The sequence below is a fragment of the Neolamprologus multifasciatus genome, chromosome 16 (genome assembly GCF_963576455.1).
Source record: "Neolamprologus multifasciatus chromosome 16, fNeoMul1.2, whole genome shotgun sequence".
NCBI lineage: Eukaryota > Metazoa > Chordata > Actinopteri > Cichliformes > Cichlidae > Neolamprologus > Neolamprologus multifasciatus.
The window spans coordinates 17,399,574-17,686,758 of NC_140454.1; the positions used below are offsets into that span (position 1 = coordinate 17,399,574).

General features: G+C 39.3%; 19 protein-coding genes across 41 annotated transcripts in view; 6 read left to right on the plus strand and 13 right to left on the minus strand.

The window, feature by feature from the left end:
- The window catches only part of glra2 (glycine receptor, alpha 2), a 14,140-nt gene extending 8,899 nt beyond the window's left edge, over window positions 1–5,241 (minus strand). Inside the window, exons 1-3 of one of the 5 annotated variants that reach the window (XM_085136630.1) lie at window positions 3,649–5,241; window positions 2,903–3,024; window positions 799–866 (exon numbers count right to left, since the gene is read on the minus strand). In XM_085136630.1, the coding sequence (XP_084992756.1) occupies window positions 799–866; window positions 2,903–3,024; window positions 3,649–3,734 (276 nt within the window). In that variant the 5' untranslated portion in view covers window positions 3,735–5,241. Of the gene's footprint in view, window positions 1–655; window positions 724–798; window positions 2,879–2,902; window positions 3,025–3,648 lie in introns of those variants that run through there. The other 4 variants (XM_085136629.1, XM_085136632.1, XM_085136633.1 and 1 more) reach the window with 4 other exon arrangements.
- A 15,065-nt stretch (window positions 5,242–20,306) lies between these two features.
- Window positions 20,307–49,659, plus strand: gpm6bb (glycoprotein M6Bb). 2 transcript variants are annotated; one of them, XM_085136635.1, is made up of 7 exons: window positions 20,307–20,461; window positions 43,144–43,330; window positions 44,037–44,193; window positions 44,290–44,458; window positions 45,068–45,141; window positions 45,257–45,322; window positions 47,576–49,659. In XM_085136635.1, exons 1-7 carry the CDS (start codon window positions 20,458–20,460, stop codon window positions 47,723–47,725), a joined length of 807 nt encoding a protein of 268 aa, XP_084992761.1. In that variant the 5' UTR covers window positions 20,307–20,457; the 3' UTR covers window positions 47,726–49,659. The 2 variants fall into 2 exon arrangements, with proteins under 2 accessions (XP_084992761.1, XP_084992762.1); XM_085136636.1 differs by lacking the exon at window positions 47,576–49,659 and adding an exon at window positions 45,736–47,437.
- On the minus strand, window positions 39,254–59,229 carry ofd1 (OFD1 centriole and centriolar satellite protein). The gene is given in 25 exon segments (XM_085136604.1): window positions 39,254–49,884; window positions 50,140–50,210; window positions 50,305–50,472; window positions 50,594–50,748; window positions 50,941–51,060; window positions 51,782–51,873; window positions 51,974–52,130; window positions 52,325–53,035; window positions 53,433–53,544; window positions 53,686–53,816; window positions 54,535–54,622; window positions 54,624–54,725; window positions 54,897–54,988; window positions 55,073–55,146; window positions 55,568–55,687; window positions 55,790–55,896; window positions 56,278–56,451; window positions 56,551–56,687; window positions 56,780–56,884; window positions 56,973–57,000; window positions 57,098–57,166; window positions 57,253–57,456; window positions 58,427–58,542; window positions 58,704–58,777; window positions 59,090–59,229. Coding segments are annotated over 25 exon segments (3,279 nt in total). The 5' UTR covers window positions 59,116–59,229; the 3' UTR covers window positions 39,254–49,838.
- A 14-nt stretch (window positions 59,230–59,243) lies between these two features.
- On the plus strand, window positions 59,244–64,347 carry trappc2 (trafficking protein particle complex subunit 2). The gene is made up of 4 exons (XM_085136638.1): window positions 59,244–59,361; window positions 59,653–59,795; window positions 60,300–60,387; window positions 60,485–64,347. Exons 1-4 carry the CDS (start codon window positions 59,269–59,271, stop codon window positions 60,581–60,583), a joined length of 423 nt encoding a protein of 140 aa, XP_084992764.1. The 5' UTR covers window positions 59,244–59,268; the 3' UTR covers window positions 60,584–64,347.
- On the minus strand, window positions 61,177–62,505 carry rab9a (RAB9A, member RAS oncogene family). Its single transcript, XM_085136637.1, has one exon. The coding sequence runs from the start codon at window positions 62,503–62,505 to the stop codon at window positions 61,897–61,899; it is 609 nt and encodes a 202-aa protein (XP_084992763.1). The 3' UTR covers window positions 61,177–61,896.
- Window positions 64,348–64,431: 84 nt separating the features above from the next.
- On the minus strand, window positions 64,432–73,462 carry egfl6 (EGF-like-domain, multiple 6). 4 transcript variants are annotated; one of them, XM_085136623.1, is made up of 14 exons: window positions 73,290–73,460; window positions 73,007–73,184; window positions 71,530–71,636; window positions 71,093–71,185; window positions 70,827–70,946; window positions 70,604–70,723; window positions 68,389–68,523; window positions 68,185–68,307; window positions 67,668–67,730; window positions 66,943–67,191; window positions 65,523–65,597; window positions 65,171–65,266; window positions 64,814–65,076; window positions 64,432–64,624 (listed from the first exon to the last, which is right to left on the minus strand). In XM_085136623.1, exons 2-14 carry the CDS (start codon window positions 73,078–73,080, stop codon window positions 64,523–64,525), a joined length of 1,620 nt encoding a protein of 539 aa, XP_084992749.1. In that variant the 5' UTR covers window positions 73,081–73,184; window positions 73,290–73,460; the 3' UTR covers window positions 64,432–64,522. The 4 variants fall into 4 exon arrangements, with proteins under 4 accessions (XP_084992749.1, XP_084992748.1, XP_084992750.1 ...); XM_085136622.1 differs by having other exon boundaries at window positions 73,007–73,460; XM_085136624.1 differs by lacking the exon at window positions 67,668–67,730 and having other exon boundaries at window positions 73,007–73,461.
- An 11,441-nt stretch (window positions 73,463–84,903) lies between these two features.
- On the minus strand, window positions 84,904–86,016 carry tmsb4x (thymosin beta 4 X-linked). Of its 4 annotated transcripts, none has more exons than XM_085136640.1 (3): window positions 85,906–86,016; window positions 85,364–85,477; window positions 84,904–85,275 (listed from the first exon to the last, which is right to left on the minus strand). In XM_085136640.1, exons 2-3 carry the CDS (start codon window positions 85,461–85,463, stop codon window positions 85,244–85,246), a joined length of 132 nt encoding a protein of 43 aa, XP_084992766.1. In that variant the 5' UTR covers window positions 85,464–85,477; window positions 85,906–86,016; the 3' UTR covers window positions 84,904–85,243. The 4 variants fall into 4 exon arrangements, with proteins under 4 accessions (XP_084992766.1, XP_084992767.1, XP_084992769.1 ...); XM_085136641.1 differs by having other exon boundaries at window positions 85,902–86,001; XM_085136643.1 differs by having other exon boundaries at window positions 85,921–85,979.
- Window positions 86,017–86,152: 136 nt separating this feature from the next.
- On the minus strand, window positions 86,153–91,319 carry LOC146500612 (toll-like receptor 8). Its single transcript, XM_085136606.1, has 2 exons — window positions 91,229–91,319; window positions 86,153–89,892 (listed from the first exon to the last, which is right to left on the minus strand). The coding sequence occupies exons 1-2, from the start codon at window positions 91,229–91,231 to the stop codon at window positions 86,788–86,790; spliced, it is 3,108 nt and encodes a 1,035-aa protein (XP_084992732.1). The 5' UTR covers window positions 91,232–91,319; the 3' UTR covers window positions 86,153–86,787.
- A 1,062-nt stretch (window positions 91,320–92,381) lies between these two features.
- LOC146500613 (toll-like receptor 8) lies at window positions 92,382–97,085 on the minus strand. Its single transcript, XM_085136608.1, has 2 exons — window positions 96,130–97,085; window positions 92,382–95,482 (listed from the first exon to the last, which is right to left on the minus strand). Exon 2 carries the CDS (start codon window positions 94,224–94,226, stop codon window positions 92,382–92,384), a length of 1,845 nt encoding a protein of 614 aa, XP_084992734.1. The 5' UTR covers window positions 94,227–95,482; window positions 96,130–97,085.
- A 93-nt stretch (window positions 97,086–97,178) lies between these two features.
- On the minus strand, window positions 97,179–102,428 carry LOC146500614 (toll-like receptor 8). The gene is made up of 2 exons (XM_085136607.1): window positions 102,316–102,428; window positions 97,179–100,477 (listed from the first exon to the last, which is right to left on the minus strand). Exons 1-2 carry the CDS (start codon window positions 102,316–102,318, stop codon window positions 97,370–97,372), a joined length of 3,111 nt encoding a protein of 1,036 aa, XP_084992733.1. The 5' UTR covers window positions 102,319–102,428; the 3' UTR covers window positions 97,179–97,369.
- Window positions 102,429–102,874: 446 nt separating this feature from the next.
- Window positions 102,875–107,651, minus strand: LOC146500615 (toll-like receptor 7). The gene is made up of 2 exons (XM_085136605.1): window positions 106,295–107,651; window positions 102,875–106,023 (listed from the first exon to the last, which is right to left on the minus strand). Exons 1-2 carry the CDS (start codon window positions 106,307–106,309, stop codon window positions 102,877–102,879), a joined length of 3,162 nt encoding a protein of 1,053 aa, XP_084992731.1. The 5' UTR covers window positions 106,310–107,651; the 3' UTR covers window positions 102,875–102,876.
- Window positions 107,652–107,773: 122 nt separating this feature from the next.
- LOC146500616 (FERM and PDZ domain-containing protein 4-like) lies at window positions 107,774–143,202 on the minus strand. Of its 4 annotated transcripts, none has more exons than XM_085136600.1 (17): window positions 143,101–143,202; window positions 125,616–125,732; window positions 121,024–121,184; window positions 120,646–120,748; window positions 119,957–120,002; window positions 118,956–119,060; window positions 117,904–118,011; window positions 117,404–117,535; window positions 116,845–116,964; window positions 116,555–116,691; window positions 116,106–116,232; window positions 115,777–115,866; window positions 115,486–115,668; window positions 115,181–115,313; window positions 114,132–115,094; window positions 111,081–112,286; window positions 107,774–109,546 (listed from the first exon to the last, which is right to left on the minus strand). In XM_085136600.1, the coding sequence occupies exons 1-17, from the start codon at window positions 143,172–143,174 to the stop codon at window positions 108,291–108,293; spliced, it is 5,061 nt and encodes a 1,686-aa protein (XP_084992726.1). In that variant the 5' UTR covers window positions 143,175–143,202; the 3' UTR covers window positions 107,774–108,290. The 4 variants fall into 4 exon arrangements, with proteins under 4 accessions (XP_084992726.1, XP_084992727.1, XP_084992728.1 ...); XM_085136601.1 differs by lacking the exon at window positions 143,101–143,202 and adding an exon at window positions 139,810–140,329; XM_085136602.1 differs by lacking the exon at window positions 143,101–143,202 and adding an exon at window positions 132,699–133,524.
- A 2,899-nt stretch (window positions 143,203–146,101) lies between these two features.
- Window positions 146,102–175,144, plus strand: LOC146500617 (rho GTPase-activating protein 6). Of its 3 annotated transcripts, XM_085136612.1 has the most exons (14): window positions 146,105–146,538; window positions 157,233–157,392; window positions 157,955–158,026; window positions 158,807–159,069; window positions 159,263–159,458; window positions 159,882–159,937; window positions 160,027–160,177; window positions 160,280–160,428; window positions 162,565–162,744; window positions 163,227–163,324; window positions 163,474–163,724; window positions 164,220–164,288; window positions 164,373–164,438; window positions 166,745–175,144. In XM_085136612.1, the coding sequence occupies exons 1-14, from the start codon at window positions 146,392–146,394 to the stop codon at window positions 166,822–166,824; spliced, it is 1,938 nt and encodes a 645-aa protein (XP_084992738.1). In that variant the 5' UTR covers window positions 146,105–146,391; the 3' UTR covers window positions 166,825–175,144. The 3 variants fall into 3 exon arrangements, with proteins under 3 accessions (XP_084992736.1, XP_084992738.1, XP_084992737.1); XM_085136610.1 differs by lacking the exon at window positions 166,745–175,144 and having other exon boundaries at window positions 146,102–146,538; window positions 164,373–166,709; XM_085136611.1 differs by lacking the exons at window positions 146,105–146,538; window positions 166,745–175,144 and adding an exon at window positions 146,545–152,727 and having other exon boundaries at window positions 164,373–166,711.
- A 95-nt stretch (window positions 175,145–175,239) lies between these two features.
- On the plus strand, window positions 175,240–212,335 carry mid1 (midline 1). Of its 7 annotated transcripts, XM_085136614.1 has the most exons (12): window positions 179,103–184,746; window positions 185,188–188,775; window positions 190,346–191,067; window positions 192,272–192,331; window positions 196,506–196,601; window positions 196,976–197,083; window positions 208,878–209,026; window positions 209,123–209,250; window positions 209,873–210,016; window positions 210,565–210,726; window positions 210,816–211,023; window positions 211,313–212,335. In XM_085136614.1, the coding sequence occupies exons 3-12, from the start codon at window positions 190,402–190,404 to the stop codon at window positions 211,659–211,661; spliced, it is 2,070 nt and encodes a 689-aa protein (XP_084992740.1). In that variant the 5' UTR covers window positions 179,103–184,746; window positions 185,188–188,775; window positions 190,346–190,401; the 3' UTR covers window positions 211,662–212,335. The 7 variants fall into 7 exon arrangements, with proteins under 7 accessions (XP_084992744.1, XP_084992743.1, XP_084992740.1 ...); XM_085136618.1 differs by lacking the exons at window positions 179,103–184,746; window positions 185,188–188,775 and adding an exon at window positions 175,240–175,340; XM_085136617.1 differs by lacking the exons at window positions 179,103–184,746; window positions 185,188–188,775 and adding an exon at window positions 178,835–179,086.
- Window positions 204,929–208,096, minus strand: LOC146500619 (paraneoplastic antigen Ma3 homolog). The gene is made up of 3 exons (XM_085136621.1): window positions 207,793–208,096; window positions 207,628–207,708; window positions 204,929–207,136 (listed from the first exon to the last, which is right to left on the minus strand). Exon 3 carries the CDS (start codon window positions 206,609–206,611, stop codon window positions 204,932–204,934), a length of 1,680 nt encoding a protein of 559 aa, XP_084992747.1. The 5' UTR covers window positions 206,612–207,136; window positions 207,628–207,708; window positions 207,793–208,096; the 3' UTR covers window positions 204,929–204,931.
- A 2,538-nt stretch (window positions 212,336–214,873) lies between the features above and the next one.
- cog3 (component of oligomeric golgi complex 3) lies at window positions 214,874–229,614 on the plus strand. Its single transcript, XM_085136620.1, has 23 exons — window positions 214,874–215,088; window positions 215,332–215,478; window positions 215,586–215,647; window positions 217,732–217,897; window positions 218,932–219,006; window positions 219,342–219,434; window positions 220,419–220,544; window positions 220,646–220,726; window positions 220,813–220,856; window positions 220,972–221,098; window positions 221,731–221,822; window positions 222,096–222,235; window positions 223,937–224,097; window positions 225,979–226,087; window positions 226,180–226,298; window positions 226,415–226,504; window positions 227,120–227,240; window positions 227,542–227,630; window positions 227,759–227,893; window positions 228,199–228,274; window positions 228,384–228,511; window positions 228,995–229,093; window positions 229,260–229,614. The coding sequence occupies exons 1-23, from the start codon at window positions 214,921–214,923 to the stop codon at window positions 229,287–229,289; spliced, it is 2,478 nt and encodes an 825-aa protein (XP_084992746.1). The 5' UTR covers window positions 214,874–214,920; the 3' UTR covers window positions 229,290–229,614.
- Window positions 229,615–236,747: 7,133 nt separating this feature from the next.
- LOC146500621 (endothelin receptor type B-like) lies at window positions 236,748–254,456 on the plus strand. The gene is made up of 8 exons (XM_085136644.1): window positions 236,748–249,887; window positions 250,039–250,490; window positions 250,622–250,734; window positions 250,921–251,125; window positions 251,334–251,474; window positions 251,563–251,696; window positions 251,817–251,925; window positions 252,633–254,456. The coding sequence occupies exons 1-8, from the start codon at window positions 249,728–249,730 to the stop codon at window positions 252,798–252,800; spliced, it is 1,482 nt and encodes a 493-aa protein (XP_084992770.1). The 5' UTR covers window positions 236,748–249,727; the 3' UTR covers window positions 252,801–254,456.
- Window positions 254,457–261,788: 7,332 nt separating this feature from the next.
- LOC146500622 (leukocyte cell-derived chemotaxin 1-like) lies at window positions 261,789–267,076 on the minus strand. Its single transcript, XM_085136400.1, has 7 exons — window positions 266,202–267,076; window positions 265,909–266,052; window positions 265,205–265,345; window positions 264,974–265,087; window positions 264,689–264,842; window positions 264,087–264,277; window positions 261,789–263,531 (listed from the first exon to the last, which is right to left on the minus strand). The coding sequence occupies exons 1-7, from the start codon at window positions 266,259–266,261 to the stop codon at window positions 263,304–263,306; spliced, it is 1,032 nt and encodes a 343-aa protein (XP_084992526.1). The 5' UTR covers window positions 266,262–267,076; the 3' UTR covers window positions 261,789–263,303.
- A 437-nt stretch (window positions 267,077–267,513) lies between these two features.
- On the minus strand, window positions 267,514–272,157 carry pcdh8.2 (protocadherin 8, tandem duplication 2). The gene is made up of 3 exons (XM_085136399.1): window positions 269,223–272,157; window positions 268,918–269,116; window positions 267,514–268,624 (listed from the first exon to the last, which is right to left on the minus strand). Exons 1-3 carry the CDS (start codon window positions 271,686–271,688, stop codon window positions 268,311–268,313), a joined length of 2,979 nt encoding a protein of 992 aa, XP_084992525.1. The 5' UTR covers window positions 271,689–272,157; the 3' UTR covers window positions 267,514–268,310.
- Between the last annotated feature and the right edge of the window lie 15,028 nt (window positions 272,158–287,185).

Below are 287,185 nucleotides of genomic sequence, written 5' to 3' on the forward strand. Positions count from 1 at the left end.
TCAGATGCAGAGCCTGAAGAGGAGGCATCTGACAGCGCAGTTAGCAGTAGACTGAGTGTCACAAAGCTCAATGTAATTGATATGTCACGATGATGAGAAGCCCTTATGTTGCTTGACATTTTATCAGCATATTGGCGGTTCCAAATATCTGCATGCCCGTCTTAATACTGTGTAATTCCCTGGCAATCGTACATGTTCCACCTCCTGCGCAAATTACATTTTCCATTTATGATCTAAGTAGTTATTATCACTCATTACAATTTGATCCTGATTAGTTTCAGTGCAACCCTGCAGGTTTTATATTTTTACCCTTCAAGGGCTGGATGCCTTCACACCTCATGCATTGCACATCAGTTTGTTTGAAAGCCCCAGCCCCCCACTGTCAATTATTGGCTCTGCTTAAGTGACTTGTCGGGATTTGTTGTATGAAATAGTAAAACCTCATGGGAGCAGAAACCAATATTTGACTGGATAGCCCGCCAATAAACGTTTTGATGGCAAAGAACTAAATCTTATTTAATGAATAGGAAGACATGGCATGGAAGGATGTTTTAAAAAAGGTCAGCAAGGCTAAGTAAAAACAGGATGATTCAGTCGTATCTCCATAGGAGAGGTCAGGGCTTTAAAACATGTCCAAATACAACGCTCAACTCACCATTGTAGTTTCTGCTATAGAACCAAAGCTGTTGATAAATATGTTGCAGGTAACATTAACTGGTGGACCTGCAGGTTGAGGAATAGATAACATATTGACACATTGTACAGGACAAAAATCAACCAAATACCAGAGGAACTCACCATAGTTGTCTCTGTGACAGAGCCGAAACTGTTGATAAAAATATTGCATGTAACGTTTACAGGGGGACCTGTGAAATGGAATGACAATGACATGACAGGAAAAAGCCTTAAACCATACGTATTATAAAGGATGACTGGGTTTCAGGTGGGGAAGATATTTTGACAGGAAAATGTAAAATATGCATTCACAGAACAAGCGGTGTTTTGAACTTTCGTTTTTGAGGGAGCTTCGGGGCAGGAAAAATCTATTAATTAGTAAAGGCACCACTGTGTCAGCTTAATGTTATAATGATGCAGTGATGTCTTGTAGGGTAATGTAGGCAATCTTTCAAGGTTGTCGTGCTGTAAACACATTTTTCTTGTGTTTACACAACACAAGAGGAGACATGCACATGCAGATAGGAGCATGCACACAAACACAAAAGTACCTTTGGCTGAATAATCAATTAGAAATCCCCACAAAATGTAATGTTAAGTACTCTAGTAACTAAGAGTTGTTTCAGTATAAACAAAATTGCAAAATAACTGGTTTTGGCTTCAGAAATGTGATTATTTTATGTGACGAATTTTGATTTGGATGTTGAAGCTGGGATCATCACTGACATTCCCTTTCTTTTAATTAATTAACTAAACAATTAATTTCTAATAAACTGGGAAAGTCATCTAGAGTATTATTTTTTTTAAGTGAAAACACTCTCTGGTTGCAATTCTACAACAATCTTTTCTTCTTTGTATCAAATCTGAGCAGTTTCTCTCCAACACTGTGAGTAAGAAGTGCCCAGCATGCTTTGATGAATAGTGTCATCTTTTTCTGTATAGAAGAGGCTGAGCTGAAATCTCTTTGCGAGGCTTGGCAGGTTATGTGCCATTTAAAGTCAAAGCAAATCTTTTTTCGCTCCCTCTCTCTTTTTCTCTCTGATAAGTGGAGCTGTAAGCCCTTCCTATTGCCCTTCCCCTGTGTTTTCTTCATCAATATTGCATGGAGCTTGGTATTAATATTTGCCTCAGTTTGTCGTTAGCTTGCTACATTTAACAGTGGAAGCAGAAAAATATGGCAGTACCTGCTGCTGACGACAAAACTCACGCAAAGGAAATCTAGGGCAACCTTCAGAAAATGAGTTCAACACTCTTCAAAGTGTGACTAGCAGGTTCAGAAGCAAAATCATCTATTTACGATGAAGTGAGCTCATGCAAATGTTGGGGGGGGGGGGGGTTCTTGCCAGAAAATGTGTGCGTGTGCATTCAGAACTCTCTCTCTCTCTCTCTCTCTCTCTCTCTCTGTGTGTGTGTGTGTGTGTGTGTGTGTGTGTGTGTGTGTGTGTGTCATCAGAATAAAGAATAACCAGAAACATAAAATCAGGCTTTTTTGTTTCTTTTTGAAGGCTAGAAGTGATGCATCATCCCTCCACAAAAAAAAAAAGAAAAAAAATGCCAGCTGGTATTAAGCAGGCTATCTTCCTCTTATCTTGAGTCCATCTCAGCAATAAACATTTTTTTCCCTTTCCCTCAAATGGGAAGGAAAGATCTGGGCCATGTGTCTCTGAGTCTGATTAGCTCCTGTGCTGTACTGTCTGACTGCTTCAGCTACCCAACAAGTCCCAGTCCACCTGACCCAGCCTGGAGTGGGCCTGAACGCTGCTGGGCTAGCATCTTCTCACTCAGCTCTGTTCCAGTGCTGTGATGCTGTGTCTGTCCTCAGCATCACAGCAGCAACAACAACAGAGGAAGTCAGTAGCCTGCAGCCTTGCCACGGGGGCACCATCCATCATTTGGCCTGTCACGGTGGCATCCTTGTCTACTGCAAGAACCAATTTGTTTCTTTGTGACGGAGATATTTACAAGCATCCGTTTTAAATGGTGTTATCCTGATGGGGATTCTGCTTGACACATTTTCAGGAAATGAAAACATGCAATGTTATAATGAGGAATTAATTTGTGGTTTCATTCAAGCCGGAACAATCACGTTACTGATGACTGAAGTGATTGTGTGTTCTGAGTCATTTTAGTGAATCATATAAGTAAAGATGCCCAACTTGCTGTGTTTCTAGAAATTTGTGGGGCGTGTGGAGATTATGTTAAAACATAAAGATCGTGACAAACAAACCTTTAAAATTCGGTCTTATTCGCGCATCATACCCAGACGTGCGACCCATGAGTGAGTCCAGAAAGTCTGATGGAGACAGGTTGGAGGATGATCTGGAATCGTGCTCCTTGGCGTCCACAACTCTGGAACGCACACATGGTGAGAAAAATCACTAGATCACACAAGTCAGAGCTCAGAATCGGGAGTTAAACCTTATCTTTCCCCTAGCAGCTGCCTCGCAGTGGTGGGCGCAGAGCGAAACCAGAAAAAATGCGTTAATGCGCACAAACGTATCGGATGGGATTTCGACGTCGTGGGCTTCTCCTCTAAGAAATGATTATTCTGTTGATAAAGATTCACGCACAGATACCACACCACGCTGTAGCCATGTTATAACGCAATGTTAAGTTGCCAGCGGGGAAGGGAAAATACCATCACACGCGTAAACGTCTCTGTCACCATTTAACTACAAACCAAATTTCCCAATACGAATATTTTTTGTATTAATAATATTTTAGTTAGCGAATAATCTCGACAAAACAATCGATGATTAAAATCTTAATCAAGAAAGAGTTTTGAAAATAAAAGCACATCATATTCAATTACCAACTTTGTTCAGAAATCTCTTCACTGTCGCTGCTTTCATGTCGTTTCCCTAACTAACACATCGAAAACTTCTAACATCTAAATTTCCAAACTTTACTTGGAAGAGACAAAGTGTTTCACGTATATTGAATCAAATGTGTTTGATAAATAGATTCGCCTACCTGAGGTTGTTTGTCTCCATCAGATATATGAATAAAGCTGCTAAAACCTTAATAAGGGAGCGATTCATTCCTGGTGGTTTCCCCATGTGCTCACTTTTCTATTTCTTCCATATGTTTACATTAGTCAAACACATAATCCAGATAGGGACCCCGCTTTTTTCCGGACTAAGTCGTGGGCGTTTGGGTCTTCTTTTGTCACAGGAATATACAGGAGACATTCCTCAACGCGGTTTCATGAAACTCCCGAAAACAGATTTGTCGAAGCGTAGGTGTGAAGAGACATCAGTCCAGTGGCCAGACGTAGAGAAGGTGAAACTCCAAGACGCATCAGCTGGAAGCTCTGCTTCGGTGGCGCTGGCTGAGATGTAAGAGCGGGCTTTGAGAAGAACAGCCCGTTGGCTTGCGTTGTTACTCATGAAGTGAGATCTTTCTCAGGTGGGGGAACGTCAAGGAATGAGAGAGGAACGCCTTTTTCTCATTTCAGCACTTGGACAGCTCCCGGTTGAGTTACGCGCAAGCGCAAGGCTTAAAAGTGGCGGACGTGAGTTGGTTTTCAATAAGTCAAATAAACGAGGAAGGTAATCACTTGAAAAACACTCAGACATCGTCTCCATTGTCTTTAAATGACGACGCTTTTAAATGATAGCATTTACCTCACGAGATCGGCTTAATGGGGGAACTCTGGGAGCGCGCAGCTGCGCGTAAGAATCAACTGGTTTTAGAACATTTCTTGTGTTTTCTAGAGATGATGCACGGCGTTTAAGCTGAACTGTGGCGTGGGCTTCTAGTTAAATCGACATCTACTTAGGATCTGATTTATTACAAAGCAGATCTATTCTTCAGGGCTGTCATTATCATATTACATATTGTGGGTGTATAACATAAAACTGACTGTGTGACTCTCACTCCGTTCCTGTCTATATATTTGCAGTGTTGTTGTTGGGTTTTTTTTGTTCGCACCCAAATGTGTTTAGAGCAACCTATGTCCTCACAGATATCAAGAGTGTAAACAAAGGAGGACGCACCAGCGAGATGCTGCTGGGAGAGTATTTGGTACCCCGGTTGCCCTGGAAACAGATTTCCAAGGCACATCATTGGAAATGCTGAACGGTTGGCCTCCCAGAGCGAGACCGAAGAGAAGCTGACTGACAAACACAGACGGAGACAGCAGGAAATAAAGGCTACTACAGGGTGGCTGTAGCCTGAGGGTGGAGGAACTGAGGTTTAGAAGGCCGCAACACAGATTTGGGTGATAACTGTTCAATATATATGTATAAGCTGCTGGTGGTGATGCAGAGAGTGGATAGGGACCTGGCAGTTTGAGGATGTGAGTGGGCTGTGAGGCTTTATGGACCACAGGCATGAATGACTCATTCCACATGAACACACAGGCATGTGGTGAGGAGGAAGCAGCTAAACTTAGTGAGAAAAGAAAATATTTCATTCACTTCAAGCCAAGTGCAGGACTCCTGTTGTAGGATTACTGCCAGCACATCACACGCTTATTGCACTTTAGCCCGACACTTGGCTACTAACCAGTTAACAGATCATCTTAGCCCTTCTCAGGTCAACCCGTCACCCCCCTCACCCCACCCCACCGCCAACCCCTTTAATGCTGTCATAAAAGTGTCACTTTGTATCTTATGCTCTGGAAGGCATGGCTTGCCATAGTCTGAAGATTTAACATTGATGTATCAACAGAGGTCTTGCGTATGGCTTGTTCTGAAGTATTATAAATACTGAATGATTGCATGAATTATTGAACAACTGGCACATGTACTGTTTTTCATAAATACTTTCAAGTTAAAAACAAAAACAAAAAAACAAAGTTTGTCTTGTCTTGTGTCAACCATTTATGTGGATAACTTCTCTTGTGAGCATGTCTGGTTCAAGGCAATAACACCTATAAAATTGGGTATTTTCTCTAATGAATACATTTCTCTCTGGTAAGAGCCAAAATCCTCTTTGCACTCATGCCCTTTATTTCCCATCTTTGAGACAGGTGCACTTGGCATGTCTGTGTAATGACACCAAACCAGAGCTTCAATTGGCCATTAGTTTCCATAAGGAAAGATTTCAGCCCAGGTGGGTCACATAATTAAAGGAGAACAAGTCAGATCTGCTTGTCACTGAGGCGAAAGAGTGTGTGTGTGAGACACAGAGAGAGAGAGAGCGATGTGGGCCTCTCTCTGTGAATAAAACAGGACAATCCTTTAGACAAGAAATGCCTGTCGGTCTCATTTATCCAGCAGTTTTCACATAGCTATTAAAATTACAGGCTCAGGACAGGCGCTATTTTAAAGCTTCCCACCCACAACAACAAAGACTGGTTGCTGCTGCCTGTTATTCTTTGGGGAATTAGAGGTTTTACATCATCAGCTTTATTGTGATGTCCATAAGAATTTGCTGCACAATTTATAACTATGAAATTAAACGAAGGGGCTTCAACTTTATAATCTCTCTCCTATAGAATTGCAGCCAAAACTAATGCATTGTTTACATTTATTACTGTCCATACAACTATTTATTTAGGAAGAACAAGTTCTGTGTTGTCTGGGTACGTGGTCATTATTGATCCTCATCAGTAACTGAGGAGTTGTAGACTGACTGGAGAGCTCACCTGGAAACAACAAGCAGACTTTACACCAACCTGATGCTCATGTGCACTGGACTGAAGACAAGTGGGAGCTTCGGAGTATCCATTGCCTCATCGATTCTTTGTATCTTTATCCCACTTAATGACTTTTCTGCTCTATAATTCAACTCATGGAGCTGATCTCGGGGCCTAGCAGGGATACGGAGAGGTAACTTGTGGCTGGAGCTATTTTAGAGAGACAACATGCCGGAGGAAGAATGCAAAGTATTTAATGAGGGGATTCTTGAAGACAAGCAAGGATTTGAGAATTCTCTAGTGCCAAAACACCCAACACAATTATCATAAGCTCTCTCTCACAGCGAAATGAAGTTATTTTGAGGCTCCTACATTCCACACAAGAGAATGATAAAGTCATTTAGATTATACAGTGCAAACAGTTTGTCTGCAACGCGGTCACATGAAACAATGTTTACTCTTCTCTAGGTATTACAGCTATGGATTCATATGAATCACAAGCCAATCAAAAGCCTAAGTTCTCATAAGGATGCACCTCCTTATAGGGTGTGTTATCCCTCAAGCTGAGTGAAGAGAGCAGTGGTGGTCTTCACTAAGACTCATCTGTCAATCACCTTGTTGCTTCATCAGTAGGAGCACACTGACAGCCAGAGAGCCTTTCTCCATCACTGAGCACTGAAGACCCACTGATCCACAGTCTAGACCCCCATCCATCCTCCACAGTCACTCCATGTCTACACATTTAAAGAGATTAAAAGAAACAATAAAATGCCACGTTTCTACAGGATGTACACATCTTATCGAATGCGCTGCTCAGTTTCTTAAGCAATTACTTTTTAAGCAACAGTGAATCCATCGTGTTTTACTTAGATCTACACGTCGGGACATCTCCCCTGAGTTCCAGTTTCTGTGCAGTCACCCGAGCATCAAACATCATGTACACGTACTTTTTTCTTGGCCAATGTCTGCTCCCTGTTGACACAAACTCATAATTTATCTATTTCTGGCTTGTAGGCTTGTCTCGCCGAGAGTTGTCACACTGGTTGTGCTGCTGTCAAAATGATGCAAGAATAAATTGAAGACTGAATGCAATTTCAGTTGCTTAACTGGTTTCAATCAAAATTTCCTTTTCACTGCCTTTAAAAAAGATATTTATGGAGAAAATTGATGAGTGCTCTACTCAGTATTCTCAGTATTCTCTCAGTGGGAAAACTTCTGTGGCAGAGATAGTGTCATTATGACATGTGGCATTTAGTGGTGTGTGTAAAGGTATACAGTTAAAAGCTCACTGGCAGAATACAAGATTTGATGTGCTTGCACAAATATTAAAATGATTAGCATGCAGCCTGTCAAATGGAAGAATGCATTAAAGATGACTTGCTTGTCACATTCAGAATCAATTTGGTTGTATTGGAGTGAGCAGCATACTGTTCCGGAGAGGTTTGTCTATGATGTTTCCTGTGCCAGTCGGGAATTTTAAATTTGAATACTGCTTAATGTTGAAGAAATACAAAGAGGCAAAAGATTGCTGACAGCCCACAGTAACATTGTTTGTCATTATCAAGCATCAGTGTCTTTCTGACTGAACCAGTGTCACGTCTTGTCTCATTCTCATCATGTGCGTCTTGCTGTAAAACTACCAGAAAGGTTTACTCTGTCACAGCTGGGCCACATCTGAATTGACCTTGGAATTTTCTTTCAAAGCGGTCCCCAAATCTGACGACTGCCCAGCATGTCTTTATGCTCGAGTTCACGTCCACACTTTTCCTATATCGGTTGTTTCTTTTTCTTTATTAAGCACTAATATTTTCTATGTTTTTTAGCAGATGCTTTAATGTGATTGGTCACATTATAGCTCACACTTTACTGCTATATTTCAGATAAACACACTAAAGGGAATCAGAGCTTTCTTGGTAGTAATGTTAAAAATGTCCGTTCTAAGGACAATCAATATCCAGGCACAAGTATGACTTTCAAAATGTGGGTTGTATTATACCCCAAAAAGATTAATAATAATATCAACATACATAACCATTAAAATAGTTATTTATTTCTGTACTTATTTAAGAAATAAGCCGGTCAACTAAACAAACCTACTCAAAAATAAGGCTCTCCTAACCAAATATTTTGTATTCTAGTGGAGAAAACATTTCAAAGGCAAAGTGGGGACATATCAAATAAAAACAACAACAGAAACATAATTCTCCCCTATGCTGTTGCAGCAGATGGTTTAGTCCATTTGGGTGACCTCTGTGTTTAAACCAACTCCACCGTAGATTCAGCCTCCTCTTTTACTCAGACCAGGAAGGACTGGAACAAACCGCAAGTAACTCAAGAAAACAGTGGAAAATAAATAATGCAGCTTCTATAAATCAATGACAAAGCCTGCTAACAATCATCAAGGTGGTCCTGACTAATCTAGGGACGGGGTTTGGTTAACAGCCAATTCCTCACACTTTTTATGGAATTTTCCCACATGTTCCAAAACCCGAAAGCTGCTTTAAAATCCATGACAGAACATGCATACTAACAATGTATTCAAACAAACTACGACTGATCTACTTTATAAATGATGTAAAGATGCAGAAGAAACCTTTATGTTGAGTTCATTACATCATCCACATTTTATAGTTTTTTTATTTAATCTCATTTGTTCTTCACTCACCGTCATATCTGGCATATAAAGCATTACACAGCCTATCCTATTACTGTGTTAATAGTAATCTATAAAGAGCATTAAGTCCCACATGAAGCTGTCACTGCAAATGTATTTCTGTTGGTGCTAAATGAAATGATAGGACAGATCTGCTTTATTATTCCAAATTGACCTCATCTATTCTTGATAACATGCTTTGTGAATGCCTTCTAATAAATCACACTCAATAAAAGCTTTATATGGTGCACCTTCTTTTATTTAAAACTGCTCTACAGTTTATAAGTAATTTAAATGCAACATGGTGCAGTGGTTAGCACTGTTGTTTCACAGCAAGAAGAGCCCGGGTTTGAATCCTGGCTGGAGCATTTCTGTGTGGAGTTTGCATGTTTGTCCTGGCGATTGCTCTCTGGATACTCTAACTTCCTCCATCTGTCCAAAGACATGCACGCTAGGTTAACTGGTGATTCTAAATTGGTGGTAGGCATGAACGTAAGCCTCTGCCCGATTACCGCCAGGATACACCACAGGTCCTGAAACGGTTAAGTGGAAGATATTCACTTTGTAATCAAGTCATTATTTAGAAATTATTAAGAGAATGTACATTAAGTGTCACAATCTATGATGTTTATTTCTAATGGAATAAAAGTTTATACTAGTTTAAGTGATGGGCCTGATCTGGAAGTCTTACATAAGCCGGTGAGAGAAGATGCATAATATGGTGTGAAATTTATCAGTGCCATCTTTACCTACACTTTAATTCATTCCCAACCATTAATCACATGTGACACATAACCCCAGAGTTACATTCTTCCAGATTCTGCTCTAAATATCAAATTAAATGTTATCTGTTCTGTTCATGGTTAAAAAAGAATGAAAAGTGAAAATGGATCTTAGCAAGCAGACGTTTGATGGAATCAGAAGAAATATAAAAGGGAACAGACACATTTTAAGAAAAAAAAATGAAATCATAAAGCTTTGCAGAAAGTCAGCTTCTCTCCAGTTTTTCAGGAAAAAGGAAAAAAAATACTTTAAACTTGATGAATGCAAAGTTATTTCCTCTAAACCCATTGCCATGGGAACAGTGCTCCAACTGTCTCTTCTATCTACAACACATGACTATTGTCTTCTTCAAAAGCAATCTTACAGCATTCACAGTGTTTGTGCGTGCATGTGGGGGAAACCGCTACGGTGATGTTTTAGAGAAAATTAGATTCAAACGATATTTACATTGCACTACATTTTGAAAAGGCAAAGCTTGGAAAATTGTAGTCAGGGCAGTCACTGGTGGAGAATAATCATAAGGCTGAAATGAGAGCCACAGCTGCAGAAACCAAAACATAATCTGGCTCACAAAATATCAGGTTTTTGGTAACGTGCCAGAAAAAAAATCCATATTATTATTATTAGAAGAAAGGGAAAATAATGACATTAGTTAGGCTCTGTAATTCCCCTATTTGGACTTCACACTCGGTTTGGACTGCCACAAGGTCAAACTCAATTTCAACTTGTAATTTCTATGTCTAAATTGTACTCATTGGCTGAGATATTTAGCACCTCCACAGAGCTGCCAGTGAGATTTGTGAAGAGGAAAAGGGAGACATAGTGATGAAGAGGAAGAAAGGAAAAATTATATTATTGCATTTTCCCATTTTATCAAATCTTGAAATAATCAGTAGGATTAAAATTGGCAGACGAGACATTTTTGAAATTCAGAACACGATAGAAGAGTATTTTTCCCTGATTGTGTTTAAACACTAAACAATGGCTTACACGTCTACATTTATAATGCCACTACGTCTATGACTGTCATTGTTCATAACATCTTTACACCGCTTTCACTACTCTGGCACCGTTATCACTTTGGAACCATTTTTAGCACACTGTGAGGCAGTAAACACAGTTTCCATGGAAACATCAGTGAGACACACATTGATAAGCGGATTGGAGCAGCTGTATTTCTCTGATGACGAATGAAACCTCAAAAGCTGAGAGGGTTTCAGCTGGCAAACACAATTAAACAGTAGCCCGTATACTGGGGAAGAGGGAACCACATAAGCAGAGGAATCTGTTTGATTTGTCGTTATGAGGAAGATAACAAATTATTCTTATCTGGTTTTGCCAAAAGCACCCTCTGGCTCTGCCTGCCTCGTCTCGCCAAAATCCAGCCAGTGGGTCTGCTTTCTGTCTCGGAGCAAATGTGCAACAATTTCCAATTAGATTTTACTTTACAAATGATATATTGATCTGCTGTAGCTGCACTCATTAAGCTGGGGAGAGACAATGAAGCACAGTTTAATTTGGCATCAGTCAATTGTCTTTACCAGATGGAGGAGAAGACGGAAAGGTCAGGCATGTTTTTAAAATAGTAACCTCCCCAGAAATCACATTATGAATTGTTTTAAGCGAGTACTGAGTACAATGATCGTGCAAATGTTAGCAGGAATAATTTGATTATATTGCCCACTTTGTGGGAGGATGCGCCACAGAATTAAACATACCTGTTGTTTTCTGTCACCCTACAATGTTTGACCTTCACTTTGCAAAATGATAGTTTTCTCTTTATCTTGAAGACATCTTGTGCTGAGTTGATCAGTATTTGATTATTGTTCTTTTTTTTCCCAGGAGAAAACTTTCCAGCCCTTTTTAATAATGTATAAATATATAATGTTAATGAAACAATAAAGAGTATTTTACATTTCAGGAGAAGCTCTATGGAGGATCAAAACTGCCCATCAAAAATAACTAATATCTTGTAGTGAATACATAAATATGCCATTAAAACCTAAAACATTATTCTAAATAACATGTTTAGGCATTTTTGTTATTATCAGACACTTATGACATTGATATTTATGTCTTCATTTGCACATTTATTTATTCATATGTCATTTATTTTATCTGAGTGATTACTTTGTTAACAATCTCTGGACTGGAGGCAGTCAATTTCAATTCATGTTATAAAATTTTAAAAGTTGACCTCATGAGAGCCTCCTCATTTGTATACTAGAATAAAAATCTATGGACATTAAAATAAAATATAAAAATAATTACATTTAATGAAGTGAGTAGGGGTAAAATGTGATAAATAAATAAATACTTTGGGTTATTTGAAAAAAGTAAAATAAACACACAAGGAATTAATGATAGATATTTTTTAAATAATTCTTGCATAAATCGATATAAATATTAAAATAGTGTTTATTAAATTATTTGTTTTACTTGACCAGTACTCTTCTCCATATATTTACTATTGTACACACAGAATATTTTATATGAAGAGCTTACAGTTACATTCTGTGCTATGTCTTCTAAGGTGAGTCTCAGCTGTTAAGAGGACATATGGAGAGAACCTCCTGATAACAGTGCGACTGATGGTGTCATGAGAGCCGCGTTGCCTGAAAGCAGCACATCTTCCCTCTGTGGCTGTTGTCCTAAAAGTGTTGCACAGAAAATACAAGAGCACTGACCCCAAAACATCTTTTTTGTTTTAGTCCTACAAAGCTTGGAGAATGCCACAGCTTCATCAACAGCATGCCGATTAAGGTGTACATGTGTAGAGGTGAGACGAAACAATGACAAACTGTTCTGAATGTTCATCAGTGACATAAAATAAGTTAAAGCACAGATAAAGCATGACACTTTTTTTCTAAAAATTGTCTAAAAAGGTTTGACACATCTTAGAAGTGTACATTTCTCATTCTGTGGCCGTATTGAGTATGGATCAATGTGGGAGAGGCTCAGTGAAGAACTCGTTCCCCGCTGGCAGTCTGATGGGTCTGTTTTCTAATGAAACAGGGCCTCCAGGGAAAGTAATGACACTCTACTGGCCTCTGTCACTGAGCAGAGGCTCGCTATGTTCCCTCTCTAGGGTAGTTATATAATAGTTAATGATTCAGGAGCACAAACAGCCTGAAAAAAGCCCTTTAGGCAGCAAAATAAATGCATGCATTAGGTGTGATAAGTAAGATTAGATAATTTACTCTTTACACTTCCTATAACAAATTACCATATTTAAATCAAAGGAATTTGGGTCAAAATGCTCAAGCATGCCAAAGAGCTACATTCAAAAGCTTCAGCTCCTTACTAATAAGTCAGATATATAATACACACAATGTTCTGTGTTATTGTGTCCATCATATGAAACCTGAAGTTTCCATGGTAAAGATGAGCTGCTGGAAAGAATACAACCCCCCCCCAGAAACACCAACATAAACAACATACTGTGGCAAATTTACAGAGTATGCAAATCAAATTCATGCAAACACTGGCATATTGATATGCTAAGATAAGTATTTTCTAATGTAATAGATTATTGATTGATTTCCCCAACCAAACCAAAGAATAAACGCTGTGGTAACGTCATGGAGACCTTTCAGATGAAAATCAGTTTGGCAAAGAAGTAATCACAGCACTGATGGCTTTTCTGAGAATCGTGTCCCGTTTGTTGAGGTAAATACAAAACCAGAGTGACACATTGCCATTTGAAGGTCACCAAACCTGCAGATGAATAACATATGAGAAAATGTAGACCTATTTATCTCTAATTAGGAGTGGCATTGTGTTTGTTGAATACAGCAGGGTGTTGAGTCTGCAGGGTAATATGAGGCATTATTTTAATATAAATCTCGAAAGATGCTGCAATTGAGTTCTGGCATGATTGCCTTTGGGAACAGCAATAGTTTCAAAGATAACAAATGTTTGTAGAACAAGTGTTGAAGGTTATCTATTCAATATATTGATTTGGTAATGCACTGTATTGTAAGAACACCACGGGCCGTTTATTCGAATGAGGAAGGAGGAAAATTGTATAGAAATAATCTGCAGTGATCATAAAAGATGTAAACGTAATCACAAAAGCAATCAATTATTTAAAAAGAAAGAAGTTGAAACAATTTGGCAGCAGATGGGCTTTGATCAAATGTAGCAGCTGACACTGTTTGAATCATCCAAGTGTGAGAAAAATGATCATATCCAATACCCATTTTTTTCCTTCCTTTATTTATTGATTACATTTTACACATTTGGTTTGCTATATAACTTTCTTTTGAATAGTCTATCACCTGTTATTTCCCTGTGTATTTTTGGGGTATTTTCTTTACATATAAATTAATATTTTACGTAAAACTAAATGCTGTCATTTCACAATCCAGTTTCAGCTTCTTATTCCATGGATTTGTATTATTATTGCTATTATTATTTTTAATCTATTTTGGAAGAGTTCAAGAGCAGAACAGAGATGTGAAGCACGCACTCTTGCCCGCACAAAACTACATGCTTTCATTCCAGACTCAGGAGAGTCAACAGGAGAGCGGCTGCTTGGAGGTGATACAATTCAAGTAGCATAAGGCGCCTGTTATCCAATGAGTTGATAATTTCCCTCAGGTAAACTCGAGCACTCAACTTAATCTGTCAAGTAACATAACAGGAGTCCTCTGGAGAAATTTCACTTTCAATATTTGTGATGGGAAAAAGAAATCTTATTAATGTAATGTGTTAATTGAAAATGCCTCATAAACGAATGATAAATGGCCAGTAGGGCTGTATATGTGTGATTTCTAAAGGCAGCTGTCTGCTTCTATTATACAATTAAACTAACGAGGAACACTGTTGGAGTTAAACACTGAAATTAATGAGGTTTAACTCTTATTAACTCTTATTTGTCTGTGCTTTATTATTTTTTTAATAAGTGACATCTAAAGCCACGTTGTTATCCAGCTAATTTCCTACTTGTCAAGCTGCCTTGACTTCGGTGTATAAAACATGCACTCCAACAACATCAGCTCAGACACTGAGCAATGACACAGTTAAACGGTGAACCAGACTATTTATTTACTTATCCCGGTGGGAAACTGCAGCATAAAATTCACCAGACAGTTTTGATCGTGTAACAGAAATAAAAGCACTTTCCTCTCTGCAGGAAATCAGTGGGACAGCGACAAGCACGCACAGTACCGGGACCCCAAAACTCAAGCTCACTGTGAGAGACTTTCACAGTAAATGAGTCAGCAGACAGGGGACAGATTTGTTGTCAAGTGTGACATTTTTGTAAACAACAGACTTTAATGTGAAACTTAAGAAATCGGATGTCTTCTTTGTGGTTTGTGCCTTTTTTGAAGCAGTTATAATAAATAAATAAAAGGGGCAGCCCATAAACTGCTGAGTTTATACAAGTGAGGATTTTTATCACAACAAGGAGAATGGACATGTCAAGATTTAGGAGAAATTCTACATTATGTTTTGGCTTCTTCTTCTGTACTTTGTGTCTCTGAATCACCATAAAATAACGCACTAGATGGCAGCATTGTATAGACTTGGGTTAAGCTGTCGTCTATGTCGCCATCAGTTCAGCTACCAAGCAATCCAAAGGTTTACCTATACAAATCTTCTTCTTTTTTAAAGAGCTTCAAATAGCATGTGACATGTGGTCTAAAGCTCACAAAAATATGCTGTGATATTGCTCCTGTCCATGGCCATTACTGCCAAGAAAGGATGGGAGCGGTGGAGGAATTCAGCGACAGTTTCCATCAGTATTAAGGTCCTGTTTGCATGTCAGAATCAATAGGTCTCATATTTTATGCTTGTCTGTGCTTCTTACCGGGCATAATTATGCTATCTCTATTTTATATGTGCAGCAATCTTTAAAAAAATAAAAAAAAAAAAAACTTTGAACATCAGAAAATACAGCTGGTAGTTTATTTATGAGGAATGCTGTTGAGCCACAGTGACCCAATTATCTCTGGAGGCAGAGCCACAAGGGTGTGTGTATTGCTTTGGTTTTTCCATTCCCTGAGTTAAAGCTGTCTACTAAATCTAGCCACTCCTCTCACCCTCTAACACCACCACAAATCAGCAAATGCAATACAGTTTGTCCTGCCGGTTTCTTAATTCTCTCCTTCCACACACGGGCTTAGAGCGAAACTAGCCTGGGTTTAACTTCCTGCTTTACTCCCAGCTGTTTTTGTGGCTACCCTCAAGCTTGGGGCCTCGGGAGCGATAAATTACATGAGCTCACTGCTGCTTACATGTTCTTCACTCCCGTCGGCCTGCTGGGGTCGGTCACAGCCATTGTCTATTTTGGCTCATAAGCACTGGTGATGCATTGTGTTTGCAGAGCCTCCTGCAGAGACTGATATGCTTAGAAAACACTCCCAAGACAAGACCTTTATTTTGTTAAACTTGATCAAGATATAATCAGAAAGTGTCTGGTCACGTGGGACTGTGGTTTAAAATAAAAACACTGGATAAAAATCCATCAAACATTCACCCCTTGGGGCACACGTGGGATCACTGTGGGCCCCATTAAAGCTACTTCTAGTTGCCCTCTTATTCTCAAGGGGTCACTACAGCAGGTAGCTTAGCATATTTCATATGGCATATTTTTTATATTGGATGTCCATCTTGAAAAGGATTTGTAACTGCTCCCACAATTGAACTAGGGATGTTTTAGTTGTTAGCCAAACATGTAAACCAATACACCAAGTGAACCCAAATACTGGCATAAAATGTCAGCAACCTCGAGGCGTAGGCTGCCCTACTTGATTTGACGGATTTTTATAACACATACTCTTCCTGACAACCCAAGAGATTTGTGTGTTGAATCAGTTAACCTCTATCACCCTCAAATTTTTGTAAGTATACTAAAACACATAAGTCACGTGTCTCTGTATCATGTTTCCTTGTTTTAAATAATTTGCCAGCAAACATGCCTATGTGAGCCCACAGTAGGTAGGTGTGGCTGAACTGTGGGGCTGTGTGGACAGGAAAAACCCAGGCTCATCACCCATACAAGGCCCACAGAAGTGTTGCCTTTTAGGCCCCTTATATGGCTTTTCTGTGGGCAAGCCTATAATGAAAACACACATGACGACCCAAAAGAGCAAAATTCTTATGGGTCCCACATGGGCTAGCCTACATGAGTACCTCACTGCTCCACCTGTGGGTTAGGGCATGCAGGCCCCACAGTAGTTTTACCCACTGGGACACTTAAAAAGCAAAACAAACAAACCGGATTGTCCCCACTGTGGGCCCGCATGGGCATATTTGCTGGAACCGTGCTTTGTCTCTAAGTGCGCATGCTTCCAACTTCCAAGTGAGATTTAGTTTTATAGGCAAGCTGAATAGATTAGATTCTCTTGAAAGCATTTTGCGAGTAGAGGTAAACAACATTCTTCCTCCGTATTTTCCCTCAGATGGCAATGGAACATTATTTTCCACTGCTTTCCAAATACTAAACCAGATGTTGACTCCACACTAAAACCTCATATGTTGTTCACTACAGTTCCAGGTTAAAGTCTGAGGAACAGCACTAGAGTTTGTGAGTATCTACTTTCTGAAACGAACAGAGCTTTAACATCATTCACACAGCTGGAAGGAGAATCTTTGGATTTCTCACCAGAGTAACAAATCCTTCCGTTTATTCCAAAACATGAACTCCAAGTGCACAGCTACATAGAGTACACAAGAGAGAGACAGTTCAGTCAACATTATCAACAGCTGAAACAGTCTTTATTTTAAGGCTCAAAGACACTTTGTGTCAAGGGCCAAGTCTCCGCTTCAGTCTGTGTCAGCACTGAAAGGACTGTGTATGACACACAGCCACACAGTGCCCAAATTTCAAAGAGTAACTGGACAACAATGCTGTTGGTCTCTGTGTCCAGTTTAGTCTTCAGCATGTGATATGCAAACCCTTCTCTGTCTTTTATACATGAACTGACAGTAAAACATTTAGTGTGTTAAATAGATTATGTCCCACACATGGTTTTTTCAGTACTGACATAAACCAATCCAAATTGGAGTTGATACTTTGCACTTTAATGGTGCAGACATTCAAACAATTTTAAAGTGAACATGCTGTAAAACAGATCCTGTGTAACTTTCAAAATGCTTAAATTTCATCTGCTCGCTGAAGCGTGACTATTCTGGGAAAAGACTCAGGTGTGTCCATATACTGCAGATTAGTCCACAAAACTGCAGCTGGAACAAGTTTTTGTGCACTAATGTTATTGAACCTTTTTTTTTTTTTTTAAAGTGTATGCTGGAATTGAATGTTTAAAGCTTACTCACCAGCTGAATAACTTCAGAAAAGAATTTGGAAAAACTGACGTAATCAATTAAACTGTCTTAAGCAAACATTCATTACCGGACTGTCTTTCTCCACAGAGGGGAAACTTTGTAATCCTTTGAAAATTTGAGCAGGGAGTTTTGCCATTCAAGTAGTGCTATTCAGCACATTAAGGAACGCCTTGCAGACCCAGATTGTTCAACCAAGTCATGTAACTGGCGATCTGATGCCAGCTTCGCTCTCGGAGCACTTTAAACCGCCTCTCATTTTGAGCTCATTCACAGTGTCTGCCATTTTATCTGCGGTTTGTAACCATGGTGGCCGTTGTGTTTGGTACAGCGCTTCAGCAGCTTTTCTTTATTTGCAATTAGACGCTCGAGGATTACCTCAATTTGCCTCTGCTGACTGCTATCAGCCCTGTTTCACTGTGCTTATCCTTAATTAGGAACATAACATAAATTAGAGCAGAGAAAATTGCTTCAAGATTTAAGAAATGTTTGGGTTTTGGGCTGTAGTTCCTTACATTGCCTTGCTGGTTAGAAAAACCTCAGTGTTTTGTCTGTAACATATATCTGAGGTATTATTGTCACACATCCAGGTCATTGGTGCTGAACAGAAAAAACTACTTCATGTCCAAATTACCTTTCAAAGTATTTTCAGAATGTAACTTAAATTAACATGTGCTTAGCCCAAGTTAGTATTCATGAAACAACCCCCTCAGAAATAGGAGATGTTAAACAGCCCAATAAACAGTAAGGGTTTCTGAAGATTACATCATCCACCTACAAAGTCAAATTTCATATGGTGTGTGGATCACTTTGTTAGTGGCATGGCTGTAATGTCAAATAAAAGGGCATTGTGTGTGTGTGCTTTGTTTTTATACAGTCAGCCCTAATAACAGTTGCAGGATTGCTGTCTGCCAGCTGCTGTGCCTGCTGTAACAGCCAGCACAGTGCTGGAAGTTTCCCATGCAGATCACCTATTCACTGACGTGCAGCCCATGTACACACAGATAAACACACAAACACACCACCCATACACACACAAAGTGATCGGGGCACTTTAGTCGTTTATGATGATGCAGATTTATGACAATAAACTCATATCATATCAGCCAAAAATGTTTTGTGTAGAGCTGAAGAACTATTCACCATAAATGTACACGCATAAAGAAAAAGATTTAAAGGTTAGTGGAGCTTTTCAGTAAATGTGCACTTTAGAAAAAGAAAGTGGATGGTGAATTGAATATAAATTATATTAAGTGAGAATAGAAGGATGATATTTTCCTTGTAGATGTGAAGCTGACCAGTTAAATATTTGCCTTTTGGCTACTTTTCTGTTTGCCTTGATGGGAAGATGCCCTGTTTACCATGAAACAAACCATTGAGAATTGCCCACTTGGCCACCAATGAAAAGACTGGATTGGATTAGGGGCTGCTCAGACCTCCTTGGAAACCGGATGCCAGTCTGCTGGAGTGATGGTGATGGTTTTGTTTCTTTTAAAGGCCATGTCTTTTTGAGAGGCCACCGTTTATCTCTATCCACAGAATTGATGTTGAGCCGACCCTGTGTCTTTAAAATCAGAAGTCTCACGCAACTAAGCGTAGTTGCAAAACAAATACAATGTTTAATTCTTCATGCAGGCTTTATATGCATTTGGCCATGGATGAACTAAATTAGGGTGTTTCTTGTCTTTTAGTAGAGGTGTTGGGGTAAGTCGGAAATGCTTTTGTGTCACAGGGCTGGATTGAAAGATGCACAAAACATTCATTTAGAACAATTTGATTTATGTCCGTGAGCTAATCATAATTCTTTTTTTATCTTCTCCCCAAATAAAGATATAAATAACTCCCCATTAGCTTTAAAGAGACCATGGGTTCTCTAAATTTCGTAGGGGTATACTTCAAGAACCTTACAAGGACCCTTGTCTGTAAAGCAAGCGATTAGCCATGTAACAGGGTACGGGAGAGGCAGAAGGTAGTTCAAAAATCACTCCCCTCTAGTGACCTCTGGCCTCTCAGTTTGACTCATCCGTCCTAATAGCTCGTTATTCTGTATTTTGGGGCTCAAGAGTTAATTTTGTGCTTGAGTTTTTAGGTTGTTATCATGATTGAATGATTTATTTCATCAGTTAATCGACAGCGTTCGCGATAACCCATCCACATCCACTATGCGCAATATGGGGCTTCGTGCGCACAAATACGTCAAGATAAAAATGCTCACTAAGAGTAAAGAGCTAACTTTTTTTTAATGCTCTGCACTGAGGAGAGATGAGGGAGGGGGCAGGCTGAGTGAACTCCGTCCTCCCATCAGTAATCCCCTCTGTGGTGACGTAAGCCGGGCTGTCTCCAGAGGGACAGCCTTGAGTTTTGGAGCAGCCAGGCGGTCAGTGTGTGCATCCCAGGACGCAACATCAGTGTAGCTGGGGCTCAACTTTCAGCTGATAGCGAAACTTCAGACAACCAAGGAAAACTTGGAAAAATGGGTAAGTTTTACCAACAGATGTTCCGGTGTCGCGACGGATGTAATGAACGCCTGTTGTTTTTTGTTTTTTTTGTGATGACAGCATAGATCATACTTGGCTCTAACTTTCGAGGTGCACGGATTGTTTAAAAGTACGCATAAGTGAAATTTTACTATTGCTACTAGTGCCACAGAAGGACGTTGTTTACCTGACCCGGTTGCATGAGAATCGGCATTAGAGCAGCCTGCTGAAGCAACTTGTGGAAAGCGATTAGACAGATTAGGACTGTCAGGATTCCTGCAGTCAACTCTGAGCGAATCTGTAGAGGTGTTAAGTCCAGTTCAGTTTGCTGCCTTCACTGTCTCTCTTTTAACTTTTTTAAAAAAGGGCCACAGAGGCTGAACTGTTTGGGAAAACGTTTGATTAAAAGTTTTCACTTGGCCACGCCCTTCATTATCAGTCGTCGATTATCACATTGGTCAGCGGTGATTGATCACGTTGCGCTGATTGAGGTGAAAGGTTGTCATTGTTGTCCCGTCTCCTATCCAAACAGCTCAGCGTGTTTTACTGGCAAAGCTTGATTAAAACGTACTGGAAGCAGCATATTGCATTTGTCAGACGCTCCATGATCGGCTGTTGTGTTGTGCCAGAGCTTGTAATTGCTATCTGAAGGGCTGAGCTGAGACAGTACCAAGTCTTTGCCATCTGTGCTCGCAACCTGGGGGTGCGAGGCTCCAGGGAGGAATGAGGGGCTCATGCCATGGATGTTTAATAACGTTAAAACTGTGATAAATTGGCAACACATCCAAAACAATTAAATGTTAGTTATGAAATATTCTCAGCTTACACTGCGCTGGATATTAAACAGCTAAATAATTGTGGCCATTTTGAGCTGCTGGATTGGGTCTGTGTAACATTTAATACCATGTGTTGTTTGCCACAGTGCAGCTGAGGCCAGGGAAGGACACTGTGTGAGAATGTGTATCAGTGCTCATTAATTCGCTATGAAGCTATCACAGAAGCGCCTTTGTGCTCCTAATTTGGAGCTGCTCCTTTGTGCGACTTCAGTGGCTCTTAATGTAGAGAGAGAAGTTCACTGAATTGCAAGTTGCCTAGCGGATGCCCTGTGAACTAATTCCCCACAGACCCTTATTCAGTGTCTCACAGAGGATATTACTCTGCATGGCAATCAACCTTTATGCATTGTCCACTAGCTAAAGCTCTCATTTTATATTCAAATATGCTCTGTGGCCCTTTCAGAAAATACACGACAGCCTGTTGTGCGCATGAGGAGATTGATTTGGAGACTTGTTAGATGCTGTAAAAAGTCCCCTTTGGTTGAATCAGAGAAGTGCTTTGTGCTCCTCTGCAGTGATTTGCCTTGTTTCGTGTCAAGAAGAATTGCAAACACAAAAAGGATCACCTGTAAAAAGCCCCGAATAGATATCATGAACCGAATGTGTGCAAGACTACGGAGTGTAGCGGTCATAGAGTGGTTGTGTAACTAAATGTCGAATTTGATTTTTATGGTGAACTCCACCTGACATGTTTTTCAGAGAGATCCTCCTCTGTCCTTGCCCCCGAATGATTTTAACAGTGAACTGGGTTGTGTGAAGACTGTGGGAGGATGACCTGGCTTTCCTCCAGCTCTATTCAGAGGAAGACAGGAAGACATTTTCCGCAAATAACTTGTTAAGTTCTTGGTGTTAGTTCTGTGACTATTACCCCAGCGAGCAGTATTTGGCTGCTATTAGCTCCCTTGATAACTAAACAGGAAGAAACTGTAGTGTTGGCTCTGCTGATTTTTTATCATTGAGCCAAACATCTGAAAGAAGAGTGCTGGCATGAAGATGACAGACTTCTATCACACATGTGATGAACACTCACTTGTTTTTAGAAAGAAAAGCATGTCGTGCATAAATGTCCGGTAAACTTTCTTTAATGCAGATTGTAGGCCTTGAGCTATTGTGAACAAGTATGTCAAGCAAAGATTATTTTTATTTTTCATTAAACTTACCGGATTTAAGACATTTTTGGAAAAACATTTTCGCTTTTGCAGTTTATTTGATTAACATAACACAGTGTCTCTTCTTCTTGGAGCCTGATCCTGATAGCAAAAAAAAGAAAGCAACTTTTTTTTTTCTTCTTGTGGAAACTTGTGAAGCTTCTTGTCTCCGTGTCCTGTTTTCACTGTGGAGGCCTTGTGGAAAAGTTCATCAAGGCTGGTCGCTAAACAGATCCAAATGTTACGTCATTGTTATTGAGAAATTCAAGAAAAGAAGAGATAATCATAGCAGACAGTTCTAAATGTGTCTTTAGTTAAATTCTTTGCTGTACTTTCATGGCTCAGTTTGCACTGACTCACATGAACAGTTAACGCTTTCAGGAAGTTTTCAGGCTTAAACAGAATCGATCCTGTGTTTTGATGACCCAAAAACACGGGAGCTGGGTGTGACTTGTGTGTGCTCTGTCTACATCAGACCTAGGATGCTGTTTGGAAAGTTTCTAATTACACATCAGCAGTGTCACACATACTGTCACAAACCCATGTGGTGAACTGTGTGCGCTGTGACCTTGCGTCCGGAGTCTGAGGAGGGGAAAGACCATTAAACTACTAATCCCGTGCCAGCGGAGATATTTTTTTGCACTTTCTGAACCAGAAACTTGTCAACTGATGGTTGAGCAATAATAGAAAGTCAGATTTCTATTTTTTTCCCCTAATTTTAGTTGAGTCACGGTTGTTGTGGTGGTCATACACATCCTTCTGTTCCCAAGATATGCACAGAAAAAAAACAAAAAAACCCAGAGGACTGTGAGAATGAGTCACCGCAAAGATGTTCAAAGAGTGCTGAGAGCAAATTTGAACTTTGCTGTTTTGTGTTTGCTTGTGTAAGCCAAAGCAGTCTGCTGTTAATTCCCATAGATTTTCACTGTCTGAAGTGCGGCTCAGGCTATATAAAGTTTGTTGCTCAAACATTACAACTAATCCCACATTTTATATCACCATCGGAAATTAAATATCCCGTTGTCTTCAGCTTTCAATCTTTAATTACTGTGAATACCCTCCATAATGAGGCAGTTGCTGTCATAGTTACATGATTTCTGGGCTGCTTTCCACTTGGCGATGCATGTGACTGAGCATCTTTGGTAATTGTACAGCGGTTGAGGCCCATGAAGCTCACAAAAGATGGCTTTTTAGTGCAACCAAAACTCCATCTGTTGTCCCCTTTTCCTGGTTTAATTTGTGCCCTCTGATATCTCCAGTTCTTCTCATCTTCAACCCATTTATGTCCCTTTTTAGTTGCTTTTAGTTTGCTTCCTGACAGCCAGGTTAGCCCAAGCACTCATGTTAATTTGTTGCTCTAATAAGTCCTTTGACTACAAAGAGAGCCATTGACTATTGTGACACTAGATGTTAAGAATAGACGTTCATGAGTGGGGATCCTTGTTCAAGCATGTCCCTCGCCACTTTTTACTAAAAGCCTATTCACAGTAAAACAGAAGGGGAAGGCAAGTGTACGTGCGTGTCATTCTGCCATATGCTTAAAAACTCTATGGCATTGAAAATACACTCTATGTGCAGGGGGGGAAACAGCTTTTAAGATATACACAAGCAACAGTGTTGGAAACAAAATATGCCAAGGATACAATCTGGCCTTTATCTTGTCTGCTAGACTTCAGAAAGACACCCATGATTAACAAAGTTAAACTGGAAATGCATTATGCTGGCATTAGTGCATGTATGCAGAGTGTAGAGGAGATATTTGCCAGTGGAGTAGCAATCTGTATCAGTGTTTTGTTCAGAGTCAGATGACTGTTCCAGAAGGCCTTTGGGAGATAATGGCTCGGGGAAAGCAAAGAGACGCTGCAGCTGATGAACATTTACTCATTGATCCAATAGGCATTTGGCCCCAGTGCAGCATTTTCTGCTATCTACAGTAAACCACACCATACTGCTCTAGATGGCCACATTTTCCACAGCACATTAAAAACAAAAACACTCATTGCATGTGGTTTGATACACTTTCTATGTGTCACACGAGCAGGGAATTGAAATAGTCAACAATGCTTTCCCAGAATAATCAATTATCAATGCGAGTTATGGGTAAAAAAGTGAATTGATTGTAATCCAAGTGAGGTGGAATGGTGACATATTACTTTACACAGAATAGTATGACTAAGCCTAGATATCTACGCTAGCTCTGAACGGTGACTAATGAGCTCGGTATTTGGAGCCATAGGTTGATCACTAAAAATACATTTTAGAGCAGGACATGAACTCAAAGGATGAATTCAGTCTGTGCTTTAGAAGCTGTATCAGCAGTTAAATATGGAGATGCCAAACATACAAAACGGAGGGCTCATGCGTGTAAAACACGGCTGTGTCTTGAGTTGTTTTGACGGAGGGCTATTTTTTTGTCTTAACTAATGTTTCAGGCATGAACATTTTCCAAACAGCATGTGAAACCTATACTTCTTGTCTTGTCTCTAAAGTGTGACTTCTCACCCAAACATTACTCGTGGAAATTTGGAACGGCTAGAAGCAGTTTGCTTTCAGGTGCCATAGCTACTTTGAGCACTCCACCTTTGAGAGATGTTGGATTTTTCCAGGCTCACTGAGTCCGTGGTTTAAACAAATTTATCTTGTTTAATAAGATATTTGGACTATGTAGACATGTTTGGTTGATCATAAGTGTCTTAGCCTGCTGTAGCTTTGGAATACTATTTCCATTGCTTGCCTTAGCTTTTCTTTACACCCATTTGTCCAAATCAGTACAATTAACTGAAAGGTGGCAGTGGGGAGCTGAATTTCAGATCTATATCTTGAGTGTATAAAAGATTTGAGTTAGCAAGTGTACCAGTTAAGGACACTTAAGTGCAAGTTCTTTTTCTACGTTCTCTCCAAGGAGCGATCACTATAAAACATGCTTGTAGCCACCCATTAGTTAGTGATTCTGTAATTAAAACCCTCACAGTTGCTGTCTTGGAGCCAGAATTTACCATATTTGAAGGAGTGGGTGACATTATCATTTAGCTAGTGAGCTTGGTTGGTGAGCTGTTTCCATAAACCATATGGGTGCCATGCACACATACCTGATAATTTTAATCCTAAATAACAACTAATAAAATGCTAGAAATTAATTTACGAAAAATTCAAGTTATTGACTGCTTTTAAATGCTATAACTTTGGCCATTTTACCATTTGAAGTCTGCTTTTGTTGACTTTTTGAGCCAGTGTTGTGGTCATTAGAGGAACTGCGTTTGGTTTGATTTTCAACCTACAGAGGTTATCACTTGGGGAAAAGCCAATGTATGGTTTTAGTGCCATTTGCTTGCCTAGATTATGCCAAAACTAGCAAACCAAATTTTGTGGAACTTAGTGAAGAGGTATGACGTGGTTACATTTTTCAGTGTTTTTACTTCTCTTAAACTTGGAAAACAATTGGGAATAGGCTTTTGTGGGAAGAGTTTGATGTGGCCACGGTTTAAATGTAAAACTACTTAGATGAATTGAAAAGAAATAAAAGTGCCTCCAGCTAATTTCACCGTAAGATCATCTGTCAGGAGTGAGAGTTGAATATATTAGTCCGCTTTTCAACTGTGGGAGCCTATAGGGTTGAGCTGTTGGCTGTGTGCCCGCTGAGTGTATTCAACCCTCCACAGATAGGCCTTTGTCCTCAGTGCTTTTACGCAGCTGCTAAACAACCGTAAGACAAAAGCATCTGGGGTACCCCAGCACACCAATGAGAAATGCTCACCATATGAAGAGCCTTGCCAGACAGCCTGGGACCACTGGGATGCAGCCAAGTGCTGCGCTTGGGATGAATTAAGCAGCAATTTAAATAAATACTCATACAATCCTTTATGACTTTTTATTGGCCTTTTAGAATTATGTGTAAAGTCATATTTTATATATTAAGATTTTTCCATCGTGCTGCTTTTGCAGAAGAAAATCTTGTTCGAGCTGATTATCAAAGCTTGTTGCTTTTATGTAAGATGCAGGAGATGCACATGACTCCTCTTTGCTAATGTTGTTTTGATTGGGTGCCACATGTGATAAGAGGAGTCATTCTTTACTGCCAGGAATCATTTTCCTGACCGAGTGAAAGATTTCCAAGTGAGAGTTTGCATTGTCTGCTTATTATCCTCCAGAGAAAGGCATAATAGACGGGAAGAGGCACTTCTGCCAAGCAGATGAAAATCAGCTATGGCTGATCTTTTATGAAGCGACAGCTGCAGGAAACCCAATAGCTCGGGGAGAATGTCGGGGAAGGCTTTTTCTTTTCACACTCAGACTGATTGAGGGTTTGAAAAGATGGATTTCAATTTGACTAAATTACTGAAGTTTAGATTTGACATTAATTTAACTTGAACTACACAACTTGAGTCTTTTACCATGTGCACATTTCATTGTTTTTCAAGAAGCCAGTCGTAGCTTTACTATATGTGGAAAAACAATAGAGAACAGCAGCTTTGGGGTAGAGGAAATCCCAGATGTTTCTGTCTGAAAAACAGCTTGACCTTATAACCACACGCAGACCAGAGGAGAGATCAGTTCGCTGTATGAATATTATAGCTACACCACTGAGAGGTCTCATAAGTCATCTTAGCTTTTGGCCTCTACCGTATGGGAAAACAGTAGTGTAACCATAGAGCAGCAGAAAGTGGAAATAATGTTGGAAAAAAAATCATATTTAATGTACAGAGTAAACTTTAAGCAACTGAACCTATGAGATCTCATGTTTTTATGTGTGAAAAGTGTATGAAATACTTGATGTATGCTTAACGTACCTCATATTTGGAACTAGACCCCCTAGTCACATGGATCACATTTATATGCTTTGCATTTTCATAGCCAATATTTCTGCTTTTATTGGTTTTAATTTGACTTGAATGTGTTCAATAACATGTGAGTAACTCATCTGGTTTCCTGCTGCACTGAGAGCTCTCATATCTCCAAAAACAAGGTGCCAAAAAAGTACAAGCAAAGCACTTTAGACAGTTATTAATCTCTAAAATAATGCAAAGTTATAGAAATGAAAAGCGCAATATGTTTAATGATCGATTACCAAAGCATTATGCATTATTGGTTTGCATAGTGCAAAACATAATCATGGGATAAAACAGTGGGAAATGGTTAGTGCTTACACACAGATAATAAGACAGCGTCACAAATGGTGCTATAGATAATATGCTGAGACGCATTGCAATGTCCAGTTGGATCAACAGGATGTTGCAGGATGCTGGTGGAAAACTGCTTATTAGTGCTTAAAGCAATAAAGTAATGGACTGACCCTTGCTCACAGAGGTCAGCAAGAGTGGAGTGTATACAGTTACTGGAGAGATTAACTTCTCTTCCTTTCCTGTGATACTCTGTACTTACTGCATATTGTTAAGCACTTAGCCCACATAAGGAAGAACACATCTCTGCGGGGCTGGAAGTATCAGATTCAGGTTGCAACCAACTTTCACATCCTTCCAGGATTCAGCCTAGGATGTGGGACTTTGAGACAGTGGAGGAGCCTCATGTAACAATGGTATTAAAGTAGTATGTGTTCTGGCTTCTCCGTTGTCATAGTGCTCACAGTGAATCCTGACATGAAGGGGTCTGAATGAGCTGAAAGAAGAAGGCTCCATCTAATAAGGGTTGGAGGGGGTGAAGCAAGAGAGTTTGAAAAGGCTAAAGTCTTGGGTCAGGGGTTGGAGGTTGGCAGCATGAGGTGGAGGACAATAGGATTGGTGGGAGTGATGCAAAGCAAGAGGTCCCAGCCGCCGGGGGAGACACAGAGGAGGGTAGGAACTGTGCACAGGAGGCAACCCCAGAATTAGCTGGAGAGTCTCGTCTGCTGTCTTCGTGTTTCTTTATGTCTCTATTGTGTCCATGTGTGCGCACTCATGTGCGTGTGTTCATATGCGTATGCTCTATGCAACAAGTAGGAATACGAAAGTCTCCAGCCACAGTGCTATTTGCATCACAGCAGCTGGAGTGTGAGAACATTTGTGTTGTCAGGTCCTCACCAGTTTTAAGAGGGACATATGGACCGTGAAACATCAAAAGGGAAAATCTATTGCTGCTTCTAGACATCCTTACAAGATGGGCTTGATTTTCCTGACAAATATCCTTTGAAGTAATACTCTAAATTTTGTGTGCATCAACATTTTCCATTAATCTCAAAAGATATGCCTTTGTCAGTTTAGTCATGCATCTGATTGTCAATAACTAAAATAACTGTAGCTGCTTGTTCATTTTCAGGAAAAATAATTTCATTTATTTTAATGTAATTCCTATAATTCAGTTATACTACTTGTAATCATATTATATTACATATTACAAATAAAATGATATTTGCCAATGTCTGGCTAATATTTATGTCTTGCATGTTTTGTGTACTGACTAAATGTTCAGAGATGAAACAGGTTTTTTTTTTATAACGGGGATTTCATTATTTCCTGGTACAAAGACACATGCAGGTGACAGCAAATACAAAATAAACAAACAGAAGAAATATCACCAGTATCATCAGTCATCAGCAGAATTGTTCCAGAATTTCATTACCATATTAATTTCCTTATAATTAAACTTAACTGCTGTCTAGTCACTTAAGTAACAAAGAAAGCATCTTAGTAGTTTTTGTTCTAGGCTAAATATAAACATGCTTACAGTGATATTCATTGTATTTAAAGGATTAACACCCCTAAGAGAAGTCCTGCGGGATTTATTTTTAATCTTAGTGCAGTTTAATGGACCTTTCAACTAGCTTGGTTTGATAAGATTAGTAGTATACACCTTTGGAGCCATAACTGCATTTAGTCTATAAGGAGAATCTTAAAGAAGCTGCTGCTCAAGCCTAAGTGATGAGCTCAGTGATTTTGGTTGTGGTTTTCTGCCCTAGCATACTGATATTTTCAGCAAATGGCAGCAAAAGATTGCCTGGAGACTTGATTAGGAGTAGCTAACAACTAAACATGTAGACATTTTTACTTAAGGTTTGGCAGAAATCAAATTAGTTGAACTTCGAATTAGAGCCTGGACAGATTTATTTATTGCTAATCTGTTAATACCGGCATTTAGAGTAGCCAATAAATTTACATTTAAAAAAAAAAAAAAAAAGTAAAGACGGACTGGGAAAAACACCCTTCAACCATGTCATGACAGTTCATGTTGCACAGTTTGTCCACCAGAGAACACTCTTCAACTTCCTTGTTTGCAACACGTTTGGAGCCACAAACACAGACAGCTGATTGGTGGAGGATTGGGCAGAGTGTAAATAAGCAAATAAATAACTACATATCGGTCCATATATTGAAATATCGGATTTTTAAAAATCGCCTAATGCTAATGCTAACATCAATTTATGTCATTGAGATTACATTGAGTTGAATTTAACTATTAAAATGCTTATTTCTTAAATCACAACAACACAACTTGTTTCACCTCCTCCCGAGGAGTCAGGGAATGAGAGGCATGCACTAAACAAAATGTTACTTTAGTGTCAAAGCAAATTGCTTAATGGTGTTGTTATTGTATCATTTGAAAACATGGAAAACCTCAACAGCTTTTTAAAACTTTTTTGTCAGATAAAAATGTTCTGGGGAATTCTTGGTGTTCTCATTAGTCCCTGGAATATCCGTCTAGGAAACTAGATAATGGAGGTCGGAGTGAAGACTGGACATACCTCTTGTTGGTTGACTGGGTTCATAACTTGATTGAGGCAGAACACAAAGATAGCAAAGCCTCTTCCAGATATCATTAAAAGTTTTAGTGCACGCTGAAAGAAGAACAAACAGTAATGCCAGCACATATCGTTAAAATATGATGTGTATATGTTTCTGTATCATTTTCTCATTGGTTTAAGTTTCCTGGCACTGATTTACTGTTTTGACTCAAGACTGAAATTATAAAATTCTTAAGGATTTGATACTTTATGGAAATTGTTGTCTGTGCGGGCAAGCCAAGATAACGGTAGCCAAAGTACTGTACGCTAGAAAGCCTGGATAATACAAAGAATCTGTGTCTTTTACTCTACCTCCAACACTTAGGCCAAAACCACAAAGGCTATGGAGGTGCCAGAGAGTCAGGGTTATGTAGTCACTTTTAGAGGAAAAACATGGCTGCCAGGCTTCTCTGAGTGAGTGCTGCTCCATATCCAGCCCTGACACAATAGTAACACAAACATGCAATTAGAGAAGTGCTGAGTCAAACACCAATGGACATTGTTTGCTTGCAATAAATACAGAGAGAAAAAAATAAATCTGGAATCTGTACGATGGCATTTATACCAAGATATTAAGTATGTCTCTGACAGTGGTATAAATTGAATGGCATGGTTGAGTTTTTGCTACCGTGCTACACAAAATATGAACAGCTGTATTCTTGTGGTAGAATTCCTGCGTGAGGAACAATGCATTGGTCCATGGGATGGTATTTTTGAACCACCAATGAATGCAGGGATTGGTTTTAAGACCTTATTTTTGAGGTTGGGTAATGGTTGGTTACAGAAAGTCTTGTATTCATAAGGTCAACAAATTAAGGCTCAACTTCAACAACATCTGGTAAGAATATCATCTTAAACGCTGTTTAAATGAGATTGCAGAGTATCTTTGTTTTTCAGTCATTGTGTTTAAAGGAACCTTTGGATTGGTGCCATTTCTGACATTTAAAAAACCCCAGGATTTGGATTATTATCAAAGGATTAATTGATACAAAGCCCTAGACACAAGTTGTCTTTGGATCTTACTAATTACTACAGACATTTGGAATGACAGAAAACATCCAAGACCAAGATGTTATTTAAGAATTGCACCATTAAAGAATTCGATACCTTTCAAATTTGAACCTGCTCAAACACTGAATTTATTAGGGGGGAAAATAGATTTTCACTTGTTTAAAAAAGCCAATAGGAAGTAAAACCTCTGTGGTTTCCCTGTTTTGTAGAGAGCATGTCTTTCTATAATGAGTTTTGGTTAAAATTATTTTTTCCACTGAGTTTCCACTGGGTTTTTTTTGTTTTTGTAGTAGTAGTAGTAAAGCAAATCAGAACCTTATATAGATTGAATTGTCTCATTTAATCATAATATGGCAGGAGCAGATGTACTTTTAGATTGAGTTAGGGCCAAAACTTTGGATTTTCAAATAAATCATATGTTTGATTGTTCAGTAAATGTCAGAGAATTTGTATGGCTTTTGTTTCTCTGTAGACTCCCAGAGCAGATGAAATGGTGTCAGTAAACAAATGAATGGATCTGCATAATGGGTTTGCTGTGCCATGCTTCTGTACCAATCAATAACCTGGATTCATGCCATACATAAAGGCGCACATACAAAGCAGATCGAGATACGAAGAGGGACTGCGGTTAAAACTAGGTCACTAATGCCACTAGAAAAGAGAAACTCACTGACTACAACAAATGACCAAAACAAAGTTCACAAGAATATCAAGCTTAAAGATGTTGATTGTTGAAGTTTTTTCCATGAGCACCACAAAATACCAGCTTGCCATTTGATTTTGCTTTTCTTCACCTTTACAACAGATGTTAACCTTCACAGTTAGTTATTTCTGACATAGTTGATGCCACATGCCCATTTGGTTTAAACTGTCTTCCTCTGTTCCCGTGTGGTGAGCCTGCTTTCTCAGGCCTTTGATGGGTGTAAGTAGTGCTTGAGCCTGGGCACAGACCTGGTTCCATGAGAACTCCTTCCATAGTGTGAGCCAAGCAGGGGTGCAGGTCTTCATGGGTGACTGAACACTGGCGAGCATTCAGGATCCGAGTCTCACACCATGAAAGGTTGACCCACAATGAAGCCTCCCACATTTGTATGAGCTTCATCATCATTCAGATTGTGTCCTCAAGTAAGGGTGTGGCGCTGTGTCCACACTGAATCTGAGCTTGCAGCACTCAGGCTTTCACATGATTATTCCCACAGCCTGTTAGTATTTTAGGTAAAGCTGAGTGCAGCCTTTCTTTTGGGCTTTATTCATTTGGTTCAGCTCATATACTGTTCTACTTTGCATGACATTTTTTTTATTTAATTGCTGTAAAAGCACCACCAGTCAACATTCAAAGAATTGACACTATATCGTTTCTGATGATAACTGCAGTATTTAATGTAATACTAATAGTATCTCACTCACTTTGTAATGTCATAATTCCAGTACCGGTATCTGGTGGACAAACTAAATGACCTTATGGCACCTTAACACTGGTCATCGCCCAGATCTCCCAGCTTCTTTAAGGGCATTCAAATGTCTTCTTTGGATGTTAATTGTCATTTATTCTGTTCTCTGTCAACATTCTGAAAATGCTCAGGTACAAGGAGTGCACTGAAAATGAGTGAAAAAAGTGCAGACAATGTCCAAAGAAAAGCCTTCAGAAGGCCTGAAGAACTATGGCTCAAGACCACTTTAAAAATTATGACAAAGTCTGGCTCCTTGGAAGCAAAATGTCCTCAAGACCTTAGCACACCACTGTATTACAGATAGACTCATACCACAGTTGACCGTCTCAGTCTGCTCATTACTGTATACGAGGCAAAGAAACGTCATTAGCCACTTAGGTTGAAATGCAGATTTTGAGTGTTTGACCTGCTCCCTAGGTCTCTTGTGGCTCTTCTTCCTTCACTATGTTGTCTTTCAACTTATCAGCTAAGGAATTACTGTTAGATATCGTGGAGTGAAATGAGACTCGATAGTGAACGCAGCCCACTTTTAACTGAATGAACTGAACTAAATATTCAAAACTGAATGTTCACTACAAGCTACCAGTGCTATAGATTGCCTAAACAGGTAACAATAGCATTGGGGAAATCTTTGTATTTCAAGCCTCTATTTTAACATCTAGGCTCCATTTCGGACTTTGGAGCCACAAGTGACCAAATTTGATAAGTTATCAGCTAAGCTTGGTTAGCGTGCTTCCTTAGATTTCACATGTACTGTCTGTTTTGGTATCCTCCTATTGAAGAGGCCATGTCCCCAATAGTACATAACTTTAAGCCATAATTAAATTTAAATGAGTGAGTACAGTTTTCAAAAAGATGGAATTTAGATATGTTCATTTCTGCTGGAGTTTTTAGCACTTTGCTTCATTTTTTTTTGTCCTGCTTTAGATAAAAAAAAACAAAAAACAAACAAACATTACAAAAGACGTGTAAATACTATTTATACTACTTCTTTTTTTTGCCCGATAGCACTTTTTCATCCAAGTAATGGATGCATTTTTTGTGATAACTATGATCTTTATGCCAAAACAAAAGTTTATTCACAGTGAGAGTTTTTAATGAAAGGCACATGTTTTGGTACTAAAATCGAGAATTTATTAAAATAAGTCCTAAAGCACATTTTGACCTGTTCTGATCACATGTTTTAAATTTCCTCTCACACAAATGATATAAACATGTTGTTGTCCAAACACTCTTAAAGGTTTGCAGGTGGATCACTGGATTGATCTTGACTTTTTAATTTTTTTCTCAGTAACATGAAACATCCAGTGTCGACCATTCCAGTACATTTAGTCCAGCACATAATCAGGCTCACTGGATGCTTTACTTGAGCTCCTGTTATACCTAATGTGAATCACAAGTGTGGAATCCACTGAATCAGCTGTTAACGCACATATGCAGAGATCAAACACTTCAAACATAAGGAACATGTTGGTTCTTCTTGCTTTAATGGGGCTGATGGTAAAAAACGCTTGAAGATTAGTGCAGCATTTGTTGTTGTGGGATCCCTGCTAAGTTCACTTCCCTGACCCCCGAGGCTCCCCTCCCCTGTTGTTCCCCCTCATCTCTGAGGTCTGGTATTCGTGAGAAGACCCCACTCCAACTCTACTCCACCAGCCCCCCCCTTCCTCAGCTGAAAGGCCTTTCTCTCATTAGCATGCCCCTGGGGCTTCTCGGCCTGCTGTTGCCAAACAAACACAGCCAATATCTTCCTCACTGTCTCCTCCTCTGGTCATCTCTCATCATTCATTTTGGCCTGGCCCTGTTATTTTCACGAGTTGTTTCTCATGGTGTCGTCGTCTTGGCTTTAATTTCTCCCTCTTTAAGTTTTTACAGGTCTTTTTTTTCTTTGTGATTTTCTGTTTCTTCAATTTTCACATGCTGTTTCCTCTGTTGTCTCTATCAGCCCAGAGGATGCTTTGCGTCCCCGTGTAGGAAATGTAGACGTGCCTTCCTTTCATGTGTCCTCTTTATGATTTAGAAACCACCAGATGGAGGGAAGAGACCGGTCAGAGGTTGCTAATGTATGCTGCAGGAGCAGAGGGCATATGGTGCAAATCAGAAGATGAAGGGTTTACCCTTGACCACAACACAACCACACAGCATGCACTCTCGCCCTCTCTTGGACTCTGGTCACATGGGAGATTGACAAAGATGACAGTGTGCATATATGCTTTCAGCCTAAGCTATAGTTTTCACCCACAGCTAAAGTAGTGACTTCCACTTTCTTGTTGTCACCAGATAGATTTCCTCCCATTGCTTTTCTTTCTGAGACAGGGATGCCCAGGAGGAGAATTAGGAGTGTGTTCATGGCATGGGCAAAGATTTCTGTGTCATTAGGAGGAAACTTTAATTTAACTGTCGGTTAAGAAACTGTTGATTTATTCAAAGAGAATATATAAAAGTTTTGGTCAAGGAAGGCATGTAGTAAGCTCAAGAAAGTGCTTACCTGACAAGATCTCAAACAAAAGCTGTGATTTACTGTGGAGAGTTGCCTTCACAAGACAGGACACAATTAAACGATGGAACATAGCAGCAAGGCAAGTGAGAGACGGAGATACAGAAGGCAGAGCCATGCAGGAAGGAAAGAGAAGGAGAAACAAGAGTGTCAGGGGGAGAAAGGAAGAGAGAATTTGCTGAAAAAAGAAGAAGAAAAAAACAAACATTTTTGCTGGGTAGAAGAAAAACAACCATGGAAACTCAATCAGACGAAAACCAAGACCAGAGGCAGGACAAAAGAGTTACAAATACAAAGAGCCAGTTCAGTTCTTTTCATTGCTGTGTTTACTGGGGCTTTAACCTTCTCCAGCATGCTTGGTTTCGTTTCAGCTTTTGCTCTTTGGGGGATTTTTAAATTTTAGACCAACATCCATGCTTCACTGTTTTGTTTGAACCAAAGTTTTCAGTTCATTTGCAAAATTGCCTGTGCATGTTGTGTGATCTAATTGGTTTAAATCTGTGGGCTGCTTTCAGCAGACTCCACTCCTGCAGCAGGAGGGACGTTGTGTTGCCGCAGGTCATCATCATGCTAGCGTCACAGGGTGCGTTTGAGTTGTGTTTTCGGGGAGAACTGATGATTAATGAGGCGGATGAGCGGCGAGGACAAAGATAAATGAACCTGACATTAGCAGTGTTACATCAATAGCCTTGAGTAGTTTGTACACTAAAGGGGGAGAGAGAGCGGGTCATTAACTTGCTCATCACCTTCTTGTAGGAATCAACAGGAATCCTTGAATTTTTTGTCACGCTTTGTGAAATAAGACAAGCAATTTAAAAAAAAAAATACAGTCATATGTCTCAGGTTGCTGACAATGTGATGAGGTCAGTAACTTTGCAAGCAGATTCAAATTATCATGTTTTTTTTTTTTTTTTTTTTTGAAACAAGAACTAGCCTTTGCATTTTTTAAAGTATTTTTTGTTGATGCATAGCTTAGCTATTTTAACCCAGTTAAAGAATGAAGAAAAAGAGACTCAAACTGATGACACTACAAATGATATTCTAATAAGATGACAGAGCTTCCCAGAATTCTTTATTTCCCTTATCCCCACATGTACATAAAAAATGATGAGCCTTTACAGTCAGCACTGCCTGTTAGCGTTAATGAACACATCCTATATGTTTGTAAGTCTCCCCTAGCATGTGCAGTCAGGGGAATTGCAATCAGTCTTTAGGTTTCTCTTCTGGGATAAGCACAGTGAGACCACCTCTAACGAATTTCCATGCTCCCTCATCTCTTGAGAATTACCATTATAGCCATTAGAGCAATTTTAACTATCGCTCCACTCAGCAGAGAGTGTGGAAAAATAAGACTCTTTTTCATAAGTGGTGTTTTGGCAGTTTGCCCCAATGGAGCAACAAACAACAATACTTAGCATTAGCTGTAAACAAACACATCTGTTAGCAATGAGCCGAGATTTTTTTTTTCTTTTTTTTAATTGAAACTGGATGGTGTTTTTAATGGAGCTGGAAGCCAGCTTGTTGTTCCGGGAACTGGGAAGAAATTGAGGGTTTGCAAACTGTTCACTATAAATTGTGTGTATCCAAGTATGTTTATATCTGTGTGGGGGTTTTGCTTGTATATCATATGCATACTTTTCTATGTGCATATGATTATGCAGTGCTTGTTTATGCTTGTGCTGTGTTATTCTTTGTTTGGATAGGTGCAACTGTGTTTGTGTCTGGTATGTACCAAATAAAAAGAAAAGTCTTCCAAAACACCGCTCACATGTGGCACACATTTCTCTGTTCAGCTAAAGCAGAAAATAGACATTATTCCACATTTACCAAGCATCCCAGCTAAAGATTTTGATTATGGTTATGTTGGCTTGATGACTGTGGCTGAGGGATCGAGGGTGGCAGTGATGCAGCAAGGTCAGCTGAAGGGGTTAGTGATGACTCAGATCTTAGTGGGCAGTGTGTGGTAACTTCATTGGACAGATAAATCAAGAAATGACTGGTAATGATATTACTCCCTGTATGCCTACTGGTATGTGGTAATTTGATGAAACTAGATTTTGCCCTTTATAATTCCTTAACAAAATTACACCCAAGTTTTCTTTCTCTTCTCATTTATTGTCTTGAGCTACTGCTGGCTATCAAACAAAGGAATGAAATGCTCAAAAAAAGAAGTAAAAAAAACAACCAAGCAAAGAGACAAAATAACAAAACTGACACCTAGTAAATTGTGGTGCTTTTGGACCCCTGGAGGTCTTGGACACAGAAGCAGTTCTACACTTTACTCTCATTAGCCGTATGTCTCTGTCTGTCTTCGCCTCGGTGTGTTATAACTTTAGATTCCAGCTTGCTTTGCAACTCATGTTGGTCTTAATAAGCTATCTCATTCACACGCTGACAATCTGAGATGCTTTTACAAACAGGATCCTCCTGGAGTGTGAAGAGGCTGCTGTGGGCCATTGTGGCTAAGCTGTGTACAGTGCTGGAGGGGCACACAGGATGGAGCTCAGTGGTGAGCTTGTCCTGGGCCTGCAGCCTGTGGGCCGGAAGAGCAAGGCCGTGGTTCAGTGCTATTCTGAATGGCCCCTGAGAGTCCAGTGTGATGGACAGTCTGGGGCTGCACACACTGGCTCTTTGTATCCAGGCTTCTTGGACTCTCGCTTTCTTTTTTCTTTCTTTTCATGTTTTTTTCTGTTTCTCTCACACAATGTCACCCACACAGACACTTTAAAAGAAAAATCACACAAACATCTTTTTCTCCTGTATCCTCGTGATGCAAATGTGTCAAATATAGCTTCTGTTGTAAGGCCAGACTACTACTGCTGTCGCAAAGAGATGGACAATAGAGTGAGAGGAAGTGGTTGGATGCCTAACTAGGAGTATTAGTCAGGGAGTGGGAGCATGTGAAAGTCATCAGAGGAAAAGGGTCCAATGTGATTTTCATTTAAAGTCCTCCACCCAGAGACAGTGGGATCCCTTCATTACAAGCTTGTTGTTTGGAGAGTCACCAGCTTCCTACTGTTATCCCCCGTGGAGGAGGAGGACTTTAGCTAACACAGGGATTTGCAACATCCTGTAACATCCTGTATTCAATGTAATCCCGCACTGTACTCTCAGATAACAATCTATTTTACAATAAGATACACAGATTACAGAACTCTGTAAAGTTTTGTGCGATTCGTTTGTTGGCCTTTGGACTTCTTTCATGGAGTTAGATGCAATGATCCTCTAAACTGTCCAATAACATTAAACAGGAGTTGTTGCTATGAAGAAGTACTACTTCTTGCTCCCAGCCAAGAAATATGCCAGCGTGTAAACCTAACAATAAATCCACAAACTTTTGTTTGTACAGTTGACCAAAACCTCTGAACACCACAACACCGCATCTCCATCATAATCTTGGTTACTAACTAGTGACAGTAAACAAAAGGAAAACAAGTACTTGCTTAACATCTAAAATAGTGAGACTCTTGTTTACTTTGCCCGACTTGTAACATCGACGATGTTACTTCTTGAGAAAGCTTCATAATTGATTTTTCCAGTATCATCGTTTCCTTAGAGATATTTTAGAAATGCTGTTAACATTAACCACCATGAAATGCCTTCTTAATAGATTAAGTGGTTATGTTTCAAAATGCATTTTACTATATATTTAGCATAAATGGCCTTTAAGCAGACTCAGTTTCGAGCCTTTAACCGAGATATATTTTATTTTCCACAGCAGTTCCACATAGTTATCTCAAAATAAAACAATATGAATTCACATTTCCTTAGCACATTTTTTCCCCACGCTGCAGGATGAATTAGGTTTATAATAACAAGTGATTACATAAATCTCCAGTGATGACAAACAGGGATGCTAGCTTGCATGCCATTGGCTTGCATTTTTCAGATAAAAGAAATATCACCAACAATATTTCACCACTAAAACCAGCCTGAACCTTTGACAAAAGGCAGGATAGAGCCATGCTTTCCTGTTGTGCATTTAGAGATGCTCTTTTGCATTATCTTGGTTTTAAGAGTGTTTATTTAAGTTACTATTACCTTATCAGTTCAAAGCAGTCTGACCATTCCCCTCTGACCTCTGACATCAAAAGACACTTTTGCCAAGAGAACTGCTGCTCATGGGATTTTTTCCCCCCCCAAACAATTCTCTGTAAACACTAGAGATGGTTTTGGGAAAACCCAGCAGTTTGGGAAATACTCTGACCAGTCACTAACCCCGTGACATTCAAAGCCATTTAAATCACCTTTTTTCCCCTATTCTGATGCTCAGTTTGAAGTTCCGCAGGTCATCTAGGACTATGGCCACATGGTGCTGCCTTGTGATTGACTGATTAGATGTTTGTGATTAGTGGCCGGTGAGTGTATATACATTATTGAACTGATGCTGTGCTACTGCATCAACAATGCTAACAGGCTGTTATACAGTTTGACCAGGAATGACTACCTCAGGATTCTGTCTAATAAGTAAAGCTTTGACAGAAGCCTTTGTGAATAGAAAAAACAGAGCACTATAACAGTCAGCCAGAACATAATGACAACCTAAGTAGTTTAGCTGTGTAAATACCACCCATGATCCATTGTGTTATTAAATGGTAAATGGCCTGTATTTTTATAGCGCTTTACTAGTCCCTAAGGACCCCAAAGCGCTTTACACATCCAGTCATTCACCCATTCACACACACATTCACAAACTGGTGATGGCAAGTTACATTGTAACCACAGCCACCCTGGGGCGCACTGACAGAGGCGGACACTGGCGCCACCGGGCCCTCTGACCACCACCAGTAGGCAATGGGTGAAGTGTCTTGCCCAAGGACACAACGACCGAGACTGTCCAAGCCGGGGCTCGAAACCGGCAACCTTCCGATTACAAGGCGAACTCCCAACTCTTGAGCCACGATTGCATATTAAGCATAACATAAGTGATAGCTTAGACATATCAACATTGTCAGTTCTGTTGGATAACTGCTTAAGGACAGTGATTAAACAGACTGTATAATGTAGATTTTCTCTCTTTAATTGCACTTAGTTGGATAAGCAGATTCCTGCCATGGCCATGTCAGGTTAATATTAACCTTTTGCATATATTAATTTGACTGCAGATTGCCATGATATGCCAATATGATTTTTTGCATTTTATAATTTCAGACTTCCTTATGTGTTTGGACTTTCTTCTCATTTTCAGATCTAATAAGGCAATTAATAAAACTATTGTACCATGGCATCTGGTATGTTGCCAGATCTTGATCTAATATGGGGAGAAAAAGGTTCACAATATGGTGTTTATTACTACTTTTGTCAATTTGTTTCTAGTATTTAGTTGGTTTTGCACTTGGAAACACCTGCATGCCATAGAACTGTAAACATTACAAAAGAATAGGGTGGTGCATAGTTGTGAATAGAGACTTACGTAGTCTTGATGGGGGCTTGGGAAGTTGATTTTTAGCCAACATTTCCCAGTGTGTCAGAGCTACCTGACAGTACCCTCTCCTTCTTTATTTAAGTAGACTGTATTTACTTTGCAGCTGGGTTCAATATCCTGTCGAGCTTTGTGATCTGACTCCCAGCAACCCACTCTCCCTGCCTGACATTTTCATTACAGAAATGTGGGCTATGGTGGAAGTAGCGACTCTGCTGTGGGGTATGCTCATTGAGTTGTGGTTAACATGCTGCCATGGCAACTCCTATTCATTCACTGTGGGATAGAAATGTTTTTAATCGCCCTGTACTACACAAACAGTCTGACTGCAAAAGTATTGACCTAGCAGCCATATATCTGTAAATTTCTTTTGTCAAGGAAGGCAAAGCACATGGACACAAATCAACTTTCAGTGTCCCAGTAGACATTTGGTCTCTTACCTCAAGAAAAAAATAAAAAGGGAAATGGACTGGTTCCTATATAGCACCTATTTACTCAAGTTGAGCACTCAAAGTGTTTCTTACTTTTCTCTCTGATATTCTCACACATGCCAATGGATGCATCGGGGAAACTCGGGGTTCAGAATCTTGACATATGGACTGGAGAAGCCAGGAATTGCTCCAGTGGCAGACGACCTATTCTGCCACCTCATCTACTGCTGCCCTTCTGTTGTTGGATGTTTACAGTTAACAGATACTCACAGACTGGCATAAATCCCTATTCTAATGAATGCACATATAAGAGCTTTCTTATCGTGTGTAAGTATTAGCTTAAATACGAAAGCCAAACTGGTGAAAACCAGCCCAAAGAACACTTCGCAGAAAAATGTGACAATTGTAATTCTACTGCGGAAATGAGTACGAGTAGACTGTGTTTTTTGGCTGGGGTCACCATGTGCTAAGCTTTAACATCATTCTGGGTGTGAGGTTATAGCTTTATGCTAGCTTGTTTTTTGTAGATCGTTGTAGAGCTGGTGTAGAGCTTGTGTTAGCAGCAGTGGATAGATTTGTCTGCCTGGGCACAATATACATTTTACCATCATGCCATTATCCTGTTCATATCTATCTCCCTATGCAAATACTGAAATCTGATGATTGTAGGGCAAAGGGCATATTTGTCTTTGTTTTTTCCTTCTGATTAGCCAGTATAATTGATGAATTTGATTGAAATGTTAATATTGAAAAAAAAAATAGATCTGCAAACAGTGCTTAAAGAAATCAGGGCAACCATGTACCACAAACAATATGCTGACACTATACCCAGTTTCCCCGAAGCATGTGTTGCATATATTGATACTGATACATTCTAGGCAACATATAGTCTAAGACTGATGTATTTTTTGGAAGTAAATTATCTGCCAGTCCAATACTACTGGTCAACTGATATATTGGTATTATTTAATGGACATTGTTGTGAAGATAATTAATCATCTAAATGTAGACAGTGTTAATACAGTTTATACAGAATTGTTGTTTTGGGGACTTTGTGACGGTGCAGTTTGCTTATTGTTATTAACACTGGACACATAGCAACCTGGACATGTGTCTGTGGTTACCTGACATATAAATCTAAAATTCCTTCTACATCTGGTTTGATGTCCAGAAAAAATTGACTGGTTAGCTGCTAAATATTTTACTGGTTTCATCAGCAAGTCACTAATCTGGTTAGTTGCTGCTGCTTGATGCCGAATGAGTTATTGGTACTGTAAAAACATTCTTTCTAACAGCGTTAAATGTATTAAATAAAGATGGGAAATCAGGCATAGGCCCAGATGTGGGATTCAAAACGTGAACAGACAGTGACCTGGATGTCCTGAGGCTGTACAACATCCTGTCATACGCATGTGGATCTGATTGTAAAAAGGTTGCGGCTTGTTTGCGTTTTTCCACAGACAGTGTGTTGTGATGACTGGGCTCCGTTTCACAAGGCACAAGAGCACATAGGATCAAACAGACTCATCTAGGTCACTTCATTTCCCTCATGTTTAGCTGCCATTGATTTCCTTTAAAGCTTGATACACATGCATCGCCCTGACCTGCTGGATAGCCAACAGTGGCCTGTGAGTGAAGTGATGAATTGTCAACTGAAACGTTACAGCAGTGCAGATTTAAAAAAAAAAAAAAAAAAAAACCCTCAGTGGCACCGAGCAAACTGTTCCTTTTCCTCATGTGCTTTGCATTGCAGTTGTTTTTGAAGGAAGTGCATTAACCACAAGAAAATGTTTTGAAAGTTGTTTTGAACAGATGTGCTGGGACTGCCTGCACATTTCCTTTTGTAGCAATGATGATGAAACATCGTTATTTAGAAAATTTAAATTGTAATTGATTACAAAATGATTGTGGCAGACCAGTAATAAGTTCAGAGTATGTGCTGCCTCTTGGGTAATGTGCCCATGGATGAATGGATGATTAATGTAACGAATCATCTCATAATTAATTTTTCTTTGATTCGTATTCCACAAGTGAAACACGCTCCCTTTCATGGAAGTGGGGTCTGATGCTGATATTAATTCATTTCATTGCCTTTCAAAGTGAAATGATTTGGAATAAAACATGATGCTGAATAACACCCGTTTTTTTTTGTTTGTTTTTTTTTTTTTTGCACAGGTTGCTTTGAGTGCTGCATCAAATGTTTAGGCGGCGTGCCCTATGCATCTCTGGTGGCTACGATCCTCTGCTTCTCTGGTGTCGCCCTATTCTGTGGATGTGGCCATGTGGCCCTCACTGGCACTGTGACCATCCTGGAAAACCACTTCTCCAAGGTCACCAGCGATAATGCCATGCTCACTGACATGTAAGTGGCCTCATACTCTGTGTGCTCTAAATAGCTGCATCAAATGTTTGCCAGAGTCTGACAAATGGATTACTTACTTGGCAGTTAGTCTGATTTTTTTTCTCTTTTAATATTATTTCCCCTTTAATATCAGATGTATTGTACGTCATGCTCACTGGTAAAAGTGTCTCTGCATAAGCATTGCAGTAAACACAAGTCCAAACCATAAGACGGATGGCTCTTTTAATGAGGTTGACTTTATGTAGGCTATTTTTAGATGACGTTGTCTCCCACATTTACCTTATACTTGAGAGCAGTCCTAATATGGACCCTTTTTTACAATGCAGTCCATTAGTCCTGACAATAAAAGACGAATAACATAAAACAGGACTGCACATATGTTTTGTGTTTGGGTGGATTTAGAGTGCACTGTTTAATTTAAGTCGTCCTCAGTCTGTCTCTTGGTAGATGATTTGCAGAGACACGCATCACCTGTTGTCTCCACATTTGGGCTTATTGTCTGTCTACACTGAGAAACTGTCTGTCACAACAACAAAGATGAACCTTCTCTGTATAGAATGCATGCATATGCATTGTATGGAGCTATTTTTTTTTTTTAGCTTTTTTTTCTTTTCTTTTTTTTAAAGGCCGGTTTTGGCCAACGTTTTGAAACTTATCCCAGCTTTACTGGCACAAATAAACTCATATGTAATATTTCCTTTAACAGAATACAGCTGATGCAGTATGTCATCTACGGCATTGCTTCATTTTTCTTCCTCTATGGGATCATTCTGCTTGCTGAGGGTTTCTATACAACTAGCGCAGTCAAGGAACTGCACAGCGAGTTCAAGACCACCATCTGTGGACGATGCATCAGTGGAATGGTATGTAAATACCACCACACTTTTTTCTTTTTTTTTTTTAAATAGAGCACACTTTAAAAAAGGTTTAATGACACTGTGACATTCCTGTGTCTTTAGTTTGTGTTCCTCACATATATCTTGGGTGTGGCATGGCTCGGTGTGTTTGGCTTCTCTGCTGTGCCCGTCTTCCTCTTCTACAACATGTGGTCTACCTGTGCTGCCATGAAGTCTCCAATGGCAAACTTCACAAACATTGATTCCATCTGCGTGGATGCCCGTCAGTATGGTGAGAGAACGGCACCGTTTTTCTTCATTGAGATACACTCAGTGAATAGCTTCCTGTTAGTATACAGACCAATACCGTATTATACACACCACTGTTACTCATTATAGGCAAATCAGGTCTGTGTGGGGCCTCATTATCATTAAAGAGGTCCTAAAAGGTTCATTTATGCAGTTATTTACAAGAAAAAGTTAAGTGGACAGTTCTGATAAAAAAATAAGCCAAATGATACCTTTATTATTTTTGTTTTAGTCTACAAAGTTTAGACTAACTGACAAATAAATGCATAAAATAGTATAGCCTACTCATACATACTCTCAAATAGCACATGATAGCTATATAATTTATATATAGGTTACCCCCAGGGTTATAATACGTTTCCATTATAACGTTAAGTGCACAAGTTGAGCCTAATGACTGCTGTCTTTGCAGTTGTTATGATGGTGAGGAAATCCTCATGTTTAAAGTTGAGCATGTCTCTGAAACACTGAATTGTTATCAGCTTAGTAGTACTGCAGCTCGGTGTTGTGTTTCTTAGGTTTGATCATGATTTGCATGAGACAAGGCTACTATTGGTTGCAGGTGTAAAGGTGCTTTTTAATTTTATGACAGGAATTATCCCGTGGAATGCCACACCAGGCAAGGCCTGTGGATCAACGCTAGGTGATATCTGCAACACCAATGAGGTAAGGCATGCTTGTGCAAACATCACTCATCCCAGAAGTGGCACGCAGACCAGGGTGACATAGGATTTTGTTTATTGAAGACTAAACACTGTTAACGCTGCCTGTCTTTTTTCAGTTCTACCTGTCTTATCACCTGTACATCGTAGCGTGCGCCGGGGCAGGAGCCACTGTCATCGCTCTGGTAAGCTTCCGTTTGGTCTCTCCATCCTCACGTTTTAGTCCATCTTCACATGGTTTGTATTAGCAGGTCATGTGTCCAGTGCTTTTCTTCTCATTCCCATATGGTTAATGTAGCCAAACCAATGATGATAACATAGTCTTTTCCAAAGCTCCAACTTCATTTTGCTGTTTACCCTCAGCTTAGATGGACATGACCCTATTTTGAACAGTTGTTTTTTTGTGCCATGATTAGGATTTTTTTTTAGAAATGACACTTTTAAAAAAAACTGTTAGAATTCTATAAAATTATACTTCATGATCTTTAACATTTTACTGCTGCAAACTTACTGGCCACTTTACTAACTTGTCACAATATTAGTGACGAGGAGGTCACTGGCATGTACTCTTACCACCTTTTCTGTTCTTTTCCACCAGCTGATCTACATGATGGCTACTACTTATAACTTTGCTGTTTTGAAGTTTAAGAGTCGAGAAGACTGCTGCACTAAGTTTTAAACCGTTTTAGGAACACAGTGCACCATTCAAGGCTGTGCTGAGTAGACACCGTTGCCACTGACAACAGTTGAACTAAAAAAACAACAAAATCTGAGAATAGAAAAAAATCAACCTCTCTCCATTAGTAATCACAAGACATGTAAATAGCTGACTGTATACTTCTCTTAGCATTTGGTATCCAGGGATAATGCTCGTCTGAGGACACCTGATGAGAGTTGTCTTCAGAGTGGGATGATGGTGTTTAGTTGACTGGTTTGTTCTGCTTTCCTTTACACTTACTTATTGAAATATGTCACCACCAGAATTTTTTTTTTTAAATAGAAATGTGCACAGCTAGAAATCCACAATAGTGTTATTTATATTTGTAATTTGTGAAGGCGGTTTTGGCCTGCACAAACCACATGAGTAAGTTAGATTAAAAAAAAAAGACAAACACGCAGTATTAAGAATGCAGTTATTCACCTTCCATAAGCTGGCGAGCTTCAACTCCTGAGACACTTGTAAAACAAGTGTGCAGGTTTTGAAAAAGCTGCCATTCTGAGATCTGATAAATACACTAGACTGCACGTGGCTCATATAGACGTACAACACGAAGTTAAGACACGTGGGCATCTGATGACGAATATTGAAGGTGTTCTCAGGCTTAATATTTTCTGATTGCCAGATTAGCATTTTGGTGTGGATGGATTTTAGTACAAACAATCTGTAAAATGAGCTGTGATGGCGGCAAAAGTGCCTTGTCCTTGTATTTCTTTGGTTTATTTGCTTAGCCTTAAAATCTTTCGGAACCAATGTGTGAAACACAGAAAACCTTCAGTATTATTAATTTTTGGGTCATGAGTTAGATTCTAAACTGAACTAAAATGTTTTATTCAATGTGTTATGCTGATGAGTATTACCACAACCAGCTGTGTATTGTAGATTTCAAAGTAACTGCACATATCGAAAGTAGCACAAATAATGGGTTAGGCCAGTACCGTGCATATAGATCTGCATGAGGCCCTATTACTCGGATTAATTCCATGTATTTTATAAAAAGAAAAAAAAGAGAAATGATCCTCTTTTAGAGTACAGTATTTTTTTTCTATGAGAGCTGATCCTGATATTGCCCCAGCTACGAAGTTGGCGTTTTGTTTCATACATTTTCCTTTATTCTTTCTCAAAGTGCCATTAAAGAGCCATTTGTTTTTATCTTAACACTGAGCCTGCATGCTTACAGTTTTCAGATACTTTGATCTGTTTATAGTTACTTATACTCCATATTTCATATATTTAAATTTCTCCTAAGTTTTTCAAAGACTGTAGCTTTTACTTTCTTTATAAAATAAACAATCTTTGTTTACAAAAAGAATCCCCACCTGGTCTATTTATTATATATCCTACAGCTCAGATTTGCAAATTTCAGAATCTTGTGCTTTGCACTAACCTAAGCTTTTACAGCTCTGCTCATTTTGCATGTGCAGCCTCTCGCTATCTTCCTCCACTCATCACCTCATCTTTTAAGTGTCATTTCTGTAGTATTGTGTGTAGCGAGGTAATAACGCCGAGTATTAGTAATGATTGTAACAGCACTGTTACAATACCCGTAACATTTCTTTTTCCACAGTGTCCTTTTTTTTTTTTTTTTTTTAAAAAGCATAACTTTACCTTTGTGTATGTCTGTAATGTCTGTAATGTACGTACTGTAGCTCTGACTCCTGTAGCTTGCTTTGCATCTTTGACATGCTCACCGGCCATCCACCTCACCCTTCTCTTCCAGATCCACTTCCTCATGATTCTCTCAGCAAACTGGGCCTACCTTAAGGATGCCAGTCATATGCATGCCTACCAAGACATCAAAATGAAGGAAGAGCGGGAGCTGCAGGACATCACCTCACGCTCAAAGGAATGCCTCAATTCCTACACATAAGGATATTTCAAGCTTACAATCCACACGCACACATACATAAGCACATATACTTACAATAACAGACACTGTGGCCAACCACTGTGGGCCCTCTGGACCAAGGCGACTCTCAGCTAAAATAACATGCCAACTGACACTGTGCAGTACTAACCAGGCTCCTAACAGACTAATGCATCAGTGTTGCTTTCTGCACTAATTGTTTCACAACTGCTCTGTGAAGTTTCATTCATGCTAATTTTTATTTTTCATTTTCTGTAGGGAAGAGTGATCTGAGTTCTGATGTTCGTGTGTTTGTTGTTTTCTTTGGTTTTTTTGCTGGTGAAGCTTGTGACATTGCACTATTCCTACACAGCACACCAGTGTTTCACAGTCTTGCTCGATCCTTCTTTAGTTTTCAGCTAAGGAAGATGAAACATTTTGGTTTTTGTTCTGTTTTGCAGATGTATTATACAAATGAACGGCCTTACATCCAGTCTGAGTTGTGCGTCACACTATACTGACCTTTTTAGGGAAAGTAAACTATTGCACCAGATTCCTTTATAAAATAGTTGGTAATACATGCACTATAAATCTGTAATCCTTGATGATTATGAATTTACTTGCATTTCCATCTCAGTTGGTGATTGTCTGAATGTTGTTCATTAGTTATAGATTTTTCTTGTACAGCTACATAAGTCATGGCCTACATTACCTCTACCTCAGGTGAGCACTAGAGCTTATGGACAAACAATTCCCCATTGCAAGGTGTAAAAGAAACCAATTCCAGTTGTAAAAAGATGTCTCAAAGACATAGTAGATAGGTTTGTGTAGCTACACATGCACAACAGTTCAACTGATTCACAGTACTATAGACTTTGGATAATGCTACAAGAAAAACTTACTCTGACCTGTATGTATTTATTTAGGCACATAGGAGGAAAAAACAAAAACGTCAGTACTTGCCAATGAAGAGTTGTGATGGCTAATAATATAGCAGTGATTATCTGCAACATGTACAATATGATCAAAAATGACTTGATTTAAAGGAAATCCTATTAATAAGCATAACTATGTCCCATGTGTTTGTTACAATTTGAAAACAGAACTGAAGTTCAGTTAAATTTATTACAAGTCAAAATTTTTCATTTCTTCTTACCTTTTTTCATAATTTTCTATAATTGTATATTAATGTGCAATTTTCACAATGTTAAAATAACAACTTGTAATCTGTATTAGCTGAGTTACAGGGATAATTTGAGCTGTTACTTTGTTGTATAAAGACGACCACTTCTGTGGTGACCTGTGATGTACAGTTATGTATACTGACTTCAGTAGTAGGCAGTGTTTGCCCATTTCCTGTTTTTCTAACAGAATATAAAGCTATGTAGCACATTAGTTATAGATCTTTTTTTAGGTTCTTTTAATCACTTGAGAAGTATACTTTATTGTTTTGTTGCCTGATAGTATGCCTGTATTTTCTATGTATGTCAAGGGCTTCCTCATGATTAACTGATACTTAACTTTCCAACTGTCAAGTAACAATTAGCCACAACAACAGTCCTTTAAACAGTTGTATAAAATTATAAATGGTAAATTCAGCCAAAGTATGAATGCCAGTGTTAAACGGTATCTGTTTGATACAGTGGTACAGACCCTACAGTGCTTTATGTAGGACTGGCAATAGGTGTGCAGTGGTCGAGCGGATAGATGACAGATGTACATGAAGCTAATGTACGTCACATCTTGTCTTTGTATGTTGTGTTTCCTGTTAAATGAACCAAAAAAGTAAATACAAGGCTATCTATCAATCACCAGGAGGACAGTAATCAGTTAAAAGAAAAAACAAACAAATAAACAAAAACCATCCTGTCTGACTGAAAACCCCTTTATGAAACAACTTCACCGGCCTGTTGACTGTTTTTATGAAAATAAATAAAAATGTTTTTTCTTAAAAAAAAGTTCTTCCAATTGTGGTGCTTTTGTTCTTTGCATGATATAATTTATTGGTATACAGATTTAAAAAATGCATTTATTTGAATTTCATACAAAAAAGAAAACATGTAGGACTGATAAGCAAATTCTTGAAATATCTGTTTTTATACACTTCAGATTATGATGCCACAAACTGATGGTCAGCTCACCAAAAATCATCATCTTCATCCTTGTGTGAATATGCTGCAATGCTGAGACAAAATTGAGTTTATTAGTGAAAGCCTCGAGGGACAGGGAAAAAAAAAAAAAAAGTAAAACAGTTTAAAATTAACAACATGAATCCAGAACAACAAAAAAAACCCTCAAGTATAAAGTAGGACCATGATAAACCACAAAAGCAATTAAATGTTATTGAAAGAGGCTTATGTATGTATTAAAGTCCTGCACAGCTTTTGAATTAGAAAGCGGAAATGGTTTGTCTAGCCAAGTCAACGGTTTTAATTTACCTGTCTTCTTTATCCTCAGACAAACTCTTGGCCTCTGGGCTTGCATATTCTGCCTCTTCTCTTCGAGAGCTCTGTAGAAAAAAACAATCCCAAAGAACTCCAGTCTGCATCGAGTCTCCTGTTTAATTTGTACAGAAGCCTCAGACAAACGTGCATGCAACTCACCTGTGCATGTTGCTTCTCTCTTGCTTCCAAGACCATCTTCATGTATTTGTCCAGTGGATTTTCACTTTTAGACTCATATTTCTCTCCACTGATTTCTTCATCTATTCCTTTCTTAACCCCGGTTTCTTCTTCTTCTTTCTGTTTTGGATTTTCCACCTCTTGTAAAAGCTGATTAGAATGGGATGTTATCACATTAAACATTCATTTAAGGTCGCCTTTTATGAGAAGTTTAGATAGTTTAGCTTATAAAGAAGATTTCTGCAGGAAGTGGGTCTGAGATAATCATTACCATCTCTTTCTCTAGTCGCTCAAGTTCTTGCAGTTCTCTCTCTCTGGCTTCTTCTTGCTCCCTTTGTCTTTTTTCTTCTCTTTCTTTCTGCTCTCTTTCCCACCTTTGTTCTTCATCTTCTTTCTTTTCAGATTCACCCAAACTTTGTGGGACTTCTAGAAACGACATGAGTCATCCTTTGTCAATTTGATCCTTTGGGTTTAAAAAGCAGTTTACTGAAAATTGGCGGCAAAATGAGCCAACTGATTTTTACAGTTTGACTTATGATGTACAGTAGAAAAAAGGCTTGTATTGTCATTGGAAGTCAAGCAAGATTATGAATCGTTGATGGGAGAACTAAGACTCACCCGTTTGGCCCTGTGAGTCTATTAGGTCTTTTGGGAGGTCTTGTGGGTGGGGGGCAGCAGGGGCCTCCTCAGAGAGAGGGACAGCAGTGTCCAGGAGAAGCTCTGGAATGTGGCCGGGCTCTGGAGGGAGACATGCACAAAGAGATCTTTTATGCTCCACCATAATGCAACAGGGCCAGAGGACCAGCACAGAATACATAATCAGCGGTCCTTCATCTTCACCATTGTGCAGGGCCACTGAAAGGCCAGTCACACACTCATTAAAAAACAGCCATCCAAAAATTCTAGGCCGCCATACTGGATACATTACACATTTTGTTACATTAGTGATTAAACACTATCAACATATAGTTAATCATTTTCTAGAAATATATTCTAGTGACAGATGGAGCAAACAGAAATTAATCACACAGTACACTTTTCAGCACTCGCATCGTGCACAGCAGTCATGGAATTAAAATAAACAGCACATAAACTATGAGTGTTTATCCTGGGATACAGTGAAGATTTTCCAGTATAAGAGGAGAGCTATACTTCTACAATAGATCCCCAGGGAACTTGTCATCTCCACTGAATGTCTTGTAGCTAGTCAAACAGCATGAAGCACTACAATAAAAGAACTTTATGTTCTAACAGTTTAAAAGTTCCCCTTTGATCACAATTTATGGCCCAGAACCTCTTCCTCAACAGCAATGAAGCAACCAGACTGCTGAAGCTCAAAGTCGGTTGTATGAGTCACGTACACTGCAAACGTTGGCTTCAGAAATACATGACCACATTCTATTTGATTATGCTTTAAACAATAAGGGGAAAATACTAAACAAAGAACAACACTGAGTACCTGATAATCCTCCAGTGAGATCTTCAAGGCTTATCTTCTCAGGCTGTGGGGAAGACTCTGAGCTGGAGAAGACTTGCTGTAGCTTTGGTGGACTGAAGGACACAGTGGCAACATAGGCATTGGTATTAACTGTCTCATCATAAAATGTATGCAAAACACTGCACTGTCCTTGAAAGTGATGCCAGATGGTACCTGGAATGGTCGCGTGCTGTGCTCCTGAGCTGAGGACTGCGAGGTGGACTGAGCTCGGAGGACAAGTCCTCTGAGGTCACCACCTCATTGTGGAGGGCAGGAGAGAGCTGCCTGTCAGACGACAGCTGTGGAAGAAGGACTGCAGACACGACTGGCCCTAACAGCAGGAAGGACTTAATATTAAAAAACACATCTGAGGTAGAAACGTGCTCAGAGACTGATATGTAAAGATCTGGACAGACTGATCTGAATTTTCAAATAATTTCCATAGAAAATATACAGTTTACATGCATGTGTGCAGCATATAAGCACTGAGAACATAAATCATTATTCAGTTTTTTGACATATTACCTTCTGTAAGCTCTCTTTGAAGATTATTCTTGAAGGAAGATTGTGTTGTAGGGGATGGGTGCTTGGATGGAGCCAAGCTTTCATCTGGAGCGTTTCCATTTTTTAGGAACAAAGGCTCGGTCAGTGAATAGAGACTGTGGTCAACAAAACATGTGGCCTGTGGCTGGTTATGATCTTCTGAGAAGGTAACTCTTGATTGTGCAGATGGTAAAGTCTTTCTGGTGCCATTGGAGGGGGATTGGTTAGACTGAGGAGACAGTGGTCTGTGTGAGATCTTTGGTTTGTGGGCTAAGTGACTGTGTGAACGGAGAGGGTCGTGTTTTCTAAGAGGAGAGTCAGGGGAATGAGAAGGATGTGGTTGTAGTGGGGAAAAAGGTCTTGGGGGAAGCATGTGTGAGATGGTGGAGCGCACTGCCCTCTGCTGGTAGTTCCTGTAAGCTTCCTCTAAAGTCTCAGCCTCCCTCTGCAGCTCCTTGATCCGAGTCTTAGCTTCAGCTACCAGCTCCAAATCAGAATCTGGTACATCACTCCAAGGCGATTTGCTTCCTCCCAGATTGCCATCTATTTCACAAACATCATAACCCACCCTGGCCCTCAGCAGAGTTCTGTCCACATAGAGGTCAGGAGGAACCAGCTTGTCAGCGCCGAGCTCTAGCACAGAGCGATCAACAAGAGATGGTTTGGGATTACGCAGCACCTCATTTTCAAGAGCTGCCAGGATTACATGAGTCACACAAAAGGAAGAGAAAGGGGAAAAGCAAACAAGATGAATGTTGAGTACTACTACAGAATACCATCCACCATGAAAAATCAGAGAAAAACCCCCAAAGCTAATTAGAAATAATTACATGGGGCTACACCAAAAATAGGCAGTTAATACTGTAGTGTTGATTTCTTTCTTGCTTTTACTCAGTTTTCTATAAGACTATCAAAAATACAAATAAAAGGATGAATCAATATGTGCAATGTGTAACTGTGTACAGAACTGTATGAGCTAGAAAAGAAAGAAATCCTGCTTATGAAAAGCAAAAATAAAGTCAACTGTACTTAAAGCAAGATCATCTGATGTGACTAGCCACATTAACATGGATGCCACATCAAAGTGTACCTTGATGAGTTTGGTGAAGCTGCATTTTAATGTCCTCAACATGGTTAGCCATCCACTGGGATTTCTCTTTACACTCTATCAGCTGAGCTTTGAACTGGGCACATTGCTCCATCTGCAGAAAAAAATGGACACAAAAGTGAATGACATGTATATTTTTTGATAACCAGAGATTTGAGGGCATACTGCGAACACAAATTCTTCAAGGTGAAGAAAAAAATTGTTTCCCACAGCAAGGAGCTGTGATGTAGCTGACCTCACTCTGGAGCTGTGCCTGCAGCACCTGTTTCTGGTTGTCAAATTCTTCCGCATCCAATCTGCGAGCACTCTGTAGCCTCTGAAGCTCCAACTGCAAGGATAGTTGCTCTTTGGATGGTTTGCCCAAATCTGAGACAGGATATATAAGACTTAAAACATAACATAAAAGTACAGCTAATTTTCCCCAATGCATTTGTCTTCAGTGGGAAAACTGTCGGATGAAAAAGCATCTGGTTTTGTATGGAGCAGTTCTTGACCAGCATGACATTACAGCACATGGGGCCCATTATCATGTCACTGCCTTTTGTTAGCATTGAGGAGAGAGGCCCACTGCTCCTTTGCCCCATCTTTAGACAAGATGAATACTGTAAGCCTCAGAGAGAGGTAAGATTTTCTTTGCCATGGATAAAAGGACCTCTGTCTCTGCTCCCATTCACTCATCCCCCTTTCCTCATTGGCTGTCTGCAAAGCTACAAACAAGACACAGAGGCCCTACTTTGGCAGGCAAGACACATTCAAGAAGACTCAGCTCAGCCAGAGGCAGTGGGATAAGACTACCAAAAATGCTTCACAGTACACTGCACCTTACACAGTTCACAATGAGCCTATACTCAAGCACTCTGAATGCAACACAGGAACTTCAAGAACTTCGCTTATGGCAAAGACTGCAAATATTCAGACTTACCAAAACTAGGATTGCATTTTAGACACAATAAATAGTCCCAGACTATAAGATAATCAGATGTGCATTATTATAAACAGAGTATGCCTGATTGTGTTTTTCATGTTTTTAACTGAATAGGGACACTCTCCTGGTAGACACTCGAGAGCAACCGCCACTCTCTACCTGCATGAAGAAGTCGTTTCTCCTCTTGGGCCTCCTCCAGCTGTTTCTTTAGCAGCTGCAGCTGCCCCTGCAGCTCTGCTTTCTCTTTTGTTAAGCGGGGGGTAGTCACTCATGCTCTCCATTCTTTCCCTTAACAGCTCCTTCTGTTGAGCCAGCAGAGAAATCTGCTGCTGTGCTGTGTCTAACTCGATCTGGAAAAAACAAGTCCGCGAGGGATATTAAAAGCATGGGAACCGAATCGCACTGGATGGCATGCATTTATCACAGAATTAAACTGAATGCTAATATAATTATTTATCATTTTGCCTCACGTCCACTGAAAAGGGTGAAGTTAACAAGGATGGATGGATTTGGGTCTTTACCTGCAGCCGCTTCAGCTCTGAGCACGTTTTACTGTGGTCCTCCAATTTGGCATTAATTGCAGCTGACTCCTTTTGGATACGGACAGTTTCCACTGAAAAATACAAAGATGTGAAAGTAGACAAAGCACAGGCAACAGAAAATTGGTCATAAATCCTGCACTGACTGACATACTTGCCTTTGTTTCTGTTCTCACTTTCTGTGAGCTTTTCTGTTCTCTTGATGTAGTCCTCCTTTAGTTCAAGCTGATACCTGATTTAAAGACATAATGAGACATTTAAAAACAGCACTAAAACAAAAACAGTACAAGACAAAGTGACTTGTTGTTCTTTCTACATTACACAAAGCAAATACTTGACCCAGTGATCAACTAGAGATTTGCAAAAGCAATGTTGTCCTCTGTCAAATACATGGTAAAGTCCTCTTGTGTATGTTACTCTATTAATTGCTGTTATTGCTGATAGCTATATTCTTTTGATAAAAAGAAAATCACTTAAGTTAAATAAAGGTTGGTACATTAATTAACTCAGTGTCATTGGAGATATATTTACTGCTTTATTTAGCAGGAAAATATTTGAAATTCACCAACAGGATTACTGTATTGATTTTTATGTCACAGATAATGATGATAATGTATACTGTATAGTATACACACAGTACTGACAGTAAGTACCTGGAAAGTTCATTCTTCAGCCTCTGGTCATACGTGTCCTCCATGGTTTTCACAGCCAGTTCTCTCCTCCTCAGCAGATCTTCAGCTGTCTTGATCTTCTCCTCATGAATTTGACAAGTCCTATTACCATACAAAGACAACAGCAATAACTATGAACCTGTGACCACAATGTAAGAGTGCAGCATCATTTCACTCAGATAAATAGTCATAAAACATTCTTACTTTTCAAAGGCTTCTCTTCTCATCCTCAGCTCATTTTCTCTGCTACGTAGTGTTTCAATTTCCTTCAGCACTGACTGTCTCTCAATGTATACGTTCTTTTCTTCAATCTATAGAGAAGCGAAGTGGAAATAAGAGAATAAGAGATAATTCGTCTATCTTAAATTTAAGGAGAAATAATTTGAATGTAAACTGTAATGCTCAGAACCACCCACAATCAAATTGCAGTGGGATATAGAAGCCTGATGCCAAATCATACATACAGCTCAGGAAATGAGCAGCAAGGTTTGAGGATTGAGAACAATTTAAAAAGATCAAGTGATAGCCAGTAAAAGAAAGTTAAGAAGGCCAGAATCCTCAAACTGACACCAGAACTTTAAGGTGATATTATTAGTAAAATATTCACCTGGGTGTCAGACCTTTGAAATCTTACAATTACATGTTCAAGGTTTATATGAGAAAAAGAGCACCTCATTGTAGCAGCCATTTACCTCTTGCTGTTTTTGCAACCGATCAATAGCATTTTTCTCTCGCTCCATCAGGGCCTTTGTCTTCATTTCATAAGTCCTCTCCAGCTCCTGCTTCAGCCTTTCAAATTCTTTATGAAATTTGGATTTTTCTTCCATCCTCACCTTGGCGATTTCAACTTCTTTAAAATGTTGTATCTACAAAAGAAGATGAAGAAAAAAAAGACAACATTGAGGCGACCCAACCTGAAGGAAAACTATGTGACCAAATAAACCATGTTTGTTCCGAGTGTGTACCTTTAAGTTCATTTCTGTTTCCATCTGCACTTCAATGTCTTTTCTATACGCAGATAGTTTTGACTGTAATGGAAACACTTTGTCCTCATTGTACCCCAAACCCTCGTATTCCCGATCTATTGTTTTCATCTTCTCTACTGTGAATGGAAAGACAGGGAGAACACATTAAAACTCTTTGTTGGAGGGCATGAATATAAAAGGCCAGTCACCGTCAGACATCAGTTCATACCAAGAGACTCTCCATAACTTGATAAACTTGTCTGAGTGTCGGCATCATGGCACAGGTTCCGAGTATAATGATCTGTTAGCTGTGTTAGAAGGCTGATCAGGAACCCTGGTAAATAAAGACATAATAAATCACTGGAGAGACTGGAACAAAAGCAGTTTTATTAGAAGTAGAAGGAACAGGACACTGTACATACCCCTATCATGGTTTTCTTTATTTGAAAACTGTAAGAAAATAATAATGGCGCTGTTATTAATAATTACACTATGTCTTAATACTTACATCAAAAAGATGTTCTAGGTTCAAAATAATTATAATTACCAATGACTTGTAAAGGTTTGATTCAGGGCTTATTTTAAGAAGCTGAAGAATGTCTTCTTTTGTAAAAACCTGCAAAAGTGGATCAGAGACCAGAGTCCTTCATCTCCATCTTGTTGACACCTCAAGCTACATGTACATAAAAAAGTCATACACACCTTGTCTTTAGATAATCCGCTTTCAGGATAGAACACAGAAAGTGTGTACTCATACCCTGAGTTCTGGAGATGATCTGCCACTATGCTGTTACAGGCTGAAACTAAAATGGGTTCATGTTTCACATGTGCTGCCCTGGGAACTGGTTCTTGGCCTGCCAAAGCTGGGTACTTTAACTCCTGGATGAGCTGATTTCGCAGCTGTGCCTAAATTAGATCCGAGTAGTCAAAGAGAAGGATGAAGACCAAACACTGGACATTTCTACAGTGCTGTGAAAAAGTATTTGGCCCCTTTGATTAACTGTGATTTAACACCTTTTTTTGTAAAGTTGAGTTCAATTTCACTATCCACACCCTGGCTGATTACTGGCAGACCTGTTGAATCAAGTAATCACTCAAACAGAAGCTGTCTCACAAAGTGAAGTAAGCTAAAAGATCCCAAAAAGCAACACATCATGCAACATGCTATCAGTGTGGAAAGAGTTACATCACCACTACTAAAGCCAGTCTCACTATCCAATTGTTAGAGCTATAAAAAGTGGTGACCTTTCTGAAGAATGCCCAGCCTAGTAGAATTACTCTAAAAGCAAAATGACAACTCATTCAAGATGTCACTGAGTTCCAAGGTGAAAACCACTGAGCAAAAGGCTCAGCTCACATTTGCCAAAAAAACATATTGATGATCCTCAAGACTTTTGGAGAAAGCGGAATAATGAGACGAAAGTTTCACTTTTTGGAAGGTTTGAGTCCCATTACATCTGGCTTAAAACTAACACAGCATTTCATAAAAAGAACATCATACCAACAGACATGATGGTGGTAGTGTAATGGTCTATGGTCTAAAAAGTCCCGAAGGAAAATGTCTGGCCATCAGTTTATGCCCTGAAGTTCAAGCACACCTGAGTTATGCAGCAGGACGATGATGAGAAACCTGCCAGGAAGTCCACCTCTGGATGCCTCAAAATAATGCCAGATGAATGTTAAATTCTAATTGCTTCGACATAACCTTAAACAGCCCATAAATGCTTAAAACCCTTTCAATGTGGATGAATTTAACAATTGTGCGAAGAAGAGTGCACTATAAGTCCTCCATGGTGATGTGAAAAAAATCGAGAAAGGTAAATACTTTTTCACAGCAATGTATAATAATAACAGCACCGTTATTAACATTGCTTACCTTGAGTGTATCAAGAACTCCTTTACTTTTAAAGGTCTGATAGAGTCTTTTCCTCAGCTCGTCAGGGGATAACGCATCTTCCTTAGAGGAGGACATAGCTGGGATCTTTGCGAGACCTGACATAAAACAAACAGAAGCAGACTATTGGACGACGAGCGTGAGAATAAAAACCTTCGCTTTCACAAACTTTCCCAAGTATTATTGGCTGTTATCAAAATTGTATTCCTCTATCTTCGCAACATGTGCACCATGTGTATCTTAAGAAGAAAATACTCACCTGCCTGACGACCACAAACCTTCGCGTCTCTTTTCTTGTTCTTGAAACATTTAAATCCACCGTCAACGGAAAAGCTTGGTTTCGTGCATGCGCACAATTATGACGTCACGTCGAAAAACCAAAAACGTATTTATTATAATTTAATTATATGCATTCAGTGTTTCATATAGCATTTCTAAAAGTGCATTAGAAAATAATCATCATTTAAAAGATTTAGTACAAAAAAGTTTCGCTACTTTATTATGTCATCATTTTGCGACTGCTGTTCTTGCGATCCAGGAAACGCAACTAACAGGTAAACAAACGCCGGTTTTATTCCTTTAAAAACAGATATATGACATACCTTTCTATTGTTTTTATTCATATAATGCTTATATTGGTCTTACAATAGGCATGTAGTTTCTTTAAGCATCCGTGGAGCTCCGCGGTTAGTGCTAGCTTGCTATCCAGAGGGTTTACAGTCATTTTAGGTTACGCTGTTACTATTTGCTACTTATAAATTTGCTTATTTCGTTGTGGAGGGATTAATTTCAGATCAGTTTATCTTCGCTAAGAGGAGAAGACGATGTCTGGAAGCTTTTACTTTGTCATGGTTGGTCATCATGACAATCCTGTGTTTGAGATGGAGTTCCTGCCAGCTGGGAAGCCCGAATCAAAGGTAACCTCGCTTAATTTAATCACTCAATTACTGAGCTACAGCGCAGTATTTGTCTCTATTTGTGTATTTGACACACTTACATATTTCAAATAATCAAACAGGTTTCAATGTTAGACAAAGATAATCTGAGTAAATTCAAAATGCAGTTTTAAACGATTAATTTGTTCATTAAAGGAAAAAAAGAAAGTTAATCAAACCCACCTGGCCCTATGTGGAAAAAATAATTGCCCCCCTCTCATTAAATCATGAAACAACTGTTCTTACTTATATTTACTTACATCATACTTACAGGATGATCATCGTCACCTAAACCAGTTCATTGCACATGCAGCCCTGGATTTGGTGGATGAAAATATGTGGCTGTCCAACAATATGTACTTGAAAACTGTGGACAAATTCAACGAGTGGTTTGTTTCTGCATTTGTCACTGCAGGACATATCCTTTTGTTCTGTTTCATGTGATAATTATTTCCTGATGCTGTGTCAGTTGCCCGATGAAAACACATTTTTTCTTTGCTCAGCATTAATTAAGATATTACTGTTTTTAGACTGATAGCAAGCGAGCAAGCAATTTATTTATATAGCACCTTCAGACAACTCCCAGCTGAAAATAAAGGGCTGTACACTTATGAAAGGGGTAAGTTTGTTAAGTAATCTCATTTCAGTAGTGTAGTTTATACACAGTATTTGTAATTGAAATAGCAAGTTGAATAACCAAAATTAAGCACAAGTTTTGAATCTTCTATTAATATACATCTTAAAAAACATGTTAATTCATTTAAATCATTGAGATTTAAAGCTATGATCTAACGTGTAATATAAATATGGAAATCAGGGCCACCAGTGTGATTATTTTGGGACTTAACGAGTTTGTTATCATTGTTTCCGGAGAGATTCAGTGTATGGGCATGTCTTTATTTTCTTTAACTATTTGCAACACATATAAGATTCATCATGCTGCACGACATGCGACTAGAAGATGGAATCAAAAACTTTTTTAACGACGTCTATGATTTATACATCAAGGTAAGTCGTTATCCAGGTCATAAGAGTATCTTAGCATGATATGACATTTGGTATATTTTGCTTTTAGCATTTAATCTTATCATGCTCTGTCTTTCAGTTTGCAATGAATCCATTCTATGAAATCAACGCACCCATCCGCTCAACTGCTTTTGAGAGGAAAGTCCAGTTCCTTGGGAAGAAGCATCTCCTGAGTTAATCACTTCACACAAGAATTTCAATAGTGTCTTTATGTTGTATATAGTTAATACAGTTGTTTCTGTTCTTCTTTAAAATCTTCAATGTATTCAGAACAAAAGTGTATTTGTATAAACAGTGTTTGCTTGTGCGTGTTTGGTTTTTTTTTTTTAATAGAGTGGATGTGGCTGCTTTGTGTGACATTATGGCTTCAAATTTCATGTGCACTGCAAAAATATCCAGAAAGAAAATATCTATAAGTTAGTGTTGCCTTACTGCAGAGCATAGTCAGATACGTTCACAGGAAATATTAAACTGATTTATCAGCTAGATTCCAGTCTACAAAACATGCATAACAGGCAATTTTCAGGGGGTTTATTCATCACTTGGCATGCCAGTAGCACAACTTTGAAAGAAAAAAAATGACACTTAAACATATGGTTCAGTTTTAAATAACTATGGGGAGACTTTCAACTTGAAAATATATTTTAAAAATAAGTGCATTCATTAGCTAAATAATCCCATCAATGAAAAAAATGTCACTACTCCATTATTTATTCTGCTTATAGTTAGATTCATGTTTTTTTTTGAATAATAAAAAGAGCTTACAAAATACAAAAGTTTCCAGAAACATAAATATTCCAAATGCCATGCATGTTAAATCTGTTTTAATATTTCAGGGAATTAATTCATCCCTCATTGCTTTCAACACACAGCCATAATCTATCCACAATGCAGAATGTGCACAAACAAGACCTAAATGTGCATTAATGACAAGCTTCCATTTGTTAGTCATACAAAGAAGTTCCTTAGCTACCTCATAATTTTCAGAAATGTTTATTGGTAGATATATGTTATTTCAATTCTGCAGTTATTTCATTACTATCATGTCACCATTCTGCATTACAATATTAGGGAGTGGAGTGTAGAGACCCAACAGTAATTGCACTCTCCAGGTTGCACATATCTAAACAAATATTAAAAAAAAAAAAAAAATGGAATCATTTAACCTTTTGAAAAATACTCTAATTTATAACTGTAAGTTGTCTTGGGTCAACACAAAATGTTTTTTTTTTTCCCGTAAGCCTGACTTAATGGCCATTGGCAGTGTTGAGTCAAGTGCTTTTAATTGTGTTTGTAATGACACTAGCATTAATTTAGTGTTTTTTCATTGTTTTTCTCCCCCAAACAAATCCAACACTTTGCATTATCAAACCATCAACAGTATAACAGTAGCGTAATTTGTTTAAATAAGATGTTACTACAGAACTGTACACCTACATCCTCATTTAATGGGCCTAATAGTGAATTCATGTTGGTGATAACTCCTGGGTGTTACGAACAGCAAGTGGCAGTGGAGCGAGGCTTTCTGTGAAGCTTGACTGTGTCTGTAGGGATGAGGTGGTCCGTTCTTTCATCCACTGCCAACACTCTACGCACTGCCTCCTCAAAGGCCACTGCTACATTGATGGCATCCTTGGCACTGGTCTCATAATAGGGGTAGTCACCATTCTCCTTGCACCACTGCTGCGCCTCCTCGGTAGACACCTGCCTCTCCGTCACATCCACTTTGTTGCCCAGTACTACGAACGGGAACTTCTCCGGCTCCTTGACATCCGCATAGTAGATGAACTCCTTCTTCCAGTTGCCCAAGTTCAGAAAACTCTGGTTATCATCAACACTGAAGGTAAGCAGGCAGCAATCAGAGCCACGATAGAAAGGAGTCCTCAGGCTTCGGAAGCGCTCCTGGCCAGCTGTGTCCCAGATCTGGAGGGTAACCTGGTGGCCATCTACCTCCAGGTCCTTGTTGAGGAACTCAACCCCGATGGTGTGGAAAAGGTGTGCATCAAACTTGTTGGTCACGTAGCGATTCATGATGGAACTCTTTCCTACACCACCGTCACCGAGCAGAATGACTTTCAACAAGGATGTCTTTGTTGTCATGGCTATTTACTCCCAAATCAACCACTTTTGAAATAGTTTACCTAGTAGAAAGAGTGTGTGATGGATACTGTTAGTATTTGTACACCATTACAAAAAAAAAAGGTTGCAGCAAGAAGAAGTGTGGCATTGAAAATATATTGTTCTCACCCTAGGTTGATTTTGAGCTCATCCACTGGTCCGGATCATGTGCTGTTAAACCCCAGTCCCTGGTCACATGCTCATTTCTTTAATGTTGAAGAGTCAGGCCATTCAGGTAGCGTTCAGCTAGCTGTAATACAGAGATAAGAGCTCAGTTTTTCTGTTGGCCCGGGACAGCAGGTACAATGCAATAACGTATTATCTGCCACCAAACATGCGATAACCTTACATTAAGATGCAAACAAGGTATTAAAGTTTAGCTTGTAGTTACATGGTACACAATACGAAACATATTTTAACGTGCTGTAACATAACAGAGTCACCAAGTTGGTACTACCGGCCAGTTAGCTAGTTAGCTGAGCTGGCTATCGTGAAGAAGGAAAACAAGATAACAGCTGGAGTTAGGTTAATGTAAGGTACCAGATCAGCTAGCCTGGTTTTCATGCAGATAAGAGTGTAAGTCACGTACCTCACAGTTAGATCCAGGGAGCTGTTGAATAAAAATAATAAGCCACCAGATAACTTAAATGATCTTAATACATCTGTTTGGCAGCTCCTTCCCTTGGCGTGTCTGGAGGTAACGTCAGGGCTCTCCGTTTCCTGGTAAACTCTGGCGCTAACGTAGCTAGCTGCTAACAAGCGGGTAACGTCGGGTCATGTGATCTGGTCAGGACGAAACAACCAACGAGCGCCGAGATACGCTCTCAGGCCACCACTACTTATACAACATGTACAGTAATATTTTTTCACAGCGTACACATGACTCCGTTTTAATGTTCAAAATATCACAGACTTTAAAGTCATTCGTGTTTTGCTTTATTTGAGTGAGATTAGTAAGCCGTAACATCACTTTATTTTACCCTAGTTAACCACAACATCTTTGCAGTAGTTAAGCTACACCAACAGAGGGCCACATGTAGCTGTCATCTGTTACCACACAATACTTTTACCCAGTTTGTAGAAACCTGCAGTAGATAATAGGAGTTTGGGGCTCACGTTTTTTTATATTTTACAAGGAAAATGTGCATTTTTTTAAGGACACTGCACCCCCTGCTGGGTTATGCCGGATTTTTGATAATAGTTCTTTGGGAATAACTTTGTTGGTGCTAAAATTATATTGTATACTCGTTAATCGGTGTTAGCGTTGTCAGTTTCATAGATGTAACTAAATATATGGGAGTAGATGATGTGTTTTTGTAACTGATTAAAAATGGTTAGGTACAAGGTCTGGACTAAAAATTTGTTTTAAAAAGTAGCCAAAGTCTGAAGCAAACTGTAAAGAAATTAGTTGCAGCTCAAAACCTTTTGAACATTTGGTACTGTAAAATAATCATCATTATGGAATCTGTACATGGAAAAAAATAAATGATAGGAAGTTAGAAAAAAAAAACATTTAATGTAATAACATGGTATAATAATACAGCAAATCTTACACAATTGTATGCACTGATAGTTTGTTTTTAATTGTTTAAACTAAACAGCCTTCAAAAACGTTGATCAATTAAAATTGCAGATATAATTAACCTAAGAATTCACATTACATATTGTGGACTATTAACTTTTTAACTATTAACTTCAGAAATGCACTGTTGCAAACATAACAATGGTTTAAGCACAATACTGTTGGACCAGACTAACAAAGTTAGCATTTTCACCTTTTCCTGAGATCTGAGTTATCTGTACCATAAAAGATGATTTTGAAAATCACAAAAAAACTATAGCAGGGTGCTTCTATGTAGCAGCTTTGTGATGACATGAATTTCTCTGCACTTAGTTTATGTATTGTTCCCTGTAGACTGTGTGTCTGCACTGAGGGAATAATGGGAAAAAATCCACAAGAAACACACCATAACATGGATAAATGTCAAGGCATATGTTCTTAAAAGACTGGATCCTCTTGACACGTTCCTGATGTCAGCACAACAGTGTCCAGCCCAATCTCACCTCCAAGACCTTTCCCGCGCTGAACTTCAAAGATAACCTGAAACACAAACCGACATACAGTTGTACATTAAGGTTGTTGATCTGAGTAGTAAATTAGTAATGTGATGGCTGCCTTTTCAGAACATCAAAGGAATTTACTTTTTAGGCCAAGATCCCATCATAGCTAGCCACAAATATTGAAGAAGATTTTAAATATAATGTTCTATAATGTGTGTAAATGACTTACAGACTCTGGGGCCTTCTCCTTCCAGGCCACTGTGAGAAACTCAGTCTGCCAGCCCTGCTCTCTGCTCTGACTCTGCTCCCATACTGGGTAAACATTGTTGACCAGCAGTACCCTGAGCGTGCCCACATCAGGGCCAACTACACGGTAGTCAAAGGTAAGGCAGAAGCTGCCATACTGGGACCGGTCACCAAGAAGCAGTTTCAACCTGGCCACATCCTCTTGCTCCCCTACAAGCCCACTCAAAGCCATGTAGTACTCACCACCTGAGAAGGTTTGTAGGTGATGTAAGTTACAGTATCTGAATGCACAAAAATTAATACCTCTCCTTTGAAAAAGTAACATTCATCAGGTCGTTACCATTGTCATGGTATGCTACACTCCAGTCCATGTCATCAGACTTGTCTTGGATCCATTCACACGCCCCTTTGTCAAAGTTGCAATCCATGAAATACTCTAGAAAGTAAATGTTAGGAACACATTTAAATTAGCTGAGTAGCGATTATACAACAATAACACGTCTTAATATATTCTCAGTCATCCAGATAAGGAAATCCCAGAAAATTAATTCTGTTCATCTGGACGACTTTGGTCTTGAGACTAAAGAAGTCACTTGAATTATTGACAAAACCTTTCTCTCAATGAAAATGCAATGTGATGAACAGAATCAACTTTCTGGGAACAATGAAACATGAACACACTTTTTGATTACCTTCTTGAGCTGGCGCTATGTGGATCTCTTTGACTTCTGTGGCTGGTCCGAACACTGACTCAAAGTCCTCTGATACTGTGTTTAGAGATTAAATTAAAAAGAAAAAGTGGAGTGAATTCATCTTAATATACACATTTAAGCTTTCAGCTATTAGGCATGCCTAAGTTAAACTGGTATTCATTGGTTCAAGAGTTTTCTAAATCCTAACTTCATTTAGATTATACCTTTCAACTTTAGCTGATCGCGTGATTTCCTGATGGATTTTGTATTAGACTCGAACTAGACAAAGATAATGAGTGCAAAAACTGACACAAATCTGATACTACTCTTAAAAAATATGCAATGGAATGAACTTAATGCATAAATAATACAGCAAAGAGATTTTTCAAGATGACAGGTAGAAAGGGGTTTTTAACCAACAGGTAAAGACCTGCCCTGCTGTCACTCATACCATAAAATGGAGCTACAACTTTAGCATATATCCCCTCCAAGTAATTTAAAGCTCTAGCAGCAAATCACCCCCATGAAATGCAGCCACAGACAGTCTGATGAGTGACAGCTGGGATTATTGAAGCTGCTCAGTCAGAGTAGGCCTGTTTTAGAGTGTCTAGAGTGCTGATGACAGACCTTCCTACGAGGAGTCAAGTCTGTTTGCACAACAGCTGTTTTGGGGAAAACATAATAAAAGGTTTAGGGGCTTTGTAAATTCCCATCCTGTCTCCCCCTCCACCTGAGGGATGGGGAAGCAGGCCCAGGATGAGTTGTATCCTTGGGCTCTCACATGCCAGCAGACTAACATTCCTCCCTGGAGGTGATGGATGTCTTGGGGCCTGTCTCCTCTTGCTTTCTGAGTTCTTACACAGCCTCTGATCTTTCCATAAAATTCAAGATTATCAGGGAAAGACAACCTCATTCATGGGGTTTTGAAGATTTTAAATGTAAGCTGGTAAGTCTTGACAGTGCTTTTACAGTGCTGGGTTATTATTGGGAATTTACATTCAGTCTGTTGTGACCAATAGTTTAATATAGCAGAGTAAGTAAGAATTCAAAGATTTTGAGAAAAAAAAATTAGGTTGACATTTTATTTTATTTATACCAGTATAATCATCATAGTGCCTTTTATCCTTTATAGATAAGTCAGTGAGACTGGGATAACTCTGGGCTTGAGGTTAACAGCAGATCTGAAGCAACACCCCCTTTTCTTCTTTGGTCAAGGCCTTAATCCAGAGCTGCCCTTTCAGACAGTTATTTCAGCTGAAAATCCATAATTACATTCAGATGTCATGTAAACATGAGAGGACAGTCTCTTTTGAATCACACTGAGTTTGTTTAGTCTGTTTATGGTTACTACTTACTTTGCAGACCACCCAGAATAGTGGAACTCATTTATCATAGCACTGCCAAACAATATGCCCCTTACTGAAAACGTCTCCTCTTGGATTGAGCTGGTTGTCTTCCTCTTCCACCTCTTCCTCTTCTTCCTCAGGAAATCCCTCCTCTTGTGTTCCTTTAGTCGTAGTGCCAACATAGACCGCCCCGTCATAGTCAAAAGGTTGCAGGGGGATGTTGGGAGGTGGCGTTGCGACTGGTTCGAGGATTACATTTTTGATGTCCTCGTCGGTCAGTTTACCTCCCAGAATCCTAGGCTTCGCCTGGGAGTCTGGGATGGCTGCAGGCAGGAAGAGGAATCAGAATAGACATATGGCTCTGCAATCATGACTGACAAACATAGTATTTGACTTCAGATGTCTTTCTCTTTTGTCATGTATTTTGCAGATGCAGTTCTTATTTATTATTTCCCTGCGGTGACTTACCAGGCCATTGATAAAATGCTTTCCACAGGAGCAGAGCTATAACAAATTAACATGCTAAGACAACAGATTCTTCTACTGCATGCAGATAAGACATAAGCGGGCACAGCTTAAATTAGTTTCTTAAATGCTCAAGCAATTTACTGTATAAGGCCATGCTGAGGATTTGAGGTCTCAGACTGCGGGTGCTATGGACATACATTTTCAGCCATGAGCAGGGGAGAGAGGTGGGGGAGGTGCTCTTATATATAGACAAGAGGAAGAGATGAGTGAATGGGTTGCAGGGCAGGGAGTGAATAGCAGAAACAGAGTCTTGGATTCTATACAATCTCACCATTCAGGGAATCATCTGCACTGCCTTTTTCTCCATCCCATGAACTCTGATAAAACGGCTTAACTACAGAAAATAAAGGCATTTTCATTTACGCAGAAAGCCCTGACCTCTTTTTTTGTTATTTGGCTGCATGAGATTTCACCTGTTATTATCTGGGTCTGGTTCAAAGAGTACAGCACTATCTTTATTTCTCCTTTTTCAGTTGGCTGGCTACAATGCAGTGTCATATTTACACAGGTGTGTTTTCAATCTGTGCCTCTCTGGTGTTAACATCTGTGAAGAGGAGGGGAGTCTGAAGGCAGGAAACTAGCCTTGGCAGGACTGCTGTTTGCAGATGTTTAAAGAGTCCAAATGAAATATGTGACTGTAAAACATCTCCTGACCTACCTGACTGATTACCGTCGTCTGTTTTTTAAATCAAGCGTGAATGTCTTAATTTGACAAATCTCAGTAGAAATGAAAGGCTTTGCTAAAATTATTTTATTTGTAATTCTCTGCAGCGAATCTCGGATCTCACCAGAGCATTCAAAGCCATTGCCTCTGAAGCCAGACTTGCACCTGCACCTGTAGGATCCTTGAGTGTTCACACAGACAGCGTGGTGGCTGCACTTGTAGGTGCCGGCTGCACACTCATCAAGGTCTGGAATTGGAAGAAGCCTATTTGTACCTCTAGGACTCGAAGTGAGGAGATGACTCCCCTTAATAATCATGTATACCTTACCTACACAGTCATATTTGCCGTTGACATATTTCAGATCGTAGCCTTCCTGACACTTGCAGTAGTAGCTGCCAAAGGTGTTCACACATTGTCTGTTGTATGGGCAGAGGTTCTTCCCAGTTACACACTCATCAATATCTAAAGGGAAACAAAGCAGGAGAGAAAATAAAGAGCCCATGTTTTTTATAATTATCAAGAGTTCTGTAGTCTTGTGAAAAAACTAAGTACACCCTTACCGATTTCATAAAAATCAAGAGGGTAACTAGCAGCCAAGTGCTGCTAATCAAATGCACTTAATTAATTGTCTATCACTAAATGTGACCACTGATATAAAAGCAGATGGTTTAGCAGTTTGCTGGTCTGGACCATTCAGGTGTGTGTTAACAGAATGCCACTGTTTTCTTAAGAGTGGATGTTCAAGCAAATTTACCCCAAGATCAGATGGTGCAATGGTAGGAGAAACTTCAAAAAACCCAAGAGCTACAGGTCTCACTGAGCATGTTAAATGTTAAAGTTCATAACATTAAAATTAGAAAAAGACTGAATAGATATGGCTTGTTTGGGATGGCTGCCAAGAAAAAAACACCTTCTTTCTAAAAAGAACATGGCAGCACAGTTTAGGTTTAAAACAAACCACAAGACATCTGGAATAATCCTATTTGGACAGCTCAGACAAAAGTGAACATATTTGGTTATAATGCATAGTGCTATTTTTGGTGAAACCAAACCATAGCAAGCTCAAAGACTCCATACCAACTGCTAAGCACAATGGTGGAGGGGTGATGATTTGGGATTTTTTGCAATCATTTGTCCTGGGCAAAAGGCAGTCATTGAGTTGACCATGAACTCCACTGTATACCAAAGTATTATAGAGTCAAAGGTGAGGGCATCTGCCGACAGCTAAAGGTTAGCTGAAACTGGGTCATGCAACGGGACAGTGATCCTTAGCACAGCAGCAAATCTACAACAAAACGGCTGAAACAGATAAGAATCAAGGTGCTGCAATGGCCTATTTAAAGTCAATCTACATGAAATTTTGAGTGATCTTAAGAGATCAGTGCAAAAACAGAAGCAACATTGCAAAGAAGAGTAGCAAATTTCTCTACAATGATGTGAGAGATTGCTAAAATCATACGAAAAAAGCCACTTAATAATGGGGCATACTTAGTTTTTAAAAGACTGCATAGAGTCCTTCAAAAACCTTTTCACATGCAGTCATATCCAGTACCTTCTGGTCAATAACACTTCCTCTTCGCTATTTGCTTTGCCAGGGGTGTGTTACCAGTTATTTCTATAGATTTAGTTACTGTTTTTGGGGCTTTATAATTTTGATAATCATAAATAGGAACTCTCAAAGCCTTGTAGCATTGCTGAATTGTGTTTGATTAGTAGTCTGTGGTGAATAAGCATACAGGATATATGCACAAGAAGGTTTTTATTGTAATAGTAATTAATGTAAAACCTCATTCCCCAAAATTCAGGCGAGTGTGCAAAATTTAACTAAAAGCAAAATGTTTTACATTTGATTTTTTATACCCTATGTTTAATCAAATATAGGGCATAGACGTACAGTCAAAACATTCTGCAAATGATTTGCAATTCTATTCTGCTTTTGCTTACATTTGACAAATGATTGTCTTTTACTGCTATGGCTTAAAATGTTTCTACTTTATTTGTGGTTAGCAACTGAAAATGTGGACCTAAAGCCAGTTGGGGTCTATAAAGTATATGGAATGTCACATTGAATACAATCAGGATAAATGTGTCTCATCAGAATTCATTTTTTGTACAGTACATGTGGTAAAAATAGAATTTGGCTGCTTTTTGGACGAAAAGTATGTTCTTGTTGTAAATCTGTTTCTGAATGTGTTGCATTCTTGGCAGTCGTGAAATTTAATGCTGCTGAACTTGTATATGACCTCCCCTGTGTGATCGTGACAGACTGGTGCAGCCACAGCTCAAGCAGTTTTGTTGGAAGATATATAACTAAAGTGCATTCAGTTGATTTACAAGCAAAACATGCCAAAACCATGTAATATAATCCTCAAACAATGTGTCCAGTATGCAGTTACCTTCAATCTGTGTGACATAGAAAGAGTCTCTGTGTTTCTTATTTTATATAAAGGCTGTTGCTGTTGCCCCATATAACACATTGTTTGCATAAGACTAACTTCTTAAAACATTCATTTTTCTGCACGTATGATCTGTTACTGCTCACCTACACAAGTTCTTCCATCCTGCCCCAGTTGCAGCCCTGCAGATGGGCAGAGGCATTGAATCTCTCCTTGTACTTCCTCACAGCCATACTGACAGTGAGCAAGTGCACAGGTCCTGGAATCTACATGTCCAAACACAAATAACACAAATGATCAGATATGCATCCTGATATGCAGCTGTTCTCTGCATTTCCACTCAGTGTATGTATCCACATTGGGACTCACTGGCACAGGATCCGTCGGCCATTAAGGTGTATCCGTTGAGACAGTAGCATTTGTAACTCCCATAGGTGTTCATGCAGCGATGCTCACATGGACGAGGTTTCAGGCCGCACTCATTCAGGTCTAAGAATAAGAAAGATCTTTACTTTTTGTAAAGCAATCAATCGAGCAGATAAACATTTTCTTTCTGGAAAAGTGAATCCTTCCATAAATTAATCTGTGGACCCGGTTTGCTTTCCAGACATTATTTAATGACCTCAAATACCCACCTTGATTACATGTCTTTCCGGAGTATCCTGGAAAACACTTGCATTTGTTGGGGCCAACGCACTCTCCGTGCTTGCACCCGTGCTCACACTGGGCTGGTAAAACATTTAAGATGAAGAAAATACCACCAGAAATATCAGTGGTGGAAAATGATGGATTGCAGTCAAAACCACAAATTTCTATTATACAGGCAAGGTTTTTACATCTAGAATGTAATTTCCTTCACATTTTGGGGGGTTAGAAAAATATCCTTCATGAAAAGACTAACAATAGTCAGAATACAGTTTTTTGGCAGTAAAACTCGTTCTCTCTAAATTTTTGTTTATTGAGAAAGCTTTTCGTGTTAGTTTAAATGTCTCAGCCTGCTTGCTTTTTAAGTGCCTTAATGATTTTTATCTTACTGATTATAAACTGGCCTTTGAATGCATACTGTTCTTACCCTCACACTGCCCTTTACTGTTTTTCTTCCAGCCATAGCAACACTCCAGTCTCCTACCATAGCGACACACACCTGGTTGGTTTCCAGTAAGGACTTGCCTGTAGTGCCTTTGCAGAGGAAAAAGAGGAGTCAAAGGTAAGATATATATATATATATGTGTATATATATATATATATATATATATATATATATATATATATATATATATATATATATATATATATATATATATATATATATGTATGTATGTATTATTTACAACCCACCCTGGTGAGTGCACACAACAGCCAAAGCAAATTAAGCCTTTAAACAAAATCTCATGTCAGACAGAAAGGAAATAAAATGAAAAATAAAACCCCCACTGATTATAAATTTAGGTTATTATAGAATCATGTTTAATTAGGCCCACACACACTAACTGAGATATCTCAATTGCAGGCATTCTGGCATCCACTTTTAATTATGGTCCAAACAACAAGCAACCTAAATAAAGTGTCTCCTCACAAGGCTTGCTTAGCACTAGAAGCTGGGTTCCCCATGGTGCAACAGCCAGCTGACAGGATGTAGGCTACAGATGGAGAAAAACATACTAATCAGACACTGGCACCCTCACACTATATTTCCTCCTTTTAAAAATCGGCTTTGATCTTTGTCTTGTTTCTGGAGGCTGATGCATATCAACTGGAAGGTTATTTTGACTTGTGGTTAAAGAGTCAGCGGTGCTCTCAAAATAACTTGTGGTACATATAGATTACATTGCATGTGTACATTTTAACTTGTAAATTCGATTAACATTTTTACCATAACTTAGTTGAGCAAGTGATTCCAAAAATAGCACAATCTTGCGTTCAAATCTGACTGCACCTTTCAGCATCGTTAGCTTTGCTTTTAGGCTGACAGCCAAACACTAAAATTCCAGGCAGGACAAGAGGAATCCGTGTCTTTATAGAATTCAACCAGAATAGCCCACAGGAGAAGGTCTCCTAAGAGAGACAGGTGCTCTTCAGTTATTAACAGTTGCTGTGCCATATTTAGAAGTTGCACTCTCTTAGTCTTCTGTTAGCAGGGGCAATGTTGTGTGTACATATTTTCAAAATAACAGTTTCCCCTGTTAAAGGTTTATGCATATTCTACAGTGCAAAATAGAGGGCTTTGTGTTATTCCTTAAGCCCCACTTAAAATAACAGTGTGTGGAGAAACTAATATTCCAGGTGTTAGAGATTCCACCATTTTTAAGAGGAAGCAGGTTGAATTGTATATTATCTGATACTATAATTAACATTGCTGTGTTATTTTTGGTATTCAGCCTTCCTGAAATGTGATTGGAATTCTTTGGTACGTAAACATCTGTCTGACATCATACTTTAACTTATTTTTGAGTCTCGACTTAGCAAAGTTTTCACCTGCTGCAGATTTTTCAGAGTAGAAGCACACCATACAACATCACACGGCCTGTTGCTTGACTTGATTGACTTACCTATAGGCGTCTGTGCTACCAGCAGAGATGTGGAGCAGGAGAAAAAGAGCAGCGACCAAAGTAAGTGGCTGCATGTCTGTCACAGTGAGCAGCCGTAATGCCTTGTTTCCCACGGGGCTGACTTTGGTTGCTCTGCGTTCTGACTATTCCTCCCAGAGGATTACGCTCATTAAATTGCCTAGACAGAAACAAGTCTCAGTTTTTCACAAGACACGCCGGGTTTCATGTATTTCCAGAGCGCAAAGTCAAAATCTCCTCTAGGGAAAAAATATCTCTGTCATACTCTTTTCAATGCTGTTGCTAAACTCTGTGCCCCATGATTTGCTTCTCTTTCTTCTACACTGAAATTCCAGAGGTTGGCTGTCACTGTGAAATGACACTGGACTGAGACGGATGAGGTGGTGACTTTTGGAGGTAGGAGTGGGTTTGTAAGGGGGGTGGGGAAAATGTTAAGGGGTAATCCTTTCTTTACTCAAACCCTGCAGAAACTCAAATAAAAAAAAAAGAAAATCAAATGACCTTTATTTTCCTTTTCCTTGATGAATTTTACGTGCATTAGCTACTTTTTATGATTCTGTTTTATTTAATAATCAGCTGTATCAAATAACTGTCAAACTCAGACATGCACAGGCTTGTCCTTAGCAGCTCTGTACCCTTTGGTGTCTTGCTCTCAGGTAGCACATAAAGCTTTGCTCTCTCACACACGTTTATTTCAAGTTCAGCCATAAAAGTGTTTAATGAGTTTGCACACTCTCAGGGTATGCTCTAACATCTGGTCCTGCCCGTCTGCTTGCTTGGAAATGAAAAGGTCTTGTTCCTTTTGGAGCTTCAGGCTTTAGTTTACATTTGTTGTTGAAATTCATTTGAGGGGGTTTGTTTTTCTTGTAAATCCAAAATCTGCTTTATTTACACTTTAGATTTTTGCTCAGAGTCACATCGGGGAAAGAGGTTTAACATGATTTGAAAATTGCAATGGAAATAGCTTTCAGATGAGAAGGAAGTGTGCAGTTAAATACTGTGGTCGAACAATAGAAGCCTGTGATTATTTTTCCAGACATTTGGTACTCATGTCAGGAGGGAGAAACGTTTCAGCTTGCTAAATAGATGTTATAGCTCGTTTAGCTTGCATAGAGAGAAGGGTAAAATAAATTCAGTCTGGACTCTCCAGTTGTTGCATAGATTTATTATGAAAATAATAAACATTCGTGGTAAGCGTGGCTGTTTAACATAGACATATCTATGTAAACAACAATTCATTACAGAGTAGAGGATACGTAAGATTAACAAGAGGCCAAGTAGCAATGCTGGATAGGAACCAGTACAGTTTTTCATACATATTCTTCATCATTCCTCATCATTTGTCATTCTTCTTCTTCTTTATCAGTCTTCTTCTTTATTGCTGTATAGGAAAAAAAGGCTTGAAATTTGGCACACTGATGGCGTCCCCTGATTGTGATCAATTCCACAAAGTTCAGTCCAAGTATGATGAATAAGCTTGATAGATGATCAGTTACAATCTGTAACTGACTGCTTAGAGTAGAAGACCTGGCGGTTTGCTCCAATGGATACAGTAGTTAATGATTAGACCTTGTCCAATAACACACACACTCTCACACACACTGCCTTTCATTTGTAATGTGAAATGTGACTCTAAATGTGACTCACATGTCAGGCATGTAGGTCATACGTGCTATACAGGACATTAGTGCTATTTCTTTGGTGCTGTTCTGTTGACTCTGTGGTTAATTTGATAAAGCGGGCATTTCCGTGACAACAGCGCCCTCACCTGTCTTGGCAAAAACTCTGAGGTTTAGCCCAAGACACCAAATTAATCTAGTGGAAGTTTAGGGGCGGAAATTTTAAACACTTCTCTGAAAAGCTGGATGTAAATATATTTATCATGAAAAACACAGGAGAGAGAAAAAACAAATAAAAAACAAATAAAACACACCACGCTGCTACATAATAACAGCGCATTTATGCTATTGAAATTATACTAAACTACTATAAGGCCTGCAAACACTGGCTAATTTTTTTTCCTTTTTTAAAAAAATTACAAGTATAGACAATATTATTTATAGGATATAAAATTGAAACCTTTCTTCAGGTAAACAGTTTTTACCAGAAGGTGGAGCCAGTTACTAATATAAAGAAGCAGGAACTGAAAAAATATAGTTCCTATGTCCACTGTTGTAATCAGAAATTTAAAATGCATTATCTGTGTTCCTTTGTTTTTTAACCATTACCTAAAGTCTCTGTTTATATATGATTTGGAATGAAGTAAGATGCATTATACAAAGTTAAGGCAGTTTAAAAAAAGGGACAGTTATCGGTTGATCAGGAGTTTCCTCTTTCCCTCTTACTAATAACAGGACCATCTCTGCAGCATATCATTCATTTGATCATTTCAAACGCATGTGTTAGATCATGCACAGAAAATAAAGACCTGAATTATTTTTACATATTGTCTTTGTTTATGTGTTTGTCTCTTAGTGTTTTAAAAGTGGTTCTGTAATCTTGCTTCATGCAATGCAGAACCTTTTTTCAGCATCGGTGATTTTCAGGAAGTGCACCTCCCCACTTCCTAAAAACCTCTCAGGCCAGCACTCCCCTCTCATTAGAAGTTTTTAGTGCTGTTAGTACAGGGCATAACAAACCCCTGTTTGACCCTCTGCCTGTAAGATACATGCCACTTTTAGAGAAAATCAGCTGCTTCTATGTGGGCACGCACATTTCATCCAGTGAGTCCCTCACTGTGGGCTATGGTGCAATAAGCACGGCCTTTACTATAAAAGGAGAGACAAGGTTGTTGAAGAGTTATTTTGAAAGTGATGTGTGTACACAACCACATCCTGCCTTGAGTGGAAATGCCATGAGCAATGAATGCACTGCAGACAATACTAACTGCTGTAGAAATGGGCCGCTGCCACAGCGCTAATGTAGTCGTTTGAGGTAATACATCTTTGAGCACTGTTGTCCAGATTTGGCCAGAGTCTATATATGAGTCATGTTTAAAAAAGCTTCCTTTTAAAATAGCTTAATTAGCTGCTTACTTTATAGTGTGGTCTCTCTGAAACTCATCAAATCTGATAACTTGTGAAGTTCTGCCACGGTTCAGGAAGGGAACTGTTACTTCCCCCTGCAGTAAACGAAGCGATCTTGAGAAATCATTTTGACAGGCTGTGTAGAGTTCTGATTAGAGAACCTATTATTCGCAGGGCTAGTGTGCTAAATTTGAAAGTTAATACTGAGCTTGTGCATAAAGTATCACCTTGCATGAGTAGAAACCTAATACAACAAATCTAGGAGGTATTGCTGATGGTCACATTCCAACTAGTAGATTAAGAAACTCAAACATTTAGTCAAAGAAACTTCCACCTCTGATATTTTGTTGCTGCAGCTGTAATTTAATGGCACTGTTTGTTTTGTGACCTGACAGAAATATCCTTTTACTTCCAGACAGAAGATCTTAGGTGCAGGTGATCCCCCTAAAATGATGGCTGCATATAGAATAAACAATGAATGATGTTAAGTGAGGTTGAACCCAGTACAACTAGACAGACAGACCCTGGGGAATTCAAGCTGTCTGGGAGACACTTTCACTCATGCACCTCAATTTGATTAGCAGGATGAGGTAAATGCAAGTATTGACCTCAGCTGGACACCTCCTGTTCTCCTTTTAGCGATAATGCAGGAGCAGACGCAGCTGTGCCATGCTCTCAGGCTGGCTCGATGGGTAGCACCAGATGTCTCAAGAGGGTCAGTGTGTGCGACTTACCATAATTTATTAATGGGCTTGCCTGTTCAGAACATTACAGTGGAATAGTAAGTCTGCCACAGTCTTTTGCAGACCTGATGGAGGTGCTTTGCATATTGCCAGACATGTAGGAAATTCCTTTCTCAGTGTTTCTCACTCCTTGGCAGATGCTGACTTCACATACAACATTAGAATGAAAACTGTATGTACCTGTACTGTGCCTGCAGAAGCTGCATTATGTTCTTTTGAGTCGTTCTTCAAAATCTGTGGTTACTTAATGGGGAACTTTCCTCTTGCACTTCCTGCCATGTAACTATATTTTAACACATATCTGTTTTAAACTGCCTTTTCTAACCTTTTAAATGATAATTCGATACTTTAAAATAACTCATGCATTTGCTGTGTTTATTTATTTATTTTTGTGATACCCCTGACAACGGATTTTTCTAAGCAAAAATCCCCAAACATTACTCCATTGACAAAACTAGGTCATACTTGCTATGTTTTCTCTTTGTAATATGAGACATATGGAGTCAAAGGCACATGTTAATATGATAGTTACCTCTTGTCAAGATAATACGGATTTGTACTGTATTCATTTTTTTTGCATTATTCTTTGAAGCTAGTAGGAAGTTAATTTACTGTTAAATCATTTGACCCTAAAGGTCAGAGTTTAAAGTTCTCCTTTATTCCTTTTAACTGTGGAAGTTTGTGCTGGATATAATTACACAACTATGTACCCTAAGAAGACAACAGCCTCACCTTGGTGTAGTGATTATGTAAACTGCATGCCTAACATGATAGGACATGCTGCAGTATCACTTTTACCTCCTGCTATGTCTTTGTACAAAAGCTGTAATGTTCCTGCACTATGGTAGGGCCACTGATAATACCTTAAAAATGGCTGTGCTGTTATTACAGACTTTTGTTGCTATCAGCAAAAGTCTATGAAAATGAAAACAACCAGATTTCATTTCCTGTTTCTGGTTAGAATGAGCTCTAAAGCTGTTGCTGTAGGTATGCAGAAAAGACAGGGATAATAAAAATCCAGTCATGTTTTTTTTTTTTTTTTTTAAGCACACTTATAATTATAGTTTTAGGGGCTTGTACATAATATAATTGTTACGCACATTCATTTGATGCAGACTTCATTCATTCTCCCCCTTTTTTTTTTTAGCCACTTAAGCATTTAAGTGGTAAATGTTTTAATAGTGCTTGATATATGTGCAGAAAGAGGTGAGGCTTGTATGTTACTCTATGTAAATGCAGATTCCTCTGCAGGGGTGCACAGCGTGACGTGGAAACAGCCCACTAGAAACAGAGAAAAAAGGAAGAGAGACATTGTCATAAATAGTAGAGGTCGGAAATTACAGCGCAAAAACTTAAACCCTGCTTTGTCTTGACAGCTTCCTCAGACCCACTTTGAGCTGTACACTCACACACACACACACACACACACACACACACACACACACACACACACACACACACACACACACACACACACACACACACACAAACAAACACCAACCAGAGCTTATCCATATTAATTAAGGGGAGATTAAACTAGACCAAATCTGAATGCCATGGCCTCAGATGCCTTGTTTCTCAACAAGCTGTTATAACTTCTACATAGCTGCGGAATACATTAAACTTCCTGAGAGTTTGTGTGTGTATATGACATGGTCACAAATGTTAAAACAGCTGTAACATGCCTGTATATCGATCCAGGCATTTAGCCACTTTACTGTGCATCAGCTATAGGAACACCATGCACATTCCTCAGAGATGCTGAAGAATGTGCATGGAGTTATCAACTTGACTTCCTGGTATGATCCACTGACCTGGACATAATAGTTTTATGACTGTCTGATATTTGGGGCAGTTTGTGACATGGTAGAGAGTATAAAATAGAAGTGCACACACACATGCGTCTGTCTTAAACCTCGTGTGAACGGAGAACAGAAGTGTTCACAGCCCATGTCGAAGTTGCAAACAAGCACATTTTTAAAAATTATAATACTTTATAGCTACTGACCTGTTTTACAAACAATAATTACAAAGTTCAGCAAAGAGGAATCAGGTCAGTTGAAGCTTATGTTTTATTCCAACACTATATTAATGTATTTATGCTTTAAGCCCATCAGCTCAGTTAACTCAACTGTGGAGTTTTGCTTCTTCAGTTTGGTGCTGCAGCTCTTTAACCACATCCTGTCACACACCTTTGAAACTCAGACAAATTCACAATTGAGCTACTTTAACACGGCTGTAAATTGCCCAACGTGGGATGCGAAGGAGATTTAACAGTTTGGGTTTGGTAAGACGTTTCTGTCTTCGATGGTGATCTTTCTTTGCCACCTAAAGTGCGATTGCTTGGCCAGTATCAAATGTCACCACAGACACAAAATAACAGGTGCCTTGCAGGTTTCCAGAAGCATACTTTGAACCATTTCAGAGAAATGCTAATCTCACCAGTTAAGAAAGCTACAATGTAAGTTACAGACGCTTCATTTACTGTGTAAGATGTAGAAGTTGGTATGTGGAGCTCAGGGGACTTACTCTGCTTTTTTATGTGTTATCAAGTAGCCGGTCCATGAAGGGCCACACATCTGCAGACATCTGGACTACAACTTGTCCAGGAGCTGCTTTTTGTTGTGTTTTTTTGCCCCTTGAACAAAAACACTCACTTCCTCTGCTTACATCCCACTATTGGTGCTGCAAAACTTCTGTCTCCGTCTTTAAAAACATGCAAACTGGTATTCACTCTATACTTAGTCCTCTCACTTCCTGTCTCAGATGTTGCACATGATTTTGTAACGACAAGTTAGCATGATTACAGTTATCATAGTAGCCTAAACCCTCACCTTGTTCATTTATTCTGCTTATGTCACATAGGGCTGGTGGGGCTAAAGTCACAACTGGCACCACAGTGAAATCTTTCTGTTTATAAGCATTTACCACCAGGATAGTGCCACTGAATGCGGGGACATTTGAAGTGCCAGACTCACATCTGGTGAGCTACTATGCACAAGAGGCTGACTCTCCTACAGCTGCAGGGTTGCATGCACATGTCACATTGAATCACTTCTACACTCCCTACATCTCTGCACCAAATCTGTTTGCAGACACCGTTCTGCAAGCTAACATAGTCATTAGTTGGTTAGAGCTGGTTTTATGTTTTCTTTCTGTAGCTCAGCCTAAAACATGTGTATTTATCTTTAAATGTTCTGAAATAACAAATTAGTATATTGTGGTCAGTTTAGTGTTGATGTTTTACATCTGTTTTAGAAGTTACTTATCTACCAGAAGTTACTTTACAGATGTCTATATCAGCAGCATTTAGAATACAGTTGTGGGGAAGAGGGTTGAAACCACTTATACAATTAAATAAAATGTTAAGTGTTTTGAAGGGGTTTTTGTTTGCTTGTTCACCAGTTGGTTTGACAGCTCTTGACCTCAGTACTTTAAAATAGGCTGCTGGATGTATTAACTGCCAGTAGGTTAATTTCAACTTCCTGTTCCTTATTTTGAGCATACATTTCTCATATGATGTCGTTACTTTGTAAACTGTTGGTTGATATCTGTACACAATACTGTTGAACTAGTAGAGAAATGAGTTGAACTCAGGGGTCAGGGGATGGGTAAGGCACTGGGGGTTGGAATAGTGATACTATTGTTAGTTTGTTCTTGTTGATAAAGGAGAAACCTCTAGGTTTTCCTCTGATGATTTTTAATTTTGCTGTGTCATACGATTACTCACTCGTGCTATCAATAAGTGTTCCTTTCCATTCCTCCCACCTGTATATTTTAATTGTTTGTAGAATCTTTAAATATAATGTCAGTTAATATTTTTGTAACATTTGAACTACCTGCACTCAGTTATGGAGTCTGTGTGCTTCACTAATCATGTACATACACTCAAACTAATGATAGAAAGCCTATAAGAAATTGTAAACTATCCCAATACCCTTTTTAACTCTTTGCCATTTTATGTGCTCTATTTCAAAAAGGTTTCAAATAAATGAGTAAAAAGTCTTTCTTTTTCCTGACCTTCCTTTAAAAATCTGCAAGATAGTTTAGCTATTTCCACAACATTGTTAATCAATTACTTTGTTCGATGTGCAGACAGATATCTTCTCTTGATTACAGCTATAGCACAAGACTGCTTCTGTGGGTGTCTTTGTCACGCACAAGAACCATTATTGTGTGTCACTGCCTCGGTCAGCTCACACCCTCAGCTTTTGTGTCTACCTTTCACACAACTGCTTTTTCCCACCACGGGTATAAAATAGAAGACAAAGAAGAATTGTCCCCTCTTTTATGCGTTCTGAATTGACAACACAACGAGGCAGATGACCAAACTCTTTTGTCCCAGTTTCGGCTTTGTATAGTCAATGGTAAAAATGAAATACAAATGTCTTCTGTCGGTTATACTGGTAGATTTTCTGATATTAAATAACAGTATAAGAAAATGAATTAAACAATACAGATACTTTGATGCTATCTGCTGAGTTTGCCAGTATCTGTATTCTGTCAGAAGAGAAAGACATCCATGATAATTCAAAAAAAAAAAAAAAATACTAAGTTGGTGCTACTGTGGGACTATCTAAATTACTTTAAATAATGGCAAACTCATTATATCGTCATAATATCACTTTATGGCTGATTTTTCCAAACCCTTCTTTTTACTTTGTGCCATACTGACAATAATAAACAGTTTTATTGCCTGTAAGCTTGTCTTCCTGACTTCTAATAGGTTTTATCATTATTCCGAAATAAATCATGTTTGTTTCTTCATCTGGTGGAATACAACACAATTATATGTTGACAGCAGTGTACGTAGGTAATGTATTACATAAGAGCGCAACGGTAAACTGTGCTAAACAGTGTTTACACTTTGCTTCATACCTGAAGCCCTAAAAAAAATGCAAGGCTATGTCTTAACATGAAAAACATGCTGTGGCATGTAGACACATTTTTTACATCATCGCCTGAAGGAAGATAGTCGAGCGTTTGCTGTGAACACAACAGAAAATATTTCACTGTGGAGTTGAGTTTGTCTTGTTTTATGTCTGCTGTCCGTAGCAGCTGTTCTCAACAGAGTCGACTCATTATATTCCTAGCTGGGCATTCATCACACCACAATAAAAACCTCCAGGTGTGGTAATTTATTTTCAGTTCTGATAAAAAACAGAAAGGTAAAATAAAGCTTGGGTAGTGTGAAAAACAACACATAGAGCAAAACCATCATACCTGAAATCACAATTACTTGCACTGATCAAGCAATACTATTCAAAAATTAGTTCCTCTTGAGAATTGAATAGATTTAGAGCTTTGAACAACACTGTTTGATCCACAGTGGAAAATCTCATCTGTTGCCATGGAAACATAGAGAAAAGTAGAAGTTCAGTCTTAAACCTGACTGTTTTTTTTGTTTTTTTTTGAGCAGCAGAAACACAGAAACAAGTCTCACCATACAGCTGAAATTCTGTCACTTCCTCCTGCATGTAAAAATAAAACTTATAGGAACAGGCTTGTTTCACTATTTTAGCATTTCCTCTTAAAAAGACAATGGGACCTAGATGATAATTCCCTAAGTGATACAAATAAGGGGTGTTCATTATTTGTGTTGTTTTTGTGCGTTACATTGGTTTTAATATTATATATTCACTGAAAAATATTTTTAAAGTAAAAGCTAAGTGCTTTGCCTAAATTCCAAAAATTAAACCAGTCCACTGTTCAGACAAGTAAAATGATTTCATGGGGTTTGCTTTATTTCCCTTGTGATGTCTCATTGTTTAGTAACTGTCTGAGGTGTGATTATTCCCATGGCATTGCTTCCAGGTTCATCAGCCTATATAGACTTACAAAGGACAGCAACATACACCGTGTCTCTTAAAATGTATCAAAGGAATCATTTGAGACAAATGTGTACATCAGTTACACACAAAAATAAAGTCATTCAACTCTGACTGCACTGATAATGGAATTGGCTGCTTAGTTGTTATACTTTTTTAAATAATCTGACCAGTATAAGCATAAATACAACATATTTGTCTGAAAGTAGACTTCACAGTTCATAATAAAATAGGAAAACAAATCTGATCTTTATAAAACTGATTTTCGTTTACTTTTATGATAGTATTTTTTCTAGCTATATGAGACAAGGGCAAGATGTGCTTATTTTTGTGTGTATTCTGTACAATCCTGCATATCTTTTGTCGAGTTATTCATATCCACTCAGTCCAACAGTAAAATACAGTTGTTGGCACTGTACAATACAGCTACTGGAGCAGGAACAGTGTCAGAGTGGTTTCATCCTCCTAGCACATTATGTACAGTATGCAGCTATAAGCAGTCTCAGGGATATCTGTGTTCTTTGTCAGTTACCCCTGAGTCACAGCCATTTCAGAGGGTGCCCATCACAACAGTGGCAGATGGCAGTTTGGTCTCTTACGCCAAGTTCAACTCAATCAGCCATTTCATGTCACTTGCATTCCTTTTCAAAGACTTTGTCAGGTCTCAACTCGTCAGACACCGTCATGGAAACCAGAACCATAAAGGCAGCATTAGTAAAAATATAGAAAGACTTAGATTTTTATTGCATAAATATGGTGCTTTCGTTATTAAAGGGACACATTTTGTATTTTTCCAACATTCGATCTAGTGCTAAACCCTTACAATTTATCACAATAAAGTACTTTTGTCTGTCTAAGAAAGTTAAAAAAAAACATAAAGCAGTCCAGTGACAGAGTATTGTCTTGTAATCCATAAATTCTATATGGTCTATCTAAAAGTACACACTATTATAGGACACAGAGTTCTTGTCAGACCAGACTGCACATACAGATGGTAGATGGTGAAGAGGGCGGCCTGGTATCACAAATGTCTACATGAGCTCCTTAAAAACAGCAAATGCAAAATAAACTAACATGTCCTGTTCCCTTATTAAAAACAAATGTAGCCTGAATATGGCCTTATGGGAAAGAGGATGAACTTGTGCCAATCTCCCAGCAAAGCCTATTGTTTCAGCACAGCTGTTATGGTCTGTAGACACATTGCATTATGTAACCACTTTCCAAACATAAGAGACAACTGACGTGTGTAAACAGCATAATTAGTTCCTTTTTGTTTTAGTTCAGTTAATTTGGAAAAAAAAAAAAGAAAAAAAAAAAAGGACCTTTACATTTTTTGGAGGTGACAATCTCCAAATATGCCTACCACACCAGTACTGTGGTTTACACATTAAACACCGTCACCAAGATTAAGGCTTCTTGAATATGGTTTCCAGCTAAATGTAGAATTTCTGTTAGATCCTAAAGCTTTCTTTTTCGTGTGGACCTCAAGGCGCAGCAGCTTCATTTCAAACACCCATTTCGCACAGACAGGTATTAAACTTCTCTTGCAAGGTAGCGGTTCCTAACTGGACCAACAAGTTTAGTTTTTAAATCTGCAGGTGTAAATAACTGGACAGTTTCAATTGCATTTCACAAAATAGAGCCACTGCTCTTGTTACAAACTGGCATTTTAAAGGAACTAGTCCATCAGCTAGTGGCTTTGGACATGTTATTGCATACTTTAACACAGGGGCCTAGTGCAGCTGCAAGGTAGAAAACTCAAAAAAGTGAACTATGCAGGACTAGTCTGGAGTACAATTGTGGCAGATAGAGCAGCAATGTTTTGCACAACACCTTTATAGGCCACGAGGTTGAATAATTGGCTGTTGACAAAGGCTTCTGAAAAGTTCTGCATTGTAAAGTTCTGTTTTTTAAGCCCACTGGGATGACACAATTTCTGAGGTGCTTAAAATGCACAAAGTGTTTTTTTTTTTTTTTTTTTTTTTAGACAGAGCCAATATATTTCCAGCCTCTACTGTTGGACCAGAGCTCAAAAGGAACCAGCTGATCAAGCTTTAGTTCCAACTGTTGGTACAGATTCAATTTAGCTAGCAGACAAGCTGAAACGCCTATAGAGAGCTTCCATCCAGTCAAACCTGCTCATGATAAAAGGGCATTCAATGTTAGCTCCCACGGCTGAGCAAAAGTTACGACACCACCATCCCCCACCCCCGAAAAAAACAAAAAAACAACAAAAAAAAAAAACCCAAAACCCACAAACCAAGACATCACATGCACGTGAAATTTACTTTTTTTTTATTGTGCATATTAAACAAATCTTGCGCATTTCAGGTTTTACAACAGCTTGCTTGTGAGCATTACAGGTGACTGGAGTAGGGCTACAAGTTGCCAAGTGCAGATTTGTCAGTCGTTTCCCCCCTGCTCATTGATGCCACACGATGCAAACAGATGACCAGGTCCTAAAGGTGACATAAAGCCACACTGCCATACTGTACAGAGGGTCATCAAGCCAAGTGAATAGTGTGAGTTGTACAGCCATTTCTCAAGTAGGTTATGAAACTTGAAATGCATCTTGATAGAGACAAAGCTTGTCAAATGTACAGCACGTAGGAGGCCTGGTCTTCATGATGACTCTGCCTTCTCCTGTTCGATGACTGCAACAGGAGGTAGAAGGTTAGGGTCTCAGAATTACAGCATAGCAGACACATGCTCTGGATTAAAGTCAGACGGTGTAGTACCTACCTTCTTTGGTTGGCAGTGGGTTTTTCTCTTGAGTCTCGGTCTTCTTCAGCTTGGTCTTGTCAAAGGTTGTAACCTCAGTGACGTCAGGCTTGTCAGACATGTTTGCAGAAAGTTCTAAAACAAAGAGACCCTTCTTATTAGGCTAATCAGCACACCCGAGCATGTGTAGTCAGACAGTTACATTTCAAGGCGTTGAGAATTTGAATACCGCCCCCCCCGACTCAGTCGCTATTAAGCAATCTCGATGCACACAACACTTTCAAGTACGGATGCTGCTACGCCGAATGCACTTCACAATGTACTTTAGTTTTAAACAGGCGTTCTACAAATTCGTGTTTAAAATTTAAAACCCCACAACGCAGTAAAGTTATGCCCATAAATTCCACAGCTTCGGTCATTTACACTTTTACTTTGTTAAACGTCATGATGTAGTCATTGAGCCAAAACACTGAAACCAGAAGAAATAAGTGCACGTCAAGCTAAATTTAAGCGACGGTCAACTTTAAGAAGAAAGAGAAAAAAAAAAAAAGGAACTTACTTACAAGCGCACGACTCACAGAAATCACAGGATGCGGGTCCGGTTGTTGCAGGAGCAGAGTGCTAACGTCAGCCTCAATCACACAATAAATACAATGCCGTATGCAAATGAGCCTCTGACGTCACGTCAAGGCTGCTTCGATACAAAAGATAAAAAAGAAAAAGTGAACATTTTTTAATCTTATATATAGTCTTGAAAACAAACGCTGATATCCCGAAACCATAGCGCAAGTAAAAAAACAAAACAAACAAACACCTCAGAACATTCATTCAAATCGAGTGGCCTTTGGCAACAGCTGTGTGCCATTAGCTTAATTAACGTCGTTTATTGATTTTCTCCGAACTCTACAAAAGGTGTCTGCATCACTGCAGCGCCTCGAGTTGTTTGATCTTGTAAGGAAAATAAATGTAGCTGACAGTTAGTGGAACAATGACTTGAGGGTTTATTTGTAAAACAGCACTTCCATTAAAACTGAATCAGTGGTGACACCGTATGGACAAAGTAGGTACTAACCAAACGTGGTGTAGCAGATTCCCTGGCTTCAAGAATTTGTATTTTTGTTGTTGTTTTTTTCCCCCTAAACAGTAATTACTAAGTCCTAAAATGTCAGTAAAAACCCAAATGAAAGAGTAGGCTGTGCATAAGTTCAACTTGCAACCCATAAAATATTTTTTTTCTTATACAAAAACCAGATGGTAGCCTGCCAAAATTTACATCCACACAATGGAACACATTTTGAAAAAAAGGCTTTATTTGATAATATACAGCACATAACAGTTAAGTTTTGTAGTTTCTTTGTTTATAAGTCTCAGGCAAACGAGAGAAGGTTTAAAAGAACCAAGCAAGCAATGATGCATAAATCAGTAGTTTTAAAACAAGACCTTCTTCACTTGGTGGTGAAGTATTTTGAATAGGTCTTGTTGTACATCACTTGGTTATCTACTCTTATGACACTTTGCAGGTTTTGCCAAAACCAGGGCTCTGCGGCTGCTGTTCGCGGCCACTCTACAACACTGCTCTCGCACAGTCGCTTCCTCAAGCGCAGAAAGTGAGAATGCTGCAGGACAGGCTCCAGCATTAGCAGTACTATCACATCCACATTTTCATCCAGCAGTCTTTGGTGGGCCAGATACATTGCTAGCTTGAAAGCACCGGTCTTAACGTAGCCCTTTGTTAAGACAAAGAGAGTCTTGCGACTGTACTGGATGCTCTGGGTGAGGTTGTCCACCAGTGGGACTCCTGGGGGCCAGTCCCTCTCTTCCAGACACAGTGGATGATACTTGTCTCCCTCTTCCTCCAGTTGCACCCGCAGATTGCTCATAACCCACTCAGAGACCTGTGGGTCTTTTGTGTCATATGTCACAAAGACATCATAAATAGTATCTGGCGAGTTCAAGGATCTGTACCCTTTCAGCTTAGCTTTCATATAGTGTAGGACATAGGAAGCATCCCAGTAAAATAAGTGAGCAACTGTCGAAACAATCATAAAAAGAATAATGATAGAAGTTGTTAGCGTGTAGATCTGGAATGCCTGACTGGGATTTATACACTGATGAATGCTAAACTGTATCAATCCTTGTCCCTTTAAGTTCACTGGTGTGTTACATGTCACCTGAGTGGTCAGTCTTGGGATCTTTACATCACTCTGTTCAATCCACAAAATGAAGTCTAACAAATCACAAGTACACTCGAATGGATTTCCTTGTAGGAACAGAGTCAGATTTGCAGGTCCTGATTTGAAGGTAGTTTCATTGACAATAGTCAATTTGTTGTTACTCAGGCTGAGAGTCATGAGGCTTTTTAGACTCTTTAAAAAACAATTGTCTGCATGGAAAATGTGATTATGACTCAGGTCAAGGAAAGTCAAAGTTTGTGTGATGTTTGAGTTAATAGTTGTTAAAGTAGACAGAGAATTGTAACTTAGGTCCAAAATTTGAAGTTGATGGAAAGGCAGTTTGTCCCAATTAACATCACTGAGTGAGTTATGACTTATGTGCAGTGTGGTGAGGTTATGTGGCAAATATTCATAAACATCATCTGGAATCTTTGCAATGCCATTAAAGGATATATCTAAAATTGTCAAATTAGAGAGATTAGTGAAAAGTTTCTTGTATGAGCCATCCCTGTCTTTCCAAAGTTTCCCTAGATGATTCTGTGCAAATATAAGTTCTGCTAATGATTTGCTATACATTTCTTTTGTTGTCAGTGTGGAAATCTCATTATGACTCATATTAAGGACTCTTAACACAGGTAGATTTTGTGTAAAATTTAAATTAAGCGTTACCCCAAATGCTTCAAAGTAGTGTGAATTGTAACTGAGGTCTAGTACTTGTAATTTCTTTAGTTCTTTGAAGGCGTTGTTATAGGCCAGATCAACCTTATTGAAAGATAAATCCAGATATGTCAGATTAGGCAACATCTTGAACTCTGTGCCATTAAGTGCCTGTGAAAATCCATTTCTGGAGAGGTTAAGACATGAAATATTTCCATAGCCCACAAACTGCTTTGGAGAAATGAAGAACAGATTATTTGAGCTGAGGATGAGCACTCGTCCAGAATTGGCGCATTCTTGCTTTGTATTCCTGTGTAGTACTTCATAAATGGAGTCTTTTGGAGTGAGTTTTATGAATGGTGACATAGAAACTTCTGAATTCTCATTATTTCTGTCTCCTAGAGTTGGTAGACTTTCTACTGTAGTGGGATATAACCTGTTTTCTCCGAGATATATCATTCTTAAGTGGGAAAGCTTGCTGAACACGGTAGGGTCAGAGTGAATAATGAAGTTAGTGCTTAAGTACAAATGAGACAGATTTTTCAGATTGTACAGAGGTGTGAGTGTGTCTGGTCCAATACTTTGGAATACCAAAGCATTCAAATGCAAACTTTTCAGTGAAATGAGCTGTGAAAAGTCTTTTGAAAGTGTTAATTTTTCTGGGTACAATCCGATAGCATAATTGAAAGACAGATCAAGTTTTTCTAGCCTGTGAAGATAACTGAAAGCTTTAACCGATGTATCCTCACCAGTTACAGCTTTTTGTAAAAAGTTAAATTCCAGGAACAATTGTGTAAGATTCGTTAGCGTTTGAAACCAAGAGGGATCAAGGTAATTTAATGAGTTTCCTCCCAGGTTCAGTATCTCCAGCTGTTTCAGTCTTTGAAATGCATCAGGATGTATGTCAATAGAACCGTTACGGCAAGGAATACAAGGGTACGGAGCATTGTGACATCTTGGACAGTTGCCTTGTATATCAAGGAATTTGACATTTTCTAACCCTTGAAAATCATCTTTATATATGTTCTCTATTTTGTTGGCATCCAGACGTAAGATTGTAATTGACTGGGGTAGTCCTTTAGGAACATGGGTTAAGTTGTTATAAGACAAGTCGAGGTATTTCAGTTTTTTCAGTGGTGCAAAAGTGTTTTCGCTGATAACGACAGACTTCCCACAAGGGTTGCGGAAGTAGCAGTTTTTAGATAACAACAGCATTTTCATGTTTTGCAAGCCAATAAAGCTATTGTTCAGTTTATCCATACTAACTTTGTTAATGTTTAGCTCAAGTCTTTCCACACTGTGGGGGAGATTGCATGGAATTTCAGTCAGACAGTTGCCGCTCAGTCGTAGTTGCTTCAGTTTTGTCAGATTTTTGAAAGCATTTTCAGCGATCTTCAGTGCTTGGCATCCATAATCAGTCTTGGTGTTGTTTGCCCAGTTGAGATTCAGATGTGCCAGATTCAGCAGATGAGAAAGTGAATCAGCTTTAATACTCCTAATGACATTTTCTGACAAGTCTAGATCAGTGGCATTAGTAGTTATACCTTTTGGTACTTCCTCTAGATGACGGCCTTTACAGTCAAATTTGACTGTATTTGAAGCATTGTTGGATATGACATCACAAGGAAACTGCCGTGTCATCCAGAAGGGTTTATGTGCAGCCAGCTGGACCTCATCATGGCAACACAGACAGAACAACAGCATCCAGCATTTGGTAATCTGTGAAAAAATGATGAAATCAGTTAACTTAAACAATTTAAAGCTTTTGCTTTTGGTCATATTATTTGGACTGACCCTGAATCAGTTAAGCTACTCCAGGACCCCTCGTGCCATACTAGCGCTTCTCCTTGATTACATTGTTTTCTCTTCCCATTTATTTATAAGCCTTGCATTTCTGCATGCATAAAGTTTGTCTCTACTCTTTCTCAGTATTTTCTCTTGTCCTGTTTGTTGTTTTGTGGCCTCTCCATATTTCTCCCTTCCATTCACACCTCAAGCAGCACAGTAGCAGCAAATGGCTGCTGCTTCTTTAGCCTAGTTTACCCTCCCTCCTTTACCCAGTCCTTGGTCATAGAGTCTTGTCTGCTTGTTTGGGTTCTTGCTCTAATTTTGTTGAGTTCGTGCCTTTCTAAATTACATCAAGGTTCAGACTAATATTTTGATCTGTGAGCCCCAGATAATACACTCACTGCAGCAAAAGATGTTCTTGGCCCAATTAGACTGTAAGTCATGACATCCAAGAACTACAGAGATGTTTTGAGAGAAAACATATTGATAAGATAAAATAAGATGCCTGTTATATTTTATAGTATTTGTTTGAAATAAAATATTAAGCCGACTCGCATTCCACATTCATTATGTGCAATTTATTTTTAATTGTTATTTATTTAACTGTGATAAAAGGCAATTCTTTTTTGGCTCATGATGATTTGGAGATCTGGATGGCCAAAAGAAAACAACAACTCATTTGTTTGAACGCTTACTGTTGGGCAGTTTTAAAACTGTTCAAGTGCAAACAGGTTTAATCACAAAAAATAGGAGTGGAATAAAAGACTTGTGGATATATACTGTAAGTGAATGAGGCCCATTGATGTTACAAAGTAAGCTTGAAGAAAATTGTGTCACTATCGTTTACCAAGTATGGCATCACTTCTACCCAGCAGGTGCCAATAAATTGTAAGTCAAATTGTAGCTGGAAAGACTGTTCCTGTTTTTTGTCGCACTTGGGAAAATATTAAATATCAAAATTACTGAACAGTTTGTGTAATTTTTGACTCATTTTAAATGTACATTTTAATGTAATTGTCCAACAAATACCAAATACAAAAAAAAAAAACAAATACCGAAGGCCATTTCCAAAGTAAATTAAGTCAACTGTACAGGTTTTTAGAATCAAATAAATCTATGAAACATTTTGTCACCAAAATCCTGAAACTAGAAAAATAATCAAAAATAATACAGATAAATGAAATTAAAGCATATAAAGATAATCAGAAATTTAATAAAATGGAAAAATGTAATTAAATATAAAGAACAGAAAAAAAATAAAACTCACCATTTTTTCTCCACTATATTGATCCCTGAATGACAATTTGGAAAATTATGCTAGTGTGCTTCAATTTTTTTTTCAATTGTTAGACTTGAAAGTTTCCTGTCTTTTATTAATGATTTCATTACAAATGACCCTGTTTGTTCCCTTCAAGACAAATAAAAATGAAACACACTGTTAAAACTACATGATAAGCTGTGGGAGGGAAGTAGCCCGTTAATTGAAGAACTGCATCTTTTTCATTTCCCCCCTTCAAAAATGCCAGTTTATTTGTCAGCCAAGATGAACACTGGAATGCCCAGTAAACACAGCAATAGTGCATAGTGCCAGTCAGTTCTTCAGATTATGTGAAGTAATATGGAGTTTAAAAATGACATATTTCTTAGAAATTAATATGACATTAATAGTATATCTCCTCACACACTGATTTATTTCTGAGTGGGACACTGAATTTAGGGCTAATTTGCAAAATGCACTGTATTAAAACTGTGTCACTGGCACCACCTTGCGGACAATCTCAAAAATTTCCAAATGTGAAATAGCAGATGAAAGCATGCAAGTTATATGACACATACTGTGTCGATTTGGATTTTTAATAACGGACTGCAATTTAGGATCTGTCAATTTTGTACTAAATTTCTCTTTTGTGGAACTGTTAAACCTGGTACTGGTGTCCCTCAGCACAGATGTTTTCTAACATAGAAACCAGATACTAGAGTATAAAATCTACATCCGCAAAATGCCACACATTTTATTTTATTTTTTTATTAATGCACTGCAGACAGATTACACAAGATTTATTATGCTTTCTCAGCAAATATAAGAAAATTTGTTTTTTATTGTTTTCTTATTAGATTCAGACAAAGAAGAAATCATTTAAAAGAACCAAATAAGCATTGCTCTAAAGAACTGTGATTTTAAAGCAGGATCATGTTATTGTCTGCAGACTAGAATTACAAATCAGTCCCAGGCAGATAAGTGATGATTAACCCTCTTCACTTGGTGGTGAAGCATTTTGAATAAGTCAATAACTCGACAACTATAAGAAAAGTAGTTCTTAAAAACAGTTCAGTCAAAGAAGACACACTTTAAAAAGACCAAACAAGAAATGATATATAAAAGCACTGGTTATAAAACAAGCTCATGTTATTATCCTTCTTCACTTGGTGGTGAAGTATTTTGAATAGGTCTTGTTGTACATCACTTGATTATCTACTCTTATGACACTTTGCAGGTTTTGCCAAAACCAGGGCTCTGCGGCTGCTGTTCGCGGCCACTCTACAACACTGCTCTCGCACAGTCGCTTCCTCAAGCGCAGAAAGTGAGAATGCTGCAGGACAGGCTCCAGCATTAGCAGTACTATCACATCCACATTTTCATCCAGCAGTCTTTGGTGGGCCAGATACATTGCTAGCTTGAAAGCACCGGTCTTAACGTAGCCCTTTGTTAAGACAAAGAGAGTCTTGCGACTGTACTGGATGCTCTGGGTGAGGTTGTCCACCAGTGGGACTCCTGGGGGCCAGTCCCTCTCTTCCAGACACAGTGGATGATACTTGTCTCCCTCTTCCTCCAGTTGCACCCGAAGATTGCTCATCACCCACTCAGAGACCTGTGGGTCTTTTGTGTCATATGTCACAAAGACATCATAAATAGTATCTGGCGAGTTCAAGGATCTGTACCCTTTCAGCTTAGCTTTCATATAGTGTAGGACATAGGAAGCATCCCAGTAAAATAAGTGAGCAACTGTCGAAACAATCATGAAAAGAATAATGATAGAAGTTGTTAGAGCGTAGATCTGCTTTGCCTGTTCCGCATTTACACACTGATTAATGTTAAAACTTATCAGTATTTTGTTCCTCTGGTTCACTGGTGTGTTACATGTCACCTGAGTGGTCAGTCTTGGGATCTTTACATCACTCTGTTCAATCCACAAAATAAAGTCTATGGAATGACAAGTACACTCAAATGGATTTCCTTGTAGGAACAAAGTCTGAAATTCAGGTCCTGATTTGAAGGTAGTTTCATTGACAATAGTAAGTTTGTTGTTTCTAAGGCTGAGAGTCACGAGGCTTTTCAAACTCTGTAAAAAAACATCGTGCACTTGGGAAATGTGATTATGACTCAGGTCAAGGAAAATCAAAGTTTGTGTGATGTTTGAGTTAATAGTTGTTAAAGTAGACAGACGATTGTTGCTCAGGTCTAAACTCTGCAGTTGATGGAAAGGCAGTTTGTCCCAATTAACATCACTGAGTGAGTTATGACTTATGTGCAGTGTGGTGAGGTTATGTGGCAAATATTCATAAACATCATCTGGAATCTTTGCAATGCCATTAAAGGATATATCTAAAACTGTCAAATTAGAAAGATTAGTGAAAAGTTTCTTGTATGAGCCATCCCTGTCTTTCCAAAGTTTCCCTAAATTATTATGTGCAAACCTTAGATCTGCTAATGATTTGCTATACATTTCTTTTGTTGTCAGTGTGGAAATTTCATTATGACTCAAATTAAGGACTCTTAACACAGGTAGATTTTGTGTAAAATTTAAATTAAGCGTTACCCCAAATGCTTTAAAATAGTGTGGATTGTAACTGAGGTCTAGTACTTGTAATTTCTTTAGTTCTTTGAAGGCGTTGTTATAGGCCAGATCAACCTTATTGAAAGATAAGTCCAGATATGTCAGATTAGGCAACATCTTGAACTCTGTGCCATTAAGTGCTTGTGAAAATCCATTTCCTGAGAGGTTGAGACATGAAATATTTCCATATCCCTCAAATAGCTTTGGAGAAATGAAGAACAGATTATTTGAGCTGAGGATGAGCACTCGTCCAGAGTCAAAGCACTCTTGCTTTATTAGGCTGTGTGATATCTCGTAGCTAAAATCTTTTGGAGGAGTTGTTATGGACGGTGAAATAGAAAGGTCTGAATTCTGGTTGTATCTGTCTGTTAGAGTTGGTGGACTTTCTATTGTTGTGGGATATAACCTGTTTTCTGAGAGATATATCATTTTTACGTGGGAGAAATGGCTGAATAAAGTAGAGTTGCTATAAATAATGAAGTTAGTGCCTAAATTCAAAGCAGATAAATTTTTTAGATTGCGTAGAGGTGTGAGTGTGTCTGGTCCAATTCTCTGGAATACCAAAGCCTCCAAATGCAAAGTTTTCAGTGACCTGAGGTTTGAAAAGTCTTTTGAAAGTGTTAATTTTTCTGGGTACAATCCGAGAGCATAATTGAATGACAGGTCAAGTTTTTCTAGCCTGTGAAGATAACTGAAAGCTTTAACTGGTGTGTCCTTACCAGTTACAGCTTTTTGTAAAAGTTAAATGCCACAAATAATTCTTTAAGATTCTTTAGACTTTGAAACCAAAACGGATCAAGGTAATTTAGTGAGTTTCCTCCCAGGTTCAGTGTCTCAAGCTGTGTCAGTCTTTGAAATGCATCAGGATGTATGTCAATAGAACCGTTAGGGCAAGGAACACAAGGGTACGGAGCATTGTGACATCTTGGACAGTTGCCTTGTATATCCAGGACTTTTAAATTTAGCAACCCCTGGAAATCATCTTTAGATATGTACTCTATTTTGTTGGAATCCATATGTAAAGATGTTAGTGATTGGGGTAGTCCTTTAGGAACGTGTGTTAAGTTGTTGTAAGACAAGTCAAGAACCAGCAGTTTGTCCAGTATTTGAAAGGGTTTTTCCATAATAGCAACAGACTTCCCACAGGGATTCCAGAAGTAGCAGTTTTTAGATACAAACAGGTTTGTTATGTTTTTTAAGCCAATAAAACAATTGTTCAATTTATCCAAACTAATCTTGTTAATGTTTAGGTCAAGTTTTTCCACACTGTGGGGGAGATTGCGTGGAATTTCAGTCAGACAGTTGCCGCTCAGTTCCAGTTGCTTGATTTTTGTGAGATTTTTGAAAGCATTTGCAGAAATGTTCAATTTTCTGCAGCCATAACCGTCCTTGGGCTTGTTTGCAAAGTTGAGATTGAGCCGAGTCAAATTCAGCAGATTAGAAAGTGAATCAGCTTTAATACTCTTAATAAAATTTTCAGATAAGTCTAGATCCGTGGCATTACTGGTTATTCCTTCTGGTACTTTCTCTAGATGACGCCCTTTACAGTCAAATTTGACCTCAGAGGTATTGGTGGATATGACATCACAAGGAAACTGCCGTGTCATCCAGGTGGGTTTACATGCAGCCGGCAGGATCTCATGATGGCAACAGAGACAGAACAACAGCATCCAGCATTTGGTAATCTGTGGAGAATTGATGAAATCCCTTATATGAAATAACCTTATGTTTCTGTTTTTGGTAAAATTATTTGGACTGATCCTTAATCATCACTTAATTAAGCTACTATAGGCTCAGGCCACTGCAGGACCTCCTGTGTTATGCTACCAACTCTCCAACACTCTGTTTTCATTAACATTACCTACTCAGCCATTATAAGGTACTGCCCACACTAGAACAGCACATAGTCATGGAGCAAAACTGGGTGTCTGTTGCCAAGCAATACATTTTTTTCTTTTGTTCAATAGGGTCTTTACATCTTTAGCAAGATGTAAAGACCCTATTGAAAAGTTTGAGCTTACCTTTGAAAATTTACAATAAATATGTGACTTCGTTTTTAAAAATGAAGGAATCTACTGATCGAGTAATCATGATGGAGCATTTTTCTAGACAGTTCTGAGTCACTTTTAATGTACAATTTAATGCAATGGTCTAACACATTTTCAAAAAAGCAAAGCCACTTCCAAAATTGAATTACCCAAACTATCCAGGTTTTTGGAGTCAAGTAAATCTATGAAACACAACAACTAGAAAATAATCAAAGATAAGACAGATCAAATTACGAGTAGTAAAAATCAAAGTTACTAAACAGAGAAAATAAAAAAGAACTTACCATTGTGTTCCTATTGTATTGTTCCCTGAGTGACAATCTGGAAAACCTTTGTCATGCTCCAGTACTTCAAAATCTTTCAGTTATTCGTTGAAAAAAAAAATTAAAAATTAGAGTTTATTTTCTTTAGATTTAGTAAAGTTAAACACTGCTTGTCTTTTAAAGCATGAATTTATAACAATTTAGTCTGTTTGAAGTTTTTGCTCTTTGTCTCTAGACAGTTAAAGAAAACTCTTTAACTGAAGTCAAATAAGGAAGTAAGAAACTGTTAACATGATAGCCTTTGTGAAGGAAGTAGCATGTTGTTATGTCCCCAAGAAGGAAGCTGATGAATTGAAGAACTACATCTGTTTCATTTCCCTCTTTCAAAACATTGTCACAGTTTCATTGCCAGCTGAGCTGTACGTTAAAATCTCCAGTGAGCATACCAATGAGTGCCAGTCAAATCTCTAAAACAGTGTGAATGAAAATGGAATTTAAAATTAACACTGTATTAGTCATTAATATTACATTAATAATCCATCTGCTCACAAACTGATGTATTTTTCAATCGGACAATGACTTTATGGCTAAAATTGCAAACTTCGTGACTGCCAGCACCATTCAGGGATCGTTATGATAGAGTAAATGTCAGCTTGATAAATTACATTTTTTTACATTTGCAATAAATATGCTACTTCATAACTCATTTTCATGTAATGGATTATGAGACTTCCAAAAAAGCAAAGTGTATTAATATTACATTGTTAATATATCTACTGACAAACTGATGTGTTTCTGTGTGGGACATTGACTTTAGGGTTAATTTGCAAGCTGCAACTGCATCACTGCTGCCACCACGTGGATAATTTAATAGCAGGCAAACACAGAACATGCTAGTTCTAACCAGTCATACTGTGTGGATTCTGGGAAACTCTGTGATGGAGTAAAGTTTAGGATGTGTCAATTTTGCTCGAAATTGATCTTTTGTGGAACTGTTGAACCTGGTACTGGTGTCCCTCAGCACAGATCTTTTCTAAGTTTGAAACGAGAGTGTAGACTGTAAAATTGCCTCACATTTTTAAATGGTTTCGTTTATTAATGAACTTCACACACATTACAAAAGATTCATTATGCTGTCTTGGCAACTATAAGGAAACCTGTTATTAAAAACAGTTCAGTCAAAGAAGAAACACTTTAAAACCAAACGAGAAATTATATATAACACACGTGTTTTTAAACAAACTCATGTTATTATCCTTCTTCACTTGGTGGTGAAGTATTTTGAATAGGTCTTGTTGTACATCACTTGATTATCTACTCTTAAGACACTTTGCAGGTTTTGCCAAAACCAGGGCTCTGCGGCTGCTTTTCGCGGCCACTCTACAACACTGCTCTCGCACAGTCGCTTCCTCAAGCGCAGAAAGTGAGAATGCTGCAGGACAGGCTCCAGCATTAGCAGTACTATCACATCCACATTTTCATCCAGCAGTCTTTGGTGGGCCAGATACATTGCTAGCTTGAAAGCACCGGTCTTAACGTAGCCCTTTGTTAAGACAAAGAGAGTCTTGCGACTGTACTGGATGCTCTGGGTGAGGTTGTCCACCAGTGGGACTCCTGGGGGCCAGTCCCTCTCTTCCAGACACAGTGGATGATACTTGTCTCCCTCTTCCTCCAGTTGCAAACGCAGATTGCTCATCACCCACTCAGAGACCTGTGGGTCTTTTGTGTCATATGTCACAAAGACATCATAAATAGTATCTGGCGAGTTCAAGGATCTGTACCCTTTCAGCTTAGCTTTCATATAGTGTAGGACATAGGAAGCATCCCAGTAAAATAAGTGAGCAACTGTTGAAACAATCATGAAAAGAATAATGATAGAAGTTGTTAGAGCGTAGATCTGCTTTGCCTTTTTTGAATTTACACACTGGTTAGTTTCAAAGTTTACCAGTGGTTGGCCCTTTAAGTTCACTGGTGTGTTACAATTCACCTGAGTGGTCAATCTTGGGATCCTTACTTTACTTCCATTTATCCATAAAATGAAGTTTAACAAATCACAAGTACACTCAAATGGATTTTCTTGTAGGAACAGAGTCTGAAATTCAGGTCCTGATTCGAAGGTAGTTTCATTGACAATAGTAAGTTTGTTTTGTCTAAGGCTGAGAGTCTTGAGGCTTTTCAATCTCTTTAAAAAACACTTTTCCACACTGATAATGTGATTATGACTCAAGTCAAGGAAAGTCAGAGTTTGTGTGATGTTTGAGTTAATAGTTGTTAAAGTAGACAGACGATTGTTGCTCAGGTCTAAACTCTGCAGTTGGTGAAAAGGCAGTTTGTCCCAACTAAATTCTCGGAGTGAGTTATGACTTATGTGCAGTGTGGTGAGGTTATGTGGCAAATATTCATAAACATCATCTGGAATCTTTGCGATGTCATTGGAGGATATATCTAAAACTGTCAAATTAGAAAGATTAGTGAAAAGTTTGTTATATGAGCCATCCCTGTCTTTCCAAAGTTTCCCTAAATTATTGTGTGTAAATATAAGTTCTGCTAATGATTTGCTATACATTTCTTTTGTTGTCAGTGTGGAAATCTCGTTATGACTCATATTAAGGACTCTTAACACAGGTAGATTTTGTGTAAAATTTAAATTAAGCGTTACCCCAAATGCTTTAAAATAGTGTGGATTGTAACTGAGGTCTAGTACTTGTAATTTCTTTAGTTCTTTGAAGGCGTTGTTATAGGCCAGATCAACCTTATTGAAGGATAAGTCCAGATATGTCAGATTAGGCAACATCTTGAACTCTGTGCCATTAAGTGCTTGTGAAAATCCATTTCCTGAGAGGTTAAGACATGAAATATTTCCATATCCCTCAAATAGCTTTGGAGAAATGAAGAACAGATTATTTGAGCTGAGGATGAGCACTCGTCCAGAGTCAAAGCACTCTTGCTTTATTAGCCTGTGTGATATCTCGTAGCTAAAATCTTTTGGAGGAGTTGTTATGGACGGTGAAATAGAAAGGTCTGAATTCTGGTTGTATCTGTCTGTTAGAGTTGGTGGACTTTCTATTGTGGTGGGATATAACCTGTTTTCTGAGAGATATATCATTTTTACGTGGGAGAAATGGCTGAATAAAGTAGAGTTACTGTAAATAATGAAATTAGTGCCTAAATTCAAAGCAGATAGATTTTTCAGATTGTACAGAGGTGTGAGTGTGTCTGGTCCAATTCTCTGGAATACCAAAGCCTCCAAATGCAAAGTTTTCAGTGACCTGAGGTTTGAAAAGTTTTGTGAAAGTGTTATTTTTTCTGGGTACAATCCGAGAGCATAATTGAATGACAGGTCAAGTTTTTCTAGCCTGTGAAGATAACTAAATGCCTCAAAAGATGGTTCCTCACCAGTTATAGATTTTAGTAAAAAATTAAATGCCAGATATAATACTTTAAGATTTGTTAGACTTTGAAACCAAGAGGGATCAAGGTAATTTAGTGAGTTTCCTCCCAGGTTCAGTATCTCCAGCTGTCTCTGTCTCAGAAATGCATCAGGATGTAAGGCAATAGAACCGTTAGGGCAAGGAACACAAGGGTACGGAGCATTGTGACATCTTGGACAGTTGCCTTTTATATCAAGGACTTTTAAATTTGGCAACTCTTGGAAATCATCTTTAGATATGTACTCTATTTTGTTGGAATCCAGATCTAAAATTGTAATTGACTGGGGTAGTCCTTTAGGAACGTGTGTTAAGTTGTTGAAAGACAAGTTCAGAGCATTCAGTTTGTCCAGTATTTGAAAGGGTTTTTCCATAATAGCAACAGACTTCCCACAGGGATTCCAGAAGTAGCAGTTTTTAGATAGAAACAGGTTTGTTAATTTTTTTAAACCAATAAAACTGTTGTCATGTAATTTATCCAAGCTAATCTTGTTAATTTCTAGCTCAAGTGTTTCCACACTGTGGGGGAGATTGCGTGGAATTTCAGTTAGACAGTTGCCGCTCAGTTGTAGTTGCTTGATTTTTGTGAGATTTTTGAAAGCCTTTGCAGAAATGTTCAATAGTCTGCATCCATAACCGTCCTTGGATTTGTTTGCCCACTTGAGATTGAGCTGAGTCAGATTTGTCAGTTTAGAAAATGATTCATCTTTAATACTCTTAATAAAATTTTCTGATAAGTCGAGATGTGTGGCATTACTGGTTATCCCTTCTGGTACTTCCTCTAGATGGCGGCCTTTACAGTCAAATTTGACTGTATTTGATGTTTTGTTGGATATGACATCACAAGGGAACTGCCGAGTCATCCAGGTAGGTGTAAATGCAGCTGGCATGATCTCATAATGGTAACACAGATAGAACAACAGCATCCAGCATTTGGTAATCTGTGGAAATATGATGGAATCAGTTGAATGAAAGAACCTTAAGCTTATAAAAGGCCTCTACAAAATGATAACACTTTTTCATGATTATTGTGGTAAAAAAAATAGATATGTATATAAGACAAAGAACACTATTTGTACTATATATACTGTTATATATTATATTACTATAACACTTTTATCATGTCAATTAGAGGTTCACAATGTACAGTGATATTGGTCTGCAGATTAGGTTTGCTTTTAGAATTGCTTTAAAGCTTATATTTTAGATGTGACTAAAAGTCTCAGATTGATAAATTAAAATTTAAAAAATTTGCAATAAATATGTGACTTCATAACTCATTTTCAGGTAATGGATTACGAGACTTCCCAAAAAGCAAAGTGTATTAATATTACATTGTTAATATATCTACTGACAGTTTTTAAAGGTTGACCCGAATTCATTCCCTCATCCCTACCAGCCTCGGACATCTGTGGACCTTCCTGTGATGCAGTGAGCACTTCTCCTCGACTTCACTCTATTCACTCCTTATGTGACATATTAATGGATAAAAATCTATGGAATTTTTTCTGTGCATTACTGGTTTCCAAACTTTTTGTGAAACTTTTTTGTCTACTGACCTAAACTGTATATACCTAAACCGAATAGAGCCCTTATTAATGTTATTACAGTTATTTATTACACCACTGCTTTTCCTGTTTTGACATGTTAAAATATCAGCTAGGGAAAAGACACTGATATTGTAAAGCAATCTTGAAAAAATTGTAAACATGTTCTGTTTGCAGCAGGTGGCAGTAGGTTGGAAGTCTAGTAAGAAAAATACATCTTGTTCTTTCTTATACTTATCAAAACAGCAAGAAGTAAGGGGTATGAAATGTAAAACGATACATGTAAAATGTATCATTATTAGTATGTAATATTACAATAACCAGCCTAGAAAGAATTTTAAAAATAGGAGATACATAAAATCTTTCAGGTTGTTGTTAAGGTACTTTTCATGGGAGCACGTCACATACTTAGAGATAAGTGACATACAGTATCCCATAAATTTTCTAAATGCATTTGTCCCATGTCTTCATTATAGCTGTGTAATTTATTGAATTGAAATACCTAAAAAAAGGGGCATCACTTTAAAATAATGTCACATTATTAAGCATTATTAAGGTATAACTAAGGTTTTACCAAGTGGTTAATTCATCATTTATATAGCATCAGTTCTCCTGTTATGCCATTTATAAATACAGGTATATTATCACTACTTTGATTATGATTACTATTAGCAGCTATGTAGCAATTATAGCTGTACATGATTTCACCATGTCCAACAGAAGAGCAATGATGTATAAATGATGAATTAAGCACTTGCTAATACTTTACTAGCACCGTAATAATGCTTAATAGTGTGACATTATTATAAAGTGCTACTGAAAAGAAAGTCTTGATTGCTAAATGTATCTTTGACAGTTTAAGATAAAATGTGGCTTCATAGCTTGTGTTCTCAAGATCGCCAAGTGCTGATTTCTAAAACAAGTCAAATAAAATGCCGATAATGATGAATATGATAACGATGCCATGATGTTTTTCTACACAACGGCTGGCAAGTTTTATTATACCTTTTAATTGAATATGTCAACACATTTCCAAACAAGCAAAACAGATTTCAAAGCAAAACACACAATAAAATGATCAGTCTGGGTTTTTGGAGTCAGATATATCTATACAAGGTTTTGGCACAAAATCATAAAATGTCAAAATCATCAAAGATAACATCAGAATGCAGAAAATCAGATTATTCTGATAAGTAAGTTAAAAGTAACTATACACACACTCAGTAACTTACCATTGCGCCTGTACTGTATTAATCCCTGAATGAATTCAGATTTTCTCCTCTACCATTTAAAAATAAGTGGTAGTGGTTAAAAGACAAAAAACAAAAAAAAAGAAACAAAAAAACCCCCCAAAAAGTTGCTAAAAATCTATAAGGTGCATGTCTTGTATATCATCAAGTCAAATTAGCCGTTTAAACATCTCTGCATGCTCACATACACCCATCAAAATAAGGAAGGGGACTGTTGTACACAGCAGAATGAGCTGTGGGAGGGAGCAGCGTGTGAATTGAACAAATACATTTGTTTCATTTCCTTCTTTCATGGTATGTTGCATTTCATTGCCAACTGAGTCTGAGAATCCCCCACTGGCATCGCAAAGAGTGCCAATGAATTTCCCAAATAATTTGAATACAGAGTTTAAAATTAGCACATCATTAATTATTAATATTTCATTAATAATAAAACTGCTCACATTACAACAGTTCAGTATTCACATATAATAATTCATATACAGGAGTACATTTAAAGCAATCTAGAGAGAAGAAACTGCATTTTCCAGCATATTGTTCTCTTTACAGTGTCTCTTTGAAGAGATTGTTGTATTGTTTGTGACCTTCGGTTGCTAATACACTCCTCAGGCTGAACCAAAAGTATGGCTGGGCTTGAGGATTTGTTGGCCACTCTAGCACAGACCTCTTATACAGCCTCTTTCGTAATCTCAAGTACTTTGAATTGCAAGGCACTTTCTCTAAGAAAATAAGCACTATAACATCATTTTTTTCCTCCATTAGCCTTTGGTGAGCCATGTAGAATGCCATCTTGAAGTTTCCCCCTTTGATGTATGTTTTGGTGAGAATAAACACAGTCCTCTTGCTCCTGTGGATGCTTTGAGAGAGATTGTCAATCAGGGGGCATCCGGGCATCCAATCCCGGTCCTCAAGACAAAGCGTCAGTCGACGGTCTCCACACTCCTCAAGATGAGCGCACATTTCCTTCGTCACCCACTCTGATACTGCAGGATCCTCCTTATCATAGATCACAAAGGCATCGTAAACAGCGCTCTGGGAATACAGGCGGCGGTAGCCTTTGAGCTTGGCCCTGCAGAAATGGTAGATGTACCAGACATCCCACAGGAAGAGATGGCTGGAGATGGACAGCGTGACCAAGATGAGGACAAGGGAAGTCATTAGGGTGGAGAGGATGATTGACAGGTAGTGGTGCTGGCAGGCCAAAAGGTCCACTGAGATGACTGGACGACCTCTTTGTGCCCCTGGGGCAACGCAGGTAACATCCGTGCCCAATCTAGGTATGGTTACTGTAGTCCTGTTGAGCCATGTGACAAACCAGGTGGCATTGCAAGTGCACAAGAATCTGTTTTTGTGCAGAAGTAACATGTCCATATGATTAAGAACATCATCTGGAAGGCTGGATTTTTCAATGTACTGGATGTGATTAGAACTCAGGTCTAGATATTTCAAGTGGTAGGCACCCTTGAGGAAATCTGGTGTGAGCTTTAGGATTTGGTTTTTGTATAAAATTAGTTTCTCAAGAGATGTGGTGCAGTTTGATAACACATCTGGAACAGTAGTCAAGCTGTTTCCACTGAGATCCAAGACTTGCAATGAGTGTAGAAGTTGCAGTTTCTTCCAGTTAAAGGATTTTAGTTTGTTGTTTTTGATATACAGCTCAGATAGCTTCTCTGGTAGACCACTGAATACGTCCGATGGGATAAAGGGGAGGTTGTTATGGGAGATGTCAAGGACAGTCAGATTAACTAAATTCTTAAAATAGTTGAGATATCTGGTGTTCCCATCTCGCCACAGTACATCTAACCGATTATCTCTGAACTCTAACCTTTCTAGGGATTGACTCTCCAGCTCTGTGTTAGTGGAAGTAGAGATCTTGTTGTGATTCATCAGGAGTACCTTGAGGTTTTTTAAATTCCTAGTGAAATTAAGCATGTGAGTCAGACCTTCTGATTCAAAATAGTGGTTGTTGTTACTTATATCCAAGATGACCAGATTTTTCAGCTCTTGGAATGCGGTAGAGTAGAGCAGGTCCAAACGGTTCCATGAGAAGTCCAGATATTGTAAATTAGCCAGGTAAGTAAATTCAGAACCATTCAGACTTTGACTCATTGCATTTCCAGACAGATTGAGGCATCTTAGTTCTGTAAGGTTTAAAAATCGTGAATGCAGGAAGAATATATTGTTTCTGCTGACGTCCAGGGTTTTGCCAAACTGACTGCATTCTTTTTTGACGAAGGATGTAATAACTCCAAGTTCCTTGTCCTTGTATTTGCAGCTTCGTGCATACTCATCATATCTGAAATAATGAATCTCTCTCACTTCTTTGTTTTGGTACTCAGCAGCGGAAGACATCGGAGACCAGTCCGAGGTTACTCCTCCGGACAAACCAAGTGCATCTCGGCCATCAGAGGGAGATGATATTTTGTTGTCAGACAGGCTGATTATTTTAAAGCTTTTCAATTCCATCAGAATACTAAGCTTTGTCATTTTAATGAAGTTTGTACCCAAATCTACAACCTCCAGGTTCGGTAGAGGTTTTAAATGAGAAATACTCTCTGTAGTTAACTGCTGAAACACAAAACCTTTCATTCTGAAAATCTTGAGAGACTTCAGAGAGGAGAAACTGCAACTCAGTCTCAGTGTTTGAGGGTACTTCTGAAGCTCGTAGTTGAATGAAAGGTCCAGTTCTTCTAGTTTACCCAGGAATTCTGGGAAAACAGTGATTTCTAGCTCCCTTGCTAAAAAGTTTGATGAGAGGTCCAGCACTCTGAGCTCAGTTGTGGTGTCAAACCATTCAAAAGGCACACTTGTAAGGGAGTTGCTATGCAGCCGTAATGTTTTTAGTTTGGTCAGCATTTTAAAAGCTGTCTTGCTGATTTTCAATGGCGCATTATTGGGACATGGGCTACATGGAAAAGGAGCGTTGTAACACCGGGGGCAGTTTCCGCTAATGTCTAGAATCTCAAGGTTAGTTAAATTTTTAAAGTCTTCATCAGTGACTTCTTGAATGTTATTGTTATAGAGATACAGCTCCTTCAGAGTAGTGGGTAGCTGATGTGGAATGAAAGACAAGTTATTTGATTTAAGAGATAGCAATTTTAAATTGTTAAACTGTAAAAATGCATCGTCTTCTATATCATAGGAATCATTGCAGGGGTTACGAAAATAACAGTTTTGACCAAGGTAAAGCACCTCAACATTTCTAAGCTCAGAGAGGTTTGCTTTAGAAAGATAATAAATATGATTCACTTCCAAGCTCAGAAGGATCAGATTTGAAGGCAGGCCTTTAGGTATACTGTAGAGCTGATTGCCATCTAGATACAGCGCTCGCAGATTGCTCAATCTGCTGAAAGTATTTTCCTCAATTGTCACACTCTTCAGGCACATCTTGTCCTTGGGTCCGATTTTGATGGGCACACAGTTGCACCTCATGTCAATCTCAGTCAAGTTCTCCAAACCGTAAAAGGAGGTGGAGTTTAGACTCGGAATATGGTTGATGGTGAGCGTCAAGTTTGTAGTGTCTCTCGGGATTCCATGGGGGATTTTTTTGAGGCTTCTCTCAGTGCAGTCGACCTTCACTTCACTCCCATTGTTAATCTCGTTAACATCACATGGCAGAGTTTTCGGGTAATAGATGCCAGTTGCCAAAATAGGCAGACAAGACCACAGGGTGAGCAGTGCCACACACATCTGCACGGAAACATGAGAAAGGTCTGCTAGTGGAAATCTAATAATACTGTAACAGCACATTATAAATGCAAATCATAACAAGGGATGCTAAAATCAGCAACTTTAGTAAGCATGGCCAGCATATTATACTTTACTTTACTGTACAATTAGGAAATAGCATTCTCTCGCATTTGATTTTCTACTTCTCAACAGTTAACAGCACTTCTAAGCCAAACTACATTTGACAGCTTATGAATTCTGTTACTATAGTATATATAAAAATCATACTCACCAGGTGGAGAAACATTATTTATGTGAGAAAACAAAAAAAAAAAGAGTCCAGCTCTGACTTGTCTTGTCAGGTTCGATGGAGTACTGAAAGAAGTATAACACTGACAAACATTCCTGAGGTGGTTAATGAAAGTAACAGGTGTCTGTGTTAGCCTAGTGTGTGTAGAATTAGCCAGCATCACTTCCTACTTTCTTACAAACCACAAACATCCAAATATTTCATCTTTTACTACATCGTGAAAAGGCTTATTGGTGCATTTATGTTATTATTACTGTAAAGAGGTGCCTTTAATAAGATACAGCAAGTTTAATACTCTGACTCTTGGTGTATGGTAGATTTTCCATGGTATTATAAAACACAGCTGGATGAGTTACAAGTTATTATTCAACTGAAACCAGTGAAAGGAAGAGTTTCATTTCTCATTACGTTTTAGGGGAAAATGAAACCTGTGGTGTGGTTTGGGTTTTACCACTGTACATGGTGGTGAAGTTATTTTAACATCAAGCAGAATATTTTTTTTTGTTATCTGTGACTATATGACTAACATTCAGTCTCACCTGCCCAAATTTAAGATAAATAAAAATGTTCAGTGGTTTTAGGTACAGTTCCTACCGATTTACAGTAGCTAGCCTGTTTAGCTGTCTGTCTTTACAGTGAAATGGTGTGATTTACTACACCTATTCTAGCAATACTGGGAATTCCTGTTGGTCAGCATACCTCTTGTTAAATTTGGGTTTATAGAAAAATGTCTTGAGAACTACAGATGAAGTGCTTTAAACATTTGAAGCAGAGATCAACTTCAATCATTATCTGTATTTTCCTTAAGCACAACTAACATTTTAAAATTTCCATGTATCCTGTGAAATATCTCTCTATATATATATTTCAAATGGTTTGGCGTAAACACTCTGAGCTGGATAAGTGGTTTAGAACATGGTTTGAGCAATGGATGGACAGATGGATTGGTTTAATGTTTTTTCAATTCATTGCTCACTAGGTTGGCAATTTAAGTTCAGATGGTTATTTGCCATAAAACAAGTATAAACATGCATGTCATCCTAAATTGAAGTGATCAGTGAGCATCATCAGGTCAATTTTGACCAGGAGTTCACTATGGTGGCATTTAAGCACCTTTATGCTTATAGCCTCACTGAGCTGTTGTCTTTTTCGTTTGACTCAGATGCATACAATAATGCACAGTGACTACACTCATTCTCAAGCTGTGCAAAAACATTCTTTCCAGCCCTGTACTGTAAGTGAAATAGGCCATCATCATCTTTAATGCAAAAAGCACTTTCACCACTAAAGCTTGAGCGAAAAGTAGAAAAAAATTAATTATTGAACACAGTTTCCAAACTAAATAAAGACGCTTTATTGTATGAAACTTCAGTAACAAACTTTTGTAGCCGAGAGATTGGTAATGACCAAAACTGTGAGTGAGCAGGGTGAAACAGAAACAGACAACAAAACAGTTCATACTTTTTAAAAAGTTTTAATTTCTTTAATGACATTGACAAAAATAACAGGAAAGTACTCAGTGTTTATGTGTAAAGTATTCATTAAATTAAGTGACTCAAGCAAATGAAAATATTGTACGCGTTACTTCAGCTTTATCATCTCTTGTCCTGTGCAGCGATTTGTTTAGAGCTTTATATAGTGTATGCATTTCTTTAGCTGTGTACTTTTTTACAAGTTATAAACACAATACTAATAAGTTTGTGTCAATCTACATGTTAATCTGTCAATAAAACCAATAAATCCTGAAAATAATCCCTATGAAGTAATATTAGATAATATATTTGAGAAGAGAGTCATATGCTTTTTAATATAGGCCTTAATATAATCTATTTAAAACTTTAATTATTCATATAATCATATATTTTCTTTACATAATAAAATACTGTATACACAAGGCAAGTTTTTTAATTTTTTTTTCACAGCAGTTCACATTGGTTGTTAAACCCATGTCTCTTATGTATGGCTTTGAAATCAATAATCAAGACAAAATAACAGTTTTTTTGTTTAGCAGTGTGTTCAGTGAGTGAGTTAGTGTATTTAGAATAGCAGACATGGTGGCAGAATAATGTGACAATGCATTCACACTTTGGTCACCGGGGGAGCCTCCTGAAGCTGCCTCAGCAGCTTTCAGAAGACACACATAGTTCATGACGACCTCATCCACCTTGGCTACCACCTCGCGCCGTTCACTGTCAGTGCTCAGGCCTTCTACTAGTGACATGCAGGCTTGCGTTAGGCAGCACAGAGTGTGGAAGCTATGCGTCAGCGTGAGCAGCAGCTCTTCTGGGCTACTATACTCCATCGCCATCTGACTGCAGGCGCTGCTCAGCACTTTGGCCTGCATGAGAAGCAGCTGGGCGAACGTTTCGATGTCAGCCTCGCTGACCTCAGGCATGGCAATTCTGGAAGGGTGGCCTACACTTGAACGCAACACACCAATCATCTCTAAGGCATCCTTCCGTGCAACCCCGAACCCCGTGTGAAGGCTGTAGGTTTTTCCTTTCATTGAGTTAATGTAAGCAAGCCGATCTTTGAGGCTCATGTTCTTCATATATGAGGCCATTTTGCTCCATTCAGCTTTGTAGTTTCTCAAGATAGTGTTTTCCTTGCCATAGAAAGAAACTGAGCTGTCAAAGTGCAGATCATGTGAGGTTATCTCTCCATCTTCATCACCGGCATGAGTGTTCGACTTTCTCCTGAGGAAGCAGTGACTGAACGGCCCACGGCACTTCCATGCACCTGTATCCAGCCTCGGTGCTGTTTGCTCGGGCATCAACAGAGAGGCTCCTCTTAGCAGCTGTTCACCAGTTGAATTACAGGCAACCGAACCTTGGGACAAGCTTGTGGGTAAGGTTTTGGCAGAAAATGTCATCTGCTCTTTTGGGGGATCTTGAAACTGCAAATTCTGACTATCATTCTTCCCTGTAAGTATGGCTTTGGTCTTTTCAAACAGTACTTCTAAGCTCCTGGAACCTGGCATTAAGGTACTCCAGCTCCTCCTGAGCATCCGAACCCTGCGCAGCTTCCGGAGGCTGCCTGTTGTTGGGTCACATGAAGATCCGCTTGAGGGAAAAGCCAGGGTGTGTGGGTCAGGCTCAGGGCTGGCCTGTGTTAGGCCTTTGGGCTCTGTGCTACTTTGTAATGATGAAGGTGACATGATTGTGATGGTGATACTGGTCTCATTACAGAGAGCTAAAGATGACTCTTTCCCAGCCTTCTTCAGCTGTGTGCAAGCTACACTAGGGGTAGTAGGAAAACAAAGAAAACTGTTAAGCATCTACCTTAACATTAACACAATGTTCTTCAGTCTCACTGTATTATTGGTTCCAGTGATAGAAAAGACATATAGTGCACAATTAAGAAGGAATCTCTTAATCCTGGTGTAACTGATGGAAAATGTTATAGAGACATATTATCAATCTAGTCCATATGAGAATATCATAACAGCTAGTTAGCTTAGCATCGCAAAAGACTTTGGAGACAAGGAAATTGGGTCACCAAGCTCAGTCCAAAGGCAACAAAATGTACTTATGAGCAATCATGAAAAACTTAGCTTACATTAATACTTTGTTTCTTGTTTGATGAAGCTGTACAAAGTGCAGAAAGTCAAGAGGTAACATTTAGGACAATAACTTATAGATGTATTCATACTTTCTCCTTGTCTCCGATCTTTACGGTAAGCTAAGCCAACAAAGCGATGTGAAGCAACAGATATACGAGTAGTATCAGTTGTAATGTTACTGCAAGCGGAAAGCGAATAAGATTAATACCCAATATGTCGAGTGGTTCATTTAAGAAAAAAGTGCAATGTATATTGGCAAGTAATTTCAAACACATAAAAACAACAACGTATTTATCCTTTAACCTCTGCTTGTATGTAGCTATGCTTATTGATCTGATTCTCAAATTTCCTAAATTTTGAGACATCTTTATATTTTGCAGTCCAAAGTACAGGCAAAATAGATTATGTGTGTTGTTCTCATAGCCATAATAAATGTCTAAAAGGAAAATTAAAATCAGCAAGTGCATATAACACCAAGCAGTTCACAGATATCAGTGTTTGTATTAAAAAATACTGTAAAATCTCATATGTATTTCCATGGAAAGCCTTTAAAGGCCTGCGGACTATCCAGTTTAGTTTTTAATAGATCATCCTGACTGATATCTTGGGCTGTTATGGAATATCACAATTACATCAATGTCAGCATGTGTGTTGTCCAGTGGACTGACGTGAATACTGCCGAAAAGATGCCCACAGAAATTTGGTGTCAAGTCACCCAAGTTTGTTCTGACTCCATAATTTCAGCAATGACTGCAGCACATGAAGCAGACTGTCATCACAGTTGAGCGGATATGCAGAGTCAAAGAGTGTCATCACAGTAAAAGGCAAACTATTTTGTCAAATATGTTTGGGGAAAGTTATTAAAAACTTGCAGTGACCCAGAAGTCCTGTATTGTCAGACACTGGTAAGACTGCTTCTTGTTAAATGTATATACTGCAATCTTTTAGTGCTGTGTGTGTTATTCCCTTCTGGTTATACAGATGAGGGGTAGAAAAAGATATCACTGACATAAAAGCAAAATCTATCTATAGGCATCTGCCTTGAAAGTAAGTCAGGCAAAGTTTTGTTTGCTATTTTGGTAATTTGTGTAACCTGAGGATTTCAAACAAATTCTCAACCTTAGATTTGCCTGTTTTGATGAACTGTCTTAAATGTTGATCTTACCAGGTTACAGATTAGAGGTTCACCCTCCTGTTTAAGTTTACCTGTGGTTTCTTTTATCTTGGGCATTCTGTGACTGCTGTCCCGTGTAATTCCAAACCCAGGCTCAGCACTGGTAGCTGCATGGATCTTCCTCAGCAGGGTGGGGTCCATGGGGTGGCTGACCTTCCCTTGCCCGTGGGCCCCATAAGCCTTCTCCTCCGCAGTGACATAACTCGGCCCCTTGAGCGAAGATTCAGACAGCACATGCATATTGTCTGTGGCACAAAGGGGAGAGTCCATAGGGGTGACACAGCTGCTGCTCCCTGTGCTACAGCCTGCATCTATTGAGGAACACTGCGAGCTTTGGAGAGAATGAATGCCTTCACTTTGAATTGATGACATCCGCTTGCTCACGTGGTATTCATATAACCGTGAGACATCTGGCTCCGACTGTGGAAGCTTCGTTTGCTGCTGCTCATTATCCTGTGAAGCAGCGTCGCCCTGTGCAGGGACGGGCCCTTTGGATGGGGAGATGAGATGGGCATTTAACTGTTGGCTTCTTTCATCTAAGTCCTGCTTCTCTCCCTTTGCTGTCAACCTGTCTGCGTGGGAAGCCTGTGAGTCACTCACACATTCTGGAGCAAGATTCTCAGCCATTTTGTTTCCAGGCACTCTCTGCTGCCATTTTTGATGCCTGTCTTTAAAATGAGTTCGCCCCAGATCAAGTTGGTTCATGTAATAGGAATCTCTCACAGTGAAAGCGTTATATTTCCCAACAAGATGAGGGAGCTCCTCCTTCACTGAGTCTTGAGAAGCCGTGTTTGATTTGTCAGAATCGCAGGACTCTCCCTGGATTCTGCTCTCAGTCTCTCTCTGTTTTCCTCTCTGTCTGTTCATTAGGGAGCCAATGTGCATCTTAGTGAAGTATTCACTCACGGATTTTATTTCCATTGTCTCCGGCTCCATCTCGCCGCCATTCGAGTGAAATATCTGTGAGGAGGTGACAGAGGAGGATTTTGCCTCCTCCTCCTGTTGCTCCTGGGGTTTGTACTGCATAGCTCCTGCTCCACCGTCACTGGGCACACTCACCTCTGTCTTTTCCTCACTCATGGCATGGTATCCTTCTGCCATGGCTACATGCATTCTCAGGTGGTTCTCTGAGTGTCTCTGAGCAGTGGCCAGCTCAGAGCTCTCTGTCATCTCGGAGGAGTTGGTCTCATTGCCAGAATCAGAAGAATCCGGACTAAATGCTCTCGATATTTCTACACCTGTGTACAAAAGAAAGACAAAAACCCCGTTAAGAAATTCATTTGAGGCAAATGGAATATATCACAGATTGGCAAGAGAGTAACAAATAATTATACGGATGATAGTGTAAATTACCGTGTAAATGATAGCTAATGTTAACTCAGGAATAACACATTTACTAATAAATATAAATCATTAAACAACAACATTCCACATAAGAGTCTTTAAAATATTCAAGTGTCGGTTATGCATCTAATTAAAAACTAAGTAAGAAAGTAAATTAAAAAATAAATAAATCAATTCAATCAATCACACATCAGTCAATCAATCAATCATTCAAACAATAAAGACATGAGTTAATCCCAAAACAGAACAGGAATTATAAAAATATACACATCTGCATGTATTTTTTTGTCATGTGAAAAATGCTTTTTTAAAATTCTAAAAATATTTTTTTAAAAATGACAAAATTATTGATACCCCTTAAAATTAAAATTGTTGGAATTCTGCAATATATTTATATTGTAAGCATATACTTGAGTTTTCAGAGTTTGATGCTTTATAGCACTTTTGAAAATGGTCAGATGAGACACGAATGACTGTGTCAGTATAGGCAATGACTACCAGACTGTTTCCAAGCAGGTTAATGTCACGCTGGAATTATTATTAATAACTTTAAGATCTATGGGACTGTAGCCAATCACCCTGAACCAGGCAGCAGGTGGAAAACCGACTCAACAGAAGGAGTAGTCTGTATGGTGGGTGAGAAACCACAGAAAACTTAAAATACATACAAGCTGTCTTCCAGGTAAAATGGTATCTGGTCAAATGTAAATGATTTTCTAACTGAAAGTGGGGGATCACGGAAGAATACCCAGGAAAGCCCCATTTCTGAAAGAGAAACTTAAATACATGGAACCTGCTAAAACGCTTCTAAGTGATGCCGAGTCATACTGTTTCCGAGGGGATTTCCTTTAGACAAATGGAAGTAAATTACAGCTTTCACAAAAGAAACGATGAGGCTTTAAAAGAAAAAAAAAAGCACCATCATCATTGTGAGGTATGGGAAAGGGTCCAGTGCAGACATTTGATATGAGGCTGCTTTGTTACATCTAGCATGACAGGTTATGTTGACACAAATTTAAAAAAGCAGATTATTGAGGCTTTTAGGAGCAAAACATTAGCTGTAGCAGTATCAGAGAGCTCTGTCTCAGTCCCAGGTCATGGCTTTTCGAAGGCACAATGGCTCAAAAACATGCATCTAAAAGTAAAACATAAAAGAGAATGAAATATTAGGTTGTTCTAAAGCGGCCTGCTGAGAGTCCTGATGGTAAGCTGATTGAACATCCACAGATAAAATAAACAACTGAAGGAAAGCACCTGTGAAACCTAAGAGAACAGGAACAGAAATTGAAACTAACTGCTGAGAAGTGTTAAGGCTGCAAAAAGTTCCTGCCAAAAAAAGAAACTGCTGACTTAAATATATATATATATATTTGCCAGTCTCGACTGATTAAAAAAAAACGTCTTTACATTTGAGGGTACCAATAATTTTGGTGACGTCTATAGACGGTTATTTAAGATGATCTATTTTCTGTTATTTCTAATAACCAACAAAGCTTTCACGCTGTGTACTGTGCAGTTGTGAAAACAAATGGGTCCACAAAACAGGAATGAATCTCAAACTGACACAATAATGAACACAAATGTCTTTTTTCTTTCTCAAATGAATGAAGAAATACTCACAAATGGAAACATAGAACAAAATGGGCTTTATTGAAAAAAAAAAAGACCAATAAATCAAAACGAATGGCTGGAACATGTGTAATGTTAATGGATGAATGTTACAATAGTATAAGGAGAACCTGTGCTACTCTCTGACTGTGCTGGACTCTGTTCTTCAGATGCAGCAAGGGCTTCGAGTGCCTGTAAGGTGGATACCACTGCATCATCCAGTGGCTTCCCGGGCCCCTCTGCTCCATGGGTGGGTACTGAATCTATGAGGGACACTGGGATATCATTGCAGGCCCCCTGGGCCCTTATCCCAGCCCCCTGCTGCTCCTCCTCATCAGAGCTGTCCCTGAAACCAGGAGGAGGAGCAGCAATGGCCATGTTAAGAGAGTGCAGCAGTACGTCATTGTCCTCCTCGTCATTACCCTCCGGTGGGGGAGGGAGGGAGGTCAAGTCAATGATGTCATCGCTGGACCCTGAGAGCGAGAGCAACGTAGGCTTGTCAATGTCACTCATCACCATGTCTTCCTCACAGCTGATGTCATCCTCGTCCTCTGCGTCATCTGTTGTCTCAGCGTAGCAGATATCATGCAGCAGTGGCTCCTCGATGCATTCAGAAGGACCAAAGATTTTGGTAGAGTACTGATACCCATCCTCTATCATCCTATAGTCATCCTCGAGACGCCTGTACATGGGGCTGTGATTGTCTAAAATCTCTGGGCCTTCATCCATCAGTCTCTGGTAGCCCAGATTTTGGGGGTTTACGCTGTCCAAGGGTGGGTCTCCAAAAATGAAGGACACCTTTGCACTCCTGGAGGAGTCTTGGGGTTTGGGTCTCGGGACATTCATATATGTTTGGGAACATGAGACCCTGCAGCACTCCACTCTCTCTGCATGGTGAATTGAGTGCTGGGGTTGGTGGATCTCAGTTATGTAGACTGGCTGGCCTTCACATCTGCCATGATCGAGGTAATCGCACTCTAGGTCAGAATATTCTTGGCTGCATCTCTGGTTGTTTCTGTCCTCGCCTCCTTTGTGGGGTGTGCTATATGTACACTCAATGGGTTGGTAGTTCTGCTTTACTCTCGTGGCGTGACCTGCAAAGAGGAAGCAAGACTTGATACAAGTCTATATAAAAACACCCAATTCTGATGAGTCATCTTGTGATCAGTTTTAGGCATACTTGTTTCCATGCTGTCAGTGTTTTTGGCCACGTTGAAGATGGAGCGTCGAGAGTCCACCAGTAATCTGTAGTAGCCAGCAGTCAAACAGGCCAGATTCATTGCGTCAACAGACTCCATTAGGAGAGTGATGGGCTGTGAAAGATGCACACAATCAGACAAAGGGAATAAAATAAATGGCACTTGTTGGTGGTAAAATGAGATTATAATGACTGCAGAGCAGGCTTGCTGTTGTTAGGGTTAAAGCAGAAAGTATTTGTGAAACAACATATTGTTCTCCTTTTAAAGAGGCAAAAATTTTGTTAACCTTTACATCCAGAACATGTAGTTCCACTCGAACCCGGTTTTCATCTTCTGTGTACATCTCAATGCGGTTGACATGACTAAAGTCTGCCAAAAGAGCCACCAAGTTGGTTTTGGTGTTAATCACATGACTGATGCCATATTTCGGCCCCACCAGCAAAGTTACTTCTGTGTGCTTCTCGCCTTGCTGTAAAGAGGAAGAAGGAGGCACCGTAACGACCACTGCCGTTATGTAAATTAGCACAATGTGGAACAGGGTGAAACCAGTGAGAGGTGACAAGAACGTTTTACTCACGACTAGTGTTGATTTAAAGACGCGTCCTCCATAAAGCCTCAAATCACTGAGATACTTTAGATAGTGGACCTTTGCTTGCAAAGCAGTTAGCTGAACGGAGTAAAAAATAAATAGTATAAGGCACAAGCAAAAAATGCTTAAATTAGTTAGGTTAAAAAAAAGTGCAACACTGTCTGATCTACACAACAGCCCCAAATGATTTATTTCAAGTATTAATACTCCACTAGGTGGAAGCCAAGAGTCAGATCTGGTACAAGGAAAAGAGGAAGATGAATAGCCATACACTTGCAGAGAATAGACAAAAAGAGGAAAGCAGAAGCACGGTCTACCTTTTTACCAGGCGGCACCAGATTTTGGTTGGTCTTGAGGATGTGAGTGAGAGCTTTTTTGATGTTTTTTTCTTTCATGCTAGACAGCACTGCGGGAGGCAGGAACAGCGCCAGACCCCACTCCTTCCTGCAGATGTGCAAAAACAAAAACGAAAAAAAAGGTCACTCATTCACTACGACAAACAGTCAATTAATCATTCTTTTCCTGTGATTGATTTACCCAGAGGCGGTGCGCGAGTTTATGGATAGGGTGCAGTCAAAATGATCATCTAACCAGAGATGTATCTTTTGATGTTGTAGCAGTGCTTGTGAGGTCATTATATCATTTTATTGTTTGAATGGGCTTAAGTTTAAGTGTGCGTTACAGCTGGTAGAAGCAAAATAGGCTTTCAATTAGATGACATGTAGTTGATTCCAGTGAAGACATATGTAAAACCCAATCTACTTACTCAATATATTTCAGGGACACTTTCTGGGACTGTTTGGTATTGATGGTTAGTATATACATCTGCAGAGCAGCCAGACGGAGAGCCATGTCGTATTTCAGCTCTGACCCAAATCTCTCTAATACCACATCATTACAGCTCTGGAGAAGATAGAAGACACAGTCAAGGAGAGGTTACACTTCAGTCACACTTGTCGTTATGCTTAAACAAGGCCCTAATATTGTCTAAAATAATGTAAATAATGTTTAATTCAATCTAATTATTATGTATTATGTGTATCTCCTGATATTTACCTGAACATATAGGTACTCAAATGCTACTGCATCTCTTCTAAGCAGGTCTACGGGATCCTTTGGGACAAAAGTGATCCGAAAAAAGCACTTCATTTTGTGGGACCCTGGCCTCTGCGTCACCTAGAGGACAAGTCAGAGATAAGGAAGGTCCTATTAGTCATTAAGTGCTTATTGTTGTACTTTCAGATAAGTACACGTGAAAAAATCCATTCCATGCAAAAAATAAAATTAAATAGGGTACTATGTAACATTTACAGTCATTTAATTAATAGTTTAACATTTTTGAAAAAGTTAAGTATGTCTTTGTCAAAGACTTTGGTCAAAAACATTCTTATAGCTATACGTAAAATATTTAAGTGGAGCCAGGAGCTGTTTAGCTTAGCTTAGTTTGGTGTAAAGACTATGAAGTTGACCAAATGAAGACATTTTGTTAAATCAATACAAATATAAGTGTTGCAATTTCTTTTCTAGGATTGTTTTATCATCTTTATTTTTAACTTATAAAAGAGATACACTTTGGACTGTGTACTGACGCTCTGTTTAATGGCACCCGTCTCACCTGAGTTAGCATCTCCTGCTCATGCAGGAGCATGAGTTTGCTGGCAGATCCCTCAGCTCTCTGCTCGAGCATCAGAGAGAAGTGCTCGATGCTCTTAATAGATAGCTTTTCTTGCAGGGTCAAAATGACGTCCTGTCATATAGACAATGTCACGGTTAATACAACAAGCAAACTCTGCAGATGCAGCAGCTTTCCCATGCGCAACTCAGTGTCATAACTATAGATCATTTTCACAGCTTAGCTCATGCAAAAAACATGAGCATTATTGAACAATCAGAATTTTTAACTGAAGTAGAAGAGAAATAATTTGGGGAAAAAGGAAAAAGAGCTAATTAAAATACATTTTCTGCTTGGAATCATACTTTCACTTGAAAGGTTTTGAAGGCTGTGCTGAAGAGAGGATTTTCCACTTTATAATGTACATTCAATATTTAAAATGAACATCACTTAAGGTTACGCAACGGCATTTCATAGTGAAGGGGCGCTGTTCCAGTACCTACCTTAATGGATGTGGTGCTGTCAAATTTAAATGATTTAGTTTGCCCGTTTTCCAGGTACACCTTCAGAACATTTGGCATGAAAAGAAGGGAGTTGTCCTTCACAGTTTCCTGAGGATATAATATAACATACGTGATTAACAGATTTGACTTTTTCTAAGTGAAAGTTAACTAATTTGATAATCCACTGTGGTGCATTAGCTGGGGTTGGGTGGGAAATTTTTAACTGGAAGACACACTGAAGGAAATCAAAGAAAAGATAAAACATTTTGAGAAACATACTTTTACGAGGTGATAAAAAGAGATTCACACCACTGTATAGAATGAATTTACTACCAGGAGACAGTTGACTTGGCTTTATGTAAAGACTAAATGTGGTAAAAGTAAACCTGGCTCTGTGCAAAGCTAACACAGCTTCTTCCACCTACTTCTATAGCTCGCTAATAGCTGTTCGTCTTGCAATAGTACAAAGACTTCAGGAGGTGAATATTTCCCAACAAAGAAATGAAGCGTAACATAACGCTCTTTAAAAAATGTATCAGTTTTACATTGTAGTTTTTGAATATTTAAAGCAAGAAGGAGGTAACTTGTAAGTTGGCGAGATTGTTTTTTAAGGTAGAACTTCTTATTTCCAGCTAAATGTCACTCATAAGCATATGCATGACAGTCACCCTAACACATTTTTGTTTTTTTTATTTCAAAATGGTGTGCCAGCTGTTGTATCAAATATGTTACTAATGATGTTTGTTTACATTTAATTTTCTCTTCTATAACATTTTTAAGCCAACAGAGTTCTTTCATTTAGAGTCAGAATAATACTGACATTTTACTCTGTTGTTTCTTTTTTCTCTATGTCACTTACCCAACAGTGTTTTCCCTTTTTTGTCAATGTTCTGTCTTTCAGTCATAAAGAATTTAATTTTACGGTTTGGGATTTCTAATATCTCAAAAAAAAAAAACCAACCTTCCAGCCTTAAGAATTCAAGTCTGCTTCTGCCATCTTCTATTCAAAGCGCCAATGTGTAACAAATGAATTAGTGTGCAATGTGACTTACGGGGACCTGTCCATTGATGATGACCTCTTCAGCGAATCGGACTTTAACAGGATTAGTCTTTAACTTGGCCTTTTTGGCTGCGCTGATGAATGCCGATTTGGGTGACTTTTAGAGGAAAAGAAGGTGGAAAAACAGGCATTAAAATGTGTATTTTTTTTCCTTCACAAAATTCAAGGGCATGCTTCCTTCTTGAAACATGACACCCTCCTATTACTCTCTCTTTGATGATGCAATTAAGGTGGCACTGTGCAAAGGGATAAGAGAGAGGACACCCTCATGTCATTGAGCCTGCAAAGAAACCCCTGGTAAACAGAAGTAATTACAGACAGGATTATAAGAGCTCGGTCCTCAAAGTATTGTACACTGCTTTTCTGCAGCCGCAATCCTTGCTGTTCCTAAAGGCTTGTCGTGTTCAGGACTGAGCAAAGTGCATAAACAAAATGCATGATGACTGGATGAAATCTGAACGATAATAAACATTACGATTACTGTTTCATTGTATACAGTTTTCTACCACACAAGACATAGCACAGGTCTTGTGTCAAAATACAGTTTATATTTTGATTTTTCCTTTCCCTCGTTGTGAACATGCACTGACGGTTTGGTCTATTTTTGGAGGGAATTCAAGCATAAATCCATTCCCACTGAATTATTATGTGAACTGTAAACAAAGGCTGAATATATGCTCCTGGCACTGTGTGTTCACTGCCATCTGGTGCTCTGTGACTCTAGTAAATGCTTGAGTGGCAGGTTCACGTGAGGTTCACATGAGGATCTAACACTACAACATGAGAAAACTTGGAAAGATTGCAGCAAATCAGACTCCCCGTGAGTTCACTGGGCTCTAACACTTAGCCCAGGCATTACTGATGCAGTGCCAGAACTAACATATGGCATGATTAATGGCTTGTTTGCACAGAGTCAACAAAATAATCACCTCCAAATGCACATATAAGTGGAATGTATCGGATTTTATTCATAAGGAGGACAGGGAAACTTACTGGGTACGGCTGAACAACAGTTAGCAATATGGACTCCTTGCAGCTCCTGCGGGATAAAAGCAACAAAAAAATAATGAAAGGTTAAGTTTCAATAAATGCAGTTTATGAACAACACAGTCAGAAAAGAGCAGAACAAACACAGTTTCAAAGTGGTGCACCTGGCAGTCCTGTCTTGGCACCATTGTGCTGAGCTTTGCTGCAGAGAAGAAGCCTATTCAAGGCCACAGGAGCTATAGAGGAATGGCCACATGGGCACTTTTCCCTGTACTAATGTACTGTTTACAGACTGCAGCACAGGTCACGCAAGGACCAAATGCTCAGTGCCAGCTTCTCAGCTGTGTGAACGAAATTAATCTAATGAGACGCTTGAAGAAACAACAACACCAGCATACAGCTAAATGAAGCAGGTGGCTAGAGTAATGTTATATTGCTTTATCTATCCAGCTATGATATTTGATTTTTGAGCATATCAGAATAAGATAAAGAAATACAGTGATGGTATGCTTAGAGTTCTTTCTTGTTATTTGCAGTTATCAACAGTATTTCCATAGGCAGTAAACTGTTTTATATATTAGAAGCAGAAATTTTAAGTAAAGACATGAACTACAAGATGTCAGTTTGTACAAAAAGTATTAAATCCTTGGATGTTTGGGTGTTTTTATTAAAGTTAATCAAGAGTGCTGTATTACCTGACAAGGTCGATAACCCTCTCTCTGGGTGCTGAACTGACTGCCTCATCATTAATCATGATGATCTCGTCCCCTGGGATCAGTTTGCCTTCTGATGGACCCCCTGCCAAAACACACCATAAAAAGACTTAATGGTCCAAACTTTGCATGGTCCTACCTTTTTTTTTTTTCCTGTTTTGGGCCTCAAAGCTCTAATGAATGCTTTCTCATTGAGGACTGTTCAAATCAATGAATCATCGATGTAAACTACAGTCTCACTGGGTTTTCCTCTTAGCCACATTTTAGGAGGCTTTCATCTCGTGTTGATATAGTAACGGTCATGGATTGAATGAGTCACTGTGTTGTGGTAGAGTCCACTGTGTAGCTGGATTGTGCTACCTGGCGTGACTGAGCGAACCACCACAGGTTTCTCACTGCCTGCTACGAATCCAAAGCCAAGCACTGGGTCTCGCCTCATCTCCACCTTCCGGGGCGCTGGCGGAACAAACTTGTCTCCGTCCAGACGAACTTCCTCCAGGGAGTTGCTCTGGGAGACGTGGCTGTGCGGATAAAAAGGATGTTAACTGTTTTTGTTAGGGCAGGGTGGTTTTGATTGATCCTAAATAACCTTTGCTGGTTATTAGTAATCTTGACAAGATAAGATAAGCCAGTAGATTAATAGCAGCGTCTCTAATTGTTAAATGCTTAATATAACCACTAAAATGAATGTCCTCTGAGAAACAATGACAGCTCTTACAAGAGATAGCTATTGAAAAATTAAAATGGGAGGACAGACATCAACTGCACTGTATACAAAACTGTAATTTTTTCCAAATACCCACAATGTTTAAAAACAAAATGCCACATATTGTTTCAGAATAAGGAACGTGTACAATGCTGCAGAAATAGAGCATGTGGGCGATGCTAATCAGGCTCCAATGTTTGTATTCTCACATTGTAATGCCTCACAAAGAATCTGTATTTCTCACACCGTTGTGTTAAATGTGTTAAATAATAGGCATGTGTTTCCTTGCCAGACTAATAAAGACCCGGGACAGTTATAATATAGAGTGCCATGTCAGTGAATTTTCCTCTAGACATTGCATTTTTTTTCTTACAGCAGTGTTCCGTCCTTTGTGATACAGTCGGACACTATAAATACTGATGCATTTGAAGAACAAAATATTAGGTCTTACACAGAGTCTCATTTTTTGTATGAGTGGGGAGTTACACGTCTGGCAGAATTATGTTGCATTACCTCTCTCGAGCATGAAATACTGTACAGCCAGTACGTTTATTACCTGCAAAGACTCATGCAAATTTAAAGGGTTTAGGCTTAAACATGAATTTATTCTTATGATGTCATGATGTTTAGATCTATACTGTTGTGGATGCACATTGTGAACACGGTTTCTATGGTTTGTGTGGCTGAGAACATTGTTAGGGTTTAGCTAATGGGCCACCATGATTGAGAGTGCTGAGGTGATTAATCTAGCCTGCTTTCATTATTCACAGGGGTTGTTACAGTAAAATATTATATGAAACAGTTTGCTGTAGCTCTGCAGTGCATCCAAAAAAGCTTAATTCAGAATACAGGTAGGCTGTGAACCTGCTCAGCATGAGAAATGGTGTTTGATTAGCTACATAGCTGCAGTACCTTGCCATTTTAGAGCAATAAACTTTTGTTGTAGATGACAGGCGCACAGTAAAACAGTTTCATTTTTAAGATTTACTAATATTGCTACCATTGATAGCTGGCTGTGAATCAAGACTCTAACCTTATTAAACGTTTTGCTTCAGTTACCATGGTAAAATGAATTTTCTCAATCTTCGTAAGAGAATCATCATTATATTAGCTTTTTGAACTCAAAAGATGTGAAAAGCCAGCATGTACGTTTCACATATTCTGTGATCAGATTTTTTTTTTTTTTAACTGTGTTTCTCTGCTCTCCCTGGCTGCAAAAGCAGCAGCGGCAGCAACTCCATATGGTGCCAACAATGTTGGTTAATTAAAGCTGTGGGCAGACAGTGTGTAATTCACAGTTATTCTTGACACATGTACTGTTCACCAGTAAATACTAACAATTACTCTTTCACGGCACAAAGACACAGTGAGATCTGTCAGTTGCATTCCCAATGCAATGAAAAAACAGCAAGAGCAAGTTGCTGGCAAGTTCAAAGATGTTAAATGACTGTCAACTGATATTTTGGAAGCGGAGGATTCAGTTGCTTCTTCCCAGGCTAATTAACATGAGATGTTCCATTAGGGTAAAATTCAGCAGCTGAACGGATAACAAAAGAAAACCAAGATGGCTGTTGTGTTTTTCTTCGTTTGTTTGTTTGTAGTAGTGTAGTTCTAAACTAGAATTGAATTCTTTCGTGTATCTTTACACAACATTTCAGATAGAGAATATTTTTCTACATGAAGTTGTAATTCTAATATAAAAGTCTATAAACTGGTTCTATAAATCATTCTCAATGGCACACTGATTCACGGTTGGTCAAAATGTTTGTATGATTTGTGTTTGTATGCACTATATACTAATTAACACTGACTGTGTTAATATTATGCTGTGACCATTATACATGTATTTGCAATTAGGAGACTATCGTGTTTGTTTAAAAATAATAAAATTACAGCTTCAAGTCTTCCACTGGCAATTAAAAGTTACAAAACCAACCAACATACCGTTGTCCCACATTACACTACAAAATCAACAGACTGAATACCATTTTGCATCTACATTTTAAAAATAATTGATTAAATGACCAAACAAACACAGGGACCTCTTGTGCTGATGGTGTGATACAGTAGTATTGGCAGGCAGAACGACTGTGGGCAGAATGTGCAAAGTCTGATGTAACAAGACTGAAAACTGAAGCTTAGTTAAAAATAATGAGTCCCATTATGTCAACTACTTGTATCGTGGACCTGGACATCTTTTTCTAAAATCTATTTGCTTCTGCACAACCATTCCACGTGTACTTAAAATCATTAAAAGGGCAAAACGTATTTGGTTATTTTATAGCTAATTAGGAAAATGTATCTGTCACATCTACTTCCCTAGATCGGTAGTCTTTTTAAACAGAGATATTAAATTTCTTTGTACAGATTGTTTAATACATTTTATTTCAGTTTGCAAACATATAATCTTAAATTAATATACTACCTCCAGTGTACTCCCACGACTCAGGAGTATAGAATATTCCATAAATTATTAAGTGAAGCATTTAAAAGAAATTCAAATAAGCTTTTTATAAACTGCAGCATTTACAAGACTTACGAATTAACTGTATGCTGGCCTCCTTAGCTTCTTAACCTCGAAATTTCCTCTTAAAGTCATACATTTTGTCCCTGCCTTTAATACCCCAAAGCATTGACTGAAACATTTTGTCTGTCATCATATGACAACTACAGTTATTACATACTGTATCGCAAAAAGGAACATTTAGTTTGAATTTTTGTGTCAGTTTTAACTCAGGAATGACAACCTCAGCAGATTGTGCACAAATCAAAACCATATGGACCTGTGCATTCAGGAAGAATGCTGCCGCCTCCTCTCCATGGCCACCTGCTAAACATGGCTAGAGTCCCATTGTGCGGACAGCCATGCATCCACTGGTCTGTAATCATACCCATTAGCTGCTAGTGTAGCTCTACCGCATAGTGCACAAGCTGCACTGTGAGCTTTACGGAGAAGAAGATAAACAAAAAGCGACAGCAAGAAATGCTGGGCCGATTCTCACTATTGCAGTCTAATTTTGGCCTAAAAGGTCATCAACAAAAATCCCAGTAACACCCTCCCATCTCAGGTTCAGTTACATGAATGAGTTAATGTAACTCATTTAACTCTCCACTTGTGTCAAAACATATCCCTATATTGTTGTAGCTGCTTTAAATGACACGACATTAATAATTGTATGTCAATCTGTTCATATTGTCTGGTAAATGCTTTATTCATGTGCTCATCCCACACAGACTAGACATGTATTCCACTGAGAAATACAACAGTTTAGCATAGGCAGCTAAGAGGCTTGACAAACTAAGATAGCCACTTGATTATTTATGAATCTTCCTTAAATTTAGAAAGGAAAGACTGGAGCCAAAACAGCCTCCACGATCTGCCTCTTGCAGACACACTCTGTATCCTGCACTTTCACTGCTCCTTACTTCTTATATAACTCCTCTGACATCACGCTTCTCATGCTATAACCCGTGTGTGACAAGCGCATACCTCCAATTTATATATTAAATAAACATTTGTTGTTGTTTTTTCCACAACTGGAAGACATATCTGTATTACAAAACCTGCTGTGCTAATAATGTACTCGTTACATTCCATAATATTCAATGAGAAGAATTAAAACTCCTATGAACAAATGAAAGCAGAGAATATTTTTCCAGAAGCGGTTAGTATAGATTAGGTTGTTAAAAGCGTGTCTAATTTGTGTTTTGACGAAATAGTAAAAATCCCGACCAAATCAACATAACAGCAACACTTGTTACACTACTGCACACGCAAACACACAAAGAGCCAGTGAAGAGTTTCTTTTTACCTGTCAGTACAGATTTCCACAAGTGCCAGTTAAGAAGGATCAATTACGCTGATAACACTATAACCCTGCATCCTCTGAGGAATGTGAAGACTCTCAGATCAAAACAAGCCCATGCACAGGTGAATTTCTTCATCATCATCATCAACAACAACAGCAGCATGCACACACTTGCGCTCTCAAAAGCCCTCTTCTGCATTTGGGAGACTGCATGAGGAGTATTGTGGGTGTGTGTGAGAGCGTGAGAGAGAGTGAGAGTAGGCAGGGGCAGAGTGTGCGCAGCAGCGGAGGGAGCAGAAAATCAGTATTCTGAATGCACAGATGGAGACAGTGTGGAGGCAGTGACGTGGCTGGAATAATCACAGGTTGGCAAAGCGTCTGAAACATCTGGAACAGAGCGAGCTCCCCCTCACTTTCTTTAAACATAGGGCACTTACTTGATGTAGCAGTCACGCCCCTCTCTGTTGGTGCCCATGTCCCATCCATTTGGGGGTCCCTGTGAAGCACTCCAGGTCCCTGAAGGGGGCGGCCAGCCTGAGGATTTGGTCCTGTGGCTGCGGAGGCAGAAAGAGGAGTCAAATCAAGCTTAGCTCCACTTTTTGTAATCATTTGTGATTTCATTAAAACCTGTGCAAAAATGGTCAGATCAGCTAGTCTAACGGCAAAGTAACTAAAAAGAGTATTTGCCACAGAGATTTTTGAATCTTAATAGAATAAATAAATTGCACAGATAAAAAGCGATTCAGCCCAAGTGATAAGAGATTGTCCGATTCCTGCGTGATAAACAATGCTCCATAGTCACTGTTCACTGAGTGCATACAAATCAAATTAATTACGTAAGCTCGACACACAAGCGGAGTTGTCATGCCTCACTCTTGTGCTTTGAGAGGCATGAAATTGGTTTTATTTCTAGATGTCAGTACATTCTTTATAAAGAAGCCCAGGGGAATTCTGTCATGAAGTACTTATTTGATTTGCTCAACGCCAAGACAATTTGATAACGTTTATCGGAGAATATAACCAGCCATAACCGCCATCCTCAAAACAGTTCATTTTAGCCTATTATCTGGAAGACAGCAGCAGTCTAAATCTCGGTTTCAGCTGATTTTCTGATTCTTACCAGCAAAACAAAGTTCTGCACAGTTAGAAGTTGGCAGAGTGAAGGTGTTCACGAGAACTATAATTGGTCAAAATGCTTCAATCTGTCTTTTCCTCTGCATCCCATTTCTTTTGTTCCCTCTATCTCTGTCTTTGTGTCTGCACACTGGTGATGGTATGAAAGCAGTGGCAGTAAGTTGTGTCACTTCAAAGGCTTGTCTGCCGTGTAACAGGGCTCTTCACATTCATTATTCAAAGCCCCTCTTTCTTTCCCTCTAAATGTTTCCCCAGTTACTGTACCGATGATAATAAAATGCTTGCGAGGTGTGCTTGTGTCTGTATGAAAGAGTGCGTCCTAGTGGGCGTGTGTGTGTGTGCACATGGCTATTTCATGAGATCTTGATAAAGTATTACCATTTCATCAACACGTGTAAGCTGAAAGAAAGGCCACAAAACACTGCAAAGCTAGTTGGTGCACACAGGTAGTCCACGACAACGTAATGCAATAAAAGCTTGAGCACAGTTCTCAAGTCAGCTATCCTAATAAAAACACACATCTGTGCTGCTGGATGCATTAAGTCATATTTAATTCATTTCAAAAATTGAATTCTGCAGTGAAAATGGTGTTTTTCCTTTGGGTACTGCATTTTACGTCTGCCTGTGAACACTGGAAGCAATGTGATTTACTTTAACAATACAGTGGTGTGTTTTGGCGTTATTAGTGTTTCCATACAGATATGGATTTATTTGACCTACAGTACATTAGCTGGGAACAGGCCTCGATGGTGTATATTTAGAACATTTCCTGCAGCTCATATGATGTGTGTGGACACAACTAGATACTGTCTGACGCTGTTGGAGCCACCTCATTGACGAGTCCTCTTTGTACCCACCATTGTACTAGCAGCCATTTTAACACAGGCATTGTCTAATGTTGAATATTTATACATTTTTCTCAGGAGATGTTCAAAAAATCCAACAAGTGCATAATATTGTAAAATTATGATATTTTTTTCCCAATACTACATCTTCAGCAGTAATCTGCTTGACATTTTTTCCAAAGGTCTACACCACAATAAGTGTATTACTTACAGTTCCAGATGCAGTGCCTTCAAAATATATGACTGAAGTAATGATTTGCGCCAAAAAATCCATTTCCTAACTCTATGCCACAAAGTATCAGCAGCATAGTGATAGATACTGTGATCTTTGATTTCTTTTGTCTGCAGACAGGAGGACCATTATGCCACTACGCCGCAGCGCTCGAGCTAAACAAAGCGTCTGAAAAGGTTCACCCACTGGTGGACAGTGAAACCGATCTTCCTCAGTGAGCATCAATAAATAATGCCTGCACAGTCACATCGGACTAAGTAATCAAGCGCTAAGTAGGCAAGCCATGCTGCACAATTCATGAACAGGTTACCCAAGAGTCAGAGTGAGGACAATTAGAACAAGAATTTGGGAGGCAAAATGTAGGCTTTCTCAGAGCATAAATTACACTAAAACCACAAAATGCACAGAGGCCATTTTTGTATTTTGTGCATGCTTTTGGATTGAGCTCATGTAGCAGCCAAAAACATTTTTTAAAAGAGCGCCAAAGGAACACTTAAAAGGAATGGGGAAATTAGGCTCGCCTCATGAAAAACTTTGTTAACACAGAAAATAACATCAGGGTTTTATATCATAATCTAAACTAGACTGTTCCTCATTTGTGAATTTGTCTTGTTTTCAGAAATTAAGAGAACAGATGTTCCAGTCAGTAGTTGAATTGTTCTGTCCTGGTGATGGCAAAAAAGATCACTTTTCAGTGCCTCATAAAAAAAAGCATGAACAGTGTGACCCATGCTTAATCACAGTAGTTCACTTTTAATTCGTAGAAGCAATCCAGTGTTATATGAATGCTGAAGTCCTATTTATGTAGGGAGTAACTATGCATTATAAACAAGCAACAACTAAGAAGAGCATTCCAACACAGACATTCCAGTTAGTTTAAATAATTTACTTTGACAATCTTGATGAGGGTTGGCTATGTGAAACCACGTTCTGGTGCCACACGTGGGCCATTATGCATACAGAGAAAAAAAGAAAAGTAATTATTCATGAGGTATTTGAGGTATTCAAGATATACGCACACACACACACACACACACACACACACACACACACACACACACACACACACACACACACACACATATATATATAGATATACATATACATGTACATATAGATGTGTTTTTGCTCTCACAAGTCTATTTTGCAACAAAGACGCCTGTTTGGAAGCAGCAGCCAAATTTTACTGATGTTTATGTGCCATTTCCCAGGGGCCCAAACCTATTGCATTTCCTTTTTGTTTCCTACACATTTCCCAGCATGCACCAGGCAAGAGAAAGCGAATATCCCCAGGTTGAGAGAGCCATACTAATTTCCTTTGCATATGCCATCTTGAATAAATCATCACATTGTTCATCCAGTGCAGCCAGATTAGTGTGATAGAGGGATTCTGTCATACAGCATTTACTGTATTAAAAAAGCATTTTTCTCTCAGCACACCGTTCAGCATTTTCTGCCAGATAAAGACTCTTAAAGACACAAGTTTCATATATTCCCACGGTCAAAATGACCTTGCTAGCAGCATTAAAACAATTTTATAGCTATTAAAATTTGACATCGCCTTATTCTAAGGTCAACAGTGGGGTCAATCTAACAATAAGTGGGTCTTTTTGCTCAACTCTACCTGCTTGACAAAAAGGGGAGTGTTACAAATATGATTTGAGGCACACTGTGAAGAGGCACTGATTCTGCTTTCTCAGTGCTCTTGAATTAAACAGACAGTTATGCATAGATAGACCACTAATGTGATTCTGTTTGGATATGAAATCAGTGGAGAGACAGCAGACGAGATGACCATCTCGTGGGAGAGAGCCCAGGGAGTAGAGCAGAGTGGCTCAGACAGAGTGGAACCACTCTGATTAAAGGCCCTATTCCTTTGCTCCTCTTTTAGATACTCCTTCCATCCTGCTGAGGGCACTGCCTCTTGTTTCAGTAAACATCTGCCCTCTGCTCGACTTGCCAAACCACCACCTTGGCTCTAATTCTTTGATCGATACGAGAGCACAAAAGAGCACGGTCCAGCCTGTGATTTATATTGTTTGCTGCTGTATATGCATCAAAATTAAAATGAAGGCTATTGCTATGTAACTACTAATCTTTGAACAAACTGCTCGGTTTTATGTACATAAATGCTTTCTTTGCTGCTCCACATTGCATCTATTTGACGTCAGAGAAGAAATCACTGTTTTTCTACTCTGCAAAAATGACTTTCCCATGACCACATCGCATTAACACAGCCAAAAATCAAACTGCCTGGGTGATTAAAATTTCTTCCCTGTCCCATATAATGCCATTATACAATAATATTGAAATTGTCTGCACAATAACACTCACTCCAGAATAAGAGTGTCTGTTTTCCCCATTACTCTAAATGAATATTGTATTTCTGTGTATGTCTTTGTAAGCACTGATATTGTTGCCATGGGCAACCGCACTATCCTGAGCAGCTCTCTGGTGCCTCTATATAGAAACGTTTTTTGGTTAGTTAATCTCCTCTGGGTGGGTATAAAAAAGCATCTGGGAAACAGCTCACCCACTGTGATCCCCCTGCTTTGTTACAGTGAGTAAAGGAACCTCGATGTCCCGCTGTTTACCTGTTAAATGACAAAACATCATTATCTTACAAAAGAGCTACTATTTGAAAGCTGGATATAGTCTGCAGTAGCACTTAAAATATAGGAAACACAGAGCATATCACTAAATATCATATCAGAATCGTAATGTGCATGATTGCATACACACAATGCGTTTCCCAGCCGAGTAGTAGACCTTACTACATTTGATTGAATTAGTTGAAATAATAAATCCAGTAGTAAAAGATATTCAAAGCTAAACAAAGAAATTTGTGTTTTTTTGCATTTCCCCAAGCCATCCTTTGTGCTACAGCTCTCTATAGAAAACATTAACCAAATATAGTGATGAACTTACCCTGTGGGTGCTGAACTAGACATGAATGCTCCTGCACCTCTTTGTGCTACTCACTGCTTTTACGCTAAAAGCTCTACAGCACGCAACATAATAAATAGTTGCCTAAGACCTCATCCACCAGCCAGCTGGCTACCATTTCTGACCCAGAGTCCTTTCTGAGTCTTCTCTTCCCTGAGAGTTTGTGATTTGAACGCTAAGTATGACAGATCTTTTGGTCTGTGTGTACGCTGATGAACATTTAGGCTAATCAATTTGTGTCCAGACCAGTGATTTCCTGTGGATAAAGTTTGCAGTTTTTATATATATATATATATATATATATATATATATATATATATATTTTTATTTTTTTTTATTTTTTTCGGGGGGGGGGGGGGGGGGGGGGGAACACAGCCAGAAATGATCCAAGTGAGCACCACAAGCATAAAGTCACACAGTCCAAGTACATTAGTACATTAGCTTTAGCTGTTGTTCTGCATTACTTGGTTGCGGGAAAACATGCACATTTAATGAACATAGCCATCATTTATATAAGAGTGACTAAATATAGCTACAACAAGATGCAGTGAACAATATTCTAGATTTTTTTTTTTATTTTATATATGAGCATGCTCAGCAAACTGCTACATATTGCTGTACACCTTTTAGCAACCCTGTTGATTCAGGAAAGCCCTGTCTGCCTATTGCTGCTGCTTATATTTAGAGAAAATCAAAAGGAAGGAAAATAGGAAAATAAGTTCTTAATAGCTAAAGAAAAGCAACAACTTCAAAGAGGACATTATTGCTTTGTATCTTGTTACAAAACTTTAAACAAGTGGAAATGCTAGCTTGATTTTTAAAACAACAGAGAAAGAAGAAAATGAAAGCTATATCATCCCTTTGTTTCTGACAGCAGACACATCTGGGGGTGTTGCAAGGCAGGAGGAAGAGACAATGAGGGGAGCCTTTCTTGCCTTTCTTGTAGCTCTCTGAATAAATACAGTGGGTTTCGCTGTGAAATACAGACTCATGCTGACTTAAATTCCTAATGGTAGATGAGAGGGAGACAAACATCAGCAACAACAAAGGGAGGGGAATGCTTCTGTAGAAGTGGTAACTCATAGTCAGGGTTAGCATTGTGTGGCATTATTAACAGTGACAGGATGCAGTGATGGTGGTGGTCCACTGGGAGCCGCATCATTGCTGCCATGGGGGGATACTAAATAGAAAGCAGTGTTTCCGTACGACGATGGAAAATCACTGCTACCTGTTTGATTTCCAGCTAAAATGTTATGAAAAAGGGCCTCGTATAAACCGAATACTTATGTGCAACGCTAGTATTTTTGATGCATGTCTTTTTCCATAAACAAAGAACTAATGAAAAATTGTCAGTGCAGTTCAGTGATGACTCATAAGTGAAATGATACGCTCCTAATATACATTTCTGTGACACACAGTAGCTCGTTTAATGTATCTTGTTTGTGATCAGCTGTTCTTCTCATCAGTGGTCCGTGGTGCCTCTAATGGAGCCAAATCCCCTAGGAGGATTAATGTCCACTGGGGGAGATCCACTCAATCTAGCAGACCCATGTCCGCGCAAGGTGAGGTGTAAGCCCCGTCGACGAATGAATTCCTCAGGATTTTTAATCTATGCTTTGCATTATCATTGCTTCTAATGACTTCTTCTAAAACAAAACCAATATGAAACTATGGATCTGTCACAAATGAAAATGACCCTCATGAAGGAAGTAAATTTGTAAACCGAAATGTGCTGTCTTTTAATTTTAATTGCAAAGTGTCATGATTTAAACGGCTCTTTAGCAACTATAAATATTCTTCCTGTTCAGGCCATAGGTATTTTGATTTTAAAGATAAAAACCACTCATATGTCATAACTCTAAGCAGATTTAAAACATTTGAGAAAGCTATGATCAGTACCCTAAACTGACTCAAAATGAAAATGACTTAAAACTCTGCTGAGAACTAGCAATCACTGCTATGACTCAATTTCCTGGAATAATCTGAAATTTTGCAACATCCTCTGCTGCTTCTTCTCATGTTCCATAATATCTATGGTTACCTTATATTACATAATACTCGTGCAGTAACCGTGTCTACTGTCTGCAATATTTATGAACTTAGATACATACAGTTTAGACACATGAATCGCATCACCAATTGCATCCACCCCCACTGCCATCTCTCTCACTTGCTCATTCATTTCACATCATACGTGACTGCACAACTTGCTCTCTTGAACAAATCCATAACTCAGCATTTTTAATAACACTTTCAACATGTGATCCGAATCATGCCTTTGAACATACAAAACGCCGGCTGCTACAGAACGAACAGGCAAATCCACAGACTGGCAAATTCATAGCAGCATTCGTTGGACTCACCCTGACAGCTTTGGCATCTTCACAAAGCTGAACACATCCATGTGTGCTGCAGACTGCAGTCAAGGCTACAGATTCACCATCTACTTCACTCCGGCCCCATTATCTCTCACACTCTTTGGCAATAGAGAATAAATAATTTAAGGGGAAAAAGTGGAGCTTCCACAAGTCAGGAGGAGAGATTAGTCCTGTTGTCTGTGCTTCTGCATGGCTGAGTGATTCCCGTGTCCTCGCCTCAGCAACACAAATCCATAGCCCATGGAAAAGGATCTGGCAGCGCAGCTTCCCCTAGTTACATCCTTCAAAGCATGCCTCTGTTAGCTGCGTTAAGCCACCTTCATTTAATTTCCATCGCGCTGGAATGATGTGCAGGAGTCGCACAGTAACAACAGCTTTGGAGAGAGGCAGAGAGAGCCAGAGCGAGGGGCAGAGGGAGGGAGGGACATGGGTGGCGGTGGTTGTGGGTGATGAGAGTGGAAAGAGGAATGTGAGAGGATTTGTGATGTTTGTGTGTGTGCTTAGTAGCAAAGGCACAAGAATTTCTAGTTAAGGATGGATCTGGATTCTAAGAATTGCTCGAAAAACAGTGTGATCAAGCTACATGTGGGTCTTTCCATAAAGCGAGAAAAGGTTGAAAAGAGCAGGAAGGATTAAATAAAAGCTGGCAACGCATCATGTGCACATTATATGCAACAGAGGAGTAGCAAGAGCAGCTGAAGAGTGAGGACCTTATGTGTCCCCTCCCCAGATGAGGTCTCTGCATCACAGCTGCACATTACTGTACAGTGCATTTGTTTTGACCTTTCGAACCAGTTCAGCAGGTAAATGCTCACTCTAATTGATGCAATTCATGTGAGGTCAAACATTTTAACAGTATCGTCCAATTCAAGTAAATAAAGAGTTAATGCACTTATCTTAAAAGAAGAGCATGACTTTAACATGTCACGATAACAGGATCTGTCTTATGTTGTTAGTAATGCCCAGAGTGCCAAAGCAGGAGGCTGTTGGAATTTCAAATGGTTCAGATGTTTAAAAAATGCCTCAATGCCACATATCCATTGTATTCGCAGATCACCACAAGGTCTAGTAACCCAAGGAGGAAGAACTACTCTTCATAAATGAAATACCTCAGATCAAACACCTCTACTGAAAACCACCAAGAGCCAATTAGCTTTCTCTCTGATCCAGGGAGGCCTCACACTTATTCATGCGGATCTGAAAGTTTGGATAAAAGAAAATAGCCGTGGCAGCACAATTTGCTGTTATCGAGATCAGTAAAACATGCATTTTTGATGTTAGACAAGACCAACATCAAATATATTATATAAACACCTGCTGGCATTAAAAAGAATAAAACCTCGACAAAGGTAAATAAACTAAAAACTGCCCAATTCTCAGATTTTCCATTTTAATCACAGTATAGGCAAAACAATCCAAGAGTTAAAAGGAGAGAGTCTTTTATCTAGTTCACTGCTCGGAACATGAACTAGAGAATCGGAGAATAAAAAACAGGTAATAAGAAGGGCAGGTAGCAAAGGATAAATAAATGCATACACAGAATACAAATAGTGTTTGATTCTAGTTGAGAAAATTCATTCAAGCTACAACTTGTGTTTCCACAATCAAGTACCAAGGATCCTATATTAAAATGCCACAACTTATAAGGCTCTTCAGAGTGAGTCAGTGTGCCTTTGCTGAGAGTGATACATAAAATAAAGTATGTTGTCACTTCCACTCAGGGTCAGGCTTAGGCATGTTTGCTGCCGCAGAAAAGATACAACTTAATGGGTAAAAATGGGTGAGCCTCCCGGTGAGTGAGAGTGAGCCCAGGTGAACTGCTGTTGATCTGAATATCTACTTAAGAGTTTGTCATAAACCATCCATCTGAACTCCAACTAAAAGAAAACAAAGAAAAGAAGAATGAAAACCAGAAAAAGTGCTTTGCCTATGATTTTTTGATCTATCTAGCTATCATTTCGAAAATGTTACTGTTACAATCTGATTCTAAACTGTTGGACTGAAGCATCTTGAGCAATCCAAACAACATTTGGCTGATGATACATGTCTGAAAAAATACAGCCAGTCCTTTTTTTTTTTTTTTTTTGGATGAGATGGTAAAGATACACTGAAGAGCAGAACAGAGAGCGTGTCTGACAATTTGCTTCAAATTCAGCTGCAGTGTCTTGTGGCACAAAGATTGAGAGACTCAGCATATTTTAGACAGTTATGTTTGTCCATTTGGGTTTGTGGCCCAGAGGCCAACACGAGTGGCAGAGGATATTAGGGTCAGACAGAAGCGTGATATAAGGCGACTATGGCTGAAGCTTTGACCGATAAAGCCCCGCTGCCCTACTGATCCCTTGCTCTCCCCCTCGCTGAGTCCCTTTTAAAACAGCTGATTTCAGCCTTTCTGGCACACTTGGCCATTTAAAACCTTCACTGCTTTCATTTTATAAGTACTGCCTGTGGACGACTGCCTTAAAAATAATGAAAGTAAAACCACAAAATGTTGCAAATGATTCTAGATAACACAGGATTTCTTTTAAAAAAAACCATTCAGAATACATTTTTTCGGGATACAAGGTAACGCCTGCTGTGACATCATGTTTTCATGTTTTCTCATTTTGTACAGTGCAGTGATGTGACTGTGTAGCCTCCACTACCCTCTGAACTTCGCATTAGTGCCCTCTGGATCACAACATGTGTTTGAGCAACCACTACAGCAAACTGCCCTTAGACAACGCCCTCATCTGCAGAGTTTGGTTTGTTTGTGAGTGTTTGCCTGTGAGCCACCTCAGAACCTCAACTTTCGCAGTCTCTTAGTGCGACACTAATTACGCCTTGGCTGCGGATGATTTATTCAGTGAATTAAACAGCTTTTAGGGGAGAGTTTAAAGATCTGAACGCCTTTTTGCTATGAATATTCAGTGGCGTGACTAATTGGGATAAGAAGTGAAGTGTTACCTGGCTGAGTTGTGCTACGCTTTAAAAAGATTACGGATTTGGTTTGCCAGTTTCACTACACCTGCTGATAAAGTTCAAAGTAATACTTGGAGGCTGTCGCCTATTTTGTGTGGAGTGAATAAAGCTGCATAATGGGGATACTGCCAGTAAGCTCATCACCATAATTATCTGTGTGAGTGGTTAACCTGCAGGTTATTAAAACATGTTTTTGTGGGTCAAGGGTAGGTCATGTTTTGGTGCATCCATTTATTAAGAACCAGGTTAGAAATGTGTGCGGCAGACTTCACTATGGTAAAACAGCTAAAGAAAATCAAGCTTAATTCAACGGTCCCCTTAAACAGTGGCGGTCCTAGCCCGTTTGGCGCCCCGGGCAAACACTCCCTCTGAAAGCAGCGCTTCAGCAGCAAGCAGGCGCACCGAGGGCTCTCGCGCTCACTTTTCGTGTATAGAATTTCGAAAAAACACTGGTGCAAATTATAAGTCTGTATAATAATGTCTGGTGTTTTTGTGTTTGTTGTTTTGTTTTTATTTTGTTTTATTTTGCGAGTTGGTTATTAGACGCTGCTCCAGCCAGCCAGAGAATCCCCCGCCGCCCCGCCCTCTCCTCCCTGTGCCGCAAGCAGCAGGCGCACCTTGCAAACGGAGGGCGCCCTTACTCCCAGCAAATGGGCGATAGAAAACCGATCGGTGCCTATGCCATTCCCAGTATGTGCTGGCTGATGTCGGGGCAGCATGAGTACGAGCATCTTTTTTTTTTTTTGCCGATGTCCGTGATGCCGCCCCCCACCACGATGCCGCCCCGGGCAACCGCCCGTGTCGCCCGTATCTAAAACCGCTACTGCCCTTAAACCAGGGGTGTCAAACTCCAGGCCTCGAGGGCCGGTGTCCTGCAGGTTTTAGATCTGACCCTGGGTCAACACACCTGAATAAAATGATTAGCTCATTACCAGGCCTCTGCAGAACTTCAAGACATGTTGGCTGTATCCCAATTCAGGGTCTGCAGCCTTAAAGTACGCAGCCTCAACGATCCTCAAGGGCTGCGTACTTAAAGACCGCTAAGGCCAGAAGTGCGAGGCTTGTGAAATGGGGCGGTCTAGCCTCCGTTGCGCTGCCAAGGTTGCCTAGCAACCATGATACTAACAGCTGGAAACGTTTCATGAAGCTTTGTTTGACAGAAATGAAGGAGAACATCTTTTGTTCAAGTGTTTGTTTGTTTCTACATGAGCTTTGATCATTCTCTGTAAGATTAAGCTCAGCTATTGAACGGTGTATATTTTAAATTCAAATTCAAATTCAAATTCAAATTCAAATTCTAATTTTATTTGTCACACACACACAACCATACCCAGTATGACATGGGGGTGAAATGCTTGTAGCTGTACAATGCCCGACCATTAAATGACAGAAAAAAGTTTTACAGTATTTACAATTTACTACAAAATTTACAAATTAACTTAGGAATTTACAGTAAAAAAAAATAATAATAAAAGAAAATGTGCAAATAGCAGAAAGAGATTATCAAGATTATAAATTATAGGATTATAGGAAGATTGTGGTGGTGCGTGTGGTGATGTGATGTGTGTGAGAGTCCAGTCTTATAGTGATGTGTGTGGGAGAGTCCAGTCCTACACCTGGTTCAGGGCCCGAATAGCCTGGGGGAAGAAGCTCCTCCTCATTCTCTCTGTTTTGGCCTTAAGGGAGCGGAAGCGCTTCCCAGACCTCAACAGTGAGAAGAGTCCATTGTTGGGATGGGAGAGGTCCATCATAATCTTCTTAGCTTTGGACTTGCACCGCTTGGTGTAGATGGACAGCAGGTCAGAGAGCTCTGATTGAATGATGCGTTCGGCTGAGCGCACCACTCTTTGCAGATCTCGTCTGTCCTGCTTGGTGCTGTTCCCAAACCAGGTGCAGATGTTTGCCGTCAGGACGCTCTCGATGGTGCAGCAGTAGAAGTTCTTGAGCACCTTCAGTGGCAGATGGAAGTCTCTAAGTCTTCTGAGGAAGAAGAGACGCTGACGGGCTTTCTTAACCTGGGTGTTGATGTGGCAGGACCATGACAGGTCCTGAGTGATGTGGACACCCAGGTAGGGCCTTTAAAGTAAAGGCTTTAAAACCAAGTTAGTACAAACATCACTAATGTCACATAACTTTGCCGACATGTGGCCAACAGTAATGTTTTAATGTTCTTCGTTATTAAACATTTGCACATAAATAAGTGACATAACATTTAGTACTTAGTTTACTAAGTTACTTTTCGGGCGCCCCTCATCCGCCGTTTTTTTTTTGGCAAAATTATCCACACCCACCGCCGCGCTATGCATTCTGGGATATGTTGGGCCACGAAGTCTACACCGCCACGTCCTTAAAATTCAGGGAAATGAAGGACGCATTTGAGGGCCGCATTTCGAGCAGCCTTCAAATTGGGACAGCCTTCGTCGCGTCGCTGTGATGTAATCGGCCTTAAAATGCGCCCTTTAAGGCTGCAGACCCTAAATTGGGATACAGCCGTTGAGGAGGTCATTTAGCCATTTAAATCAGCTGTGTTGGATCAAGGACACATCTAAAACCTGCAGGACACCGGCCCTCGAGGCCTGGAGTTTGACACATGTGCCTTAAACGTTTAGGCTCAGAGGTTTTTGAGCAGCTAAATTATTTTCTTTACTCATACTATATTTTGGAAAACTTCCAATCAGGCTTTTGGGCCCATCAGAGCACAGAAATGGCTTTAGTAGAGATAGAGATTGTAAATGGTGTTGGTATCAACTTGAATAGACCAATAAATAAATAAATAAATAAAAATCTCTGTCCTTGTTCTACCTGACCCCAGTGCAGGTCACAGTTGGAAGTATTGTCATAGACTCTAGGACCTTTTATGTTCACCGTTTTTCATGCTTGTTTTCTGGTGTTGTCATCAAAAGACGTGCCAATAGTTTTAGATTTATGACGATGATTCCCAACTCTGCATTGCTGTTTCTACACTAGAAGCTTTACAGATTCCATTCAGATGTTTTTTCAGCAATAATCAGAGCTTACTTCAGCTCAATGAGGATAATTCAACAAGATATTTATCACTGGAGCACTTTCAGAAACAACTGAAGTCCCAGGCAATAATTCACAGGCACCAGGTGCTGTCATAGGATAAGAAGTGTGACTAAATACCAAAAAAAACAAAAAAACAGCAGGAGAAAAGCACGCATCACACCTTATTGAAAATTATTACACTGAACACTTGTTTGTAGACTCATTATGTCTAAATATCTCTTATTTGCAGTATCACTTAGTAGTTCCTAGGGTCCGGATACCAATGACAGGGCTGCTTTCAGCCACTATGACTCTAATATCATCATTTTTACTTTTTACTAGAATAATGTGAACGTGTCTGGAATTTATGACACTGAACTTACATCCTCACCTAAACCTTCTGCAACTTCATGGAGCTTTGCAGTAAGTTTAAGCTCATTATTTGGACTTTTAGGCTTCAAATTTATCTTTAAAAAATGGTAATGTTGCTCTGTAAGTGCTGGATGATGTTAGTTATTAATTGCCATTTTAGCCAAAGTCACGATATTCCGTGCGTTCATGGCTTGCTTTCAGTGACTGCCCTCAAGTAACCAAAAAATGTCTAATTGCAGGTTTAAATTTTTCAGTAAACAAAGCCAGTGAGTAAGCTTCCATAATAACATGACCTCTCAACTGTGTGGGCTGAATTCATCGAACATACTAAAGTTTGGCTGTAAAGAAGCCCTATTAATCTATGAGGAAACTGCAGTTACATAACTTTGTGTAGCACCTGTTATACACTGGCATTTGAGTGGATAACCACAACCAGCTACTGTCACCATTCTACTACAAAATGCAAAGATGTAAAATAAAACATTTTTATATAAGTTGTAAACACTATTTGTCTTTCACACCCACAGATATATGATTGCAATGTATTGGTAAAAAGTAACTTGGCCAACCCATGACCTTAAATCAATACACAGCAACAAGCACAATCAATTCTTAAGTCAAGGAAAAAGCTAAAAGGCAATTGAATAAATGCCCTCTAGAGCATACAAATAATGTTTATCTTTATGATTACACCAACTAGTTCTCACTGACATATGAAATAGTATAAAAACACACCAATCCACAGCACTGTACTCACTGAATAACAGTGAAGATGCCGAGTTCATTGTCATCTGGGTCCATTGCTGGTGACAAGTCTAATCAAATTTAAAGCAGTGCTTGTTTCTGTTTTTCCTGTCCAGGCCTTTTAAGCCTTCTTCACTGATGCGTGCTCCCGTCCTTCCTCCTGACTCCAGAGTTTCTCGCTGCTTGATTTGGATTTTTAATAGTCAACTGCACTCCGCCTGACTAAGCCATTCAGTTATTATTACATACAGTGCCCCTGTCCAAGTGAGTGGCCAGTGCCCTGGAGGCGGAGACCGAGCTTGTCGCTTCTGCCTCAGTAATGAAATAACATCACATTCCGGTCCGGTGCACCAGAAAACACAGAGAGATCAATGCTGAACAGCTGGGCTCCAATGGGGTGCTGTGCTGGTTAAAACTGCCTCGATGAGCAAGGCTCTCATGAAAAACATATTTCGTTTGGGTGATCACACCTGTGGTGTTTTCATATTTCATCCTTACTTGACTCGTCATGCCAAGTTAAGATTTTCCAGTTTTTCCCGTTCAGACTGCTATAAACATCACTGCTTGCACTATAGTCTCAGTTTACTACGAAATTACATTATCTGAAATATTTATCTTATCCCTGTTTGAGGGATTTGGAAATGGCATGTGTTTTATCATCCATGAGAGCTTAAAAATTAAGCTTCAAGCATAATCCAAACTCTATCACTAGCTGCCTGCCAACTGTCACCCTTAACAGAGCCTAACCTAAATCCTATATAAACCAATGAATTAGATCTTAACCTCAATATTATACAGTAGCACAGTACAGTATTATTTTCATCTAATATATCCATTATTTCATTTTTCATACTAGTCTTTCCTTAAAAAAGTAAAATAATGTAGCCTGTTAAATTGTGTATGCGTGGTGTTTTTGTTAACATTTTAGGCTTTTATGGCATTTTCTCATAAAGCCATTTATGAGCATTGTGCTGTCATGATAGTTCACGCGGGATTATACCATGTTGATTCTCTCATGCATGAATGGCATACACAGTCTTCCATTAGTTATGAACCGAGGCACGTGTCTTTGCCTCTGCAAGCAAATGGAGCTGCTTGCATAACACATCCCATGGCATGTACACACAGTGGTCTACTACAAGTGAAAGTTCAGCTTCCTAAATAACAACAAGAAAGTGCAACAGAAAGTCTGGGCCTGTTTTTTTATAAAAAAAAAATTCTTTATATACAGATATATATATATATATATATATATATATATATATATATATATATATATATATATATATATATATATATATATATTTATATATTGCACCAGATTATTGCTGTAGTTATGTGTGCACATTGCCAACTGTGGACACAGTTTCTGTTTATGTATATCAAGGATCTAGGCACGGCCATATGGCCAGGATGGAGTGCTGTGTCTAGTTAAAGCAGACAAAAGCAGACTTTTCTGGGAGATAAATACCACACATGAATCCATCCAATCATGTGGCCGACTGCTCGCCCTTGGGCCACAGCGCCATGCATCAGTGGCCTGTTTTTCCATGACAAACAGGCCGCAGCACTTAGAGTGGGGACAGGGGATGTGCAAAGTGCAATGACCCTGCACAGTGTACATGACTAAGAATCACATTTAGCATGTTGTCTTGGGGTTATAACAGGGATGATTTAAGATGTTGATGATAGGCAGTGTGCTTTCTGTACTCATTTGATTTATTGTGCTGTTCCCTGAGTGTGGGTGGCTAGCCCATCTGATTTCTTAGAACAATGTGAAATGCCATGCTCCTTTGCAAATTGCACTGGCATCTTATATGACTGCAACATTTAGTTTTTAACGGGCAAAAAAAAGCCTAATGCATCTTTGCATTGACATTGGCCTTGGCAGGAGATTTGCTCTGCTGGTGTCCTTCTAGTTTAGTCCAACAGACTTAAGCGCGATGCTCTAAAATAGGTAAGAAAAAAAAGTCGATTAATAAAATTCGAACTAAGCAAAAGGTGCAGTTACATCTACAAGGAAAAGACCCGAAAGTTGGTTTCCAGTCCATCAAAGCAGATTTTGCCTCACATAATAACAATAAAAGTGACTTTTTCATTACTTTGTGGAGCAGAACAAACAGTAGATGCATTCATTTGCATAAAATGATGAGAGTGGCTCCATGCAAAACAAAAATCATATTGATATAATAAAAGCAACTGCTTGGCTCAACCTTTATGTTGCAAATCTATTTGAAAAAGCTGTCAAGCGCATTTTTTTTGCAATAATGTGATTTACACTATTTGCCTGCAAATCTGATTTGTTATAATTATCTACATTGCCATATTGCCTTGCCACAGGTAATTCATCATAATTCATTAAACAAATTGAAATGTTATTAAAGGCAGTTGGACAAAGCCCTTGTTTTCATTAAGTCTAAAAGACAGTCTTGTATTTATTTATTTATTTTAATTACACAATTTAACCAGTGTGCCTTGTCAGTAATACAGAGCATTTACAACACCAGCAGCTATAAAAACAAGTTGTTAAATATACTCATGCCATAGACAGGAAGTACACAGAAGTCAATCGCACTCAATAAGATCCCAGGATATCACGTTCCTCAAATCAGATAGCCACTCTTGTGTCAACACACTACAGAAGCTCCTCCCTGCTGCCCGGGGAGGATAGGATTCACAGCATCCAGCAATTATCTGTAATGTGGGAGAAAAATCAATGTGCCCATGGAAAGCTGCTAAGGTCACCAAGCCGACGCTGTCACTTGAATCAGGAGCTCAGTGTTGCTGCAGGCTGGGCTCCAAGCCTCTCGGCCAGAATTTGTGAGCGCACGCATCATTTCTAATGCCATGGATTAGGGTATTATTAGCCAGACAATATGCAGCATAATTGGTTTTTGCATGTGATCATGGTTGAATGGAAATTTATCAAAAAAAATAATAATTCAGCCATTTGTTACTAGTTTGAAATATAACTCCCTACTCAACTTTTTCAATTTTGTCACCACTGTTCCAAATAAACAATATGCATAGTACTTTGAATGCTATGCATATTAGAGAATTATTAGTTTAGTTTTCATGCCTCAGTCCAAAAGATGTTACACATTACTGCAGGCAAAGTTACACCTGACAAGATTTACTGTCAACTATTTATAGCAGAGTGGTTTGATACGATTTGACACACAATTTTTTGTAAGAAACTTATACCACAGTCAAATAGGTGACATATTTCAACCCCAAATCATTTGCACATAAACTCATGTATCTTTTGTTAGTCACAAAAAAAGTGCAACAGCTTTTGACTCACCTCTTCTGCTGCCGGTATCTATCCAAACTGCCACCAAAACAAATTTCATGTCTGCCTGTTTTGCCAATTTCCATGTTTTCTCTCTCAGGTATGAACTCCCAACTGGAACAGTGTGAGTGTGCCCGGTCTGTGGGTGACAAGATCCTGACAGTACGCTAAGAGGAGGGAGGGGCAGGCCTCCTTGAAACATTGATAGTCTGGCGTAAATTCTATTAACAGCAACACGATATTGAGAAGAATGAAAAATCAATACCTTGTGGCCAGTAATGTTTGAAGGATCAGGCCGAGTGGAAAAGTGAAATGGCATGGTGTAGCTGTAATGCAGAGACTGCTTCTGTAAGTGGTTAATCAGGTGCGTGTCTGACATCTCGATTGCATTTTCCTCTCACCATTACGCCCATTTTCTCCATTCGCTGTAGAGAAGATGTGCTATTAAATGTAAGAGATGGTAATCTGAGAAATAATAAAAGCCTCCAATCTGATATAGATGCACTATTCTAAAGAGATTAAAAACAGGGTTTTGTCTTCCCTTCTCACGTTTCAGAAGACAATTTTGCTTCACTTCTGTGCCAAAGGCATCAACACTGGGGCTGCATACCCGTGAGCCATGTACACGTTTGAATCTTGAAGAGCACAGCACAAAAATGTTGGGGCGTCCACGCTGACTGGATGAAACTTTTGCATGCTGCAGCTTTAAAGTGAAACCTCCATTTTTGTGTTTTAACCTTAAACAAAGGAAACTGGATCTGCACAACTGTAACATAATCACATAGTTTCTCCCCTCTGCGTCACAGGCTTAAAAAAAAAAAATCCTGGACACTATTAGAAAGCTGTCTCCACGTTTATGCTCACTGACAGCTAAACAATAGTTACCATAAACAGAAAGAGCAAACACACCATTTCAAAAGGTGTCACTCTGTTTTTGGTTTGTCCCTTTTGGACAGGCTATCACTTTAATGTGGATTAATAAAGGTTCATAACACAGTGATGCCATTGGGTGCTTGAATTAAACATGTGCTTCACAGTCCACCAGCACAGACAAGTGACAGAAAGGAGTTATTGCAGTAAGCTGAATTAGACTTATTATGCAATGTTTATGTTTTTATATGGTTCTTAGATACAAATGTGCAGAGTTTATCATGCAGGAATTTGCAGCAATGCCATGTTCTGCAGTGTATTTGATTCCATAATGGTTATATCATAAAGTAATTCCAGACAAAAAAAAAAAAACATTTGCATTTTTTCTAACAAAATGCAAAACTGTGCAAAATATAAATGCCAAAAATGCGCTGAACCCCTGCTTCTTAAGAATTAGATTGAACAGAATCTATTAGCTCTCTAAATGCATATTCATTTGCTATTGTGATGTATTGTGTTTTATAGCATCTGAATACCGCCAAGTCAGAATACACTCTTGCATATTTAGGACCCTAAGGAGCAGCTATATTGATAAATTTCTGTCTTGAAAAGAGAACAGATTTAATTCAACTGCATATTAATATTTTCAGTTGTGTTTAATCAAATTGCCCTCAGCTAACCTGAGGCTATGTGACATCTCAGCATAAATATTCGATACAATGCGCACATGTGGCTAAAAGGTTGCTAATAAGTGGCAGATACTAAATGCAAAGATGGCTAGTCTGTCCAAAAACAGTAAAATCTCCATATTAACAAATAGAGCTGCATACCATGCCTTTACTCATTTGGCAAAGTGAGTAATTTAATGCCATCTAGTGGTCTGCTGTAAAGTTCTTGTTTGTTCAAACCAAATAAAGCATATAATCTCTCAGCTCTTGCCATGCTGACTCATACAATGTGGCACATTCTTGTACACATAATTCCAATTCTTCCCATTTAAAGTATTTCTTAAACAACCAGTAAGCCTCAAAATACAACACATATTATTATGTTTCTAGAGTTAAAAAAAACTGTGCTCTTCATATTTTCATCCCAAATTGGAGAAGTCAGTACAGAATCTCAGTGACCCACGTGACTTAAGTAAAGAAGTGATATAACTTTCTCTTTTGTGCATGGATGTAAAAAACCTAAACCAAACTGTATTTTGCCAGGTATTCCAAAAGTCCACACAGCGTGTTTGACCTAAACACTTATATTTTACAAGGCTAGGTCAATGTAAGCTGCATCTATCCCTCTGAGAAATGACAGAACGGGAAGTCTGATGAGAATCTGCAGGGAGTCTTACGCCAAACCACACCACCACCAAATAAGTGGATCAAACGCGGGGCCGCTCTCTTATCACCACTTCCCCTGTCTGTTTGGTGGGCTCTGGTATCTGATCAGTCCTTATCGTGCCCATACAGTGCTGGTTCACATGTCATGTTATCACACAGGTCCCTTCCCCGGGGCTCCCACAGGAAGAGCCTGTTCCGAGGGCACTGCATGCCATGTATCTCAGCTGCTCTATGTTGAGCTCAGGGTGATGGAAGAGAGGATCATGAGGTGGGAAAAGATCCGTGTAATATTTCTGTCTTTATTGTTGCTAAGATGTAAGGTTTAACACAAGAGAGAGACAAAACCATACTTTGGTCTTTGTATTCATGGTGTGAATGTGTCCCACAGAAAATTAATCTACTGGCAGTTTCACTTTACATCAGTGTAATGAACACAGGCCCAGTTAGTGTAAAATGGACTTTACCATATTACCAGATCACAGAAAGACATATACTGTACATTTGGAGTCTTACAAAAAAGATAAATTAAGCTTCTTTCTAACAACTCTTTCAATTAAGTTAATGAGTTCATACTGTATGTAATAAATATGCAAGCAATATTTGGATAAGGTGTAAAATAGTCCAACAGTCTCATTTTTATTCTACAATAATGATTGTTCCAGCTTTCTAGGCGTCTCTTTAGTGATTTATTATTTTTGCATTGTGTTTTACGCTTGTGTACACGATAAAAATAAATAAATGAAAAATAAAAATTCAGCTGAGCCGCAGGAGGAACTTAAATGCAAGCTTTCTGAGTCACAGCCTACTCTAACTCCTGAGTGTATTGGCTGTTTTGGTGTTCGGGGGAAAATTAACATAACTTCTTTAAATGGATGTTAAATGATGAAAGCAGGAAGCAGTGAGTCAGAGTGTTGGGAGGTGGAGGAGGCGACCTGGGACTCCAGGCGCGTATTTTATAATTCATAATACTGAACATGGTGACGCATTGGGGAACCTGCTGCTGCTGTGAAAAAGTCCTTCTTTCGCTCGTTTAGTTTGGACCTGATTATGAATCAGTTTTTCCACTTTTTTCTCCACAACCTGACAAAGTGAAGAAGATATGTCCGCTCAAGGACTGTTAAGCACTGTTTTTTCATGCTCGCTAAGCCCCAAAAGTATTGCCAAGCGGAGACTGAGGCAGACCAGGAGCTTGGACTCGGCGTTGATGCGACATTGCGGTACCGAAACTGAGGAGACGTCGACTAAGGTCAGTTGACTCACCAGGTTTGATTGACTGACACCACAATATAGGCTAACAGGATTTTCGGCGTACTTCCTCTGGTGTTAAATGTATTAGAAGAGGTCGCAGACAGTGATAATGTTTGTAGGCGATTATTGTGTGAAATGTTTTTGATGCTGACATGTTTTACTAAACTTTGGAGATGCACGTGTCCTAAAATTTAGGTTAAAATACAGAGAAATATTAAAAATGTTTTTTGTACCTAAGCGTGCAAGAGCGAAGCACAAGAGAGAACTTGTTTATACTGTTGCAAAATTCAGGAAGTAGTTTAAATTCCCGTATGGATGATATATAGCCATTTATTATTTTCTCTCAATTTTGCCTTTAAGGAAAACGCTGAAAAACGCGGAATTTGCTTTCAACAAATCTATCATCATTATTATTATTTTGTATTATTTGATTTATTTTTGATTTTCAGGTGGGCTAAATATCATAGGAAAATCCTCAGTATTGCAACACCACCAAGTCCATGACTAACAGAGCTCTTAGTTTCATGATGAGATGTGTAGACTTTTGATGCAGTCTGTGTGTCACGGGACAGTAAAAGTGATTCAGCTGGTTGCTTTTGTCAAAGTGATGTCAGCACAAATCTTTGTCTTAACCAGCTTGTTGAACTTTGACACATTTGGCGAATCTGACACAGTGAGGGAAATCGTGTCGAAGCACATATAAGGGCTGAAGTTTCTTCAGTATTAGTATTTTTGCTATTGTGTTTTATTTAGCATCCTATATAAAAAATACAGCTGTTCTTAAGAACTCATGGTAACTGTTTGTATTTTATAATGGAAATGCATTACAGATGTGACATTCTAATAGGCTTCTAATAAATGTCAGATATCTGGTCTCTCTTGCAAGTCAAAACCTCAGAGCCTTCAGAAATTCAGTTTTCAGGGAATCTGAATGAAGCTGGTTTAAGCTGGAGACACACCCTTTGTCAGCGAAGACTTTAATGTGATTTATGACTTTTTGGAGTGTGTGCATGAGTTAGCATGCACCTTTTCTCTTTTTTCTACTGAGCATTGTTGAATGTTCCTTGTGTTGCAATAACAAGCTTAGACGTGCAGGCAAATAGCAGAGTTACTTTTAGTAATATTAATTTAACTGAGAGTGGGAGGAAGTATTTACACATTTATAGAAAGTGCAGCTGTGCAATTCCAGAACAAAACTAGGAAGAACTTCAGTCCCTTGAGCTGAAATCTGAAGTCTGAGATCATTTCTAGAGACCCACGTGACTGGTGTTAGCTTACAGCGACAGCAAGTGCCTTACTGTATGCAAACTTTATTCAAGGTCACAAATCAATGTCACATTTTTTGTTTGAAAAAATGTTTTGTCCGCCAAGTGGTTCATTCGGAAAGAGTCGAAGTCTTCTGCAGAAATATTAGTAAAAACAGGCTGACAGTGTTTTTGCCTTTCCACAAAATACTGCTGTATCTCCACCCACTAAATTCCCCAACTTTGCTTTTACTAGTGTTTTTAATTACTTAAATGCCAACCGCTATTGATTTTGCATAAGAGAAGATCACACAGGCAAACAGAGGGCTTACAAAAAATATAACACTGGTTGACACTGCTTTCTAATGATGACATGATTCAAATGATCAGGATGATTGGGAACTCATTGCTCCGTCAGTGTGATCTTGACATTAAAAAACACAATCTTTTCTTGTTTAAAGGGACGTGTCAGAACGGTATTTTTGATCTATGTTATTAAGCGGTTTGCTAGCTCCATAGGTTGAATATCATTGTGTTTTATTAGTGGTGTACTCACTCAGAGTCTCAACAATCTGAGTGGAGATGGAAAGCAGAGACATCTGGTTTACATGAAGAAAGCCTCTCTTTCTCACAGTACAGCAGCATGACCTGATCCTTGGCTACAGTCTCTCAGGCACATATTTCTTCCCACTAGAGACTGTCCGACAAGAGACTGCATGGCATGGGGCTAAATCTGCTGGCTTACAACTGCAGCACTATAGTGTAAAGTTTAGTGTCTGATAAATGTTAGATGTAAACATATGTGCAAAATCATTGTTTTATATCATTTTGTCTCACATCCATCCTTCCACTGGTTACATAATAGAAAAGTTACGATCTGCTTAGTGTAAGTTAAACTGTATTCTCAGCCAAAATTCCTGGATACTTACACTGAATAACTAAAATCCAGTCATAATCTTGGCTTCTATGAGCTGTTAAAAGCTTATGGATCACTTCTCACTTCTTTGTTTGTTTTTTTGTTTATATTATAGTTTAAGGGTCGTTCCCCCCCAATATCATGACAGTTGGTATGACTGCCCAACACTAAGTCTGTAACTTTTTAATATGAGTGTGTTGGTTCTTTCTCATGTCCTTATAAGTACGTAGACTCAGTTGCAGTCATGGTAAGCGTCCGTTTGAGCTGTTTTTGATTTTGCCTTTTACTGGCTGCAATTGGACTGGAGATATCTGAAAAATGTTTCCTGACTTTTAAATCGGTGATGTGAAAAACTGCATATTTGAAATCATTAAGTATCTTTTTTGGCACTCAGTTTTAATATTGTTCACATGGAAAGTCACAGAGCGTTTGAAAACTTGTAATGACTTAATAGAGCCAGATTAGATATCCAGCTATAAATTAGATCTAACATGGTAAATGGCAGGGTTATAACTGGGTTATTGCTTATCAAGCCTTTAGAGGGAGCCATGCATCATTTTGCAGGAGTAATGTAGTGAAGAAATGAGGATATTAATCACTGGAACAGTGATTAGGGCTTGTTAGGAGATAATCTCCAAATGATATCCACACTCATCTTGAATTAATTAGTTACTTATTAGCATATATTTTACAAAATGTATGCAATTATACTGTTATCAACTTTCATACTTGCACTGTTCATACACAAGATCATTAGTCCGTCATTTGCTTAAGCTGCATGGCTATTGGGTCACATTATTTATTAACTTCATGCCAAGTAGGAGGAGGCTGAATATATAGGTTGATAGATTTCGTCAACAACATTAAAGCAAATTTGTTTCTGATGACTAGAGAGCTTCTTAATCTATTCAGGCCTTTTGCATCATTATTTATCTATAGATACTGACATAGAGCCTCAATTCACAAGCCACCAAGCATGCAAGCAATTTTCAAGCTTTCTAAAACTGCAGTGTTTGCGGCATTAAAGTTGAAAATGAGAAATCACAGTGAACCTCAAAACACATCAGAATGGAGCCCTGCGCGCTGGGTATATTGTTTCATGTAGAAAAAGAAACAGTGCAGCTTTGGCGTCATCTGCATTCCTCTAAGCATCACAGCACAGAGATGTCCTGAAGGGGGAAAAAAAGAAAAGAAAAAGAGCTTGCAGGAAACTCAAAACTGCACTCTCGAATCTCACTAAAAGGAATTAACTTTATTAAACGCTGGAGGAGGCTTATTTAAAGTGAAATCGAGCTTGTTTTCAGAACACTGCAGTTAGAAAATATAGAACTAACAATAGCGCTGAAAGCAAGACTGCAGTTAGAGTGCATAAAGGGCCCTTTTGAGTCACGTTTGTGACTCACAACTGAGTACGAGGTGTTTCACCAAATTGTCGTCATCTTTCAGTGTGCACGTAAGCGTTGTGCTTTCAACAGGAACATGTGGTTTCTGAACATTAGCTCTTAAACTTTGACTGTTGTTGCATTAACTTAATAGGAACCGTATTGTAGCAGGGTAAAAATTCCAGCTGTTCCAGCTGTTGTGTTCCCAATGATATGACAGTATGATTATCAGTCAAAATCTGTTCCAGTGGATATGATATTAGCCTTTAAATGTATTATTATTGGTTATATCTGTTAGAAACAGTGTAACAAAAAATCATAAACCACCCTTTTTAATTGTGAATCCCTGTATTCACCTCTTTTTCCAAAACTACCTAATGTGGCGTGCACAATAAACAGTTGCTTAACTAACACATGAGCACGCACACACAGCTTTCGTCTATCTGTTTATTTTTTAGCACTTTAATGATTAACCTGCTACTATGATATTCGTTTTAGAGTAAATTCGATTGATCTCAGCTGTTTCTCAAGTTTTGTGGAAGAGCTTGCCGGTGATTCAATTATCACTGCTAAGCTGTCCGAAGAGCTCTCAAAGTGATGGAGGATTTCTCCACCCAACATTGCAACATTGCCATCAAAATGTGTCTGTCTGGCGTGCTGCTTCCTGTTTATCATCCTCCTGCAAAGCATTAAGAAAACTCATTTCCAGAGAATAAGTCTCAGCGCACTTTACAAGAAGATGTGGAAGAAAAAGAAACAAGAAAAAGAAATTTGAGGCATGACTCTAGTACAAAGAGATCTACAGGTTTTAAGCCTCGCTTTATTGTTCCTGTGGAAGAAGTAATTGAACTAAGCAAACCTGTAGATTGGAAAAAGTTTGGAATTGCAGATGAGAATGAAACTTTGTCTAAAACACTCAAATATTTTGAGTTTGCTTCTCGCAAGAAGCCTCTGCTTTTCAGAAAGGAGAGCTTAGATTTGTTGACTTGCGTAAAGCTGGGATTATAAAGTAATTTCAAAGTTAAATATTCATTAACTCACAATTGTCTGTAAGTAGAGAAAATTAAGCACTGTGGCTTCTTGGTAGAAGTGAGCATTTACTGAAGATTACTCCAAAGACGCAAAGCAGAATGCTCATTTAAGTAGATGTTATTAACATCTCTTTTCATCACTCTCCGCTGCGAGCAAATCAGTGAACAGACATGTTGACGTTAAAGTGTATGGGTACTACAAAGGTGTGGTACATTGGAGGACTGCTTTGTTGCCTCTGGGCCATAACAGCTTGGCATCACCCACATGAAAATTACATTAGCTCTTTTACAGGATAAAATCACAGTGGCTGTTTATGAGTTGAAGCGCAGCATGTTAATTATTTATGTGTATTAACATGAGAACATTTCTGTGTTAATAGTAATAAATACTTGAGCTTCCGGGAGATCATATCACACCTAATAACCTAAAACGGTTCACATGCTTTTCATCTCTGTAGCTGCTGGCCCTTTATTCTGACTACCAAGTTCTGCAGACACAATTCAGAAGCTTTAATTTCAGCACTATGTCGACCGTAGACTGTGCCAGCTGCTGTCATGTTATGTCAGTGTGGACGGGTTTCACCTAAGGAGCTGCTACAGACCTATCATACAGTAGCAGGAAAAAGTGGAGACGTCCGAAGCAACACTAATGATGACCCTGTTCTAGTGAAGTGAGTACCTCAACCCAGCTCCTGAGGACATGAGTCGAGGGACTGTAGGGTTACATTTTTCCATGAATTCATTTTCTCAACTACTTATGCAATTCAGGATTGTGGGTGGGGTTGATGCCTTTATAAAAGACTCATATTGAGTGCAGATACAGATGAAGCCTATCTGCAGTGAGCACAGCTGTCTGCTGGATTTAACAGTCTAGCCCTTATTTTCAAGCTATTTAACTCTAGCGTTAATGTTCTCTGGCAAACGGCTAGTGTAAAAGCTTACATGATATAGGAAACGTGAACTCACCAAGCCAAAGGTTGCAACACTGTGCACCAAGCAAAATGGCATATTATTAATATGCCAATAGGTCTAGAGCATATCCCAGCTAGCAAAATGCCCAGAAAAGTAAAAGAACGAAGTATTAAAGTATCATTATACTTTAATATACTCTTTACTTACTTTTTTAAACTCATTTACTTATTTATTTTATTATAATTGGGTTCCCAAACTTCTCAGTAGCAACAGTGCCTGGCACGGACTTTTGGGTAATGTAGTTCTAAGAATGATTGACACTTCTGAAGTATCGCGCAAAGCGAGAAACTGTTTAACCGTGGGTGCTTCTGATGTACCTGCAGGTATGCGCTTCTGTGCTTTGGGATTCGTTTGTTTACTTGACACAAAGAGGGCTGACTCTTCCTGTCGCCCCCTCCCTGCCAGGCCTAACTTTATTTATGAGGCTTGTAGCAATATAAATCGTACCCAGAACTTGTGTCACTTGCCAGTAGACGTGAGGCCGGGCAGTGCTGGCTGTAAACATGTGGGTTGCTTGTATCAGGGACGATGGTGTGAAATCGGTTAATTTGGCACTACTGGGCTCTGAGCGCAGTTGAAGGGTCACTTGTCGTCCGCGGAGACTTTGTGATGGGGGATCTGGAGCGAAGCATTAATTACGCTGTGAGTAACGTTTCAGAAAGTTAGCAATCTGAGCTGTTGACGCGCTGAATGTTTCCTAAACAGTTTGCAGAAGTGGACGGAACATTTTGCAGGCATTAGTGTAATGACATAAACTCAGGACGTGCGCTTATGCCCGACAGACTTTAACGCTTTTGATCCGTACGATTTTAATAGAGGTAGCATCACAATATTTCCACTCATGCACCTGCACTTTTACTCAGCATACATTATGCGTCAATATTATTAGCCTTATCTTATGATGGCTCAGTCCTCTAAATAAATGTATTTTTTTTGTTTGGTTGTTTCGTTTTTGCAATAATGGAGGTTTAATAATTGTTGCAAAAAACTACAAACACAAAGGGAAATAACAGCTGACATCCACCCTTGCGTGCAAAAATCTGTATACCAGTGTTGAATGTAGTTGTTTCATTGCTTATTCAAATCTAATGCAGAATTCACAGTACAACTCTCCAGCAAATAATGTTGACACAGTGTAAGGGCTCCATAGAAAGCTCTTCCTGTAATGCCCCATTCAATGGCTTCCTGAGCACTAAAGAATATTCATCACCCCTCTGGATTTTGTTTAAGGGTGGTTGATTGGTGTAATCTGAGCTTTCAATCTAGCTATATTGTATGAACTACCTTGCACATTTCCTCTCATTGTATTCGAGGAAGCGCTATTGTGTTTCAGCAAGGCTTTGACTTAAATTTAGGTCCTGCACAACCGGGTGCACCTGTACTTGAGAGTAGTGTATCAGTGAAGCTGGAGTGTTTCAAATTTAAATAGATATTCAGATCAGTTGCTATAAGAGTATATGAATGGATTAACTTAATCACTTGATATTAACGTACCAGTTTATTGTGGATAATGCCCCATCAGGGACAAACATGAGCAAACGGTAATTCCACCTTTATGATGACAGCTTCTGTAGCATCTTAAAACAGCTTTTTAGCTCTGAGATCACTGTAATCTGACTAATTTGAAACACTACAAAAGGCTACTACAAAAGGCAGTAATTGTCACAACCTGTTAATGATATGAAAAAGCACTGAATGAAATCTGTTCATGTTTGGACATGACAGAATTGAACCTATTGGCTAAGAGATATTGCATAAAAGAGGACGGTGCTTGGAACTGCACAAAGCAAATAAGTGGCTCTTTGTTTCTGAGTACTGTAACAACTGGGAGAGACTGTGGGAACCCAGCTCACCATCACATCAGATACATGGAGTGCGTTTCCACTCCCATACAGTCACAAAAGAGGAATGTGTGAACAAAGTGACATAACTGCAAATGTGACTTACTCATGGCATTTATGCAACTGCAATGTTAATGATGTTGATCGCGCATATGGTTTTGTGACCTGGACATTAAGGTTTTAAGTGTGTAGTTTCTGTCCAGTGGCCAAAAAGGTAATGCCAAAAAGCTTTGTAAAATGCAGACAGCTAAGATAATATTTATTTACCACTCATCCATCTTAGGGTTGTGAGTGATCTGGAGTCTATCCCGGCTGCCAAAGGGCAAAAGTATCTCCTGCTCCTTGCCCCTTTGAAAGAAAAGCCCTTTATTTTCATGTATATATTATATACAATTGATCAGAACTGTTGTAAATGGCAAGTAATGATTATAGGAATCACTAATCATACATTTTTAAATGGAATATAGTTGTACACAAAAAAAATAAATAGAAAATCCAAGCTTATCACATTAAAAGCGAGACTGAACGTGCATCTAACATTTAAAGCTGGCAGCAGAAAAGAGTCACAAATCTATTGTGATACATGCCAAATACAGGTTACTGACTACTGCCTTTGCACAGTAAAGAAAATATGTTTGTCATAGAATATTATTTGCCCGTGCATTACAAAATGATTAGATGCTAAAGAGCAGCTTCTTTCTATAGTAGTTCCATAAAATAATATTTTTTATCAGTTAGAATTATGCAAGATTATGTACTGTAAAGAGGAGGATATCTAAAACTGTTCCAATTCTAGTTGGTACACTTAAGCACTGTTTTTTTTTTTTAAGTACTTGGCAAATAGGTTGTTCCAGCATGCTGGGGAACTTCCCACACTTCTCCTGAGGTTTTAGGCTGTCTGCATTGCTTCTGGCTCTTGATATAATCCTAGACTGACTCTATGATGTTGGGATCAAGACAGTCTGTGTGGCCCAGGCGATCTGTTGCAGGACTCGTTGTTCTTCTTGTCACTGAGGATAGATTATGACTGTGGCTAAAGGTTTGGGCTCGGTGTCATGCTGGTGAATGAATTAAGGCTTAGTCAGATGCCTCTCTGAAAAAATGCCTGCGTCTTAAACTTTTTCACCGCTTTTATACTGCACATTGTCATACTGTATGTGTGCTAGATAATGGTATGCTACTGTTACACAGCCCTAATTCTCATTTAATGGGAGTGAGCCACTTTAGTGTAAGCCTTATCCCGATAATGAGTTACTAAGCTTCTTTGGAAAATGGCTCATATGACTGGCTTGACTGTACTGGATCAAAGCAGGGTAATCTCTGGGATGGCGATGCTCAGAGGTTGAGGATTTCAGATCAGATTATTTTCCTTGTCACTACTCCAGTATAAGACCTTTAGAATATCTGTCACAGTGTTTACTAATGAAGGATTTTTCTGTGAAATGGCTTTTTAGACGATAGACAAGCACCTGCTAAAACCGTACACACCATCACACACTATACTAAATTGAGCTAAAAAGAAATTAAGATGATGCGTTTCACATTTAAGGGGAGCTATTATTGCACAGTCAGTATTGATGTTCAGCTGATCTAGGTAAACTTTTGCTTTTTGTTTGGTTTCCAGCAGCTGTGCCCTATGGCAACGTGTTTTTAGGTGTTGCACAAATCCATATGTCAGTTTGTTTCATTCAGGTAAAAACAGTTATGCTATGAGGCTTTTATTTATTTGTTTATTTTTAATTTGGGAAAAAAACATTTACTTGGCCCCAGCTGACTATTACATGGTAGTCAAAGGTCATAATGACATTAATACATGTTTCAAGCACTATCACTTGTTAACAGAAAGAGTGATTGTGAATATATTTCAGTTTTAGTCCCACAATGAACTCGTGAGTCTAATCTTTGATGACACATATATGGCAGTCATGTGAAAAAGAAAGGACTCTGTAGTTCTGTGAAAAACTGAGTACTTAGTACGGCTTCCATAGAAATTCAAAATGTAAGTAGATGATGATAATCACATGCACTTGATTAATTTGTCATCAGCAAGTGTGACCACCCCTATTAAAGCCTAAGTTTATAAGGTTTTTGTTGATCTGGTGTAATCGGTGCAATGCCGCAATCTTCACAGAAGTGGAAGTCCCAGCAAATTTATTCAAAGGTCAGACTCAGAGAGTCAAAGAAATTGGAGGAAAAAAAACTAAGAGCTACATGTCAGTCTTTACAGGACTCAATTAGCATGCTAAATGTTATAGTTCATGACAGTGCATTTAGGAAAAGACTGAACAAGCACGGCTTGTTTGTAAGGTGTTGTCAGGAGAAACCCTCTTCTCTCTAAAAAAAAACTTGGCAGCACGGCTTATCTTTGCAAAGTTGCATCTGAACAGACCGCAGGAGCTCTGTAACAATCTCCTTTTGTCAGGCAAGACCTAAGTGAAGATGTTTGACGAAAACCAAACACAGCATATCAGAACAAACACCTCATACCAGCTGTTAAGCTCAGTGATGGAGTGCTCTGTCCTCAGTCTGTCTGACAGCTACAGCTAGGCCAAAATTGAGTCATACAACAGGACAACGATCCAAAATCACAGCAGCAATTTGCAACAGAAAGATTGGAAAAGAAAAGTTGGGCCAGGTGTTGCATTGGCTTTGGAACAATGTCTGCAAACCTCAATGAACTGCACCGTTGTACAGGATAGTGGGCCAGAATTCCTCCAAAGTAATGTAAAAGACTATAAAGTCATATAGAAAATGAATAATTCAAGTTATTGCTGCTAACGGTGCATGCTATTGAATGATGGAGTGTAGTGGTTTTTTCTTTCACAGGAATGCATAGAGTCTTGTGAACACTTTCTTTTTCACATGACACTGCATGTGTGTCTGGACAGATATGGATGCAAACTGTAACTTCACTGTATGGTGGAGGCATACGGTCAAAAGGCCTCACATTACTGGGGCACAAGTTCAGTCAGGCAGCATCACTAATGTCAACACCTCATAATTCTTGTTTTGACATGCAGAAAAAATATTTGTGATGGATTACATAAAGTGTTTAATACAATCGCAACAAGAAATGAATAACATTTGCACATTGCAACCTGTTTCTCCCGTGCAGTCTGCCAGTTTCCCTCGTGGGAAGCAGTTTTGATGATTTTCAGCTGCCAAGTGAAGCAGAACTGCAAGTGTTTGCCAGTTGATGCACACTGCCATCTGCAGAGAGTGTGACAGGTCATGAACGTATGACACAAATTATGGATGTAATTGTCTGATGTGCTTTAAAACCTGCATGTTTGTGTTTGCCCTCAGGGTGACTTCACTTGGAACAGCTTGTCAGGAGGCACTGTTGGCCTCAAGCCCGTCCCCCTGCAAAGCCTCTCAGAATTGGAGAGGGTTCGTCTCCAGGATGTGGCCTTCAAGCGATTGCTTCGGTGTCATGACCTGGGCTGCCACATCACCATCCCTAAATGTATTACCACACACAGACACACACACAATTACAGGCCTCTTCTTGTCTCCCAAGTTGTTATTCTGTCTCAGGCAAGACACTTTCTGAAAAAACACATGCTGAGCAACAGATGGGAAATGTTCCTCTTTCCTTTTTCTCCTTTTTGTTGTGTAAGGGCGTCATACTCATAAACTCATTGGTTTAATGACGTGAGCTCATCTACGTTCTCCAGTAATAGGCTGAATCATTTCTGGAGTCCACTACTGCTGTCCTCTATAAAGAAAGCTTTTAAAAACTGTTTATTTTCTGGTGAGCTGGAGTCCCTGGAGTCTGTAGTGCTTTGAAAACGCCATAAATAGAGGACATGTGAAAAATGTGCTGTTTTCTGAAAAGGAACAGTCCTGTAAATTCACGGTGAATTAAGATTGGCTTTGCATATCATTATCTTGACATTTTTTTATATAGTTTGTGTATGTTTCTTAGTTCTTTTGTGTAGTGACCCTGAGAATATCAAGTGGAGCAGACAAAAACAGAAACATATTATCTAGACTTCTGGTTTTTTTACCTGCAACTCTTTTTTTAGATGGCCACAAGCACAAGAAGACACTCAGGAGGAAGTTGGATTCATTATCTAAAGAGAAGAGTAAAGACAAAGGTAACATGATCAGGATATAGTCTTAATTCTGGTGCTTTAAAGGGTAGTTTTCTCCCAATTTTCTATTTACAACATGAAGTAATGGCAGCATAGCAGGAACTTTGGTGCTTTCAAGCACTTCTTAAACAGATAAAGATAAACACAGCTATCTTTTAGATCTGTAGGAGAACCAGTGAGTCTTGTAAGACTTTCATTCCCTTCCAGTTTCTAGTCTAGTCAGCCTGTTACATTTTAAAAAATACTCTTTTATCCCTTTTGGCTGAAGCTGTATCGACTCACTGAAGCCGACAATCTCAGCTTTTTATACCCATGGAGCACTGAGCGATCAAAATCAGTACAGAGAAGGCTGTGATCTCCAACCGCCACGCTGCCCCGCCCGCTGCAACAATCCAACAGGAAAGTGATGTTCTCTGTCAGACAGGCAGTCGAGGGAAATAACTAAAACAATCTTAAGTGGTGGCTTGTTCGTTACAGCCTATCCTCAGGCATGCCCAGCCCCCTCTTTCCTCTTTTCCCTTTTTGTTTACAAAAGCACTTGGGAAAGTATGTGCTCCCTCACTCTGAATATTAAGTGTGGTTGTAGAACAGTGTTCTTGGCATTTATCTTGAGCAGGATTTATTTAAAAATATATATTAAATGCTTTCTACGGAAACTAATCCAGAGAGTGAAATGGATAATACGCCGCCGTGATTGACACATCTAAAGATAAGCTTTCTGTTGACTTGGAGCTTCTATGTGAACTTTAAGTCTCGCTGTCTTGCTCTTCCCCCCTCACATAGACACCACGCCACAGGCGTTTGGCATACCACTGTCGCATGTCATAACCAACGACCGCATGCACAAGCTGCGGCACGATCACCCACGGGAAGAGCACAGTGACCCCACTGAATTGATGCTATCCTTCCTTCATCTTACATCTAGCTACAAAAGGGCTAACAAAGAGCTCTCCAGCAGCAACTCGTCACTGAGCTCCACTTCTGAGACCCTTAATGAATCACCACTGCCCAGCACACCAGACATAGCCCCACGGACACGCAGACGGGTAGGCTTCCCTGTCAACAAACCTTACATATACTGATGTAGAATAACAAGTTATTTGTCTGATTATGCTTGCACTCGAGATTTCTTTGAGAATTTGTGACCTTTTAGATGTTCCCCCGGAGTTGATGTGGCCATTCACAGCATATGATCAATTGCTTTTCCAGTCATTATACTGTCACCCATCTGCTTAACAGGGCGGAGTGTCTGTGGATTGCATCACTGACCTTGATGACAACCAGTCTCGGCTCTTGGAGGCACTCCAGCTGTCTCTGCCAGAAGAGGCAGCTGGCAACACGAAGAAGCACCATGACGAAAAGCTCAGCCTTAACCCTATTTACAGACAGGTGCCCAAGATAGTGGACCAGTGCTGCCAGCACCTGGAAAAATACGGTACGTAGTGCACAAGTAAAGGTACATAAACACAGTGCAGAATATCAAATTAAATTCTATAAAATGTACAGTAATGCACCTCACAGAAGAAGGTCCTGGGTTCTAATCCACCATCTGGCTTTCTGCCTTTCTGTGTGGAATTTGTGTGCTCCCCTCTCTCTGGACACTCTGGCTTCCTCCCACACTTCAGAAACATGTAGTTAGTGGGGCTAGGCTAATTGGTCATTTAAAACTGGCCTTAGGTGTGAATGGTTGTCTATCTTTTTGTGTTGGACCTGCGAAAGATTGGGGGCTTGTCCAGGATGTACCCTAGCTCTAGCTATATACAGAATATCCCCTTAAACACTTGGTTAAATGTTCATTGTCTTGCGATGCAAATGCCTTGGAAGTTGGCTCTAAAGGAGCATCTTTGTCTTTGTTTAGCCCTACAGACAATTGGAATTTTTCGTGTTGGGAGTTCCAAGAAGCGAGTACGACAAGTAAGACGTCAGCTTAGCTTTTTAACACCTCTGCACTTTATCCACGGGTAACCTTTTAACCATATCAGTTGTCACAATATTTCACCCAGCTTCGTGAGGAATTCGACCAGGGATGGGAGGTTTACATGGATGAAGAGCACAGCGTCCATGATGTAGCTGCATTGTTTAAAGAATTCTTAAGAGACATGCCTGAGTCACTGCTGACAAAAGAACTTTATACAGCCTTCATCAATACAATGTGTAAGAAAAAGACATATACAATAAACAATCCACTATCTTCTGATTACTTTGAAATTAATGTTAACTGTTTTTTGTTGTTGTTCTTGTTCTTTTCTTCTACAGTGCTGAATTTTTCAGAGCAAGACAGTGCCATCCAGCTCCTGGTGTTTATGCTTCCTCCCTGTAACAGCGACACGCTACAGCGCCTCCTCGGCTTGTTGTCCACTGTGTCTGCACATGCTGAAGACAGCCTGGACAGTGAGGGACAGAAGGTAGAGGCTGGTTTTTACAGCAGTCTAAAATGCTTCTGAGAAGCACAAGCTTTTGTGTGATGAATTTTATATAAGTGTGAGGTAGCACACAATGAGGTGATGATAATTTAGTTAATAATTTTGTCTTCTTTGCTCCCAGAAGACGCCCAGAGTTTAACCCTTAGGGACTGCCTCTTTTGGCAAGAAACCAAATTTTATAGCTCGTTGATTCTATCGCTGAATAGGAAAAAAATATGTTAAATCACAAAACAATCTCATTGACAAACTGCTGATACATTGTATCCCAACTGCCATCGGAGGGAATTCAAAAAGATATGCAGTACATCTGAGGCCTCTTATTTATAATTTGAAGGAAGGGACATACCAAAACGCAACACCTTTATGCACAATATGGTTTCTTTAATAACCACTGAGTGAGGACATAAACACTGCACGTTGGTATCATTCTCTTCTGTCTTAGGGCCAGATTTACTGTTGTTCTGTGCAAAACCCTCAATTGGCTTTTTAAAAGCTACTCTTGGGATTTACTTAATACGCACAGTGTCAATTTTGTGGCTATAAAGCATGGACACATTTTGTGGATTAAATTTCCCTCTCATGGTTCAGAATTGATGAACAAAACATAAGCATTAACTTCATAGGTTTTGAGGTGGAATAAGTATCATTCAATTAAGTTTATTTCACAACAGTCAACAACAACGGTCGCCTCGAGGCAAGCATCATTTAATGAAATTTGGTAAATGCTCTTTTCACTGCGTGGCAAATAATAAACCTAACTGGAAGGGCCAATAAGTGTAAAAAATTAGGGAGGAGATTATTTAAATGAATCATACAAATGTGATTTACTAAGGACTGTTGCAGGCGAATTAGTGCAAATTACACCATTATTTAACTCGGGAAAAAGCATGTCTTATTTTGCGCCTGATGCGGCTGTGATAGTTGCTGCTAGGAACGTTAATTTATTTGAAATGCCAACAGGAGATGTTATCGGAATGAGTGCGTAATTGCTGTGGGTGGATTAGTCAAAGTTGTAAGTGCGGTGGCAGAACTTTGGCTCTGTCCTTCGGCTCTTCGCTGTTTCCTCCCACTGAATGTTTAGAAAAGCACTTCACATATTTCTTGTCCTCAATCACACTGGTATTTCAGTGTAACAGGGCACAACTTTACATGGACACGTAGTGGAAGGGGACAATAATTTCTTAAAACAAGATAGATACAAACCGTGATGTATGAGAGGCAGCAAACTTACTTTTTACAGTGAACAAGGTAATTTCCAGTATTTTGTCCTTCAAGTCACATTTCTACACAGAGATCAGCCCATACAGTGATAACTGCAGAGAGTACAAAAGCCTGTACGTGTCTTTACTCAGCAGTGCATAAACACAGTAGGGGTAACTCCATTAATATTCAGACAGGATCTGATGGCGCACAGTGTTTTGTGTTGTTATTCTGCACATCTCACAGGACAGCTGTTACAGATTCCAGGCATATAGGTTTGATTGTATTAAAGCAGTTTTTCTCCACACCTGAGCTGACAAAGCTAGCCAAAGAGCAAATGGCCCAGCATCCAAATTCCCACAAAGTTCTTACCAGTTTCTTACAGATATATAAAACATTCGCCTTAAGCTGTCTTCAGTAATTTGCTTTGCTCTTGGCAGCTTGTGTTGGTCATTACTGCAATGAACCGGCTATTTTTGCATGAATAACTTAGTGCCTTATTAGTAGATCACTTGCAAAAGCTTTCAGGCCCATGGGTGTTTTCTTTTTCCATCTTTTTTTCAATTGCAACTAATTTTCCCTGCAATAAACCTGATATAGATGGATCTGCATATTTGATTTGACAGATTTTTCACAGTAGATCTCATCCTGACATAATCCTAATGGGAATTTGTGACTCCTCCTGGACTCAAACCAGTGATTCTTCATGTTTTTGCACTGTTATGTCATGTTATGCACCACTTTGTTTGAGAATGACGAGACAGTTAAAGTGATCAGCTTATCCCAATATGATTATTAATCATCAACTCAAAAGCAAAATATGTGCAAATAAATTGATATAATGCAAGTTTAGTTAGAAGATGTGTTTGTTCAGTAGTTTAAACATGTTATGAGAACTCTGTGTTCTCTTTTGTTTAGGTTACAGGCAACAAGATGACATCGCTTAATTTAGCTACCGTCTTTGGACCCAACCTCTTACACAAGCAAAAAAACTCAGACAAAGAATTTGCAGTAGAGAGTTTTGCCCGTGCAGAGGAGAGTGCAGCCATCATCGGCGTTGTCCAAAAGATGATCGATACATATGATACGCTGTTTATGGTAAGGGCTCTAACTGCAAACTAAGATGTTAAACATTCTTAAGGTTTTCTTTGGTCAGTCAGTGTTTGCTGTTGTGTCTTGTGCAAGTTCACCCATCTAGATATAAAAATCGACTTCAAATATAGGTTTGGTAAAATATGATTCCAGCCTCTGTTTTGTCAGTGTGATGATGCCAGGATGCTCATCTTCATTATCTACATTCTCTGTTTTTCAACTGAAACCTCAGCCGAGTCACACTTAAGTTAAACTATCTGAAAATTATCTGTCAAGAAAATCAGCAGGGTAGAAGTCAATCAAACATGTATTTACATTAATTATTTTCTCAGTGCACCTTGCAAACATCTGGTAAATGACTCACTATAAACGAGCAGCGTAGGCTTTTTTTTAAACCCTTCTGGAGAAGAGTTTCGTTCTGATGCGATTAATCACCAAATCAATGAGTGAGGATGAAGGAGAAACCAAATTTATGTTTTTTTTTCTAGGTGCCCCCTGACCTGCAGAATGAGTTGTTGATGAGTTTGCAGGAAACAGATCCTGATGTGGTGGATTATTTACTGCGGAGAAAGGCTTCACAATGCTCGTGAGTTTCTGCCTTTTGTCTCATTGTGCATTTATGTGCATGCATGACTACTTAAATGATCAGAATCAAGCACACATTATATCTCGTGGTCACAGATTTGTCCAAACATACCCATCCATTAATATATTGCGTCTGCTTTGTCTTCACAGAGAGCCCAGCCTTAGGTCAGAAGAGTCGTTCTCTCTGACTGACAGACGCTTGTCCAGTGACTCACACAAGCCATCTAGTGGAGAGGTTTCCCCCTATGACAATAACTCTCCCGTCCTGTCCGATCGACCGCGGTTTAAATACACAGAGGACGGCAGTCTGCTCTCAGACAGAGTTCCCAGACAGGACAAACTCAGAGACCAATCAAAAGACAACTCTGGCAGTACCTCCCCTACACTTTCTACTGACAAAGGTGAACAAAATTCATTTCAACAATAGTTTTAATGTATAAAGTGTAACTTGAAAGATCTGGGGAATTTTCTTCCTGAGAGTTCACTCCCACATCTGTTAGCCAACAGTGCCTTAAAGTCACATTAAAGTTCAGATATAATGAATACATTTGTAATATGAACATAAAACAGTAAACATGACAGTATATTTCCAAATAATAAAACATGATAACTTCTATTTTTTATGGTATCATTTTGATGCTTGAAATACTCCCAAGGAGGCGTTTATTTCTCTCTTTAAAAGACAAGATGGTCACATGTCATTAATCATTTCCATAACTTCCAGTATCTAATATATCTAAGATAATTTCTTTGTAAACGTCACATTGCCAAGGCCAAAAGGAAACAGAAAGAGGCTTAAAAAAGGTGAAATAGCTTTAACCTTCTCATATTTTGCATTGAGATAATATGCATTAAAGCAAAGAAAGTAATCCTCTTAGTGCTTTTGTTTCTGTTAGAGACCTCAGCTGACAGTTTCTGGGACACCTGGCATGAGCTGTTCGGAAAGGATTTCACTGGCATCGCCGGTAACTGAATCCATTTTACATGTTGCTCCAGATGGTCTTTGGATATGGAATAAATGCTGGATGCTAATGAATGTTTTCTCCCAGGATACCTTGGAGACGTGTCGGAATGTGACTCATACGGCTCATCCGAGGGGCTGAGCAGTCACCAAGGTAACAACAAGCTGCCTGTCAGTGCAACACAAATGTCATTGGGCGTTTCGGAATGCAGGCCACACCCTCCGGTGACTCGCTGCAGCAGTGGTCCCGATGACCAACGAGAGCATAGACACCCAGAATTGTTATTATTACATCAGGCAATGAGCAGCCAATCAGGAGCTGTTAGCTCAGACAACTTAGCACAAAGGACAGGATGCACTGAATGTCCATTACTCCAGGTCAAGACTGACAGTTTATCTTCCCTTAACTGCTCTCGACCTCTAAGAGAGACTCATATTTCTCACTCCACACCCTCCCTCTTAAAATCTCAGCATGACCCCCAAATCCCACAACAGTCCCAGCAGAGCGCTGACTTCAAGATTGTAGATACAGCAGATGCCACTGGGCCTGGAGTTGAAAAAGGCCCTGATTCTTCAAATTGGCAGAAAGAGAGGTGGCATATATGGAAGATGATGTCAAAAGAAAATCCAGAAGCTCTGCCAGAAACGTTGGTGTGACCCACTCTTAACTGATAAGCAGACTGTGGATCAATGTTTTTTTTTAAAACGTGCACGTCTCCTGTCACATCATCAGGTCATCATTTTGCGCAGTTAACATTATCAGTTGATTTTAGTGTTTTATACTGAATATAAAATGCTAAATGATATATACTTGTTATTGTTATTTTGCACTAACTATATAGTTTAAGCATGATTGTGTATGTTTTTGTATTTTTTTTAAACAACCATGAAAAACTTGTATGTAGACTTGAATGTAATAATTGGACTTGAATATTGTTTTATATTAATGCTGAATGTAAATATAATTTTTTTTTTTAATATTTCTTTAAATTTATAGCAACCTAATCTAGACACATCTGTAAATGCTGCAATAATATGTGTGTGTCTTGAGTTCATGGCTCATTGTTTTTTGTATTTTTTCTTTCAAGAAAATGCTTACATTTTAACAGAAGTTCGTCAGCTTACCAACACTCCTAATTTTTGTGTTTGCTACAAAAGAAATTATTGTTAAGCAGCATTATTTACAGATATGAATATATTTAATATAAGTTTACAGTCATTTGTAATTTAATAAAAAACAACTTTTTCCAGGTGTCTCCTAATAAACAGACTAAGAGTTGTCTCTTTGTGGTCACATTTCCTGCCTCACCCATTTGGCTTCTCTCGGAGTAGCACTCAGAGTAATGATTTCTTCAGAGTCCTATCTATTTAGCAAAGGTTGTGGGCTGTACCAGGAAGTGGCACGTATCAGCACTGAACATTGAGATATAGTATTAAATTACATTATATGATATGAATATATGTATATATTCATTTATTCATTTATTTTAGGTTCAGGTTTACTAAAATGGCTACTGGTAGGCAGTAGGAGTTCAGAGCACAGTGAAACAATTTCCTAAGCTGGCCACAAGAGGGAAGCATAAGACCAGGAAACCTTTGTATAGTCGGTTTCCTTGCTGTTTCAAACCTTGAACATCAATATGGATCTGTCAGTGGCTATAACAATTCATTACCTATTAAATAGAGTTTTATTAACTTTCATTCCTATTGCTTTTCTTCCACCACAGTGATTGGTGGTGGGGATTTCATGTGTTGGAGTTGAGCTATGTTCATGTTGGAAAAGATGAGTGATCTTCTTGGGCCACGGATTTTGTTTTAACATTAATCTTACTCTGTGCTAATGGACATAAGATCTGAGACGAGCTCATATTTAACACTAAATGGATGTTTTGTTGGACACAAAAAAATCATCTGTCTTTGAAATTTGGCACAGATTCCAGACAGCTGTGAATGCTTCATTATGATTAGTCAATGTAACATGATGGAATGATTGTGATTGCCTGAACTGCCCATTTTAGTTTTCACCTATCAAGTGTAGTGGTAGGTAATTTCTCACCTACATTGCACGCTCTTCTTTTATTCATCAAAGACAGCAGATTTCCTCAATACAAAGATTTGTGGTTAACCTTTTAAGGCTCCACAGCTGTCGGACTCAAGCTGTATTGGCTGCCATGCAGTCCGATTCTGATGAGACCAAGAAAACAGAACAGAATGTCTGGATGTGTTTCACAGAGAATCCACTCTCACTGCCATTTGTCTTCACGACTTAAAAATAAAAAAATCTGTGCTGCAAATGGAACCATTCATTGTTCTAAACACTACCAGGCCAAACACTGAAGGGCAAAAACAAACAGACCGCAGCTACCTCCCGAAGCAAACGACTGAGATCAAATATTTAATTCCACGTCTTATCTTTGCAGTACTGGATGTAAATTGATCCTCTGCTTCTGTTCCCACCAGGAGGCCCATCCTGTCTGAGTCCACTCCTTAGCATCAGGAGCAGCTGCAGGGAGGACAGAAGAAGGTCACAACCAAAATGAGACTCAACAGTCAGAAACAAGAGAGCCCTGGCCCTGCAGTTTCAAGGTTGAGATTGATACACAGCTCTCTGCAGAGGAAAAATAGACCTCAGTGGAGCTCATTAAGGTGTTAGTCATGCACAATCACTCAGTCCTCAGTCCTTTTTCTGTCATTTTAGGCACCAATTCTGGACCACTTAATATGCAGCTGCACTAACTGCTTTTCAGCTATTCGCCATATATCTGAAGCCATCTAAAGGAGATATTCCCTGGCTTGTTAAAGCAGGCATGAGCACACGTAAATGTAAATGCTTTCTCTCTCCTTGTGAAATTTAACTTAAAATTAGAGGGTGTGCCTTGAAGTCAAATCTTGTGCTCAGTCACTTGTCAGTGCCAAGGTAATGTGCTGCATTTGCATTCCCAGGAAGGTGAGGCAAGAAGCTGTTTTGCGCTGACTTATGATTCGACTTCTTTTGTATTTCGGTAACTTTAGCAGAACTGTAAATAACTGATGATGCCCAGCATTTCAGCTAATGGAAAAATGGATAATACACTGGTAAGTAAATGCAAGAGTTACACACGGCCCTAATGTTAATAAAAAAGAGGCTTATGGGAGTCATAGTCCTGACTGGGTAATGAGGTTTATTTCAAAAGAAAAAGAAAAAAGTTCCAGATTAAAGGGATTGGCAGTGATTGCATTAAGCCTCTCAGCTTAGTCCACCTCCACACTTGATGACCAAAATGTGATGTTTTAGATACCAACTGAGTCACTGATAAAACAAGCTTAAGCAGTTTTGTGCAGTTCTTGACTTGCTTTGCATTCTGAGCAACTATCTTCTGTGGAGGGGTTGTTTGAAGTAATGCTTAAAAGTTACTTTTCTAAATTTTTAATTTAACATCAATGCTTTCCAACTCATTTAATCTATGTCTGTTTGCTATGATCGGGCCAGTATACTGAGAGAAAGTCTTCCCCTCTCCAGTTTGCCACAATCTCCATGAAGCAATGCAAGAGCAGCCTGCAAAATCTCATTTCATTCTTGCCATCTGTTCTGCCTCATGCTCCAATTGGAAATAAATGTGATTAATATTTTCCCTTTTGAAACAGAGACCACACTGCACCTAGAGTAATGGATGAAATTTGTGTTTTGCTTTTTTTTTTCATTCTGATGTTTGTATTCAAGTCCTATGTACATGTTTGTCCCGAACAAATAAGTGCGTGGACCTGAATTTGTTTGTGATGTCTGAAAAAGACTTAGATTTTGGTTTGCATATTACCAGCGATTCCTCTTCACTCCCTGGGTCCACAGGACACAGCAGAGGGATGCAAGCTGTATATAGGGTGGGACAAGGGCTCGGGTTCAAGTCAGTTCTTTGGCTGCGTTAGACTGTGAATGATTCATTGTTGAAGCTGCGGTTACAATACCTTTTGGGAAACAAAATCCAGTTTTCACAGGCAGTTTTGTTCAGTCTTCAAAATTGCGCAACAAACAGAAAACTGCGTGGCTGGAAAAAAAAACCCACTTCCATGCAACACCAGGCATCAGAGCAACCAGATGTTTTCCTCCATAGCTCATTGTTATCAAGCTTGTTTTATGGGACAACTACACACATACTGAATCTATCTCCTTATTAGTATTACTGCCATCTCTGTCTCTCTTTTTTTTTGTCTGACAGTCTACTTGAGACTGTCAGAATGCCATTTAGCGGTTAGCATATGCGCAGAGAACATAAACATATGTTCGGTGAAAATATGTGTGTGTGAGAGTGTGTGTGAAAGACATGTGACTGTTAAATTTAGACGGGGAACTATTTTAATAATTTCCAACTCCTTTCACCTCTGTTTATGCCCTCTTACTTCTGACTAGCTGCAGTTTGCAAAGACAATATTTGCTTTAAGTCTGAGCTGTGTGTCTGAGATGACCATATTAAATATATTGTGTGTCTGTTATTTGAGCCGAGAGAAGAAAAAGCTGAACCGGAGAGTTTAGAGCACTTTGAAGCTAGAGCTTTGGGCTCATAGGGATTACTTGAAAATGTGACTCATGTTTAATATGAGCATTCACCACTGCAATGGTATATGCTACATGTGACTGAAAAAAAAAAATATATATATATATATTTTAGATAGATAGATAGATAGATAGATAGATAGATAGATAGATAGATTCCATTTAATACGTTTATTTTTAATCATAGTCTTATATGTAATCCTTATTTAGGTGGCAAAAATGGGGGGGGGGGGGGGGGGGGGAATCCAATTATTTTCTGGTAAAAGTGATCAGTACCAGAAAATGTCTTGAAGAGAAAGTGGTCATTATCAATACTCTGCAGGGCAATTTAAAGCTCTGTTTAATTCCCCTATGTACACAGGCTGCACACAGGCAAAGCTAGTACACACAGAGTGTAGAAAACATGTTAAAACAAGCTTCAATTATATATAACCTTTCTTTGTTATGAATGAAAGAGGCTGCCAGCAGTTAATGATTAGGCAGAGAATGGACCGTGATAATTACTTCAAAAATGGCAGTGTTAAAGTGCAAACATCCAAACACCTGGTAATATGACTGTGTGCCAATAAAGAAGCCGAGCTTTTAATCAGCACCCTTTAAGGTTTCGCACTCTCGTCTCAAAGATGACAGGGAGCAGCAGCTCCGAGGTGAGTTTTCTCTGCAGCTTTTTTTTTTCTTTTTTTTTCTTTTTTCTTGCTATTTCCTTCTAGACGATTTTTTTTTCTTTCTTGTCGTCTTGGTTGCATCCTTATTCCCTCGGGTCTTCATTTTCAGATATAGCAGATTCTAGTAATGTGCTATCTCGTATGTTATTCAGTTTGGCAGTCATTTGATGTATAGGATTTGTGGAAACACTGTAGCAATCATCATGGCAAACTTAGCAGCCAGCTAATAACAAACAATACCGCCAGCTACACTGAGCCAAAGCCACCAGCCACTTACAAACACAGCAACAAATAACAAACGCCAACACTGTCAGGCTGTAAAATTGTTTTTTAAGCTCTTCCAGGTTTGATTTAGGTGCTCTGTTTGTAAACAGTCTCTATTCTGCTCTCTTCCTTAAACATAGTGAAAATACAAACCAAACGAGTTTGAATGGGAAAACAAAGACAGCCATCATGTTTAAAAAATTCTATGTTAATACTTATTTTATTCCTAGACTACAGGATAAAAGCCATGTTCCCTCACTCCTAAGCCTATCTTTTATCAACTGTAAGCTGCTAACAAGTGCCCATTGATGATAGTTTTCTTAAAAACATGAAAACAAACATCCATTTATTTTCTTAACCGCTTATCCAATTCAGGGTGGCAGGGGCACTGGAGCCTATCCCAGATGTCAAAGCACACAGGACAAGATTATTCATCTAAAGCCAGTCTAAGTATAAAGCCAATTACCAATTATAAGAATTACCAATTAACCTAACAGGCATGTCTTTGGACTGTAGGAGGAACCCAGATTATCTGGACAGAACCCATGTGGACACCAGGAGTACACATTAACTCCACATAGAAAGGCCCCAGCCACTGAGAGGATTTAAACCAAGGATCTTCTTACTGTAAGACATTAGTGCCAACCACTGAGTCGCTGTACTGTTAGTTAGTTGTACAGTACTGTACTGTAAACCACCCCTCAGTGGGGAATAGATCCAGGAGTGCAGTATGTGCAGTATGTGCAGTATGACCCCATTTATTCTTCTACTATCTTAGACAAGTTTTCATGTAAACTGTTTGAGTAGTCTTCAGTCTTTTGTTCCAGTGATCCCACTGTGCTTCAGTAACACTGCTTGGATTCCAGAGAGCTCAATCCATGACCTTATTGGCATTGTGTCTGAGGTCATTGCTTAAGATGGTATTGCATGGTGAATGAAAATCTGATGGTATTTTACTGTTCCCCAGTGGTGCACGCCAATGGCTGAAATGCACCCCGAATGATGTCAGAGAGCACCGTGGTTTACAGATGGCTGTATACACTCACTGTTTTACATCTCGATTGACCTCCAAACATATATATCGGTTGATCTGAACAAAATTCAAATTTGGGTTTATGGTGCCATCAGATCTGCTCCCACTGTCTTTCAGTTTAGCTCTTTTATAAATTAGCATAGTTCAGTCTTTGCCACCCTTCCACTGAGATCATTTCTGATGAAGCTTCAGAGAATAGTAGATGGATCGACTGCAGTTGTTGGTGACAAATACAATTTTATGCCTCTCAAAATGTGTTATTTTGGTCATTTTATTCATGGATTCAACTAAAGAAACAGGATGCAACTATTACTAACAATTACTAACAAAGTACATAAAGATGCAATTAAAAATAGTCTCTTTGCTAACTTGCCTGTTATGTGCAAAACTAGTTCATTCATTCATTGGGTGCCCTTTTTTATGCTTTATTGAGATATAGGTCAGTGTTCAGTGGATTAACAAACAAACAAAAAATACTCTTCTTCTGAAAATGGTCAGGTACAAAGACTGGACTGAAAATGAGTGGAAAACCAGCCAATGTCTAAAGAAAAGCTTTGAAATACCTTTAAAAAGCCTTTAAAAGCTGTTGCTCAAGACCACTCTAAACATGACCAGAAATCCTGGCTGCTTCGATGCAAAAAGCTCAATACTAAAATGTAAATGTAAGCAAAATGGTCAAATTATTTATTTATTTCACTAAAAATATGATTGTAGCATCTTTTATCTTGATCCGAAACATTCTGGCATTTTATTCTCAAAAGGCAAGCACATTAGCTCCTCTTTAATCCTATACTGCTGGTAACCTTAATAAAACACCATCTCACACTTCAGGTGTCTCATACTATGTCTGATGCTCCACAGTAAATGTTCTGCATCCCTGCCCACTCACTGCTATATTCTGGAAATTTGGTGAAGTCATCAAATTGTATTCTGCTCAAAGGAATCATAAAGGTGTAATCATCCCACCTCAACAGGTGTGTGAAAAGTCCCTTGTAATTCCTATAACTTTTTCCTGGTTTCATCATATGTAGGCAGATCTAGGGAGTCAGCTGGCCTGACTCCCTAGATCTCTCAATACTCTCTTAGCATAAAAGCACACAAATAGTAGATGTTTTCAAAGTAGATTGAACCTTTCCTCCTTTACCAGCTTTATGATGATTCTAACTATTCAAATATTCCATCAGTCCACCAGGCACAGTTAGATCAATCCACTACAGAGAGCCTAAACTTAGTTTTAAATATTTAGTTACGAAACTCCAGTTCAAAATTCCTCAACATCAACACAGGTTGGAACAAGAATCCGTCCCAGCAAAATTTTCCACCTCTAATAAGTGCCACTTTCGTACAGGAAGGGTAATTATAAGAGAATGAGGTGCTAATCAGAAGATGGAAGCAACGACAGATGGAAAGAGTGAGATTTAAATGGTGTGCCGGTTCAGGGAGCAACTCATTCATCAACTCTGTTAGATGCTGAGTTAGCTGATGAGCTGTCAGCTTGATCATTCTGTGTTCTCCATCGTGATCATGCCAGAGTTAACAAACTCTGATCATGTTCATCTCATCCTCGACCGAGCATCAACCTTTACCTTGTAATCCAGCGCTTACAAAACCTTCCTCTTGAAAGCACAAAGTCACAGTGCATGTTACACAGACAGTGAAATCAGTCTGATGTGCCACAGTCGTCACTGGAAACCTCATCAGAGGTGTCTTGATCAGATCCAAGATGTTCAAAAAAGGATTGTTGCTGTTAAAATCACCAACAGGCAGATGCATCATAAGGTTGAAAACTCAGATGACTTAGTAAACATATTCAGAGCACGAATTCAGTCTATATTCTGCACAGCTGAATATATATTACATTATTATACTATATAGTAGTAGCAGTAGGTAACAAGAGAGCGCATAGAGGGCATAGAGGGCTATCCTAAAATTTTCATGCTTTATGAAGTTTTTATCACAACATGCTGATGTCAGCCTGCTTTTATAACAACACGGTGATGTCTGACCTTTGACCTATGACCTTGAAGCATTACTAAAATTATGTATTTTTATTATCTTTCATATTATTATATGATTGGAGCAGAATTGCCTGAAATCTTTGGCTTCTATAAGCTGTAAAAACATTAGCTTTTAGGACATAGTCATGCAGTGTGTGATTATTTCAAGAACTTTGGCATGTTTGTGATGTCGTAGCGCGTCAAACTGAAAAAAGAAAACGTGTGTTCTCTCCTTGCCCTTATATATCATATATTACACTCGATATGGATTCTTGAAATTTGTTTTCAAGATCAACTTTGACCTTGGGCTCTAACAATGAAAGTCATGGTTAAATTCTTTTAATTAACATAGCATGTCCCCTAAGGCCTAGTATATTGCTGTAAAGTTCGAAGGCGATCGATAAAAGTTGTTTTTACTGATTTTCACAGATGGTGTGACCCTGACTTTGACCCATTTTACAAATATTGAATCAGCTCGCACTGTTATTGGTATCTACCACAACACAACATTTTTAAAATGACATCTTAAAACTGTGGATGTTAGCCTCACCTTCACACCATCAGAATCAAAGTATAGGAGATGTGGTTGCGTAGACAGATATCAGTCTTTTGTCCCTACCTTATTTTTTAGAAGGTTTTCCCAAATCCTTTTCTATATGATACACAACCTAACTGAACACTTCCCCCAAAAACTAAAGTGACTCTGACTTTATTTGAACTCATGATTTGTAACTTTCCTTTCTCTGATCCAAAATAACCTGCGTAGGCTTGCAGTCTTAGGTTTCTAAGTTTCCTCTAAGTGGCAGCTCCCAAAACTTTCCAGTCCATTTTTCAGTTTTGTTTTGTGTGGCCTTTTTTTTTTTATTACTTGACCAGATCCTAGCCACACACGCTTTAAAATCTCTACCTCAGTAGAACTGGGTGAAGAAAAGCAAGGTTCTCTCTCTGTTTTTTTCTTCCTGCCTGTTATTCCTTTTCCTTACAGCACCTTATTTGACATGTGTTAATACTCAGTGATTTTATTATGAGTTGAAAAGTGAAAATTTCATAAGATAAGGTGAGGTCTAGCTCAAACCCTTGACTTTTTCTTCCTGCTTGAAAGCCGTACACCCAATTCCTCAAATATGATCTCATTATAGCAAGTATGGAATTGTGTTTTGAGACTGACTCATCTATCACACAGGATGAATTCTCATTAGGGTGGAGGAAACTAATTCTCTCTTGCTTAATAGCAAGAAAGATTTTTTATTTATTTATTTTTTGCCTTTGCTGCTGGCTGCTGCAAATCCTTAAGCTTAAAACTTATTTTCTCTTCTTGCTAACACAAGCCACCCATGGTGAAGAAGTAGATCTCTTTATCAGTATTGTTATGATGCTGATTTAAGAGCCTTGGTGTCATCCTAGACAGTTCACTTTCATATAAATCTCACATCAATAATCTCACCCGTTCTGCCTATTTCCATCTACATAACAATAACAGATTGCTTCCTTGTCTTTCCACCCAGTCTACGTCCATTCTTGTCCACAGTCTTGTTACCTCCCGTATTGACTACTGCAATTCTCTTCTGCATGGTCTCCCCCAAAAATCCCTCCATAAGCTTCAACTGGTTCAGAACTCTGCTGCTCGCATCATCACTAGAACCCCCTCCTACCAGCACATCACCCCTGTTCTTCAGGAACTTCACTGGCTCCCTGTGAAATTCCGGATAATATTCAAACTTCTTCTGCTCACCTTCAAGGCCATTCATAAGCTCGCTCCTCCTTACCTTTCTGACCTGTTAACCACTACCTGTTTTGCCCGTTCACTTCGATCTTCTTCTTCTATCCAGCTTGCTGTACCTTCCTTCCGCCTCATCACCATGGGAAGCAGAGCTTTCAGCTGCTCTGTTCCCAGGCTGTGGAACTCTCTGCCCCCAGAAATAAGAAACATTGGTTCTCTCCCCCAGTTTAAATCCCAACTCAAAACTCATCTGTTCAAATCTGCATATTCACTGTGAATCCACTGTTTGTTAATTTTATCTTGTGCTTTTGTTTTATTGTTCTTATTCTGCCATTGTTTTACTAAGTGTTATCCTATTGTAAAGTGTCCTTGGGTGACTTGAAAGGCGCTCATAAATAAAATTTATTATTATTATTATTATTATTATTTACACTATATCTGGTCACCCTTTACACTCTGTTTTTGCTACTCATTAACGGCCATTAATATCTTTGCCACTACCACGATGGACCAAGAATACAGTCCACAAGCTTTTGGGTTAGGTTGGATTTTCAAGGTAATCAGTGTCTTTAATGCCAACTCATCAAAGGGTTAAGTTTCTTCTCAGGAGCTTTCCGTGCTCCTGTGCAAACCTGTACAGCAGATGAGAAGCAGAGTGAGTGTCAGTGAGGTATGTGTAGGTACACACCCCAAATGAAGGGGAGTATACATGCAGACAGAACACCTTCAGCCTTCTGTCTCCTGTTTTACCTCAGGGGAAGTACCAGCTGCCTGACAGTAACACTCAGTTTTAGCCTAATATTTATTCACCAGACAGAGACACATACCACTGCAGCCATGGGGAAGCAGGTAAGATCTGTTAAAGAAACATTTAGTGGGACTGGATCAAGCGACTTTAATTAGTGCTGAGTCTTGACTTTAGATTTTGTTTTTGTTTTTTTTAATTGCATGACCAGTGCTAATCACTTCAAACTGAACAGCAGGGAAACTGACTAGCACTGTGCTAAGTCACAAAGGGTGAAAGATGGGGCCTTTATCCTTTCGTAAAAGGTTTCTGGCAATTTTTTCAGCTGTTCCTTGGAATCTGCTATAGTCTGCATAAGAAACTGACACACTGCAGTCTGCACAGTGAAGGAGAATACACGCATGGATGCACAGGATTGCACAAACAGGTTTGCATAAGAAGAAGACGTAAGACACTAAAAGTGTGGGTTGTTTGTGCTTCTCAACATAAAAGTTAATTTAAAAGGGAGGGAGGCCAGATATGTTGTCTTAACATGAAGTTCACTCATGCGTGCACATGCATCAAATCTGCTGACAACTGAACAAAACAACTGTTGGTAAATTATTCAGCTGGCAAAAAATAAATAATAAATAAATCTTTTGCTATTCACAGGAAGAAACGTGGTGCTAAGGTTTTGTGCAGTTTTGTGTATTTTTCCTGGATCGCTCATAAGTTTCAACGAGAGGCATTTCCCTCCCTCTAACTTTTATTTTGGTGGGAACTGAAGCAATGCTATGTTGTTTCAGACAGACCAGAATGTGCAATTGTGCCAAATAACTGCGGATAGGGAACTCTGGTGAATTCATTTAGGATTTTAGTACTTTCCTACATGCAAGCATCTGGATCTGTTTTTTTCTCTGAAACACCCTGCTTGCTACAGTTTTAAGCGACCGAACTATTTCTGAACATTAATCTTTTGTGCCTGAGGTATTGAATAATAATCATTTTATAAAGACACAGAAGAAGATAGCTTGAATGTATTATTATTCCCCTGAGTGCTTTGGATGTCTGCTGATTTTAATATATGTTTTAAAACTCCCTCTCGCTTTCATTATATAGCTCTATTTCGTCAGTCCTCACTCCAAATGATAAACAAAACAGTCTCCATCGGCTCAGCAGTGCCAACTCCATCAGCTGTGAATTCTCTGCGCCTCGTTGTTGTGACAGAGCGAGAGCTGATGCTAGGTCACTCTCATTGTCAGAGCCAATAACTGTAAATGGGAATGGGGTCTTGTGGGGAAATGGGGCCCGTGTGATTGTAATGTGTGCGCATGCATGTGTTTGGACTCACCGCACTGTGCAGCTGAAGCATATCTCTCTATCAGTGATACCTCTGCAAATGTTCATCCAGTTTAAAACCTTGAAGAATGTGCTTCACAGGCCAGGGTTGAGTAATGTGTCCTAAACTCTCTCGAAGGAATGTTTTGTTGACATGTAGATGGAGTGTTGGTGAAGGTTTTTTGCAGGGCCGCACCAAGCCAACATATACAGCGAAGCAGTAACACCTCAGTGACAGACTGTTATGTGTACGTTCTCTACACGACGGTGGTTATCATGGTCAGTGCTAAATGAAATGGCGACGGTAGTGTCAAAATTTAATTTAAAGATAGTGTGTTGAAAACATCGCTCAGCTCAGACGCAGCTGACCCAGATCCCAACAGCTGCACTTCTGCTTTTGGCTCCAACAGTCTCTATGAACACATGAACACAGTGCACCAAAACAGATGTTCAGAGCTCCTCAAGCATATCCTGGCGTAGGATGTTTGAGCACAGTGGCACTGTGTCTTTGTTTCTCTAACGGAGAACTGGAGAACAGATAAGTGTTAAACCTCTTCACTGGAGAGTAGACTTTTATTCCTTCCTGTGTTGGATAAGTACTGTCTTTAATTGCTGCCCCTTGTGTTTGTGGGGGTATTTAGCTCAATGCGTCACTATCTTTGATAAGATAACTCCAGTGTTGTCAGTGAGAGTATAATGATAAAGACGTAACACTAGTTTTAGTGGGTCCCTCAGAAGCTGGAAGCAATTACAGATTCCTCCAAGCAGCACGAATGTAGCAGGCGTTCACCATGCACTCTTTCAGAAAGATACATTTTTGTCAGGAAAAATAAAAAATAAGATAAAATACAAGCCACGACTTTCAGGCCTTGGGGCTGTGGTGTGGACTAAACATAAAACATGACCTTACTTTTCCAAAAAGAAGGGGGGGAAAAAATCCTCAGTGTTTCAATTCAATGAGAAAGCACCAGACACAGTAGGCTTTGAACCACGCAGTATAAGTAGTTTCCTCTGTAAATGATATATGAACATTTCCTTTGTTCTTCCACTTTTTTCTTTTGATCCCTTGTCATAATTTTCAAAACTTTGTGCTCATCATTTCAGGGTAGAGTGTAGTAAATATATGCTTTATACGTGCCGAATAAAGTTATTACTATTCAAACATTAACAGAGTGTCTTAAAAGTGTTGCTTTAAAAGCACTAAACAGACATACTCTGTAGGGAATCCCTTAAAATATGCCTGTTTATGTCAATATTTTATAATAAATTCAGTCCCACCACTTAGGATCACAGCATGTATTTGTTTGATACACTATAGTAGAGAGCAGAACAGGGCCGATAATTGATTCTGTTGCTGGCATAACTGAACGTAGCATCAGCGAAGCCGCAGAAAACTGAGAGGACAAGAATCATTTCTAGGTCACTGCCCACAGCGGCTCTATACGTTCTGCCAGTCTATCATAAAGCACAGTGAATGTGCGTACGTAGATGCTGGATCTTCTACAGTTTACATCCTTAACCCTCCTACACTCTAAAAATGAAGACGTGCAGATTTTCTTTGAGATACCAGCTTAAATTGCACAAAATAACACCTCTGTTGAAAGCTGAAGATAAACTGCAGTGAGTGTTAATTGGCCTGGTACTTACGGGCTCGTTCATTTGGTTGATGTTTGGATTGATTGTGTGTTGCTTTGTTGTGGGCATCATGCCTTGGGGATGAAAGCAATTAAAATGTTGAACCTTTGCCATGGCGGGGGCAGTCTACGCTTTCATCTTATTGTTTATTGGCAAAATGAGAAGTGTTTTGGACTGTCCTAGTTAGGAAAATAATTATTGCTGCTTAGATCACTGTTTGCACTCAAAAGGACAATCTGGATGCCAAAGCACACGCTAACTCAATTGGGCATGTACATTCAGACTTTAATTACCGTAATTTCTGAAGTCTTAATGGCAAACATAACATTGTAAAGATATTCTCCTTTGTGTTGCCTTTCACTTGCATGTGCTCTATGAGGTGATGCATGCCATTTAGTGAGCAGACCTTAACAATTGCGAGGATGTATATAGCTGTGTATTAAAGCCAGCCATGCAGGATAGCCCTGGAGACTGATCCCATCTGTTCAAGGCCTGGCTGCTTAGTTAGAAACTCATCAAAATGTGGTCCCCCTAGGTTTGTGGACCCCCCTTTGTCTCTCCTCTTTGTCTCATTGCTGAGAGGGTGGGGTGCCAGGGGCAAGAGCTCAACCCCGGAATAGGGGAGGGGTTGGTGGGCCCAGGCATTAATGGAGACAGTATCCATGAAATAGCCCAGTGGAAGTGACGCTTCCTGGACATGTTTTACGCTTGCATGAGCATGCGGCTGGGATTGGGGTAGGGCGCTTTACTAATGAGGGAGGGAGTGTGGAAAGAGACTAGCCAGGATGCTACTGTATGTTTTGTTTAATTTCCCATGTGCTGCTGAAAAACAGAGCTGAGCTGTCAGTGGGAGTTGCATCTTACTTCTGCGTTTTTGAAGATTATTCTGCTATACCATGTAAGTCAGATTTACTTGTTACTGTTTGGCTGCTAATGAAATACCCTGACTCTTTAATTAGTCCTGATGCTTTAGTGAGCATTTCTCATCATTGTCAGAGCATTGTTTGGAGCATATGGTGTCTGTCCTCTAGTTCCAAAATGTCACCTTAAATTTTATTCTCTGTCTAATGTATATTTAAGAATTTCTTTGTTAGGTATGAAAGAGGTTTGAACTTGGGAAAGACTAAACACCAAGTTTAAAAACATCTGCTCATTTGTTCACTTGGATAGATCCTGTTTTTTTCCTTCATCAAAGTTTATGTAACATTCAATTTCACAGCCTATTTTTTCTAACTTCTTATCTGCTTTTTCAGGAGGGTATTTCTAGCCCTTTTCAGGACTCTCCCCCCCCAATTTATAGAGCTTGACGTGCCAGCCATCATAAAGAGAACTGCCTCAGGCTGTAAATGGCCTTATTTAGTGAGGATGAATATTCATTTGTTTAAATAATTATTCCAGCCATGCTGTTATTTATTGATAAGAGAATATATGACCTTTTTTTAATTCTAGTAAGATTACACTAAGAAAACAGTCCACAAAAGGTCACATATACAAATGCATTAACAAAGCATAAACAAAATTGCTTCTGTTACTCCTCAAACATCTGCAGTCCAATTTGATATCAGCTTGATAGAATGAAACTGCCAGTTTATATTTCAGTCATGTTGATGCATTATGACATAATCCGTGGTAAATATTTGGATTTATACAGCGAGCTAGCAGCCTTATCTGCTTTTAGTGGAAAGCAGAGCTACTACACTCAAAAAAATGAAATTGGGTGGTTATTAAATTTACAAAATTCAAACTTGTAATGTGAACAAAGTAATTTCATGTTTCTGTGGTGAACGTAATTAAATCATGTAGGATCTGCATGAAATCCAGCAACTTAATTTATTCTTGTTGAGATGACATGATACAATCTAGTAAGAGTGGTTAGTTGCCTGGATTCACAAAATTCACAAGATCACACAAGAGTTCAAACCACAGGAAAATCACTGGGGTTAGAAGAGACAGACAACCATACATACACTACGTATATGCCTCAGCTATTTATTGTGGTTTTTAAAATTCTATATAAAGCCTTGTAATCATAGTTTCCCTATTTTGTTGAAGTCTAGATTGAAAGCTCGGTGGCACAGTGGTTATCACTGTTGCCTCGTAGCAAGAAGGTCTTGGGTTCAAATCTGCAATTTGGCCAAGTTTTCAGTGGGTTCTCTCTGGGTACTCTGGTTTCCTGCCACAGTTAAAGTCATGCAGTAATTAGGGTTAAGTTAATTGGTGTTTTTAAAATATCTGTGAACATGAGGGCAAATGGTTGTCTGTCTCTCTGTGATAGACTGGTGACCCGTCCAGTATTCTGACTCCCACCCTATCACATTTGGGATAGGTCCCAGCCTCACTGCAACCCCGGTAAAGATAACATGATGGATGGAGTGCAAGTTATTATAAATCCATTGACATTTTATGTTAACCAGACTTTAGACTTTGTTGAACACTCCAAAAAAATAACTCTTTAAATGAACTTAAAATAAATGGATTAATAAATGGATTTCTATTACAAATAAGCATGTTTTGTTGCACTAACGTAATTTGCATGGGTTGGATCAAATCAATTAAAATAAGTTGGACACAACTGTAGTAAAACAGTTGATTCATCATTAATTAACCAAGTTAGTCCAACTCAAGTACATTAAGTTGGAATAACAGAATTGCATAATGCTAAAATAAAGAAATTTAATTACATGGAAATTCTTTTCATGATTTTTTTATGTTCATTCAAAGAGTTATTTTTTTGAGTGTAAGTAACAAGAAGATACCAAAATAAACATGGATCAATTTGCTGGACTTGAAAGCCCCTGAGAATTTGTGTGTTAACAAGGATCAGATTGGGTTTTCAGTGGGTGAGGTGGGGACAGTTGTTAAAACCACAGCCCAGACAAGTTTTATATTTATGGGATGAGTAAAACAGAAACAGACATTTTTCCACTTCGCATTTATTACAGTTCAGAATAGGGCGTGACTTTAGACTGACCCTGAAGTAGCAAGTCATTTTCATCTTTAAAAAGCACTGGCCGCAAATGTCAGGATGACTCTAATGTCCTGAGTTTTATTGCCTTTTACTGCCCTAATATGATTCTCAATATGAGAGCAAGCAGCAAACTAATTATTCTGCAGACAATTTGTGGATATATATATAGTACTCAGAGCAATAGCACTTTCCTGTTGATTTTCTTGCTGTTGGAAATTATTAAGCATTATTATCGTGGGCATCTAAGGACTGATGTGAGGAATATCTACCTTTGCTGCGTTTTGCACCCAGACTTAACTTTAGCATTATTATTGTTTTCTGCTCCCAGAAAGAAGAGAATGTAAGGAAGGAGTGTTAAAAGAGTGCTAAATTCTCAGGAAATAATAGCTAGCTTGTTTAGCAAGGTCCTTTTACAGACTTTCTGGTCGCACAGTCACATACAAATAAAATATTTGAATTGTAATCACCAAAACTGGACAAACTATTTGTCCAACAGCAACAAGAACTCCAGAAGAAGCTCAGTGACTCACATTAGTGCAGGTAAAGCTTAACAGCGAGCTAGCAGCCTTATTGGTACTAGCTCGCTGTACCACCCAGAACAGCCCTGCCATTAATTTTAAGCCATAAAGTGAATTATTCAAAAATGATGCCATAAATGTGTTTATTTCTGCTCTTTGGTTTGGGAGCCGGCCTTAAAATGCCACTAGGTTTTTGTGACAGTCCTATTAGCTTCATCTTTATATGCCGCTTGGTTGTTTTTTATGTATTAAATTGATTTGTCCTGTGCAGTTTCACATCCATTAGTATGTTAGTTACATGGCCATAGGAGTCACCCCACTTAATTTGCCTTTTGTTTCTCAATTTAGTCATGGTCACCGGGAGGACAGCGACCTCTCTCAGGTATTGTTGTCTCGCTAACAGCGTCTTTACACATTTTTGCTCCTTACAAAACGTTGCAGACTTTAGATTGGCATGGGTTGCTGGAAGGAACTGGACAGTGACAGACAGCAGTAGGCTTGACTGAGAAACAAACAAGCTGTGAAGAGAGAGCTGAAGGTTTGCCAGTGAAAAGATTAGAGTGGCATTTGGCTGGAGCGCCAAGATGCACCGTTGCTCTTGCCACACTGCCATGGCAACGGAAGCTTTATACTTGCCTCGCAGTCCCCCCGCTGAGTGTCCAGACTGTACCAAAGAGTCATTTAAAGATCCTGGGATTATTTGTGTTGACAGTAGTTAGCCGTTTACAACATAAATTACATTTTCCTGAATTCAGCTGCATTAAATAGACATTTGCTGCCCTCTTTCATTATTCATTTCCATGGCTTTACATTCTTTTGACAGGTGAATGAATAAGACGCAAAAAGTCTATTATAAAAGAGCATGTAAACTTCGCTGAGCATCTTCACAATTCAATCTATCCCAGAGCTCTCATTTGTCATGCAGAGCACCTCCGTTCCCTGGTGACCAATCAGGAGTTCTTCCCTGTTGGCGAAAAGCACCCCCTTCACTGCCTCATCATCATTTGTGATTGACAGCCTCCCACAGGAAGGAGGGGGCTTATTTACCTCCTTGTGTTCTCATGGGACTAAGTTAATGATCCCAGCCAACAAAATAATACAAAGAGGGAAAAGCCTGAGAAGTCGGCGCCTGGTTGAACCATTTGGAGCAGTTTCGGCTTCTTTTATAGAGGATTAGAGAAAAGAGGCTGTGTGAAGAGAATTTCAGAGATAGCAGTGAGACAGATGAAGCAGCAGAACCCAGACAGAAAGTGGGAGCTGAAGGGAGGCTTCTGAGGAAAGCCGGTGTTTTGAGAAAAATCCTTTCCTGGGCTTTATTTCTGTATTCATCTGTCACCCTGGCTGTGAACTGTGTGCTTGACTGAGTAACAGACAGCGAGGTAAGGCGTGATCTGTATTTACAGTGGATGACACTTTAAAAGCTGTTTAGGTTTCTTTTAGACTTTGGAGTTTGGCTTTGAGGGAGTTTTAGTGTGCTAAATTAAATACGGTATTCTGCATATTTTTTTTTTGTCTGCATGTTTGAAATGTAGATATATAAATGTAAACAAACATCAATGGTGATTTTATGGCCCAGTGAATTTTTCTGTGGTGCTCAGTTAAATATTTTTGCACTTTATTGCATGCTTCCACACTGCACATGGTGCTGACCTAACTGCAGCTGCAGTTATGATGCATTTCAACTCATTATTTGAGTTAACATATATAAGAATCTAAGTTTTTTTTGGCATTCCCCTACATTTCTTTTGATCCCTTTTTATACTGAAAAATAAGATCTCACTGCTCCTCCTCCGGGGTTTTGGCTTAAAGTTAATCCAAACCAAGCCATGCCTTATATATTGTGGTTTAACCCCACAACATAAACATCTGCTTTATATAGATGCCATTTAAAAAAAGAAGAACAAAAACCACCCTGACCTTATGTTGTTGACAAGGTTGTTGCAGGTAATGCCCTGCCTCAAAAGTAAGCTCGAATTCAGTAAGCTAATAAACGGATCAAACTTGATGTTATCAGTCTCACTATTTGGATGCCAATCCTGTCAGCCAGCACATGTTTGCGTTGGAAGCATTTCTGTGAGACTGGTGAACAGATGCCAACAATCTGAGAAAACTTTCAACAATATCTAAGTCAGCTGTCGCAGCCACATTACATTCCTGTGTGTTTCCATTTCAGTGAATGTGTTCACAAGAAGAGTAAGAAAGAAAAAAAGGTGTTATTGCTTTCTTCTGAGCGTTTTCCAAGCTAACGTAAAGTAACCTTCCTACCTTGAGCAATGTTATTCATCAGCATTGAGATAATGAAGACAGCAATTCTGATTAGTTATATGGCATAAATGACTGACAGTCTATTAATATACCTCTGCTTAGCCATGATAGCATTTGCAAAGTGTCGCTCTTGTACTTTCTGAACAGTTGATTAATAATTGATTACTGTGTTTCATGAGGCACTATTCCATTTGGCTCCATTGAACCGTGACTTAGGCATGAAGCATACTTCTAGCTGCATTATTCTAGACTAATTTTAGCAGGGTTAACTATAAAGCATTGCAAATTTTAGTTTATATTATATGCAAATCTCATCGTACGAAACATGCAATGAATCTGAAATGAATCTGTTTATTAATGCAATGCATGTTGTTTTTGTGGCATGCAGCTCAGCTATTTGGGGGAAAAAATCTATTGGAGGATGACAGCAAACCTCTTTCCAGAGTTATGGTAACACCCTATGCTCTAACAGTTCCGAGAGACAGACCAAACCAGTGAAAGGCCTGCCCCTTTCTTATGATTGGCTATCTCAACAATTTGCAGCCCACTACTTGTAGATGGGATAGGTGCAGTTCTCAGTGAGGGAAGAGAAAAGGGTGGTAAGTTTTGATCTTCCTGCTGTTTTTTCAGTAGGCTAGGAGGAAAGAGTTAGTGTCAGAAACTCACAGAGATTCAGGGGGCGAGTGACTTTGCTTAAAGTTCAGACCGCTGCAGTGGATCAGCTTGGTAGAGCCTAACTATCAACACTGACTGACTTTAAACGTGGCTCTTTCCTTCTGCTTGTTTATTGCTGTAATCATGTGGCAGGTAAGTCAGAGGGTCATTCTTAGCTCTGTTCACTTTGTTTCTGTGCCTCTGTATTTTTCTACCGAAACAATGAGTCATATGTTTCTAAGCCTGTAGGCAAGGATCTGTGCAAGAGCTGAGGTGGTTTGGCCTCGTGGTGCTCACAGATTCCTTCATGTTATGAAGTGTGGGTAGAACTTGTGGAATAAGATGACTAACTTGGAGGGCCAAGGGGGATTTTGTAATTAAAAAGCGTCAAAGAGAGTGGGAGCAGACAAAGTCGATTTCCAGTGTTAAAGCAGCAATTCAGTGTAGCATTTCCTAAAACACACACTTTTACATGGCCTCTGCCTGAAAGAAAATATCTTTTAGCCTTATTTTCATTTCTCCCTCCCTCTCTCTCTCTCTCTCTCTCTCTCTCTCTCTCTCCTCCCACTTCCCTTTTTTCCAACCCTTGCTCAGACTTAGAGATCCACTGCAGCACTGAGGAAGATAAAGCCACTCTTTCAACCACAATCTTGTGGCCTCGTGACCTACAAAATACCATTTACGGAGCTGATAAGATAAAGGATACAGACATTTTCCCTCTGCAAAATCTATCTCTATATATATTTATATGTGTGTGTGTGTGTGTTTGTGCGTGCATGCGTGAGCCCATTTGCATCAGCCCTGCATACATAAAAACAGAGCAGAGCTAATGAAGAGTGAAGCTGAGTTATTGCATTTGAGTCTGTGGTTGCCCCTGTTAATAAGTAACTTATCTCATTCACTTGAGGAGGAATGTTAGACATCTTCCCACCAGAGCACTGCCTCTGATCACTAGTGTGACAAATAGATATCAAGCTGTCACCATGGTAACTCACGAGGTCTTTTTATAATGTATAATAATTAGAGTTTAGGAGAAGGAGCTGCAAGTGGTGGACGCTTTGGGAACAGAAGTATTAACTGACTATTACATTTTTACACGTTTCTTAAGATTGCAGTTATTTTTTATTTTGGTGGGAATTTATAGGTCACCATTTAATTTTAACGTCAGACCGGACACTGTGCTTACTGTAGTTCACAAATCAGCCACACGATGTCGCTCTTTGAATGTTTTCCACAACAGTTAGACTCATTCTTGTTGAATGACGTCTGCAAACTGCTTGTCCTCGCACAGGGGACAGACGGTAAACAAGAGCAGGTCTAAACATTATTTATGATTTCAGTAAAAACGTGCAGATTGAGATAGATCCGAGGTGAAGGAGACATTTTTTCTGTGTGGACTGTTTGAGTCACAAAACCACAGCTGCATACTTGGTAAGTCACATTTTCTAAAGTTCCTGTGGTGGTGGAAAGGATACAGTGTTTCCCCGCTGATGCCACCTGCCAAGCCGCCGAGAGGAAATGAGAGTTTGGTGCAACTTCTGATGTTGACCGGGATGACCTGTGTCAGTAAACATGCAGAGAAGTGACAGACAGGAAGAATGAACATATTTCAGCTGACCTCTACACCTCCGTTTCCATTTCTTACGCTGTGAGAATGCCATTGCTAACATTAATTGGAGCTGGTTTCCAGCTAAAGCTTTGTTTGCACAGCCACAGCACCAAAACTTATAACGCTGTTATTCTTCTCCGTGCAGTTGTGTTTGACAGATGCGTTTTGAATTCAGTTGCCGAAATATTTAGATTTGTAATTAACTTGTCCTCCGTAATCATTTAAATAACAGCATTTGTAGCCCTTGGTCAGGGCCAGTTCCCATTAAGCTAATCTCAGTAATGTGTGCAGCTGCACATCAGGTAGATTTGTCAGTCTAATCAGCTGATTTGTGCTGCTGCAGCTGTAAATCATATTAGGCCAGAGTGGGCCGCTGCTGAGCTGGCTGCTTCAGGGAGCAGCAACAGGCCACACATTGGTCACAGCTACGCAGTGAAGACAGGATTACAGATAAATATGTTAGGTGTGTGCCCCAGGAAGGAAGACAAAGAGCAATCACACTCTTTCAGGCTCCGAATACAGGGTTCAGAGCTATCATTAAGGGCGATAAAAGACCATAACCAAAGGGATTAGGCAGTACTTGAACAGGAAATTGTCTTCATATCTGAGACTTTGAAATTGTTTCATCTCTTAGTGACCCATTAGGCGACTTCCTAATCAAATAAAATTACACATGTTCACTTAGTACTCCAGTTTAAAGACAATCACACATTTAATTTGTTATTTCCCATACCTGTGATTCTTTGGATACCATACCCTAAGCATCTTTCTCAGTATAGAGTATGAAGAGAAACTGTCAGCTGAAAATGCTGCATTCATCCAAAAGCAATCAGTTTGTCAAACATAGCTGTTAAAGTAATGTTTAGAGTCAGATGTTTTTGTACAAGGTTTTATGTAGTATTCTGGTTGAACGGTCGTATTGCTCTCCAAAATTAAGGTCTCATCTTATTTAACCATTATTGTTGAGAGAATTGAACTTTTTCATATTTAATGCTTTATGGTCTCAAAGTATGTAACTTCATAACACCAGAATACTCCCATAGCAATATTATATCAATACAATGTCTGTCATTATTAATGCATGTTCCAATTAGTGTGGATATGTGATATAACCTAATACAGCCTGTCCCAAAAGGTAATGAAATTTTATGTAGGCAATATTACAATGCCCCATAGACAGACAGTAAGTACCAGCATTTGACTGTTCCCCTTTTTCTCATTAAATGGGAACAGAAATCAGAATTTTGCCCTACACTTGTGAATACTTTGGTAAAGAGCCAAAAAAGAGGTTATTTTTAAACTTAACTTTGAATCTTTTCAGTCATCAATGTACATTTTTCTCCTGGTTTCCCTAAGAGCTGTTTATTCAAACTGATCAATTCTCTGTGTGATCTTATGATAGACACCAAATTCCCTGGGAATACCAGTGACATTCCAATATGTATCTCGCAAGCAATGTAACGTCTACCCAGTCCTTTGTACGAACTGTAGCATGCCTTTAATAGTTATAGTGTACCTGTCTCTCAGAGAGAAAAGTCACCCTGGGGACTCTTTTGATTGACAGAAGAATTCAAATGGAGCGCAGCAGGGGTGTGTCTGGAAATAGAGGCACATGGTAAGCAGATGGTACCTCAGTGATTCCCACATGAGGGCCAGCTGGTACAGACTGGAATGTAGCACATAATGTTAGAAAGTGCCAGTCTTTATTTGTAATTGTATGGCAGATTCTTGGTGCGTCAGCATTTTTTTGCTGAGCAACTTTACAGTTATTTTGCAGCCTGTAAAAATCCATTGCATCAGATTTGTTGCATATTAAATAACAATGGCCTCAGAGAGGAGGGATAACAAACTCCGATAGATGGTAAACCAACGATTCCACATAATTTTCTTGGCTGGATGCTGCGGGAATCCCAAACCTCTGTCCCACATCACAGATGAGTCCCGCTGCCTCCCGGGCTCCTTCTCATCTGTGTTTGTGTCTTCAGCCTTTCTTTTTGAATCTCCGGTGGAATTGCCAAGTACCTCAGCATTGTGCTGCTTGAAGCAGAGGTACAGTCACACAAGGGAACCTGAAACTGATCCGAACGCTTAGAATTTCTGAATGGGCAGGGCTGAGGGGACACTGACCTGCCTGTGAGGATGTGAGCTAGGGCTCTACATGATACTGTGTCTCTGCTTATTTGCTGATTTTGACTCTCGCTCTCTTACATGCGCACTCTCTCTTTCCCCCTCTCTCTCTCTCTCTCACTGTTGCCCGCTCTCTCTCTCTCTCTCGCTCTTCTTCCAGTACTGGCCTGAGCTCCAGCTGTAGGTGGAGCTGGCTTTCCTGGAATTGTCGGGCAACTTTTCCTGTTGTGCTTGCTACCTCTTGCTCAATCACTTGCTTAATGACAGCTCTGCTGCAGGACTTATGGGGCTCTGAAAACTTGTGCCACCTGGATGCATATCTCTACAAGCATGCTGGAGTTAATGACTGGTGCATTTTGTGGTATAAACATATTTTCATGATTCGAGTCAGAAGTTCTCCTTCAGCAAAAATGTCTCGGCAGTACAAAGTGGGGCGAAATCCATCGGTGGGTAAAGTAAACTGTGTATGAATGGGAGCATTTTCAGGAGTGCGTAATGTACTTGGGGCTGTAATGCACTTTGCAAGGGCTCTTTGCCACAGTGTTGTTTTACAAGCTTTTTATAATGTGTGGATATTTTATACCATAAGCGATGACATCAGAGGATAAGTGTCTTTTTGCTTTGTGTTTGTCACACAAAGCCCTTTATTTAGTTTGTATTTAGGACATCCTATTGAAAATAACAACTCGCAAAAGCATTATGTTTATGCAGTTGCTTTGCTAAAAAATATATATAATGTGTGATTTTGTCTTTTCTCTTGCTGCGGAAAATCTAACAAGTGGATGCAATTTTGAACAAGAAGTTGTTTTTTTTACCATGTTTTACTATCATGTTGTTACCCTGTAGAGGTTTATTTGCTTTAGTACAATACAAAAATGACTTCATATTATCTGTAAAGTTAACATAATATAGTATTGTTATTAAATAATATTTGTTCCCGAGAGCATATTTTGTTCACACCAGAGGGGTTTGGACAATGGAGCGGTACCCCTTGATTCTCAATTTCTAGGCACCTACATTTGCTGCTTTGCCTTTAAAGAACAAAATAGCACTGAAACAAAGGCCCGCAGATGCATCAGAGTCACAAGAGACAAGTGCAACAATTGCTTCTTTTCTTGTGCAGTACAGTGGAATCACTGAATGTCTGCGAAGATTTGAATAGAATAGAAAGAACAAACCCAGGTTTGTAGCTCATAGGTAATTGCTGTATCCTCATAACTTCAAAAGGCTACTTGTGCCCGACTGTCCTGATAATGAGCTTTTGCCTTCTTCACACATAATGAGTGGAGGTAGAGAGTTCACTTAGAAAGACGCTGTGAGCACAGTGTGTCCACTCGCAGCTGGGGTGTCTGACTGGCCGGGAACAAAGGCTTAGTGTCTATGATGGTGTGTAGCCCCAGCCATCAGCAAGCAGGCCAATACACTTCTGCTTGGCTGAGTTGTCAGTCCTCACTGGCCTGCTGGCCTACGGGCTACAGTATAGACAGGCTAGACTATTCCTGTGCCAAATTAAAAGGAGCTGCTGCTGCATTCTTTAAGTTCTCAGTTGAGCCACACAGACCAAACTGAAAGCTGATACATGTTTATGTATTATGTGCAAACACGTGTTTTTGACCAAGAATCCTCCTGCTTGCTTGTTTTATTTTTCCAGTATTCTTCATTTCCATAATCAGATATCTCTTACAAATATTTATGTAATAAAATATTAATGTTTTTTTTACATTCAGCATGCACCAAAAATCGACTGAAACTCAAGTAGAGATGAATAACTTTGTTTTTATTATCATAAATACTGGTAATTAGATCGGGTATGCGTAATGTGTTTTTTATTGTTTCTTCCAAAGAATATTTTGGATTTGATTGTGGACATTAGGACTCCAGCTAACTATTGTTTCTCCATCAGTTAATCTCAGAAAAATAACTTGATAGAAACTAATAAGCAACAGTCTATCATTTTTTTTAACCTTTGTCGCTGCTGCTAGCATTTCCTGATTTATTTTCGTGTCATCTTTACAGATAGCTGATCAGCTTCCCTGGATTTCGCTGAACATCCCGCTTTGTTTTGCTTGAAAATGGAAACGCTGGAGTCTGAGTTGACCTGCCCAATCTGTCTGGAGCTTTTTGAGGACCCACTGCTGTTACCCTGCGCTCACAGTCTTTGTTTCAATTGCGCCCACCGAATCCTGGTCTCCCACTGCACCCCCAGCGAGCCAATTCAGTCCATCAGCGCCTTTCAGTGCCCCACCTGTCGCTATGTCATCACCCTCAACCAGAGGGGCTTAGAGGGACTCAAACGCAACGTCACTCTGCAGAATATCATCGACCGCTACCAGAAAGCCTCTTTAAGTGGACCCAACTCTCCTAACGAGACTCGGCGTGAGCGAGCCGTCCCTGACAGCACAGCCATGACGTCCCCCTGCAACCGGGTCCAGTGTCAGTTCTGCGAGCAGGACCCTCCACAGGATGCCGTGAAGACTTGCGTCACCTGTGAGGTGTCATACTGCGAGGAGTGTCTCAAGGCCACTCATCCAAACAAAAAGCCTTTCACGGGCCACCGTCTAATCGAGCCCTTGCTGGACTCACATCTACGAGGGCTTATGTGTCTGGAGCACGAGGACGAGAAGGTCAACATGTACTGTGTGACTGATGAGCAGCTGATCTGCGCATTGTGTAAGCTAGTTGGCCGACACCGAGACCACCAAGTAGCAGCCCTCAGTGACCGATATGACAAACTCAAGGTAAGAAATAATTTTAGAGAAGCTCTGGGATTTAGGACACAGTGAGAACAGATTTTCCACTAATGTTACCAGCACATAATTGAGAGACGGTTTCTGAATTTTTCAAAAACCTCTTTCAGCTTCTCAGCATGACAGGTTGGCAAGCTGATAATGAAAATATTGAATTTCCACATTATGATAAACTTAAGGGGCTTTTTGCACAGCTCGATTTTGGCAACGCACAAACACACAGAGATAAATTAAGAGTATTGATTACAGGCATGTGAAACTAAATCTCATCGATTTATTTTTTAAGTCGTTTATCTGAAACAGACAGTCAATAAGAAAGTACTCCATGATGGATTTGCTACTTGAAAAAATACAGATGATTTACAAGAATAAGAGCAATAATACTTCGCAGTTCTAGTAAGAGAGATAGAGGGGTGTTTTGGTGAAGCAAGTTTAGAGTTGAGTTTTTCTGTAGCGAATTAGCAAACACTACAAAAGTTCCTTTATACGGCATTGTGAAATAAATAATTGTACGAAATGACCTCCTCTCTAAATTACGCTTAGCAATAATGTGTTTACTTTGAAGCTGTTTTCCACTTGGCCAGTCAGAGACTGATTTCACACTTTTAGGTAGTACTGCTCATTGTCAGTAGATGGGCCGACATGAATAAGACATAAGATGCTGTTTGCTGGAGTATAAAAGGGCGGTTTGGCTTTTCTTCACAAATAAGCTTCTATCATAAAAAAACTAGCTTAGGTAGGTGTATAAAGTAACTCGCAAACTCAACAGGATGATTTTATCGTCCACTATAAGCCAGTTGTTCCATGGAACTTTAACACAAAAAAGAAAGTTACCATACTCAAGGGAACATCAAACATTTACTGTTTTAATTTGGGAAAGCCTTAAACTCGGCTGCAAAAAGCTTTTCAGTTCAGTTAAAGTTCACCTTAAAGTTTGTCTGCATGGCATAGGCTGCATGACAAAAAAAAGAGCACCCTTATTCTTTTCACAAAACACTCCCTTAATGCATGACTCACAAAAGGATAGTTTTATGTATCACACGCAGCACTGAAACCCTTTTTTGTCCCCATTCCTTTCTTTCACAATGCTTGGTCACAGTGGAAGTGGGATATAAACAATCTTTTTGCAACATATTGGGAAGATAGGACCAGCCTTAACCTCTCTCCTTTGTTTGATCGTGCTGTCATTGTGCAGAAATCTCCCGGCCGCTTTCTCTGTGTGGGGCGTGATCATTCGTTCCAGGAGGCAGAGCAGGTGATCAGCATCATTTCTTTAATTACACATTCGGGGCAGATTTACTGCGTAGATCTACCTGGACCTGAATGTAACTTTTGAAGGGATCGATTACCAAATCAAGACCAGTGAAATGAAAGTGAAACGCTAGTTGCAGCTGGTCTGCATAACATGAAGTAATGAGGCGTGGCAATATGGCCTGGATGGTTATTAATGCTAGAGTTAAAGCACTCAGCATTGTGAGCCTGGTGTGTTTTAATTATTTCACAAAGTAGTTAATGTGTGCTGTGACATTGTTACTTCCCTTTTAATGAGAATAAAATCCTGCAGATGTTTGCAGACATTTGGATTGTGGGTGAATTAAGGCGAACCGAATCATTTTCATCCTCTTGCAGACTTTTATAAGCAAAGGTCTATTTTCTCTCTTGAAATACATTAACCAATTACCTTTTTCAGGATCCTATTGCCGTATCTCATATTTTACTATTTCATGTGTTTACTCTTTTTTTTTTTTTTTCCTCGATGCACATGCACTGTTAGTTGCATTGTTAGCCCAAGTGAAAGAGGAAACGACAATTTTCAACAAAGAGAGAAATAGTTTTTTTCTCATGGCATAGGACAGGACCCAGGTGGCATGCAGCTGAGCTTGTTGATAGTTGTTGGCTTTTTTCAAGCACATGTTTACAGCCACAGTGCCTCACATTTCTCGCAAATTCCCAGACAAAGGGATACTGTGACTTGTAAAGGCACACATGTGTGTCTTTGTATGCGTGTCTGTGTTTCAGCCTCATTTATGTGACATGATTCCAGTTAAATAATTATAAATCTTATATATCCATCCATTTTCTTATATCGCTGCATTCCTATTAAAGTCATAGGAAAGGCAGAAGCATTAAGGAAAACCCCTTTTTTTTGCCAGATAATCACAGAGCTTATATGTAAACATACGAAACAGTCATGCAGACGCTGTAAAGCTTGAGCTGATCAAACCAGCTAGATTAAAACCGTGGGAAGAAGCCCATGTAAACACGCGGAAAACAAGAGAAGGAAATGAAATTAAGACCCAGGACTACTCTATAACGAGGTGACGGTGGGATACTCAACCACAGCGGTGAAATATTTATTTTCAGTGATAGTAGGAAATGGATAAGTTCGATTTTCTTCATTTCAGTGTTATGACCTTGTGTGAGCCTAATTAAAAAGAGATTGCACTCATGTATTCCGCAGGTATTAGTTTCACCTCTTGACTTTGACATACGCCTCGCATGTTCTCGTGATATAAATTTCCAAACATTGTCATCAGAGAACTTATACTAGAACAGCTTGGTCGCACACAGTATGTGGGTACTTTTAAAGTTCTATAAAAATCAAAACAACTGATATTTAATGTGGTATTTTTTGTGAGGAAAAAAAATCCGCATCATTACAATCAGTGTTGGAAAAGCTCTTTTTGAAAGGTTATAGAATAAAGATTACTAGTTAACCTGTTCAAACATAAATATCACTGTATTAATTACTAACTTACTACATTTGATGTCTTCAGTAAAACTAGTTCAAGTCCATTGCATTTTGATTTAGAAAGCACTTTCACAGCTGGTGAAGAAGCTTTATTCTGTTTAGTGTCAAAGCCCGTTTCTCATTTTAGAAGGAAACCATTGTTGAATTTTTAGCAATATCCAGCACTGAGAGGCATTCTTGTTCACCAGCGTGGTCACTCACTTTGGTGTGGTTGGCTGGTCGCAGGCATAGCAGACTCGGTTGCTTGGAGCAGTACGCATTGATTTGACATTTGGCAGAGAAGAGGTGGTTTAAAACTAAAACAAGAACAATCAAAAACAGCATTCAAGATTTCACATTGCCACATGAATGGAGCCTGTTAAGATGTAGAGGCAGCTGACCTGCTTTTTCTGGAAATATTCCAAGGCAGGACTAAAGTGAACAATGAAAAGCATAAAATGCATTCTACTTACAAGCTCATATAAAAGTAATTAATAAATGTAAATATAAGTTGATAACTTATTACAATTGCATTATTGTTGATTCATTTACTTAAATACAGCACAGATTATACACATGTATGTACACACCAGAGTTACCACACACACTATGGTACAAATACAGTTACGGTGTTCTCCAGCAAAGTAATGCAAAACACGGCCTGTGTTGCTCACAGGATGAAGAGTCGCACAGTGAATAAAATTTCTAATGTTGACACAGGATAAAAGTCTGAGTCCTGACGTTGACCTTTCAGTACTCTAAGAGGAAGGAAGAGAGGCCAGCCAATGAAAAGGTGTGGAACCAGAAGCTTTCCCATACAAAAGGAAGCCACTATTCTTTCCTCTCATCAGATTTAAATGATTTTAGGAAAGAGACCTCCATTCGACAGAGCTGTCTAAACATGTGAAGAATACTCACGCTGCAAGAGAAGTTATTTTAGCTTAACTGAAAATGCCTGTACAGCAAAAATTTTTACTGAGGTGATTTTACTTTGTGGTTTTTAACGGTCATACATTTGGCTGTATTCACCATCAGCTGAATATCTTATGTTTCGTACACCACTTAGGAGGTTTCAAAGCCGCCGTACCTGGACCTGCAACGGATCATCTGAAATGGCTTTCATCACATTTTCTTTTCCATATAAATAAATTATCTTTGTAAGAGCAGTAAAACAGAGGCTCTGCTATTTTAGTACAGTGACTCACACACCTTATGAAATCACAATGTGAGACTGAACCAACATGACAGAGCCTCTCCTACCATCTATTTGCTTTAAATCTTTGCAGGCTTCTCGTGCTTGTTTGGTCTCATCTCAAAGTATTTGTGGGTTCTTTTTTTTTCCTTTTGAATAAAGGGATGTTAGTCAGAGTTATATTTTTGTGATTAGTGTTTATGGTTCTCTACAATAATTTCTTTTAAATCAATGTTTTAGGAACCAGGTGCTATAGTTCCAAACAGTGAAATTCAAAGGCAGTTTGTAACTCTTTGACTGTAAAATTTCAGATGCATTCACATGTATTGCTGAAGACTTAATAATAGATTCAAATACGTTGTTCTGCTTGTATTTGATTTAGCTGAAAATGTAGGTTTCTAACAGAACCCCAAAATTCAGTTTTTTGTTTTTTTTTTATTTTATTTTAATGTGTGGTGTCAGTTTTTTTTAAATGACGCTAGTATAGAAGTACTTTTAACTGCTTTTTATTCCTAATGGGCAGCAAGACACAGTTAGGCTGCATGAAGTATATGAGGAAAATAACTTATTACTTGATTTATGACCTCAGTAAACATTTCCCAGATGATGCATTATGCAAATGTACTGTTTATAAGATTGGGGAAAACTGCAGTCAGCTGAGACTGAAGAAGTCACTTGGATGAGTGACAAAATGTTTCTCCTAGAAAACACCACGTCCAGATGAACAGAATCAACTTTGGGAGATTTATTTTCCTGGATGATTGAGAATGCATCAAGACATTTCCCAGATGAGTTTATGGTTTTGAAGCACTAATTTCCAGTCATATCCATTACAGCATCATGGTAAATTTGTAAATTATGGTCCAATTTGCAATAAAATAGAGATCATGAACACACTGTAATTGACAAGTGGCTACAGCATGGGTGTGCAGTATCCTCAGTTTGCAGTCTAAATCTGTCAGCCAAATTTGAAGTTACAACCTTCTCTACCCATTTGCTTTTGGTTTTGCAAGACCACAGTTTTGTTTGAATTGAAATCATTTTAATATAATCATGCATTAATCTTTTACTTCCTGTGAATAATGCTTATAGTATTAGACGTTCTGTAATGTCACAGGACACCATCATCATGCTGCCCGATTATAGTAAGAGCTTAAGTTTGAAACATCACCCTTTGATCTGACTTGGTGATTAGCACACCCTGGGTTCAGTTGTCCAAATTACTGGCAGATGCTCTGCTTAGCTTCATGGCCTCAGTGGGCAGTATGATGGGATCTTTGGCACAAAGCTAGGACTTGGAGGGGGGGGGCTCACACTGATCAGAGCCCAAATCTGGCCACTCATATCCAGAGGCAGCCTTGTGTGTCCTCTCACGTGCTCATTACACTTGATATGGTCCTTATGTTCCTATTCACCTAACTCTCTTCCAGGATTTATTCAGCTGTTTACAGTTTGATTGGGGAGGCAGTGTATAATGAAATGTTCCCTTTCAATTTTGTTTTGCAGCAAGCCTTGGATGCCAACCTCAGCAATCTAATCAAGAGGACCAGTGAGTTGGAAAGTCTGATGGGCAAACTTATCCAAACCTGCCAACATGTGGAGGTGAGGTTATTTGTCTGTTCCTTTCAGGTTGGGGGTTTTAGCTTTCCCGGCAATCCGTGGGCAACAACTCATTAAATTATTAACACTGTGATGAATTACTGTATCCGAATGTGGAATTGTATCACGTCAACAAGACTGAGCGCTCATTACTCACAAGCTCAACAATTATTGTTAAATGACTGTAAATTTGGTATTTTAACAGCATGTGTAAGCTAAATATGAATTTATTTATGTCTAGATATAAATAAATAAATATGTATAAAGTAAATAGCATGTGATTCATTGAAAAGCCTTTCAAATAAAGGATTAAGATACTGCATTATGTCAGTTATCTCAAAATGACTGTATGTTACCTGTACCCCTGTTTTGTCTAGGTAAATGCATCGCGACAAGAAAACAAGCTGCAGGAAGAGTGTGACCTGCTGATTAATATCATACAGCAGCGAAGACAAATCATAGCTACCAAGATAAAGGAGGGCAAGGTACTGTTTATCACACTTTGTATCTCGATAGCTTTTGTTTGTTTGTTTATCACCTTGTCCATGTTGATAACCTTGCTTCTTCACCCGAGGTTGCTGTTCTTATTAGAATACAGCAATAACAAATCACAGATGATGGGTAAAAAAAAGACTCTTCACACATCTACTGCTCAAAGGGAGAGTATGTAACGCACGAAGGACGCATCAGTGATGTAATGCAACGTCTACAAAGGAAGATAAAAAAAAACTATATGAAGAGTTAAACATATATGTATTGTCTAATACAAATCAGCAGTAGGAAAAGTATTGTAATTGAAAAAGCACTGTACAGGAGTTTAATATTAAAAACACTATGATTTACTGTATTAATGATGTCCCAGGGATCTTCCAGGAATGGTGATACTATCTTCCAGGGAACTGATTGGCCAGTAGGCAATGATTTCATGCCTGCTGATCTCTAATCTTCAATATAACCTGCTCCAGAGGCAAAAATGTGAACTGCCTTTATCATAAAGCAAACCCATGGTAACCCTGAAGTTACCTGGATAAGCCAAAATCAGGCTTTCACAGTGTAGGCCTCTGATTTGACTAGAAGATTATGGTGGCCAGTGTTAGCTAATGTGGGCAGACACATGCTGCTTTGTAATCTGTACTGATGTTAGTTCTCTAAATGTGTCATTTGGCTCCACCTTGGCACACGTTACACTACATAAAAGCAGGTCTTGATACATAGTTTAATTTCCAGGCAGCATAAACTTTTGTATAGTTCTAATAATTCATGGAGGAAGGATGACATTTTTTCCGGTTTCTGGTGACCATGATGGTTCTCAGAAGTGTTTTCTTTGTTAGTAGCATGGGACTTTTCCTGGCAAGAGGAACCGTGGACATCAATAAAACAAACCAAACAAAAAAAAAAAAGTGAACATTAGTTAAACATTAGCTATGCAAGCAACAATTTTTTACAGTCTAAAAAATTTGCAATGCATGGAGAAATGAGCAGTCTGTGAAGTGTTTGGCTTATTGAAACTCACACTGTGTTGCAATGTAGAGAAAAAATAAAGAAAACTCTGAAACAGGATTATGGGAAAGTGAAAGAAAAAGAACACAGAAAGCGTGGATGGTGCTGTAGCCACCACTGGTCAGCTATTAAGTCCCTTCAGAGTTCCTATTAGCCATGTAAATGCAAACAGAAGGCAGGCCTTGAAAATGTGTTGTTCTCAGCGGGTAGCTTCTCTCACCCGCCCCCCCAGCAATCACCACTGGCTTTTCAAAAGCAGCTTTTATCAAAAATATACAAATAGTAAAAAGTAGCAGACATTACCGTGATGTCTACTGTTTGCTGCTTCACATCTTATTGAGTATTCAGTCAAGCTGCCTAACAGTGGGGCTATTTTAGCAACTGACTGAGAAGAATCTTCAGGGAAAGAACAAAAAACATATGTGGCAAACAGACACATGCTTCAAGAACTAAAATGGAATTGCTTGCTATCCTGTAAATGTGAACAATTATAGGGCAACAAGCAAATATATTTTTGCCACTGTTTAGGTAGATTTAGGCACAAAAACAATTTACTTGGCTATGTTAATGTAACCAACTTTAAGGTATAAAGGTGAATTACAGCGCAATAATTACTTGGGCTCGTAATAAGACCCTGGCCAGAATCAGAAGACACCAAATTCGTATGGAGCCAAAGTATTGAGCAGCAATAATGACCTGGACACAATGTTAACTTTTGAGTAGCCACTCTTGTATTGTTACAAGGTATAACAGATATTTGTCCAATTTGTACAGATAAAGTAAAAAAATAAAATAAAATAAAATAAATAGTGTGCACACTCAAACAAAATAAAAGTACTCGTTGGGGCCCTTTAAGAATTTAGAGTTAAGCTGGCGATGGCCAACTTCAAAGGTCCTTGTGAGTGTAATTGGAATGTATGAGTGTGTGGTGTGTATCTTCTTTTGGGGTAGATCGTCCTCAAAGTGGTTGGCTCGCCATCTATCACAACCGGAATATCGTCCTGGTCCTTGGACTTTTCTGTCCTCTCCAAAAAACCTGACCTATAATCCAGGTCATAAAATGTACATTCTAATCAGTCTGTTTCAGATGCACTGTTTTTAAGGTTAAAATGTAAAATCAAAATATTGCATCAACCTCATATTCATTGCATCAACATCTTAAATCTTATCAAATCTCACAGTTCTGTTGTACAACATTCAATTTTCAAGTATATCAAATATGAGAACTAAACATCTAAGTTGCTCAAATATGTCTCTATTCATGTAAACATTAATTAAACAATACTTATGGTAAGTAACCATTGACATTCAAAATACAATACACCATAACAAATTCAGAACTATGTGCAAATAAGCAACAAAATATACATGTGAGTTCAGTTCAGAGGTATTAAAGCAGTGTGCTTAATTTCTCCACACTATAGGCCTATTCGTGAGAGAGAAATGCACTAAAAATTACCCTCTAGGTCACTTTAAACTCACAGTGAACTGACAAAAACTAGCTTTAGAGCAGCTAAGAACATGTTGCTCACCGTTGCTCTGTTTCACAAAAGCCCAACACACACTGGTGTCGGAATTGCAGCAGCTCTCCGGATGAAAGGTGAGTGGTTAGCCTGTGAGACACCGAGCTAGCATTAGCGTGATCACGACGGTAAGTCTCTACAACTTTTTTTCCTTCGGAATAACACTTGTCTTACCGACGTTGCTTCTCTCCTTCATCCAGCCACTCGACTCCGGATTTCTAGCAGGTAAGTATGCTGGCTTCCTTTCCTCTCAATTCTGAGTTTTTCCCTCGCTTTTGTCCGTGGATTTCTCGATTTGAGTAGCAGATGCCTCCACTCCTCTTGCTGAGATGAGAAAAAACCCGGGAACTCCATGCACCTTCACCTCACTTCCTGGCTGACAGGGTCAATGCGGCCTGGGTAGGCTTTGATTGGTTGCTGAGCTAGTTGCCCTCACGTGGGGTGAACTGAGAGGTGCATTCAATGGTCATAGGAAATATGACACTTTGTTGGTGTGAACAGTTAAAATAAAGAGAATAAATACTCTTTCTTCTCTATCATTGGTGTAAATGTTGTTTTTTTCATCTGGGCTACACCCTCCCCTCCTGAACTCATGCACGTCCCTGTGCATGGTAGACAGTTAAATGATGATTATTTGACGGGTCAAGGAAGAGGGCGGAACAGGCTCTTCACCATCACTGATGACATCTGCCCAAGCTGAAGACAGTCCTTGCAAGAATGATTTTGCTGCAGTGATCAGAGGATTGCCTAGTTCCGTATAGTCAAGCCGTCGTGGCGGACGACGGTTTCTCTCAGATCTCCTTACAGAATCATTTGTATCTGCGTTTTCCCTTGTATCCACTGGGACTGTCTCCTCCATTCTCTCCTCAGGATTCGCACCTCTGGTGCCAGCCTCCTGAAATGGAAGTTGCCTTTCTTGGACATCTGGGTCATCAACGGGTGAGTCATTTTCAGTTAAGGTTGTTTCATCCACTTGTTCGGTCGGTGTGACTCCATTGGTAGATAAGTACTCAGTATTATCTGTAGTACTGTTAGGCATATCAGGTATGTTGCCAAAATCAGATTGGCTGTCAGCATCAGGTGGGTTGTCAATATCAGGAACATTTACAGGACTCTCACTCACTGTGTGGACAGGGGGACTCAACCAAACAGGAATAAGCAGATCATCTTCTTCGTCTGAGGGGTTCTCTTCCTCTAGCGCTGGATTTGCACGGGTTCTTGGCCTGCGTGACACTGGCTTCTGTACATGCTCACTGCTTTCCTCCACAGGTAGGTAGCCACATGGTAGCAACAGATCCCGGTGTAGTGTTCTTAGGGGACCATCTTTGTTTTCAGGCTTAACCGTATATACTGGGAGGTTGCCTGCCCTTCTCACTACTACATGCACAGTGTGTTCCCACTTGTCTGAAATCTTATGTTTCCCCCGGATACGGACATTCCTGACCAATACCCGATCTCCAGCTTCCAAGTCTGAGGCAGTTACATATCTGTCAAACCTCATTTTGTTCTTGTGAGCTATTTTTGCAGCCTTGTCCATAGCTAACTTGTAGCTTTCTTTGAGACGTGACTTGAGTTTTTGCACATATTCAGAGTGAGATGAGTGTTGTTCCTCTTGTACTGGTAAGTTGAATGCAAGGTCAACTGGCAACCGAGGATGGCGTCCGAACATCAGTTCGTACGGGGTGAAACCAGTCACTTCATTCCTGGTGCAGTTATAAGCGTGGACCAGGGGTCTTACATGGTCACGCCAACAGGACTTATCTTGATCACGGAGAGTGCCTAACATGTCAAGCAAGGTACGATTAAATCGTTCCACAGGATTGCCCCTAGGATGGTATGGGGTTGTCCTCACCTTGTGGATACCAGCCACCTGACAGAGTTCCTTGATTGTGCGGGACTCGAAATCGGGACCCTGGTCACTATGCAATTTTTCTGGGATGCCATAGTGTACCATAAAGTTCTCCCACAGACACTTTGCCACTGTGCGGGCCTTTTGGTTAGGTGTTGGGATAGCAACTGCAAACTTAGTGAAGTGGTCCGTGATCACTAATATATCCTTGGTTCCACTCTTGTCAGCTTCCAGGGACAAGAAGTCCATGCACAAGAGTTCAAGAGGTCGTGTCGTATTAATGTTGACCAAGGGGGCCGCTCTTTCAGGCCGTGCCTTCCTCCGCACGCACCTGCCACACGTCTTCACCTTCCTTTCCACGTCCAAAGCCATCCTTGGCCAATAAAATCTTGTCCTCACAAGGTCCAGTGTACGATCGACTCCCATGTGACCCATATGGTCATGCAGGCTGGTGAGGACTGTGTTGCGAAGCTCAGCTGGAAGTACAAGCTGGTAGGTTGTCTGGGACCCCTCTTGGCGTCGCCGGTACAAGACATTGTTGCGGAGCTCAAGACGGTTAAGCTCTCGGAGGAGCAGTGGAAGTTCAGGGAGCTGTGTACGCACGGTTGGAGGTGGTGTGTCCCCATATTCGATCTGGGAAATAACATGCTTTATACACTGATCGGCTCTTTGCTCGTCTGCCAGCTCTGCCTCTGTTAGATGGGGAATGGTTGGCAGACCTCCAAACTGTTCCTCTTGCCCATAGCTATCAGGTACAGCACTAGGAGACATAGCAAGCACCTCCACCAAGGCAACACAATCTGCATCTGCCTCTCTTTCATCGTCAGGACTGACGCTGTAGGTGAACTGCCTCTCACAGATTGCTTTCACCACAGACTGATTTACGGCATTGATGTTGTCTGGATCACAAAGGTGATCTTGAGTGAACTGTTGAATGCGTTCAATCTCCTTTTGTGATTTCAGATCGTCCGTTAGCCCTCCGTGTGGTCTGCGCGATAATCCATCCGCATCTCCATTCTGCTTCCCTGGACGATAGAGGAGTTTGAAAGAGAATGTGGACAGTGCTGCTAGCCACCTATAGCTAGTTGCGTCAAGCTTTGCTGAAGTCAGAATGTAAGTCAGCGGATTACTATCCGTTACAACGGTGAACTGGTTGCCGTAGAGATAGTCGCTGAACTTTTCTGTAACTGACCACTTGAGCGCCAGAAACTCCAACTTGTGCGCTGGATAGCGATTTTCACTCCGTGACAGCCCTCTACTTGCATAGCCTATGACTCTAAGTTGTCCCTCTTGCTCCTGATACAATACAGCACCGAGCCCGGTGGTACTGGCATCGGTGTGCAGTATATAGGGTTTCTGGGGGTCAGCAAAGGCAAGTACAGGGGCAGTGGTGAGACTTTGGATGACTGACTCAAAGGCTTGCTGGCAAGCTGGTGTCCAGCGACCTCCAAAAGGGTCTTTTGGGTCATGGTACTGATGTGCATTTTGTCTTGTGTTTACTTTTGATTTCTTGTGGCTAGGTGGGTACCCTGAAGTTAAGTTGTGGAGAGGTTTCACAATGCTGGAATACCCCTTAACGAACCTTCTATAGTACCCAGCAAAACCAAGAAACGACTTTAACTCTCGCAGAGTCTGTGGGACAGGCCATGTTTTAAGAGCCGAAATCTTCTCAGGGTCAGTCTGAACACCATTTCTGGAGACCACATGTCCCAGATAACGGACTGAAGTCTGGAAGAAGACGCATTTCTCTGGTGACAGCTTTAACCCAAACTCTTTTAGACGAGTGAGCACTTTCATGAGTCTTTCTTCGTGTTCCTCAAGGGTTCGGGAGAATACTATCACGTCATCAAGAAAGACCAATGCATCCTTCAAATGCATATTCCCCATGCACCGTTCCATTAACCTCTGGAACGTGCTGGGGGCGTTCGTTACACCCTGAGGCATTCTGTTGAACTCCCAAAAGCCGAGAGGGCACACGAAGGCCGTCTTCGGTTTGTCTGCTTCTTCGACCTCGATCTGGTAGTACCCTGATTTTAGATCAAGAACAGAGAACCACTGTGAACCATTGAGGGCTGAGAACGTGTCCTCTAGCTTCGGAAGGCTGTACGCATCTTTTATAGTCTGGAGGTTTAGACGCCTATAATCAATGCACAACCGGACTTGGCCATTCTTTTTCCGGACCACCACTATGGGTGACGCACATGGGGACTCTGACTCTCTAATAACTCCTGCATCAAGGAGTTCCTGAATGTGCTTCCGGACAGCCTCAATGTCCCGTGGGTGGATTGGCCAGGCACGTAGTTTGAAAGGCGTGTCATCTGAAAGTTTTATATGATGTCGCACCTGGTCCGTCCGGCCAAAATCCAGGTCATGCTGTGCAAACACCTCAGGCATGCCACTGAGCTGCTGAGTGATGCGCTGTTTCCATTCCAGTGGAACTGGGGAGTCACCAAAATTGAAAGTTATGGTGGGCTCTTGGAAAGACGGAGTCTCTGGAGTTCTCTGGGGTGGTTCTGACTGTTTGGTCTTGTTGTGTTCCTTTAATAGGATGGTCTGATAAGCACTAACTTCTGCAATAGTACACTTGGCAGGGATGACAATGTCGTGGTCAGACTCGTTGCTTATAACAACTGGCAACTTGTGGGGCCGCCGCTGGGGAAAGTCAACCAGACCGGCTTTAAGTAGCAGGCCACCGGGCAAGGGGGACGATGACGGGTACTCAATGACAACTGATTTTTCATCCTGAAGGCCCTTGCCAAGGGCGACTCCCTCCACCACTACAGTTGAACCAGCTGGAATGACTTGAGGCATCTTGCCTAGTAGCTTCACTACTCCCTGATGGTTGTCACTTGTCTGCTTCCGTCTCAACTCAATGATTTTGAAAACTACTTTGTAGCCATGTGGGAGGGGTTGACGATCGGCTAAGTCAGTCTTTGAGTAGATGTCGAACAGTACATCTAGGGTGTTTGTGCCTATAAGCATGAGGGATTGTGAAGTGTCAGGGACGATTAAAGCAAGTGTGTTTACATCTACTGGAACACCTATAAAGTCCTTTGGAAAAGTTATGGTCATTTCTATATAGCCAAAGTAAGGCACTAGCTGTCCATTAGCACCTTCCACTTCTAAGAGGTCATGTAGTGGCTTGAGCTTTTGCTCCGAAAGGTGCTGCTGGTAGAATGACTCAGGAACAGTGGTAACTTGGGAGCCTGAGTCAAGAAGACAGTTGACTTCTTCACCTCTCACAGTCACTTGAGCTGTACTTCTGGCACCAATCAACTGTTTAGGGAGTTGGAAAGATTGTTTCTGCTCTGAATGGTTTAAGCCAGAACATGTTCGTGCTTTGACAATCTTTGCTGGGGTACTTACGTTGTTAACCTCAGCTGTGATTTTGTCGCCATTGTTTACGTCTGAGGGACGTTGTTGACTCTCCTCAGCTCCTGTTTGTCCCACAACAGGAACTGTTAGTCGTTTAAAGGTGAAACTGTACAATCTCGCGCTTCCCACTGGCGTTGTTTCTCCTCCAACTGCTTCTTTTTTTCTGCTACTAGGTTGGGGTTAGCAGGGTCAACACAGCATGGAGCGATATGTCCATCTTCACCGCAGTTGAAACAATACCAGGGCTTGGGTCTGCCTGTTTGCCTCTTTGAAGTCTGTCTTTGCATACGTCCATCTACATCATGTGGCTTTGACATCTTACTCTGCGGCTTCCCTGCAGATCCCTTACTGTTTGCAAACTTTGTCTTTTTCTGTGACATGAATGTAGTTAGTTGACTTTGCAGACTCGCCACCTGCTTTCGCAGATCCTCAATAGCAGCAACGCCACTCTCATGTTTCTCCTCTGGTTCACAAACATGTGCACCCTGGAACTGTAACTGAGTTCTCTGCTTTGTGGTGCCAATGTGTTTTCTCATACGACTAGTTTTTGCTTGCTGTCGATCTTCCTCAGAGCGAATCATTAACAACAGGTCTGAGAATTGGGGTGGGCTGCTCTTCTTTTGTTCAAGTTGCAGGGCGCTGAGTAGGTCGTTGTCCCAACATCCCCTGCAGAACTGTTTAAGTAGGTGTTTGTCCACTTCTTCACATGCAACTCCCCCCCTCTTCGTGGCTCTGTTTAATGCTAGCTGTAGCCGGTGAAGGTAAGTGGATGATTTCTCACCTGGATCTTGAAGGGTGTTCAGGAATTGAGCGAAAAGCTCCTCCCCATCTTCTACAGTGCCAAAGGCAGAATCTAGAAGCTGCAAATAAGTTGCAGGTGGTGACTCGGGCCGTAAACTCTTAACTATATCAGCTGCTGGTGGGAGCAGGCTCTCATGGATCTTTCTGGATATTTGCAGGGGGGACATGCTGGGATCATTTTGGAGCAGTTCAATTTGTGTGCGCCATGTGTCATAATCAGTTTCGTTGTTAGGTCTGGGAACCTTACCGGAGAAGGAACGGAGTCTCACCTGAGACTGGATGTGTGGGAACACATCTTGCCTTCGTACGATATGCTCTACCACGACCTTCTGAATGTCAGGTGGGTTCAAGTCACTTACTGAAAGGGACGCTGCTCTCCTTCCATTAGTGAGAGGAACATGATCGGTGGCACCAATATCACTTGGTGTAACATCTGAATGTGAGGTGTGACACTGTCGCTCTTTAGGAGCGGGTGGAGATACAACAGTGGTCTCGACATACGTGGGAGAAGGTTCTTCAGAGGTAGGTCGCATGGCTTCAACATCCTCCCCAATCTGACACATCATCTCCTTCAGCACCTCACTGTAGTCTTTGCCACTCAGCTTGGCTAGTTCCTTGAGTTCAGCCAAGTAGGTCTTTGTAACATTACTCCCAACCTTGGTAGTGTACATGCTACTGAGTGTTTTAATTTCATAGACAACGCTGGGATCAACTTGTGCTGTGTACGTGTATGGCAAACGAGGTTCTAAACCTTCTAAGGCTGAACTGCTAGAGTATTCAACGATCAGGTTTTGGTAGAAGTCGGACAGTGAATCATCAACAAAAAGGACTCTTGCGATTTTACCATACTGTTTCAAAAAGTCAATGACGTGTTCATCTTTCTCAGATACCTGTGTTATCCCAGCGACAACAACCGCATTAGGTATTTTGACACCAGACTTTTGTATGAAATCCATGCTGGTCATTGCCTCAATATTGATGCTCAAATCAAATGGCTCCTGGCTGGCTCGCCACTTCTGTAACCAACTTTAAGGTATAAAGGTGAATTACAGCGCAATAATTACTTGGGCTCGTAATAAGACCCTGGCCAGAATCAGAAGACACCAAATTCGTATGGAGCCAAAGTATTGAGCAGCAATAATGACCTGGACACAATGTTAACTTTTGAGTAGCCACTCTTGTATTGTTACAAGGTATAACAGATATTTGTCCAATTTGTACAGATAAAGTAAAAAAATAAAATAAAATAAAATAAATAGTGTGCACACTCAAACAAAATAAAAGTACTCGTTGGGGCCCTTTAAGAATTTAGAGTTAAGCTGGCGATGGCCAACTTCAAAGGTCCTTGTGAGTGTAATTGGAATGTATGAGTGTGTGGTGTGTATCTTCTTTTGGGGTAGATCGTCCTCAAAGTGGTTGGCTCGCCATCTATCACAACCGGAATATCGTCCTGGTCCTTGGACTTTTCTGTCCTCTCCAAAAAACCTGACCTATAATCCAGGTCATAAAATGTACATTCTAATCAGTCTGTTTCAGATGCACTGTTTTTAAGGTTAAAATGTAAAATCAAAATATTGCATCAACCTCATATTCATTGCATCAACATCTTAAATCTTATCAAATCTCACAGTTCTGTTGTACAACATTCAATTTTCAAGTATATCAAATATGAGAACTAAACATCTAAGTTGCTCAAATATGTCTCTATTCATGTAAACATTAATTAAACAATACTTATGGTAAGTAACCATTGACATTCAAAATACAATACACCATAACAAATTCAGAACTATGTGCAAATAAGCAACAAAATATACATGTGAGTTCAGTTCAGAGGTATTAAAGCAGTGTGCTTAATTTCTCCACACTATAGGCCTATTCGTGAGAGAGAAATGCACTAAAAATTACCCTCTAGGTCACTTTAAACTCACAGTGAACTGACAAAAACTAGCTTTAGAGCAGCTAAGAACATGTTGCTCACCGTTGCTCTGTTTCACAAAAGCCCAACACACACTGGTGTCGGAATTGCAGCAGCTCTCCGGATGAAAGGTGAGTGGTTAGCCTGTGAGACACCGAGCTAGCATTAGCGTGATCACGACGGTAAGTCTCTACAACTTTTTTTCCTTCGGAATAACACTTGTCTTACCGACGTTGCTTCTCTCCTTCATCCAGCCACTCGACTCCGGATTTCTAGCAGGTAAGTATGCTGGCTTCCTTTCCTCTCAATTCTGAGTTTTTCCCTCGCTTTTGTCCGTGGATTTCTCGATTTGAGTAGCAGATGCCTCCACTCCTCTTGCTGAGATGAGAAAAAACCCGGGAACTCCATGCACCTTCACCTCACTTCCTGGCTGACAGGGTCAATGCGGCCTGGGTAGGCTTTGATTGGTTGCTGAGCTAGTTGCCCTCACGTGGGGTGAACTGAGAGGTGCATTCAATGGTCATAGGAAATATGACACTTTGTTGGTGTGAACAGTTAAAATAAAGAGAATAAATACTCTTTCTTCTCTATCATTGGTGTAAATGTTGTTTTTTTCATCTGGGCTACATTAAGGTTATAGAATACAATATAGAATAGTTAAAAGAAAAGCTGACTTTGGATTCTAAGGAGAAATCAAATTGCAGTTCTCTTCTGCAGTGTGGACCTGTGTTTCAACATATTGATGGCCACTTATACTGACGAGAGTTTATTGCTTTGTTTTGTCCTCAGTATCAGGAGCGGGTGTCCATAATTTTAATATGGATGTGTTATGGCTCTTGAATGGTTTCCCTTCCTTTTCCCCTGTCCGCCTTAGAGAAGCGGGAGCATGCTGTGCCATGTTCAGTGTCAGACTAAGATCAGCCTTGCTTCCTGTGGTGGTCCACTCTGGAGGGGGCCTCTTTCCTTCCACACCTCGTGGCTCATGACACAGGTTGTGAGGTTGCTTTCAGCCATTAAGCCATTGAACCACAGAGGGGGGTTAGAAGGGTCTGGTTTCTATGACAATACTGTGTAGGATGTCTCATGAATACCCCTCTTATGCAAGTAGTGCTTTTAAAACAGGTTGTAGGACAGACTCTTGTGACTATGACACTACTGAAAAATCAGAGTTTTTTTTTTCTCCCCAGCAGGATTTCCTTATTGGCAAAGTGAAACCCAATTTTACATTGGATAAGTTGCCGTCTCATAGGTCATGCATCGGTTGGTAGTTTACTAAGCTATTCATCTGTCTGCATATCCTATTTTCTGCCCAGTCTGTGAGGCTGAGGAAGCTAGCCCAGCAGATAGCCGGCTGCAAGCAGTGCATTGAGAGGTCCTCCTCGCTCATCACCCAGGCTGACCAAACCCTCAAGGAGACAGACCACGCTCGCTTTCTTCAGACAGCTAAAAGTATCTGTGAGAGGTGAGACACCAGCAAAAGGCAGACACGGGAACAAACAATAGAAACTGCATGTAAAACTGTCGCCACATATTAATGTTAATATTTTCTTTGTACCAGAGTGTCTATGGCAACAGCATCCTCCCAAATCCTGTTACCAGAAATTAACCTGAATGACACATTTGATACTTTTGCTTTGGACTTCACAAGGGAGAAGAAAATGCTAGAAAGCTTAGATTACCTCACAGGTGAGTCGGGCCACGCATGTTAAGCACAGAACATTTAATTGTTTGAAATGAATCCTCCATGTAAATTACTATAATCTTTATGCTTGTTTAGTACCGCCTGATCAGTTTCCCCAAAACTTTCTTTTTCATACGATTTGCCGGCTTCCTTTATTGAAAGATGCACTTAAAATGAACCACAGCTTATCCGTGAATTATGGATTTATAAAATTACAGGCTTCGGCAAGCATAACAGCGGTGAGTTCATATTTAAACTATGTGATTGTGAAGGAGTGGCAGAAAACTAAAAAGCTCATTTAATTTACAGCAATAGTTTTTTTGCTGCTGAATGAAACAGGTTTGATTGTTTATGCACTGCTCCTGTTGTGCACTGTGAATTTAACTCAGCATGGGGGCTGTAGCTGTAATAGCTGGAGGAACTCCAATATAGATTAATTACACTTGTCAGAATAAAGGACACATGCAGACACTCGCACAAACACACACGCGCATACACACAAAGGGCTGGTGCTGTTTATCCATCACTGGTCTCTGTTTGTTATTTTGATGTTGTGTGCAGAATGAAATCAACTCCACTTTCATTATTTTCTCTGGGCAACATTTACCTTTTGTTTTGTGTTTGCAGCGCCAAATCCACCAGTAATCCGCGAGGAACTCTGTACAGCTTCATATGACACGATCACGGTTCACTGGACATCAGATGATGAATTCTCTGTTGTATCATACGAGCTACAGTATGCCATCTTCACCAGCCAATCTAATGTTGTCAGTAAGTCCATATGTCGTTTTCTAAAGGAACCACGGTCAAATGTTTGGGGTGGAAAACACGATAGTGGTGGGATTTGAAAAGGATTTCTGAGAAAGATTTTCAAATAGTTCGAGGGGGTATGCTACAATATCCAAACATAATATTGTGTTTTAGCTGCAGGAGTGGAGAGCGTTGTCCTGGCTCTCGTGGGTAATGAGATGTTTCCAAAATGCACTGTAATTTTTGCTGCATCTCAGAGGGGAAAGGAAAATAACAGTCAGACTGGATTTACATCCAGATGCACATCGTAAGCTGGATATTATCTCGGGGTTGAAATAAAGAGCAGACTGCTCGAACTGATCGCCCTAATTAGCCACAACATGCTCGATCAAGCATTTATTCTCATCTGCCTCAGCACTCGAGCACCCTTGAGCAGCAGTGCAACTATACTTGATGAATTAAAATTAGCAGCCTTAGATTGAAAGAGTTCATGTTGTTGTGTTGTCTCACTCCTTAGTTTAAACTTAGTAATAATTCTCATGGTGAATTGCTTTGTGCTTTGTCTATAGGTTTGTGTAAATCTGCTGATAGCTGGATGATAGTACCAAACATCAAGCAAAATCATTACACGGTGCACGGACTCCAGTGTGGCACCAAGTACATTTTCATAGTGAAAGCAATAAACCAGGCTGGAACCCGCAGCAGTGAACCAGGGAAGCTCAAGACAAACAGTACGTCAGCAGCTGTTCAGAAATGTTTGTGTTACTAAATAATTATTAATACTTGACAATTGTAATTAATACTCTTTTTAAATTGTAAGGTCAGCCATTCAAACTGGAACCAAAGTCTGCTCACCGGAAGCTGAGGGTGTCCCATGACAACCTGACAGTAGAGAGGGATGAGACATCGTCCAAGAAGAGCCATAGTCAGGACCGCTTCTCCAGCCACAGCAGCTATGGTGTCACTGGAAATGTCTACATCGACAGTGGCCGCCATTACTGGGAGGCTCTGATTGGGGGAAGCACATGGTAAAAACATTTAAGTTCGTAGCATGGCTCACAGGTAGTTCAGTGACAGACTTCTGGATGGCTGGACTCAAGACTAAACAAAGATAGGCTCGCTAGGTAGTGGATAGATTTCCATAAAATTTGCTAAATATTTCCATACATTGCTACAGTTAGAATGTCTGCTCTCATTTCTGCTTAAGTCTGTAGATGTATTGTTTTTATGTAAGCGTGAATGATGTTTCAGATTTAAAATGTTACCACTAAACCTGTATTTATGAAATGTAATGATTTCCTCTCATTGGTTACGCAGGTTTGCAGTAGGAATTGCGTACAAGTCAGCGCCGAAACACGAGTGGGTCGGCAAAAACTCAGCCTCCTGGGTAATGTCTCGCTGCAACAACTCATGGGTGGTGCGTCATAACAGTAAAGAGATTCCCATCGAGCCCTCGCCCCACCTGCGGCGTCTCGGGGTGTTGTTGGACTATGATTCTGGATCTCTGTCTTTTTATGACGCTGTTGGTTCTCAGCACTTGTATACGTTTGACATTGACTTTGCTCAGCCAGTCTGCCCTGTGTTCAATGTTTGGAACAGATGCCTAACAATCCTGAGTGGACTGCCTATCCCCGATCACTTAGAGGGAACAGACTACAACAACTGATAAACCTGCCCCGTCTTTCCTGGATTTTCTTTTTTGTATCCAGAACTATACTTGATAGTGTGCACCTTTGAAAAAAAGAAAAAAGGATACAGTGACATTGGTGTAGATTTCCAAAACTAATCTGAGCTATTTAATAAATGTTTTCTTTGCTTTGCACATTTATGTACATTACTCTTTTGGTTGGTGACAATTCCAAATTCACTAGCTGGCTCCACATTTTTTTACATTCATATTGCACACTTTTTTATTAATATACTTTTAAGGAAAATGGCGAATTTTAATGACATCTATTAAGGGGGCTCATATGTTTGTGGAAGGTTGATTTATAGGCCATTGGAAATTTTGTGTTTTTGAACTTTTTTTAAGTCGTAGCACTTTGATAAAGTTGTCACTATAATATAAATGATTACTTGTCAATGTTTCTAAGGAAAAAAAACATGTAAATGCAGGATCTAAGAATAATAGTTAAGAACGGTTTCACTTTTTTAATTCTAATAAAAAATCAGTCAATTCAGGGGTTTTTATGTATTTATTTCTGAAAATGTTCTAGTAAAGTTTAGCATCTCGGGAATATTCATCTCCTCATTATAGCAGTTTTAAAATGGATCTTCATCATAATTATGCCCTTTTAAGTTTCTCTGACAAGATCTAATAAAAGTGACTTCACATGATTATTTGCGTGACTATCCTCCTTGTGTTATGAATAATGCAAAATTTCTATTGAAATTTTGAAGAAAAGAACAATTAATGTTTTAAAAATCTGTGCATTGACTTTTCTGTCTCTTTCTGACAGATTGATAACCCCCCCCACACACACACACACACACACACACACACACATACATATATGTATATAAACGCACCATTCTTTACAATTTTGTAAAATGTGTGCCTCCTATAATATATCTGCTTTTCTACCTCATTTAATCATCAGTGACAGTACATTGTAACTTAACACAATGCACCATCATTTATTTTTGAGTTTTATTTTAATATTGGAATACTTTTATTATGAAAAGATAACACAGCCATCATAAAGAAAAGTGTCAACGTTGCTTTGCAGGACTGACTTTGACCTGCATTGAGCCATAACACAATTTTTGACAAGATTTGCTCTGACATTTCGTTTTGTATTGGAGTAGCGTGGCTTGAATTCTGCAGCGTCTCCTTTCAACAAAGTAGACAAGAGCAAAAAAAAAGAAAAAAGAAGAAGATCTGAACTCTCTGTGACCTCCCCATGAGACACCCTGCAGACAAAGCCATAATAAGTGAGCACTACCTCCTCCATGTCACCAGAGCTGGATTTTGTGATGTGTTCATCTTTGAGTGGGAAGAAATACTTGAAGCTATTTGCGAAGAGGATCTAGTCAACCACAAGTATACTAAATGCTACACATTGCCAGTTGTCACTTTACCTCCTCAATTAAAAAAATAAATCGTTAAATTAAAATTAATTATTGAAATTTGTCAGTAGATTTGTCAGCTGTAAAATAAACAGTGGTATTATAGTTCCTTCCTGTTAACTAGTAAGATTTAACTTAAGGACAGTTTTTTCTACTGATTAAAAAAAAAATAGTAAAACATGCTAAGCTTATATACACCAACTTTAGTAAAGAAACACTGTAGCATGAAAAACACAAGTAGACACATTATTGTTTTTTGCACTTTTACTTCTGCATGAATAAATGGACGCAGACATAGAAGAGTTAACGGAGTGAAAATATCCCCGAGCCTGAATTTTTGTCTATTAAAAATGTTTCCCAGGGCTCCACCTGCTGGATTTATTTATTTATTTATTTTTTCTGTGATAGATTAACGTGTTGCTGGGTGCCATTTTTTGTCCCACCCACAAATTCCATCTGCCACGTTGATCTGTTTGTTTTGTGGTGTTTGTTTAGTAAAACCTACAATGTGCCTTCACCATAAGCTGGATGATAGCTGAAATTTCTGGTTAGGCATCTAACATTTATATATTTATTTATTTAACGATCAAAACCAGCTATGCATGAACAGTTACTTTCAAGTGGTTCTGTTATGACCAGTACACACATGCACACACTTTTCCCAGAGAAACAAAGTGAAATAAAATACACAAACAGGACTGTTCCCAAGATTTTTTGAAATGAGGTGGCACTGGGGGACCAACAATCAGCTTGCAGGGGGCATGAGAAAACAGAAAATTCTATGAGAAATAAATAACAAACCACATCACTAAAAGACAAATTGAAAATTCAGCACATTAGAAAAACTTTAGTTGTTGCCTTAATAAATGTGCATTGGATGTGGGTGACCCTTGACCATGGAACTGAAACAAAACATTAAACACTGAGCCCCAAGGTAATGGAGCTCACACATTGCAGTCTGGTTGCAACCATTAATGTCTATTGTTCTGCTGAGTGGTAGAATTAAAGACAGATCTTCCATTATTCCTTTGTTCTATGTTAACCTGTGCAAGGTAAAAAAGTAATGTTAGGCAGTGGACCAAGTCACTGTGAAGTACATATATGAGTCAGTTTTTTAAATCTTAACTTTGCATCTGTAATTAGCACAAGAGCCTTCAGCTCATATTAATTTATTATTCAGTTGTATATCGTTATATAGCTGTATTACGATAACTCACTGAGGAGCACAATACTGTTTTTCCTCAAAAACAGATGATGGTGTTGCAATGTTATGACAACACAGCTTTGGAGAGGTGACACAGGAGGCCCAAAACTTTAGCCACGTCCTTGAACATGAGTAGTTATAACTTCTATCCCTCCCTCCATCCATCCATCCATCCATCCATTTACTTTCCCTTATACAATTCAAGGATGTGGAGGTGGAGGTCTGGAGTAGCTTATCCCCACCTGGCAGCAGGGGTGCATCCTGGGTAGGTTATCAGAACCCATTACAGACAGAAAACCTCAAATTCACTGTCAAATCAACATCTAAACCAGTTCAGGAGAATGTCTTTGGACTGTGGGCGGAAACTCATGTGATAATATCTTCCTTTGTTCCATTTTGCTTAATAACTCGTTTTTTTTAATACTGACAAAATGTCATTTTGTAATTTAAAAAAATAAAGACTGTATATTATCCGTTTCATGCTTTTAAAATATATTTGCAAAAGTGTGAGTATTTTTTAAGACACGGAGCTAAACTCACCATCGCAGTGGGATCACCGACTGGATCGACCTCTTTACCAAGCCCCGCCCACACTCCCGGAACAGGAAGTACCAGCGCGTTGCTGCTGACGTTGGTGCTGTCTAATCTAACGATGGCGTCCACAGATCAGTCCCTCTTGGACTTAACAGATAAGGAAACCCGGGAGAAACTGTCGCTATGGGACCGCCGTACCGATGCCACGGCTCCCCTCACGGAGAAACAGATGGACTCCGTCCTGGAGATCCGAGCCGCGGCCGAAAAGCTCTCTGTGCCCTCTGAGGTGAGCTGGAGCTCTGGACTCTGCTAGCTAGCTAGCAGTGCTGCTAACTTACTTTCTAAACGCAAGTGATGTCAAATAAAAGTCGAGGCTGCCACTGTATGACCTTAATCCCCCCTTTCATTACGTTACAAGTTAATTTATCTGGCATGTATGTATTTGTGCTTCACCACCTCGTCAACATGTCCAGGTAGTTAGCTTGAAATCAAGGAGCTTAGAAATAAGGAGCCTTGTTTTGTTTTGCAGCTACCCATTGAAGACTTGTGTAGCCTGTCGTCTAGATCCTTGCAGTCCCCTTTCACTGCGACTGTTCCCGATTCAACAGAAGACATCTTGCTCAAAGGATTTCAGATGCTCAACATGGAAAACAATAGAATAGAAACTGCACAACAGGTGTCTGACTCAGTCAGCTTTAAGCAGTTATGCACCCAGTCAGATTTACTATACCTTAATAAGATGCATGGATGTAATATAATTCCTTTTTCTTTTTTTTTTTGTAGTTTTTTGCCTGGTTTGCCAAGCTGCAGGCAAACATGGACCAGGACGAGAATGCAAAATACAGGTATGTAAATCTTAAACTCCTCTGTAGTGTCATGCGGTGTGTAGGGCTGGATATTGATAAGATTATATACATGTTATAGGCTGGATCCTTTACCAGTTGTCTAATTTATTCCTGATCAGTTTTCCAAAAAGATAGGCCTTAATAGGTCATGAATCAAGTTATGTGTTAGTCTCAAGTGTACAGTACAAATAAAAAGTCTTGCTTCTCACTGAGGTTCGCATATGCTTCACTGCCATGTGTTTTTCATAAATTTTAATATTTGGTATTGCTCTGCTCCAGAACACCAGGCATTTTTTTTGTTTTCAAACCAGCTCTTCATCTAAATGATCATCATTGCAATCCAATTGAAGTTTGTGCATTCCAGGTTTTTGAGATGCACATAACTGACATTTTGATGCATTTAAATTTCAGTATATCAGCACAAAACCTTTTAATGTCTTTTTAAACTAATTATTAACATTTTTCTACTAAAATTGTCTCAGTGTGCTTATTCTATAAACAAACCAAAAGACGAGAGATACATTACAGCATATTTCTGTCAGTTTAACTCAAAATAAAATGAACTTTGAGGCATTTGTCATTTGTGCTTTAATTGGGTATCTGTCTCTTGTTGCAAGAACCAACAGTAGTCACCCATCATGCTTGGATTGAATTTTCCCTAATATCTGTTTTCCATCACTTTTATATCAAGATGAAATCTTTTTGCTTGCTCATCGCTGACATCACCTAAATTTGGTGGAAAAAATTAGAGATGAAAATGTAAAACGTGCATCTTCAGTGAAATTCTGGCACCCATTCAGCATGTTGGCCATAAGCTCAGCGTTATTCTCTGCTCTGCGACAATTCTGGACAATGTGCACCAGTGCTTCCAAAGCTGCAGATTCATTTGGTGTCATTTTTCTTTTTGAACTTGTCACCGTGCATCTGTTCAGTTTTCTATCCAGTCATTCTAGTTGTTGACTACTTGGAAAATAATAACTTAAAAAAAAGAACATATACATGAACCAGCAAGTGAAATTTGTAAAGGTGTTGGTGAAAGTGCTTGTTGAACAGTGTAACAGATGTGTGCATTCTGAATCAGAGAAACACATCAGCTTTGATTTAAAGGCGTTGTTAAACGTGCATAATTCTATTTGCAAGGTTCAAGCTTTCTGTTCGGTCAGACAGTCAGACTTATGTTCACCAGTCATGTTTGAGAAGACATTTGCATGCAGCTTAATAGTTGGTGAGGGCAGCAAAAGAAGGATCGATTTGCTGAAATAAGATTTCTAATCATCGGATATATTCCAACAGTTTTGTTTTTTAAAATCACTTTTTATAAAAGAACTCATTGGCATTTTTAAACAATGACTGGCAGACTGAACAGGAAGGTTTGACCCGGATATCCACTAACTCTGCGAAGGCCAGCAGACAATAGCCAGAGGTTTTCAAGGCTGTGTGTGCGTTGACTGGGTGTTTGTTTAGAGGAGGACAAGGTCGAATTACATGTTTTTGAAAGAATAAATCAGAATCAAACATAATGCTCTGTGATGCATCCATCCTTCGTCTGCTTATCCAGTTGAGGGTCGTGGGGGGCTGGAGTCGATCCATCCTACTGTTAGAGGCGGGGTACACCGTGGATAGGTCATTAATCAGGTGTAACACACAGAGACGGACAGCCATTTAAGCTCACATTCACATCTACTGTCAGTTTAGAATCACTGGTCTAACGCCATGCGGGAGGAAGCTGGAATATCCAGAGAGAACCCACGCAGACAGAGGTGTGACAGTGCTAAACACTGCATCACCATTCTCTCCCACCTCTGTGCTTTATAAAATGCACCATCATACACTACTCACTCAGTTTTCAGATCTCTTAATTGCAGCAAGAAATGACAGCTCACAGTGTGCGCTGCTTTCACATACCATCAGGCATGCGCCGCTGTGTTAGTTTCACTCAGCCAAAAAAGTGCAACCAGCAAGTGTCACCTTACTGTTGCTGTTGTCAAATTTTCTAAAGCATGAAGCCAATATTTAGCTTCAGTGCACTATGCTGTCAAAGTTGAATGAAAGGAAGCAAAAGATAATGTCTGCTTTCCACTTAGGAAAACCAGAGATGATCTAAACTGCTACCAGGAACACTGTGATGTTATACTAAAAGATGTCAACACAGCTCTTGAGCACTTGGATTCCCTTCAGAAACAGTACCTGTTTGTGTCCAATAAGACTGGGGCCCTACATGAGGCTTGTGAACAGCTTCTTAAAGAACAGGTGAGATGCGCACGGGCACATCAGACTGTGAGCACTTTCCTTTATTAAAATCAGCAGATCCCTGGTAATCAGAAATTGTATGTACTTTAATGCAATATAAAGCATATATAATTATTAAATAAAGCCATTTTTGGTGTCATTTTGTAAAGATTATTCTTATTTTAAGTTAATCAATATGTGCTTGAAATACAGATTTCCTGCTTTAATTCAAGTTGTTTTACAATAAAATTGTATTAACTGTTTATGAATTCAAGTCAAATTTATATGAAGTCCCCAGTTTTCAACATTAATTGGAAAACTGCCTGAGAAGTAATTTCATGGCAAGATGAAGCCTGTTCCCTCGTTATTTCATGACAAATGAAGAAGTTAAAAAAAAAACTGTTTTAAATTTGTAATTAAAAGCTTTTCAAAGGAATATGAGGATGTCAGAGAGAGGATGATTCAAGGGAGGGAGATCATCGTTAGGATAAAAAACAAAACAAATGAACCTTCCAGAAAAATAACATAATCTTTAGAAGAGGTCAAGTCAGCAAACTGGTGCATTCTTAAAGATAATGAATGCACTGGCCAGCTCAGCTATGCCAAAGAGCCTGAAAGACCACAGAGAACTAAGTGTGTGATGACAGAATTATTTCCATGATTAAGAAAAACTACTTCAAAATATCTAACCAAGTCAAGAACACTCTTGAGGTGGTGGATGTATCATTGTCAAGGTCTACAAAGAAGAAAATGAAATTATGGACTATACCAAACCAGGGATGGTAATAATTGTTTCGCCGTTCTCTGAGGAATAAATTAGTACATTGTTGAGTCTGCTGTTAAATGTCTTATAAATGTGTTATAAACTCAAGCTTTTTGCTTTTTGTTCTTTTTTTTCCCCCCACATGTGTTGGAGATTTGTGCTCAGGCTCGTAGAGACTGGACTGTTGTTAGAAGCTGAACTGAAATTAAAGTCTTATAGCATGCTTTTTTTTTTATTATTATCTATTTTTGCTTGTTTTAACAATGGTGTTTTGTTTTCTCTCTGTTTGCAGGCAGAACTTGTTGACCTGGCAGAAAGCATACAGCAAAAGCTGTCATATTTTAATGAGTTAGAAAACATAAACACGGTAGGCTGTGTCTGTCTGTCTGTTTGTTCGTTTGTTTGTGTAACTGTTAAATGACTAAAACTATGCACTGAAATATGTTTAATTGGTTATTAGATATAGATTTTGTTTTCGCACTTAGTTGCTGTAATTTTAAATAAGAAATTATTCTCAATTTTTACATCTTGAAAAATAAGACAAAGTAAAATCTGTAGTTTCTTGTTTTTTTTTCTAGATATAGATTTAATTTTTACTGATCTGAAATTATGAATAACACACATAGCAGTGTTTACCACAAACATTTTTTTAATTATATAAAAGTATTAATTAATTAAAATCAAATGTCTTTGCCTTTGCAGAAACTGAACTCACCAACCTTGTCTGTAAATAGTGAAGGTTTTATACCAATGCTGTCTAAGTTGGATGACTGCATTGAATATGTTTCATCACATGTAAGTACCTTGTGCTGTCAGTTTTGCCTTTGAAGATCTCATTTTACCTTTTTGTAGGAATATCAGGGATAGAGTAATCAGAAGGATGTGACATTTTTTTTGGAAGCGAATTTCCTTTTATATAGCGAATGCACATTTACAGCATGTGATGGAAAAGTTCTGTAAAAAGATCCATTAAAATCAAAAACATGCCCTATATTGTGTTAAAGGTCATATTCTTTTACACCTCTAAAGCATTTTTAGTGCAGATGGTATTTTTTACAACTTTTAGTGGAAGTCTTGTTATTGTCCCTTGCACTTGTGATCTGGATCTATACCAAAACTGCAGACATTGTTGCTGGGAGACAAATCTCATGAGTGGTTCTGATGGTGAGGGAAATTGTTTTGGTATACCTCCAAAAAAGTGCACTGTGAGCCATCCCGCCGTGCACAATACTTTAGATTGTTTCCTCAAAATGTTCTCCGTCAGACACCTCAGGATGTTACAGTAGAACTCGGCATTGATACAATTTATGTTGAGCAATAAGCTGCCTTCAGGCTTGGAAACTCAGGAGTCATCAACTTAAAAAAATGCTTGCTCATACCCAGAGATCCAGATGTCTTGATGGGCCTCTAGATGAAATCATGTTGAAACAGGAATTTGTGCTTCCTCTCTGTGTGAGTTTGAGGTCCAAAGTGAAATTGCAGAGTGCACAGTGCATGTGGTCAGAATAGGATTTATAGTCTAGAAATAGCACCATGGACATGACCAGCAAGGTGACCTTGAGCGTGTCAAATCTTTTGATTATTATGGAGGTGCTCTCAGAAGACTTTAATCACACCTCATATGCTCAGTGTACATTTACAGTGAGTAATCGGGCACCGGTGTGTAATCAGGGATGTAGACAAGGGGGTGGGGATCAGGGAAACGCAGACCAAAATGATAACCTGTGATAACTCCAGAATGAATGATGTTTAACACTTACTTATCTCTTTTCATTCCAGCCAAGTTTCAAGGACTATCCTGTTTATTTGGCCAAATTTAAACAATGTCTCTCTAAAGCTATGCACTTCATGAAGATTCACATTGTAAACACTATGCAAAACCTCACAAGCCAGTTAACAAAAAGGGTAAGTAAGCATTCTGTTTTTCTTTAGTGCCATTGACCACTGGTACACACACTGTATGCGTTTAGTGGAGTTTAATTTTGATTTCTTTTTGACTCCCACAGGATCCAATGGGTTTAACTAATGCAGACAACGCCTTTACCCTTTACTATGTAAAGTTCAGAGCAGCTTCACCCAAAGTTCGGGTGAGTTTAACGTTCTGTCGCCTGCTATTTATGCAGATCATAATTTTCTACAGTAAAAATCAAATTTTCTTTTTTCCCCTCTTCAGTCATTGATTGAACAGATAGAGCAGCGAGCAGAGAAGATTCCAGAGTGAGTATTTCTTTAGAAAAAGCAGCAGTGACAGCAGTAGCATTAACCTTTTATAAATGTATATTTTTTTTAATGTGCTAAATGAAGTCTTCTATATTTATATTTATGCAAACAGATACCATCAGCTTCTTGATGAAGTCCATCAGTGTTATCTTGATCAAAGAGAGCAGCTCTTAAGTCCCTGCATTACATCCACCATTACTGACTTGACCAGCCAGAACAGCAAAGACCACTGTGCTTTGGTAAGTCTACTTAAAGGCTGGAATGGCTCTTTAGATATAGTAAGGTGACATTTGAGTTTGCTAAGAATGGACAGCTTGGGGCCCTCTGGGATATTTTCTGCACTGTGTTGAAGCACAAAGCTGTGCACATTATAAATGACCTTAACTTGAAATTGTGAACTGCAGGGGTCTAGAGATTTCTCCTGTTTTATTCAGAAGTGGATTGCTTTGGAGACTAGGTGTTGTCAGTGTATCCCTAGTCATCCATAACAGTGCTGATTATTACGCTTTGTGTTTGAAATTTTAATAGACCCAAAAATTGGCACAATAAAAGTAAAACTTTTTTCTTTTAGTCATCTCCAATTTCATACTTCCGACAAAACCAATCCAGTTTTGAAGCCTGCAAAGGCTTAGTATTTTGACACTATCATGGCATTTGAAACACTTCTCTAATTGGCTTGTTGGGGATGCTATAATTAAAGCATTTCATGCAACAGAACGTCATAACAGCCGCACCATCTGCTCAGGTTATGCATCTTGTTAATGACTGCTGTAATAGGTGGCTGTATCATTTATGTGTGTTTGCTTGTTTGAGGTGAAGCCAAAGTATTTGCAGGCAATACAGCATGTGATCATTATGTGTATTTGTACAGGTTCGCAGTGGCTGTGCCTTTATGGTTCACGTGTGTCAGGATGAACACCAGCTGTACAATGAGTTCTTCTCCAAACCTACACCTAAACTAGAGTGAGCGGCATTCACATTGGTGTTTAGTAGCTCATGCAGGAAATGTGTGTTTGTTTAAGGTGTGGCATTTTTAAACAGAACAATAGGCATTTCAAGTTTTGCTTATTATGTGCAGTGTTATGACAGTTTGTATTGTAGTTTAAGGGCTTTTTTTGCATATTTAAATATCCAAATGCCATTACTTAAGTCTTTGATTCTGCCAATCGAAGCTTAGACAGAAAGTATCGTATATGTTTCATATAATGCAATGAAACAGTTTTTAATATCTGACAGTGAGCTGCTGGAGAAGCTGTGTTTGTCCCTGTATGATGTCCTCCGGCCTCTGATAATTCACATCATCCACTTGGAAACCCTGTCTGAGCTCTGTAGCATCCTCAAGAATGAGATGCTGGAAGATCATGTTCAAAATAATGGTATGTTGGAACTTGGTTCCTTTTTCTTTTTTCTGTAGGCGATTATTTGACTTGCACAGTCATGAAGAGAAGTTAAAAAATAAATTCTGCCAGCTCATCAATATTTCTGAGATGTTCTGATTAAACAGTCTTCTTCAGTGCCACATCTCATATCACAACATGTCAGTTGAGTTATTGTCAGGACTCTTTTTCAGCCACTGTTCTGTGTTGTTGATTGATAGACTTGTATCTTGTGGATCGATGTTTTTGTTGCATCACCCAATGCTTCTTAAGCTAGAGTTCATGTACTGCTTGGCTGAAATTCTCCCATAAAATTTAAAATTTCTTTCAAATAATTGCAAAGCCTCTTGGCTCCTGTTCAATCATACACCACAGTTGGGATGAGGTTTTGATATTGGTGTGGAGTGCCTTTTTTCTGTTCTAACACAGCAGAAATGTTGTGCAGCACCGAGGCAAACTTGAGACATGTCTCTTTTTTTAAAAACTCTTGAGAGCAGTGGTATTTTTTGTAGTGCTCTTCCATTACCGTCATTTTCATTTACTGCTTTTCTTCTTGTGGACATGTGATCAGAGACAAAGCGAGCTGTGAGTGAGGGTCCTTGGGTCCTTTTTCACATTGTGCGCTTGGCTTGATTTTTGCCAGACACCCACTCCTAGGTAGAGTAGCAACAGACCTGATTTTCTTCATTTTGTGGTGAGTTTGATAAACTCCCAGGTCTGCAAAATTCTGGGATAATTCTGGCTGGATTTGTAGAGTTGATTGATATTGTTTAGTTTCCTGACACCGACCCAGCTTTTAAACATAGTCAGCAAGTTTTCAATTGGGTTGAATTCAGGGCTTTTGGAAGGCCAATCCAGAAGCTCAAGTCTAGGCTGCCCTATCCATTCTGAATCCAGTTTTGATGTGTGTTTGGGATCATTGTCCTGTTGGAACACCCAACTTTGTCCAAGCTTCAGTCATCTAGCTTTTGATTTGAGGTGTGAAGTTGAAGTTTGAAACTTCCCAACTCGTATAAATCTACAATTCACTTTCTTAGATCGTCATTGGGTTTCACTGGACCTTTCCATTTTGTCTCAGGGTTTTTTTGTGTATCCGTCAGCCCAGTGAGAAGTGTCAAATAAATCCTTTTTATAGTGTTAATTTGAAATATTAAAACTATTTGATGTTTTAATATGAGCGTCTGCGTCATTCCAGCTGCATACTGTGTATCTATCTTACAGACAATAATTAAAAGTATTAAAGATCCCCTTTAATGAAAACATCAATTGTTAAAAACGGTAAATTTTTTTAAAATTACAAATTAGGTACTTTTATTAAATGAGATGTATTGTTCCCCACAGAGCTGGATTGTATTTGTTGCGCTATCGAGGCACTGCACATGGATGTGTAGGCGAACGGAGACACAGCACACTTTCTCGAATGGATTAATGAATTATAGCAAATACATTTCAGAGCAATAATCAGCTATCGCTCCAATAAGTTTATCATCCCATGGAGGAGCTGCAAGAGAAGATAGGATTTATTTGAAGCTTATAGGGCAAAGAACAACTGATTTCCCTTTGTGCGAGACCAACACATTTTAAATCTTTATACATAATATTCAGGTTATAGTTCAGGCCCTAAAGGGACTTGTATTTGTTGAATCTTTTCACAGCAAAGTAGTGGTTGAACTGTAAACTGACCTGCGTGCTTTAATGCAGCTGCTCAGCTGGGGGCCTTTGATGCCGTTGTGAAGCAGATGCTGGAGGACGTTCAGGAGAGGCTGGTCTATAGGACTCACATTTATATCCAGACCGATATCATAGGCTACAAACCAGCTCCAGGGGATCTGGCTTACCCTGAAAAACTGGAGATGATGGAGGTAAGGTTTTTATGCTGAAATATATGTTCCCTTTTAAGATCTCTGTTATGTAGTTTTGCAGGCAAGCTTTAAGGGATAATTTGGTTTGGTTCTTATTCAAAGGCAGTGGTCCAATCCAAATTTGTGTCCTAAGACCTAAACAGTTCACCTAGTATGTGATTGAGTGTTAAAAGATGCAATTGCTCAAAATATTACGAGTAGGAGTAAATAAGACTTTTGACATGTCTTATTACTTTTATAGTGACCAAACATGTTATATACTGCTGTTGGTTTGGGACTTTATACTTTTTTTGTCTTAAGAGTAAAGATACTTGAGAAATAACAATAACTTGAGGTTAAATTGGTTCTTTTGTGTTTGTTTACCTTTGACTAAATCTTTTGGAGCTCACCTAGTTGGTGCTTTGATGTCTGGGTAACATCTTGCTGAGTGGGGACTTTTTTTTTTTAAACACAGTGCTAACATTTGGCATAAAGCTAAACTTATCTCTCCCTGTAATTTATGATATTTTTGCCACTTAATTTTCCATTAAAGGTCTATTTTTAAAAAGGTTTTGGTGGAACTGAAGTCATTATTAGTCATTAACCGTCTGTGCCCTCCTCAAAACCACCAGTCAAAAACAGTCATTTCACCTTGCAGAACATAGGAGTTACCCTTTAAAACAGCACAGCTGAGGCAGCTGTTTTAGCTGCTGATTGGAAAGGCCTGTCTTACAAAAAGAGGTGTAGAGGTGAAAGTATTCCTGAATATGGCATGCACTTTAACTGATACAATTTTGTGGTTAGCTGGCTAAAGCACATTTTGCTGCTGATGTCTTTCACGGCAGTAAAGTGCTTTTGCTTCCTTTTTTTGTAGGGAATACGCTGTGAATGAGTTCCTCATACAATGTCCTTTCAAAGAACCAGAACTGTCATTTTAACTTATAAATTCTGTTATGTGCTGTGGTGTCATACTTGTCCCTCTACATATGTTTTTTTAAATAAATAAATACTGCTGTAATACTTTCAGCTTCTATGCAGTTAGCTGCTATGCAACCTCGATGTAATTAGTGCTGCAAAAATAGTATTTTCATATACTGTGTATGTATTTTATTTATTTCTTTTTTTTATTGTTGATACACTAGTTTAAATTATATGTCAGTAGAAAGGAAAAGTGATGATCACAAGCTCCCACGCAAGTGGTTTTTCATACGCACCATTAGCACTGTCTGCAGGTCCATGAAAAGATATTTTAAGTGTGAATTTAAGCCTTAGAAAACTTAAGTTTCATGAATGTCTGAACGTGTTGTTAAATATGCCTTTGAATTGTTACTAATGTCTTAAAATCTTCTAATGTCTTGCATTACACTCTCTCAAAATCACACATTCTCTGATATTCCCTCTGATATTTATGAGTCTTTTTGTCTTGCTTCTTTGACTTTTTTAAGTTTTATTTTATGTTAAACTTTCAAAGACCCATAGATTTCTTCTGTAGAAGAGACATCTAACGCTTTCTGTCTGCAGCTTCATAATACGTTTGAATGTTTTAAGCTGAATTATGCAAATTTATTACTGTGGAATTTCTTTGGTCTTGTGAATACTCAAATGCCATTAGATATGCCTTTGAGTCCTAACTTTTATTTAACGACTTTTAAAGGTTTTGCACCTACACTTTTTTTCCCCATTAACATCAGATCACCCTGATGTTCTTAGTATTTTTTAGATGTTTATCTGACTTCCTGTTTGTATACAAACTTGTTTTGCAAGTAAAATTTTATATTCATTTAGCCTTTTCGAAACCCGTGGGCCTCCCGTTGAAGCAAAAGTGGAAGAACATGACTTTCCAGAATCTTAAAATGTTCCTGCCTACCAACTCTCGCCTTTTACTTTCCCTGTCTTCAATAGAAAATTGCTCAGAGCTTGAAGGAAGAGCAGATGAAGCAGATGTCACAGGAGTCCGTTTTTTCTGATGTACAGCTTGACGATTCTAGTGGAAGAAGAAACAGCAGCGCTGGTCTGTGTTTCCAGATTGTGACACTAGCTTCCTGACAGTGTTTGGTGTTGCTGTCATTTATTGCCCAATGGCTTCTCCTCTTTTGAATATAGGCAAAGTAGAAGCATCTCGCCTCCAGACATCCATCTCTCCTGCAGATCTGCATGGCATGTGGTACCCTACTGTCAGACGAACACTGGTTTGTCTGTCCAAGCTCTACAGATGTATTGATGTGAGTTCTTTGTGTTTATTAGTTGTTATTTTTTTTGTAGGGAAACATGTACAGCATTTATTTTAACGCTTTTAAATTTCTTATTCATGCATTTCCAACTCTTGGTCTTTTTCCAGAAAGCAGTCTTCCAGGGTTTATCTCAAGAAGCCTTATCTGCCTGCATCCAGTCCCTGCTTAAAGCTTCTGATATCATCCTTAAAAACAAGGTTGGCACGCAGCGTAAAGTATGCCTTTGTATTTCTTCTGAGCTTTTAAAATTGCATTTTTTATTTTAAAAAATAGTCTGGAAAGTGCCTTTCTTTTTACGTAGTAAATAAGATGTGGTCCCCGCCAATGAAAAATTCCTTCAGGCTACAAGATCCTTAACTAAAGCAGCTGGGATGTCATTTAAAGTTTATTTTAATTGGTACTTTATTATGCTCCACAGAGTGTTCAGCAGACCATCCCTTATTTATGGGCTTCTCTCACCTTCAAATTTGCTGTCAATATCTGTGCTAACTGGCCCATTTCAACCTAACGCTTTAAATTAAAGCAGCAGCATCAGTCTCAGAGGACACATTCCCACCCGTTGTTGATGTCTTTTTCCAATGTTTTAGTTGCTAGTTGAGCAATAAATGATTTCAGATGCCTTTTTTTCCCCCTCACAGTAATATGTCCCTTTCTGGCTATGGTTAATCGGCAGTTATTAATTAGGCATATTCCCTTATCGTCACTGAGCCCATGCTTTTTATGTTCTCTGTAGTTTGGATAGTCATCAGATGTCCTTTTGTTCTTGGCTGCCTGCAGTGTGGATTTTACCGTGTGCCTTTTACGTTCTGTAGACACAAATAGATGGGCAACTTTTCCTGATCAAGCACCTGCTGATAATGCGTGAACAGATTGCCCCATTTCACACCGATTTTGCCATCAAGGAAATCTCACTGGACCTGAAAAAAACGCGAGGTAAGATAATTAAAGGTGGAGGGAACATTGATGTTCAGCTCCATAAAGCCACTCATTACATTTTCATGCTCATTAAGCAACTTGTGCCTATCACATGCACCGGTGGCAACAATTAATGTGGAAATTGTAATCCAACACTATAATGTACATTAACCAGTGGCACACAGGGCAGATTTGCTCCCCCATCACCCTCCTCATAGTCAGTAAAGTATTACATGTGGCCACTAGAGGGCAATCTAATTCTACACCAGCACAGATTTAGCATCTCTTCTATTTTTTCTTTTTTCTTTTTTTGGTTAAGATGCTGCCTTCAAAATCCTGAACCCTAAGGCTGTTCCCAAATTCTTCCGACTTAACAGTCACAACGCCATACTTGAATTCCTGTTGGAGGTAGTGTTTTTTTTTTTTCTTCACCTTTTTTGACTAAATATACCATACACTTTATGTACTTTGATAGCACCCTGCCTGAGGGAAATGCCACTTGATAGTCCTAAAGCCTTTTTCTCTGTGGCCCCCAGGGAACACCAGAGATAAAGGAGCACTACATTGACTCTAAGAAGGATGTGGACCGACACCTGAAGTTCAGCTGTGAGCAGTTTATTCAGCAGCAGACTCAGATCTTTGTGGGGAACCTTGAGGAGTTTCTCACCAAGGTAACTGTTAGAGCGAAGGCAGAGTTAGCCTCAGGCAGCGAAGGCTCATCCTGACCTTCATTTTTTTCAGCATTTACCTTTTACAAACATCATTTGCTTATTCAGTGATCACTGAAGGTCTCGGTACTTAACTGACAAGCGAAGATAAAATGGCAGTTTGGTTTTTTTTCTTCATCGAGAAAATCTAATTCAGTGTGTGTATATATGTGTTCTCGTGCTTTGTGTTCTTTCAATGCAATAATTCTACCAGGTAACACACTGCCTATGCCTTCTTTCTACCTACCGAACTCTGCGTCTGCTTTCAGGTTGCAGCTCTTAAAACTATGGCTATCCAAGGTGGTCCCACGTACAGTCTGTCTCAGCAACCTTGGGCACAGCCAGGTAAGATTTGTCTCAGGAAATGCCATAAGCATCGTACTGTAATTCATCAAAACCTGTATAGTAAATGCTAGAGGGCATGTCAGTGTTTTTTTTCTTTCTCTCTTTTCAGCAAAGATCAACGATATAGTGATGGCTACCTACCGCGTGATGAAGAGCAAGCTGCCAAGCACTTTACAGAGCATGTCCTTGTACTTGGCCAATAGAGACACAGAGTTCATCCTTTTCAAGCCTGTCCGGGTGGGTGGCAGCAAACCAAGGATATAGCATGTTACTACATGAGTCACTTTCTTTTTAAGCCATTGTTAAAGCTCGAGAAATCCAAGAATCCTTTAAGACTGTCTTTACAAAGCAGGGATATTATGCTCCCCAAGGTCCAATCAGCAGTTTTTAATAATATAAATAACACAGTATTTGCATGTATCATTTTTCGAGAGCTATAGAAAACGGTCACGTTGAAATCTACTTTTGGAATGACTCTTGTTTAAATTTTGCCTTTTAGATTGTGCCTTTAGCTATAAATTGTCAGTGAGATTGAACTCTAATAGAGAAATCTTTGTGCTGCCTGTGTACTGTTCGTCAAGGTGCCAGGTGAGGCTGAATGAGAGAGAAACAAAATTCAGCGGTTGACATGGAAACAAGATAGCGAGGGGACATAGGCCAGATGGAAATGCGGTTTTAATTTCCTTCCAGCACTCAGTAATAGGATGGCTTTTTCCACAGAATAACATCCAGCAGGTATTCCAAAGACTGCACGCTTTGCTTCAGGAGGAATACAGTGGAGAAGACCTTCAAATCATTGCATGTCCATCTATGGAGCAGGTACAGCACTGTGGGATTAGCACTGCCTAAAGGCATCTGACTTAGTTTTAATAACACTGCTGCAGCATCCAAAACTGCTGAAAGCAACTTGAGTGAAGAAACATTAAATAAGGTATATCAGCTAAGGCACGGTGAGCACTCATCATTTTTCACGGCTCTCTTTCAGATTAACCTGCTGCTGTCTGTGAATAAGTAATGTGGGGTGTAAGGATTCTGATTTAACTGCCTCTGGATAGTGATGGGCTGCTCCAGCGCCGGCCATGACCAGGAGCTTTGAGGTTGAGTGGGCGAGATGACCAGAAGACTGTACCTGAGCTGCATGCTGGACCAGGAGAACTAAACCAACAGCAAAAAAAAGAAAAATCAGCACAGGGCCAAAGAATTTCCTATAGAAACTCAAGTAGCTACAAGTATGAAGGGGGTTCAGGTGAAGTCTACACACAAACTGGGAAGTGGAGATTATCCTGTGGGTTACTGAGTTGATCATTTTGTTTGACTAAAATTAAATGTGGTGTTGGGGGTTTTAAGGTCGCTTTGTTGTAGAACAAATCCATTTTGAAAAGGGCGGATTTGTGATTACAGTTGCATCTCTCTGTACACCAAATCGAATTTGCACACTCTGTGATGGTGGGGTGCAGGCAGCGACGCTTCAGGTGCACGAATGGAGCCACTAAGCAGTCGCTCATCAGCGCAGGTAGCTAACAGCCAGTAAAAGGGGCTCACATTCAGGTCTCCCTTGAGTGGTTTGGAAGGGTAAGAAAAAATGCTGCAAAATGTTTTATTCATCTATTTTAAACTGTAAGAGTCTTTGTAACACAGTTAACAGAAATATGATGACCTGTAGTACGTGTGTCTCAGATCCAACAAAGTTTTCCCCTCTAATCAACGCAAAATCCAAGCAGCTGTTTTTTCACCTCCTTACAAATTGTTTTCTTATTTCTATTGCAAGTGTGTAAAGACAATGGAATGTTATGTTTTATACTTTTTCCTTTTATAACTAAGTTTATTAAAACAAATGTACTTCTACTCTATCACAATAATAGACTGTTGGGAGCTGTGCCCTGTACATGACTTGTGGGTATGTTTCCTGCAAAGTAACAAAAGTAACAGGACATTATACATGTAACTTTTGCGTTGCTCTGTCCCGTGTAAAATGATGTGTACAGTTATTATATTTAAGGACATTCTGATTTAAAAAAAAAAAAAAAAAAAAAGTTGATGATCTTCGGCTCGTTTTATAAAGCTCTTTGTCACTGAATTCAAATTCGGAGCACACTGCAGTTTTAGTCACTTCAAACAAATGAGAAACTGCCATTCAAGGACATCATCGGCTTTAGGGGGTCTTCTTGGCAGACCGTTGCTGTTTCACTGGCAGCTGCCGTCTTTCCATCTGAGAGATGAAGCAAAGCTGGGGCTTGACCTTCTGTGGACTGACAGGCTTTTGAAAGGTGATGAGGGACTGGATGTTCTGGAGCAGGACATTGATCTCTGCACTCTTCTGCTGCAGATACCTCTGAAGCATGTCAGGCTCTGGCAGCATTAGACCTTTGCCTTGATTCAGCTGCGACAGCAAGGCATTAGAAAGGAGAATCAATGCTTTGGTCTAAAATTAGGTTTGCTCTTCGTATCTTGTATTCCTGCAATTCCTAAAAAACTATAATAATAACACAAGCCACACTAACTTACTTTCAGTTTTGTCCAAACTTTACACTGACTTTATCAGTGTTTTGGATTGAATGCAGTTGTGTCGGGCAGAAGTGCTGTCACTGAAACACTACATGATGCTTATTGTCAAGACAGCTCCGGTGTTTTGCTTTTGTTTTGTTTTCCTTAAAATTTTTTGAGTTACTACAGTACGTGCCTCCACATGAAGTCAGATTTACCCTTATAAAGAGAAGCAGCGGCTGAACAATAAACCCCTCAGGGGTCTTACTGTCTCTTCCAGATCGTTTGTCATTTCCTTCTGCTGCCAAGTTTGTCAATAATTGAACAGTGAAACTTGAAATTCTTCAACAGAAACATGCTGAGAACAAAACAGAATTTAATTATAAAGTAAAATGCTCATTTTATACCAATTACATTTCCACTATGAAGAAAAATAGGAAAAATCATTAAAGAACCAATTATAGCCATCTCCTTGGTAACCAGTAACCTGTCCTAAGTTGCTTCAGTGTGAAGCTGCTAATTTTTGAGGATCACACATAGAAGACCATTCAGCTGTCAGAATAGCTGATTTTATATGTATTTATATAGTTAAGGCTGGTAATCAAAATGACGTGCGATTGTTTGGTGAATCTCTGATCTTCAATTAGATATACACTAAAGACTCACGTGAATTTTCTATCTGGAAAAAAAACTAAAAATGTCTGGTAAGTGGTGCCACCCCTGATGAGCCAAATTTATTCATCAAAGAAAAACAAAATTAAAGGAACACACAGAAAACAGATCAGATCTTAATGGGGAGAAAAAACAATATTGACTGGGTAATGTTTTAGGAACAAAAGGATGCCACATCATCTGATGGGAATGAAAATGATCAATCTGCAGATAGCAGAAATCAAACACACCCAAAAAATTCAAAGTGAAAAAATGATGTAGTAGTCTAGTCCATGTTACAAAATGGAACTCAGTAGTTTGTATGGCCCCACATTCATTGCATGTGTATTGTGTGCATGCCTGACAGCGTCGGGACGTGCTCCTAAAGAGAAAACGGATGGTGTCCTGGGGGATCTCCTCCCAGGTCTGGACCAGGGGACCACTGAACTCCTGGAGAGTCATTCCAGCTGCTGGATGGTAAAACATAATGTCACAGAGGTGCTTTGTGCTCTTTAGATTTTGCAAGCATGGATGCCAGTCAACAGTATCTAATCCTTTATCCAACAGGGACTTTCTCCATACTCCCTTGACATAAGACTGGGCTTTGTTATGCACTTGGAGAAACCCAGGACCTTCTGCACCAGGGTCTAAGCATAAGGGTTATATATGGAGAATTTTTATACCTAATGGCAATCAGGGCATAGAGGTCTATGCATCCCTCCAGACCATCACACTGGTCATGCTGATCGATATTGCAGACAGCATAATGTTCTCCACGGCTTCCTTGGAGCCTTTCACGTCAGTCACATATTCAGGGTGAACCTGCTCTCATCTGTGAATAGTACAGGGTGCCAGTGGTGAACCTGCCAATTCTGGTATTCTATAGGAAATGCTAATTGGGCTCCACAGTGCTGGGCAGTGAGCACAGGAGCCACAAGAGGAGGTCAGGCCCTCAGGCCACCTTCATGAAGTCTGTTTCTCATTGTTTGGTCAGAGACATTTTGTGCCTCTGGCAGTGCTCACTTTGTTCCTCCTTGCACCAAAGACTGCTGATGGGTTAAGGAGCTAGAGTAACTGTCTTGTGGAATCTCCTCCATGGTTTTGGGATCGCTGGAAGTCACAACACAACCTTCTGGCAATGGTTCATATTGATGTGCGTTCTTGGAGAAGTTGGACCTCTGTGTGCTTCCTTTGCAGTGTCCAGGTAATCACCTCATGCTGCCAGTAGTGACACTGACCTTAGCCAAATGCAAAACTAGTGAAAACAGTCAGAAAAGCTAAGGAGGGAAAAAATGTCATTTTTTGGGGGGTTGTCTTATTGTTGCCCCTCTGGTGCACTTGCTGGTAATTTCATTAACACCAAAGCTCCTCTACTTCTGTATTGAAGGTTAGTGTAGGGCAATGAAGATTTGACAGTACTTTCAGTCCAGCATTACCTAGTTTTACAGCCAATTATATTTTTTTTGTTTCAGGGAAAGCAGTTTCCTAGCAGTCAAAGCATCATCTGAAAGTCAGTTATGGAGAATGGCATAAAATAGTTAACCCTTGGTAGAACCTCGGACCATTTCGTGGCCTTTGCGTTTTTTAATTCCACGCCATTTCCACTGTGTTTAATGGAATATAGCCAAATTTTCAAACAGGTTTCTTTTGTTCATTTTATTTTAAAATTTCAGTCTGAGTTTCTTAAATGAGCTTAAATGGCTGAGCTAAAGGCATACATCCACTATCGAACCTCGTGGCCGATTTCTGTCCCTTTGAAACCCATTATAAACGCTATTTTTCATACCACCATTATTTTTACAACGGTTAATGTGATTGTCTCAGTCATGGTGCCATTTTGGAGTCCGGACCTTAAACTTGTAATTTTTTCATTTGTCCATCAGATGGCGCCCTTTTTTCATATTTCAAGCAATGAACGAACTTCAGCCAAAATTAAAGATTTTGAACGTGTCGTTCTGCAACAAAAAGTGAAAGAACTGGTGTTGTGTGTCACTATCAGTGTTGAATAATGATGTTGGATAATAGTAACTGTGCTTTTTTAAAAATATAAAGGCCTTTATGTCTAAAAAAAAAAAAGAAAAAAGACACACAAACACACTTTTTCTTTTCAAAAGTATTTTCTCTCAGACGGCCACACAGCAATGTAAACAAATTAAATAAAAGCAAGGACCTAAACCACTTAACTAAAAATTAATTATTTTTTACCTTGAAATACAATTTTTTACAACTGCTGCGGTTAAATCACCTATGACCCGGAAGTAGTTACTGACTGGAAGCCATTTCGTGCGTTGTAAACAAGCCAGAGAGAGAGAGACACATGTGGGGGAGACGCGGTTTTTTTCCTCTTTTTATTTATTCAACGGTCACAAATCGGTTAGCGACACAACCACCTGCAAATTGTGAGCGAAGCGGAGATCCGAGGGAACCGTCACGGTGGAATTTCGAAAAACTTACGGACAATGGCGAGGCTGGCCGCCGTTATCGGCGCGCACAGCCTCGCCATTTGGTGGCAAAGACGCACGGAGAAGGTGGCGAAATCTTTGGGATAAACACCCTGATCGCAGTCGGGACTACGAAAAGTGCTGATCTTTTCGTGAGAAGGTAAACGTAAGTATTGTTACATTATTATTACAGAAAATTATTAATTTTTAAATGTTACGATGGCCGAGATGTCCTTCCGATCTCATTTCTTTGTTTACTATGGATGTAAACAAATAAAAACCCTCTAGTTTTATTGTGGATCCTTTTGTTTTACTGTCTACGCAGCAGATTACTTCTAGACGTTGGTGATAAGGCTGCGCTTGTGATCTTGGACAGACACCGGCCGTTCGGCTGCTCGTATCCCGTGTAGTCTCCACGGTGGCGGGCGCGCAGCGCGGGTCTGGCCGCTACGTGGCAACGTGGCCGCATAGCAGAGAAGCGCCATTCGGGGGAAGCATAAGGACTTTTTTTGACATATTTCACTGCGTGTTGTACACTACATGTTGAACTATGCATGTGACAAAAAAAATAATCTTGAATCTTACTATTCACATGTGCTATGTCGTGCCAAATCAGACGGCGCAGGTTTAGGCTGCGCGAAGAAGTGTCTTTGTTTCGCGAGAAGCAAAAAGAGTGAAAAATTAGTATCGTTACATTCAGTTTGGGGCTACGACAAAAAAAAAAAATGTTTTCACGTGGTGTCGACGTGTCGCGCTGGGGACACTGACACTGACACCAAGACCCAGACCCAGACCCATGTCCTGGCAGCGGGCAATGGTGCTACTCGTGGCGCGCAAAGGTGCGCCCAGTGGACCGCTGGAGGTGTTGCAACGCCTACCGGACACACAACTTTCTCTAATTCCCAGTAACATAAATGTTCATGTTCATCCTTCTAAAATAAATGTTTTTCTGATTCAAAGTGATCTTGTATTGTTATTTAGACAATTTCTATTTTATTTTAGAACAAAACAAGGTAATAAGCATTTGGTGTATGCAAAAAATGATATGAACCTGATATGGCACTATATGACATTTAGTGTGCTCCTGCACAAAAAATAATAATGGATCAAAATGAATGTTGGTGCCAATGTTTGGACCATCTAAAGGCCTAATTACAATAACAATCAAATATTACTTCAAATGTATTTTATGAAAAATATTTACGTTTTTAGTTTTATTCTGTTAAATAAAAAACAGGGCGCTCATGTACCCAAACTGGTATTTAAAGGGTTAAAACAATGAAAATATAATTAAAACGTGATATGGATATTTTAAGCAGAAGTAGTTTTAAAAGACTGACTCGTTTAAAGTGAAAAAAATTATTAATATACAATATTTTTAGAGCACTTTTTGGGGCGGGACCAAAAGGATGGATTTTTTAAAATGTGCTCCTGCACAAAAAATAATAATGGATCAAAATGAATGTTGGTGCCAGTCTTTGGACCATCTAAAGGCCTAATTATAATAACAATCAAATATTACTTTAAATGTATTTTATGTAAAATATTTATTTATTTATTTATTTTCTGTTAAAAAACAGGGCGCTCATGTACACAAACTGGGATTTAAAGGGTTAAAACAATGAAAATATAATTAAAACTTGATATGGATATTTTAAGCAGAAGTAGTTTTAAAAGACTGACTCATTTCAAGTGGAAAAAAATATTGATATATAACCTCTTAGAGCACTTTTTGGGGCGGGACCATTTTTGGTCCCGAGGACCACAAAAGGATGGATTTTTTTTAAATTGTGCTCCTGCACAAAAAATAATAATGGATCAAAATGAATGTTGGTGCTAATGTTTGGACCATCTAAAGGCCTAATTATAATAACAATCAAATATTACTTTAAATGTATTTTATGAAAAATATTTAAGTTTTTATTTTTTTCTGTTAAAAAACAGGGCGCTCATGTACCCAAACTGGTATTTAAAGGGTTAAAACAATGAAAATATAATTAAAACTTGATATGGATATTTTAAGCAGAAGTAGTTTTAAAAGACTGACTCGTTTAAAGTGGAAAAAAATATTGATATATAACCTCTTAGAGCGCTTTTTGGGGCAGGACCATTTTTGGTCCCGAGGACCACGAAAGGATGGATTTTTTAAAAATGTGCTCCTGCACAAAAAATAATAATGGATCAAAATGAATGTTGGTGCCAATGTTTGGACCAACTAAAGGCCTAATTATAATAACAATAAGATATTACTTCAAATGTATTTTATGAAAAATATTTAAGTTTTTATTTTTTTTTCTGTTAAAAAACAGGGCGCTCATGTACCCAAACTGGTATTTAAAGGGTTAAAACAATGAAAATATAATTAAAACTTGATATGGATATTTTAAGTAGAAGTAGTTTTAAAAGACTGACTCATATAAAGTGGAAAAAAATATTGATATATAACCTTTTAGAGCACTTTTTGGGGCGGGACCATTTTTGGTCCAGAGGACCACGAAAGGATGGATTTTTTAAAATGTGCTCCTGCACAAAAAATAATAATGGATCAAAATGAATGTTGGTGCCAATCTTTGGACCATCTAAAGGCCTAATTATAATAACAATAAGATATTACTTTAAATGTCTTTTATGGGAAATATTAATTTTTTAATTTTTTTTCTGTTAAAAAACAGGGCGCTCATGTACCCAAACTGGTATTTAAAGGGTTAAAACAATGAAAATATAATTAAAACTTAATGTGGATATTTTAAGCAGAAGTAGTTTTAAAAGACTGACTAATTTAAAGTGGAAAAAAATATTGATATATAACATTTTTAAAGCACTTTTTGGGGCGGGATAATTTTTGGTCACGAGGACAAACGAAAGGGTAGGACTTTGAAGTTCTACCAAGGGTTAATAGAGTATACAATAATATAGCTGTGATATGGATGAACAATGGGAAGGCAGATTTAATCTGCATGAGATGCCTTTCTGTAGTCGATGGTGTGTGTAACCTGCTTTAGGTGTATGCTGATCTAAACCACTTTTTGATTGTAAACCTGCAGCGTCTTGCAAAACCTGAAGCATGTTTAAAAATGTTAGATTTATATTGTTTATTGTCATTTATGCTTAGAAATATTTAACCATATATGCTTAGAGGTGTATAATCGATTGTGTAGTGATAGGATGTGTGATCTTTGGCAGTCTGCATAGGCTTGGTGTGCATTCCAGAGTGTTCTGGCATTCACACCCACATTCTGGGAGCATGGGAGAGGGCATACCTTCTCTTATTGTTTTATGGTAGGATAAACGTGTCTATATCTGTTTTAGGGTAAGTGCCTTTTGTTTAGATGAACTGTTGGACTTCCAAACCAGCAGTGTTAGGGAAGTCGTTTATGGGGTCACACTCTGACCACACACACAATTACACAACCACAGCCAAGGTACTCTTTGTGTGTATGTATATGTCGTATGTTAATGCACCTATTTCGAAAGGTAATACAAAAATGTAATGTTGGAAGCCACCAGAATTGTTAGCAGTACTGACCTCTGATCTATCTACACCACTGGGTCCCCATCAGCCACATTTTCTTCAGCAATAACTACCGCAGGCTTCAGGAATTCCTCTGATATCTCACAAGCTGCCTTCTTCACAGAAGCAGTCATTATTTATTCATTCACTCGTTTTTATTATCATTTGTTTGTTAGAGAGGCAGAGAAGAGCTTTTTGGTAAAAATCTAAGCAGAACTGTTTTTATTTTAAAGGCCACGAATCTGGATTGATGTTTTTTGAGCTCTTCTCTTTTAAGAGTAATTTCAAATGGTGCTTGATTTAAGATTTTATTTATCCAGGCAGACAAATCCAAATAATTCCAAAAGATAAACAAATGGAGTTGATTTAATTCTAATCTAACAATCAAAATGATCCAAAGTATTCCTCAGATTTCTTTGGTTAAAGCAGACTCAAACAGAACGTCTTGGGATACCTCATGTCTTTTAGTGAATTTGGATGGTTGGGCCACAGAGAATGACTGAGAGGACATGCTCACACTGCAAAAGGACTAAAATTTGACTTATTCAGCCTTGATAGCTTACTTCTGAACCTGAATCACAAGCTATTGGCATTGTAGCTTACTAAGAGTGTTCCAGTTGAAAGCTGCCAAATCCAAGTTCAAAACTTGGAATAAACTCCAGATCTGCTTAATGTATCACTGAATAATGGGGGACCAGGCTTCACCTGGCTATAAAACTGTTAGTCAGTTGTTCGATCATCTTTGAGGCTTTGAAATAGTGCACGATGTATAAAAATGGTTGTCTTTTCTAAATGGCTAATGCATTTACTTAGGTTAAACCCGATGGATTAAAGCTGAAAGACTTATCCAACCCAGTTTACTGTGTGAAGCTCAACTGAGGCTCATTGTTAAGTCACAAATCCACTAGGTTCTAAACAAAGTAGTGCTCATATATCAGAATTAGATATTTGATGTTTGAAATTACCTCGGTTTGTTTGATATCCCCAGTAATCGTAACTCACTGCTGCACACAGTGACTTCTGTGAGCAAAATCACTTATTTTCACTTCAGTCAGTTTTTATTTATCATGAGCTGCACACGCACACACACACACACACACACGTTCTTACCTCTTTTGGGTCATTGCTGTTGACTATCAGATCGCTGGTCACCGGGGGTTTCTTCAGCGGCTGGCAGCACTCACATCAAATGTTCAACACGGTCTGCGGCAATGCCTCTGATCCACTTGACGTTGGGGGTCTGAAGACATTATTTGAATAGATGCTTTTCATTCTCTTCTCTCTGCCTCTGTCTCTAAAAGACACTGTCAGAAACACAGCATCTAAATATCCCAGCTAATGAGGTATTCAAAGACAGGGTCAGAGACGGACACGTTTTAAAACAAGCAAAAGCCCCGACAGGCAAGCTTTGATACAAAAAAGAAAAAGAAAGAAATGCATACTAATTGCACGGTCCATAAATTAATTCACATTTATAGCAGGGGATGAAAACCAGCAGTTTAAAAGTAGTATATTCTTGCATACCTTGTCCAGACTAGTTAGCGGCTCATTCGTTTCTCCTTGGCAGGCTTGGGGAGCTGGGGGAGTTTCCGTGCTGAGCAAATCCAACACTTCATTATCTGGGGATATCTCCACCTCAGATTTCGTGTTTTTAGGAACACTCTGAGGAGAAAAAAAAACAAAGACACTTCATAATTTATTAAATTCTTTGAGGTCTTTAACTTGTGTTTCATGAATAAATCAAAATCGTGAAACTCGGTCTCTGGATACCATGTCATATCATCTTTCACAAGATAAAACTTACACTGTGACAAGGATAGACAAGGCTCTGAAAACCCACATTCAGTATTTCTTTGGCAATAGGAAAAAGATCTCTGAAAAACACAAAAAAGCCTCCATGTATGCTAATTGTATCAATTCACCATTTATTTCTCGACTCTCCAGAAAAAAAGTGTGTTTTTAAATGTTGGTTTAATAGCATAAAATACTAGAATCCAAAGAAACTCTGCTACACTAGGCAAATTAGACAATACCTCGTGAGTTTATTGTTGTAAACATTCTCCGTAGTGTATATCCTAATTATAACCTTCCTTTTTGTACAAATGTTGATTTTTTTCTTCTGTCTTTTGTTGTCTCCATCTCACTTGATTTGTCTAGCGAGTCAGGTTTTTGCATCATTACTGTGATACTTTTGGAGATGTGCAGAGAAACCACAAAAAAGGAAGAAGCAGACACAGAATGGACGGATAAAAACAACAATTTTCACCGCTAGTGTAAACAATTCTGTCTATAAGACACCACAACAGGGAAAAAACTTTACCTCAAGTTCTTTAAATCCTACCTCATCTTCTGTTTGATCTCTCCTGTTCTCGCCTCAGCCATTAGTGTACAGGACTGTGCACAGTATATGGTGTGGATAAAAGCAAAATCAAAAGCTTTAGGGACTTTAGATGTTTAGAGTCTTATCCATCAAACAGTACCATTAGCTTGGTATATTTGATTGGTTCCAAATTCATCCTGCTGCATGACAACAAGGCAAACACGCAGCCAGAGACATAAAAGACTATCGTCAGTGACAAGCAAAACGACGAAGCCTGCAACAGATGGTATGATCCTCTCAGAAGTCTGATCATAATATCTACTTAGTAGGAAAGAACACAAAGAAACTAAGCAACTGAGTGAGTCTGAGTGGGCCTACCGTCTTCAATAACCATGTGCATATACAACTAAAGCACAACAACTGCATTATTCTTAAATTAAGATAATAAGTAGTGTCTTATGTCTAATTAAAAGCTAACATTTTAGTTAGAATACACTGAAAATATAAGCTCCACTGCCTGGCATGTCAGTGTGTACGATTTTTCTACAGTGATACATTTTTCATTTACAATTTCAGTGATTTGCACAGGATATGCCAGTTTCACTACATGCTGAACACTTTACCAGTTATTCATATATACTGTATATTTAAATATAACATGTGATAGTATGGATACAATTTGTTGTGCATTTACAATGACACTGAAAACCTTGTGAAATATACTTTACACTACTGTACTTAATCATGCTCATGCCAACAAAGCAGAGGAGGGAAGAGCCTAAAGAAAAAGACATTGCTAGTAACATTTTTGCCTCAGCGCTGTGTTTTCATGATCTGCAATTTCCAACTTGGACAAGTTAACACAGCGTTATGGTCATGGTTAGTACATGCCATTTAAATCTCTGGGAATGTGTTAATTGACAGTCTTCTTATGGGCCATTTTTATTAGTGGGAACAGGAGGTTGAGATGGACGTGTCAGAGTTGATGATGCTGGGCTTTTCACTGGGAGTGACCTGGAGGGACAGGATTAGACGTGGGTAGACCTGAGCTGTCCTTCTGACAATTTCCCTACAACTTGTCCTTCTGACAGCTCAGGTTGAGTGGATTGGTGACAAAGTAAGAGCGGTAATGTTGAGATGGTTTGGACATATGCAGAGGGGGGATAGTGGATATATTGGGCAAAGGCTGTTGAATATGGAGCTGCCAGCCGGGAGTAAAAGGGGACGAGCACAGAGAAGGTTTATGGATGTTGTGAGAGAAGAAATGGAGATTTCTGGGGTGGCAGAAGAAAATGCTAGTGATAGCAGGAAATACAGGCAGAAGATCCATTGTGGCGACACCAAAAGGGAACAGTCGAAAGAAGAAATGGTCAAAATCAATCATTAGTCTTCAATTTCCGAAAAAGTTGGTTTCATTTTAACAGAGTGAAAAAAAATGCAATGAATTTGAAACTCATCTATTTTCAGTGTACATTTGCAGGAATGTTTTGACACAACATGTATGGTGGTATGGAGACTTAAAAGTTTATAGTTGCCTCACAATGTATGCATTGGGATGCTACGGACATGATTTATTTTTATATTATTATTATATGCTCTGCACAAAAAACAGCCATCCCTTATACCTTTCTAGAAAGACTCCCAGATAACAAATGAGAGTAAAAAATGTCACAGAGGAACCTAAGTGGATAGCAATTATGATGAAAATAAAAGCTTTAGTATTTTTTTGTTTATTAACTTTAACGAAATTGCACAAGACTGGCAAGTATAACTTACTAAGAATTAATTCAGACTGACTCACTACAGCTGGGCAGACAAAGCAAGAGTGCATGCACTTTAACCATTTCATATAAGTTAGAAATAGCATAAAGAATGTGAAAAAAAAATAGTATTGCGATGTGTCCAGCTGAATGGTAACGTATTAGCAGTCAAGAATTTATTGGAAGATGACCGGTTGTTATCTGTTATGTTTAAAAGATTTCGTATAAATGGCGAGTAATTCATAGAGCTAGGAAGAATGAGGAAAGACAGAATGGACTGTGTTTACCATTTAATGTGTGTGTGTGTGTAGCTGCTGATCAAATCTTTTACAATCTGAATGCAACCGTGAATGACTTCGCACCATATTATTCAAACAAATCTGAAATAATGCAATGCTGTAAAACGCCATCGCTGCCATAAAAGAGGCGAGCTTTTTGCCAATTCTGTATTTCTCTCTTAATTTACGTCGGCCTTTATCTTTCCGGGTCACTTCTCCTTCTCCATTTGTTTGTTAAACCACTGCATCTGGGGAAGGAAAATGTAATGTGGCTTAATGTGGTGCAGATTTGCAGAGTGGTGGAACATGCAGGTCTGCATCAGGCCAAGCAGAAAGTAAATCTCTGTGCTCGTCATTGGGAACACTGTGCTCTGGCTTTTTATGATTCTTTAGAAACGAAAGACAAAAAAAGCTTCATTAAAATCAAAATGACACATTATCCCTTTTCAAATTTATTTTTCTTTTCTTTACAACTAATGATTATCATGAATGGCTGCTCTGTTATACTGCGTGGTTTATAATGGAGGCTCCCGCTGTATATTTTTCACGTATAAGAGCGGCATATCAAATCATAGCAAGCACAGTTTGTAGTGCATAAATTTACCATTAACAACTTTAAGCTTTGACCTCAGAATGAAGCTTAATATTTTCATGATGTGCGAAGGTGAAATAGGTTACGTGCATTTTTAGGGGGATATGCACACACACAAACTGATGTGCAGCCCAAGAGTGAAGGGAAGGTCGCATACTTGTGGATAAAAATACAGCCAATTCCTGCACCTCCTCAGATCTCTGGTCTCACCAAAGCAGAGACCTCTACCAGGGGTCAGATTCAACCTTTAAACATACCACAGAGATTAGTGAGGCAGCTGGTCCAAAGGTCTTTAAAGAAACCTATCAAAAAAACTGCAGGTTTGAATTGGTTTTCAACATTAAATTTATATTTGGTTAAAAGGAATAGTTTTACATTTTAAAGCTCACACTTCTCTTCTAATAAAATAAATTAGATGAAAGCTGAGGTACTCTTTTACTGAGGTCATATACCAGACTATTTATGTGGGAGGAAGTTTTGCTACCTATGAAGACAGGACTAGGCAAGTTGCAACTAGTATTTTACTGAGATGAGCTAAGAAGCTGCATATTTACTCTAAAGACAGGAGAGTGGTATCTAGCTGCAAATCTTCTTCTAATTCTCCACCACAAAGCAAATATGTTTATGAAAATGTCAAACCATTACCTCAAGGCCTCATTTTTAGAAAGCCCTCTGTTTAAATCCATTTCATAACCCTTATAGAGTAACAATTACCATATCATTCCACTGGGATGATAGCATGTGGAGCAGCTTTTATTTTGCAAAAATGCCTTTGATGCTGGGCACTACGTCCTTTCTACCAGGATTATGTAAGTGAAGTCAGCAGCTTCTGCAGAAGATATTATAATGGCTGCTTTCCCAGAAGGACAGCTTTGTCTATTAAGGATCATTAACACTGTGCAAACCTTTTATCAAAGGGAACAAATGTAGTCTCTCATTTGTACTTTGACCTTGTCCTTGATCGTCCACTTTCAGCACTGCTTAAAAGGATGCAAAACATTATCCGTTCCATTCACGCATAAGGTCAGAAAACATTTCCCACTTTTGTGGAACTTCTTAATTAGCCTGCCTCCTTTAGCTGTGACACGAAGCCAAATAAACACAATCGGCTCAACAGTTTGGTCTGCCCTCCTTTTCCGAAGCGTACAAAGCTTTTTGAATTCTGCAGTGATGGCTTTTTTTTTCTTCTTGATTTTGCCACAGATGATCAAACACATATGCTTTAAGACGGAACATAACAACAGCAATGTCATTACAAATGCATGAGCATTGGATCATCATCATCTCATCATCTGTCTGTTCTTGTAGACTCAATGTAAACATGCCAGTAGTAATTTTTGTTTTTAAATATTACCCCAGGGATGAGGCTCATCAATGATCTTTTTTGACATCCATTTGAAGAGTTTGTTTGATCTTAATACAACCTTAAGAAACAAAGGATACTATCTATGTATTCGTATCGTCTCCATGGGAAGCATAAAAGACCACATGCTTAATATTGCTGTAATTTATCTTTAGAAGTCTCAAGGTTGCATACATAATTATACCTTTGTACAAGTCTTGGGTTTTCTATGGAGCTTCAAATGTTTCAGCCTACTTAAAAAAAATCAAAAAAAAAAATCTGCAGAAATGGGAAAATAGTACTCTGGTGTTGCCAGAAAACTGTACCAATTAGAATTATTAAGGAACCTTTCAGGTCTAGTGTTGCTAAGTGCAGGGCCAAATGAGTAGGGTTTAATGTAGTCCAGCTAAATCTGTGTGGACCTGGCAACAATCTGTTACATCTTATCATAAGTGCCAATTTCTTTCTCAGATGGATTCTAATGGGAAGGAAATTGCAAGAACTACAATTAATTCTATAGATAATGCTTTCAAAGCTTCTTAAACAGTTTTACCTCTCCCTATGTCCTATATTCCTATGGCCTATAATTTCATGATCAAATTGGTTGGTTCTGGTAGTTGGGTAAACACTGATGTCTATTTTTTTTTTTTAATTAAATGTTTTTAAATGACTGCTTCAGTATCCCAAAAGGGCTTTACATATGATTTTTACTTACAACAGCTGAACACAAATAGTGGCGATAGCAATCCATACCAAAAAAAAAAAAATAATAATAATATGCGGAAGAAGATAATTTGCCAGCTACACAATTCAAGCTTCTCCCCTAAACAAATATTAGTAAACTCGACTAGCAGAACCAAAATAGGACTGTCAAAAACAGCACTGCCAGAAACTCCCAAATTAACTAATAATTAATAAACAACAATGAAAAAGCAACTGAGGGATAACACCGTTGATGGACTTAAGGGAGAAAGAGAAAGAGAGAGTGAACCTTGCCCACCTTCATGCACCAGCTTCTCTGACTATATATAAGAGTGCAGTCAGCTTTCTGCTGCCAATCAGCACTTGGGATGACTCAAAGAGGAGAGAGCACCTTAATAAGGATGACAGAAAATCAATGATGATATCAATCTATCTATCAGTGATGATAGATGTGCTGGCGCGCTGAGGCATGTAACAGGCAATCACATCTTCTGCAAGAAAAACCTACAGTACTGTAGGCTTGGATAACTTGGAAAAGTGCTTTTTAAATTTACTCTGGTTATTTGGTTGTCTGATATTGATGTTTTATGATCTGAAACATGTAAGCGTGACAAATATGTGAAACAAATACATAATTAATAATAAAAAAAAACTGTTGTATCTGCTGCTACCTCTCCTACATGTTTGGACCCAGAGCTGAAGGGGGTGGCTGGACCAAGACAGCTGGAACCTATCGCTAGGTAGAGCTAGCTGGCTATAGATAACCCTGAACCCTGAATTGAATATGTGGAACTGGATAGATGAATGTCTCTCCATCTGTCTGTCACTCTATCCATCAGTCCTCGGTGGCACTAAAGGTTCAGGAAACTTCTGGGGTGCTTTTGTCTCATGGGACACTGTGTTCCCTTCTCTTTTGCCTTCTACCACCATCAGACTTGTCATCAATGAAAGATATCAAGTAGGCTTAGCACAGACAACACAAGACAGTCAAAGCAGCTACTGATTTAACGACGGTCTTATTATTTTATTTAACACACTGAAATGTACTGGACAGCTGATTAGATGCCAATTAATGTTGTTTTAATTTATATAGAGTTTTGTTTTCCTCTTAAAATATAAATTAAACACCAAATGCTACAGAACATCTGGATTTTGTGTAAAAACTTATTATTGTTTATATTGGTATGCTGCCTGTCTTGTCTTCCTTTTGGCTAATCGCTTTGCCATCATCACTCTCAGCAGTGACAGAACCATTTAGTTAAAGAGGTCGTACGTCACATTTTTCTAAGCTCTTGTTTTGTTTCTTTGTTCAAATTACTCTTTAGACAAATACTGTGCGATACTGAGGTGCAGAAATAAGGTTATTTGATTTTAATGGGCGTTTTTCTGGTAACAGTTGGACAACATCATATTCAATAATAATTACAAGACTTGTCTTCATCTCTGGTTGCTGTGGGTTCACGTGTCCTCTGACAAAATATCTGTAATGAAATGAGTTGGGATGAGTTGGGGAGGGCGAGAGAGCTCCCTCAGATTGTAGTCACGTCCATTCTGTTAACATCCAGAGGCCGTAGTGGTGCAGTTATAGAACGAGGAATGTGCAGCTTACTTTTAGAGTAAAGCACTGTTAGAGTGGAATAACCACAACGTGGTGATTGTGAAATTAATTTAGCCTGTTTTTGTGTAAGAACTGCAACCTGCCCCAACAATTGGGGAGGTTTTGGTTATGCTCTGAAAGCTTCCTACAGCCACTCGTACAGTGGGCATGAACCCTTTCTTACCAGGTGAGTCAGTCATTCTGTAAATATTATCAGAACCGCAGTGCTTTCCAATTCATTGACTTTTAATTAACAAAACTACATCCACACTGTAGGAATATGCCTCTTTTTCTAGCAGTTGCCAGTAGTTTTCTTTAAACTTTTTTCATGGCATAGATTCAACAGGGTATTGTATTGACATCATAGCATTGTACAATTTCTGCAGACTTGTTGACAGCACATCAATGATGCAAACCTCCTGTCCCACCACATCCTAAAGATGCTATATTGTATTTGAGACTGGTGAGGTGGAGCCCACCATGATCAACTCACCATCATGTTCAAGAAACTAGTTTAAGATGATTTGTGACATGGTGTTTGTCTTGCTGGAAGCAGAAGACGGGTACACTGTTGTCATAAAGGAATGGACGTGATCAGAAGCAACACTCAGGCTGTTTTATTTAAATGATGCTCAGCTGGTACCAAGGGACATAATAGTGTGCCCAGCAAAAGCCTGAAATGTTGATACAAGCCTGGATTTCTGTCTAATTCTGACCCTACCATCTGAATGTTGCAGGGGAAACTGAGGCTTGCCCAGCTTTGGTGAGTCTGTTTAAAATTGTAGCCTCGCTTTCCTGTTTTTAGGAGGCAGGAGTGGTATCTGGTGTAGTCTTTTGTTTATGTAGTCAGTCTGCTTCATAGTTTAAGGTGTTGTGTAATCAGAGATAATCTTCCATATATTTTGGTTGTGTTGACGGTTTAATTGAGATACAGTTGAGTTACTTCCTACTAGCTCACAAACATTCTGGCCAGTCTCCTCTGACCTATGACATCACCAAAACATTTTCCTCCACAGTATTGTCACTCCCTGGATGTTTTCTCATTCTCTGTAAACCTTAGAGATGATTGTGTAAGAAATTCCCAGTAGATCAACAGTTTGTGAAATATTTATACCAGCCTGTCTGGCATCAACAACCATGACACATTCAAAGTCACCTAAATAAATTTTCTTCCCCATTCTGATGCTCAGTTTGATTTTCAGCAGGTCATCTTGATCCTGTCTACGTACCTAAATGCACCGAGTTGCTGCCACGTGAATAGCAGATTACATATTTGTGTTAATGAGCAGTTGAACAGGTGTACCTAACAAAGTGGCTGGTGAGTGTATGTGAAGGGCTAATAGAAGTGCTATCAATAGACAGACTGAGGGGAAAAAGGGCCATCTTTTTTAGATTCAACACCTGGAACCAGCAGCAAAAAAACTGATTCATAATCACCTCTGCACCTCTGATATTATAGTCACCACATGCAGCTATTACTGTGGGAAAAAAGCCATCACTGTCATTACCAAGTTTGTTTTGGCCTGTATGCTAGGAAACAAGAATGACCCACACGGTTTTCATCATCTGTCTCCTAACTCTGCCCTTGCAGAGAAATCTGGCAGTGGTGACAGAGGTGATATCTGATGCATTAATATACAATGTGAGCAGTGCTTTAATGCTGGTGGGCACTTTTCGAAAAAGAAAAAAAAAAGGCTCTATATATAGAGAGATTTGCAGTTTATAAATAAAATGCAATAATCTCATAATGTTTACAATGTCTTAAAGCAAATACAAAGAAAATTGTATAAGATATCATATCAAATGCATTTTTTTAAAATGATTATTATTATAAAAAATGGTGTTGGTGAAAAAAAGTGCTAGAACAGAAAAGCTGGGTAACAACAAAAGGTGGAAAATGTACAACTGTCTTTGAAAGACTGTGTTGGCAATTAGTTCATTTTAAGAACATAATTTCTCAGTATAAAAATGTCATTAGTTACCATCTAGGTACATAATTTTATTTCGAGATTTCAAGAATGCTTAAAATATCCTCCACGCAGGGAACAAAACCACAATACTGGATGGCTTTGCTGTTAGAGCCATCAGCCAGAACTGCATTAAAAAACAGCAGCTAATTGGGGACACTGTCCACGTTCACCTCTGCATGCATCAACGGGATTCTTCAATTTCCTTTTGAACTACACAAGAGAGAAATAATTAGGATTTTGACATTGATTGTCTAAGTCATGAGATCCAAGAGGGGGCTGGAACAGGTGACCCAATCTTAACCATACTGATGACAGAGCTTACCTTGACAGCTGAAAGAGGGGCTCTGCTCCACCCACTCCCAATCTGTGTGTGTTTGAGTGCTCATCAGAGTAATAAATCTTCCATCCAACAAACAAACCTTCATGAACTCTGGTGGAACTGAAGAAAACGGCGATGGGAGACAAAAGAAATGCTTCACGAGAGCAATTTTATTCAGTATTTTTGGTGGATAAGCTACAAAAGAGCTTCTTGCTCACATGACTTACCTGCTGTGATAAGCCATGTAAGTGTGGACACATTTCACAGCTAAGACCATAATCATTGCAAATACCGAGGCTGCAATCTGTAATAAACCCAAGCATTTTGGTTTCCAAATTAAACTGTGTCCATTGCAGATATGCAGCTGTGGTAATGGTGGGTTTGGCGAGTCATTACATCTGACAGCAGTGGTAGGGTTTGTCAGGTAAAAAGCTCTTTAGCCAAACCGACCAGCAAGATAATTGTCATATCCATTAAAGCACAACTGAGGCCAAAGACCAAAAAACAGCTGGTTTCAGATCAGTTTTACCAGCAATTTGACTCAAAATGCAGTTAATTAAAGTGACAAATGAAACAGAAATGCAAGGTGCTGTGTTTAGAAATCTTTACATATTACCATAATTACTTCTATGGGCCTTGCATGAAAAAGATACCAAAAAAAAAAAGTTGTATTTATTTAGAATATACCGAAAACTTAGCTGCGAACAGTTGTCACAGTCTTTTATTCTCAATTCACTTCTCATAATCTGTACTTCTTGCAAAAACACGTGCCAGCATATAGTTTCCCAAGGTCATCTGTGAGCAGTGAGGCACAGATTTCGATGTTGAAATGAGTAGTTGTCAAGTATGTTATTAACAGTGGGATCTTTCTTGTCGTCACGTCTCCTGCTCCTCCAGGCTCTTCAGGTTGTCGTTAGACTGTCGAGGGGGAGAAGTCACCTTCACTGGGACCCTCAGGAGAGGCAGAAGCAGTAACTCTGGTAGGACTGAGACCGAGTCATGTTTTCAAATTGATATGTGTCAACTGAGGCAAAAAATGTCAGCTGAAACTCTTTAAATGTTGTAGTTAAAATTTGCATCATTTTCATTATTATTCAAGTGCGTTTGCCTGTCAGTATTTGTGCATCAGGCTCATGTACATCCAAAATGTAATATAGCTGCAGAAGATATTTTTCCACTTCCCATTGCATTCATTAATGATGACTCGATAGAGTGTGACTTAGTGATAAAGGCTTTGTGGCTCTAAGCAAAGAAAATCTCTTGCTTCACTAAAATAGACATTTTTCTACATTTAGATTTTGTGAGGATATGTCAAATAAGATAATGGACAACTTTTAGTAACAGAGGGAAAAACTGTAACACAATATCCCTACTGAAGCTTATAAAATGATCTCACTCTGCGATAGCAGACAATACACTTCAACACCATCCTTTCATTCAGGGTGATGCATCAAGGGAAGTAATAACAGTCACTACTGACAGATCGATGATGACTAATGCTGACAACAGTACCTTAGTCTATAAAACCCTGATTTTCCTCAGCCGAGTTATAGCAGGCAACAAAGAGCCGTCCTTTGTATTAAACATACAGCCTGTTTATTATTACAGAGACTATCTGCACGCAGTGTGTATGTGTTCATCTGAAGGTAAGCTGGCAATCATAATCAATGCTATTATTAATATTTTTTCCCTTTTAAATAAATAAAAATAAGTTAAACGAATCCTTTACGTTGCACTAAATCGTAAAGCTAATTAGCTGTGCTGATTATAACAGCTTTCATTTTTTCCATTCCACAGTTGGCAAAAAGGCATTTTTGAGGAATTTTACAACAATGTGGATTTTGACTCTGGTTCTGTTTTTGGGAAATCTTCTTGTCGGTGAAACGGCCAACAACCAGGACTCAGAACCATCTCCTGTAATTGAGCTCTCTGCAGCAACCTCCCCTGTTTTTTTAATACTGGAAAAGGAGAAATCCAACAGCTCAATTCATCCACCTCAAGTAGCAGGACCAAAAACATCACACCCTCCTATGTGTTCAGAGTCAGCTGGAATCAGAGTCACCTTCAAATATGTCAATATTATAGTTTCCCTGCTTGTTTTCGTTGTTGGAATAGTTGGGAATTCCGCCTTGCTTCGAATTATCTACGTAAACAAACGCATGAGAAGTGGCCCTAACATTCTCATTGCGAGCCTTGCTTTGGGAGATCTAATCCACATTGTGATAGACATTCCAATCAACGCTTACAGGGTGAGTTATTTACCACATGGTGTGCAATTATTGTTTTCTTTTTTGCACTTAATTTCAGCTGGAATTGATTGTGGGTGTGGGTGTTTTTCTTTCTTTAAATTGCCAAAAATGCCCTTTTGTTTTTGTTGCAGCTCATGGCAGAAAATTGGCCCTTCGGTTTAGTACTTTGCAAACTCATTCCCTTCATACAAAAAACCTCTGTTGGAATTACTGTGTTGAGCTTATGTGCCTTGAGTGTTGACAGGTAAGGAGATAAACAGCACTGTCCTGTGCCCTCCAAGAAAATAGTGTTCCGTGCCTCCTATCTGTATTTCATCAGGCAGACAGATTTATTTAGCATTAGCCCTTGAAATGTTCTTTAGCTGAAAATGCATCATTGTTACAGACAAAAAGTTCCTCAAGCCATAACATTTTCTCATTGATTTTACAGATACAGAGCTGTTGTGTCCTGGAATCAAATCAAAGGCATCTGGGTTTCAGTGTGGACAGCAATTGAAATAGGTCTGATATGGGTTATTTCTATCCTGCTGGCTGTCCCTGAAGTTGTGGGTTTTGATATGATAACAATGGACTATAAAGAAAAGCATCTCACGATATGTCTACTACACCCAATGCAAACCACGGGGTTCATGCAGGTAATGTAATTGTCTCCATAACATTTAAGTTTTCATGTCAATTGTCAAAGATAACTAAAAAAATTTAATAATTACCATAGTTTTTCTTCTGTCTTCAGCCAGCAGATGCAAAGTATGTTTGTTTTCAACCTACATGTGTGTCAAATATTGTTTCTTGAATGGTGCTCTCGCGTCCACGACTGATAGCCTTGTTGTGTTCAACCAACAGATTTATAAAGCAGTGAAAGACTGGTGGCTCTTTGGCTTCTACTTTTGCATGCCACTAGTTTGGACTGCAGTGTTCTACACACTGATGACCAGGAAAATGCTGAGAAAAACTGAGACTACATTATGCGAACACATCAAGCAGGTAGCATTGTGGTTTTTGGCAGATTTTGCATCATTCTGGCAATGTTTCCTTTTTAAAGCTTATTTTGATCATGTCCTTTCTTTTGAAGAGAAGAGAAGTTGCAAAAACTGTCTTCTGCCTGGTGATTGTATTTGCACTCTGCTGGTTGCCTCTGTACCTCAGCAGAATCTTGAAATTAACAATTTATGATGAAAAAGATCCTAATAGGTGTCAGCTGCTGAGGTGAGCACAAAGTACTAAGAACCTTTAATTTAAAGTTTATTTATTTATATATAATTTTTTTCTGCTGTTCACTGGCCAGCCTATGAGCTTTCCTGACATTTCCTGACAACTCTTTTTCAGTGTCTTTCTTGTCCTTGACTATTTTGGCATAAATATGGCATCCCTGAACTCATGCATCAACCCTATTGCATTGTACATTGTCAGCAAAAGATTCAAGAGATGCTTTAAGGTAAGCGTCATGCTCTTATTGTTATTCTTATAGATGGCACTATTTAGTGTAAATAAATCGGGTATATCTTGAAAACATATTGGTCCACATTGTATGAGCTATCAGGGGTGTCATTAAGGACATATGGAGTCATGTCTGTAAAATAGCCAGACTGCAGCAAGTAATAACCTGAGGGGGTAATAAGTGAAAATGGTCTGAGAAAAAAACACATCATCAGACACTTGGCAATCTACCAGACAGTTGGTCACTGAATCAAAGTGACGTGCTATAAAAGAAGAAGAAAACATCGCTTCGAGGCAATTTTTAAGGGAAAAAAAATCAAGAGCCTTTATTGTACCACAAGTTCAGAAGAAGATACCTAAAACATTCTTTCATTTATTTTATCTATACTTACATTTTTTGCACTGCACAATACATGGATTTCTTTCTTCATAGCAACATATTTTTTTTATGTAATATTTATGAAACACCCAAAACTGAAGCTTGCTTTAAACAACTGTCTTTCCAGACTACATATCTATTCCCGATAAGATTTGCGCTCTCTGAATGAATGAAAACTCAATCTGTGGATCATTAGCGATTGCTTTACTGTAGATTTGGACAGGAAATACTTCACATAAAAACGTCATAATAGGCAGTTTTTGCCAGGTGAAGCTGATGGGAAATGTTTGTTGTCCTCTGACCAAATTTTCCGGGTGGTCCTTCAGGCATGTCTGTGCAGGTGTCTACCTCTTCAAGCTGTTGCCCATGACGAGATGCAGTCTGTTTTGAAGTCCAGAATGCAGGATCAAGCCTCAGAGCAGAGCTGCAACATCAAAGCTCACAAGCAGACTCCTGTACCTGAACCTGAGCAGGAGAACACCTTACTGTGCTAACAAAACTCGCTTTGAAAACACTTTGTGAGATTGTCGATATATCTTTATTAAATATACATGGCCATCAAAACAGCTACAAAGGCAGCTCTATCGGCAGCTTGACAACCTTGACATGCCATCCTAATAATATAAAATACCTTCTGAATAACATGGAGCCCTGTCTTTTGTAATGCTGTCGTCAGTTGAACATCTGCTTTGGCATGAGCAACCTGGAGTCAGACTGTTCAGACTATTTGCCCTCGAGGCTTGACTCACTCCCTAACATTACATCAGATTTTACCTAGTACCTATCCTGTATCATGCATCACAGTTCTCAAATCACTGTTTTGGACACGATGTGAACCTGGCACCCATCAACAGAAATCTTGTCACAGCTTAGCGCCTGCATATATATATTATCTTAATTCTGTTTCTGGATTCTGGAAAGACACTATGTCAGAGGAAATTAAGCGAAGGGGAATTCAGAATTATCATGGTGGGTTTTATGAGGTAGGGTGTATTATTATCTCATACTATTTACATATCTGTTAACTTTCATATGCCGCACATCATTTCAAGAGTTTATGGCATTCTTTTCCTGCATGAACCTTGAGAAATATATCAAATTGGTGCCACAAGTAGATTTCGTCTCCACTACTGAATGACTGATTGATGGTGGCCTATTTTTAATGCATTGTTAAATGTGTAATGCATGGAGACACTTTATGAAAGACCTGTGAGTGGGGGAGAAGAAAAACGAAGATGACAGAATGAGGTCAGGAAGAGAGAGGGATTGGGGGGAGTCTGAGGGGGGCACCTGATAGGTCTTCCTGTCACAGGACAAGGCAAGCACAAATAGAGTGCTGTTCTCCCAGCTAACGCTGTATCAGTCTGCAGAAGTGTCTCGATGCTCTGTGCTGGAATGCCTATTAAAAGTTTATCTCGTGTAAGTAAACTTGACTGTTTGCAAAAATGGAGTCGTTTGTTTGAATAAAAGCTTCTGACTTCTTGTTATGCTTTGTGATGCTTATACAAAAGAGAGGTGCATACTGATCAAAGAAAGCCTTTATTTGAATGCTTTTTATTTTTTTGAACTGTTGTATACACCAGCGAAAATAATAAAAACACTGACAGGTTAAATGAATTACAGTGATTATCTTATATAATCATAAGCAATATTTTTTAAACTGTCCATAACTGCAGTTATGAAGCCACAGGCTGAGTGTTTTTGCAGTTGCCATCTTGGTGTTTTGAACAGGATGTGACAGGTGATGGGTAAAATCAGTGTTAAACCGAGGACACGACGTGCTTATTGGTTAAGGACTTGTCAATCACAATCACAAGTGACTGACAAGTCCTCTTTGGCTAAGGGCTTGTCAATCACAAGTCCTTAGCGAAAGAGCATTTCCTGGATTATCCTCCTGTCTGATTCTAACAATGGCATTACAAAATGAACTTCATGTTTTATTCAACATGACCTGAAACTAGTGACTGAGCCAATAAAGTCATCGGAAAGTGTTCACTGAGGTCATAGAGCTGTGAGCTGTTTTCCAATATCTATCCAGCTTGTCTTGTTTTTGCAAACAAAGGAGTCGCCCCCTGCTGGACATCAAGAAGAATGCTGGCTTAAGTCAAATCTCCTTTCAGACCTTTGCTACAGTGCCACCCCCGTAAAAATATTGCATTTTGCTTACATAACATGTGTGGTTGCCTTCACGTGTCTGCCAGAATCGATTTTGTACTCAAACACACTACGTTATGTGTTATGAATAATATAATTATGTATAGACTTCCTTGTACGGACAGTGGTCAAAAAGGCCAGACTGAAAGTTTTTCTGTAAGAAGGGTCTGAGGGTGAGTTTTATTTGGAGCTTGGAGTTCAGCCGTCGGGGCGCAATTTTGTGCATCCGTGACCAATTGGCATTCATGGATTTCCTTGTTTATTGCCTTGTTTGAGAATTTGATTGGACAATTTAACATCATCGAGAAATTCACACATCCTGACAGCACAGGCACTCTTGTCTTGTAGAGGAAGAAGAGGCACTCGCTAGCTAGCTCTTGACTAAGGGTGGCAATTTCGAGTGCTGCTGAAACAGTACAATTTTTCTTGTGTTGAAGTGTTCATGTTTATTCAAGATTTGTGTATATATTTGTGTTTTTAAAGTTTTTTTATAGCAACGGTTTGAGAAATATTACTATTGGTGTTAGATTTGTGTTTTTTAACCTTATCTGTAAGATGCTTTACATTGTTTGACCTGTCTGACCCAACTGTGCCCCCACCAATATTTTTGCCTCCAGTTATCACTGGGGTTAACCACTGGAAGCTGCATCTGTTTTAATTAATTTTTTTTTAAATTCTGTTGTTATAATCCAGAGCTCTGCTTGAAAACCGTGTGTCCTTGCATGTCAGAACCAATGGTGACAGCAATTATTGTGGACTGAAGCAAGACCTCAAACTCTCAGTGTGCAGTTTAAAAGGTTTATTTGACAGGAATTCAAATAGAGCAACAAAGACTTGCAGCTGGGGAATTATGGTTCTCCACATAGGAAGTGACTTCTGTCAGAAAGAAGAAGGAGGTTAATCCGTGTTGCTGGTAAGTTCTGAAGCCTTTAATGTTTGAACTGAATTGGATTCTTACTTGAGTATTCTAAGCAAAGAGGCAGTGAGGGAAGTGACCGGCCAGGAGGCAGGTGTTGGTGGAGGGTTGAGAGGCAGGTGAGTAATTCCACAATTCCTTTGTGCAGGAACGGACAAGTTCAGAATATCAGGTAAGTATTTTCCACAGGGGGAGAGCTCTTTAGACAACATGATGATGTTAGCTCAGGCAACTTTTAGTTTTTTCTCTCAGTTTTCCTTTTAATTATTTGACTTTTTCTATTTGTTTATTATTTATATCCTATGTGTTTTTATTATTTAGTTTCAATGTACAGCACTTTGTGTCAGCTGTGGTTGTTTTAAAGTGCTTTATAAAGATGGGTGGATGGGGTGGAACCTGGACATCAAAAAGCCTGATTTTAACAATCAAACAATGACAGTCAGGCAAAGAATAGAATCCTGAGGTGGTCCTTAAATACTGTTGAGTGATGATCAGATAAGAAGCAAGCACATCGGCTGAAGAGCAGGAAACCAGTAGGCACTGCCAGCAGGAGCCCAGAGTTTACTCTGCCCGCCTCCACCTGAGAGAAGAGGAAAGAGCGTGACAAGAGAGAGAGAGAGAGCAACAAAGGACAACAACCCAGACCATTCTTGGACAGTGACAAGGCATTCACACGGTCCTTACTTTGATATGTGTCACTCACCTGAACTTTGTTGCATACTTACCAATTAATCCACTGAACTGGTCTCAAAAGTCCCCAGATCACAGTCCTTTTAAGCATCCTTGGAATGTGAATGGAGCAGCTACCCAAAGGACCAAAAGGATAAGTTGCCAATGCCCTGATTTCAGACAATACGAGACACCACCAGAGGTCACCTGTCCACACCACAATGGCTCAAAACTGAGTTTAATGTTGATCATCGCATCGAGCATCTTATATATTTACACGTTTGCGAAAGCCTGCAGTTTAAAGATTTGTGTTTGTTTTGTAGTCAGTCAGGAGACAAATGAAAAGTTTCGGCATTTACTCTAAAATTTCTGTTTAAATTCTGAAAACTTAATTACATTGGCACTGGTACCAATTAACTGAGGTCAGCATCCTCCTGTTTGTGCTCATTTTTATTGCCAGCTAACCAAAGCCAGATTTGTGCACTGTAGAACAACTGCTCCCTAACGTTTATTCCGAGCAAAATGCCGTCTGACTATTTTTTCTCTATTTACTTTTTCTTTATCTGTCTGAGGAAATCAGTCTACAGGCTGTCAGAAAAAGCCATGCAAGTCAGGAAAGGACTTCTTCTTCTTCTTCTTTTTAAAATCCATTAGCACAATATAAAAGTTAAAACATAAAAGTTTCACATCCTTACATACAGAACTTTGAAACTAGAAAAAAAAATTTTTTTTAACTGTGTGTTTCTTTAATATTTCTTAATACATCATATACAGAACACAAGCAACTATTTATTCCCACATCAAATACATTCAAACCAGCAGGCTGTCATCATTATGTCTAATCAAATAACTATGAATACTAGAATAAATCAATCAAAAATTAGAATCAGGTTTCGATTTTAAAGCCGATTAACTTCTATAATATTTTCTATGTTTTCTATGTGCAAAAACATAGAGCATCAGAAAAATGCTTATTAAGACTTATATCTTGTAATCTTTGAAGATCACCTCATTTTTTAAATTGCATTTTATTAGAACCATCTGACTCAAAATGTGTTTGTTTGTGATTAGAGATGCCCAAAATATGTTTCAAGAGAACAGAGAAAGTAACGTACACGCTTTTCAGCCCACACAGTCACAGTGCCTGCTGTGTTCATACACTCATGCATCTCTTTCTGTTCTGACATAAGAGAGACCGTGTCTCTGAGGCTTTGACTGTTGGATGCAACAGCATTGGACAGGACACAGGAGTTCAATATGCTCATTTATACTGAAGCCAATTTGTGCAATTTTTGATCTATGGCCCACATTTTTAAATCACTCCTGTCTGGGTCTCCTGTTTCTTCTTACTTTATGTTTTATGACCCCCACCCCCCAAATTCCACATACCTTTCTATAGCAATGGATGTGCCATTATAATTCATCATTATTTGTACTGGTAGCTAACTTTAGGGCGATAAGGTTTGCATATATGCAGTAGCACACTCAATCAGATGCTCCTGTCAAATGCTAATTTGTGTCCAACGCTGTCAAATGCTCAACTCTCCTTTGTTAATGTAAACGCCAGCGGATAATTAACAAATGGGCCATTACTATCATTTCCCCAGCAGTAAACGCTCACAACTGCCAGATGACACTGAGACAATCAGGCTCCGGTATCCAGAGGAGGGTGACGTCAGTGTCAACATCAACCGGAGAGCACGAGTCTCAGACCTTCTTTAGTAATCTCTGTGCACACACGGCTCAAATATGGCTCCCCACAGTGCTTCCCAGACTCCCCAGACTGTGGATTTAATTAAACAGTGTGAAATTAATTAATCAGTGGGGTGGCAGGTAAAAGGACTTCTCACTGGAACTGCTCACGCAACCAAGACAGGCATTTCATGTGTGCTGACAGTTATTAATTTGCTGTATGTTTGATTATAGTGTTTCTATATAGAGATGCTGAAATTCCAAGAGATTAAAAGAGCTTGGCATGGGAAAAAAAAGTCATGCAAATTATCAAAATAACAGCTCCCGAAAATCAAAGTGTAAACCTGTGTTTGATCTGTTCTATCAATTAATTAAAAATTTCAGTTCTGTATAATAATGTGGTGCAAATTAGATGGAAATGAGATAAAATATTCATTTAGTTATCTGGGGAATCTGCCTGGAGGGCTTTTTAGTCTTCAGTCTGGCTCAAAATGCTGTCCATATGGCAATTATGTACAGTAGTGTTGCAGGAGGATTGGTCTGATGCCTACTGGCAGAGAGGAGCCTGCCTGTGACAAACTGCTGCTAGGATCTGATGTGAGTTGAGGGAGATAATGAGGCTGTTGTAAGCCTTAAGTATAGAGCCTGCCCCCGGGGTGGCATATCTAAGTGCTCAGGCTTCTTCATTGTTGCACGTGCTGCTGAGGATTAGAAACACATTTACTTTTTTCTTCATAAACTTTGTCAGTACTTCCTGCAACTCTTTAGACAACTTCTGCTTTCATGTGGAAAGCCTCTTGACATTGCTTTGTGGAGGAGCTTTTTTTCTTTTTCTTTTTTTTTTTTTGTGGTTTGTAGATGTGAAGTCTTGATTTGATTCTGCTTTGAGCTATCTATAGCTCTTTTTAAGCACCCCACCAGAGAATGTGAATGTTCTGGGGTACATCCTACGGTGACTGAAGTTGAGACAAACGGCATATTTCAATTGAGAATCTTTTTAATATTTATTACATTGGTATGGCATTTCAAATTAAAATTTACTGACAAGGTAAAAAATGTGATATGGGTGAGGTGGTTTAATTTATATTGTTGATTATATAGGATCCTCTCAGGGAGCCTGTGCCTGCTGTGATTTAAGGATACCTGCCCACCTCTTGTGAGAAACATCCACTGCAGGTTGGATGCCTCCACCACCGCACTAACTGTCACATATATACAGCGTGTCCCCAGGAAACCATTGGTGCAAACTCCAGCACTGTGTCCAATTTAGACCTACAGCACACTACAGGTTTTCTATTTGAGTGTAACAGGGACACCATGCAACCAAGTGCAATACACAGAAAAAAAGAAAATCCCTGCAATGTGTGCAGAGTACTCGAGTGACCCAGGAAAATTGCCGTAATGTTTCATTACATAGAAAGCATTTTGTGGAATGCAGGCAAGTCTGCAGACATTATTTACAGACATTAACTTACTGAAATAAGCAAGACAGACTTCTTTAGACAATATTAGCAGGCATTTAATTAATAGCCATTCGGGAGTTGCATAGGAGAGTGTCTTGAAAGAGAGGGAGAAAGGCAAGCAGACAGTGTAGCCAATGGCAAGGGAACTTCAGAGAGACCGGGCAGACCGGGAGACTGGGCAGAACTGCAAGTGGTCACTCAACCATGGGATTAAAAAGCATTTAAGCCTTGTACCAGGACACCCCAACCCCCACTTCATCCAGCCGTGTATATCTGACCATTCAGGAAAAAAGAAAAGACAAATGTTTGGAGCCTGGTGCAAAACTGTGGGTTACAGGTTTTTCACAACGCCAGCATCTATAAATGTATTGCGGTGCTTTCTTGCAGAAAAAACATAATGAGCCAGCCTAAAAGGGTTTCTGTGTTCTGGTTAAGGTGCAAAATGGACTGTCACTACTGTTTATTTCATTCATGTCTGCATGTAATGAAAAAACATGCAATCAAATGTAGGACACGTTGACTAGAGTGGTTCACTTCACACTCCTGTTCACACTTCTAATGCCTCTTGGGTAACAACTGGCAATTTATGACAGGCTATTGACATATTTATAGGGGGCTCTAGTGAGCGCATGGGCTTGATTAGTACAAATCCATGCAGCAAACTAAATTACTAGCTGGGTTTTGCAAAGTGATTTTTTTTTTCAGTTTAATTTTGGTGCCAAGAGGATGTTGGAGAAAAAAGCTTTTGATTTGGTGATCACCAGCGCACCACAGCACCCCACCTGCCTATACTGGTTTTGATGGGCAATGATGAAAGCGCAGGTGGACGCGAGAAAGCTCCCCTCCCTCGTCAGCTACCGACTCCTCATCTGTGGTTTCCTATTAGCACAGGAGTGGAGGTTTGCAGTCTGGCTGCTGGGCACAGTGGGTCAGTGCTCACAAAGCTGTGTTTGTTCCCTGGCCTGCAGGGCTCCCAGGGTAAGCTTGGCTCCAGAGGGGAGACAAACAAAAAGGCACCACTGTCTCGCACACTGAAGTGATCTCCAACACATTCGTCTTTTCTTCACAACAGGGGTACATTTCTCTTCTTAGGAGAGGAATGGCAAAAGGAAACAAGTTCTTTAGAAACAGGGCCTGAGGATAACAAAACTGCTGTTGTTCTGAGCTATGTATTTTTGTCAGTTTAAATGGCATTTTGAGTTGTTGCTTGTTATATATATATATATATATATGTGTGTGTGTGTGATATATATATATATATATATATATATATATATATATATATATATATATATATTTTATTTATTTATTTTTCTTTGGTTGTCATTTCTATTTGTCTAGCTTTTTATTGAGCTACAGTAAAAAAAAAAAGCTAGACAAATAGAAATGACAACCAAAGAAAATATATATATTTTCTTTGGTTTTCTTTTGGTTATATATATATATATATATATATATATATATATATATATATATATATATATATATATATATATATATATATATATATATATATATATACCTTTTTTTTTTTCCTTTGGTTGTCATTCCTATTTGTCTAGCTTTTTATTGAGCTACAGTATCAACACATTCTGAGTGAAACCAGTGGAAAAATGACAAAAATACCATGCACATCGCCTGCTGTACCTCTGTCTGTAAAGCCTATACGTATTATCTATTGCCATATTGAACTATAGCAGGTGGAAACAGTACACAAAAAGGTTCCTCCTTTCAAGAATAATTTCAAGGTGTCTTTTACACCCGTATGTGCTGTCTGCCTGTGATTTCGAAGGATGAAATAATGTGCAGGATAGTCTTACAGCTGCCGTCAGGTCAGACATTTCTGTTGTGCAGCAATCTGCAGTCCAAGTATAACTCCATTATTGAGGGGACTTTAAAATGGGAGCTGTGTGACACACAGCGGGATGATTTAGTTTAATGACCATGGCAGTGACAGCACTGTGATGGAAATTGGACTCCCCCTGCAAATTTACATCACTTGAGGGTACTTGGGGCTCTTTTAGCGGCTGCACTCCAGAGCACGAGCCATCAGGAGGTCCTGGATATGTCATGCTTGTCACCTTCCTTTAAGTGTATCTGTAGACGTGGGAGAGGGATTAATATTATATTGCCTACGGAAGCACAGAGGCCGTCTTATCAGCACTGCAGATGTGATAAGCACCTCTACCCCCATGAAAACCAAAAAGAAGGAAAAAAATCTCCAAGCAAAAAGACAAGCATCTCTTTGTGTTGTTTCTGCGCACCGCTTCTGAGTTTCAATGCAGCTTTAGTGGCAGATATGGTGTAATTTCACATCTGTTGTAATTTGATGTGCTGGGATCAACCTCTGTGAAATCGTCTTGATCACAACATGGCTCCTCTCAATTATTTAGAAAGTGGGCATATGGCTTTAGAGTTTCTAATCTCATTTCTTTTGATTTTTGAGGTATTCGGAATAGGATACTACACCACAAGTCCCAGAAAGAGGTACTAAAAAACAGTTTCTGTGATCATGTTTTCTGCAAGCTTTGCATTCAGCCTCTTTTCATAGAAAAAAAAAATTAATAAAAGAAAAAATGTCACTTTTATGGAAACATTTTCCATCATTGCCATGACACTCATCTCACATTAGTTCACATCAATGCAGATGTCAGTGTGCACAAATTGTATTGCCCTCAAACTGATTCTGAGCTGTGAATGGAAGTTATGGCAACCATTGCTGTCACTTCAGTTTTATCAGAAAAACACGCAGTGGAACCATGGTAACAACATGTGACACAAAAAGCATCTACATCAAAGCCAGCATATACTGTAATTAGAATTTATTGAAGCCTGTCTGAAAAGGTACATGATCTGCTGAGCCTTTGGATTCAGTCCAGTGCCTTCCATTAAACACAGTACAGTGCATTAAGCCTGGCCATGAAACGATACAAAAATGAATGCACTCATTTCTGAATCCGCAGCTGCAAATAAGAACATTACATGTATGCATTTCTGAATAATTGTATCTAAAAGAAATGTAGCGTTCCTATCAAGATGAAAAACTTGTCATGTATAGTATATGATCATTGGCCACTTAGGTACATGCATTCAGCTGCTTTGTGTTAATGAAAATTTCTAATCAGCCAATAGTATGGCAATAATGGTCAAGATGACCTGATGAAGTTTAAACTAAGCAGTGACTTTGAATGTGGTATGGTTGCTGGTTACAGGTTGGCTGGAACTGTTGATCTACTGGGAATTTCCTACGCAATCATCTTTAGGATTTACAGAGAAGTTTTTTTTTAAAGCAAAAATGTGAAGTGAGCATCAATTCTCTGGGTGAAAATGCACAACCTGAGTCTCTGTTTCTGCTGATACATTCGGATCATAGGGTCAGGTGTAAGCACACATGAAAGCATGGATCTATATTGCATTGAATCAATGGTTCAGGCTGTTGCTGCTGGTGATGTAATGGTGTGGGGGATGTTTTTTTTGCACACTTTGGGCCCTAGAGTATCAAATGAGCTGAACTGATCAATTAAAGACCAGAGCCTAACTGGTCTTTAAATGGCAATGTCTTTATCTTTATCTTTCTTTATCTTCTGATAGCTGCTTCCAGTAGTATAACACCCAATGTTGCAAGGTTAAAATCATCTCAAGATATGTTTTCTTTTTTTTTTTAACTGAACAGTACGTTTACTCAAATGGTCTCCACAGTCACCAAATCTCAATGCAATAGAGCACCTTTGGGATGTGGTGTAACAGAAGGGATCACGGAAGTGCAGCCAACAAATCTGCACAAACTGTATGATGTTGTCATGTCAATATGTCCAAAAATATTTTATGAATCTATGCCATGAAGAATTAAGGCGCCTCTGAGGGCAAAAGAAGGGTCAACCATGTACTAGTAAGGTGTACCTAATAAAGTGGCTGGTGATGGTATATATGCTACAATAAAAATGGTCACATTTCACACTTTGCATATCACGCTAGCAGGCATAGCCCTCTGGTAGATGCTAATAAAAAGAGAAATCTGATATTTGTGTGCAGATCTGAAAAAGAAGCTGAGCTGCAAAGCACACATGCGCACACACATTTGCTCACATATGTTCTGTGTTCTTTTACACAACTCCAAAAATGCGTGCCACCCACCAGCGACAAGGCATGATGACTCGACAAGCTACCTGGCACCCTCTGTAGTTGTAAGGCCAAGGCCAGTAGCCCCGCAGAGGCTCACACACTTTCTGGCAGTGAGTGTAGCTGCGTTGGCATTCGGAGCAGCAGATCCCCTGGTGGTCTAACATGGTGTCAAAGGTCAGGGCGCTTTCCTCTCCGGCCCCTCTGCTGCGCTGCATTTAAAGGAACCAATGTTGATTTTTAATAGCAATCGAGTTTAAGAAAAAAAAAAAAGAACATATATTTTTTTATATTCATTTGCAATTCAAATGTTTTGAAGAACTTCTCATCCTCTCAAGCATGTGACTGCAGTCCTTGAAGACAGCATGAATTTTTATAACCGGTGGGAGTTTTCACTTCAGTTCATAAGTTCATCAAGTTGGAACGGCAGATATTACCCAAGTGACCTGTAATTACAGCTGCCAGTATGACACCTTAACAACAGCAGCAGTAAGTATGTACCTCCTACAGCTAGGATAAATACAGGAACCACTTAAACACATTTCCACGCCGTGAACTTCTATCAGTGTGAAAATACATTTAACAAGGCTGCCATCTTAAGAGTCCTGATGTAGTCCTCTATTAAAGTGTTGACAAAACAGAGAGACATAAATTCATAATGAGCCTTAAAGGGTTGCTTCAAGGGTCTATATAAGCTTCTTGATCAAAAATTCACCAACTCTTGAGACTTGTTTACCATAAACAGCACTGTGGATGAAGAGACTCACTTGATAGGGGTTTTCGGGGTTGTCTGCTGACCCCACAGCCGACTGTGCCCCCTCCTCCTCTTCTTCCACAACTCTGGAGGTGTCATTCTCTGCGTGACTCACCAGGTCCCCCTCCTCAGCAGCTGCCTCAACCTCCTCCATGTTAAACTGCCGTTTGGCTCGATGCGTGTCTCTCTTTTTCCTCTCCCCATCTGTTAGAGCAGTCGCAAGAGGCAAGAGTATTGGGTCAACATACACAGGAAGCCATACATGTCCTCAGAGCTCAATCCTACATAGCTGGAGCTGTCTCAGATGTCTTGAATAATTAAATTAGCAGCAGTGATATCAAGCAGTCTTGCATATTTCAAGATCATTCTTTTTTAATACAAGACTCTGCGAGTCTTTTTTGGGTGTTGGGCTCTAAATGTGGTGTATGTTCAAGATGTTCGAGTGGCTCTCCAACTTCTAAGACAAGGCTGTACATTTTACAAGTGTGTCAGCAGATAAGCAGGGCAAACATAACTAAGGTTTTAATAAGCAATGAGCAACATGCAGATTGATCGAAGGCCAGTCTTCCTAGATTATGATGCTGTGTACAGCAACTAAACAGAACAGAAGGAAACCTTTTAGATATGTCGGTCTGAGCCAGTAAATGGGAAGCTCCCCACAAAGATCCAGAATTTTATTGCTCAGAAACCTGGTGTCCTTAAGCGGCTGCTCTGCTGCAACCCAAATAAGGAACTCCTCATCAAAGCTCACTGGCATTAATTCATCTGTCTGATGGAGGGCGAAAAAAAGAGACACAATGTCCTTGAATTACTTAGAAGGAAAAAGAAATTTAAGCTATAATCTCTCTCCTTTTTTTCTTTTCAATTTACAACGGTCTGTATCAAGTAGTTTGCACGTACCAGGTCAAACATCACCATCGCTTTGTCGTGAGCTCCCATGGGAGGAAGTTTGGCTTTGATTTGGGATTTTATATAGCACTTGTCTCCTCCAAAGAAGCGGATTCCAGTCACTCCCTGCACCAAATCACAGAGATGCCATGTTTACACTCAAGGCTTTGCGACTTTGCTAAGCACACAGAAGGTCTCAGCCGAGCTACCTCGGGAAGCGAGAACAAGGACAAACTTACTCACAATTTGAAAGTCATGAATTTCCACAGCTTCCTCAGCTCCACTCCCGGTTTTAAATCTCTCAAGATTGTTGTCAGAATCAATTTCCATGGAGCCCTCCCTCACCTCCCCGTTGATGTTCATACTGTAATGAACATTATAAACCTGGCAGCATTCAAAGTGGGATGTTAAAATGACTGATTAGTCGAGTTATGTAAATGACACAGTAGCGAACACGAGAGAAGAGAGATAGAAAACAAGCCACACGTTGCTTGTGTTATTCCCCAGCACAGTCATCAGTCACAAAATCCTCTGTAGTTTTACCACACTGAGAATTTGAGTAAAGCACCACAGGAGATGCTGCTACAGACCTTGATGGGGATGTTTGCCCTACAGGTGAGCTCATTAGTACACAAATAAACATTACACTATTTCTTATAAGATGGAAATGAATTCCATGATCAATTTATGTAGTTTCTATGTGTTGCAAACAAACTTAAAGATGCATTTTTACAGTCCGAATTGTGATGGTTGTTGACGGCGCTTCCAAGAGATTAATATACATATCACAGAGCTGAAAACAACCATGCCCATTTAAATTTCCATCATTAAAGGATTCTGAAAAGTACTCGCGGCGTGCTCCTCACCAAAAGCATCCCTGTCACATTCACTCGCAGATATTTGTTATTGAAGGGGCAATGCAATAACTACCTTTTTTCAACACTTACATTTTTATTGCTCCCCTTCTGCAGATAGAGAGTAGCCACGGATGCACACAACATTAAAACTGCACCAACAATGACAACCACGGCTCCAAATCTCAGGGGACGGCTGAGTCTAGCAGAGGTTGGTGTGCTGCAGGTGCTTTGTCCCTGAAAGTTCAGAGTAAGTGACACACACACTGAGCCAGGACAAGAGAAACATCACTGGAAAGCTTTAGGTTTTCCTGAGTCGACAGCTTTATTAACATGTCACAGATGTCAGTTCTATTTCTAATAAAAAGCTAATAAGGTTTCCTTACCGGAGGCCTGCAGTGCTCAAAACACCAAGATACACAAGTTGTATTTTGCACTTTTTCCATAATCTCTCTTATTGTGTCTTGTATGAACCGTTCTCTGCTTGCTTCTCCTCCGACAATCGGTTTGTCCACCAGAAGAGTTTTTTCTAGCCCTTAGGTGTGAATGACGTAGAGTTGATTTACTTCACTTGAGCAAAATTCTTCATCTGAATGTTACCTGTATTTCCATAATGCTCAAAGCAAGGTGGCCACCCTGTGGTATCAAGCTAAAACAAGGCTTAAGCAGCTCTGAGTTCACGACAGACTGACTGGTGCCGTGTTTTATGGATAGGGATGCAATTGTTGGTCAAAGGTTTGTTATGTGACCTTTGAGTCAGTGATTGTTTGGAAAAGAATATATAACCTGTCTCGACAGCTACAGATGAGGGACAGATTAAAGGGGGGAAAAATGCCTTAAAGTCACTCAGTCGGGTGTTGGTACACTATGTGACACCACAGTTGCATCAGAATTCCTTTGTGTGCTCATTTGAGTTGAAATCTAGTGATTACACTGGCCATAACAAGAACACATTGATGATTTATTCCTAAATAGCAGAATTATTTTTAGATGCTGTGAATATATTATAATCATCAAACAATTCACTGACATATTGCCATTTTGGAAGAGACCACCCAGGATGGAAATGATGAAATTTATATCATAGCAGGGATTACTCTGAACAATGTCTTAGCTTTAATTTCTCCCTTTTCTCACCGTTCTGTGTTCTTGTATGTGTTTGCTGCCAATTTTCTGCAGTTGCTTGGCTGTTAGAGATTCCAGATTAAAGTAATGCTCTATAATTCTAGTAAAACTTGAATAGAGAAGCTTTCATGCTCTTTGTAAGTCTTTATATTACGAGATGATACAAGAGCACACAGACTGGAAGTAATGTACACATTCATGCATGCACACACACACATAGACATAACCTTTGCTAAATTATGAATTGTTTCATCTGACTAGAGGAGAAAGGACATTTTGCGGTGATGTAGTCTTTATCACAGCTTAAAGAAAATTGCATGAAAAGAGATTTAAATGTAAAGTGCTGCTGTTTCTTAGAAAAAGATAAAATCACAGTTTTAAAACCACATAAGCTGAGGGGCAATCACAAAAGGTGAGGGGAATCTTTGACTATTAAAATAATGTGGTCACGGAATAGAAAAAATACTCTTATTACTTTAGAAACAATGATAAATCACTGTGTTCTTTACAATAGTTGACAATATCTACACAAAAACAAATATTGTTTGTTATATAACACTTTCATTTAAAAAAAAAAAACAACCTGAATAATGGGGGTGTTGCTTTTTTAATTCCCCGAGTGACTGTAAGTACATTTGACTGGCAATGCATTATTTGCATGCAAATTGAGGCAGCACAGTAAGTATATTGTGTACAATGACAAGACAGTGACATTGGCTTGTGCTTGTCATCAATTTTGCTGTGATGGTTGGAGAACCTCATTTTATTTATTGCAGCCTATAAGCCTTTAAGGGAAATTAAATGCATTCAGTTGGCTAATTGAGGTTATTCTGTATGCTTTGTGAATAGGACAAAAGGTTGTACTCTGCCTGTAAGATTACAGCTAGGCCCTACAAGCCCAGGATTTTTTTAATAGTACTGAACAAAAAAACAAAACAAAACAAAAAACAACTTCTCTTTATTAAATTTAAACTGTTTATTTGTGCAACAATGTGATAAAATCTACCACAAACATGACAATCTTTCACGTTGATTGTTTTCCACAGCAGAAAGGCCCTTCTCAACCTAAATGTCCACAGGTCATGCCCCTTAAATATTAACACATGCTTTTAAAAATTCATAATAAAATTCCTTTTTACATTGAATCATTATGAAAAATATATTATTAATAATGTAAAAAATCTTGCATATTACACATGATACAATGAACAGTCTTATATGAGTCAAAAGACACATGACTTACTACAAAACACTGCAACAATCCAACATAGAGTCTATTAAGATTAAGAAGTATTATACAGTATAGAGACAGCACAGAGGGAAAAAAAAAATCTCCCTTAGTGACTGTTTGATCTGTCATTTAAGCTTACTTAAGTTTTTGTATACTCTGGGATGGAAATTTCATCTGTTTCCTGTATTCTCGCTGGTGTCGGTGGACCAACGAGAATGTAATCAAATTCCTGGTGTTGAACTTTTTCATACACACTCTGAAGACCGCTGCTTTTGGGCATGTGAGGTGGGTAGTAGTTTTCCCTTCTAGTGTCCCTGGGAAGTGAAGCTGTTTTGGAAAATGTTGACAGATGGGGACCGCAGGCCAGGCTCGTGTTTGGTCTTGTAGCTGAAGGGCTCCAGCATCGGTCCGAGTGTCCCAGCACTTTGCACTCATTCGTACATGCCCAGAGACCTGTGGAAAACAGTGGTGCTGTCAGGATGTGATATGAATACAGTTGCTGGCTCACCTGGTTGAGCGTGTTTGATAAATGAAAGATCTCAGCTCAAGTCCAAATGATTCGTCACAATGCATCCAGTGTACAGTTAAATCAGTCAAAATGTTACCAGTGCAGTGGTAGAGAGGTTATGTTTTTATTATATCCAGTTATAAACCACATAATCTCCTTTTTTTCTTTCTACCTCAAGAAACTGCTCACATATGCTGTTATTTGACTTATTTTCTCTTTAGATATGTGTTTCACTTACTGTTGGTTGGGGGTGACTCTTTTTTGTGCACATCTCCACTTATATCAGAATCGCTGTCATTGAAGTCACTGTCTCCTTTTCCACTGTCCTTGCCGCTGATGTGTGGATCTCTTGCTGAGATTGTTGTGAATGAATTGCCCTTCCATATTGTTATCGGCCTGACAGTTTCTTTCCCATATCCTGGTAGTGTAGAATATCCCTGGAGAGATTTAAACACATGCGTGGAGATTTTGAGTCTAAATACAAAGAAAACAAAAGAAAACATAACAAGAAAACAAATTTGATTACCTTTTAAATGGACATACCTTTAATTTACCCTCCATAACCCTGTTGTTTGAATCAAACATCCCTGCTGTCTGTCTGCTATCCTCGCAGCCTGTCTCCATTGTGTTGCTGCTGGCCAATGGAGGATTCTCTGGAAATGGATGGGCATCAAACACTTTGCCTTTGTGGCTTTGATTTAATGAATCAATGTGTCCACTTTCAACTTTCTCCACATTTGGAATTTCTTCTTTATCATCACTTCCCCCATCCCCTGTCTCCTTTTTCCTGCGGCTGCAAATGGTTGTGATAAGAATGATAGCCACCAGGAGAACAGAGCAACTGCCTGCCAGGACGATGATTATGGCTACGGACATGTCCCATTCAAAGGGCTCCTCATTGCCATTTTGAGCTGAGGAAGGTGAACTTGGTAGAGCACCTTCTACGAAACTGAAATGTATTGTAGCTGTAGAGGTAAGTGCGGGGGATCCACTGTCAGTGACTGACACTGTGACTTTGACATTGTCTGCGATATCATACGTCAGCTGTCGACTCACGTGCACCTTGCCTGTGTCTTTGTTGATAGAGAAACCCAGGTGTCCCCCCTCGGTGATTTTATAGGACAGCTGTGCATTTATGCCTTCATCAGCATCTGTTGCCTTTATCTGGGTTACCACATAACCTGCAGGTGCATCTTTAGGCAGGAAAACTTCAGCGGATCCTTTGTAAAGGGGGGGCTCTATGATAGAAGGCTGGTTGTCATTTTGATCAACTATTTTTAATCTGATGACAGCTCTGCTCTGAAGCTGTGGTGACCCCCCATCACTTGCTTGAATGTGTACATCTAGCTGTTTCATAACTTCGTAATTAAAGCTTCTGAGTGCATATATAGATCCAGACACTGAGTTAAGAGACACAAATGTGTTCACTGGGGATCCCATGATAACGCTCTCCACAAGCCTGTAAGTAATTTTCCCATTGTTGCCCAGATCCGCGTCGGTGGCCTCAACTGTGGTGATGTAAGCACCCGGAGCGTTGTTTTCTACCACGGAAACTTCATAGACAGCTTTAGCGAAGTGAGGGGCGTTGTCATTCTCGTCCGTGAGCCTTATGGTGTACTGAGTGATTTTTCTCAGTGGGGGTGACCCGAAATCCTCAGCCATGACTGTCAAGTTATACTCACTAATCCGCTCTCTGTCTAGGGCTGCTGCTGTAACTATCATGTAGCTGTCCTCGTACGCCTGTCGGAGTTTGAAATGGTCGTGGCCGTATAACGTACAGTAGACTTGGCTGTTAACTCCAGAGTCTCTGTCCATGGTGCTGATGAGCGCCACCAGACTGTCCTTGTCTGCCGCCTCGCTGATGTATGCAATGCCAGTTGTAATGGAGGTCATAGGGGTGATGCTGATTTCTGGGGCATTGTCATTAACGTCGGTGACGTGAATTATGATTTTGCACACGGAGGGGGTGGGGTTGGGTCCCAGATCAGTCGCCTGCACGTCTAGCTCATAGGTGCTTTTGTCCTCAAAATCCACGGGGCCCCTGAGAGTGAGGCGACCTGATTTGTTATCCACTTGGAAAAGTTGTCGGATCTCATGAGAAACCTGTTTTCCGAACCCGTAAACGACCTCTCCGTTTAAGCCCTCATCAGCATCAACCGCGTTTAAGTCCAGTATAACAGTGCCGACAGGCGCGTCCTCTGGCAAACTGACTGAGAAACTATTTTGGTCGAAAACTGGACTGTTGTCATTAAAGTCGGTCACTTTTATAGTTATCTTTGTTGACCCCGATCGGTGCGGATTTCCTCCGTCTGTGGCGACCAGCTCTACAGTGTATGATGATTGAGTCTCCCTGTCTAGCTCTTTCATTAGTACCAATTCCGCATATTTAACCCCATCCGCTCTCAGGAGCACATCAATGGTAAAAAGACTGTTTACGGAAATTTGATAGCTTTGGATGTAGTTTGACCCGACATCAGCGTCCACAGCCGGGTCTAAAGGGACGCGGGACCCAACTGCTGCATTCTCTGAGATTTCCACTATAGACTCCTTGCTTGGAAACTCCGGAGAGTTGTCATTGATGTCCTTTATTTCCACCTCAACGTGAATCAATTTGTAGCGATCTTTTGAGAAATTAACCACGTCAAAAGTAATCAGACACTGTAGAGAATGTCTGCAGATTCTCTCCCTGTCAACTCGTTCTCCGACAGTGAGTTCCCCGTCGCTTTCTCTCACCCTGATGAATGAATCGTTGAATTGTTTCATCATCCTGAAATTGCTCTTGGAGGAATGAGACAGACTCAAGGACATGTCCTTGGCAAGGTTTCCGATGACCGTACCTGGTGCGTTCTCCTCATTGGTCTGATATCTGATAGTATTTCCCTCGGACCGAGCCCACGAGGCAAATAAAAATTGATGGATTGAGAATATTAAAATCCACCGGTGCCAATAAGTTTTAAATTTGCCCCCTGTCATCTTCGTAGTAATCTTCCTCTCGGTAAGCAGCCTCATTGTGTGCAGGAGAGAGCAGTTCACCTCTGGAGCGAGCTCTCCATACAGCTCCCGCTTTTATGAACTGAAGTGTGCTGAAAGTGAAAGTTGCTTGCTCCTTGCGCGCAGCCAGTCAGATACGCTTGTTGCCTCGCCTTCAACAGCTCAAAATTCTGCAGTGGCGGGGTTTATACAGCTGCTGATGCTAATGAGACGAAGTGTGACCAATCCCTCGCTTTAGAATTAAAAATACCCCCTTATGTAAAAGGGGAAAAAAAAGCTCTGAGCCTTTTCTTTTTTGTTTCTTCAGAGTGCACACTGAAGGAAGTTGCAAAACATAAAAAAGGGCAGAGAGATATGGCAGTCCTTGAAGATAGTTCCAGTAGTGTTTATCGTCTTATTACAGCCATTACCGAGTGATGGTTTTATTCAGCGAAAGCCTATTTCTTTTTCTTTTGATGTCTAGTGTATTTCTGTTGAGCGTGCCTGTGCGCGAGCAGATATTTGCAAGTGTGCGCGCTCTTACACAAATGTCTGCATACACTCACAAGACCAGCTCAATTGTTTTTGGTGAACTGAGCAAGGTTTTTCTTCGGGGCTCAGTTAACACGAGAACAGTTTAATTATCTAGAGACAAATCCGCATTAAATTGTCTACGTCTCCCCTCTGAGTAAAGGGTGGCGCTATATTGATCTCTTGGTGTGGCAGGAGCTGAAATATGTTTTTCTTATATCTTACTTGTATAAGGGAAAATAAGAAAAAGAGGAAAATACAACCGCCGGCACCCCTCAAATGTGTCAAATCAATAAAAAGATCCAAGTATACATTTTAGGGGTCTTTAGTCCTCTTTCTGTTGCTTCAGAAAGACATCTTAGCAAAAAAAAAAAAAAAGCATTTTAAATTGTATTTACAGGCACTTTGTTGCTAGCAGAAAAAACACATCATTTGTTCCAATTTCTTTAATTGGATCTACAAAAATGCCAAAGATAGCACAGTTTGACAGGGATAAAATTGTATTTTTTCACCAACAAGGTGACTCCCAAGGATCTGCTAGGTCAAAACGTGGCATATCTTGGGCATATATCAACATGGTGTGGACTGTGTATTAAAAAAAAAACAAAAAAACAGAGGAAACTGGACAAATGGAAGATAAAAGCATATCTGCATCACATCTAAAAATATCTCCAGAGATGAGCAATATCTAAAGTCATATCCTTAAAAAACCTGACATAATACCCGAGAGATGCATCTGCCCCTTTAGTTGATCCATCTATTCTTCCCTGAAAGCTCATCAGAAATGTTCTCAGTGGAAAGGCAGATGTCAACAAGCCATTTTAAAGCAATGGAACCAGAGAGAAAATCTTTAGATATGCCAAATTATACAATAATTGGGCTGAAAATCAGTGTTAACAAATTTTATTGAGTGATGGATTCAAGTTTAAAAGTCTTGGTTTGAAACATCATCAATATGCACAGAGGAGGTCAGAAAAGAGATACAATAATGAGTTTCTACTGCTATCTGTAAAACATAGTGGAGGATCTGTCGTGGCTTGGAGTTGAATTTTTGCCAGTGCTTTCAGGGATTTGTCGAAACTGAACATTACAGTAATCCCACACAATATTAGAAGCAATAATGCCAAACATAACTGTTAGGTTGTTTGGTATGGGACCATTGTGTAGTTATACAGACCTATTTTTACTTTACACTATGCTAAAAGCAGCAACGGTCCAGATGAGCATCTATTCTGCATCTAGTTAGCTATTATCATTTATTTTTGTGATTAGTGAGATTATATAAAATATTAAAACTTAAGTAAGTGCTGAACAACAAAGCACAATGTTAATACTTCTGATGTCTGTATCTATAATTTATTGAAAAAATAATTTTGGAGGGAATATTTATTTTGCTATTTGTCTCCCCTGCAGGCAGACAGCAGCTACAGTCAGGTACTTGCATCACGTTACCTCTGCAGACGTTCCTTAAAATGGCAACTAAAGGGCTTCAATTTTTTTCTTCTTTTTTTACTGCTTCTATACTTGTTTGAAATTCATTTCTTTCCCTCTAATAACACAAAGACAGAGTTAACTGTAGACAGTACTTTCTGTGCAATTTTGGTTTGTGGCTCTTCATGGCACGGGCTGCAGCTCCTTAGTTCTACTTAATGGAAATTTTATTGCTATAGCATACACTGGTATTTTAGACCACAAGGCACTACAAACATTATGGCCACAATTTGGGAAAAGGACTTCCATTTTTCAAGATGACTGCACAAATTTCTGACCATTAAGCAAGTGTTTCTCTATGTCTGAAATGGAAGCACTTGAGTGGACTGCACAGAGCCCTTATCTCAAACCCTTCCAGCATCTTCGGGGGTGAATGTAGAATGCCGAGTGTGAGACAGACCTTATCACTAACTATCTGTGTCGCATCTCAGCGATAACTTTGTGGCTGAATGAGAACAAATCCATAAGCCTTGTGAATAGCCTTTCCAGATGAGCAGAGGGAGATAAAGGCATGATATTAAAATTAATGTGCCCCTCCCCACTGTTCGTGAGTAACTTGTTGATATGATGTTCACATGCTTTCTTTATGTATCCACATATTTTTAAACATGAAGTGAACTATGTAAGTATTTTAAGTGCTAATGTTTTGCACAGTACAACAACACTTTAATGTTTAACCCCAAATGTCAACTTTTTGGATTGAGTCTGTAACCTACGACTTTGATTTAGTTTCCATTAAGTATGTGTGCAACCATATTAACTTTTTTCAGTGTTCTGCCCAGCTCCCGTGGGACCTTATTAATTATTAGAATAATAGAGTGCATTTTTGCTGTATAATTATGTTCTTGCATTTCTTTAGAGGATACATTGATTGGAGGATTCCTTGGAAACACAGTGCAACTGTTCTATTATCCAGCATCTGGATAGACATCCAACTACAATTAGTCTCTGACAATTTATAGCACTTGCTTGCTGCATGCTTATAACAAATCATCAGTCAGCTACGGAGTCCACAAGTGGCTATGGTTGAACTCCTTATAATATAATCTTATACAGTAATGCTAAAAGTGTGAATAATGGTCAGAGACATTGCAAAGAGCCCACACAGACACAGTTAAATAGTTGCGGCTATAGTAAATAATAATGATAGATGGGCAATTTCATACTATATGCTTTGCAACACAGGGAGAACAAGTGTGACAGAATGTTTTTTGCTCTTAAGGCAGATGGCATCGCACTGGGAAATAAACCATGCTTATATCATGCTTTGGTGTAGATGTTCTATTAAGTGAATGCAGATGCTGATTTACTTCTCCATCCTCTAATCAGATTCACTCCAAGGCTGCCAGTATTCTTTTTAAGCTGATATCATAATGACATTTCTAAACACATCAGGTAATAGTTTTTACTAACAAAAAACAACACACACACAGACATACATGGACATACACATGCACACACACACAATGAACAGGCAAAGTTAGAGACGATCTTAAAGACCGCCCCCAACAAGGCAGACACTTCTTTCAAGAAGAGACAAAATTAGATTTAAAAGGGAAGTGCATGTGGCCTTATATTTGTCATGGTGGGAAACAAGATAACAGAAAACAAGAAAGGTCACAACTATTTTCTTGACAGGATGTGGCAAGTTAGCCATAATAGTTTTGTATGGTGTTAATGCAATAGGTTGCTGAAGTGATATTAATGCAAGGCTATGACTATGAGGTGTGCATTTGTTAACTGTCCTCTTGTAGGACAGTCCTGTCCTTTTTATTGACTCACTCCATTAAATTTGAATCCAGAATCTGTGAGATTTTATAGAAGTTATTCTTCCTCCTAGATACATAATGGTTTTTTTTTTTGTATTATTAGCAGTTAAAATGACTCACAATGGATTTTTTAAACTACAATGCTGAGCAATTGGAAGGTCCTCATTTTGAAATGCTTCTTTTCTATAAACCTGCCTGTGCCGTGGATATGATCCAAAATTCATTTTACCTTGTTTTTTCAACAGCACATTGTTGCCTTGTTACTTCTAAACAACACTGGCTGATCCAAATGTTGCTTTGCAGACTTCATACATTGAGTTTTTTGATGAGGTCACAGGTAAGGTTTTCTTCTGGCCAATCTTACATGATGCACCATTACTTCTGTACTGGCTAAACCTTCCCTCAGGTCCTTCATGGTTTTATGGAGGTTTGCTTGCCCTACAGACATGCATGCAGTTTTAGTAGAAAGGTCTTTCCAAGTCCTTTCTTTACTTCCACACTTGCCCTTAACCGGTATTTGTTTATGACATTTTGCACAGTGGAAATTGCTACCTGGAAGAACTTTGAAAGCTTTTTAGTGACTTTCTCTGCTTTGGAGACATCAGTTAGCTATATTTTTAGACCATTAGTCAACTCCATAAATGTATGAATTTTGTAATATATGTTCTCACTAGGGCACAGTGGTTAGCACTGTTGCCGCATGGATGTTTTCACTAGTTGACAGCTCCTAACCTCAATTCTCGATTTGCTTTATAAGTCATAACAAGTCAGTTAAAGCAGAAGAAATTACTGTGTTACAGCAACAAATAAAATGAAAAAAGTGATTAATTTATATATTATAAAACTATTTATTATAAAAACTATTATAAATAAATAAACTATGTTAGAGACCATGTCAGAGAAAGGGTTCAGCTGCATGTCCAGTATATGGTATGGTGTAGGGGTCCACATCCCTTTACAACAGCCACAGTCATTTGGTTAACCTTTTAACCTGATAATAGAGGACACCAAACACTGTGTTGATTTACACTGGTTTCAGACAGTAATAACAATGACGAATTCCTTCCGTGAGTAATATGGAAACATTCCAACAGCTGGCAGTACAATATTCAGGCTCCGCTTTGCCGCAACATGTCCAGGATGACACCTCTTTTTAGTCGAGTCTGTTAAAGCAGAAAGTGTATCTGAGACTTCACAAGTGGGTAGGGTGCCCACACCTTTGCAATGTATGTTTTTAATCCATTGAACAAAAGCAAAAAAAACAAACATTTTTTTTTTTTTGCATAAGAAGGCTGAAAAATGGCTATTCTGTCTATGTTTGCTTAAAGGATTAAATTAGCTTGAATTTACTTGAATTTATATGAATTGGTGGTTGGCAACCATTGGTTGCTTTAGAAAAATTTCCCAACCAGTTGCAAGTGCTTGCTGGAGGTTGCTCACAATCGCTTATTCCTTAATGATTACTTGATTAAAGCTCCAGTCATGCAGACAAATAGACCAGTCAGTGACCCATTGATAACCCCTGTGTATGTGTTTTCCCCGACCAACTGGCAATTAAATGGTCAGTGGTAAATGGACTGATCCTACTCTACTTGAACACTCAAAGCACTTTATATCACATACCTCATTAACCCGTTCACATCCAATCATACACCCACTTTTTTCTATCCTTCTCCTAGCTATGTGCTTTATATCTAACATTCACATCAGAAAGCAACTTAGGAGTCAGTATCTCATCCAAGGATGCTTTGGCAGACAGACTGGAGCAATGAGGAATCGAACCACCAACACCAAAGAAATGACCTGTTCCACTCCTGTAGTTGTACGAGGTTGTTGGTTGGTGATAGAAGTAATTGTTCAGAAAAAAATATTATTCACTAACTAATAACAGAGTGCTAGTAAAACTTAGAAAAGTGCAATGCAAACTAGAGAATGTTCACCTTCAAATTTTTAAACGTGCTGGGATGCAGTACTGAGGCTATTTTTTTTTCTTTTTCAAGTTTTACTACTGCTTGGTGGTTAGTTAACAAGAGTGTAGACAAGTTGGAAACTTCTATGCAAACTATGGACGACCACAGCAATCTACAAACAACCAAAGCAAACACAATGAGGTTTTTAGTGCCACAGCCTCTTTGCAATAGATTACACCTAGTCACCCTTTTAAAAACAAAGTTTGTAATCCTCTACCACTACGCATCCACCACAAATACTTGTATAAATATTGTAATTGTTATGAATTGTAATCCATAATTACCTGACCTATAAGTTTAGACCAATAGGGTAAACTGACTGACATTATCCTCTCTGGAGGCTTTATAATATTTCATTATCTATCAAATCTTAGTCTCTTACTTTGAATGGCACAGTTTTAATGTTAACTGTCAAAAAATAACATTGTAATGCATTTTTAATACAGGAAAGGAAAGAGTGAAAAACTACAAAACTGTTCACTGAACAGGCTGATAAAGCCGTTCCATCTCTCAGCTCAATTCAGAGGCACATGTTGGACAGGCTGATTTTTACTCTAATGAAAACAGAGGTGACCGTGGATTCAGTGTGGGCAATTCTCTTTGGATTTCATTAAACCAGTTCAAATTGTTGTTGTGATAGATGGATTATTTCACGACAATACAGCATTAGTTGAACTGGCGTGCGGAGGAGTTTATGTGACTATATAAGTAATTGGTTGTTTATGTCTGTGAAAGGTTATTTAGCAAATGGTTGTTATTCATTATGATTTGAATATTCCACAGTTTGTTGTTGTTTCATTTGCATATTATATTTAATTGAATTTTCTAGGGAACATAAAAGAAAACATATAGTTTGTTAAATTCTTTTTAGTGCTAGCTTTTCTGCTAATTATGACCTGTCACTGGTTCAAGCTTGATATGTGAGTTTCTGCCTTAGGGTTAGATAATAATAACCCAGGCAGCAGAACGAGATTTTACAGTATATCCTAATACATGAGTAAAAGGTCAGTGCTGCAGAAAGATTGCATTGAAAGGCTCTGAATTCTTGTTGCATTTCATATTAATATTTGACTTTACTTCTCTGTGCAAATGGCTCTGTTTTTATCCATAGTAAAAGCAATTCAAGTGTCAAGAATCATCAGTAATAACAAATGTCTGCACGATACTGATTGGAAAATCGTGATAGCAATTTTGTGATTGATGTTATATAATTATGTCGGGCGTAGCTATTTCCATTAAAGTTACTGACGGATTATTCACAGCCTCAAACAGATTCACCAAGAGAGTGAAGGAAGCAAGCAGCAAACTGAAAAATGCATTAAAAAAACTGTTGCAGGCAAAGATATTTCAAAATTACTGTTGGCCCACAGACACAATTCCATATTTAATGGGATTGTAAATGCATTCAGTTTCAAGGGATGCCTGTGCATTTTAAGTTCTCTAATCACTCTGGTCCATAATGTGCCCGAAGAAATGCCATGATAGCGTGCATTTTTGTGAAGGCATTTAGCTTCGCATTCTTTCACAAAGATTAGAAATCAGAGGCAAATTACACTGTGGTGGAGCTCAGCTTCAACTGAATATTGCTCTGGTGGGAGATCGCTTGCCTTAAAGAACTCAATATTCAAAGTCTTTGAGAACCACACTCTATTCTGCCTCTGAATATGTCTCTTTCTCCAACTCCTTTTGCTTGAAGAATCATTTGACATTTTGGGAAATACACTAATTCATTTCCCTGCCAAGGAACTCATGAGATGATACCACTATTGCCAGCAGCCGGTTAGCTTATCTTGGCAGAAAAAAAAAAGGCTGGGGGAGACAGCTAGCCAGGCTCTGTCCATACCAAATCCAGTTATGAACAACTCCACACGTAAGAGCAAAAACAGATACTGTCTGACCTCATTCGTTTGTTGGCTCTGTGATCAGGTGGTGACCTGTCCAGGAAGTACCCCACCCTGTCACCCTAGTACATCCACAATTGGATAAAGGTTTGGGAATGAATGTATGGATGGATGAGCTCTCAAGAAACTGTGTTTTTTTTTTCCTGCAGATTAGAAATTCATGATCTTAAGATGTGCTGGTTGAAGAATCTTTTTTTAGAGCAAGGCTGTTTTTCCTGTATTTTTTTTCTGTAGCTTCACAGTTTGAAAATGAGACTGGTATCAATCATCCAAACGAATTCTCTGTAAGACAGCTTTGAAAAAAAAAAACAAGTCTACCAACATGACAATTTATCACTTTACAATATTTTAATTGACACATTGCTGACTGAAGCCTGAGTTCTTTCTTTCCTTTACCCTTTTTGTTCCTCGAATTTACATATTTTTTTATATAGCCTTGAGATAACACTGGCAATGAGGTCACGCTCCCCTCCCATTGAGCTCTTCCCTTTGTCTTCTAGTAGTAGCTACATATGTTGACCTGATCGGCCTCATTCTATTACCAGAAGTGACACACTTCACAGTTTAACCTTCACATGAAAGTGATGTTTTAACATGCTATGCAGTGAGGTTATTTCAGTCAACACTAATTTTTTCTCTGAGGTCAGTCAGTTCTGTCCACCAAGGGAATAGATTAGTACATTCAAAATATGTGGCATGTAAAAGGGCAAAAAAAAAAAAAAAAAAGACAGGCTGAGTTTGGCACACCACATGCGAGAGGCACTATGGATCATCTTAGGTTATTATGGGCTGTTTCTTCAATGCATTTCTTCAAAACACGCTTTTAAATACAGGCTTTGAAATCTCTGATGGCCGCAGATCCCACAGGCAACATCAGATCTTTTTGTTCTGAAGATGCTCTCTGCTGATTAATTCAAACATCAAAATAAAACTCTGGTGTTTTCATATGCGAGAATAAAGCCTCCAAAGTCACATGGGGGTTTCAAACCCCACTGGAAGTCTTAAACTCAGAGTGGAGATGGTGTTATGTTTTATTGATTCCTCTCCTAGAGTTTGGAGACAATAAGGCAAGTGAATATTTCATTTCTCTCTTTATGTTTGGACTGAGAGCTGTATCCCAGTGTTCAAGGTGTCTCTCTAGACATGTCCCATAGCAGACATAAACAAAGTTATTAGATGAGCAAGACATGATTCTGGGGAGATTCAATGCTGGGAGCTTTGGAGGAGCCCTCTGACAGTACCTTTTGGCAATTCAGACTGTCATGCTTCATTGTTCTTTGGGGAAGATGGGTGTTGTTTGACTTTGAATATTACCAGAGAGCTTATGGACTCACCGGTGGCGTGTCTCTTTGTGCAATATTGTGCATCTAAATGAGAATTTATGTTTTGGAATGAGGTGGTGCTCTTTGGGTTTTGCATATTGAAGACGGATCAACTTAAATATGTACACTAACTGCAAAGCTTTGTAGAAATGTAGGTCATCTTTCCCGGGCATTGTGAATTTTTTTTCTCTCTCTTTGTGTGTATGTTTTAAGATGATGGTGGGGGTCACATCTTTAATGTAACAAAACCATCATGTCTCATACAATGCAGACGGAGGAAGGCGCTTCGGCGTTCAGTGTTTTCTTGCCAAAAGCGTTAATATGTCTTTATTTCCTCGAGCAACATAGTGTTTAAGGCATGTGCTTCACAGGCCTGGATGAGGTATAATTATGTAAATTGCATTCAAAGGAATCAGCAATAGCTCATGTGGAATGGATGTGTCAACAAGGTGTCCACATTCGCTGTGAGAATTTGCTAATTAAACTTGACACCATTTCTCTTTCAACACATGGGCACGGAGAGACGCGGTGGGATTAAAAAAATACCGGGGTGTATATTGTATTGCTGTCTGAAAAATGATCTTCTCCCTAAAATAGGCTTTCATTTTGCTACTTGAAGTGTAAAAAAATTGCCCTCCAGTTCACGGCAGGACCATTAAACTTTGTACATGCTGTTGACATGTGTGTAATGAAAGTGCCTAAACTTCAAAAAGCCTGTCCGTGAGGCAGTCTCTCTGATGCCCTGCTACACAAAAATGGATGATTTATTACACTGGTTATTTGTCTGGCCCACTAAATGCCTGAATTCTATTTGACAGCATGTGTAGATAAACTACTTTGCCTGAATGTCTGAAAAGCAGTGTACCTGAAAGGGAAAGATTAATCCAGTCTATAAGGAAACAGAAACACATTTTCTCCCCTTTTTGTGCGATATCTCACCCACCTATTACTTATCTTTGTGAACTTATCGACACGTAGAATGGTGCAGTGGGGTACAACCAAGGTACTATTGCGCCTCAGCTTTGGTTGTCGTCAAGGCACGTGACATATGTGAAGCCCTGAGACAATTAATGAAGGAGTGCTCCGAAAGCTTGTGAATGACAATAGAGTGCTGGCAAGGAGTGGAAAAAAAAAAGAAAAAGGAGTTTTGAAGTTTTTCTTTTTCTCCCTCCTTCTTATGTGTTTGCCCAAGATGAATTGGCTTTTTAGATTTAAGAAAGTGCATGGCTGAAATACAGAAAGAGGCTCATCTATCAGCCCCTGAATAGTGAGAGAAAATCCTATGGCACTGTGGAAGGCGGGGGCCCGGGGAGGGGTATGTTGTTGGTCTCTGATTAGACCCTGGGCCAGTTCTACTCAGGAGCTTGCAGCGTAAACATCAATCCTCTCTTCTTCCGCTTCAAATCCCTTGAATCTTTTGAGACAATTTCTTAAATGTAAGCCCCTCCTTTTAAAGATTTTCTTCACCAAATGGGGCAGCATATGTGTCAATGATCACTTATCGCAGGCCGCTTTCTTTATCGGTGAAAAAATTCCAACTTGACAGAGGAAAATCAGTAAATAAAGTGAAACAACTTCCAAGCTCGATTTCCATCATTCAGATGCACGCTGTCCAGAGTCAAGAGAGTGAAGACAGCGAAGCTGCAGATGAGGCTGTTGAAAGAAAAGGAAAAGAGTGGTTTTAGAAATGGCTCTACAGTATGTGACAGTATGTCAGTCTAAACACAGAATAGAGAAAATAGCGATAAATTTAAAAAAAGCCTGCTATCCTCTTAATGCACTCTCACAAAAAGAGCCAATTACACACAGAGCAGCATTATAGAAAGCTTTTATAATGTTTCCTGGGCGTCAAGATCTTAATTTTTGATGCTGCTTTATGTGCATCCAGAGTATAAATTGGCCTCTCCAGTTTGCTGAAGTGATAAGAGGTAAACACCAAAAACCAATAACTGTCAGCCGAACATTAAATCAAACTGACATGTCTCTTAAAAGGTACGGCCATGAAAAATTAAGTGGAGGATTTTTGAGAAGACTTAAAATATGGAGTATTTTTCATCTATCTTGGCTGCTGTGATCTACAGTTTTTTCCCCCACTGTGACTGGCTCTAGTCTGAGCATGAATACAAACAATTTGGCTGACATTGCTTTAATCAGCGCATCTGCAGCAAAGTGAGTTAAAAAAGACACTTATTCCACACAAGATATTAAGGTTATCCTTTTGATGTGCTTTGTGACGTTTTTTTTTTTTTTTTTTAATTTGCTTTGTAATATTGACGCATGTTCCATTAAAGCATGTCGAAAAAGGTTAACTTGACATGGATGCACTACCGACTCGAGCCGAAATGGTCACCTTGACTTCCTTTCACTCAGGCTCTGAACATCCTGTTTCTGCAGAGAGTGAGTCTGTGACCCGTGAGAGGAGACTTTAAAGATTTCATGGGCTCAGTCAATCTCAGCTGCGTCCCAAGTTCAGGAAAACTGAGAGTGAATCAAGTAACACTCCGGCAGAGAGCAAGTGACATTAAATCCTTAATAGTTATTGGTGAGATATTAAAGGATTACAGCACTGTGGGATCCTGTGACCGAATGGAAAACATTCTGTCAAATATCTTCTCTCAGATTATTGTGTCACATGCGGATGTAACTAACAGCCCCTCTGCGTATACCATAAATCTCATCAAAATGTGCATGTATGGCAGCACAGGAAATGCAGACTAAAATAAGAGAAGGGAGAACTTCATTGCTCTGACACATGTAGGTCTTGAGTCACTTGGCTTTTCCACAGAGCAATCACACTAACTTTGAGCAAAGGTATGGCAAATTTAAACATGTCAGCCAATTTCCAATGTGTGAAGCAACAGAGTGCTTCACCAGCGCTGGCGGCTCATGGCCTTGGGCCTTGAGATGTCTGAATCTGAAATTCACAGTTCAGAGCACACCCGGAGATGGAGCCTTAGAATCCTTGATGCCCTGCACAATGAGGCCATTTCATAGTAGTTCGCGGTAGTCTCTTGCTGGTGTTGAAGGGAGAGGAAAAAGGATTTTGACAGGCCAATGAAGAATTTATTTGAAATGTCTTGTGGTGTTGAGAAGATTTGCATGCTCTTCAAAAATCTGAAACACTGGAGAGCAGCACATAGATATGAGTTTATACAACTAGTCCTCCAGCCTGAATTGAGCTCTTTATCAACGTTTATGCCAACTAGAACCGAAGATGATCAGCCCTTCATCCATATAATCTTGGGGTATTTTTTTAATGTCTGAACTATCACTTTGATGCAGCGCATCACTGTTGACAGTTTGTCCACATAGCCTAAGCAAACTACACAGATTTTATCGTGTCTAGCTGTGCACAGCAGTTTGTATGGAAACATGCAACCGAGAGAGATGCTGAACATGAGGGAGCATCGGAGAAAGTGATTTAGGTTGACAAGAGAGTTTTCTGCTTGATTTTTTGGTGACAGGCTGTGACAGTGCTCACAGTGTACAGGAAACAATTGTGGAGAAATTTGCTTTGACTATTTGTACAAAGCGTTCTCCTTGCCAAATATAAACATGAGCAGACTATGTGGTGCTTTAAAGGGTTAGTTCGCCACATAAATACATTTTCTTACTTTGAGGCTGATTATGTTGCTGTTTTTTTTTGTTTTGTTTTTTGTCAGTCAACCATGTGGAAAGAGCAAAACCAAAAACTGTGTTTGGAGTTGTCAGCCATGCCATTCTTTTGTTTAATTAATTAGAAAGCAATCTTGGCACTTAGCGCAAAATAATACCAGCTGGTTCAGACTGAACTGATAGCCCATTAAAAGATGTTATTACCAAGGTGTCACACAACAACACAACAATCTCATGATGGGTAAAACCAATGAGCTCTCTCAAGACCTGTCCAACCTTATTGTTGTAAAACATACTGATGCCATTGGTTGCCCAAGAATTTATAAACAATCGAAGGTGCCAGTGAACAGTTTAAGGACCATAATCCAGAAGTGGAAAGAACATCATTTCACTATAAAGAGGCCTCGACCAGGTGCTCCCCACAAGTCTTCAGACAGAGCTGAAAATAATTATCTGAAGACTTGTCCAAAAGCCAAGGACCACTTGTGGAGAGCTACGGAAAGACTTGGATTCAGCAGGTACAATTGTGTCAAAGAAAACAATGAGTAATGCATTTAACTGCAGTGACCTGGATGCACGTTCAAGACTCCATTTCTGAAGAACATTTTAAATTTGCTAAACAACATTTAGACAAGCCCATGAAATACTGGGAGAACATAGTCGGGACAGATGAGACCAAAGTTGAAATTTTTGGATGCCATAATACACACTGTGTTTTGAGGTCAAAAGGTACTGCATATCACCCCAAAAACACCAGACCAACACTGAAGTGTGGAGGTGGGAACAGGCTCTTTTTTCAGCATATTGCACTGGCATGCTTCGTATAATTGAAGGAAGGATTAATGGAAAAATGGCTGCCATTTACCAGGATGATGATGATGAAACAAAGGTGGAAGTTTCCGCAAGACAATGATCCCAAACCCACAGGAAATGCTCATTTGGTTTCAGAGAAGGAAAAATAAAGTTGCTGGCCCAGCCAATCACCTGACCTGAATCCAATTGAAAGTTCATGGAAAGAACTAAAAGTCAGAGTTTGTCGAAGGGGCCCAGAAAATCTTCAGGATTTGAAGACTGTTTGTGTGGAAGAATGGACCAAAATCACACCTGAGCAAAACATGTGACCATTTTTTCCATGGAGGAGGTGTCTTGAAGTTGTCATCACCAACAAAGGCCTTTGTACAAAGTTTTAGATCAATTTCAATAAGAGTGTTCAATACTTTCACCCTGTCTCATTATTACACATAACTAAGATCAGTAATCAGTAACTAATTTATGTACATCTACAGTTTTGATTTCTTTGTGTGGATTGGAAGTGTTGTTACCAACCATCTGGTGAGAATTTCATATCAACAGCACCTTTAGAGCATTTTTGGTGCCCTGTGCATGTTATTCAGGCCAACCCATAACTATCCAAAGATTAAAAAAATATCAATACCAATCCAAGACCTACAAGATGAAGTGAGGTAGTGATACAGTACAGATGTAAAAGCAAAGCTTATATGTCAAGAAGACCTGTTTTCTTGCAAGTCAAGAAAAATTATGCTGCATGAGTAGAAATGCTTTGTATCATATTCCCAACAGGAAAGCTGCCGATTCCACATTGTGAGTCCCAAGTAATTATTGATGGTGCCTCAAGAAAGAGACATCCTATTTATTCCATATTAATTACTCTGCATTGACTTTGCAGAATTTGGTTTCAAATCTTTCTTCTAACATAAAGAATTCAGAGTGATGAGGCCTCATAAAACCTTAATGATCTCCTAGCAACCTGTTATCCTAGTAGAGCACTTTGCTCTCAGAAAGAGGCTTTCCAGCACTTTCCGAAAGCAGACTGGAGGGCAGAGCCTTGAGCTTATCAAACTCCCCTCCTGTCATAGGCTCGGGCTGCTTCTTCTACTTCTGTATTTTCACTTACTGTAAATGCCATTACTGCATGTCGTGGACTTTTTACTTTTTGACATAGTTTGTGTTTTCTTGTTTGTTTTTTGTGGTCTTGTTATGTCTTCTTTATCCTGTTAGCTCCCAAATGCTTGCAGGAGGTGGATGTCCCTTCCTGAACCTGATCTGATGGAAGTTTCTTCCTGTTAAACTAGAGTTCTTCCTCCCCACTGTTTCTCTTAGGGGATTTTCTGTACTTGTATTTTTTTTCGCTCTACTACTGTAGGAGCTTTACTTTACAATATAGTGCCTCAAGACAATTGTTACTGTGAATTGATGCCATAAACAAAATTCAAACTGAACTGAATTAAAAGTTAATTATCCCCGCAACAGCTTCTTAAAGATAATAATAGCTGTTTAACAGGCTGTGTTAACCCGTAATAAAAATCTAAAATCAATCTAGCCTATACGTGGAAGTATGTTGCAAACATGAAGTGTTGGTTGGTTTATTATTTTGCTTCTTCTATAGCGATTTGTGAAGATCGGAGCTGTGCCTTGAGGACATGCAGACCTGTGGCTGCCTCTGCTGGGTGAATATCTGTGAAACAGACAGTGTGTACAAGCCAGAGGGCATGCGAAATAATTTACTTTCATGCTGTACTTCTGTCTAACTGTCAGTGTCTTTTATTTCCAGTCAGGCGCAGATCATTATCTGCTAGATTGTTTTTTGGCACTGTGGTTTTTAATATTTTAAGGCCAGTTCTTCTGTTAGGTTTCCTGGTGGCAGATTGTGGTTGCTCTAGAGACAGTTTCCATTTTATGTCTTGCACATGCATTTACTGAGAAGTGTTTGGTAGTAAATGTGGGTCACATACAGATGAATGTTTTGATTTGTAGTGGTACACTCCCTGTCAGAGTCACTCTTTTAAAGCCAGTTTTCTTGAAGTACATGTTTTACTTTCAACTAATCAGTAAATTTGCTTGTAGCAACCCTCCAGTTCAATAAGGGTAATTGTCCTCTGGCCACTAATGGTTCCTAACTAGTACTAATTATACCAT

Bases quoted from the DNA above. Each gene is read 5' to 3' on its own strand.
- LOC146500617 (XM_085136610.1), top strand. From the start codon at position 146,392: ATGTCCGCTCAAGGACTGTTAAGCACTGTTTTTTCATGCTCGCTAAGC. The intron at 159,938-160,026 runs GTAAGACGTCAG...TATTTCACCCAG, and splicing joins CCAAGAAGCGAGTACGACAA to CTTCGTGAGGAATTCGACCA. The intron at 164,289-164,372 runs GTAACTGAATCC...GTTTTCTCCCAG, and splicing joins GGATTTCACTGGCATCGCCG to GATACCTTGGAGACGTGTCG.
- LOC146500621 (XM_085136644.1), top strand. From the start codon at position 249,728: ATGATGACTAATGCTGACAACAGTACCTTAGTCTATAAAACCCTGATT. The intron at 250,491-250,621 runs GTGAGTTATTTA...TTTTTGTTGCAG, and splicing joins TTCCAATCAACGCTTACAGG to CTCATGGCAGAAAATTGGCC. The intron at 250,735-250,920 runs GTAAGGAGATAA...TTGATTTTACAG, and splicing joins TGTGCCTTGAGTGTTGACAG to ATACAGAGCTGTTGTGTCCT.
- LOC146500613 (XM_085136608.1), bottom strand. From the start codon at position 94,226: ATGATATATCTCTCAGAAAACAGGTTATATCCCACAACAATAGAAAGT.
- cog3 (XM_085136620.1), top strand. From the start codon at position 214,921: ATGGCGTCCACAGATCAGTCCCTCTTGGACTTAACAGATAAGGAAACC. The intron at 220,857-220,971 runs GTGAGTATTTCT...TTATGCAAACAG, and splicing joins CGAGCAGAGAAGATTCCAGA to ATACCATCAGCTTCTTGATG. The intron at 221,823-222,095 runs GTGAGCGGCATT...AATATCTGACAG, and splicing joins AAACCTACACCTAAACTAGA to TGAGCTGCTGGAGAAGCTGT.
- pcdh8.2 (XM_085136399.1), bottom strand. From the start codon at position 271,688: ATGAGGCTGCTTACCGAGAGGAAGATTACTACGAAGATGACAGGGGGC. The intron at 269,117-269,222 runs GTATGTCCATTT...AAATCTCTCCAG, and splicing joins TTATGGAGGGTAAATTAAAG to GGATATTCTACACTACCAGG. The intron at 268,625-268,917 runs GTAAGTGAAACA...TGTTTTCCACAG, and splicing joins AGAGTCACCCCCAACCAACA to GTCTCTGGGCATGTACGAAT.
- trappc2 (XM_085136638.1), top strand. From the start codon at position 59,269: ATGTCTGGAAGCTTTTACTTTGTCATGGTTGGTCATCATGACAATCCT. The intron at 59,362-59,652 runs GTAACCTCGCTT...TCATACTTACAG, and splicing joins CTGGGAAGCCCGAATCAAAG to GATGATCATCGTCACCTAAA. The intron at 60,388-60,484 runs GTAAGTCGTTAT...TCTGTCTTTCAG, and splicing joins TCTATGATTTATACATCAAG to TTTGCAATGAATCCATTCTA.
- tmsb4x (XM_085136640.1), bottom strand. From the start codon at position 85,463: ATGTCTGACAAGCCTGACGTCACTGAGGTTACAACCTTTGACAAGACC. The intron at 85,276-85,363 runs GTAGGTACTACA...CTCCTGTTGCAG, and splicing joins CCCACTGCCAACCAAAGAAG to TCATCGAACAGGAGAAGGCA.
- LOC146500622 (XM_085136400.1), bottom strand. From the start codon at position 266,261: ATGGAAAAAGTGCAAAATACAACTTGTGTATCTTGGTGTTTTGAGCAC. The intron at 265,346-265,908 runs GTAAGTGTTGAA...GAATGCTGCCAG, and splicing joins AGAAGGGGAGCAATAAAAAT to GTTTATAATGTTCATTACAG. The intron at 263,532-264,086 runs GTGAGTCTCTTC...CTTTAAATGCAG, and splicing joins ACCCCGAAAACCCCTATCAA to CGCAGCAGAGGGGCCGGAGA.
- rab9a (XM_085136637.1), bottom strand. From the start codon at position 62,505: ATGACAACAAAGACATCCTTGTTGAAAGTCATTCTGCTCGGTGACGGT.
- mid1 (XM_085136618.1), top strand. From the start codon at position 190,402: ATGGAAACGCTGGAGTCTGAGTTGACCTGCCCAATCTGTCTGGAGCTT. The intron at 192,332-196,505 runs GTGATCAGCATC...TTTGTTTTGCAG, and splicing joins CGTTCCAGGAGGCAGAGCAG to CAAGCCTTGGATGCCAACCT. The intron at 209,027-209,122 runs GTGAGACACCAG...TCTTTGTACCAG, and splicing joins GCTAAAAGTATCTGTGAGAG to AGTGTCTATGGCAACAGCAT.
- LOC146500619 (XM_085136621.1), bottom strand. From the start codon at position 206,611: ATGACCAGCATGGATTTCATACAAAAGTCTGGTGTCAAAATACCTAAT.
- egfl6 (XM_085136623.1), bottom strand. From the start codon at position 73,080: ATGCAGCCACTTACTTTGGTCGCTGCTCTTTTTCTCCTGCTCCACATC. The intron at 68,524-70,603 runs GTGAGCAGTAAC...GTTTCCCTTTAG, and splicing joins GGATGGAAGAACTTGTGTAG to ATATTGATGAGTGTGTAACT. The intron at 67,192-67,667 runs GTGAGATTGTAT...TCCTGCCTGCAG, and splicing joins TGCAGATGATTCCCTGAATG to CCATCCCAGACTCCCAGGCG.
- LOC146500616 (XM_085136600.1), bottom strand. From the start codon at position 143,174: ATGGAAATTGGCAAAACAGGCAGACATGAAATTTGTTTTGGTGGCAGT. The intron at 121,185-125,615 runs GTAAGTGCCCTA...TTATCCGCACAG, and splicing joins GGGCGTGACTGCTACATCAA to CCACGTCTCCCAGAGCAACT. The intron at 120,749-121,023 runs GTAGCACAATCC...GTGTTTTGGCAG, and splicing joins GGTTCGCTCAGTCACGCCAG to GGGGTCCATCAGAAGGCAAA.
- gpm6bb (XM_085136635.1), top strand. The intron at 43,331-44,036 runs GTAAGTGGCCTC...TTCCTTTAACAG, and splicing joins AATGCCATGCTCACTGACAT to AATACAGCTGATGCAGTATG. The intron at 45,142-45,256 runs GTAAGGCATGCT...GTCTTTTTTCAG, and splicing joins ATATCTGCAACACCAATGAG to TTCTACCTGTCTTATCACCT.